At 40.4% G+C, this 288,358-nt stretch overlaps 5 protein-coding genes and 1 long non-coding RNA gene across 12 annotated transcripts in view; 2 read left to right on the top strand and 4 right to left on the bottom strand.

The window, feature by feature from the left end:
• Positions 1 to 13,148: 13,148 nt before the first annotated feature.
• On the bottom strand, positions 13,149 to 144,692 carry EEFSEC (eukaryotic elongation factor, selenocysteine-tRNA specific). Its single transcript, XM_068907148.1, has 7 exons — positions 142,502 to 144,692; positions 108,266 to 108,473; positions 104,247 to 104,343; positions 101,301 to 101,465; positions 69,299 to 69,940; positions 55,362 to 55,518; positions 13,149 to 14,163 (listed from the first exon to the last, which is right to left on the bottom strand). The coding sequence occupies exons 1-7, from the start codon at positions 142,785 to 142,787 to the stop codon at positions 13,979 to 13,981; spliced, it is 1,740 nt and encodes a 579-aa protein (XP_068763249.1). The 5' UTR covers positions 142,788 to 144,692; the 3' UTR covers positions 13,149 to 13,978.
• LOC138060956 (uncharacterized) lies at positions 59,963 to 64,680 on the bottom strand. The gene is made up of 3 exons (XR_011134470.1): positions 64,335 to 64,680; positions 63,713 to 63,950; positions 59,963 to 61,954 (listed from the first exon to the last, which is right to left on the bottom strand). It is a non-coding gene; the product is annotated as an uncharacterized lncRNA (long non-coding RNA).
• A 4,227-nt stretch (positions 144,693 to 148,919) lies between the features above and the next one.
• RUVBL1 (RuvB like AAA ATPase 1) lies at positions 148,920 to 166,694 on the top strand. The gene is made up of 11 exons (XM_068907162.1): positions 148,920 to 149,161; positions 149,870 to 149,956; positions 150,582 to 150,714; positions 154,893 to 155,044; positions 156,359 to 156,448; positions 157,299 to 157,448; positions 158,784 to 158,847; positions 160,056 to 160,254; positions 162,309 to 162,411; positions 165,714 to 165,805; positions 166,106 to 166,694. Exons 1-11 carry the CDS (start codon positions 149,021 to 149,023, stop codon positions 166,263 to 166,265), a joined length of 1,371 nt encoding a protein of 456 aa, XP_068763263.1. The 5' UTR covers positions 148,920 to 149,020; the 3' UTR covers positions 166,266 to 166,694.
• A 21,647-nt stretch (positions 166,695 to 188,341) lies between these two features.
• On the bottom strand, positions 188,342 to 200,122 carry SEC61A1 (SEC61 translocon subunit alpha 1). Its single transcript, XM_068907301.1, has 12 exons — positions 199,881 to 200,122; positions 197,880 to 197,947; positions 197,187 to 197,252; positions 197,014 to 197,092; positions 196,388 to 196,519; positions 195,440 to 195,549; positions 195,087 to 195,240; positions 193,963 to 194,123; positions 193,101 to 193,298; positions 192,512 to 192,703; positions 191,728 to 191,804; positions 188,342 to 190,753 (listed from the first exon to the last, which is right to left on the bottom strand). The coding sequence occupies exons 1-12, from the start codon at positions 199,885 to 199,887 to the stop codon at positions 190,567 to 190,569; spliced, it is 1,431 nt and encodes a 476-aa protein (XP_068763402.1). The 5' UTR covers positions 199,888 to 200,122; the 3' UTR covers positions 188,342 to 190,566.
• Positions 200,123 to 216,312: 16,190 nt separating this feature from the next.
• Positions 216,313 to 248,564, bottom strand: KBTBD12 (kelch repeat and BTB domain containing 12). The gene is made up of 5 exons (XM_009669338.2): positions 247,388 to 248,564; positions 246,165 to 246,435; positions 242,844 to 242,994; positions 231,097 to 231,294; positions 216,313 to 220,007 (listed from the first exon to the last, which is right to left on the bottom strand). Exons 1-5 carry the CDS (start codon positions 248,455 to 248,457, stop codon positions 219,838 to 219,840), a joined length of 1,860 nt encoding a protein of 619 aa, XP_009667633.2. The 5' UTR covers positions 248,458 to 248,564; the 3' UTR covers positions 216,313 to 219,837.
• Positions 231,107 to 288,358, top strand: part of MGLL (monoglyceride lipase) — a 111,608-nt gene continuing 54,356 nt past the window's right edge. Inside the window, exons 1-3 of one of the 7 annotated variants that reach the window (XM_009669339.2) lie at positions 231,107 to 231,121; positions 231,419 to 231,548; positions 273,920 to 274,058. In XM_009669339.2, the coding sequence (XP_009667634.1) occupies positions 231,509 to 231,548; positions 273,920 to 274,058 (179 nt within the window). In that variant the 5' untranslated portion in view covers positions 231,107 to 231,121; positions 231,419 to 231,508. The other 6 variants (XM_068907669.1, XM_009669341.2, XM_068907670.1 and 3 more) reach the window with 6 other exon arrangements.

The following is a 288,358-nucleotide window of genomic DNA, read 5'->3' on the forward strand; positions in this document are numbered from 1 at the left end:
TCTTTGACTTTTCTCTGAAAAAATGAATTCTAACAAAAACAAAAATAATCGCATGCCCTTTGGAAAGCAGACTGCACAGAGGTGCAGTTTCGTAGCTGAAGGCAAACAAAAGCAGAGTGGAAAACTTTGAAAGTCACCCAGAATACAGCTGTATGTAGGCTGATTTAGGAAAATTTTGGCATTTTTTCACAAGACATTCTCATAAGCAAGCTGAGAAAAAGCCATCTAGAGAAACATATTATAGGCTGGGAATTAAACTGCTTGGAAAACATTAAGTTATCAGTGGTACACTGCCTGGGAGGACATATGAAGCATGACACACAGAGGTCTGTCCTCAAGCTAATACTGTTCAACATTTTCATTAACAGTCTCGATGACTGGTAAGAAAGTAAGATCAGATGGCAATGACTATGCTGGAGAAGAGGACTGGAATTTAAGTGATCATGACAAATTATGGAAAAAAATCTGAAAAAACAGGATGCTATTTAAAAAACAAGATGCTATTTAACAGGGGAAGAAGTAGTATTACACAGAAACACGTAAGTATAAAACAGAAAATAAAAGCCCATTTAACAGACCTACAAAGAGGCATCATGGAATTACTTGGCTCGCACATTAAACCTAAGTCAACTCACTCATGATTCTGCAACACCAGCAGACTGGGAAGCATAAATAGGAAGATGGCTTGAGACGCACCTTAAGTTAATACTCTGCATGAAAGAGTACATAAAAGAATACTGCAAAAGAAAAAGCAATAGTCTGTTCCCCATGCCACAGTGGATAGGGATAACAAAAAAAAGGCTTGCACTGCAATAAGACAGATTCATGTTAGGTACTAGGGAAAAAAAGTAAGACAAAACAAAACAAACTTTACAACCCTGATGATAGTAAAACACTAACAGATGGTGACAAAATCTCTAAAAACAAGTTAGCTGGACCCCTGAAAACCATAGCTGATCCTTCTTTTGGGTAGGGAGAGGGACAGGATGACCTCTTAGGATTCCTTTCAAGAAATAATAGCCTGTCATTCTCCAAGTCTAACAAATGACAACAAATGACAACAACTGAATATAAAGGCAGAAGAGATACTTACCAATGACAGATTTGAAAGAGATCTAACAGATTTAGTAGTAAACTCAGTAACTGAATAGTAGCTCCAGAAATCTGTTTATCATTTCTCCATCCAAATGGAGATGAGATTGTAAGATAAATGAGGATCTGCCTTCCTGTCTTTATATTGATCCTAAATTGAACAAGGTACCTCCAAGACTCACTCAGAAGTTTAAAAAAAAAAAACCACCCACTAGTTCATTTTTGAACATTGCTGCTCTCTAAGCTCACATGCCAAACCAAAGCATAGAACACTAAGGAAAAACCAGCGCTGTCAGAAGCGGACTGGAAGCTCAAGAGATGGTGCTTTTCATCTGATTTGATGCAATCTTAGAATGAGGTACTGCCACGTTGTTTTCCAAATCATGCACGTAACAGAACTCTCCCTCTTAATACACAAATGCTACAACCTAGAATGGATGAGGCACTACTGTACTGTAATTTGCTCTACTTTTGCTGGACGTAACTCTAAGAAAGGTCGCATACCTGTGGCTAAGGGAAGAGCTTCTCCTAACCTCATAGTACACTGTCACTTACCTGGAGTTGATATTTTGTGCTCTGGTAACACAAGCATAAACAGCTAGATTAGCCACAAAAAGACAGACACCTAATTTGCAAGCCAAGACAGACACCTAATTTGCAAGCCAGGAGCTACAGGCTGTTTACATCAGAGCATCCCAGCCACAACATTTAATTAAACTAGTCTCTTTTCAGTCATGGCACATCTTCTACATCACTGTTTATTTTCTATTTGTTGCAAAGTCTCTCCTGATGCTCCTTTTTGAAGAGAGTGAAGTGCTGGAGTCAGATGTTGCTACTATGGGCAGAAGCCAGAAGTAGCCTGGTGCTGAACGATATGCTGGGTTTGCTCAGTCACTCTTCAAGGGCTACCTGGCTCAAGCTGTGTGATGCTTGCAGAAGTCCTTCCAGCATATGCTCGTTCCTCAGTGCCTTCTGACAGGGTTAGTTTAAAGTTCAGAGGAATAATGAAATCTTCAGTTTTCCAAAACTGAAGCAGAAGTTGCTTTCCAAACCAGGTGAAGAGCGCAAGAACCTGTGCTGACACCTGTGCCAACTTTCTCACCGACTGCGGGCTAGCACTGCCTGCTCAAAGCGCAGAACCCTGTTAACTTCCAGGAATAAGTAACTATTGATTCAGGTTATTCTGCTACTGTATGGCAAAAAACAAGAATGTGCTTCTACGGTACCTTAAGATTTTAGTTATTTTCTCTCTCCTTTAACTTTTTAAGTAGCCAAGGTATCCTTACTCACCTCTACTGATGACAGAAAAATGGCAAAATCCACTGAGTAAGTGGACAATCATCAGAAGAGGGACTGTCACAAAGTCTAGCTGTACTGCTAAACTTTGTATTAAATGAGTGTATTAAATGTATTATGTGAGAGTATTAAATGAGTGACATTTTAACAAAAATACATGTGCTCACTATAGTCAACTACCAAACATTATCACTTTCTTTAAAGCTGGGGTTAAAAATTCTCAGAGGAATTACAGACCAGTGAGCTTACTTCAGTGTCAAGTACGCTGGTAAAGCAACAACCTAAATCAGGCTGGCAAAGCCATCCTGATAAATGCAATATGTCAAACACCAAATAAGCAAAGGAAAATCAGGCATCTCCAGTCTACTAGAATTATCCACGCACACTCAGAAACCATTGGCTTACCAAGGACTATCTGTTTTGAAGCATTTGAAGACCTTCACAAAACGTTAAGGAGGAAACTCTGTAGCTCAGGAAAAGAAGGTAATCCTGTCATGTATCAGGAACTGACATGAAAAAAGGACAGAAATAAGATACAAGTCAGGCTTTAACCTAATGAAAGGTCAACAGAGGACTGAAAACCTCCATGCTAGCCCTAGTGCTGCTTAACTTTAATAGCCTTCAGGCAAGGGAAGAACAATGACTTGGCCAGATTTGCAAATAGCCCAAAGTTAATTCAGCTGAGAGGTGGAGGAGGTGGAATTTAAGAAGTACCAAAGCTGCGCAATAGCACAAATGGTAAATGAAATTCAGTATTGACAAATGAAACGTAATGACAAAGAAAGAATAAATTGAACTACACAGATACATTAACAGAAGCATTCAAGATAAAAGATTTGAGCATCACTGTGAAGAGAGCTCAATCAAACATGGACCCTGCACAGCAGGCCTGTGGGGGAAACGGGAATTAAGATGCTTAAGAAAAGGAATACATATTATTGAAACTATTAAAATGCCACTGATCAATGGTATAGCTCTTCACTTCGAAGAGTATATTGATTTGATAGTGCTAGAAGCATGAATAGTTTTCTGTATGAGACAGAGGTTAGAAAGATTTCCACTTTTTAAGAGATGAGCAAGATCAAATCTGATAAGGATAAACCAAATAAAAAATAGTAAGAAGGAAAGAAAATCCCAAACTTCTGCTCCAACAGAACGTATGATTAACTAAAAAATGGCAAATTAAAGTGATACTTTTTTGCAGTTTCATAATTATCTTGGGGATTACAGTGCCATACAATATCCTGAAAAACATGTTCCAGCAGTTTTCTAAATGACTGGGTATTTGGATAACAGAAATACCCACACTTATACTACACAGAACAAAAATAGGAAACTTCAGGCTCAGAGGATGTAAGGCACCCACCTACTGTGAGGAGTTTGGGAAACGGTTCTTTGACAAGTAGGTTATTCCATAATTACCCACCGCAGAGCTTCTTTTACTTTCCAAGAAAGTGTGGGGTTCTAGAAACATTAGATTCTAACCTAGAAATCCCTGTCTTCCCATGAATCTACCTTAAAGCAGGAGAGAAGGAAGGAAAATGAGGTAAGGGAGCTTAAGGAACATAAAGCACATCTGCCCTCAAGGTTCCCTCATGGCCAACACGTGCCTGCAGCGTGCTATGAACAGCATGTTAAAGATAGCTGACATCAGCAGATCAAAAGCAGACAGAACTCTCCAGGCATCTCTCTTCTAAATTACTAGGCAGGACTGAAAACTGGAGCTGCAGGAAATGCAGACATACCTGCTGATCTCCAGAGATAGGGACAGGGAATCCTCCCTGCACTGGCAGCATCAAAAGAGGTAAGGCTGATCCAATGCCACAGTGAAACAGTCCCCAATTCACCCATTTCTCGTTCAGTTTTGAGACCTGGTCTTTCCAATCTGTGTATGATCAGGGAATCTGTAGCTCTCCCCTAAGCTTAGGTCACTTGGAATGAACAAGGTCTGATCAAAAAGATGAATGCTACCTAGAAGAACATTTTCTGATGATCTGATTCAATAAGCAAAATACACCTGCAGGCAGAAGGGTGCAAGCTAATCCCTGTTGTGCTATAGCTCTACAGAGATGGCTGATCCTTCTGCAATTCCAAACTGCCAGTCAAGGCTTTAACATCTTAATACATAGCATGCAGTAATTAAAATTTCTAATTAAGGAGGAAAAAACTAAACAGCAAAACTAATGTAGTAAATTAGTTTTGCAAATCATATGTACAAATTGAAGGTGGTCTTTGTAGCTCTTTCCAAGATCATATTAATGTTAGTATATTAAGCAAACAATTTTGGACATAGCTACCATGACTCCCCTTGTGCCCATTTCAGTAACGTGAGACAAGTAACATTTGCTAAACAAGCCTCCTTTGTTAGGGCGCACAGCACGCAACAGACAATCCATCTTATCATCTGTTTTGGAAAGATAGACTAAATCAGAAAGGACCAGGGCACAAATAGACAAATTCTGTCTGCATTGTCTCAGTGAAAGACAAAGTTATCTCAGATTTTCTTTTACTTCTGTCTCAGGAAAGAAAGGAAATGTTCTGAGGAGCATGGACTAACTGCCTCAAGTCTAGCAACAGCAGCCTCGGATGCGGCCTTCAAGTGGTAGGTAAGCAAAATATAGGAAGACAAAGGGTAGGAGCTACAGTCTGAAAATTCAGCTCCACCTCTGCAATGTGCCACATGTGACAGTGGATAGCTCCCTAAACTAATTTTGCCAATTGTGTCCCCATATAGTAAGCATACTTTTACTGCAACACAAAGGTATCAGTGAAAGCTACTCTAATAATGCTTTTGAAGTATATCATATATCAAGGACAGAAATTATTAAAAGAGAATACTGTCAGCACTTGGTACAGATATATCTAGGCGTTTTGCAGAGAGCTTTTCTCAATACTGATCTTGCAACAACTGCAACTTTAAAGGAAATTATGTTAAAAAACTCTGACACTTAAATATTTAAATACCTTTGTTACAACAGAATTAAATTATTAGATACCTGCACATTCCAATACTGTCATTATTGCACTTTTTCTAGGCCTCTGCAAACACATCTCAGCCTAAAGCCATGCCTGTACTTTCACAGTTGTCTTCTACTTTCAGCTCCATTCTCATCCTAAAACTGCAAGCCTCTGCTCATCCACTGTTCTAAACCTGAATGCGTTCCTGAAACCGCCCAGTCATGTCACGTTTTGCCAGATGGCAAATGACACTTATAAAGCAGGACTGTATGGAGACCCAATAGTCCACTTGTTCAGCAGGGCTGCAGGACTGTAATTCCAAAGATTTGATCTGTGCTTAGTGAAAAAAACTCTGAGGTGGAGAGTGATTTGGATTTCTCTCCTAACAAAACGCTTCTCTTGCAGGGCTCCTTGATTGCAACATTTTAAAAACGCAAGATGACACAACATCGTAACAGTAGTTCAAAGCTACTTCAAAAAAATGCAAAGCAGGAGAATGTTTAAGGGAACAATTATCGTCTGTTGAATAACAAACACAGAAAATACAGTACAGCGCTTGCAAATAAACATCCTTAAAACCCACCATGAATACTCAATTTTTTTCCCAGCATATCACTACTGTCATGTCTCAGGCCTTCACTATTTTCTGTGCAACATCACCTCTCTACTGCCTGTCGTTCCCTTGTACTTTCATTAACAACTTAAAAATATCTTAGTTCATCTAAAAAGGAGCAGAAAAGATGTACATGAGAAAACACGTTTCAGGCTCTATCATTCGAGCTATGTACCTTTCCTCCCTCATGCCTAACTGATCTGTTTGCCATCCCACCTTTCCCTTTAGCTCATGTGGGCTCTTGTTTCTGCAACTTGCCAAGCGCTCTTAATCTCCTCACAGTAAGACTGCAGCAGGCCTTCATTTGCTGTGAGTTGCCAGCACGTTAACTCCACCGGACTTACAAAATTATATAAACGACTGCACCATAGGCAATACAGTTCTTTTAACATCACAAAATTAGGCATCTGGTGAGTTAAGCCTTGAGCATTTTTCAGAGAAAGCTGCAGTAGGGTACTTTTGCCAAGGAAACTATCTGACAGTCTCATACCCTTCACCCCTCTTGTATCTCAAGATGCAAAACAAAGAGAGAGCTTCCCACCAAGATTTCATGTTTAGTCCAGCGTTTCCAAATCTTTCCACGGATTTGATAATACCCTACAACAAGCTTCTTCAGAAAGCATCTGAAGATGAGACCTAAGAAATGCAGCTGTTGTTGCACTAAGTAACAGTCTACGGAACTCAATTATTGTCTCACTCTTAAATGAAAATTGCATCATTTCCAATTGTCCTGGAAAGAGAGAGGGTACTGAATAAGAATTGTGACATAACATCATGAAGTTTGGGTCTAGTTAGGCAACCATTAAACACACTCTGCATGGAGCGCCTACAGAGAAGCAGTGCAAGCCCAAGGTATGGAAACACCACCTCATCTGAATTCCTTATTTCTGGCTGGGACAGCTGAGAAAATGCTGATGACACAGAACCGCTGCTAGATCACAAATAAGAAACAGCCAGGGCCCAATGACCCATCCTCTTTATTACAAAGGGAAGATTAATGTTAGAATATGGGATTTGGACAAAGAATGTCTCTGAACAGTTGTTTCTGTAAGACACGCTGGAGGAAGAGACCCTGGCATTGTGACGAGGAACCTAGGATCCAGAGGTGTTTGGAACAAAAGTGCCAAAGAAGTTTGAAAGATCAGCGTATAACAACTCCCCTATGTGTTCCTGTGTCCATGTTTCAGAGTGATTCCCAACCTCAGAACACGAGGCATGCAGAACATCATCTTTATGTTTAAACTTCAAGGTCTGAAATGACGGAAAAGAAAAGCATGCTTGCTTTTCTGCATGAGCTGCATTCTGCTTCTGCTGCACATACATTCTGTATGTACAAAGAAAAAAAAAAAACTTTTGACAGTAAGCGTCCTTTCAGGCCACGTATACTTCACAGGAATGCTCAAACACCCTCTCCCTCCTTTATCAATACTTCATCCCAATGGCTCAAAGGCACAAACAGGCCCACTTCTCAGATTCTTTCATTACAAAGAACGCAGAAGTCACTCTATGTGGCGAGGAATTCCAGAAGAATCTCATGAAACTGAACAAGTGGGCAACAAAGAGGCAAATTAATGCATCTAGGGAAAAATGATCTAAACTGTGTTTATTTGATGCTGAGTTTGGAATTAGCAGTTACAACTGAGGAAAGAGATTTTGGAGCGTTCATTCACAATTCTTTACCATTACTGGCTCAATGTGCAGTGGCAACCAAAAAGTCAGTCACCAGAAACGGTACTGCAGGCAAGACAGAAAGCTTTCTTTTGCCATTGTATAAAACATTCTGCAGTAATAAGAAAGAACAGAAAGTTGTGGAACGCAAGCAGACAACAAAAACATCTCAGATACCCAGTTACTTGTAGAATAATTTTGGTACTTCTGCTTCCTGCACAGTAAACCACTTTTCCTTCTTTGAATCATTATCTCTAGCTACTCTGTTTCTATTCCGAATGTCTCCACAGAAAGAACGGTCCATATTCTGCAGAGAAGAAATCATACACGTTTTAATGCAGGTAGCTACCAACACAGATAATCTTGGAGTAACCTGACATGGTCTGGAAGAGTTTTTGAAAGACCTTGCCCTCTCCAGGCAGTAAAACATTATTCTGATATAGAGAGGGTGCAAAATTCAACTTAGCCTTGGTTAAAGTGAGGCTTAAGAAAGAAAACTGGAAGATGGATTGCTTGATTTAGCTAAAAGGAAGAAATTTAGGCAAAAACACTGTGTGGGGTCTAAGTTTCAGCTTGTCCTTATGGAATGCTGTTTTGGGAATGAATTCACCATGAGGGCATGGACTACTCCTAATTGTCAGACTGAAGTTATAGGCACTAAAATATCAGTTTTCACAGACAAGTAGTACAAGAGAACTAGTTCCTACACGTTTGAGAGGGGGCCATATATGGTCTAATAAAAGCAATTTTGCGGTCCAAGGAGGACGGAATCTCTCTGATTGACACGAATGAGGCCCTTGAGAAATCTAAGAATGAGCAACTAAGCACAGACTGCATGACTTCCAATTAAAGAAAAGGAGAAGGAATTGATCTGAACAGAATCTTCTAGAGCTAATGAATAGCCAAGAGTTCTTAAAGGATCATAAGTAATCAGATCACTTTAGCCCAAATGCCAACATAATGGTGCTAGCAGGCTTCTCAGTCAGCACCAAGGTTGTTTAGTAACTCTTGATCCAGACCTCAAATTACCTCTTGGTTTAGGAGCACAGACTACAACAGAGGGTTCAAGAGTCAAAAGTGGGTGATGTTTTTAAGAGCAAGCCCTGGAGTTCAGCTTAGGGCTAAGATTTACCAAAACTCTCACTAGGTTTATCTGATTCTGTTTGATTAGCTACTTTTACAGCTGACCCTGTCCAAAAAGAAGTGTAAGACAGGATTCCCCCACTTCTGTCATTTATTAGAAAAGGAACAATGTACATGTATCAGAAACACGTGAGACAAAGAGGTACCTCAGACCATCTCTGACGAGCAACATTCACCTTGAGGTGGGACACACATTCAAATCTTGCAGATTGATGATACCATCCCCAAAAAGCACTTGTAACAGTGACACTAATAAATAAAAGAACTGTAACACCTGCCGAGAAACAGAAAACCTATTCTATCCTGAAGTCTGTTATGTTCATAAGTCCACTAATAATTAGAACTAAAAACAGCACTGCATGTACAGTAACAAACGTGGGAGAGATTTCATATTCTGGCACAGGTAATATTAAGTAGACTCACCATACTCTTTTCCCTTCTTAGGTAGTGTCCAAGATAGACCCACAACTCTATGCTATTAACCTAGTTTTGTACAGATCAGAAAAAGAATTTGTGGGAAATCCCCAAGGAAGACTCCTCTCCTCCAATATTTTGCTTAAACACGAAGATTCCCAAGCCCTTGAATTCCTTCTGGATGCTCATCATCTAGCAAGATTTGCTACCCCACAGACTGAATCATAAGGTTCTCCACCCTCTCCCACATTCAGCAGCTTAGCTCCCTATACTAGACCTCTTCTAAAAATTATTCTATTTACACACGCAGTTTAATTTGGTTTAAAACTCACGTGTCTGTAAATAAAGAGCTCTTCAGCTTACCGTAGATATTAAACTAAAAGGGAAACACAAGGAGTTTTTAAAGCTGTTAATAACTATCATTCCTCTTCTGCCTTTCATCCTTCATTTCACAAGATCCCTGAGCACTTTGCAGATGTAAATACACAGCCTGCTCTCCCAGCAGTGAAACACAGACAGTACTGGGGTGGAACATGGCTGCTCTAGGACATGACTGCATCATTATAACTCCTCATCATGCTGGGCTTTCACTTTTGCTCTGCCACCATGTGGCTGTTTGACTGTACAACTCCAAAAAGCACGTGAATTGCTTAGTGCCCATAAATAAGGAGATTCTTCACACGCTCCAGGAACTCTATCGGTGCAAATTACTGTTATCTGTAGTCGAGTAGTTGCAACAAGTTAACACAATTGGCAGAAAGCAAAGACAAAAACTAATTTTAACTGAGATTCACCAGGAACCACACCCAGAGAAGATATTGCTACCTTAGGATTTGGTCAACAGATCAGCGTTATTGGCTCTACTACGGTTATTAAATGGACAATAATTTTAAATAATAATTGTTCTTTGGGAGACAGGTTACCAGTTTCATCCAAAATCTTCATCATCAACACCACAGCATACCCCATCTTTAGGTAAGGAGATTTAGTTCTGATTCCAAGTGAAGGATGCCACCTACTGAATCCTTACTACCATGATTGTATGCTTTGACTCACGGTTCAAGACCTCTAAGAGGCAGATCACAAGCCAGCCTGCAGTATCAAAATAAAATCCACAGAGAAACAGAAAATAAGCTTGCAAAAATAAAACTCTTCTCATTGCTACTCTCCCCACAGCTTTACTCGCTGAACATCTGTACTTCTGCAATAATTTCTAGTTTTGCAATACTGACAACCTTAGCAATATTAAATAAAAATTCCTTACATCTTTATTCCATTTTGTATTTATTATAATACGGCCTGACAATATATGCTCGTGCAGTACGTTCTGCAGCATTTAACCCCTGTTCCCAATTGCCATTCTTAGCTTCATGGCTTAATGACACAGAGTCAGTAGATCACAATATGACCCTGTTAATATTTTTTTAATGCCATTTTTACAAATTACAGCATAATGCACTGATTACGAGGATGAAAGGAAAGTCTCTACGTCTGTCTGGAAACCAAATAAAAGAATGTTTGAACATCTGTTCATCCAACAAATGTCTTTAAAAGCTTTGATTTTCCCATAATCATTTTGTTCCACCATTTCACCCTTTTTCGAATGTGTATCCAACAGCCTCAGGACAGCAGCCAGAGATCTGCAGTAATAGCACATTATAATCAAGTACTTGGGCACACTTAAGTTCTCCTTTTGGAATTAAAAACGGGGGGGGAAAAGCCCCAAACCAAAACCCAGCTTTCAGAAGACACCTTCAGCTGTCTCTCTTACACAAATGTCTGCTGGGGAGCAAAATAAAAGGGCAGGGTGCTTTGCAACAGGGGCTTTACACTTACAAAGCAATGTAACACACAGCGGCAGGTCAAAGCACTCACATGAGGCATGGGGGTGTCTACCTCTACACGGACTGCTATTATTCCTAGGTCAGCAGTAGTTGTTCACGTGAGATCTCTGCCCCAAGTTGCTGCTGAAGCGGCTGCATACAGACAAGTTACTGACGATGAGGCAACTGCCCCGTGCTCAGGAGAGTGCCTGAATACAGCCTACTCGCATGTTGAAGCTGACACAAGCCTTCCCTACCGTGCTGTGCTCACAACGCCTGCTGTGGGAGCTCTGCCAGCACCTGGATTTACATCTCCTTCTCTGGATGCAGGAGCAGAGCCAAAACATGAAGAAGCAGTAAGCAAAGGTGGGAAATAAGAGCACTGAGGAGGATGCTATATATTGGACTGAAAGGATGGAGGAAAGATACACAGAGTTAGTGCACTAGTTTGCAGAGGAGACACAAAGGTGCGAGGAAGGATTAGAGGTATGTTACAGGAGACAGGAGGAGAAAAGGATGGAGGTACAGCTCTGGAAGCTCTTGCTGCTCCCTCCTTTGGAGTTCATCAGGGGAATGAATTATGGGATCCTCCACACTAGAAGACTGTTCAGCCAAGCAGAGGGCTCTAGGGCTCCATAAGCATTCATCGCTAATGCGTTTTCAAATGGATCAAGTACCATAACAAGCGACTGACTCACTGAGGAGGCTGCTGTGAATCAACAGTGGAGAGCGAAAACATTAATCAGATAATGCTTTGTAAAAATACATACTATTATTTACACTGACATAGTGCCTCCTCTCCAGAACTACTGCAAAACGCTTTACAAACGAGAGACAAAAGCCTGTAAGTGCAAGGCTCACAACTCTGGAGCAACCAACAATACTCCTCAGTAGAACAACTTTCAAGACGACTACGCTTTTCTTTCTGGAACTCTAGGCAGAGTTGGCAGTATTTATTTACTCATCTAAAATTTGGCAACACTAGAGCTATATAGATAAAAGTATTGCAAGTTCCTTAATAATTCACTTTTCATTTTCTTTTATAAGAATTATTTTATACCAATAATTCTTAGAATAACCTGGTATGGTAATAAAGGCATCTCTTCTATGTCATCTGTTTCTCTAGCTTCCATCACTGCAGTTATCTTAAGCAGAGGCAACATATAGGGTTCAAAACAGGATTTGATAAAGGCTTAAAATAAGGATAACATAATAAATAGTCTTTCCAAAGACTGCCTTTGGGGGTGTCTGGGAAGTAAACAGAAATGGGGAAGGTGACAGGGGTATAAAATGCTTTTTTTTTTTTTTCCCCATTGCAGAAGGATACATTTTCCAGCAAGGCTGGGAGCACGAGTCACGTTAAGCCATAGCTAAAGTTGCCTGCCTAATTCCTCTGGGATCACACTGAAAGCATACCCCATAATCTTAAGGGATGTGCTAAAGCTTTGCTGGGACTCACTCAGCAGAAACTGTTCAGGATTATTCCACAACGCATTATTTCTGTTCTGATTTAAAGGGGCACCGCCAAACTAATTTAGACACCAGACTTGCCCTGCCTTGTGACTGTCCAGCTGTAAATATCCTCTCAGTATCTGATATTTTTGCCATTCTTGTCCATTTACGTCACCTGAAAATTAAAAAGAAAAGTAAGAAAGACTGGGAAAAACAAATCTCATGTGTCAATGGACATATGATCAGTAACACTTTGATTAACAAGTACAGTGATCTATTACAGGTATTTATTTCTATGTACAAGTAATGCACTTGTTATACATGTGGTCATCTCTCATGGCTGGCTTCATCAAATAGGTCACAGTCTGCTATTTAACAGCCATTTGAATTTCGTTCAAAAGGAAGAAACTAACGCTTTCCATGCCGCAAATCCTAAGTCCCGTTCCTGTTCAAGATTGCAGCTTCCATACCTGTGGAATTACTGTTTGTTTTCATATTACGGTGTCCTATGCTTTAATGTACAAAGAAATTTAAAAACAATTTTTTTAATTAAAAAGGAATACTACCATCCCTCTCCTTTTCATGAGCCTAAGATATGAAATTGAGAAGAACTACTAAAGCAGCCATGAAATCCTTATTAAAAAGCTAATGGTTTCTAAAGCATCTTGGAGATACACATTTTACAAGGCTTATGCTGCAATCTTCTATCATTATTTTAATGAAGTAAAGACCTTGGCTGTTTCCAGAGGCAACTTTCTTTTACATAAAAGAGACATTTTGGTTACCAAAGGAAAAAAAATCCAGAGCAGGATTCATCATGGTTCAGAATGGCTTAGTTTTCCAATTTCTTAGAGAATCAAACAAATGGACAGGAAATTCAGAAAAGCTACATAAAATGTCACTGAAGATAGGTTCTGAACCTTTGGAAGAGCAAACAGAACAATTAAGACTCTCAGTTACATGCATCATTATGTTTAATATGAAAAACATTTCAAGATATAAATCCTATTTATAAAAACAGATCCATACCATCTCTCAGATAGCATCTTACATAGTTGCAGCTGAAGGAATGTGAAACATCCATTTTAGGTTTCACCTATTATGTTATGCGCTTTCTGTCCCTCACTTTGCTTCGGGAAGTAAACCTAGACTAATCAGTTTCATTTTGTAGGTCGCATGAAATTCACATCTTGACTGCATTTAGATTAATATTGGTGGCAAATGTTTAAATTAAAAGAAACTTTAAAACAATTCTCCAGGAAAACACTGTTATTAGAATGTACATCCACGTGTACTCATTCAGCAGGTGACATTCTCCAAGAGGCCATAAGGGTTCAAATCGCAAAGACAACAAAATAAGCAGAACAAAACCAGGTCACAGGGATTCTGGAAGGGGGCATATAGTGAGCAGGAGCTTCTGAGAGGAAGGAACAAGTCTAACGCATTCAGACAAGAAATACATTCCACCTGAATTAATTTCAGAGTCTGGTCTTTCAGGTGTGATGGAGGACCTGCTTTCTCAAGACTGTATCATTTTCTTCTCTGTGTCAAAGACATATCTTTTAAAGAGAAGAGTGATGGCAACAGGTTGGGCCATATCACTCTTGCTGCTCTCATCCTCTTTGGCTATGTCACCCTTGCTTGCCTTAGGCTTCTTCTTGGAGGCAACAGCGAGAAGCATCTTGGTATCCGGCCTTAACCCATCTGAAAAAAAAACAAGAATATGCATGACAAAGCCTCTCAAAATCACATTTCTGTATATCCAGAAAAAATGAACATGCAAGATTACTTCTGAAAACTCCTGAAGGAAATAAGAAAATAAATCAGGTACATAAGGAAAGTTACATTCTATATCACACTTTTGGAGTACAGTAACTAACAGGAAAAATAAGAAAAGCCTTCAAACAGTTCACAAATGTAATATCCCCAACCCAGTGCTGTCTCCTGCATGACCATTCCCAGACCCATATCCACTGCACACCCTGAAACAGACTCATCTAATCAGTATCTTTCTATGGCTTTTAAAGTACTAAACACAGACAAACTTTAAACAAGCCAGATCAGCTTGCTTCAGCTAGGCCTTTTACTCAGCAGATCTTTCCTGTTACTTTACATAAACTTCCCAGTTTCTTCTGGTAGTCATTTTGGTGTCAAAGAAATCTCATAACTGAGGATATTCATAAAAATATAGGTCCTGAATGAAAAATAATCACTAGTTAAACACTGAAATTTTGTAAAGCCCTAGGGCTCAGAGGTTCTTGAATGTCTTCAGCCTATTTCCCAGACTTGCCATAATCACACTGGTCAGTTTTAGCCAGAAAGAGGACTGTGCCATTGGGTAAGACACAGTATTTGTTAAGAGTTCCAACTGCCTAACACCGTCACTTCTTAAGTGAACCTCAATTAACCTGTGTAGGATTCCAGGGATCTAAATACCAAACTTAAGCCTTTCTCTAGACATTTGTGTCCTAACATAAATACCTGCCCTTTTTTCCTAAATAGCTGGGTTTAACTTATACTTTTACTTTAATTGTCACACTGGTGGCATTTTAGATTTAAAAAAAAAAAAAGCAAGATAGTCAAGTCCAAAGAAATGCTACAAAACAAGACAGATGCAGCTCCTCAAAGACCACTCCTGAAAAATTGCTTTCTTAAAGCTGAAGACAGCAAGCTCCTTGGAAGCTTATTCAGTGCCACCTGAATACACTGAAATGTGGTTCTCAGGCATTTGGCCAAATTCAGTTCAGGTATTTTTAAACCTGTGGTGTCACATAGCCTTATCTCCAACACTTAATCAGCTTCTCTCCCCACATATTGAAATTCAGATGCGGATTCTCATATCACAGCCTGACAAAAAGATTGAGATGCTTATGATTTACTGGAGACAGGAGGTCTACAAGCACAGGTGATTTGCTCCATTACAGACACATCTAGAGGGCACTTACAGCTGATTGCTGGGGGACTCGGCACCAGAGCCCAGCTTCTCATCTTGCTATGTCAGGTAGCAAATTGTTCCAAGTGGCATCCACACCACACAACAAAGGGGAAGGGATGAAATAAGGAAGTGTTGAAGCAGAACCAGGAAACTACCAATTTGCCATTTCATAACCAGAGGTTCTGAAAACAACCCTACGCATTGCCCTGCAGCACTTCTTTCCAGGCTACATAAGTCTCCATGGAGAAAAACGGGACCTGCTTTTTTCCAGCAATGCAAGAGCACAGGAGAAGACGAGAAAAGCAACAAACATATTATATGTGCGACTAAATTAACTACAATTTACGGTAAGGTTGCAGAAGTCCTACATCAGGCAGAATCTGCTCTGCATAGTTCTGCAAGATCTTGTGTTTCACGGTTAAGACAGTACAAGTTTTCTCTCTTCAGATAGCAGAATACAAAAAAGCAACGACTATTTCACTGCGAAAATAATTGAGATGGTTTTTCCTTGATGGTTGAGAAGTCTGATAATGACTATGTTTGCACATGTAAGGTTCAACTAATCAAACTAGATAACATAGTGTGGCCTGACCACACACTTTCTATATGGCTTTATTACAATGTATAGTTATGTTTGATGCAGCTGTTCCCATTTTTCAATTGGATGCTTTCATATAAATCCCATTAATATCACTAGCTTTACAACCACTCCATCTTTTCATTACAAGAAAAGTTATTTCCCATTTGGAAAACTCTGAGCACATCTTGGGTAGTGCTAGAAAAAAAAATACCAAAGAGAGGCAGAAACAAGGAAAACAAATTAAAAACAGCAAAATCTGTGACGTCATTCAGTCCAGCTCTCTACCTTCACAGGATTTATTTCCTATTGTACATTTTCTACTGTTTTGACCAACTTAATTGTAAGTGTCCCTGAACAGGGTTTCCTCCACTTTCCTGGGAAGACCATTTGCTTTTTGGACAAAGAAACATTTCATCTTGCTTTCTAGTTGGTTTCCCTTTCTGGGTCTTATCACTATTACTATGTTGCTCTAACTGGCACATTGCTGTTGAAGAAAGACGTTTAACTCTAAATCCTCTCAAAAAGATACGCTTTAAATTAATTAAAACAAACAAATTCTAGAACACTTCTATTTATGTTAGTGGGCTTCGTGAGACTTACTTCAAAAAAACCTAATTGGCGGAAAGGAGAGAGGAAGGGAGGGGGTGTGACACTGCAATAGCAGCCAAAATTTTCACTTGCGGTATCAGAAGTTAGGCACCTAAGCCGCTCTTCTGAAATCCTTTTCTGCAGCCTGTACAGCTCTAGCGCAACGATGCCCCCCAAGCCTGGCCAGAATCTCTCACCTCAGAATAAACACTGAACCGCAGCAATAAGTGGTTGCTCTTCCAGCAGTGATGATGAAATAACTGCTTCAGATAAACTGAGCTTCAAAAACTTCTGGTAAAATTAATGAGCACTTGGACTGCTCAACACACCTGAAAGCCAGGTCACTTATTTAGATGTCTAAACAAGAAACTCCATGTTTGAAAAATGAAATTTTCAAGAAAAAAAAAATGTACATGCTGTATCTGGAACTGTATAGGGGAAAAACTTGAATTTAAAAATAAGCAATCTCACCTCCTCCAAACTAGCACATTAATTTCCAAATCTAAAGTAGTAAAGATATGTCTCAGCTGCAGCTGTTAACACCTACTTGGATTCAAATAAGGTATTATGGGTAAGAAGTTTACAGAAGAAATGGAAGAATGTGGTAGTTCCTTCAAGTGAAATTACGGGCTGACAGCCAAAGGCAGCTCAGGTATTATTAAATTCACAAGGTATCTAAATTACCTAATCAGATCCCATGGCCCTCATTCTGCAAACAGATTAGGTGGCTGGCATCATACCCTAACAAATGGCATTTTCTGTTTTTTCACTCTGGTGCCAGGAGGTCTCAGGGCTGAAGAGGCTCTGTGATATGGAACAGCACAAAGGAACAAGCAGAGAGAGACAGGCGGGGAGGCATAATCTAGGTTTCATCTACCTCCATGGATTTCTCGCGTTACACACAATGCATACTTTACATTTTACAAAACCAAGGAAATGAAGGGAAATATATCTGTCACCAAAGAAGACATCAGACCTTTAATAGCTGAAATGACGGATATTTTTAGATGGAGGTCTAGTTTAACTTACTTACATTAAGAGTCTAATCTCTGCTGAACAATAGCTATGTTAGCTTGAATACATAGTGAGAAATCTGTTCCATTAATTAAGTGCTGCCTGTACTACTCGGATTTGTAGCAAATGTTAATAGATTTTTTTCTTCCTCTGTTGGACAATTACTTTATTTTGCCAAGTTGCTAATGGATTAAATTGAAAAGGCCTGTGTGTTAAAAAGACTTTAGCTTCAAAGTTCTAAGAAACACCTTACCTACAACACTGGGAAATACCTATATACTGGCATTATTAATGGGCAGTCCTCAGAAGCATAGAAGATATCTGAAAGCTTAGTAAATTCATTCCCACCCATCATAACATATGCATATAACAAGAATCCAGACAGCTCTCATGTAAAATACAGTTGTAACATCAACCAAACCAGATTAGATATGAAAATCAAGTTGTAGAATAGCTTATCCTACCTCATGCTTTTAGCTCCAGCTACTGCTAATAAGTACCAAATAAGAATATAGAGCCTTAACATAATATCCTTTGTCTCAGCATGGTCTAAACAATTTAATCCAAACTGAGTAATTTATTTTAAAAAAGTGAACTTTCAAATTCAAATGAAAAGTGGTATCTCATCAGGAAAAAGTATTTTCAAAGTCTAAGAATGGTTTCACATACACAAAATGAAGCATACCTGCAATTTCTTACACATGATTTTCAAATATAAAAGCTAGCTTTCCACTGGTTTGCAATGTCTTATATTTAAATGTATTGCAGCCTACAGTTTTAAAATTACTCATGCAAGAAGTCTGAAGTAATTTGTACGTTTATATGCAGACTAAAATAACTGTAATATGGACATTTCACACCCTAAAATTTGGAGCCCCTTCTTATGTATAAATATAGGAAATAATACCTGCTTACATCAATTTTGCCCTCCCGCCTTTTTTTTTTTTTTAATTAAGGTATCTGATGCCTCACATCTATGCAAGTTTTAAGGTTTCTCTAATGTTTCATTTTCTGCTTATAATCAGGCTTCTGTGTAACAGGGGCTTAATACAGCCTAGTGATAAACATTCTCCAACTGACCTCTGTGGTCTTTATGTCAGATCCAGGGAACAGAGCCTCCATAGCCAGACTGCTGGGCAGTGTTGGCCAGTACAAAAATCACAGTAAACACCTAAAACATGTAAATGCAAGGGTTACCTTTGTTTGTTTCTACTGCTACTACTTTAGCTGGAAGAAGGAAGGAAGAGGATACGGTATGTGCTCTTCTAGTTCCTTTCGCTAATCTAACTGTAGAATGAAGGAGCACTGATGTGCTTTCTCCTTATATATATTTCTATTTTAACTGTTACCTGTAAGCTTGAACCTACTTTACATTTTAGGTCATCATTCCCCTGTTTCAAATCCTCCTTCACTTGATATCCTATCTTTCCTTACCAACATAATCTGCCATCTTTGTTTTCTATCCTTTTGTTTTGCTTTATCTTCTGCTCCCCATCATTTTCTTTGACTTTGAAAGCGTCTTCATGGGTAGCCTTTGCTATTTCTCCTAAAATCCAGCTCCCCCTTCCCTGACTCCCAATCCCATTTGCTTTCTTGACCTACTCTGCACTTCAGCAGTTCTGTATAGCCCTTTCCTGTTACAGCTTTTCTTGCCAGATTTCCTGTCTCCTCTTCTCTACTCCCATACCCAGGAAACTCCCTCTCCTTTCATATTTAGTCCCATCTCCTTCAAAGCTAATGAAGTGATGTTTGAATGGAAGATTTTAAAAACCAAATGCTATATACATTGTAGATGACAAGATAACGCAGTATCTCCCTGTTGCCCAACCAGAGGCAGGAGTAATTTTTAAGCGATTGATAAACACATCATTGAAAACAGGTATAATAATATAGGTACAGGGCATGCTCTCCAGCACAGCTGAGGAGAATAAGTTATTTGAGTTTGTTTGACCTTCAACAGTTCCCTTCTCATATACACAAATGCAGACAAAAGCCTGCTGCTAACTACATACTAACTAGCATGGATGAACACGAAGGTGTTATCTAGCATGGACGATTATGCAGTTTTCCTACAGGATTTATAACTGTAATGGAAAAAAAAGATTTCATATTAAAAGATTTCAAGTCTCCCAGTTCATGAGAACTTGACTTTCAGATCAAGATTAAAAATCCATCCTATCAACAGCAATAGAAAAATCAGCAAACATATTACAGCAACTACCAGCAACAGCACTTGCAAGGGTTTTCTGGGAAGGTGCCGGCATGGATAAGGCTCAGAATTTTTACCACCATGTTATGAAGATGAACTCTAAATCAGGTTTCTTAGTGACTCAGCAGTGAGGCTATGCTACTAGCTATCACTGGAATAGAAAATACTCCTTTTTGTACACAATATTAAGGATTTCCTAAATTATTCTCAACCTGCTGATAGTATCTTCAAACCTCCCATCCTATTTCATTCAGGAATTTGTAATCAGAGATTCACTGGGAAACTAAACTCCCTTCTGTATGCAAAATATCCTATTCACTTCCTTTGTACATTGCAGGTAAAGGACTCATCTACTTGCAGTTTCTTGTTTGCTGTCAGCATTCAACTGAGTGAAGATCAGAGAATAAGTTAACATAGGACATTTGATGTTGGAAATGATTTTTATCCGAGGGAAATGTAACTTTTTAATATGACAAGCAGACGTTTTGCTTTCTTCCTGAGGCAAGGAAAAAAAAGAGCAAAACTGAAGAGGCAAAGGGTTGGGGGTAATCCTTATTCACAGTGGGTTACTCGTAACAGCTGGTTTTCACAATTTCAGGATTTCCTTAAATTGAACTGTCAGAGCCTGAACCCTCATTACACAGTTAAGTGTGTGCCTGCATCAACTCCCCTGCGGAGACTACAAAAGCCAGTTGACTTGAAAATCAGAAATAATTAGAGCCCCAGATGGAGACATCAGTGCACAGTCTGATACAGAGAGGTTGCTGTTTGGAGAAAGACCTGTCTCTCCCCATGTTTATTGCAATGACTGACCACTGAAAGGTAACAGAAACTTTTTGCTGTTACTGTGGGACTCAAGAATCCAGTACTTTGGTATAGCACAATTATAAATAAATCAGATATTTTTTCTTGCAATGGCTATGTATTTCCTCTTAAGAATTCAAAAAAATATATATGTTTACACATGTTCAAACAGGGTATAAAAGGCTGATATACAGAACTCAATCAGTTTCAGTATCTGATTTATTTTAGAATAAGAAAAAAGTTATCACTAGCTTCTGACAAACGTAATGCTAGTGGTATAAAATGCTGGCTCTCAGAATCCCACCATATATATTAGCAAGCATACTACTAGTTCTTCATCTAGTCCCAAAGCATGTCAGCAGTTCTACAAAAGCATTAACATTAATCTGTGCCCTAAAAAACATGACAGCTCATGCAACTATTCCTAAAATAATGCTCTGGAGTTTTGACTTAGAGAAAAAGCAGAAGTACCCCAAAATCAGAGGATCAATTTGCCCAGCCTCTCCTGTTAAGGTTATCATTAAGACGGAAAGGATAAGGATAACAAAGGATAGCACCCTGTTGTTCAAGCATCTAGTCTTTATATTACGCTACTACATAGCATCACTGTTTCCTGTCTCCTTAAGATATCCAAAAACCCTCTCTCTCGATTTCATTCACACTAAGGTGGTCAATTTTCTCCTTCATTATCCTAGCAAAGAAAACCTGGGCTGACCAGAAAAAAGACATCTTGCTAAGCCTTCCAAGAACAAAAGTACTATATTGCTCTCTACCCGTAAATACCGTAATAAGAACATCGATATGCCATACTACGTTTAGCAGACTAGATGACTAGTCATCTGGAGACTGTTGGTCCTATCTAACTCGGTACCCCATCTGTCTGTGGTTAAAGCATAGAGCCTCAGAAAGAGCAAACGATAAAAACTGTGCCCCTACCTAACAAGAATTTGGGATCAGATAGGAATTCTCCACCTGACATCTGGGTCAATATATCAACACTTTCCAGCCTTTCTAGCCAAAAGATTTAAGCAGAGTGCTTCTACAGGAGCCAATCTACTCTGCTTTTAGGTATTCATCAGCACGATAACAAGCATAATATGATTACTTAGACAATTTCAATCTAAGAGTTGACCAGAGATTCACTCAAGAAACAAGGCATACTCCTTTCTTTGCTAGCATCAGGAGCTCAGGATTTGAGCTTCAATTACTTTCACAGATCAAGCAATGAATTTTACTTATGTAAATCCCTTAACATTTCTGCTGTAATTCTATTTTGAATTCACACCACCCTTTCTTACACCTCTTGTCAGCTCTCTCAGAAGTATTTTGCTGGAGTTTCAAACTCCAGAGTAGATTCATTTTTCTCTTCCAGCTAGTACAAGAGCTGCTATTATCACCTTGCCCAGCTTGAGAATATTAATGGAACTACAGCACAAAGTTGGCCAGGGACAGCAATCAGCCTCCAAGGAAGGCACCAATGTGAAAAGTGGGCCCCTTCCTCCAAAATGAGAAGTACATTAATGCCCCAGCATGGTACTTGGGGTCTAAACAAAACATCCATAATTCATGGTTTGATGGCAGAGACTGCGGGGGGGGGGGGGGGGGGGGGGAGGGGAAGTCTCACAGCCACTTTGAGCAGAAGTAGGCTGCTCCGTGTCCTGACCAAATGCTGTTGTGACAGGCAGCCTGCATCAGCAGTTATTCCTGCAGTTTTGGTTTGGTAGACTCTGTTTGGAAATTCGTAACTACTAAAACATTTCCCATAAATTGGGGAACAGCTGCCCTGTACCACATCAGAGAAGGCTGCAGTATGGTGGTGAACTGAATTGAGTCTTGTGTATCAATTTGTTAAGTTTGTACAGGCTTTTGGACCAAAACACATTATTATAAGAGGTGGTACTACTGCAACTGGAAATAATATGGCTTTCATTATGTCTCCGACTTCATAGGGAAAGAGCTAATCTTCCTTGATGAGGAAGACAGAAGCTGTTTTAATTCTAAAAGCTGACCTAGGTGAAGTTCAGGCCAAAGCTCTATTTGGAAAACTCTCACATCAAGCTGGACACAACCCTTTCATGCTCAGTGCCAATTCTACACAATGGCTTGAACTGCACTCTCCGGCAGTCCTTAAAGGCACATTTTGTATCTTGGCTTTTGCTGCAAGCAATCAAGAAAGAATGCAAGAAAACAAAACTGTTTCCCAAGCACTGTTTGCTGGTGCCATAATTAATATAATCAAACAATTCCACAAATTGCTTCCAATTGCTGGCGTCACTTTCATGTGCAGAGCCAGACTTTCAAAGAAGGGCCCTTCTTGTCCTACATCCTTACACTGGTAACCCTTGCTTCACACAATAGTAAACAAGACCTCACTAAATAGTATAGGGTAATTTGTACTGTAATAGGTCCCCAAGGCACCATGGACACAATTTGAAATGCCATCTAATTTTTCTTTTTAATTAAAAAAGCAGTTACTATATTTAAACAACAACACAAAAAAGTTCAGAGGGGACAGTTTGGAGTTTCCCACAGCTCCCTGAGAGCTTTTTCAAGGTCAAGAAGAGTTTTATAGGCTCAATTGGTACACATTTTTTTTCCTTTAATTAGTCTGCCATACCCTCTGCATGAAGTCAGCGTCTTGATTTTCAGTCTGATATTTTTCATATTGCTAAACGGAGCTCAGACTCCAGTATCACACAGTAGCAGCAGCCCAATGGTTATCAATTGCCATACTCCTCCATAGATGCCTACCTCTGTTAGCCCTAAATTTACCATCTAGACCAAGGAGAGAAAGCGTACCACACATGCACTGAGAGTGCACCATTCATCCAGTTTTATACTTCTCCATTTCCAGCAAGATGATCAGTATGCTCTACCTAGCTTCCCAAATCTACATAATGTCAATGTTTCAACCTGTTTTTGGGCACAAACATAATGTCACAATGCAACACTAAATATGAGTGGACCTCTTTTGCCTAAAATCATGTGGCAGGATAGATTTTTTGCACCTGACAAATCCTCATCACATACCATACTGTTGCTCTGTAATCATCTCATTACTTAAGTAGTCTGCATAAACCCACACATAATTTACAAGGATGTCTGCAGTTCCCACAGTGGTATTCCAAAACACATCCTAACCCAACGTATCCTCAGTCCAAAAATCACAGCTCTGAAACATGAGATCTTCTTTATTCCTTGGCTAGCTGCTCATACTGCAACATGCATAGGCTGAGAGTACAAAACCTGACCTTGCTTTATACAACAACATACGTTTCACAGCTGATGTTATGTTGCACGCCACAACCATTTGTTGAATGAGCCCTTCCGGGCCAAGCCTCCTAAAGCAGAAGAAGGAATAATCCTTGCACTCCTGGAAAATAGCCATAACTTGTATGCTCTACACAATTTATTGTTTCTATATGCCAGAGCCTACCTTTAATACAGGCTACACAGGAGATTCCAGTGCACCATAATTACCTGTTCTGGGCTACACAAATTAAGTTTATGCACAGTACAATGGATGAACATAACGCAATGGATCAACTTGCAGAGAGCCACTAGGGTAATCCTGTCCTCAAATCCAGTTCCATCCTTTCAACCTAAAAGAGTGAAAAGATTTTCAAAATAATTTTTGCACTTGTCATATATGTGGCTGCAGTATACTAAGGCGGCTGCAATTATGCCAGCTGAAGTATTATACTAGCCATTATTTGCAAAATTGGTTTTCACTTAATGGCCGCTCAAAGTCCATGCAGTCATTAAGGCTATGCTTAAATGCTATGTTTATTCTCTCAACGTTCCAGCAGGAAGAGGTAACTCTCCTGGAAAGAAGGAAATGCAAACTTGAGCACCGCTTTTGCCTAACCTATTGTTCCTGTGCTTTTAGTCTACATATTCCTCAAACTCCTTGAAGCAAAAGCCCTTTTCCATGCACTCAGGAAGGACAATCAGCACGTAGCAGAAGCAACTGTGAAAAAAAGTGGAATAATAAGGACATCAAATTATTAATACAAATATATGCAATGTAGTTGGAAGCCTGGGAAGGTAGACAGGCTCTTGTTGCAATTCAACCATAGAAAAATTACAAGCAGGTCAGCGTGCAATATCCAAGACTGCTCAAATAAAGACAGAATAGTGTTTTAAAATCATAATTATTTAGACTGGAAGGGGAAAATAGTTGCTGGTTTTTCGCACTGATGATTATCTCTACCAGTGACACACGTTTGTTGCTCCCCAGGTTGCTCGGGAATCAGGATTTTTTGCTGAAGTGAATCTGATGACAGATTCTCTTTTATCAAAGAGCACTTGCTGTCTCTTTCAGGAAATCTCAGTCCTAAACGATTTCATCAGTATAATAAATATCGACATTTAAAAAAATATACTGAGCCATAACTTGACCTTCACCCCTTACTACTCAGCACAACGTATTTCTGTACTTAAACGCAATTGTGTGTTCTCTTGTAATGGTCCCGGTAGGAATACTTATTATAAAACCATGTATATCCATTCTGCTTTTATGGAATTAGCCAGTGTAACTCACAGAAGTCCCTCTTCCATCAGATTCTACCACCAGGTATGCTTGCAAAAGCCTAGATATTCATGTACTCTTCTGTATGTACAACATTGCCAGCACCGTTCCTTCTTATCGCTAAGAGCGGAAGTAGGACTCAAGTGACCAGGCACATTTTCGTCACTGGACCTCCAAAAATACTCTCCCAGATATAAGGAAAAGAGAATGCAGGACAATGGACATCAGTATGATATGGAACATCTGAGAGAGTCTCTAAAGACTGCTGCACAGGACAGACTTTCACAAGTTTTACTGTAGTGGGGGTCCTTGCTACTTAAATGCTCAAATCAAGAGGAGAAACATCACTTAGAATGCCCCCAAAGAGTATAACTAGATTATCTAGAAGTAGGTTAAGGAACCACTGAATAAATGACTTTTCATAATTCTAAAGTCCCGACAACATCAAACTGGAAATAAATTTATATCTGGTGAGGGAGTTCTCAGGTTAGAGCCACTCAAGTGCAGGCCAGAAGAGCATGTTATGGTCAGTATCCCAATACCTATGAAATAGTAAATAAACAAAAGAACAATGCGTGTGCTTTGCACTAAGGTGAGCAGAAACAACTAAAAACATGTTTTGATTTCAACATAAGGGACTAAAATATCATCAGCCTAGTGAAAAAGGAACAACAACAAAAGCAGTACCAATATACAATCTCTCCTACAGCAGCCTTTCAGAAACGCATACAACGTGGAAAAAATTCAGGTTAGCAGATCTGCCACAGAATCAAAGGCAATTCATTACAAAGCAGCTTCAAATTAAAGTGCTGGATCCGTGGGCCTGTAATCCTCCCATCTTGCTTGCAACTCTTGATATGGAGTAGGCACCGCAGAAGCCAGTTAAGCTGAACCAACTCAGCTGACTTATCCCAGGCATCTACTGCTCAGCACTGGTCCAGAGTTTAAGTTTGGCGATACTCATCTTCCCCTGGGCTGCCTTTATAAAGCAATCCTGAACAATGGGACTTCAGAATAAAGAATAAAACATTTAATTTTTTTTTAAACTTCTAGGCAAGGGCCTTTAATGAGATTAGAAGGGGGAGGGGGATTGGATAGCAGCTTTTTCTTTTTTATGTTATGTATATTGTGTGTAAACAAATATGCAATTTGCTTTAAAAAGATAAGGTGATTAAATTTTTATCGGACTTGTACTCTGTTGTCACCACAACAAAGAGAATTAGGAGGAGGAAAGAAAGGCCTTTTTATTTGAATTATGCTCTTACCAGAGGTTCTCTACAGCACAGCTGTAAAGCCACTCAATGTTCTCCAAACAGGCCCTTTGATTGCATTTTATTCAACTTGTTTGCATTTGGAGCAATCGAAAGGAAAAGAACGCTCCGCATTTTGATGTCTTAATGTTCCTTAATACCTTCTTTAATTTATATTAAGCTTCTTAACTAGGGTGATGAATTCTTCAAAAACAATAAAGACCTAGTGCAGAAATCTTTCACACACCATGAAAATTGAAATTATAATGTATTCATGGCTTTTTTTTGTTATGAAAAAACATTATTTAGAAGAAAGATTTAAAGCAGAGAAAAAAAATCTTGAAGTTGTATGAAAATTACTTGATCCACAGAAATAGATGAAAGTTCAAACTAATTCTTACAAAGGAAATAAAATGTTGTGGGAGGCGGAATAGAAGAAACAGTACAAGAATGTTGTATTACTATAAAGTTTTCAGTTTTTCAATAGACTAAGTTCTTTCTCTAGGACTTTCTACAAAAAAAGATTCTGGAAATTCCTATAATTCTGTTTTACCAAGACAAAATTCAAGTGTTTGCCAGTTTTTCTTCCTTTATTATTCATAGTCTTCTTTCTTAAAGTGGCCCTTTAAAGTCCAAGCCTCCACAGTGTACTTCCATTCAACTGTCTTCTACAGTCTGCCAAAACCAACACACACACACACACAAAGCGGTGAAGGTTGTAACAGAGCGCTCAAGCACCCGCACATGTAACAGCTTCACAGGGCACATGCTCCCTAGGTGAGGTTTTCAGACAGAAATGCCACTGACAGGTGGATCTCAATCAAATAGGAGGCAGGCTCTACGAGAAGAGCAAGGATCACATACTAAAAAGTGCTGAAGAGGCCACCCACGGGACAAGACTGGATAGGTTTATTTCTACATGCATTGTATGTTTTCCAGTTATAGCTACAGGATGCTCAGCTTGGTTAAGCTTCAAACACGAATCATCCATCTCATGTTACAAAACTTACTCTCAAAGATTCCAGTCATCTTAAAAATCCCTTCAGCAACAAACGAATACAGCTTTCAGTAGAAGTCTATTATGGTATAATTCAGCCTTAGCAAGGAACGTCTAGAAGGGAATATTCTTGCTTTCCTTTCCAGTTTGTCTACTACATTCCGTTTTTTGTTTTAATTAAACAAGTCTATGTTCCAACACAACTTCTTTTAGTTAGCAGTGACATTTGTGCACACGTATATAGCCACAAAACACCCCACCTTGCACCTCCGTTTCCTTTACAAAGGAACTCGAAAGAAGAAATAAGCATGCAATGCTTGACACTGTTCTACCACATACATCAAGCTTGATGTGACTGGGTGCACGGGTATTACAGTAACGGAGAAAGACGCTTCCTAAACTAAACTACAACAAATCATCGGAAAAATCCACAGAATATAACGTTTGAAAAAGAACATGTGCTTCCATCTGGCATTACTGTTATTTTCTGCCGCCCTTCTCTGACTGCTCACCTTCCTTGCCTGAGTTACGTTTTACAGAAGCTTCCAGAAAAGCACAAATTAAAATTTCATGATAAAGCCTGCCAGATTTATAAAGTGCTTGTGAAAAACCTCGCCTAGCTGTACCAGCAATCAACTAGCCACAGTAATTAGAACCATTTAAAAAGTACTGTATTTACCATACAGTAAAACAATGCTGATCTTAACCTGATACGAATGCAGCCTGGGTAAGAGGACACCACCCCTCGGAACAGCATCAGACCAGTCAAGTGCAAAAGCATCAAAAAACCTCATGGCTTAGGACTGAATAAGGATCACTACAGCAAAACTGAAAAACCTTTTCCAAGCAGTACCAAAAAATTGCACTCGGGGCCAAAGATGACACAAAATAGCTTTACAAACCAGAAAGATGAAGCCATCACCTCTACCATAGCATCATGCTTTCTTCACATCTGTCCTACAAAATAATCGCTGCTTTTGCAGGAAACAGTGCAGAAAGACAAAGCAATGCTAAAGCCGGAAGTTATTTAAGTACAAGAATTACCTTTTAACCAGTAATGCCTACTGTATCTACCTGTTCAGAAACTTTGATCTGCATTTTCATTACTGAGCAAGCACATAATTTACATGTGCAAAACAGTATTTATGTATGTAACCAATTAGAAGTTTAAACTGTTGTATGCATGAAAGTTTGTGCCTTTAAGCAGAAATGATTCATGAATTTTAATTTGTTTTAAATGTTGAAAAACTCCAACAAAGTAAATTGAGTCAACAAGCCAGCAAAGGATGAAGAGGTGTATCTGGTTTTTATTTAAAAATAAAAAACTCAAGTCTATACACGTTTTAGTCACCCACAAGTCCTCTAGCAGTGAAAAAACACTTCACTAAGTTTCCTGCATTTGTTCTAATTAAGACACTGTGCTTTTTCCCATTCCACACATGCTGGGTAAGTATCATTGAGTTTTAAATGATTCTTTTTGTGTGGTATTTACCTACTACTTTGTTATAGTGTTCTTATAAAAACGAAATCAACCAATGATTTTAGAACTTAGAAGAGAGTGAAGAGATTTGTAGAATGGGAACTCTTCCTGTAGCTGCTCCTGAAGCTCCTCTTCCTAAGCTGCTACAACATCACTAACCTCAAAAATGCAAAAAGTCATCAGCTTGCCCCCCAAATTAAGACATTCAAAATGCATATCTGCATTATTTTTAAAGGCATAAATGTTATTTAAATTTGCCAGTTCAATATTAAAACTTTCAGTTCAACTTTTTAATGCTTCTTCTCACTAATCACAGAGACCAGAAATAAATCTTTAAATCTAAATTTAATATTCTCTAACAGTTATTTCATAGCACACGGGCTCCAGACAAACACCACCACCAACAAAGTCTAACACAGCTGAAAGACGGTTTGTTTAAAGGGGCACATTAATAAGGGGTAGACATACTTTTAGACATTCAGACTTTAATATGGATAGCACAGGTTCTATATCAATGAGATACAACGACTCAGATTTAGCACATATTATGAGATTAACACATCTACCCGTGCCACAGCAATACTTCCATTTTTTTAGGCAAACACCCAAAGGCTGGGTTTCCTTCCTCATTACAGCCTTCCCAGGGCACAGACTGTTCTAAAACTTTGTCAAGTAAAACATCAGAGAATGCAGGTACAACCTCTTCTGTTCAAGTCCGTGTTCACAGGAAGTAGATCACGTTTAACAGCCTGCCTCAGCCATCCTCAAAACTGACTCTCTTCATCTTTCTGAAATTTCCAGGTGCTGATATTGTTTAGCAATAAGAGGTAAATTCACATGGCTCAGAAGCGAAATTAATAATGAGTGTCCTAATGCCAGGTGACCGTCCAGAAAAGAAATAGTTGCAGGAACCTAACTTGCAAGATTCCCACTACCAATTCTGGCCTGCTTCAGTGTCTGGCCCCACCCAGATCTGCCAGTGAGAGGGAAAAGGTTCAGAATCAGCTCTCTAGGATGTTATGACACTCAAATAAGCTCTGTGGACTAACAACCTTCTAGCTGGATTGTAGAGTCACTGCACTTTTCCAAAACACCAAATCATTTTGACTTGCATTGCAAAAAAAAAAAAAAAAAAAAAAAATCCCACAAATAAGTTTGGTGTTTCCAGGGGGTTCAGTAAAAGGCAGCACTGAAGGAGAGGAAAATTAGATTGCAGAAGATGTAATATGACCAGCCAAAACACACAAACAAGTTAAAAATAAATTAGCCCCATTACCAAAACCACAAGCGCAGTATCTTGTGTGATGACTGTTTATTTCACTAAGTTTGGGTTCTAGTAAGTCCAGTTCGTGAGCGGGAGTTCTCACATCTTAAGATTTATTTTTCTTGACAAGTGATTGTTAAACATTTGCTTTCTGCTAGCATATCAATGCTTGTGATGTCCTAACTTACTCGAGGGAAACAGAGGAACATAGTCCAGGCTGTCAACTTAATTTACTTGTAAGTGACCATATCAAAGTACGGCTTTCTTATGCCCACTGAGTTTTACAGAATCACAGAATGGTTGAGGTTGGCAGGGACCTCTGCAGATCATCTAGTCCAACCTCCCTGCTCAAGCAGGGGCCTCTAGAGCATATTGTTCAGGATCACATCCAGAAGGGGTTTGAATATCTCCAGCGAAGGAGACTCCACTACCTCTCTGGGCAACCTGTTTCAATGCTCTGTCACCCTCACAGTGAAGAAGTTTTTTCTCAGGTTTAGGTGGAACTTCCTGTGGTTCAGTTTCTGCCCATTGCCTCTTGTCCTGTTGCTGAGCACTTTTTTTTTTTTTTTTTTTGGCCAAAATACTATGTTTTTGGAGTGGAGAAAATAACAAAGTAACCAGAAACAAAGGGTACAGATCCTTTGAGGTAGGAACAAACGAGGAAATGCAGGTGTCCTGACATGGATAACATTCGCATTCAAATTATATTTTCTTAGAAACATCTTCTACATTTTCCTGCTTTTAACTCCCACTGCTCACATTATGATAGCGCTCCAGTCAGCTTTGGACTTCGCAACACCTATAAAAGGAAACAATGTCCCTTCAAATACCCATCCGTGACTGTGTTCCTTATTCAGACTCCTGCCTTAGGGTTTTAATTCCATCCTCTCTTACTCTCTACTTCGACTCAGTGGTCCTGAGGTCTCTACTTATTGTTCAGGGCAGGGCTGATCAACTGCAGGTTCTGTGACTGCAACCAAGCCATTTTCAATCCCAACAGCTGTTACTGATTTTGCAGCAGAATCATAGCAATGCTGTGATTCAAACCTCCTTCTTTAAGGGGGATAGGGAAAACAACAACAAAATCAAAATCCAAGAAAAGAGAAGGACTAGGAAAGCATACATGGATAAAGGGCACAATCCTAACTGATACGCATTTTTTCCTGGCAAAAGCAGCAACATAGGAACTGCCCTCTTTACTCAGGCCTGCTGCTCTATCTTATCCAGGATCCTTTCTTAACAACAGATACCGAAAGGGGAAGAATTCTGCAGCACAGTCACATTCTCCTCTGCGTACCCTGCATACAGCAGCAGGGCGTACAGCTATCTCAATGCATGAGGAAGCGGTCTAACCAGGTAACACCAACTCAGTGTGGGTTAATATGCCACCTCCCTGCTTTTTGTTAAGCTATTTCAGTATTCGCAGATCATAACAGAAGGAGCAGCAGCATCCCTTCATTCTGCATATTGATGCAAGAACTTGCACCGTATTCGTTCATAAAAAGGTTTGTTTTAATTGCAGTTCATAAAGGCTACAGATCTACAATAACTTTACATTAAATTAATATTTACACTGCTAAAATTCAAGTTCTAATAAAAACTGAAAAGAAAGGAGAATTTGAATCTTTACAAAATATACCGAACAGATGCACTCCCTTCCAAATAGGTTTAGACAATAAGTAACAAGATTTTCCCCAGACAGCTATCTATCTACTTTGAAGGAGGACTGTGTGAGAGTAAGGGAAAACAGAGTAGCCTGACCCTTTGGAAGGCAACTGAGTAGTTCAACTAGGAGACATACAAGAGGTTAAAATGAAGGCAGTGTCTTCAGCTCCCTCTCTCAAACAAACCAACCAAATAAAAATAAAAATAAATCAGCCTCCGTGTCTTAAATGCGCATGCTTTAAACAATCAGTGCGGTAACGTGAGTTCTCCTCGAGGTGCAAGAAAAATAAGATTGATTCCTTACTGTCTGCAAACTGGTTAGTTCCTGTACTAGGCAAAAAGATAGCGAGCAATAAGCACATTAAGATCTCTTTTTTTTTTTTTTTTTTCCTCCCAATAAGTCAGAAGCAAGAAGTATATAGCAACTGCTACTTTGGGGTTTTGCTTCACCTTTACATACATTCTTTGACCTACTAATGGTGTTTCATTGAGAGAAAAAAAAAAGACAGCAGAAGTAAGATAAAATATCCAGATGAGACCTGCTGAACTTCAAACTCCAAAGAATACTTTCAGTTAATTTCATGTGGAAAAAACAAAAAAGTAAAAAAAAAAAAAAAAAACACACACACCCTCACAAACTAACATCAGAAGAACCTCTCAGTCAGCTGTGCTGACTTCTAATGAAGGTTAGTTTGTGCTCTGCAATCTAAAATTATAATGGACAGGCTGCTCTATTCCCACCTTTATTGAGTCCTATTTTAATACTCCAAATATACACTACCTAAATTTGTATACTCTTTAACAGTAGTTAATCTTTAATTAAAATACCTAGAGCAGAAACTAAGATAACTGGTTTAAAAGGTAAAAGCTTATTGACAAAAATGTATTCTTCATACTGCCTTTTTTAATTCCGCATATTAAAAATGTCATTTTTATGACTTGAAAAAATCTTCCAAGAATAATGAAGGTTAACAAAAGACTGAAGAGCAGCAATTTAAAAAGCTCCATATGTAGCATCCTGATTACTGTATCAGTCCCATTTCCATAACGAAGGTAGAAGTCACCAAACTGCTGCCTGTCCTTTCTGGTGACAAGGAAAGGGCAGAAAGGACAGAGCGTTTTCAAGGCATTATCCTTCAGGCTCCAGGGGAAGGACAAGAAGTTTCCTGCAGTACTGTATGTGGGTGTCAGTGTCTGGCACTTTTCTGGAGTATGGTAACCCCAGCTCTGGTGGTCCCTGCACATGTACTTAATTTGGAAGCAGCTGGGTTCAAAAGTTTATCCTCACTTTTTGACCTGCAAAGGTTTAGTGTGTGGGCGTACACATGAGCATGTACATCATACCACACAAGCTGAAGATGTGCAGCCACAATACACACAGTGCGCAAATGTTTGCGTATGGTTTTGCATACAGAATGTATTGCATATTTTAAAATACCATAACATCATCCAGAACACACCAGGTTGATATACACTGTATGAACATTCAGCCTTCCCAAGCCAAACACAGCAAGTCTGCATTTTAAAATTCACTAAGTTTTTGGACTTTGTTGGCATACTTTGAAAAGGACGCATTGATGAAAGACTTTGCTATTTGCAATACTACTATTTAGATTCAACATGCTCCACAGAAAATACAACAACTAAACCTGCAAGCTGGACCAGATAACGTCACCTCCGTGTCTACCACAGATGTACTTAAGCAATGGATACAATAGCCAGAGAGTTATCTTTGTATTTACAGTGTTTTTCATCACAGAGGTACAGTGCTAAAGATGCAAGTGAAGCTGGGTTAAACTATGAGGAGTAGGAAGATTAGAAAGCACAGGGAGTCTGGGAACCTCTGAGAACGGTATGTTTATTAGGATCAGCGACAAAAGGATAGCCATAGACCTGATGGAAGAGGCAGATATTAGAAGTATTGATGTATTCTCCAGCTGACATCTGAATACTGCCTGAATTGCTCTAAAGCACTCTACAGTTATAGGCAGAAATCCCTGATATTGGCACTAAGGAATTATTTTTCCAGACATCTGTCATTTTAAAGCTCAGCTATAGAAGCAACCAAGTTAGCGTGTATCAGCTGAGCTTCAGTAACTGTGAATGCACTCCTAGGCCTATCATATGCAAGACAGAACATCTTCACTGGGAATTTAAATAGAGATCTAAAATTATGAATTTATTGCACATTTGGGATGGGATCCGAGCATTCAGGCAGCCAGTCACCATCACTGAGATAACAGCAACTCATTAATCCACAGAAACGTGACAGTATGGTTGAGGCAACGGTGTCTCAGCACTTGTGTTACTTTGAAATCTTGAAACAATTATTTACAGAAGCTCTTCGCCTGTGTTCATAGCAGTAAGTGCTCTACATACCAGTGAATCTTTAGTAATTCGTAACGTGCAGCATGTATGAAATAGTAGTTTGTTTTATTTAACTACAAAAAAAAGCACACCCAATAGATATAGTTTGTGATGAGTGGAGAACACACATTTTTCAAATGAAACGAGCACTTCGTTGATAAAGTTATTTTCATTCAGAATTATACAACAGTAACTCTATGTTACAAACCAGTTTCAAATACAAGGGGAAAACACTTTGTGCGCAACACAAACCAAATAAAATATGCAGACATAATGGCATACAAAATAAAAGTTATTTAACAGAACAGCCCATACATCAGCAACTGAAACTGCAAATTAAAACATAAGACGGTGCCTCGGGGGAAACAGGCAGTACAAAGACACTACAGAAGGCAAGTCTATGAAGACCAGACTACTCGACCAATGCCAAAAAATGCAAGTCTCACTCTTCAAAAGTCCCAGGGACACAAAGTGAAAAGTTAATGATGAGAGTCATTACACGTTTCAAACTTTCTTATGACCTAAAAATCTGTATAAATGTAGAGTTTTCAATGGAAATGTTTCACATCTTGCATTAACTTCTGATCCGACCCCCAAAAAATAAGAGCAAAGACCCTCCAAGAAATCAAAAACTGTACTTTCATTGTAACATAGTAATCACAATGTCTAGTGCAATACTCATAGGAAACACTTCTGAATGGTCTTAGTTTCAGCACCATAGTATCCAACTGCTAACCAGTTTTTACAAAATAATAAATAATTCTGACTTATTACTAAAGCAGAGAAAAAAACTCTGCGCAATAAAAGGATAAGGAGAAAAGAGTAAGCTCTCCGATGTGATGGAAGCCACTGGGCTGAGTGCTTTACGTAAGGGATTTCATCACTTGCTACCATGCTCTCCTAAGTGAGTTGGATTCTACGTGTTTTGTATGTATAAATCTGGAGTAACTCTAGACACTTAACAGTTAAAGTGAGAATACAACAGAATCATTAACTGTTGCTCATACCAACGAAAACTAAGGAACAAACACTGCCTCACAGAAACCCACAAACCGTAGTACAACTTGCTCTCAAGGTAATACAGCCCAGTGGATAGGCATTCAGATTAGAAATTAAGAAACTTAATCCTAGGGGGCTTGCTTTGTTAGTTTGTTTGACTTTTATCAATTCACTGGATCATTTCATCTCTGTCTCAGTTTTCCCACTGATAAAATAAGGTTAATACTGCAATTCTTTATACAATACTTTGAAATATACAGCCTTCTTTATCTGAAGAGCAGCCAGATATTCATTTTTAAGTTTACAAAGTGTCATTGTCAAAGAAACTGCCTGTTCCTTTTAATTTCATATTTAAACATAACTCCACTGAAGTCTGAAGATCTTGATTTATTACTGATTTTACAAGTTTAAAAAAAAGTTTTCTTGGAGGTGTAATTCATGAGTTTAATGTTTTGCCAAATATGCTTTTGTTAAGTGCCGTTGAACAGGCACATTACTCAAGGTCATAAACTTTAAGTCAAATCACAGGCAACTGCGCAGCTCCTGTCCGCCTTCTGTGATCTCCACGTCTACCAGAGGGCTAATTATCTTACAACAAAACTTGAGACATGCATTTTCCCCCCAGAGCCATATTTGTTCATTGTTTCACTTCTGCTTCCAGAGCATGAATTCTTCTCTGCAGTTCATATTTTCCCATCAGAATCACAGCGCTTAATCCATCTATCCACCATCAAGGAGAATCATGCTGAAGGTGAATTACATTCTTCAGAAGGATTATCTTTTGGTAAATGCCAAATTTAAACCACAACAAAAGAAAACAGAGTAAGTATCAGGAGTATCTCTCAATTAACCTAAACTGTTAGTCTTCCAAGGTAGCTGACTTAAAACAAACAAACAAAACCATAAAACTCTAAATCCTTTACCTTTTCAAGAAAAAATAAGAAAGTTTACTATCAAGTTCTGTCCCTGCATCCTCATTATGTCTGGCTTTGGTCCACAGTGTCTTAAGCAATATATTTAATATCTAATTGTATCCATTTCTTCTATAATTTAGATTTAGAGCAAAATTCTCTACCTTTAGCCTGCAATTTTGGGAAAGAAGCTGTAAGAAACTCTGGTACACGTACACACACTGTTGTAGGATTTTTCACGGCAACTGTTTAAGAGGAGGACAAAATCCCACCACTAGCTTTTTTTTTTTTTTTTTTGGGGGGGGGGGGAGGGTGGTGGTGGTAAACTTTAACTGAAAAAGCTGTCTACATAAAAAGGTACGTGACATTAGCCAACAACTGCCACTACCATCACATTAAAAGCTGGGGACACACACACACACACATCCCCTACCAGACACTCACCCAACCATTACTACACATCTTTGGCTTGTAGCACAGCAACAATTAAATAACAAAGCAGGCTAGATCCAAAAAGGCAGCCCCTCTGAGCCTTACACCTTGCTCCCATGAAGCCTGGGGCTTTTACAGCCCCAGTTACGCTGGAGTAAGCTCTATGCTTGTCAGGGGGCAGCTAAGCGGAACACAGGGACTATGTGATCACCTACCAATGGCAGGATAGCATGCAAAATTCCAATCAGGGTTCAGTAAACTAAACATGAGCTACGCATCATATGTAAAGACAAATTCACAAAAAGGACGTATTCTAAAACATCTTCCTTAGTGGAATCCTACAACATAATCTTACTGCCACGAACAACCCAAGATTAAGTGTCACTAATGGCAGTGGAGAATGGCTTGTGGAACTTTGCCAGTTGTATCCTCTCATTGCAGCAGGAACACTGATGCGTATCAAGTGCTTTGCAAGGGGAAAGTCCTGTCACAACACGATGTTCAGAAGGTACCACAAACAATGGAGAGTGAAAACAGAAACATTGCAAGATACATTTGTTAAAAACTTAATCTTGTGTAATCTCGTTACAACTATGAGCTGCTAGAAATTAAAGAGAACTATTCAGTCATCCAGACAACATTTCAATCCAATACAGGATATTTTCTTAAAGTTCGTTTCAGTTACATTGCCAGACTAGTTTTACAAGTCTCAGGAATTAGGTAACCACCAGTTTCTTCTGAAGTTTAATCCATGACCCAGAGTAAGGCAAGGGATCAAAACATCATTATGACTCACACTCTCCCCACAACTCCAGTAAAATCAACAGTCAATGAGAACATGACTCTGGCTGACTTAATAACTAAACTAAAATGGAACACACTGCAAAAGCCCCAGGAAGGATGGTCCTATAATGGCAGTGAACTAGAATTCAGAGTCCTGTTCACTGCACTACCATAAACCTGCCGGGTGACCTTTGGCAAGTTATTAAATCACTATCACTGCTCCATATCTTTGAAAAATAGATAATATCTCCCTTCACAGGAGTAAAGAGGATAAACCCAATCTGCTTATACTAGCAGGAGGACACTCAAAATGTCAAGGATGAGGACTTGAAACTGTTGGTATCCATAATACTCATATAATGAATATAGCAATAATATTCATATTTGGATATATAAAAAATTCAAATTGTCTAGCTTTGCCCAGAATTATACCAGATATTAACTCTGCATATAACATATACAATTCCAGAGCTCACTCTTCTGTAAGCATGTCCTTAATCTTTGCTTTGTACTGAAATCGTCACAGTCAGTTATTTAAGATCTGAATTGTTTTGATTCATTCTTGCATGGAATGTATCAGTTTTGCCACTTTTTTTTTTTTTTTTTTTAATTCTAATGTTGTATTTACAGGAAAAACAGTCTTTCCAAAGTAAATAGTTTCTTCATCTAAACAAATCAGATGGTTATGAGGAGTTTGGATCTAGATGTCTAGAGAGCCATGATTATTATGTCAGCTCCAGTTTTAGGACAAATCCCAAGACATGCTGACATAAAAGACAGAAGTCATGGAAATACAGAAACAAAAGCCTCAGAGTATTGTTTTATACCAAAATAGATATTTCTATTTTTAGGAGAATAAAAAAGAAAAGAACAACAGTATATGCAATGTTGAACAGTGAGTGGTCTGGAAAAGGGAGTTCCCAGACTGTAAGATTTGTCAATCTTACCCAAAAATCAAGAAAAATGGGGTTAGTTGTTTTGAAAATCTGGAAGGATCAAATGACCCTACCCTCCCTAAGGGAGTTGGTTTATTCTAGTCTCATATGTCGACCTGAAGCTTCTATTTTATCTTATTCACTTCCATGGTCTAGTCTTTTACAAAGACCTCTGAAGCTAAGCTTTTTAAGCTATTTCCTACCACATGCTCTCTTTTCTGAGCATGTCCGTGGGACCAGCCCTCACACTTATTGGAAAAGTGAATCTTGCAGTGTGTGCACTGCACAGGAAAAGTCTCATCCCCATGAAAAAGTTGTGTTAAGACAAAAGATGCCATATACACTCCACTGTGACATAAGTTTGCTGCTCAGGAAATCAGCAATCAGAAGTACTGTCATAATACACAGCTGAGCAAATGCAAAAGGAAACACTACACTTTCCTTCTAGCTATTACAACTATGTCTGGTAAGAAAAGAGGGAGGATGAGCAACCATACTGGCATACAAAGAGCCACTAAAATGGAGTATTGTTCCATATGGGAAAAAAAAAAAATCACTTTTCAGATCCTGGAACACACAACTATCATATAGACAGCTCACCCAAGCGCAACCAAAATGCGCACACTGTCTTGGGCCAGGGTTTAGCAAAGACCCACAGTGAAATTCATGAAATTTCTGTGGACACAGAACAATGAAATCAAAAAACATGGATGTTCAAATTGCAGCTCCATCTTCCCCCAAGTACTACATATAGCATTCCTTTGTATAACCTTGGCTGCAAGCCCACTGGTTTCACCACTGAATGCTGGGACACACTGTAAAGCTTTTATATTTGTGGAAGCACACTGAGAAATTGCCTGAGAAGTGCCAGTACATGTCTGAAATGCCACCAGCCTATACCATCTTAAAATCATGTGATCTTAAGAAAAGATTCATAATTAAGACACCAATAAAACAGGTCTAATATACTTTATTTCCTTTATTAAATTGAGTAACTACTGCAATCTTTCTCCTTTCATGATGACCAAATACAGTTCATTGGATCAACTTTCAACTCTGAGCAAGGGTGGGGGAAAGGGAAAGAGTTATTTAACATTGGTCCCATTTAAGTCATACAAAGCTGGAGGAAGGCAAAAGGGTAATAATTTAGTGATGAAGAAACTCCAAAGACCTAGAAAAGCATAGCAGCCTCATGAGGTAGGGTTTGCCAAAAGGCTATTTTGGGGACAGATAGGGCTACAAAGCTGCTATTAAGCTTCAATCGCTAAAATAAGCCCATAAACTCAGAAAATATTTATCTGGAAGGGTGGCAGCCCAATAAAAGTTTTATGAATGTTTTAAAACTGCCCTGTCAAGGGGCTAGCCGTTCAGTCACCTCCCTCCCTTCGAAAAAACAACACATACAAGAAAGCAGGCCCATGTGTCAGGTTCCAAAGTGGGAATGACACGGCAGTTTGAAAAATGGATCCGCGTCTCCCGCACCCCTTCTTAAAAGCTAACAGAACATGAATTCCTCCGCTCCCTCTTCCTTCTACGCAGTATGCACAGGGAAAAGGCCCTGGCCATAGCTTGCCCCACTGTTAAAACAGGAAATGGGAATCTCTATAAGCTATCACCTGCCTCAAGTGTTTTTTTGTGTGGCTTTTTTCTCCTCCCTTTAAAACTATCACCTATTGGAGGAAAGGGGGTTAAAAAAAAAATCAGTATATATAAATAAGGGGCACCTTAGGAAAAAAGAAGCCAGTATATGATATTTACCTCAGAGTTTGTTATTGAACAAGTTAGTATTTCTAAAAGCACTCTGCATTCAGAGGTTGTAAGAACATACAGTTCATGCTCCTCAAACGAACTGATCACAACTAATTTGGAACTGGCTAGACATGGACAGTGGACCAAATGTAAAGAGGCAAGAAAAGTCCATTTTGGACGTTCATGAGTCCCTTTTTTTTTTTTTTTTTTTTTAACACTTCAGACTGTACTCTGGAAAGAAATAAAAATAAAAAAAATTCAAATGGGTGTAATGCAGACAAATACAGTGAATTTATTTCCTAAACTCCACATGGAAATTTCAGAAAGAAAAGGGATGCTGTTTCTTCCTTTTGCCACACGTTTCCCTTTCCAATCTCTCTCTCCTCTCTGCCTCACCAGTTCTAAAATTCCACACAAAACTAGGCTAAGGGAAAGTTTGGCAAAATCCAGTGGGGAATAATCACAGGCAGCGAAATCGAAATAGGATGGAAGATAAAAGCCACTAACCAATGGAAGACTGTTTCCAGCCAACCAGACATTAACCACTCACATTCAGAATTGTTTCCATGGTCATTTGGGCCCAATTATTAGGAAAAACTTCAAAAAAAAAAAATCAAACTTCAAATTTAATGTGTTCACAGTCATTCCATTATCGCTAGGCAAAGTCATCCTAAAAGGCTCTTTTCATGCATCACCAAGTAAAATGGATGCAGGACTCTTCTCCCTCTCCGCTCCCCCTCTCCCCCCTGCCAAAACAACCCTGTGGCAGCAAAGCACCACGCACTCGAAGGCTGTGGCTCTGATGCTCAGTTGCGCAGAGAAAAAAAAGTTCTTCCCCCCCCCCCCCCCCTTTTTGGGGAGATGCTATGCAGTGGCTAGTCCAGTGGACAGTTGGCAACACAGATGTTTCCTGTCACCAGTTTCATGTTTGCACTAAGTTACAGATATTTTTAATGTATTGTGTTACTCCATCTATCTTAGTGAATTGCCCATCTTGTAAAATTCTTTTAATTATGTTATTTTCTTTTTATCATCTTCATTATCTAAAATTATTTATAGTACTATTATCTTGGTTTCAAACACTGGTTATAAACATTGTCGCAACACAGTTACTAGATGGGGATTCATATACATGCACACACACATACACACAGACATGCACACACACAATTCATTTTACGACTGCTCTGAAATGCTGCAACATGATTTTATTTTCCCACCATACTCCTCTGTAAAAAAGAATAGACTACACTGAGAAGATCAAATCTGCCTTCCCCAGGGATCTCAAAGAAGTAATTTTTCTGAAGATGGCACAACGCTGTCCTGTATTTGAAGCCCTGCTGGCCCTTTCTTTCTGGGGGAGCAGAGCAACCGCTGAGCCAGTTTGGCAGGAGTAAGTGCTCCATTAGATTAAGTTTCAGCATAATGTTCTCGATAGAAATCGGAGCACCATCCCTAAAGTGCAACGGGAGGGTAAAACGCCAACCATCAAGACGGATGGTTTGTTTTTATTTTTATAGAGATTTTCTAAACCTCAACTTTCACCTCTTAGCCCCCTCCCCCTCCTGTTCTCAGCCACCTCCAATAGCCCATCTGTCTGCCTCATTTAATAGAAACCTCTATTTCCTAGCTAATGGATGCATTTGGCTAAGAAGATAATCTCTTTGTGCTCGCTTCAGTTGTCACATTCCTGTTATCATATTAATACTGATTAAATACAAAACCCAACATTTAAGTCAGACCCCACACATTATTTAAAAGCAACAAGATGTTCATATTTTGACACCTGAAAACCTCCACCAGCATGGAAATAGCCTCCTTTCTCTCACTCAAAACACCTCATCTTTGAGTACAGGTGCCACCCATACCGATTTTTACATGACAGGTTACTTTAAGAGTGTTGTCCTATTTTTGATATCACCGGGCAAGGTTCTGCTTTCCCGAAAAAGCCTCTGGGACTGGTACAAACCTAAACCAAGTAAGTTACCCTGCTGCTGAGGCATTTCACTTTAATGCATGATTTTGTGGGTTATGAGAAAGGAAAGGTCAGTACAGATCTTTGCTCTCTCCAAAATATCTGGCGGGGCACTGGCAGTTTACAGCCCACATTTGTGCCTCAGTTTACCCTGTCTGTACACAAGCACATTTCATGAGCTGTGATGTAGCTGTAAGGCTAGTTTATTAGTATCTGTATTGGTCTTCATGGCTGCAGACCCAAGGTGCTGCGGAAAAATGAAATACGAATTGCCAGACATCAAATCTGCAAAAAATAATTCAACACATTCTGGGATTTAAGCCAACTTCATGACATGCCACATGTTAAAAGCAGCCAGTCACATGCATGATAAAGCATGCTTCCCCTAACCCTCAGCAAAATCATCCTCAAATTCCAGAACAACTCCACTCATCAGAACTATGTTGCAACAAAACCCAGAAGAATTTGCACCATTCCTTTCTCACTTGCCACATGACCATCACTAGCCTCTGTGGGGGAAGAAGGCTGGGACAGCTGTGGAAATCAACCTGATGAGATGGACACTGACAGTACCGTTCAACACGTAACCATCACTAACTAACTTAAAAATTAGTAACACAGCCACTTATTTATTCAGGATTTAACCTATTCAATTTAATGGACTACCACTGCCAACTCAATAGGAGAAGGATGAATTAGACTCAACCTAAAGTTCTGGTGAGATTGATCATATATGTTACTGATTTTCAAACCTCCAATTCAAAAAGGGCCTCAGATACATGTGTAAGTCGCTAGCCATCTCTGTGAGCAAATATCAAATTAGAGTATGCAAGTGCAGTAATTATTCACATATTACATGTGCAAATTATCTATGAGTTATTGAAGACAGAATCAGTCTTCAATTCACTTTGATTGCATCCATCTAAGTACTAGTTATGGGCACCTCCATTCGGCTAGTACCTTTTCAAAAAAGGGATGCAACACCTCCTGAACAACTTTGGAGCAGATGAGGTTATACCATGGTCAGGAAAGCTCCCCTGAGATGTCAGGAAGGCTAACCTAACCTTCTGAGAGCCGTATAAACAAACAACTGAACATGGAGAGCCTTGAACCGAGGGACTGCTGTTTACCTAACCCCTGAACTGCAGAAGACATCAATCCCTGCCTTATTAAAGAAATGCATACGCTAGCCAGGCATGCCTGCTTGATCAGCTCTCTCCCGTTCACAGCTTCTCAGGGGTCGGAGGAAGTTCTAACAGGCCCTATCCCATAAATAAAATCCTTCTGGCTGGTGATAACTAAATTGTATCAAGACTGGCTCAGACAGCTTCAATTAGAAGTCATCAACAGGGGTGGACTGAAATGCCTTACCTGAATTTGCTTACAGCTAGTCTTTCCCCCCCTTTTCTTTTGCAAATCAATTCTAACTACCTGGTTAAATGAAAGTAGCAGGGAACCCATAACATGCTTCCAGTTACTATATAAGTAGTGTGTCCTGAAATCAAAACTACATCTGCATAATGTGCAAGTAAAAGCTTTAAATACAGAGACACACAGTCAACAGGTCAAACAGGAGATTCCCAGCCAGTAGTAAACAAAACTAGGAAACTTCAGATTCTGAATAATACAGACCTTTCCCCCAGAAGTTTCCAGGTTTCTCTTTCTTTCTCTCTCCTTACTCACCCTAAAACTGTATACTACAAATTTGTCCTTTATGAAAATTAGAGAGAATAAAGTCACTTAACCAATTTAACTTGCAAAACAAAAAACTATAGCATAGTTGCCCTATGAGTATCATTATTTCTTTACAATTTTGAGCTTTAATAAAAATGGGTTGTTAATCTCCCTGAATTTTTTTTCCAAATCTCAAATAAAAATGATCTTTTTCTGCACTTGTAAGAAACTCTAAATGAAAATCACTCCTGCTTTTGTTCCAACATATGCTTACTCTGACACCTAATCACATGCTTAAGGGTAAATATTAGTGAAATATACATTGATGAACTGGACAATAACAGTCAAATTATTCTACTTCCTGTTCTCTTAAAGTCCTGGAGTAAGGGCTGTTATTGCCTTTTTTTCCATTAATCAAAACTTCAATCCTTCTCTGAACGTTCACAGTTTCAAGATTAAAAAAAAAAGGAAAAAAAATAGCAAAAACAATTATGTCCTCAAAGCACCTTAGTGTCCTTACCATAACAAGGAGAATATGGAGAAATACTAGGAAAAAAGTCACAGATTGGGGAACTAGACATCAATTTCCACATGAACTCCAGAGGGACTATAATCTTCATACATCTTCTGAAGAGGTACTTGTGAGAACAGTCGATTGTAATGACCCATGAAAAGAAAATCCCCAATTCATGACATACAGCCTGCTTCTGTCAGCAGGAACTTTCATTCTTTAGCACATTTTCAGTCCTCGAAAATGTCGTCGTCTTCTCCTGCTAACAGTATTACCAGGCACACACTGCTTGGCCTAGCCCATGTTACCATTATGCTAGCTTGAAAAGATAATTTATTGCAATCATAAAAAACAAATGCATATTTTGTGTTGTATTCATATTATAATACCAGTCCTGATGTGCTGACACTTCAGCCTCTAGCCTAATACACCCATACACTAAGTGGTCAAAGCAGAGAAACGAAATGTTGTTTTCACAAAGAGAAAACTGAGAAGGGAAGCAAACATCTTCAGAAACATGCATCTGGTAGCAAAGCCAGGAACTGAATTACAAACCTCAGGTGCACAGCAAAGGTTCCTCATTTATATCTAAAGACAGACGGTTAAGGATGAAACAGGAAAGTAATTGGGGATGTCATGGGTCCACCTTCTTGGTTCTGAGCTCTATAGTTTTTTTTTTTTTTAAATATATGTTTACTCTATAAAAACAAAATGCAACTGAGGCTGCTCAGGGGAGAGAGTGGGAGATGAAGAGAGAGATTAAGGTAACATCAGGAAAATGGAACTGGGTAGCTAATTAGTTGTAGCAGGAAAGAACAGGTTCTCCAAATTATTAAATTGCCTTTATTTCCTAATCTACAATAGATAGAGGGAAGAAAAAAAAAAGGAGAGAGGGGAGAAATTCAGGGCTTAGAGCTTTAAAAAAAGCTATTCTGATAAAACCCACAGCACAAACATGCAATATGGAATTCTTATGATTGAAGTTAAAACCTCAGAAAAGTCCTTCTTCTAATAATATCTAAGTCAGGATGATGGTTTTCTCTACTTTACCTGTAACTTTTATTCCAGGTATTAAGCATTTTCTGCAGGTTTTTTTAAAAAAAAAAAAAAAAACACTGCAGTAACACCATAGTTACAGGGAGGAAATGCTTTTGTTGTTCACATTGTACAAAAACACTTCAGAGCAGACACCCCTCTCCTCCACCAAAACTGAAGCTCCAGTTATTTCCTGTTAAACACTCAAATCACTTTGTGAAAACACAAACCAATGACTGCTTTATATAGTTATCCTTAAAATTAATGCACTCTATTAAAAATAATTATTTCTTGTCCCAAAAAGAAAACTTGGATCAGCCTCTCAACACTAGCATTCTTGTCAGGTGACATTTCTCATATCCACAAAGCACTGGCTACTGTTACAAGTCAATACTTCAAATAGCCTACAATTTGCAAACCACAAGGAACTATGCCTCCAGGAAGTCCTCATGGTGCATGTTTTTACTCAGACTTCAAAAAGATATCAGAATAAACATTGATGGAAAGGGAAGGTGAAGGGCCCAAGGGATGAACAATCAAAATCAAGCAAACAAGCACCAACACTTTATAGAAAGGGAGAAATACTTCATTCTGAGACAGCAATCAGAAGGCATGACCTATGCTTGTGGAAACTGACATGTAATAGGATCAAAGTTAAACTACATAAAGGTTTGGAACATTCAAATACTGCAAAGTCATGAGCGAGGACTAACATCCAAAGACAGCAGTATCCCATTTTGCATACAAGGAAGCAGAAATAGAGATGAAGGACAATAATTCCTCCTTTGATGTTGTGTAAATTAACTACAGACCTGGGAAGACAATCTAAATCTCACAACTTCCACATCCTGGCTCTAAGTAAATAAGTTAAGGAGGGGGCTCTTGGAGAGAGCTATGCAGTAGGAGGAGGACAGAATGAGTTGTTCCCAAAAACGACAGCAATGAAATCTCATGTTCTACCTGTGCCCAGAGTACCTAGCAGTCATTTCTCACTAAAATGAGTAATCCGCTGAAACAAAACTCCCATTGAACGTTTGAAAGAGTAGAGGCAGTAATTATAAAACGTGCAAGTCCCAAGCACATTTTTTGGAGTGTCTCATGATCCCTTTAAAAAAAGAAGTATTGTTTTTTGGCAGACACTGATGCAGGCACGAGTCCTGTAACTGGACACAGGGATCTTCTGAATCTCTCATAGGTAGCTGTATTAGACATCAACTAAGTCCTTAGCAAGAAAAAGGGCCCTACCCTCCCAGAAGTGCAGCATGCAACAAACGAGTGGCAGTGAACTTCCCCCATAATTAACAGAAATCCTAATTTTACTTTTAATCAGACACATATTTTCTTACACCTCTGAAGAAACCATGCTTGGTCCCTTCAGCACTTTTTCAAGGTATATGCTGAAGCATTCCAACACTATAGCAGAAAGTATATGGTTTCTTATATTGAACTAGACTACAATTAAAACAAAAATGAATATTCCCATTTGTTCTAGGAGACATAAGGTATTTAGAAAACTTTTTTTTTTTGGTGTTCTAATGCTGCCTAGCAGATTTGTATAGACACATAAATAACACTGCTAGCTATATTCTTTCTCCAGAAAAAAAGAAGTGTTTTCACACTTGAAATTACAGTGAAAGAGCATTGAATTTGCAAAGTGAAACATGTAAAAAAAGCCAACAAAATATAAACGAAGTAGCACATGCATCCTGCTCTTGTGTGTGTATGGTACTGTAGAAGTTTAGTTTGGTAGTGTATTAAATGAGAGGAAGACTGACCACACTGTTTCGTGCCATGTTCTAAACCCAACAGTTTTCAATTTCAGCAGCATAAATCCAACGCAGTCAAAATTAAATGCAGAGTTTTGTCTATATGGAACAGGACATTTCAGTTTATAGTGGATGCAGCAAGGCTTCCCTACTTAAAATGAACAGTATTCTAAATGACAACACGGCAAGATTTTTAAAACTTGAATATAGGTTTATTCTGCAGTTGTAGCTTTATGGGACTATGTTAACTATTGCACATGCAAAATAGGGTAGGATTATTTTTATAGGGGAAATGAACTTGCTCGTTTCCCGATTTTGAGTACTTTGCCACCAACTTTTTTCCCCCTTTTCTACAAAATAACTTGCAATAAAAGAACTCCTTCTAACAAAGAGTTTCCTAAGCACGCTAGGCAAAGCTCATGGCAGCCTGATAGGGATGGTTTAGGCAAAAGTAAAATGAAGCTGAAAGATATCAGATAATTTGGAAAAGGTCACCGGGCACATTAGTGGCAGTGTGATGGCAAACATGAGCTAAGAGCGCAGCAGCTTGCTTAGCTACATCAATTACCAGATATGTCCTGTCAGCGATCTAGACTGTGCAACAGGGACCAAGTAGCTTACAGTTGCTGTGGTGATTATCCAAAAAAAAAAATCAGCAAAGTAGCAGCCCTAAACATGCAAGATGTTTCTTTTCTGCCAGGGAATGCAACTTTCAGCAATAACTACAGTCCCTCAAAATAACAAAACCTGGATTAACTAGGAAGATGCATGACCACAGGAGACCCTACACAGAAGTAAGGTTATAATAAGCAGCATTACCAGCTCTCAGTTTTACCACAAATCTCAAGATAAGTGCACTTCTTTCGAAATCCTAGATCCTAAAAACATGCAACTGAGATGCATCTTAGTTTAAATTATGCATCTAGCCCTCATGGCTTAGGAACATCTTACATATGTGACCTGAGTTTGCTGTGAGCGTAAGCTCACTCTTGTGCAAGGATAAGGTGCTTCTCTATCCACGGCAAGGAGAAAGGTTCAGTGCATACTGCTCTTTACCACTGACTAACAATTAGTCACAGAGCACCATGATTTTTCCCAAAGACCACCCATAACACTAGCTTCAAGGGGAGTGCCATGGTCACTGGTATATGTGATGACAGGGAAGAAACACTAGGACTACATCATGTGGTGCAGGAATACCAATGGTCCTTCCAATTACAGCAGTTAGCACTGCTTGGAGGAAGGGTATCTTTTGGGTATAGAGTGTTTTTGCTGAAGGTCAATGACACTCTTTTCTGCAGTTCCCTTTGCATAGATGTAAAAGGAGTTTGGGGGAGAAAAAAAATCTGGAAAAAATCCTTCTCATTCCTTTCAATTACTCAGAACTGACTCCACTTCCACAGGAAGATAAAAACCCAGCAAGGTCACTATGCAGCCTGTATTGTATCCAACCCAAGTGCTTACAGAGGAGCTGGACCTCTTTCTTCTCCAGAAGCACTCAATAAGCACTGCTGTCACCAGGTGCCTAATACTTCTATCATCAGTGTCTGCTTGATCCTAAAACAGCAAACTGCTAAACATATGCTCCAATTATATTTTGATATCCAAAGAGTCAACCTCCCCTGGGCACACCATCCACTCTAGTGCAGAATGACCAGCTGCCTGTCAAACCAATCTTTACAATCCATACGTTAGCCTTCAAAGTGCCAACTTTTGAGACAGACTCCTGCAATTCAGTCGTTACTGCCAAGACCAAAATCTACTGATAATACCACAGATGAGGAAGAGCGACAGTTAACAAATTAACACTTCGTTGACTTCTGCTTTCATTCAGAAGGAACATGCACAAATCTTAGTTTTGATTCTGCAAAAAAAAACCCTCCAAGGTCAACAAAATTGGATATTCAGCTCCAAAAGTCAATATGGGCTTGCAGGATGTCACCTCTTAAAAGGCAGATTTGAGTCCTTCTCTCCAACTTCTTCATATAAATGCAATACAAATTCCTAGTTCTTATGTGGTCACCAGGAGTTTTACATCACCACAGCTTAATCTGCTCAAGAGAGGATCATATAGGGAAGCGATGCTTCCCTGGCAACAATCCTCTTCCAGCCTCGGTCCATACTATACTAGCCAGCTTTCACAAAAAGGAAAGAAGGAGATTTATGCTTGAAGTACCCCCTTAAGGATTTTAGGTTTTGTTTGCTTTAGAGGGCAGGGGAAGAGAGACTGAAAGAACAAGCAGAGCTAATCTCCAGCTTTTAAACAAAACAGAGATACACAAGTTTCTTTGCCCTTGGGTTTTTGTTTCTCCTCTTGACTGAAACCCTGCTCAGCCTCACCTGATATTCACAGGGATGGCAACCCACCAGACCCTTGCAGCCAACAATTTTTTATTATTTTTTATTAAAAGAGAAAGACAGATCGGGCAAACACGGACTTTAAATGTGCCTAAATTTCATTTGGCCTAAGAAAAAAGATTGTCTTATTTTAGTGCATCACAGGCAAAGAACTCCAAATGCCAGGATCTCCCACAAAAAAAGTATGCTGCTTAGTGACAGGATGTTTAATTATTCTCAGTGCAATGAAAAAGTTTAGATCACCCTATTCTTGCTGGTGTCAGTAAGGACTGCCCTCCAAATTACAGAGTTGGAAATATGACAGTTATTTACTATTGACTATTTAAACCTCATCTCCTATAGTTGTTTAAAAGAAGCTATAACTAATACTTCACAAATGCCAGCCACATGGGTGTGCATATAGTAGCTGAGACCTATCAGAAGAAAGTGAGATACCGCTTGAATAAAAGGAATTGCAGTTTTCCATCCTTGCACAGCTCCAATTTCCCTAATACTATTTAAACTCTATTCATTTGATTTCCTTAAGAGGAATGCCAAAAAAATAACTTATCTGAGTCCAACTTTTAAACCCACAATTTCCAACTGGGATTGAAATTAGGTAGAGCAGTGCTGCTCACCTGCAGTTCTTACAACAGTGCTCTCCCTCTAGAACATTAGGAACTTTCCAAGTCAGCACAGAATCCAATCCATAGACTGAAGCACGTGGCAAAATACAGAAAAACCACACTGAAGACACAGCATCTCCACAATACACTAAAGAAATGGAAAAAATAATATTTTACATTTCTACTCTTGCTCATTTTTATGTGAAATTAAGTCTCAAGAACAAAAGCACATTGGTTAATTCTTACCACTTTACCTCATCTTATACCAACACCGCAAGATCCCAGAGGCACTGTAAGACCCCTGAACTAAGAACATCCATACTACTAGTTCAGAGCAAACTTTTATGATACATTCAACCCTTCTACCAAGGCAAGACGTGGAAACAGTGAAAACGGACTTGCTCTCTCATATGCAATAACACTTATAAAACAGGAGGCAGAAGAGAGAGTTACTGGCAACAATAGAAATGGTCCCAAACAAGTTTGTCTTCACCTGTTGTAAGAAAATTAAGACTGCCTGTTATCCTGAATAGATACAAACCATACCAAAGTAAAAAAGCTCGCATTCCAATTCTCATTTGTATCTCTGCCTGTGAAGAGCGCGCACTTTATTACATTTAAATTTGCTCAATTCAGAAACGTGCTGAACTGGCATGAATTTGTTAGCTATGCACTGCTTCCTTCGCATCAAGAAATAATGTAGCTTTGTAACACATCTCATGTATAGCAATTTTTACTGCATTGAGCTCAAAAGGAGAAGAAAAAAGTTGCAGTCAAACACACCACAGTGCAGCAGAAAGGACATTTTACTAACTACTAGATGGTTAAAGGTAGTCAGAAAGAAAAGCGAACTATGCCTGAGATACCACGCAGGTCCTAATTAGATTTTAAAAGCTGTTACATTTTGCAACAAACGAACACAATGCAAACATGCCAGAACCAACGAAATGGGAATATCTAGAGCCAATGTGTTAAAAGATGTCATGAGGCTCATCAAATCAGATTATGATTTTGTAAACTAACAGGGTAAATTAGACGAGTTTTACAGGGTAAATTCTTGAATGAGAGAAGCTACAAAAATCAGCAATTAGCAATAGCTTACTCAAATGATTCACTGAACTTCCTCCGAATTTCTGATCAACTGGCATGACGTTCCTAGGTGCAACATGCTGAAATAACCATTTTCCAAAGACAGTCATTGTTAGCTTTTGTCTCTCTTTAGAATTTGACACTTAAACATACTGTCTCTGCCTCTCCAAACTTTTCTTTATTTCAAAGATGAACAATACTTTTCACTCATTCACCTGGACTGTATAATGCCGTGCTCCCATTTATAACTATAACAGCTGACACATATCACCCACCTCAACAGGACACCCTTCATCAGTAGCTCTCTCACACACACACATATACAGACACACTTGCATAACTTACAAAGCAGTATAGTTTAAAATGTGCTTTTAAATTCTGTTTAAGTAGCCTGTTAAACTAAGCTGTAAATTCACAGGAGTTCTGCTTTTGTCTCCCTTTTCATGTATTTGATTATACAACCAATCTAAAAACTAAGCCATTTTGCAGATTAGTGAGTCCTGAAACTTCTTCCTCTGTTAAAACACAAATAGCTCCACAACTTAGCCCTACAGAATAGCAGATTTGCCAGTAAATGCACATATATATGTATATACATATTTATATTATTTTTTAAAATTAGATGACACTGTAAACAGTGTAGAAAGTTGTATCTTATTCAGGCAACAAAAGTTTACCTGAACATAACAGAAACCAGATGAAAAATACACTGTTTTTCTACTTTCCACCACCCTAGCTTTTTTCTTTTTCTTTTTTTCTTAATACCCTGAAACAGGCGCTAGCAAACATCCAGACTAATCTACATATGAGTATTCTCAAAATGGAACTTCAGCTTCTTCCTCTGCAAAGATGGTTCTGCAGTGTAAGAAATCTCTGCTAAGTAACGTCTCTCAATAATCAAGACACACTTTGCTTTGCTTTATATCATGCTATTAGCCTTAGTTCTACCTCCTTAGACCACCCGAAGGGATTCTTCACCATTATGCTCTTCAAGTACTTTCAGATAATCGTATCTCCCACTTAGACATCATTTAGCCAAGTTTCATGCATTTCTTTTCATCTTCTTTCCCTCATAAATCAATCCCTTCAGCCTCTTCAGCATTCTTGTTGCTCTTCCTTGAATTTCTTCCAAATTGCTGACATCTTTCAGGGGCTGAGGAACTTCCAATTGCAAGCTGTGTTCTAGATGCATGTTTTTTACTCTAAAGGAAGATAATTAAACTTTTTCAAGAAATATCAATACTCAAATTCTGGAATAAATGTAAATCAGATTTCAGGGCACTTTTTCCAGAATAGATAATAATTATCCCCATTTTACAGAACAGAAAAGCAGAGAGGAGTATCTTCATTACTGTTGCACACAAGCAGTGCCAGAAAAAAGAAACAGATCCTGTGTTCCATCATTCTCAGTTCCAAGGTCTGCCAAGTTTCAGTCCACAGAAAAAGTAACATACACAACAAGAACCCTAAACTGAGATCTATAGTCAAACATAAGCCATTTCCAAGTGACAAAGGAACAACACACAGAGACCCCAACACCTCCCCATGTGAGCAACCACGGTGCCTGAGGCTGTTGCAACCAGTGGTAGTACCAGAACAACCCCTGTAACAGACTCAACCCCTGTAACAGACCATGTGCCATGTTTCACTATTACCTTAAGCAGTCAAGGTTTAAGTTTCTGATACATCTACCTGATTTTTAGAAACAAACCTCTAAAAGCAATAAAACCAGCCCTTAGCTATCGTAAGGTTAACTACCCGAGCAAGCTATTCAACTCCAGAGGTTAAGACTGGTTTTAAATAAGACAAGACTGACTGACTGCCAGGCTGAGGCAGTTCAAGGCAGTTTCCTTCCCTTCCCTCCCACTCCCTGATATATTTGTGAAGGACTCACTGAGAAATAAAGTAAGCAAAAAAAAAATTTTTAGAAAGATTTCTTCCCCAAAGAAATCTGTAAAACAGAAAATATGAGCGGAACCAAGCAGATGAATAGGGTGGGGAAGGGAGAGAAGAATCTGATCAGTTAAATTTAATAAAAAAAAAAAAACCTGAAAAACCCACAAACAGGATGCAGACACATTAAAAAAGCAACACTGACCTAACAATGGAATGTGAACTGCAGTTGACTTAAACAGCATCACAGCAATAGCCCTCCCCCTACACACAAATCTTTGTAACTCTTAAAGAAACAGTTATTTAGATCCTTCCAAACCCCGTGGTTTTTTCCCTGCTAACCATGCTTTGCTATATACTATAAGCTTGACCTGATTTAGGTTATTGCTTATTCTTTCTGGAGAGCTAAAGCACCCAAATTTGATCCAGGCTAAAGAAAAACAAAATTATATTATTCTGCCTACCTTATAGAAATAGTAAATTAGAATATTTGCATACATATTCTTCTCATTGGAAGAGCACACACAATAAAGAACCCTCTGCTTCATGATCTACTATTAAACATCAGGAAAGCACAAGCAAGATTAGATAAGGAACACCTTGGTGAAACACATCATTTCTTCCTACATTAACTTGTAAACTAAAAAGCCATTTCCTAAACTTGTGTGCTATTTTCTTAATATGACTGTGGTTCGTAGTTATGGTTCCTTCTTACATAGACAAAGATGATAGACTCTTTATTAGGCTTCTCCTTGTCCCATGAAGAACGGTTTGCTCAATCCAAAATTTGGAAATAGAAATGTGAATACTATCCTCCTGTTGTTCTCCCCTTCACAATATTTTTGTTCCAAGTTTACTGTCCTTTACTCAGCAAAATTTAAGTAAAATCCTTTCCTACATCCAGTGCTCCAGTACGTTGCAAGAACAGACGTAACAGCAAACAATACTGCTAGATAATAAACAGGCACTAACAGGGACATTTCAACAGTCGCCATTAAAACGTATACGCTAGCCTTTACTTGTAAGTTCCTATGGCCACTTTTACCAAGAAGCTCAAAAACAGGATCTCCCACATAAGCAGCAGATATGCCAGCTGCTCAGCCTACCACCTCTTCAGAACAAAAGTTACCAAGAACACTACATTCTAAAGATGTCATCTTGATTTTCAGATTGGACCCCTTCCAGTGGTAGGGCCCATTCACACATTTTTTCACCACCTAGCGGAAGCTACCTTAGTAAATGCTTAAAAGCTTTTCTACAACAGAAAAATGAAAAACAAAGAAAGGAATTGCACTGAGTGCATGTATTTAAGTATGTACTCTGCTTGCTAATCAGGCTTTCAGTCCTACTTGCAAAGTTTGTCTTTTGGTGGCAAAACTGGAATTATTATAGCTGGGACAGAAAGCAGAAGCTTTTTGCTTAGCTGGAAATTTTTATCCGACAAATCAAAAGACAGACAAACTGCTGGGGCCAAATTTGATTCATTTGTATCAAAAAGTCTGAAGTCAAATGAAGAATAGTCCATCTTTGGCAAGAAATCATGAAACTTCAGTTTTCTCTGTAGATCAATCGGTTTGTGATTTATTTGGTGCCATACAACATCATGCTTCCTTTTCTCCCCTTGTACAACAGAAGTAGTTTTGCTCATCTGCCTAGAGATAGTGGAGGATTAACTACTAACAGCTGTGTTGAAGACACTAGAGAAATGCAAAGTACTACTTGTATCATGCTACTAGTATCGTTAAAATATTATCCTACAATCTGAATTAAATGCAGCACTTATTATTGCTGTTCAGAGGCTCAGAATAACTTTTCAACCTCAGTAGAAGAGGAAAAAGCAACAGTAATGAAGCTTCTTATAAACTCTAGCACCTATCATTCCCCATACTCTAAACTAAGGAGGCAGAAATCATTTCAGTAATTCATCAAGGATGAAAAATATTGTACTAGATAAAGTTACAAAACCGAAAGACACAAGCAATAAAAAAACCTCGAGATCCCTAAAAACTCATTTATTAAAGCGCGTGCAGTTTTTGCCTGAAGGCAAGTTAGGTAATAATAACAACATGCCAAACAGAGCCAACCTAAGGAACTTGCATCCAGAATGCTATACTTAGTAAGTAGTTATAGGTAAATATGATCACACGTTTGTTTTACCTCGTTTGCTCAGGATGGCTCTGTTGAAAACCATACATATTTTAAGAGCAGAGAGATTTACACAAACCTTTCTGGGCAGAGCATAATTCCTGTGTTACTGATACTTAAGCAGAAGTCATTGAGACTTGAGTTTGTTTACATGCAGATGCGGCTTCAGGTCACTCAGTCTCGTAAGTCACAACCACCATCGTTTAACTAACGGAGGCACGATCCAAGAAACAACCAATAGTCCACGTGTGGACAAGCTGATGCCATAACCGTCACAAAATTATTGGAAACATTCATAGAAAGATCCCCTACACTTGACACAGATTAGCGTTTGTTCATTGAAACGATGAGCACCTACCTGGAATTCGGATTTTAAATTTGCCACTTTGTCCAAAGCCACCTTCTATTACTCCATCCTCTCCTGTAGATAATTTGACTTTTAGACCCACAAAAATTTGAATGTTTGTTTCCTTTTTAAACAATGAACGACCAATCACGCTGTAATCATCCATCACCTGCAAAAGAAATACAACTTCATGAGTCTACCGCTTACAGCGACAAGAAATGTTATGAGATATGCTATAGTTTGGTGACTTTTACCACCCTGCCTTTGGAAAGTCATTACCCTCTAACGAACAAAGAGCTCTAGCTCTAGATTAGCCACCTAGAACGGCTCAGTTTTAAAGGCAATTTGTGTCCAGAACTATAGCAGACTATGGGAATTAATTCTGCTTTCACCTCCCTTTTTGGAATATACGAAGAGCCAAGTCTACCTCAATGTGCTATAAAGATCAGTTAATTAAAATCTCTTATTTGCTTTGAAATATTTCTGTGAAAGGCACTTAAGTATCTATGCAAACAAAAGGGTTTTTTCCACTCCATATCCTACCAGCAAGTATTTTATCATGTATATAAACATTCTTTGTCTCTCAGCTCCAGAACTGCATTCCAACAGCTATGCTTTCAAAGAGGTGACAGAATTACTCAGTTTCTAAATACAGCCTTTTACATAGTCACCTTTGCATAGACATTGATTTGTTAAACTAAAAACCTTATGACCATTGTATCCGATTTGAATTTCGAGATTTGCAACCTAGTGGGAAGAATCACTCCAAGTCTAGATTCTTAATCAAGCTATCAAAAACAAGAAGCAGCAAGGTCCGTAGGTAAAGCAAGATAAATTACCCTCCCTTCAGCATTACAAAGTTTAAGGTGCAGTCAGGTGAGCCTAATCCTGTAGGTGTGAAAATCCTTGTATGCCTAAGGCCTGGAGTTACTCCACTCTTAGCTACAGCAAGAACCTTAATTTACTTCTCAGAAGAAATAAGGGGGTACTATTTAACTTTTTCTGTGATTTTTTTTTTTATTGTGGCAAAGGTTGTTATTCTCTTTCTTATACCTTAGGACCAATTCTTAGTCAAACTACGAGATTCAAAGAGCAAAATAATTACAAGTAACAGTCAAGAGGTGCAACAGATTTTGAATACTCCTTTTATTCAGTTTACATGATGATTGAAAGTGTTGCAGGTTTATTAAAAGCTACTCCCCTTCCCTGAAACCTCTTCCACAAACAGTAGTGGATGTATCCATGGACTCAAATCCCTAACTTTTAATTTTGTTACAGAGGTATGCCCATATTATAATGTCGAAAGTCTCAATTCATAGAACAGCAGTTAAATCTAGCATCAGAAATTCAAATTTTCTGATTGTTTAAAACAGGGTTCACTTGCTCAGCTCTAACCATCCTTGAAAGGGTCATGCAGTACTACAGGACTGGCTGCACCAGCACCTCCCAAACCACATATACATGCAGGAATAGAAATGTCTACAGCCTTTCTTCCTTCTTTCACATGGAGATGACAGCAGCAGAGGCAGCTCTCAGCTGGTAAGTCAAAGGTGTAGGCAGAAGCATTCAGATGTCTGGAGAGCATTTGCTGGCTAAACATCCATTCCTTGCCTTTTTGCAAAAGGTCAGGGTTCTAGGCTGCTCCTCCCCCCCCCAACCTCTTCTTCCCCCCCCCCCCCCCCCCCCACATACATGCGCCAATTGTGAACCATTAATGGTAGTATCACTGCTTGGCAACCTCTGGCTTAAATTTAAAACTTGGGGCTGCAGTAGAGGTCTAGCAGAAGTAGAAGCTGTTAATTCAGATTTGAGGAAGCACTTATAATCTCAAAAGTTTGTCATTTTTCCAACTGTATCAGCTGCTAAAATAAAAATATTACCTCTCCCTATAAATCTTTTATTCCTAAATCAGGAATTTCAAAACTGAACATCCCTCTTCTCCACTGCTAGCTACTTGCTTCTGTTATATGTGAAATACAGATGGTCTCCTATATTCCAATAAGGACTTTTCCATATATCTATTATTTCCAAAGTTATCCCTCAAAATGGGACAGGAAGCCAACTTACACTACAATATACACCCTTTCCCCCTCCCCCACCCAAGAGCTTCAAAGTTATCTTTAACTTAATTTAAAAACTGAATTGTAGTGTGAACAATCGTACTAACATGGTTCAGTTTAGCCTCCCTGGCAAGGCTGTCAGGAGAGGAGGGGAAAAAATAAAAATAAAAAAAGCCAGAATGATTTCTTTGAACAAGTGTTATAAGCACCATGTACTTCTGAGTGAATCAGGAATGAAAACTGAAAATGAATATATGTATGCAATAAATGGTAATTTTTTTATTATTTTGTCATATTCACTTAATTCTTTAAAAAAAACCAAAAAATAAAGAAAACCCACACTCCTCTCTTCAAAGTAAATGTTCTTTTTAGGGCCTTGCACTTTACACTCATTCTAGCGCTGCAATTGCAAATATCCTGGGCCAAGGATGTCATCTGCATTGCTCCTTTCACTGGGCTGGTCAACATATAAGAAAATTCCTCCTCTAGCTGATTGCTAATATTATGTCCAAACCAACATTATTCCTTGGATATCTGAAAAGACCGCTTGGAAAAAAAACAATTGCTTTAACAGCTCTAAGACAATAGGAAATCAGCAAGCGGTTTGAGTGGCAGTTGGAAACAAAACCTTTATGTCCTGGAGTCTCAGTCCCTCACACTAAATATTTTTTAAAAAAAGGGGAGGGGGGTGAGAATGGGGGGAGGGAGAGAGAGAAAGTGAGCACGCATGCGCACACTCAAGAGATTGGCCTCTCACCAATTTATCCCTGAAGACAACTAAATAACGAGAGAATATCTGGTGTAACGAGAACTACGGTAACTGATGAGTCTTTGCAGTAAAATAGACAGGTGAAGGGGCTAGAGTTCACAGGTAATTGCTATGAAGGAGACATCTTCTCAATCATAACACAGTTTCATAAAAATAAAAGAAAAATTTAATTTCTGTTTTAGTCTTCCTTCATAGAAAGCCACAGAAAGGCATGTTGTTCTCTCCGATTGAAACTCAACACTTCCAATTACTTTACCAGCAATTTACCTCCAATCACTGGATTTTAAGTTAATCCTCTTTGAGTTCTCAGAATATCTACAATGGCAATCACTTTGCCTATTAGCTGAGTAGCCTTTTGGGAGATCTTTCTGCTTTTCTCTTTCAAACACTCTTTTTTTGTTATAAAATATTATTAACTTAGAAAGCCATATGCTGCAAAGACAGTAAGGGATATGTAGTCTGTTCTGAAGCAACAGCAAGGGGCCTAGCAATGAGGGCAGACTAATTTTATTAACTTCAGGGAAACTTCAAAAAGCTTCAGGGCTTTAATGCCAGACAGAGACGACCCCAAAAGTCAGTTTAAGTGCTGCATAAACAAAGGATTAGGACAAGAAAAAGCTGAAGGCTCCTTGCATTTCTTGTTTATATTGTCATATGACCTAGTGGGAGTGGGAGAGGGCTGCCTCTCCGACTTTAATCCCCCATGGTGTACAGTGGCGTTTCAGTTCACTGACCTACATTACGATAATATTTTTTTAAATTTATGGGCAGAGGTGCAGCATCAAACTCACTTAAGGACTTTAACAAAAAAAAAAAAAGTGTGTGTGTGTGTGGGGGGGGGGGGGGGGGGTAGAAGAGTGGGAGGGAAATACCCAGAGAGAAGTTTTTCTGGCTGGTATCATCTCCCTCTCTCATTGAGGTTAGATCAGCAGCTTAGAAAGGGATTTCAAGTTCAAAGGGAACGTCTCTGTTACTCTTGTTTTATGGCTTAGACCAGAGGACACAATAGCACTGACTTTATGAAATATCCCTTCCCACTTGGCTTTTGTGTTTGCAGGAAAAAAGTAAAGAGCAGTTTATTGCCATAGGTGAAGCATGCACATCTCTGGCACATAACACTTTTGCTAATACCACAAAGTTCACAACAAAAGATTAACCACCCCACATTCCTCATTTAACAGTACTTACACTACAGTACTGTTTGCCAAACTGCAATTAATAGTACATGTGTTGGTATTCAGTGCAATCTACAGTGTAATTTCAAGGAAAAATAACTATGGGATTTTCTTTTTTTGAGCAGGGACAGCAAACTATATTGTCTAGCCTGTTAAACCACTCATTTTTAAGGTAACTTAGAAGTTACCATCATCTTAACACCCTCTCAAACAAGCCATCATACACATTTTGAGGGCAAACTCCTCCAATGTCTTAACCCATCTGTAGAGAAAAAAAAAAACACACCAAACACAAGGGGATCAGAACAGAACAGAAAAGCACACAAGAGGAAACAAAGTGGTGCCAGAACGAGAGATGGGAAATAAGATTCAGTGTTTTTACTTTTTGTCTCAAAATTTTTCTTAAGTATTAGACGGAGATAGAGAATTGCCTTTTCCAATTTAACCTAAAAATTATGTGCTTTTAAGTTAGAAATAAAACAAAAATAGTATTTAAAAAAATGATAAAACCAGGTTTCAGCAATATTCTGGACAAACTGAAAAACAGTCAATCGGAACCAAAGCAGAGAACAACAGGACAAAAAAAAGGAACAAAAACACCTATGGGTAACACTAAAAATACAAAGCATTTTAATTACTTTTTGTACTTTACAAAAGGTACACTCGAGACATCTTCATCTCAGAGTCAATGACAGATCATTTATTTCAAGAAAAGAGTTTCAGAACACATTTCATTTCTATGTCAGAAGTGGGAATATTTTGGATGCTGCAAATTCCTATTCTCCTTTTAAGAAATGTGGGCTCATGTATTGAAAAAATGACCATACACAGAGCCCCGAGGTGAAGGAGAAAGGAATAGACAGGTTTTCACCAACAACTTGGATTTGTGGGTTTTTTCAGTTCTCCAAATACAGTTCTGGCTTTTAGTTTGTTACTGCGACCTAGGTGAATGATTTGGTACAAAGAATGATTTAGTCGGCCATATCATCTCCTCAAGAGCTTACATAAGCATAAAAGTAAGCATTAAAGGCTTTTCATTTTGGAATTCCGTCTTGCACTACAAGTTTTTAGTTTTGTGTGCTGGGCTCTAAAGACACACTCATCATCATCCAAGCCAACCAACTATAAACTTCTGCCTTTGCACATCCATCCAGGAGGAAGGAAACTCAAAACAAGTTAATCTACCTCAGCACTTCGTCTCTTATTACTGCCATTTTAATAGAGCAAAGACTTATCGCACAGACACCTACACATAACCATAGCTGGTTTTCAGATGTTTGCCCCATCTCCCCCCAGCCCATGTTCCTTGTATGCAGCTACTTTCCACATCCTAAAAAAGTATAAATCATCCTCCTTTCTTTGCCTCAGTAAAGGTGCGATTGCATTTGTGGATTTCTATTAAGTGGTCGTGAACGCTCTTTTCCCTTTGCTGAGCATTTTGCCATCGCTATAGCCTGATTAAAGATAGTACAACAGTGGAAAAGGAGCCTTTAAGTGAGGACAATTAATAAACAATCTGATTATGTTATTCTTATTTAAGTTTTAAAAACTCTCTATATACCAGTTAGTGTCTTCAGGCATGCCCACAATACAAACTGGACACTGACATCCTTGCACATATCTGTAGTACAAGTTTTGTTCAACACCTACTTAAATTCCTGAAAGGCTGAATCTTTAAAATTCCCAAGAAGCCACAAGGACAAAATTCCTTACACAGACCAGTTGAGAAGAAAATCATTTTATCCTTTGGGGGAAAAAAAAAAAAAAAAAAGGTTGATCTTACAATTTTATTAAGCAGATTGTACTGTTCCCTTTACGCAAGGGAAAGTAACATCAACAGACACAGGGAGAAAAAGATGATGCTATAGACTGTTACTATTTGTTGTACCGTTTAGGACCTCCAGCCCCAGGCCAGCCAGCCTTGGTTTGAAGTGCTGTACAAATAAAGATTTAAAAGTCTATAGAGTTTACCATCCAAGAGTTTACTATCCAAGTACAACACATGAAAAAGGCTGATCTGTAGAGATGTTACACAGAAGTCTTCACCCAGCCTTATAAGAAGGATGCAGAGAAAATTTCAAATTTGATGACGACTTACAGTCTGTTATTCTGAGTATCCAGAAAGATTCTGGTGGTACCTCAGGGACAGAAGAACACTCGGACACTTGCGCCAACTGTTTTCATGTACTTTAACTACGACAATCTCAGGTTCTGAGATCTTAAATATCCAAAAGGAAACATCAGTGAGATATAGTAAGTTTCAATTTGGACAGTGTATAAATCTGGTATATAGCAGAAGGTCAACAAGTGACAGTAATTTGATTTATGTTTCTAAAGGAAACTGCCCCAAAATGACTTGGGGAGGGCAGAGAGGAACAAAGAACAGAGGCTAAACAGAACTCTCCCTGAAAGTTGAACAGGCAGTGAGGACAGTCCATCAAAGGCAGCCCAAAGGAGCAAAGGCAAAGGGAGAGGAGAGAGCACTCGACACACACGTGTATTCCCCTCCAAGTACAGCACATGGACATACAAAAACACCAAGTATGTCCCATCCCTTAACGTTCTTCGACTCCAGCCTATCTTGCACTTGGAAGAAGGTAGCTGAGGAGAACAGTCAAGGTTATGACTTCATGCCCGCTAAATCCTAAACCTAATAGTCCATCTTTTCCCTAGGATAAGTTTCCCCATCTGCCTTTTGGTTAATACAGTCAGTGATATCAAGCAATACAAGTCCATACTACATTGCTGAATACTTGTAACTCAAATCCTAGTGAAGGTGTACAGTAAAGGGATGGCTGTAGTTCAATAATATGTGGTTTTAGTTTTACTTTACCTTCTTAATTTTAAAAAGGCCTAGGAAATTACATTGATATAAAACCTAAGTTATTTAAGTTGCAGAACTGGGCACTTAAGTTAAGAAATGCCAGATGTCCTTACAATCTTAATTCTGCCCCTCTTTGATATACCCCGTGATATAGTCTTCATATGACCACATGCAAAAAAATTTCACAGGAACCCTGCCTTATTAAGTGCACTGGATAGAGGCACAGGGGAAAAGAATTAACGTTGCATAGGCAACTGTAAATCTGGCATTTCCTAACTTTCAAGTGCTTGATTTTGCAATCTAAGTAACATTCTTAATTTATTTTTGGACCCAACAAATAAAATGGTGCATTGGTTGCCTTGCTGACAAACCGATTCCCCCACAGGTGACTCTTATACAACCTCAGAAAAATCAAGACCAGCTGTCCATACACTTGTAAGACCCAAAAGCATGTCTGCATTTTAAATTTAATAATATAAATAATAACCATAGGTGTTACTCAAACCTTGCAAAATTTTGCTACCCAGTCGTGTGGAACAAACTATTCTTTTGTTGGTGAAGGAACAAAATACCAATCTTTTCATAGGAGTAAGCAAGCAGATTCTGTGACTTAGCTGGTACGTTTTTATGACAAATTTATTAAAGCCCGTTAATCCATATGTTGTGACAGTCAGTAAATATCACCACCCTTTTCTCAGTACTGCTTAACAGAAATGGTATTTCTTTCTAATGAGCATAAGAGCCCTCCCTTCCCCCACTAAGTTTCACAAAACTTTTTACTCAAGAACAGAACAAGAGCCAATAAATGCATCTTTTATATTTCTACTTTACAGTGCATTTTAACTAGTGAATGTGCTGTGCGCTTTTATTCACCTGATTGCCTCCATCTCTGTATTATTACTGTATTTAGCATACCATCAGCAGCCAAGCAGAACCAAACAAACTCATGTTCAGACTTCAAAGCCGGAAAAATATTAATTGTGGCGTCTGCATGTTTACAGTAGACGGAGTGACATCCACCAGTTCTCCCAACAAGAGACACGGAAGGTTCTGCAGACAGTCCAGGTCATTGCAGTGCCTGCAGGCAGGCAGCACCCAATTAGTTTTCACTGTACAGTCTGGTCTTGTTACTCTCTCTGTGCCCCTATTAGTCTGCACACCATATCAGTCACCTAGATTTGGTCTTCAGAAAATGTCATTGCCTAGCTGACACAGCGTTTTATTTATTAACACATACCCTACTGGGCAACTACAGTTCAGCTGTGAGAAAATAACAGACTAAGCAACAGTTCTAGTAAGCCAGCAAAACATGCTCAACTTGCATTCTTCCATTTCACATATTTCTAACTACTTGAGCAAACATTCATATAATGTATTTCTCTTTATTCCTAGTGGCATTGCTGCTTGGAACCTCAAACATGCAAAAGAAAATATAAAGAACAGTATTACTGCGGTAAACACTTCCTATGTAGTGCATGGACACAACTCCATGAAACAGATTCTGGTGTTACTGCAAAGATACCTGGAAAGGATACCAGTAAGAAGAGTGCCAAAGTTGTTCATTCATGATCCTCTGCCCAGCAGTCTTTCCACTCTCAGATGCTCTCATATGAACCAACTGCCTCCCGAAATAAAAACAGTTTCCCCTGAAGTCTGGTCTCATGCCTTAGGTGGACCACACTGGATGTTCTTAATTCATTCACGGGAGAGTTCATTTTTCCTCCTTCACACCCTACTTTAGTAGTTTGTCTGGTTAACTGTGTGGCAGAGCTCCTGTAAACTCAAAACACACTCTGTAAATTAAACATTGCTATTTTTACCCATAAAATGCCAGAAAGAATTAAGGAGGGAAATACAGCTGAAAATTAAGCACAAATCAAGGGGGGGAAAAAAAAAAAAAAAAAAAAAAAGAGAAACACCATTTTTACAACTTCTGCATTTCAAAATGCCTGCTGACAAATGCCAACCCCTAAAGAACCTCTAGGTCAGTGCTGGTAGTCCAATTTAAATAAATACTATTTTCTCATAAATTTCCTATAGTCACTTCATCTCCACATCATTTCATCCTCTCTTCAGGAAGGCTAGAAAGATCTGTTAAACAATGGTGACAAACATCTTCCATTTGACCAGTTATAAAATGCACTTGCTCTAACATACCTTGTTATCCTACTGTAAGAAAGAGGAAAACCAAAATACTTTTAAAAGAAGATGCTGAAATATGGGCTTTTTCTCTTCCATTCAGGCTTCAGAAGAGATGCTCGACTGCTCTGAGAAAAATCTTGATAACTCCCTCTGCTTTCACATCTTGCTCCTGCAACAATACTTTTCTCCTTGGGGACACTTAGAGCACATCAATATTTCAACAATTAGTAAAATGCTGTTATTAGGCAATAAGTGATTTTTCTCTCCTCTAGAAATTGAGCATGCTAGCTACACTATGGTCACTCAGTCACAGCTACCCTCAGTCCCCATGAGTACGAGCTTGACAAGAAAACTCACTGTCCAGCAACCCACAGAACTTGGGAACAGAGTGGGTGTGAGTAAAAAACTGAGACATCCCATGACCGTGACACACGAAAGGAAACTGCTGAGGAAACAAGTGTAACTTGATTTCCATCAAATAAGCAAAGCCTAAAAGCAAGGCCAGCCATGAGAAATAATATATGGAAAACTTGGAACTATACAGAGAGAATTAATTCTTTTTGATCTCAGAGGAACACAGAAAAAGTAGTAATTATCCAGTATCTTTAGGAAAGACAAGTCCCTTCTCATAGGAAAGCATTCTGTTATACTTAAAATGGGAAACAACTGCAGCTGAGGTATGCATATATTTTCACTAAACAAGCTTGAAAGTGCAGAAGGTGCAGCCTGTGCTATGCAAACAAGGCAGAGAGTTTTCCTTCTCCTTTTGTTTCTACCACAGAGTGACTGATTTATGAGCATCCTCCACAATAGGACCCTGTGACAACCATCCCAAGATAAATCCTGCTTGTGCAAACGTTTTAAAAACAGGCAGAATATCTGAGTCATGCAGGAAAGCATGATATGCTTCTGCAGTTCACCTTTCAGTTGAAACTCACTGCACTCAAATTGCATGTCCACAAAAGCCGAAAAAAGTAATGTAGCAAATATAAAGGATTTATCCCAGGAACCGAGTAACTGCTTCAGTTACTCAGGAATGGAGTCAGACCGGAGTTAAGCTGCAATGCTGTTTAGAGGTGAAATTCTGATAGGGAGATATTCCAGAGGTGGTGCTAAGATTAATACAAGTCTCTCTTCCCCCACTGAAGTGGGAAGAACCGCCTTGTGAGGAGGCAGTCTTCAGGAGTCCAAGAAGATTAAAGACAATTGTTGCCCTTTACCTTTACAATTTTCATGTATCCGATTCCAGAGGCTGATCTGCTGCAATTTAACAAGCCCACCTTCTCGAACACCATACTCAATTCAGAAGGCCAAACTTTCTTCACAGCATCTCACTTCCCGTTATTTCAGACTGCCACATCGCTCTCCCTCGGAAGCAACGCTAGCGTTCACAAGAGCACTTTCAGCCTTTTTACTCTTTTATCAGTACAAGCCACTTGTTGCCAGCCTAGCTCTTTTCCCCACTGAAAGTATGTTTGTTAGGCAGCCAAGAAAGTTTTTGCAAAAAGAAAAAAAACTGTCCAGAGAGCCACAGTCCCTCCTTCCACAAAATTATGCAAGAAAGATGCTCCTGACAGAAACTTCCTTCCATTGCACTTCTCCCATCTCTCAAGTCCTCTCTGTATAAGGAAACTGAATTAGCATTCCATAGCATTTTAAAAATCAAGCTAAGTAGACACAAACTTTTGCAAGGGCCCTCTTACTTCAGAGGGTGGCATATTTTGATTTACCTTAAAAGTAACTCCTATAGATTTACTCTAACCCCTAAACAAATTTGCTTTGAAGCAAAACAGAAGCATCCACACACTTAGGTAACAATTTAAATACAGCAGCTAAAATTACAACTCCAATTTGCACCATACAACTTCCTCATAACCACGATGCAATTCTAGTATGGACGCAGACTTAAAAAAAAAAAAAAAAAAATTCTCCATTCTGCTTCGAAGCAAGTTTTCTGCAGTATGTAGAGACTCAGACATCAGTGACCGATTTAACCAAAAGGCAGATTCCAAATGTTTTCAAACCAAATTTAGTATTTACTACTGCAGTATCTGATAAAACAAAACAAACAAAAACCCCAAAAGAAAATGTTAGCAAATAAATGAGCAATGATAGCAAAGAGAGGCAAAAGGATATACTGCAGATAGATAAATCTGAAAATCCTGGTGAATAACAGAAGTATTTAATTCTTTCTTTCAGTACTCTGCTCTCTCATAGCAGTGAAGAGACAAGATACCAAAAGGAAACAGTGAGCAGTAGAAGAGATGTTGAAGGGTACATGGATTTTTGTAGAACAGTTACCACCACTTGAACAGATGAGAAAATCTATTAAGCTTCTGCATGAATTTTCAGTAAAATATAAGAATTCAAGACCATTTGTCAATTTATGTATGACTTTTACTTTTTTTTTAAACATGGATTTGATTTCCATATGAAACAGCAAAAAAGTCACACTTGCTTTTAGAGAGTCAAAAAAATCTTTGAGAAAAAAATGCTCTTTTATTAAAAAAATCAAAACTTAAAATCCAGCAGGTGGGGGGGAGGGCACACCCCTAGAGGAGGAGCAAAAGGAAAGCACTGTGATGCTGAAACTTAATGAATTTACAGTTCCTTCTATTCCATCAGTGCTCTGAAATCAATCAGAATAGGAACAAAAGCCAAACTGTAAATGCTTGACTTCTCCTGGGCAAACTGGCAGTTAAACTGCAGGGAATTTATTTTAATTTTAGCAACAAGCAGGGGGCTTAGGAGAGCCCACATCAGATTAAGTGCAATATTTTACAAATGGCTACCACTAAACTCCACTACAGCCCAGTTATGAGAGTATGTTTCCACGCTGTGCTGAAACTGGGAAGGCGGAAGGTACATGCCCTCTGCCTCCCTCTCTCCCAGCCTTTCAGGAAGCTATGAAGCTAATTTTCCCCAGCAGTATTCTCTGGAAGAAAAGTTCACTTCTGATGAAGGTAACATTTTTTAATTATTATTTTGTATGCCTCCCAGGGGATATGAGGAGGGGGGAGGTCCTTGCTCACCAGAGAAAATGAAATTTTCCTGTATCAGAGCCAGGAATAGACACCCTAAATTCAGTGATTCTAATCTCCAACCATCCATCAGCAGCAGGGTGGGACCATCTGATTCAGATTTTCTATTAGCTAGTGACTTTGTGTACTAAAAAAAGTCATTGTACCACCCAATTGTTCCTGCTGCTCTCTGCTCTGCAAAAGCAAGGATTTAATACTAGCTGCCTCAGTAGCTGTAAGTACTTCCCCAGCAGGCCTTTTATAACTGGCACTGTCTTCTTCCCACCAACTCTCTGAAGTCCCTACATGCCCCTCTGACTTTATACCACTTTTGCTACCACAACATTCACTGCAAGGTCCTGGTGGCATGCGTCAGGAAAAATAGCTATGATCTACAGTTCCATAGGGGACAGGATCTGAGAACAAACCTTCTCCTGGCAGGTAAAGGGATGATTTGATGGCAGCCATTCATTTATAGAACCAATTAGTATTCCTATTGACAGTGGTCAAGGCCCGTATTTAGTACCTGCTGTATGAGAGTTAAAATATGATACTGTGAAGGTGGTTATTTTATCCTTTCTTTAAAAGGCATGGGTATGTATCAAAACCGGTAACAAAATATATCAACCTAGTAAGTTACTATGTCCATCAAATAACACACTTTCATTGGTTATCTTCCAGACAAGAAAGTAATATTTGAACAATTAGTTTAATATTAATCTATTATTTACAGAATAAAATCAATACCAGAGTAAGTGAAAGTAAACTGGCAGTGGATTTGAAAATAGCACTAAATAAAAACAACTAAAAACGTACGAACAAAAGGCTAACTACAAAGTCAGTTAACACAATCCCCTTCACGCTTTGAAGTCTCAGTACTTCAAAGTTTTCTTCTCCTTCATATTCCTAACAGCCACAGAGGAAAAAAGCAAGCTGGTAAGCCAGGTCTCTCTGGATATTAGCAACATGGGCCATGCACAAGTGACAGTTTTAGTAAAGGCGGTGGCAAATGTTTCAAGAGTTCAGATAGTACTACAGAAGAATAAAACATAACAAGATGAAGGATACAATTTAACTAGACGAAAATCAGCAGAATTAGTATCAAGACACTCATATTAAGTCACAGAGAAGTTTAGGCCAAGAGGACAGAATACTTTGGACCTGTTGTTCTGGTTCAACTTCCTCATCCATCCGAAGAGAGGTAGTCAGGTCTTTCAAACAAATGAAAGAATATACCCTCTACCACGATTATGAAAAGTGACTACTGATTTTGGGTGTCCCATGTAACCCATCTTAATAAGATTAGATTTTCAGAAAACTACAAACATCCCTCTCTTTTTAACTACTTTACGTTCTAGTGCCAAAATTGGCATCCAAAACACACCACAAAACTCAGGTTTCTTTGAAAATGGCCTCCAAAGTCAGTAATGGAAACGTAAAGGAGAAACTGCGCGCTTGGAAAAGCAAAAGCTAAAATCTAGTAGCCTCAGAGAAAGGGGAAAAACACGAACTGTCTGTTTGATTAAATAATACAGTGAGGAGCTTAGAAAGAAACCTCACTAATTCAAAATCATTCCCTGGCAAGGAACTTGGTTTATTTTTTTTTTAACTATTAAATTAGTGAAACAAATCAACATAAAAGCATTCAAGAAGCCTGCATTATAAATTACAAACATAAGAAGCTGTTCTGATGAGCATTTAGTTTTCTATAGTGAAGTATGGACAGATGTTTCAGTGTTCAACACAGCTTCATGGACTTCTGAAAAGCAGAAGCAAGAACGCTAAAGGTCTTGTTCAGATGAGCAGGTTTTTGATTAGGAAAATAAAGATCAGTAACTCTTTACTCAAAAATTAACAAAATACAAAGGAACTATGTATCACACTAACGCATCAAGTACATATTTGTTAAAGGACTTCTTCCCCTTCCCAGCTATAAGCACTAAAAAAAAGACAGCTTACCCTCTCCACTTGTCCTTCTTTGTGCTTCAGTTTGTACACTTTCAGCTTTGGAAGAAAAGTCTCTGCATAGTTCTTGTCTTCCAAACCTTGAAGCAGTACGCCATGGAATGCCAATCTGCAGGTATTTGCATGAATATCCGTATCCAGCTTGGAGCCGATCACAAGGCACAGTTTAGGACAAGTGACTGGTTTTTCAAACTCTAGCAGAGCCCACTGTTGCCTTGGGAGCTGGACTTCTCCTGACTGGTCATTTTCTTTGTTCTCCTCTGAAGTCTTTGAGTCCTTGGACAAATATTCCTCTTGATAAAGATAATCTTTCTCAAAATTAAAAATATCTTCTTGAATTTCTTCATTGAAGTCAGCAGGGGCTGGACTGAAAAACATCACTCTTCCCATGACTGTTTCATGACCGACTGTGATGTGAAACTTGGCCTTGGTCTGAAGAGCTCCTCGAAAGTACTGGATTTTCTTCAAGGAAATGATAGCAGCATGGATAGTGTGAAGCGATTCTGGGGTGCAAATCAGACCTCGTTCTAGAAGTTTGGGATCAAACTGGGTCACACAGATGCCTACTCTGTCACCCTGCATAGCATAAGTCACAGGAGTATGGAACATCTGCATGGACTTGACTTTCTTTGTCACCTATCGATGAAAGGGCAAGAAAAAAAGTGAAATAAAATTAATTGCACGTGTGCATCACAAGCACCAAGCCACATAAGACATCCTGCCCGCTTGTAAGGAAACTGATCTTTTCTGGAAGAGTCCACAATTCACAAAATAAAACATGAACAGATTGAAAATACACTCCTATCACTTAAAATTAACACAGGTTTGAACCTCTTAATTTTATTTCTGTTCATGAGACTAAGATTACCATGGCCGCAATCATGTTGATATTTGCATCACCTGTGCTGCAATACCTATAGGCAACCTGCAAAGCAACAATACCCACACCAAAGAATAGCTTACTTTATGTATTCCTCTTAAGTACTGGTACAACCAGAAATTAAATAGTAAAATATCCATCCATGGAACTCCATGACTTTGTTTCCCTACCCTTTCTATGAAACTATTCTGTTCCATTCACTTCATTGACTTGGTTGAATTCAACAGTAAAGTTCAGATAAAAAAAACTTTATCACGTATTTGTACAGCACTGAGCACAAGCAAATCTTGTAAACTACCACTGCAAAAGAGTAAGTAACAGGAAAATCTAAGCACAAATAACCTATGACACTGCATATTATAAAGAAAAAAAAATATCCTCAAAGTTTTCCTGCAAGGATTTGCATGTTCATTAAATATAAGGCTAGTATCACTGCCACTGGAATTTGGAGTTCCACCTCTTATGATGACTGTAGGAAAAGCAGGGCAGCGTTCCACCATTTAAACATAAAATTTATTTAGCTCCTCCTAGATGCTTTGAAAGTGAAAACAGAAAAAAGAAGTTTGACATTAATAAGCTTGTTATATCACTTATTTCAAAGTGTTCTAAAACAGAAGAGAAGAAAGAAAGAAGCTTTTAAAGATAAGTCTTGGTTCACCTTGATCAGACTTAACCAGTTTAGCTAAACAAACTAAGCATACCTTAACAAGATTTCATTTTGGCTTCTGTTTTTGTTTTGCTAGCTATTCTTTTTTATTGTTGTTGTTTGTGCATAATCAAACATTTTTTCTGGTTATGTGTTTACGTTGCTACCTGATACACTCACACTAATAGATGTTGAATAGCTATTCACTCTTTGCCTGAACTCTCTATGCTAGATACTAAGCTTTCAATAGTGAAATAATGATAGTTTTTGCCAAGAATAAAATAATTCTCTCCTAAATACATATTAAGTACTTGAAGAGGCATCACTATATAAAAGTCATACAAAGCATTTATTATAGAAGGGCTGAAACCTCAAAATTCACATCCAAAACCAAACTCTACGGGAATCTGTGTTCCAGAGATCATTTCTTCAATGTGTCTTTGTGAACATACAATGAATTACACTGTGAACATGGACAGAAAAACAACACAAAAATGGTAGAATAGATCTCCACTCTCTGCATCAATTGTTTCCCCTTTGCTCTCTCCCTTTTCTTAGTACCAGTTCCACAGCTATCAAATCAAAAAGTTCATGCCAAATGCTACCGTGCAATTCTCAGCATTCATGCTTTTAGCATCTTACTCAGCTGTAATTGTTCTCAAATCAACCTCCAGTCTGTGCACACCCTTCAGTAACCTATCTTTTAATCCCTGCTCATCCCTTTATCTTCTGCTCCTGAAAGTAAGAAACCAATATAAACAAGCAGTGATGAAGACTGTTCCAAACCTAAAGATTTTAGGATGGGACTCAGCAGATCTGTTTTTTTTTTCTCCCCCCCCCCCCCCCCCCACCCCCCACTATTGCATAGGCTACACAACTTTGAGCAAGTCAGTTATGATAGACTTCTCAAAAGGCTTCTCTGCACTATTCAGTTTTAATCACAGAACTATCTACTTGCAGGATAACACTGAAAACATCAGCTTGTTTGTGAGTCTCAGGTGCCGTGCAGAATGGAAATAAAATCTTTTACATCTTTTCCTTTTCTACAAAGCCTGCCACGCTACAGGAAGAGCCTAATACTGGGCTTCAGACTAATCTTTGTATGTTTCTTCCCAACATCACTGAAGTAAGCAATACTGAGAGAAGACTGTAAAAAAGAAAGAAGAAAGACTCAGCATGAGGGAGATGGGGCAGGAGCTGCAGAAACTTGCATCAGAATTAAGGAGTAGAAGAAAAGTAGATGAAAAGTCTATTGGTTGAATTAAAATCTTCAGTAGCTACAACACAAAAGCACTCCAAATAAGTTAGAAAAGAACGGACACAAACAATATAGAGAATGTTTATCCTTTCCAAACACGGGAAAAAAGGGGAAAAAATAATCTAGCAGATACACAACTTCTGGGAAACAAAAATTCTGTATTCTTTCTTAAAATCATAATTACACAAATAACAATGGCTGTGAGCTTCACTGCTACAAATATTGTTTGCGTTCCCTGGATCTCTGGCAGCTAACCAAAAACCAAAAGATACACCCTTTTTCAGACTATAACAAGTTATTGTTGCAGCACTTTTCAAATCAAGTATAACATCAATGCCTGCGTACTTTCAAACAATCTACAGGGTATTATGAGAAAGGAGATCAAGAGGTGTGTGTATGTAAGAGAAAAATCCCTCGCTAAAAACGCTGGACCAAGAATAGTTTGTCATGAACTTAACTCATGTCAGAACAGACATGAAAGGCTTTTAAACACTTACTAGGACTCAAGTTTCAGATTATTTTGTACTCAAATACATATGCATTATCCTTTTTGCCAAACTTCCTTGACAGTACTACCTATTCTAGACGGGATGGAGAGAAACAATTTAGCAATTAATCTCTACCCCTCTGCTCACTCGCAGGTCTGTATCTTAGAAGGCTGGAACTACAGGGACCTGAATCATATCCTTCCTTTTTTCTTTCATTATAACCTACTCCTCTCTGGTTCAACCACAGTTTGCAACACAGGTGATACAACAGCTAATCTTTTAGAACTTAAACCATTTTTTTTTCTAAATAAAAGTATTTCAAAGAAACAAGTTCTACAGGATTTGAAATTGCCGTTTGAAAATACCAGTCCAGACTATTTTGAAAAACTCTGTATGACTTCATATGCAATAACACTGGCAGTATACCCTCCATTTTCTACAACTGTGGACAGAGGGAATAAACTCACAAGAGCTAAGAGTCTTCCAGCCCTGCCATAGAACTGAAGCTTGCATAAAAGATCTGCGCAGTCTTTTACCCTGAACAGAGCTAAACAGATTTTTTTGTTTATATGGTTATGAACATTCAAGTTGGAAATAAAAAGTAAAAATTGAAGTAAAAAATTTGAAGTAAAAATTTCTTTTTCAGAAAGGGTTAAGTTAAAATATTACAGGAAAATCTTTGCCAGTCTCTATAATATTCTTTTATACATTCATCTGAAACATCTTTCACAGGATCCAGATGAAGTTAAAGAATAAAAATTGTTTAAAAAACACCTGTAGCTGTGTTCACATGTTCATATTACACCTGAGCATTTAATTAGAAGAGCAGTAATGTTCTATAAAACATATTCCTCAAAACTGTTATGCCTGCTCTCACCTTAAGTTAACTCAGATGATTAGGCTTGATGCATCTGACATGCAGACTATAAATAACAACCAAAAGGAGAATTAGCAAGTGTTTTTAAAATACCTATTCCATGCGATTCAACTTTGTCAATAAGATTTGCAGTTCCCAACTATGGCATACAGAGCTGGCTTGTATCAAAATACTGGCTATCTTCCTCCACATTTCTCAGTGTTAAGCTACATTAAAAGGAAGACAGAATTCTAAAGTGTCACTTTCCATAAGAGCTTGCTGTAATTCTGTCTCAGGAATTCGATTTAATTTATTGCCAATTAAACTTCTATTTATCAATTTGGATATTAAGAAACAAAGAAGGCAAAAAAAAATTAAGCAGATATGTAGGGAAACGCCTTTCCTCCCCCCAGACTCAGGTTTGGTCCCACCACTCTCCTCCTCCTCCCTTCCTCATCCCCACTCCTCTCGCTGAGGGAGCGGCAGCGGCGCAGGAGGTTGGGGTCAGCACACAGCAGCCTCTTGGAGGCTGCCTGCCTCCTCCCGCTGCTGACACTGCTGCTCCAGCCACTGCGGTCTCCTCCTCAGGGGCGACCCTGCCCTGGTGCGGGTCCCCCACGGCCACAGCCCCCTCAGAAGTACCTCCTGTGCCCCGTTTTCACGCCTCCACCTGTGCTTTCTTTCACATGCATCCTCCTGCGAAAATTTCCCCCTCGTTTCTCCTCATCTCCTTCCTCTGCCTCTGTGTTGCCTCATGTTTTTTGCCTTTTCCATGCCCTCACATCCTTCACAGCAGTTGCAACCCTTTCTTAAATACATCTGAGCAGAGGCGCCAGGTGCTGCTCTGACTGGCTGCAGTTTTGGCGCGTGGCAGCTGTTTCCCTCATCCCTCACAGAGCCGGCTGGAACCAGCTGGAACCGGCTGGAACCAGCACAGGGCAGCTCACAACCGCCTCCTGCACAGGTCACCCCTGCGACCAAAACCCTACTCTTCACACCCAGTACAAACTCCTACGCGTATGAGGGTCTCTGCACTGGACTATCCATAAAGGAGTATCTTCCAGCTGTTGCACGAGGCTCCAAGAGAATGGCCCTCCTTAATAAATTTTGCTGCTAGTCCTCCGATCACAGCCTCCAATGTAAGTTTAAGGAGAGGAAAAAAAAAAAAAAAAAAAAGGTCTAGGATACTGACCAAGTCTCTTTCAGAGAACAGCATCCTAATTCAAAGCATTAAAAATCTGTGGAAAAATATAGTGTAAAGCTTTTTTCCCCTGACCAGAGCAGATTATATCTGTGCTGCTCGAGGTCCGTCGCAGGGGGCAAGCTCCCCATCCCGGCTGAGCTCTCCCTCACCGTGAAGCATTTCCTCATTTCTTCCTAGCTGGGTCTGCTTTTAGATGGACACAGTTTTTCCCTTATACTCCTAGTACTTTGTGTCTGAAGTTCCTATACACGTTATCAGAGGACAGAAGAGAAGACAATGGCAAGAACCCACCCAAGCCCATTCCTTTCTGTCCTACATGTTTCAGTACTGGAATCACCCGTAAAAGCATTATACAGCACAGTATATTAATTGACCATAAGCTCTGTTCCAAGAGGATAACACACGTTAAGAATTCGAATCTGACCACAAAAAGGCGATGTGGTGCTCAGGCGATTGGGGGGGGGGGAGGGGGGATTCGATGGCACAAGACCTGAACTGGAAGTGCATCTCCTTCAGAAGGTCAGGCTCAGAGCTGGCAGAAGAGGGAACCAGGCAGGTCAGCTGCACCCACTGGATCGAACAACAACAGCCAAAAGTAGCTTTAAATCACTAACTTCCTGTTTTCTGAGCAGACCATGAACATCGGTACAGTATTTTATTCCGTTTCACTCTGACCTTGACTGACAGAGACATTTGTCCATGGCTTAAAATACTGCAAATGTAGTTTTGCTCAGAGACTGAGGAACATAACTGAAATTCATCTTTCTTCTGTCTGGCCTTTAAAATACAAACCGAGAAACACAGCAGAGGATGTAACTGGCCCTCAGGATTAGATTTTTGTTTCTCTTACACATACCCAGTTTCCCTGGGTAGGGGAACCCCACAAGTTATAACACGGTTCTCAACTATCACATATCTTCTTGAGCTGTACGGCAACAGAAGTTACAGGCACAGAGCTGGGTCTCGATCAGCCTGTCCACCTATCCACCACCCAAGTTATGTTGAATGTTTTGGAGCATTCTGTCCTGAACAATAAAAATTCATAACTGCAACCAATTAGGAGCAACATGGTAGGGATTTCTTTGCATTTATTTCACACACCCAACTTTTGGTTCTTAAGATGCTTTCTTTTCTATCTTATCATGTCCATGAGAATAGTGCAAGAATCATTCAAGCAACACAGTAAGTGGAGAGTTACTTTAACCTTCTCTCTAGGAATTATGATTTTAGAAACAAAGAAAGTGAACAATATGGGTGTAACTTTAAAAAGACAGACTTCATTGCATGCAAACAATGTAGGTAAACATGGAAAACTTGGATACCATCATAAAACTTACCACAAACTTAGCTTAGAAAATAAAATGTGAGTGACTTTTTAACTGTGGCACAGGGGAATCTCATCATATAAATCAAGAGCCATGTGTTAAAATCTTACCTCATCTACAGAGGGATTTGCTTTACTTTTTTTGTTTTTTAATTTGGATAATCGCATTAACGCTCCCAAAGCATTATGTAAAAGTCTGTAAAAAGGGTGAGAAGGAAGACAACTGGAAGAAGTGCATGTGTTCAAATGCAGATTTAAAAAATGCAAAACAGAAATTAAAAGCACCCAAACAATTTAGCCCTTGAGATAAACAAATGCATTCAATATGAGAAGAGAACCTGTTATTTGAAGACCAAAGGAAAAGCCCACTAAGATTTTCAAAGCAATTTAGTACAGACTAATAGAAAACAGGATACAGAAATCGTTCACTAATGACTTTTTCCCCTGATATGTCAGAGCTTCTTTTCCTTTATTTATCCAACTTCCATTAAGTTATCAGCCATGTGCCATTGCTCATAGCTTCTTTAGATAAGAACCTAGCCCTCCTGCTGCCTCCCAGTGCTGAGTGCATCTTTCTGATGCAAGAGATGCAGCCACCATACTTTTCCTGTAATGCTCATGAGAAACTGCAAGTTATAATAAATTATTAATAATCTATCAGAGAAAATACCAGATTATAAATGCAATATTTATAAAAGGAGTACTACATATGTATTGCAAAAAGAGACCCCACTTCAAATATAGAAGACTCCAACTAGTTTAAAACTCTTAGTCCAACTGTGAGAGCTGCATCTTTAAACTTACATCTGAGAAGGGAAAGGAATTATTAAACGAAGAAAGCATGGTTTCAGCCCCGAGGTTTAAAAATACAACAAGAACAAACCTGCCTGAATGAGCATGCAAATAGGAAAAAAAAAAAAAAGTTTGTGAAGCATAGACTAACAACATATCTCAATAGGATGCTAAACACAAGAAACAACACCTTAACATCACCTAGTAGAAGTGTATGCCAACAGCTGAAGAGGAGGAGGAGACACCAAGACCCAACTGTACCACCAAAATGCATCCAATGTTTGCTGCTTTTGAAAGGAAGGATTGTCTTCCTCCCTACTCTCTACTAGTACTCCCTACTACAAATAAAGCATAAGACATCTTACCTTCCACTTTCCAGTACTTGCTGGTGAGCTCAGGCTACATTGTCAGAAAAGTAGCCCACTTGCCTGAAAGACTATGGCAATTTTTATTTTTCAAGCAAAGGTTGGCTGAGCTCATATACTGAAACTAAAGCTCCAGTTCAGGCAAAAGATAGTTCTTGCATTTAATTAGACGGTTTCATAAAACCTCTTCTAAAACCCAAGCATGCTAAATTATTTCCTTTATAAATGAGGGATGATCATTTACAAGCAAAGCTGAGTCCCATAAATAAGTAATGCCTTTTAGCAAAGGCAGCAAACCCTTCCTGCTTGAAAGTGTCAAAGGACACCTAGGCTACGAGTGCACAAGACAAGCAGCAAGCATTCAGAACTCATGAGTTGAGTCCCTTGCACTACTTCATTCACAAAACAACAAGATTATTTAAAAAAAATAAGGTACGGAATATTTTTTTATTTCTCTGAACCCTGGAGGTTCATATCATATCCCAATGAACGTTAGGAGTTCTACAGATCTTCAACTAGGGATTTCAAAAAAGCATAAAACTAATATAAAACAGGAGTTGCCAACAGTATGTCATTAAACAGCAATTACACAACACAAAATTTGCCCCTGTGCTCTGACTCTGGCAAGCCATCTCTTTTGACTGTCAGTGTCAAAATGGCAGTTCAGACCAACTACAAATGGGAAAAGCCTCAGTCAGAAAACACTCCAAGTTCGCTGATATCATCAGCGTGATGTAGCTTAGAAACAATTTTCTGAGAGGCCTTGAATATTTCTAAAATGTCTTGTTTGACCAGGGCCTCACTTTGTCTCCAGACAGGAAAGGAATATAGCATTCCAGAGGAAAAATTATTTCAGATAGAACGCTTATTTTAACTTATTCTTAAACTAAAGCTTGTAAGGGCATCACGGTATGACCACTGTGGTGCTGATCTAATCCCACATAGAAGCTATCAGATTTTTCTTAAGGTACTCTTCTAAATAAAATATTCCACAGGCTGAATACGCTCCCCTACAACAGTGGAATAAAACAATATAAAAGGGGTTGCTAAAATCCCTTTAAGCTTAGTTCCTTTCACAGTTATGCATCCAGTAAATAAAAAAGCAGATCTATGATTTTACTTTCATGCTGCTCTGCTTTAATGACATAATTTTAATTACATATATGCTATACTCACACAATCACAAATCAAAAACTAGCAAATGTTAACGTTTCACACATAACGTCAAGTAACCTTTTGTGCATATCCACTGTCCTGCACCCTTTAAATATATAAACTCACAAACTTTTTCAAGAAAACCTGCTCCATTCCATGCACAGGCTGAACAAATTTCAATGAATAAAAAATTGTATTTCTTTTCTTCCCATAATTGAATTGCCCTGAATTAATCATTCACTATATACCATCAAATTCTCACTTTACTGCATGTATGCTTCCTTACTGAAGTATTTTATTTATTTACTAAAGTTCGGCAATCTACGTTACCCTTGTGATATGAGATGGCATTAACCCTCATATGCACATAGGAAACAACCGCGTAACTTGTCAAGATCCAAGTTCTCAAGAAAAACTAAAGTGCTCAGTTTGTGAAACTGAAAGGCTGATTTTTCAGAATATTTAGTACTTTACAGCAACTTTACCTGTGCACAGCAAAGCTCCTAACGAGCTCAAGCAGTTTGGCCAATTTTCAGCTCACACCAAAATCCCAAAACCCAGCCCATATCTCCATAGCTTCCAAATGAGAATGGTGTGGGAGATGTCGAAAGCCTTACTAAAGGCTCTTCCCACGTCTACATTTTCTCATAGAGGGCAATCACATTGATCAAGTATGATTTGCCCTAGCAACATTTCCCAGTAATTATGTATCCTTCTGCCACTGTCTCCCTCTGTCCACACTTCCTCTAGCCAACTTCTGCCCCTGTCATCCCCTACTCCTATCCTCTTCACCCAAATGTACCATCGTCACTTCCTTGATCCTGTATTTCCTCATCAGCCCTCTTCATTCTCAGTATGCTCTTCCTGCTTTCATCCCTTAGGTCTCTTCTACCTGGGATTCACAAGGGACAACACCAAAAGTCACACTAGGCAATACTGATACCACTTCACAAGCGTAAAGAAATGCAACAGCAAATCATGCCAAAGTCAGTAGCCACTCTTACCTCAGCAGTTGCCCTGCTCTGGGCCACTAAGCTCCACTTCTCCTTTATGTGCTCTCTGCATTGCTTCCTCTAGATTTGGGTGAATTTATTCACACATCCTCTTTGTTCCAGCAGAGGAGAGAGGGAAGAACAAAAGGCAGACCACATTCCCCTCTTACTCCTCTAGCCAAGAGAGCACAACCACCATGCATGTTGCAGGCATGGGGCTGTAAGTAGGGCAGAGATTCCACTCTCCAAGGATGCGGGGAAGGAAGCAGGAGCCAGAGACCGATGCAGGTATTCTTTCATCTCCGAATGACTCAAATCTTTAAGTTTTATATAAGTGAAAACTGAACCTTAAGATGTCAAGTAATCTTAACTGGAAGTGGCAACACTTGTGCCATCTCTTTCTACAGAAAAGAAGATACACATTTTAAGAGTACATATAATGCCAACATGTTTAGCCAGCAAGTAGCCAGGCAGAGAATCTCAGACCTATACTAAAACTATGGCATGGAATAACTTTACCATTTTCATACCAATTAAAAATCACTGCAGTTTGTCAAAATTATTTTTCAATAAAATATTTTTCAAAGAAAAATTCCAAAAAGAAACCAAAACCAATGCAAAGAAAGGTTAAGAAAAGCCGTTTAGAATGTCACTCTTCCAACAGAATGAATTGGCTTCCTTTTTTTTAAAAATAGATTTTGGTATAGAACAATAATAATACTTTTATCTGAAGACTTCAAAGTCACACACAAAAGAATGCATCACAGTAAACACAGGGCTGAAGAACTTCTACTGGGATTTTTCCCTTCTTTAAAAGAAATTTGTTTACTACCAGTCTTTGAAAAGCATAAAGGGCAGGGGGGAACTATAGGCTAAAGTAGTAAAACTTTTACATTTCAGGAACACTGGGAGCTTTGTGAGTAGCCTGATTTTGGTAGAATGTGTGACATGTGTGCCCAACGTGAGTAATAATATATCTCAAATAAAAATCAGCCCATGAATATACATAATCCAAAAGGTAATTCTCCCAATCTCTGAAATGTAATGGAGCCACTCTAGATCACTGAGGCATGAATATTTACCGTATTCAGGCTTTACTGCTCTCGATCTGGGTTCAATTTTGCAAATTAAAATGAAGGCTCTGTGGATAGAGAGATTAAAGAAGAGCATCCCAAAGCCTGCCTGTTTCCTTGGTGTGGCAGCAATGATCTGGTTACCCTTCTGTTAGGTTATTTCTTTTTACTTAATGGAGTAGGTCAAAAGCAATTGAGAGTGGAAAGAGGAGGTCAGTATTAGGTCATAACCTTGGAGTTAAAGGCTCACTAAGGAAAACAAACACAGAGCGAACAGAAAGCTGCATTTAAAAATAAAACTTGTAATGAAAAATAATATTTTCAGGTCTTTTCACTTCTGTTTTGACAGGCCAAGGGAAAAAATAAGAAGTAAGTTCTTATGCTCGTTTCTTTTCCATGAACAAAATTCTCCCATCCCTTCTCTAAAATAAGCTCATCAATAAAAGCCATGATTTATACACAATGAAACAGAAGTCATGAATAATTACTGAGAGATCAGGTAGGCTTCATTAATTGGGGCAAATGTTAACAGTAATCATGGCAATTTGTATATATATTCTAGAAGATACTTGGAATATAAAGACAACAGCATTCTAGTGCAATGCAGCATCAAACAAGTAAACAACTATGCACGTTAGTACAAATCAAATGACGCTGTACTACTAGTGAATTCTTTGTGCTAATTATAATCAAAACAAAGGCTACCTCTGCTACAAGAAGAGAAGGAAAAAGGCATGAATAACTATTCTCACTTGAGTATCATCTGCAATAATCATTTTTGGTTTATGAAATTTTGAAAAGTGGTATACAAAATCTTACAGCTTTTCCTTGAGGTAGGACTTAAGTGGCAGATTTTACACAGTTAGACTGGAAAGCAATGTCTAACCCAAGTCAGCAACAGTGTTTAGGATTAGACAAGTACATTTATATCCCCTGCATTGTATAATATTTGCAAAATCTCAGCAGTTGAGTCTAGAGAAAGAACAAATGGATTTATCCCTACCACCTTGGCAAATAATACTAAGCTATTAAAGGAACAAAGCAGTATGGTGCAAAGCTAGCTTCAGAAAAAACAAAATTATAATGCACAGATACTTGGTAAAAAAGACTCAGGTTTATAATGATGATTTTGATGCATCCATTCACATGGAACTGGGTGAAGAAAAGGGGAAGGGCAGAAAGATGAAGGCGAAAACTGGAGTAAAGAATGAAGAAACTGCACCTTATGAAGCTGGAAACAAAGTCAAAAATATAATGGTCATCTGCTAACAAAAACAACATTTATCACAGAGAGGTGCCATATGATATCTTATGAAATAGGAAATTCACACTTTTTTGCCTCTAAGCTACATCCTGGTACCAAAGGGTTACTGTGCTTTGAAACCTTCACCAACAGCCTCACTAAACATTTAATATTTTTCTTTCTGCTTTCTTAAAGGCCCCAGATGTGCTCTTGCAGATCAAAAGAGACCAACTTATAAAGTTAAACGAAATCAAGGGCTTTTGTTCCGAAGCATCGTTGCTGAACTAATTATTCCTGGATGTTGTTTAATGAAATAGTGGTGCCATATATTAAAACAGTTAACAGGATGAGTTGCATGAGTTATAGGAAAGGTCTGATCTGGGATTATAAATTTAAGTTTTTCTTCAAAGGAGATGAAACAAACTACTCGGAACTCCCCAGTACTTTCTGTCACGGGAAAACTGAAATAAAGGAACCCAAAATGTATGAAAGCTGAAATATTATTCTACATTTTTACCCTTCCCTGGATGATGGAGAACTGAAGATGGGGGAGTTCAAAAGGCTCTCAAGATTCTTTGAGATGAAGGAAATGAAGATCTTGGCTATCCTGTCTATTCCCCGAGTGTTACAAAGTACAAGTTAAAATAAATATAGGTAAAGTCTTAGGAGAAGCTTTATTTTAAATATATCTAAGAAAAACAAGAAATCACTCCCATCTTAAACAACCCAAAACAAGTAATTATCAGACCAATTGATAAGCACTTCTATTAATGGGGCGGGGGGGGGGGGAGTAAAGGGGTGTTGCAACACTAAATTATTAGTAGAGTTGTAGCTTCTACACAGTCCTGCAGTCCCCAGCCACACCAACATTTTTGGTAAAACATTTATTTAACTATACTTTTACATTACTGAGGGAAACAAAAAGCACTAGAGATCCCTAAGGACATCTCAGGATAGAAAGGGAGTTTTTTCAGAACCCATGGCTCCTATATAGCAGACAATAAACACTTCACTTCCCTACTGATAGTCTCTTCTGTGTTTGTATTTTACAGCCTGACACCAGCCAAGCTAACACTTGACACCCAATTAACAGACCAAGGAGCTGGAGGTCCATATATTGATCACACTAAATGGGATTAGTGTGAAATAAAAAGTTCAAAGGGTCTTGACCAAACTTCACCACAGCCCAGCTGTGACAGCTGCTATGAATTTGTGTATGCAGTGCCCCACACTTTTATTAAGAGGGGTCTTGCACACAGGAATATGCAGTAGCCTATAAGATCATGAAGGTTCACCTAACAATGTCGGGCTCTGTAACTGTAGTGACTGACTGAGGAAAAAAATCCTCTTGCTTGTTTGCATAGGTCTTTTTGATTAACTCATGAAAAGGGTCTCCCACCCCGGTGCAACAAGCATTTGCAATAGAAGCTGAGCTGTGACTTCTTTGCCTCTCAAGGATTTGGTAACTCGCTATGGAAGAGCTGTCCAATTTGGAAAAAGAGAAAAAAGGAAAAAAAAAAAGACGGTTTGATTGTCAAAGTAGTAATTCCTGAAACATGCTGCAAAGCATATCAGGTATATTATGACAATGACAGCCAGGAGCTATATTCAAATGAAAGAACACTAAACTATTTTATCTTTTAACACATTTTTTATTTGCTTAAACCTCTCAAGCTGTCATCAGATTAATAAATATTTCTAAATATACACCTCCTTCTGCCCCTGTCTTTTTAGTGGCAGGCCTACTGACATCACTTTAAACCTTCATCAAGATCCAAACCAACTACAACTTCCATCAATGTATTTCAGTACTTCTAAACACTTTTAAACAAGAAATTCATTTGCACAACAGGTGAACTTCATTTTTCCAGTATCAGGTATCGCAGACACCTGTAACAAACATAGGACATGGGAAACATACTGCAACTCAATAAAGGAAGCAAACACATTCTGTAGAGATGTGCAAGTACTGCAGAAGCATGGTGAATGCACAACAGGATTCTCCTGGCTAATGTGATGTTTACCAGAATATTCAGCATAAACTATGAGCAAAATATGCTTTTGCTTTTTTTTTTATTTATTGGTTTGCTTTATGATGGCTTAGAATACTTTCCAAAAAAGTGAAGGAAAATCTGTTCTGAGGGTTTACACACTAACAATAAGGAAACAGTCGAGAGGAAAAGAAGGAAAACAGCCAACAATTTACAAATCATTTTAATCCATCATTCATGGCTCTTTTAAAAGGAATCTACACATGGACCATGAAGGGACCTTAAAAATAGGTTCCCTGAGGTTGCAACATGCATGAGCAACACAGATGCCGCCACTACAGCCATCATGCAAAAATATTTGGCAACAGATTGCCAAAGACAGAAGCCTGGGAAAGGCAAGGAGGACAAGTGGAAGCCTATGAAAGACGAGTGAATTGGAGCTCTAACTTTGGCAATTCACACAGCAAAGCACAACCGTTTAGTAGTTCATACACTACTGTGACATAACAAAAACCACTTCTCTTGCTTTTTGTTTCTCTCCTTTTTCTATCTATGCATCTCTTCTGCTCCTATCTAGATTTCTTCCCTTGCAGAATCTTCCACCACCTATCCTACAAGGTTTCACGTCTACTCCGTGCCCAGTCACGTTTACTGAGACCATCCTCACTGAAATGGCCAATGACATTTCAAAGTACCACAATTAGGCTTCAAAATTAACATTCTAAGACTGGAAGATTTTACATGTCCAGCATATATGCTCTTGACCTGTTCGCAAAGTCAGAACTATAATGCTGCTGCTGTCACTCCCTCACAGCCTTGAGAGCTGGAATCTTTGCTTTTTAAGTTGGGTTATGCATAATTGCAGCTTTAACATGTGCAGGCCACAAGAAATACACCAAGATGATTGGATCCAGTCTAAAGCAAGCTTATCCAGTCTAACCACCTATACAACAACAAAAAAAATCTTTTCCTTATTCACTATATTTTTTTAGGATTTTTTTTTTCCAGTGCAGTTGTAAATGTTCTATTGATCTTTTGAAATATTCCTTCATGATCAGATCTCATTTGCAGTTTTTTCACTGTAATCACTAGGTCTCAATAGCTGCCATTCTCTAAAATACTGGATTGGATTATGAATTTCTTAAATAGTGCAGAACTGCATCACCACTTTCTCTCTTGATACATTATAAGTGCTGTAATTGTATGTACCCTTTCAATTTAAAATGATTAAGAAATGCCCAAGGACAAAAAAGCCCCACACTCTATGGAGGTAGACATCTCGAAAAAACTGTATAAAGTTAAAAAGCACCCAGTTAGCTTTATTCACTGCTAAAGGCTAGGATAGATATGTAATATCAGAAGAGCATTTTTAAGGGTGACAAAGACAACACTGTAACACTAGCTAGCTATTGCATCTTTTCACAGTATCTTCACTAGTAGACCCTACTATGGTGGCCACCATATCTACCAACTGTTCTTCATTAGCCAAAACATTCTTCTCTCAAGAACCAAAACAGTATTTGCTCTAATCTTCGAGGGCAGTATTATACAGTGTGTATCTGTGTTTATCTCAGGGGAAATCAATGCTAACCTTGGACTGCATATCCAGAAGTTGCTTTTAAACTCAGCAAAAAAATCACTGTGTCTCCCTATGCCACAAATTTACATTGTCTTTATTCTAAAATGCACTGGGTTTTTTTGCTTTTTGGTTTTTTCACAGTGAATATGGATACAGAAGATACCCATGACAGTGAGACTGCAAGATGTAGTTACCTGCACTTTTAGGAGACTGGAGTAAGACATAACTCAGGATGCATCCTCTAGTCCTATGTTTTATGTGGTTTTTGGTATAACTTCAAGGCTCAATAATAATAATAATAATAAAAATCTTATTGGAACTGATTGGATACCTTTATTTAGGGAGAAAAATATGCCTGCAGCAAGCTAGGAGTAAATCTGAAACTAAGAAATGTTTATATCATTCAAAAGAAAAATGTCAATGTTAGAAATTCTTGCTATTTCAGTCAATGCCGATTAGAGGAAAGCAAGTCAGAAAGCTGGTAAAACTGGTTCAAGTTTTATTGCTGTCTCTGAACAGCAGGATGAGTGGGGGGAACAATAATTTAGGTGTAGATGAGGCCAGATAAAGAGAGAAATTTAAAAAGCTTTTAACTTGGCCAATAAGCCAAGCTTACAAAGCCACTGTAAGTAGATGTTTGCTCCAAACTAAAGAGATTAACTTCAAGCATCAGCAAAGTGAAGAGGAACAAAAACAAAGTACACGCAACACTTCAATGTCTATTTATATACCACTTACTTTATATGCTAGGGATAATATGCATACATCACAGTCTTTCAGATGGAAAATTTAGAGGAGCAAGAATTTTAAAAATGAAATAGCTGCCATTAGCCAAGTGAATTTTCTTTCTTTACTGAAGGGCAGAACAGTATGTACCCCTAGGATATGCTCTGTTCTGTCCATATCATCACTATTTGCATCCCCTTTGGAAATTACATTTTATAACTATGATAGGTTATTTTTTTCCCCCTTCCTGCAAAAGGTAGATATATTTATTGCCTGTGCTTTTTTACTTTATTAATGTGGGATAAATTACACATTGTTTAGAAAACACTTCATCCCCTTATTTGTCTAAAGATATCATTTAAGACCCCAAAAGGATGTGAACATTTAATAAGAGCATAGAGTACCCTACTGAAGTATCACGTTTGACATATTATCTGAGGCAAAGGCTGATTTCAGTTGCTTCAGAGGAAAAACACGAAACCCCAGTATCTTACCAACCGTGCAATAACAAAAATGAGGTCGTAATGAATTCCAATGTAACCCTCAATAGTGGGTTCCAATTTCTGTGCTCATAGGAGAAGTGAAAATATTGACAAAACAAAACCCATTTTTCTGATAAAGTGGTGATCAAGGAAGGCTTCAGAAAACCTCACACAGATATAAATCTGCAAAGAAAATCAGGCTCCGACTCCAACTTTGCTCTCTTCAGTCTCGTTAGACTCCCAGTGTACACAGGGGCGAGCTCTCATGCTGCACAGAGTAAGAAACAGGGATGCTAGAATGAGGGTTAGCACCAAACTTCAATAGCCTTGCTATTATAAATTTCAGTAGAAGGATTATTAGTTAAACTGAGTGGGTTTTCTGGTGTAATATACATTCAAGCACAAGTAATTTTTCTACAAGTCTTTGGCTCCATCTGCTGACTTTTAATATTAAAAATAATTGATGAGGCTGAGAACTTTCATGGCTTTTGGAACACAATTTTCTTTTTTCTGAAGCCTTCTACATTTTTGCAGGGGCAGTTCAAAAGGTGTAACTAAATATACCAGCTGTGGATCTAATGATTTTGTCAGTGAAAAAGATCCTGAAGCAACAATGAATCAGCTCTGAGGAAAAGGTACCTGAATGAGCTTGGGCTGCACAGCAAGTAGATGAACCTTACTTTGAAGAGTGGCTGGACTCCTATTTAAGCAACAGGTATGTGGTTAGATGGTTACATCACAGAATCACCCAACAATTAAGTCCAAATCCCAAAAGTGAGACGGTGAGCAGAAGTATAAAAGGAACCAAAGGTCCACACCACAAGCCTTGCAAGAGCTTGTTGGGAGACATTTGCTCAACACCTGCCTATGCAGGTTCTCCCCTTTTCACTGAGCTGTCTGCTTCACAGAAACTAAAGTTTGTTGTACTTACTAACAAAAATCCAATTAAAAAAGTTCTGAAGGTTCAAAAGTCCCAGTCTGTCCCAGAACTGATGTATTTTTCATTACTGCAGAATTCTGATTGTTATCAGAGTGCTATGAACTCAAACTAGATAGAATTTCCACACAAAAAATTACATACGAGAAATAGGTTTAATATGCTCTTTAAATATAGCAGAGGAAAGTCTTAGACCCAATCTTGAGGTGCTGTGTTTTGGGCCTTTTTTTTTTTTTGTTTTTTTGGTACTTTCACAAATTTCAAGTGGTTGGAGAACCATTTCAACAATACAAATAAAATTAAGATGCAGTAACTCATAGGCCAGTTTTCAAAGTTAAACAACTTCACTCATCATTAAATAAAAGCAGCCTGATTTACAGAAATATCAAGCTCTTGTAGCTGCAAACGATTTGAGTGGGAACAGGGATAATCAGCATCTCTGAACATCCATTTTCCCTTATAACTCTGAGTACCCACATCAGAAAAATCTGACCAAAAAAACCAACCAAACAAAAAAACACTTTTAAGACTTTCTGTGCCATCTCTGTATACTCTGAAAAGTACATTCTTCTTACCAGTGTAGGAGACATGGGCAGTCTCTTAAATCAAGTAATACTTGTCAAAAAAAACTGTTAGATATGGGGGAGCTTTTTTAACAATACCATTCATAGCTTCTCTATCAGGCTACAGAAATTTTAATGTTTGATTACAGGCACAGGTTTTAAAAAAAAAAAAAAGATAGATAGAATCCTTTTTTCTATTATTTTTGCTGAGGGGAGGGAGAAGAAAGGAGTTGTTAAAAACAGAATGAAGCCTTAACTGTGATTAAACAGAATCTGAACCAGACCCTAACGCTCAGCCTTTACCACAAAGGTGTGGAAAAAGTTCATCTTTATAGCTTCACAGAAAAGCCCCACACCTTTTCTGAAGTTAGAATACGTAAACTCTCACATACCTTTCATACACCACAGACACTTTAGTATCCTGAAAGTGTCTTTTAAAACTATTAAATGTTTATGATCTACCATGCAGAGCTCAGACTGAAGCTAAGGAATCCATCACAAGGGCTACTACTTCTTAAAAACTGAAATAAAACAGATTAATTCAAATTCTGAACAAATGCTCCCAAGAAATGTTAACACATTACGAAACATTAGGAAAATACATTACTGATTTTTACAGGGATATATTCAAATATAGCTGTAAGTCCAATAGGCTCATAAATATATTTATGCAAAGGTTCACTTCGGAACAATTATCACCATCTGATTTGAGATGGAGAGAGACTTTTACATTAACTTAAAATATAACAACACTTAAACATAAATTTAACCTCCTTTAAATGTAATTTTCCATATTTGCGAAAACAGAAAGAAAACAAGCATGCGTATTTTAGAATTTTAATAACTGCACAGTTATTTATCACATCACAGTATTTCTCTCTGTTGAAGTCTATATAAATCCTGATGCTAATAAACCGTACCAGTTTAAGACATTGTAGCCAGATGACACCGAACAAATGCAAAGCAAAAAAGAAGGAACCCTGTCCAGAGAAAACAATGCAATGCAAAAAAAAAGCAATAATGCAATGTCTAACCTGTGAATTTGCACACCAGGTAACTTTAACATTATGGAGTGAAAAGCAACATTAACTCAGCCCTCTATACACTGACGTCTAATGGTATGTTTTCACAACTGTTTGCAATGTGTAAATTAAACTGCCTAAGTCTCTCTTGCGAATCACACCATAACACGTAGGCAGAGTTTCATGGTTAAGTTTCCTTTTATTTTCCCATATAAGTTTGATGTAAAAATGGATTGCTTTATCCATCTCTGTTCCCATATATGAATCTTCCAAATATCTTGCCAATAAATAGTTCAACTTCATTCCACCTTGACGGACAAGAATTTTAAAAACAAGCTGGAGAACAAAGAGGTCATGCTCTTGCTTTTTTAATCCAAATGCAAACAGGAAACTTGTTAAAAACAAAAAACCTGAATAGAACCAATAATATCTGTCTAAAAAAGAAAATGACACAAGGAGCAATGGAATTCCACACCGATGAAAATATCCTCAATGTTACTTAAAGCACATCAAATAAAGGGCCTTCATCTTCTAGGTGTTTTAAAGATGACATATGAACAGAACCAGCTAAATCCACAACTGTCTTCCCTAAATGTGTTCTTGTTGCTTGTATTAGCTCTAAACATTTTCTAATATTCCCAATTGTAAACCTACAGTTTGCTTCAAAGATTTTTTTTCATGGAATTCAAATCTTCCAGCCTGTGATCTCACAGAAGACAACCATTTATGTGCAGTCTGAATATATCAAGACATACAAATATGCTTGAAACATGCTTGAACATGCTTGAAACACCTAGATAGGTCAAAAATTATAAATGCACATAACTATCTTCTTCAAAATAACCTCTCAGGTGGAGCTGCATTTGATGAAGCCTTTTCTGAGCATCTATTTGGAAACAAAAGTTCCAAAACCCAAACAGATAGGATGGCTAGCGAAGAAGAAAAAGCAGGGACACAAGCAGAAGAAACAACTTGAAAAAAATTTGAACCATCTCTCTCTCTCTCTCTTTTTTTTTTTTTTTTTTTTTAAAACACTACTGTTCAGAATGATTACTAAAGAGTTGTAAGATACATTTGTAATCTGTTGGCACTTGCTGGAAAAAGGAAAAACAGACACATCACGGTTTCCACTAGCTTGGAGATTTCCATCTTCTTGACGCTATTTAGGGAACTGCATGCCTGGAAAATACTCATACATCAGACAATTTATTGAACAAACAAGGCTGAACTTCAGCCTTATGTAGCATCTCAGGCCCACATTTAGCCTCATGAGAAGTCTCAGCAAGTTAGGACCCCGCTCCTGTATCACCACATGGGAGAATAAGCTCCTCTAGTGGAGGAGGATCAACCTCCCTAGACCAAAGACACCCTTGATAACCTCCTCCTGTAGCCCAGTTAATCAAGTCTCCGGTACTGGCCTTTGACAATACTGGAAAATAAAGCATTAATTTGAGGGTCCTTGCCAAATTAAAAAATTCATTTTATAAAAAACACACAATCATAACTCCTCAAACGGGCATTACGTCAACAACAAAAAAAATACTTATTTGAAATAGAAACACTAATACTTCTGACAAAACATGATTCCTGTTTAATCACCACCTGTTTCAAACTCTTTCCTGAAGTCCACAGTGGCATTTTGTTTTCATTTTATTTTACAAAGATTTGTATGTCTCTTTGTATTTAGGTTAAGCTAATTGTCATTGATTTGTATCGATCCAAACCCGACCTCAAAAGCCAAATTTATTTTAGTCATTCAGTTTAGTCTTACTGGGCATTTATTTCAGTCTTTGTAAAAATACATATTTTTAAGTCTCCCTTATGTTCCTCTTTTCTGCAGGTTCATTCCGACTGTTCGTGGTCTATCTGCATATTCCTCACTCCTAGAGGCATCCTGTTATCATCAACTCTTCTCCACAAGCAGGATCAATGTCTTCAACTAAGCGAAACAAATAGCACATAAACAACATCCATCCCTCAAAAGTGAACTAATTTATAACAACAGATATTTCCTTCCCTAAGCGATCACTTAACGCACTTGCAGTCCTACGTACTAAGTATTGCACATCACACAACAAACTCTTCCAAGGATGGATAACATAAAATTCTATTGAAACTCATTATATGCTGAATATAATATTAAGAAAAAGCAGCTACAACATAGCAGCTATGGCAAAAAACCAGGAATGAAGTGGTTAGATGATTACTGAGAAACAGCAGAAAAACTTCAAGAGGTTCTGAAACCCAGCATATAACCTAAGCGATAACCATACTTCTGCATCATGAATTTCAATAGCTCTTTCCCATTTAAAAACACATTTATTCACATCTGCACATATAACAGGATCACTGTTTCCAGTAAGTTAATCTGTTCCCATTCCCAGTTTCTGCCACCTGAACAGAGCAAGCAGTAAGGTCATCTCTGCCATTCTTTCGCAGAATCTCTTGCGCACCATATATTTAGAAGATATTTTAAAAATCCAGTTGCCCAGACAGAAAATGGGTCAGCTAGTAAATTCAACTTTCACAAGGCTCTGATAGCTATAAGTCAACAATTTAAGTACATATTTAAAGAAGCATTAGTTACACTGACTCTTAAAGCATCTGACCTTTACACTGCAATTCCTAAAGTGTAAAACATGCATTCTTGATTATTTATTCATTAGAAGAAAAAGAAAAGAGCCAATTGTACTTTATGGTATATGCTTTTAAGCTATTTTTGAAAAATCACAAAGACCCTGGGAGTTTGTAGTTTTCATTTCAGTCAATTGCAAATGATAATCTGTATCTAAGCATTTACAACATGCTCATCACAATACTATCTGGGCAGCTTACCTAATGATATTATTCCAGCAGATGCTGTAAATATTGGCTCTCTCTAGTATTGTTTTTTCTTTTCTTTCGTCACAAAAGTGCACCGATTATTATAACATAGTATTACAGGAATGCTCTGGTGAAGGAATGCATCTTGCATTCAGTTTTGGCAATACATGTCATCTGCCTGTGACAATAACATGCCTTGTTAACAACAGGCTTAGGTGATGAGCTGGAACAAAAATATTTAAAGAGTACAGTCAATTCTCACGCAATTTTCATAGCAATAACAGAATTAAAGAGCTTTATAAATGTTGGGGGAAGGGTATCTCAAACACACAAAGCATGAAAGCCAGAGGACTTCCTATGGTGCTTTAACAACACTCCTGGAAGAAAGTATTCTGGTGACAAACTAATTTTAGATTGCTTGGCATTTACTCACTAGTCTGTACTATTCCTTCCTCTGGTCAAATCTAGAAGTTTTACCTTCCACAATCTTGGCTGAGTAAGGTTAAATAGGGCTTTCAATATTCAGATTCTACTTTTTTGTCAGTGCCTAGATCTGAGGAGACCTTTATAATACATAGACCATGGCTTTGTCAGCACAGTACTTGTGGAATTTTTACTTCTTAAAAGTCTAATCAAAGACTTGTACTGCACATGGATGACCAAGGAAGAACAAAAAGTGACATTCCCTTCCTTCATTCTGGTTACTGAAATTTTGCCAAAGCCTCCAGCGCTTGAACTTAAATATTTAAAACATGATAGTTACTCGTTGCCCTAACTAAGCCTCCTCATACTAAAGTTACATTCACAGCAGGAATGCAATGTGAAAGCTATGTTTACCATACAGGAGGTTACCTTTCCAATTACTACTCAAGCATTCCAATGAGATTCGTGCTCAAACAATATGTGTAAGTGCATGTGAGGCTGTTTTCAATTGAATTGTATCAAGAACAATTCTACCTGATAAATTAAAAGAAATAAAAATAAAAAAGTTAATGACCTGGCAGCAGTAATGCTTAAGCAAACAAGTTTTGCAAACACAAAACAGCTATCCTTTGCTTCAGAAAGTTACCATAAATTTTAAACAAAAGGCATTCGGATGGAAGTTCATGATTACTACAGCAACATCCATTAACTTAGTTTCAAACTAATCCTGGACGCCAGGGTCACCATACCCAAGAAAGCAACGCTTGACCACTGGAACAGCAACGGCTCTACAGGAAATACGTTCCCTAACAAGTCCCAGGATCGTGTGCACTTTTTGTTCAGCTGCATCCCAATCGTGGCTCAAGTCATCTTAAGAACTTTCTTCTCCTGTACATTGCTTACAGTACATTGCTTAGCGTACCCACATTAGATGATTCCAGGACTCCGTTTTAACAGAAAGTGCAAGACAGATTCAACCTTGTGAAATCAACAGCTGGCATATCCTAGAGAGGAGGAATTGGAGCCTGCTTACCCATCTTCAGAAACTGTTCTCTGCTCTCAAGAGGATAGCAATATTCAACGTTTATCACGTCTTTTCTTCTTCTTACCGTTGTCTTGTCTGACCTGCTCCAGCTATGGCTGTTGGAGATGGCTTCGAAAATGCCATCTCAAGCTTTCGCATCTGACCTTGACTGATTCTGGTTTCAAGCATCAGAGGTTTTAAGCAAGATGTACATGTGTGTGTGCCTCCACACAACTAGCTTGTTACTTAGGATGGTAACAATAAATGCTGAGAAAAAGGAGGGAGGAAAAAGTTCCTTCATACTAAGGTGAAAGTGGAAAAGATCAGTCACCTCGAAAAAACAAACTTTAAGTTTGGAAAAGAGGCTGGAGATGGAGTGAGGTGAGTGAGGTGAGCAGGAGAAGTGGAATGAAAAACAGATGAAGCTGAAGTAATAAAGATAAATCTAAGTATCACAGTTTAATAGCTTAGGTGTTTGGTTTTCTCTTTTTTTAGAGGAAACACACATTTGTTTATCCTTAAGTATCTTACAGTGCTGAAGCTGACTCACGAATATGACATACAAGAACATATTTCCACTCCTGCAATTCCAACAATCTTTAGTATTGGGATATTGAACTTCTCTGGCAGATCCAGCAACCAGTACATTTGATAATGCTCAAAGAGCTACAGCATACTGAACATCAAAGATAGTGTTAGAACCAGTTGTGCAGGACTATGCATGGAAGTCACATCTGCCAGCAACCCTCGCTAGTCAGGAAAGCGTGCCAACACTGCAAGCTACTGGGGAGAACGCCTACCCGCCATGAGCGCACGGAGCAATCACTAGCAAAACTACAGTGCCCAGATGAGCCACTGAAGAGCTGCACCCACAGCGTTTTCAGGTCAGTCTATTTGTTGCCTCTTCTTCAGCTCAATTTCTTTCCCAACTTGTATTTCTCTAGCAACTTTCTTCAGCTTTTCTAACAGTTCTCATGAGACAAATATCTACTAAAATCTGCACAGAAGTGTAATTTGATTTATCTAAGAAAAAAATCAATCACTGTATCAAAGAGAAACATCAGGTTCATCCTGCACAATCTAATTTCATTTCCTCAGATAATGAAGTTGAGACGATCATTTTGAACCCCACTACATAGGGTTCCAGTTCTTCAACAGCTCAAGGCAATAACAATTTTCTGCAGCAAAACTCTAAGGGTAAAGCACCGGTGTGGCAGCAGCACAAAAAATGCCCTTCAAAATGTCTCACGCAACCAGCTAGTGTGGCAGATAATCTGGAACAAACCAGACAGTATCATGGAAAAACCTGCAGAAGTTAAAATTCATCTTGGAGAACAGTACAGTTTCTGGCAATGCTGCACTTTCATGTGTACCCTGGATCCTAAACAGCCATTTAAAGACACCTTAAGTGGACAGAAGCACTGACACACAAATCTTTCCTTTTCAGATCCACCACAGGAAGAAACTCCCATACTTCTTGGGTGATTTTTCTAATCCATTAGAAGGCATTTGTATCCACACTCCATCCAGCTGGCAGGGAGCATACGGTACATCTAGATCTCCAAGAAAAGCTGCGGATGAATTTTAGTATTTGAAGAGTTAACTGGACATCACTGACCAGGCCACTTCTCTGCCTACAGAGATCACATCAGACACACAAGCTCCAAAACTACAGTGTATGGTTTGGATTAGCACTGCTCAGATTGGCTGTTCTCCCCCGGCTTTCTTCCATTCTGCTTTGACCAAGTAGAAAAAAAATTTAAAAACACATGATAGACATTCAGCTCCCTTTCTATAACAACTTATCCCTGGCCCTCAATAAAATAAACTTTAACACCAAGTCCTTGTCTTGCTCCCTGTTTTTACTTTACCTGCACACTGCTTAATAAAAATTGCTACTGATATGAACCAAACTATAGCACTTCAGGAGCTGGCAATGAAAGAATAGCAAAACATATCTCCTCCTGAACTTTTATAATGTCCAAAATTAATTAGAAATATTTCTTATAAAGTAGATTGCATTCCTTTAGCATCTTAATTTTTGAAAGAATAAAAGGAATTTAAAAAAGTGAAAAGTTACATAAATATACATAAAAATGAGGGAACTGATCTTTAAAAGAGCTCAGCATCTGCTACCCCTATTCTCTCATGAGATCAAGCCAAAAAGATTTGAGAAGTTTTTATTGCCAGATCTAAATTTCATTCCACCGGCACTGGATCAGGTCTTTAATCCTTTACTTAACCACAAAGAACAGTGCTGAGGAGTATAATTCTTCCAAAACAACCGATGGTATCCTAAATGTTGAAAACAGTACTTTCTACCATGAGCCAAAGCCTGTATGTTTTACTTTTAAGTAAATGTCACAGCTGATGCAAAACCACTAGGATTCACACTGATGTTTCCAGGAAAGTAGAAAAATCTCAAAAAAACAAATCCATGCTTTAGAAGTGGCAGATAATTAAAAAAAACAGTTCAATACTTGTACTGAATTAAATTGCATCTATAACATTATTTATATATGCTTAATTTATTGACTTAGGATTTAAGATTCTTGTATTTCATTACCCACAGATTTTAATATGTATTATGAACTGCCTTCTTACCAGGACACAATTTTATCAGTTATACTTGTGGCTTAATTCAGTTTTTTTCCCCCCCTCCAGATTTTTCTGAACTGCTCTTCTTCACAATACTACAGTGAAAAGAAGGAAAACAGGCTGAAATTTATATCAAAATAAGCATGTACCAATATAATAAGTTATAACCAAGCTTCAAAGGAAAAATGGAGGTGAAAATTAAAACATTTCTAACCATCACAGGAACTGGAGAGTAGAATAGCCTTCCCAAAAGAGTAGTGGGACAAAACAACTAGTTTTAAGTCATGTCAAATAATTTGACTGAAAGTTGTTATCACAGTCAGAAAATTGTATTCGGTGACCACATCTTTGTTCCTACTGCATACCCCCAGGAGTGGCAGCACAAGAGATTTCACAAACAAGTCATATTCAAGGTGGGCTAGGCTTCCTCCCCAGCAGATATACCTCAGCAGTCTAAAGGATTTTTCTATCAGTATTGAACAAGAAAAATCCAAGTAGTCTTGGAAAAAAGACATAGAAACAGCACTCAAGTACATTCTCAGAAAGTGTAGCAATGGCTCTATTTACTTGCAGTGTAAAAGGTAGTCAGGATACCCTGAACTTCAGAAAAGGTACACTATGGCAGCCAGCAAATGGAAAATAAAAGTACTAAAAATGTATTTAAGGGATTTCACCATTAAAGTCTACATACATACGTCTTCACGGTACAATTCAGTGGATTTTGATCCAATATGTTATCCGTTTATGTAAATCTCAAATTTTCTCTGACAAGACCTAAATAGTACAGCTCTATAAAATCTTGAAAAAAGGCCTTAAATACATTGCAATTAGATCTTATGACGTTTATATACTAAAGCTTACTAATTAGAGGTCTTGGGATGTCAGAGAAGCTGAAGTACTCATATGGGCAAAAGCAAATGCATCTGTTACAATTCGAATAGCTATGGTGGTTTGAAGAGAACACTCTCGTAATTCCTATTCGGGTTACTCTATCAGATACCAGAGAATTTTTTTTTTTTTTTTAATGAGTTAAGGCAAAAACGCTACTGAATGTCTGCCAGAAACCAGACCAAGGTTATCTAGCCAACAAAGCAGCTTATAAAAGGTCTCTTATCACATGCTCAAGGTACATGATTCCATAAAGCTTCTCAAAGTATCATGCTTACAAAATGGTACTTCTCACAGGTTCAGAAAGTCAATTTTGACAGCAAACATGCCCTTGCCAAGTCAGAATCCACTATGGGTTAAAACTGACTCTCGCCTTTACTAGAAGACCTGAATAGATAAATAGAAGCAAGTTTCTCATTTTTCTTGCTTGATGTCTCAGGTGACCTCTTAAAAGTAGATCAAATTACTGAAACACCTAGATGTACACCTATTCTCCAACCACAAGAGGAGCACTTCATAAGCACTCTTGCAACTTTTGAGATTGAAACGCTCAGTATTAATAACAGCAATTGTCTACTACAAACCTCAGGGCTAGTGAAGGATGGACTCAGTATTGACATACCTCTTCCCCTTTAATGATAACAGCTCAGTCACACCAACGAGATCAAAAAAACCAACAGTGTCCAAAGAGGATGCTTCCAAGGGCAGTCCAATAAATGGGTGTTTGTATTTTTTTATTGTTTATTGTACTGTATTATACCAGATACATTATTCAAATCCAGCACAGAGCAAAAAACCCAAATGATCCCCTGCAGGTAAACATCAAAATAACCATTTATTAATAACTCACTTGTCAACCTTCAAAGCACTCATGAACTTCTGACAAAATACAGTACAAAATGGCAGCATACTCTACTTTTATATCGATTCCAATGGAGCTATTAAAATCCAGCAGCCATTCCGTTTGCATCAACTTGCTGTAATGTTCGAAAATAATTATACAAAACAGAACAGCTAGGAGCTCCAATAAAGCAGGCAGTATGTTTCTACTTATTAGAAGTCATGCCAACAACAGTGGTCTACATACCTGGCTGCCACATACCTGCTTTGTGGCTATTATATGCCTGCAGCGCTTGATCACAGGTAAGGCAATGCTGAGTCAACGCTTTCAGGACAACCACGCGTTACTTACGGCTCAAGATCCAACTACTTTGCTCTGAAGTAAGCCTCCCTATGAATCGACTTCATCCTTTCTCCCTGACTATATCCATTTACTGCGTACATCTCTGCTTCCTTACTACATTCATGACCCTTCACAACTCCTAAGAAAGAGAAAGTGATTCTTATTAACTTAACTTGGAAAGTTCTCCCTGATTCCAAGCATCTTCTCTGAAAAGGAACATTAAAATATCATCTGTTTTATGCAGTCTTGTAGTATTTCTAACATTGCACAGTTGCAGGCATATAAGGCCATCTTCACTAACACTGGGAGGAAGGGATGAAGACAACACACCATACTGCATTTTGCATTAGCTTTCACGCTGTTTTTTTGTTTGAGACAACTAATGTTAAGAACAAATAGTCAAGACCTAGTTCTTGCCTGTTTTGCATAAGCCTTCCAACCAGCTGCTGCTCACAAGCTATTATCATTTTTCTCATCTGTATGTAGGAGGTAGAGATACTTCTCCCCTACAGAAGAAATACTTTACATTTTTAATTAAAGACTGCTATAAAAAGATGTAACACAGCACTAGAATTTTCAGAAACCATGCTTATTTAAACCACATTCAATAAAATATACTTAGATCGACATTTTGAAACAATTAGGGGCCAAATCTATCAGTAAAATAAAATGGATCTCTATTAAGAAAAAAAAATCCTCTCTATTCAGCTCCAGGAAATTTTATAAAGCAGAAATAAAAAAAGTCACATAAGTTGTTATAGTTTGCAAACTGTAGGACTGCAGAGACTGAAAGACCACTGAAGTAATCCTAAAGGATGATCAGAATTCTGCCAACGCTATGTTTTTGCTGCAGAAATCCTAGGTTCACGCTCTTCAAGGTGGATTTCAAGTGCTAGTGAACAAATAGTACTAACTCAATTGGATAGTGAACTGTTTGCTGTGTCAAAGCTTTTTGCCAAACACATATATATAATTTTTCTTTTTGCTGTATGGATAATCAACCCCAGATGGCAATTTACATAGGCAACAGCATAAAGGAATCCATGCACTGCTGGTGCTCTCAACCTCAATCAGAGCAAGCATGGGCGTTTGAGAATGTCACTGTTTATTTTTAATTGCTGTGTCCCTCCTTTGTGCAGGTTCAAGCGGTCAAAGACGTCGAAGCCCATTAGCAGAACTGGAAAGTGATGCCACTTCATTTGGTGAGAGGGTTCCTCAAATTTAAAAAGCAGCTGGTTTGCAATGTCCCTAAATGCCCAGTGGGCACCAGCTGTCAATCTCAGTTACCATAGGGTCAGGGCAAAAAAAGGTCAGAGAGAGTCATAAACCACAGTGTGTTGTGAAATGTGCTTCCTCCGTTACCTTGTAGGCCTGAGAAAGGTTTGACCTTTTATAGGTATCTCAGCCTAACTCTGTGATGCTAGCAGGGGTAAGCACAGTACGCAATTCAAACCTACAAAAGTTGCTTCCTTTTACTGTGTTTTTGGCTTCCATACCTGCACGATAGGAACATTCATTCACAAGCTGCTAGGGGCATAAAACAAAATGAAAATCTCTGCCCACTACTGTAACACTCAGATGTGTTGGTACACATCTCCTTCACACAAATCAGTAAAAGATTAATTCATTAATACTAATTGAAAATAAACTGAAACTTTGAGGGAAGTGGTTAATGCCATCAATGCCAAATGATCTGGCTCCTCTTTGACAATGCTTTACCTATCTACGACTTGCCTTTTACCGCATTGCTCCCCCAGTCACTGTGGCTGGGAGGAAGTTTGTTTGTTTTAAGATATAAAAAGTCTCTCCTACCTTCCTCTGAAGCATCCATTTGCAAATAGGTAAGTCATTCGTTACATCTTATGTCATTTTCTGCTGTCATATTGATCCTCAAAGAACAGATTGTAATTCCTAGATGTATTTCTCTAAAACATTCTTGGACATTATATGAAGAGCTAAGCAGTCACTTCCACATACAGCCTAGTTATGCATTCTCCCTTTGAAAGGAATAATTACCTTGCTTTGTCTCACCCCCAGCTCCTGGAGCCCACAGGAAATTTGACCAGCACTACCCCAAAGGGAAAGCAGCTCCCTTCGCTTCGCAAAGCCCCTCTTGGACAGGAGGCATCACTCACTGCACTGCTCAGCCTTGCACTACTAATTGCTTGTGCCTCCTTGGAGCCCTCGTGCCACCAGGCCCCAGACAGCAAACAGGAAACCAAGGCAAAAGGAAGGGATTCAGGTGAGGGGAAAGCAGGAGAGGCTGATGCAAACCCAGCTAAGCCCAGTTCCTGCAGAAATTAAAGGCAGGGCTCCCAAAGCAGGCTGCATGTTCCAAGCAGGAATATGGGAAGTGAGGAACTCCACTGGGAAAATGGGCATGATGGGGTGCGAATCATGCAAATTATTTTTATTCAGAGGTAATTACAATATCAGTCGGTCCCAGCTACCACAGAAAAGGTTGAGGCTGACCTAAAAGTAAATGCCAGCTATCAGCAAACTATTCCAGGTGAAATCAATGCCTCACTTAGTCCTTCACTTGCCCATGAAGTACAAGCAAACATGAGAAAGCAGTATGTTCACTCAGTGAATAAGATCCTTATAGTAACGGGACGCGAGGGCAGTGTTTACAGCCCTGAAAGGTCCCATCCAACCACAAGGTAGCTACTCTTCGAATGCAACTGGCTAGGTCTATTTCAAGCAGCAGCTGGCAAAATGCTCTTCAAGTCGTGGCTTATTTAGGACAATTAATAGAAAGGGAAAGTCACAGCAGGCTAAAATCAGCATCTGCGAAATAGACTTTGTTCCAAATATCAGGGTTCCTTTATGTCTTTTAAAGGAAGAATATATTTCAAGAAAATGAAATCGTAACAACACTCAAGCAACTCAAAGGCCTTTGAAAGGCCTCCTGACTTTCTACAGGCTCTCTAAAACACCAGACTGCAGCAAGCCACATACCACATCCCAGGGGCTCTCTTGGAACATGCTGATGTCAATTAAACCCCCAGCAAACAGAGAGAACATGCACCAGGCATTTCAATGCCCTCCTCTTGTCATTTCCTTAGCTTCCAAACATCTCGGGAAGGCTACCTAGTCAGGGTCTTTTGCAAACCTTTGAACTGCAGTACAAGGTCTCAAATGCAAGTAACCTCACTCGAATCTTGTTCAGTCCTTGGGCAGGTCCCATCTTGGAAATCTGTCCAGGTTTCTTTCTTGAAATTGAAGATCTAACACACTAACCGAAGCCAGCTTTCTATCCTCTTCGTTCAACTAAAATTGAGCAGGTAACTTTGCTGGCTGCCTCATTTAAAAATCTCAGCATTTCTCTCCGAGATAAGCTTGGCTTATAGCAGAATATGAGAAAAATAAAGACATTGAAAACAAGTGAATAAATTCAGACTGGAAGAGAACACTCTCTTCTTTGTTGAGTGTCCCTCTCTACCAGGAAAACTGGGGGAGGAAGCAAAAATGAGACACTCACCTTCAGGGCAGGAATCTCCACACTGTCACCAAGGCTAACACAGCCAGAAAGAATAGTCCCTGTCATCACCGTGCCTTGACCCTTGATAGAGAAACAGTGGTCGACTGCCATAAGGAAGGGTCCCGAGGGGTCTCTCGATGGCAGGTAAGCCTGAGACTTGAGGACCTGAAAAAAGATAAAAGCAGCACCATGCCTAGGTGAAAAGTCATGACAGCCATAAAGCAAGAGGAAGGTAAGCGAATGATTGATTCGACAAGCTTGCAGTTCTACTGATGTCAGGCATCTCCCAATGAGCTTAGAACACACCAATGTCAAATGAACTGTGCGCGCCACAGCAGAGATGCACGCTTCACAGCGGGAGCGGTTCGATTTTCTGCCTTAGAAAGATTTGGTGCTGCACATTCAGCTTGATGAGCAAAACTGCACTGGCGATAAAATTGCTGCCAAACTCAATACAAACACCGCAGCAAAGCAAAGCAAAAACTCCTGTACCCTCCCCCCGGCTTTCTTTTTTATACTGTAAAAAAATGCACTTTTTAGAAGAGGGCATTTGGCTACTTCAGCTTCTTGGATCTTGTGAGAATGAACTTACATACAGATCTTACAGTCCCCCATAAAGCCCATCCCTGCCTCACCCCCAGAAAAACTATTACACTGGGTAAGTTTTTAAAGCCAAATTTTCTTTCAGATTTATATTAATGTTTCTTTCAGGATCAAACCACTAAGAGAAATAGCTACATAAATAGCATTTTCTAGAAAATGCTCCAAGTTTAGGATTTGCATTTTGTTGACAAACATTTTGTTTCTTGAAAGATACCATCACGGAGAGAAGAAATTAATCACCGAAATTCAGTCATGTACTCGGAGATTAAGAGGAACTGGTTCACCCCTTGTCTCAAATCATCTTTGATCCCTACCACTATTATTATGAGGAGGAGGGAGAGGGAAGAAAGGATAAAACTCTGAAGCTCAATAGCAGAGCTCACTTGCTAGCTCTTCTAATATTAAGTCTCAGAATGAACAGAAACAGCTGCAATACGGGTATTTCTTTCAAGTTTTTAAGCTTGGGAACAGCACAGTAAATCTACCTGGACCTAGATGAAGGTAAATCAGAGATCCGCTTGTCTCCACCTCTCCAGATGTTAGCGTGGGCAGCCTGGTCCTTGCTAAGTCTAAGGCCAGACCACATCACATCCCAACGTCCTAGCTCAGCCCACAAGTTGCCTGCAAGGCCAGTATGACGTTCAGTGCTTGGAAGCCACATGGAAATTCCTGCCTTTGTACAAGCCAGGCTGCTGTTGCTCTAGGCCAGACATCTCTAGATTTAATGATTTGTGCTGTACCCTAACTCTAGCAATTTATAAGCATTTTAAACCTTGCAACATCCAGATTGGACCTTGACAAGCCTACAAAGAAGGATGCCTTTGTTTTAGGACTACTTTCCACTGACTGCAAGCAGCTGTGACACCTACCAAGGAAAAGATACACTGCTTTTCCTTAACTGCTTATTCACAGAAGGGGTGACAAGTCTAGTACTAGCTATAAAGCCCACCTACCTCAAACCAACTCTGAATGTTCTGCCCTTCACAGTGTAAGCTTCCCACCATATAACATCCCACATAACTTAGCTTTCTGGAAACCTGAAAATTTGTCTTTACCTAAAAAGTCAGCATTGCGAGAACTAAGGATACTTGTGAAACTTCAGTTTGCTAACACCTTCTCTTGTTCATGTGGGCTCCGATATACTGTTAATTATACAATTTTCTTTTTCCCCAGGCCCTACCTCATTTAGGGCACAGGGTGAATCCAGGCAGTGCTCATCTTTTGTAGAAGTGCAAGGCACGCAACGAGCAAGGCAGAGCATTACAAGAGAAAGGTGGCTTCATGCTGAAGGCACCTGGTGCTGCTCTACAGAATGGATTCTGAACTTGCTTATGCCAAAGCTCCTATGCAATGTCATTTTCTTAAAAATGAAACTTGCCACAGGTAATCACTGACCGCACTCCTCTTCTCAGTCTGTCCAAACAGAACCCCAAAACGTGATTAACAGAAGCGCTAAGCACTCTCAACTGTGATCAAAACTGGCAAGTACTAAAATCTGAACACATTAAGTACTGTATGCAAGCACGTCCTGAAAGAGTTTGTTCCCTTAAGCTTGGCATCCAAAATTAGTGAACTCATTGGACTTAACTCTTTTGTGTCTCAGCTTCCCAATCTAAACATGGGACAAAAGTCACCTCTACACTTCATACCGGTGTTTCAGAAATAAGTTAACTGTTTGCCAAGTGCTCAATACCACAGTGATGAGTGCCAAAGAAAAGTCCGGGAGGAAATTAATCATTCTGAATGCAGAGCGGTATTTGAATGGAGCCATAAGGCCACACAGTGAATAATGAGAATGAAAAAAAAAAAATACTGACTACCTGCTCATTAGTTGAGCCCTATCCATCCTGTGCAAGGGATGAGGCCAGACTTGTTTGGAACAAAGAATCACGCACTTGAGCACTGGATCATAATGCCCACATGAAGGAAGGAGACAAAGCCACATGCGTAACTTTTGAGTGCTTGACTTCCCAACTTTAGTTTTCTTAATTTGTGGGTAATTATAAGAGAACACTCACCAGATTTTGGCAGAATTTTAAAGCTACTTTTATTCATTATGCTTAGTAATCCCTAACAACTTTAAAACACATTTCACTACACGTGACAGCTGTTTCTTAAGACAGTTATTCAAAGGCACTGAAACCAAGCAGTTGAAAAAAGTGCTCTTTCGGGGCACTCAGCCTCAACTTGTCCATTCAATTAGGAACCTAATTCTTTAGGAGTCCCTTCTTAAAACTCTGATATAAACGCAGGAATCCCACAGCATTAGATACTAATATAGTGCACTCAACAACTTAACAAGTATGAGCATATTTTATGGCATTATGTTCTTCAAGCAAGTACCTCAATTAATTCAGAAACACCTAGTGGAGTCTCAGACTCTGGGGCTTCCGGTCCACCAGGCTTTGCTGCAACAGCAACAATAGGACACCCACAGAACCTGAAAGAGAGAAAGACTCCCACCATTAGACCACAAATCTCCTACTTGCGTAAAGGCAAAGTAGTTCCAGACTCATCTAACAGTGAGCGTGAGGAAACTGCCTCCAATTCTGATTTATCTGCTTCTCCCCAGAACGAGTAACTGACATTTTCTTCTGGAAGTACAGGCTTTTGTGCTACTGGACTTCACTATGAAATCTTTAATATAAACTGTTTAGTTTTGCATTAGCCTCTGATTCAACTTCCACTGGCAATCAAAAGTAACACTTTGGTCTATTTCAGAAGCAGGGGCCAGTTACTCCATCTTATTGCAGTGGCTTTGCATTCAAGCCATTTATTTGGAGACTAACATTATTTTCAGTTTTCATTTAAAAATAACAATAATAATAATCCTAGCTGTAGAGTCATAAGCTTCAAAACATGAACCAGCTGCAAGATGGCACGTGATATCTACCTGAGTCTGCAGACTGCCTGTAAAATATCTGCAGACAACAGTAAGCTCTGTTTGATATCAAAATTTATGAAAATAAATCATAACCATCAAAAATGTCAAGCTGTTGACAAGATAAATGACACCTGTTTAGCAATTGTTTTGCAATCTCAAACATATAAAGCTTCAGAGAACAGTTCTTCCACAGCTAACCTCAGTTTAGCTCTTCTGTCGCAATGAATTTTATTAAGTCCTTAATATTTAGCAGCATTTTTTAAAATCAGCTGATTTGTAACATTTGCTCCCTAAAACGCAAATTCTCTCTTCTGATAACTCGCTTTGACAACAATTTAGAAAGTCAACTTACTACCGCTTTTTTGCGAAAGTCGGGATTAACATGTTAAATATATATAATTCAAAGCAATGGAATAATAATCAACAGTAAAATTTAAGAGTGATTGGTTCTCACAGATACTTGATTCATACACAACAGATTCAGACCAAGAGCCATGATTGCTGTCATCCTTTTGACTCCCCACCGCCTTGCCAACTCATAGATTTTAATCTCAAAAAGGGAAAGAGATGGAGGAAAAAGACAGTGCCTTGATAAAGAAAAACAGCTAAGTTCTGCAGATGGAGCTCATTTAGTGGTCAAACAGTAATGCAGCATATAAGGTATTTTCTCTGTTTATATGCTATAAACCTGAGGCATCTAGAGACAAAAGGTAATAACTATGCACCAAGAATTCCCATCACTAACCTTAAAGCTGTGTCCAGTGATTTATCATAAAACTTTTGGATATTTATTTTCATACAAACACCTTTGGGGGACATATTGTAATAAATATAAATTTACGCTGAACCAGGTGTCTTGCTCCTTTTCCCATATACCTGAACAAACTGGAGTAATCACATACTGCTGTGGAAGTTGGAAGTACTTCCAAACATGATGCAGCCCTGCTAGAACTGTCTTACTGCATTACACTGACTTATTGTCAGCAGAGTTTAGACACTGCTGGACAAAGATAAAAGCTGGCACGAGCAACAAATCATGACAAAACAGAAATTCCATTCACAGGGACAGTTTACTTTTACTTTCTGTATCAATCTATGGAACGAGCAAGTTATGATGAGGCCAAATTTGCAAGTGTCAAGCTATTCAAATATATGACAGTTACTCTCCTCTGGCTATTTTTTCACCTCCCACCGAATTGCCTGACAACACTGCAATAATTTCACCACCATAAATGGTGACACCTATTCTACAGTTGCAATACACTTAAGATTTGATTATTGTTACAGTATTGCACACATGTGCATGTGAAAAGGACCAATAGTCATTAAGTAACCAGACCTGGGAAGACCTCATTGCCAAGTGCCTGAGATCAGAGGCAGCTGTCAAATGGTCTCAGCACACGCCCTGCTGATAAACGTAGCTTAGAAATGCAAAAATAGTTAAAGCATGCATTTAGAAATTCAAAGTCGAGTGGGAAAGAGGCTGTCAAGAAAGAACAGAGGCCTGAGATACCAAGGGACTAGCACTTTACAACCAACCCAGGGCAGCAGTGCTTTCAAAGCATCATAAAGCACAGACTACACATGCAAATACCGAATTTGTTACGGGAACAACACACAGGCATGGTCGATAAAAGAGTATTCAAGGATCTAGAGTTCAAATGACGAATTAAAACTTTACGACAGACATTTCTCTCCAGGTAGAATCACAGCTATTCTGATCAGCTGATGCACATCCTTGTTTTTAAAGAGGGGCTGGAGGAAAGGACCTCACTGTTAAGGTACTAAGTGTTTTAAAAACACTTTGACAAAGTTTACAGCATATCTTGAAAGTTAGTAAGACCCATCTATATTCCAGGCAGTAAAGAAAAGATTTAATTCAGACAGCCTATATAAGGATTGCCGAATACCAGATTTCTTCCAAAAATTAGTCTTGCCTTTATGAACGTATGCAACTAGAAAGGTCTTTTTCCAATCATCTGCAATACGTTCTTGGACTAAATCAAAACTAAAGTACCACCTGCAGCAGTAACTACTGCCATTCAAGAACAAAACATACTCTTGTCTTTCTTTTAAAATTTGAATAATATGTGAAGATAAACTCAACTACTAAAAATCATTAGCTTAGCATATCCATAGATGAGAAATAGACTGAAAATATTTACAACGCTGTTTAATGTTAACTTCACACGTTTTATTTCAAACTCTCAAGCAACTAAAAAAAAAAAAAAAACACCAAGAAGGCCATTAGATAATTATCCCTACTCTGAAGTTTTCCTAACTTCTATTACCTCGGTGCTATCTTCAGTGAGATTAACAAAGTCACATCTACAAAAAACTGTTCTCAAAAATAACAATCATCATCAATAAAATCTCTAAGACACTCAAATCAAATTGCAGGTGTCTTCGTCTATCTTTCCTAGTATGAAGGGCAGCAACCCACAGAGGAAAACAAGACACCATGTATTTGCTCGTCCTTTAATCAGTAATTGCCAGAGCAAACTCAAAGTTGTACAGTTCTGCATCTCTCATAAGTTAGCAACAGGAAATGTCACTTTCTTGGTGACCTCTGTATAGCACTGATGAAAGTGAATGGACCAAAGAACAACACAGGGGCTGATAAGGCATCAAGATCTCCACTGTCAGTATTGTAGCAACTATGTAGTTGAAAAGGGACATTGCTCTACCCCCACAAATAAGCTAAACGTGAACTGCCATATCCCACCAAGCTTTGCTTTTTTGGAATGGATGACATTGTCTCTGCTACGCTCAGTGCTCTTCCTCACACTTCAAATCAAAACGTGACTTAACAGTCAGATATCCAGGAGGAAGCCATTGTGCCCCATTATGACCTTGGGTAAAGCAATCTGTGCTTCAATTTCTGTACCCACTGAACATGTATTGTATCTGCACTGTATCTTCCCACCTCGTAATAGCCACACTTACACTCATGAGCATCGCTGCACTTCAGTCATTATTTAACCCAAATAATTAATCTGTGTGAACAAAACTGATGACTATGAACCCAGCCAGATCTTCCACATTATGTTTTATAAGCTTCCACCACTCTTCTCTTTCCCTAGTTAGATGAATCACGCTTTTTATCCTCAGGTAAGGAGAATCCCTAATGTTTTCCTTTCTCTGGAGTTAAAAGAATCCCAGATCACAACAGAAGTTACAAGCCCATAAACTAAAGAACAAGTTCTCCTTCACCTGGATATTCTGGCTTTGCTTTATACAATCTGAACTAAAAGCAGCTCTTTAAACTGAAAAGCTTCATTATAGGAAAATATTTCTCTATCCACAATACTTTCCAGGATTGAATTTGAGTTTCTGGCAATCTTTCTGCTCTTTCCTCATCATCTCTGCAGGACGTCTCTATGCTTGTATTTCATCTAACAAAGGACAGATTAGGTGTTTTTGCAAGCACGTTTAAGGGGAAGCATGGACGAACCAAAGAACTCTACCGTTAACTTACTTTGTATTTTCCAAGGTCTTCTGCATTTTCTTAGTCATCTTCTCAATGGCACTTTGCCTCTTGCCCTCTGGAAGGAGATCTATTTTGTTCAGAACTACCACCATCTTCTGGCAGGCAATTTGCCCAATTACCAAGCACTCTGCTGACTGCGTCTGCATCCCTTTTGTCACGTCTATTACAAGCATCATCAAATCGATAATCTGGGCACCTGGAGGAGAATTCACAGTCAGAGTTGCAGCAGCATAAAAAAGATGAAGGACCATTTTCTCAAATAGTTTCTGTAAAAAAATATCCATATATGTACATAGACCCAGAAACATGAAGAATACACAAAAGCTAAGATAAGTGTCAAAGGCAGAGCTGTTTGAAGGGAGACTTCAGGAATTTAAACTATACTATACTGCCATTTGACCATACAAAAAATTAGGAAGCATGTGATTGCTTTTACTTCCCAGCATACTAACAGTTTAGGTTTAAAGGTTTTACCATTCTCTCTTTTTTTAATAGAAAAGAAAGAGAAGTTACCTTTGCAGCAACCTTTGCAGCAACATGAGCATCAAGCATGACATATTTGCCCGAACTCAAAAAGCCAATATAAGAAGCTAGATAAGAATACGCCTAAGAAACACAAAGTTCCCACCATTCCTTCCTTTAGAGTGCAAAATTTGATAGAAGTGAAAATAAGATCATCAAGCAGATTTACCACAAACCTAAATAAATTCCTATAACCTCTCAAAGTGAGGAAGACCTGATTTAAAACCTACAATACACCATCATATCACAGCTAGAAACAGAACAGATTTCAATCTCTGTTCTTCATGAAAAAGTTCCTAAATTTTAGGCTAAAGTTACCCATCACACTTACAGATTTTTTTTTTAAATTTCTTTTTAGTAGCTTTGTTATCATGAGCCCTTAATTACTTGAGTGAAGCAACCTGAATTTCATGGATTAAAATTAGTTTCCAAGGAAGCTTGAATGAATGCAACGAATGCTTGAATGACTGCTGGGCATTCCCCTCATTGCATTCAGACTTTTCCTGTCTCATTCCTACTAAGATATGAGCCCATTCTGGATTGCTAGCCAGAAGATATTAATTTATCACATACCTAAGACCCATTTCAAAACAGATATTGTTTGCAATATGCTAAAAAAAGTAAATTACGCACTGTAATATAAAAAAGCTTAAATAAAAGAAGTAAAACAAAAATCTAAAGCTGAACTACCAGAAAGTTTCATGTCTAAAAATACATCTCAAAAGCTAGCAAAACACTGAAAGTAACAAACCATGCAAAATTTGCAGCACTCCAAATTTAAGCGCTATTATTTGCCCAAAGCTTTCGATCAGAAGAATATGAAATCAATGCAACTGTTCCTCTCCAACCCACTTTTTTTTTTTTTGGGGGGTCTTTACAATGGCTATCACATGGAAACAGCCGCCCTTGTTCATAATTCCCATGAACTCAGGATAGGAAATCATTCTGAGGCTGAAGTGCATGGGTGAATGTGTGGGTGGGCACTACAATAAGAAAAAAGTTATGGTTACAAATGACTATTTTCAACCTACCAAAGCTTTCATCTTGTAACAATGAATGCTAAACCCTTTAAAGATCTAGCTGAATAATTATGACATTTGTGAAGTTCCTGAAGAATTTTTTCCTCAATCCTTTTAAAAAAGTTATCTGAGAAACTGAAGATAGACATTATCCCTCCAGATACATTTTTTGTTTTTACTGTTGCAAAAATTGCATTAATTTAGAACTTAAACTAAAACAAGCATCACTGAGGCTATACAAAAGACTTTGGTCTTTGGCTATATACCAAACAGAAGGGCAGTACAAAAAAAAAAAAAAGGAGGCAAGGGGGATGAATAGCTGGAAGGTAGTTCAAGTGGGACAAAACAAATTAAACAAAATACATGCCTTTTTGTGAGTACATGCAGAAGATTTTTTAATGTAACATGCATTGTAATATAATGTAATATGACACTCATGTTTTCTATTGAACTATACCACATAGTAACTCATACTGCACAGCTGACACCATTAAAATGAATGGGAATTAATAATTAAAATCAAAGCATGAAGTTAAACATGACTAGTAATAACACAATAAGATAACTCATGTGCCCAGTGAAAGAAAAATGTTGCAGCATGAATTTTACCCAACTCCGTTGGGACAAATTTCTATAGCGTGGCAATCACTGTGCTCCATAATTAAGCCACAGTAAACCAATCTGAATCTGGTTTTGGAAAGGTTAGCTGATTTGCTACAGTACATATGGTGCAGCATCTCCTCTCTCCAACAGGAAACAAAAACGGCACTGAAGCTGCTGGATGCAGTTGGATGGATGCAGCTTCAGTACAAGGATCTCTGTCTTGAAACAGTGATTCAACTACCTTGAATACATTTGCTATAAAGCAAATGCTTGCAATTGCTCCATTTATCATGAATCTACTCGCAACACTTAAAAAAAACCACAAAGATCATCAGCACCATTGTTAAAAGCTCAAAAATATCTTCCTTGGGGCATTTCATAGCAAAGAGAAGACGAACAGCAGCAGCAAAACAAAAAAACACTCACCCCACCACATTTAACAGTCCATGGAAAAACCACTGGAAAAATGCATCAAAAACATGTTACAGACAAGGAACCAGCGGCAAACTCAGGTTAACAAATACGTGCCTCGCTACAGCAACCGTGCCTCCTCCAAATCCTTACCACACTAGCTGGGCACCGGTAGCAGGAGCTACGTTGCACGCTGGGACCGAAACCATGCTGGCAGAGGCTCCTCGCAGGGCAGACCCACCCCCGAAGCAGGAAGGGGGAAAAACCTGCCCTTCCCCAAAGTTGTGGAAGGGAGGGAAAGATTAGGACAGTATTGACAAAAACACCCTAACTGCATTCTCCTCAAGACATGTTTCGAATGAGTCTGCTCACCTGTATCAAGACATGACTCCGAGTTTAAAGGACCCTGGGGCAACATGGCAAGAAATGTTGAGAAGGAGATCCTCAACTTCCCTCTTTGAGCCATCTAATGAGACATCTTTGACAATTCTCCTCCTTCTGAATTCCTCAGTCTTCTCTTACCTAGTTTCACGTTTTGTTTTTTTCTGTGGTGGGTTTCTTTAGATATCTTTCATCCATATGAAATAAGTTCAAAAAAAAAAAAAACAGATTGGGGTAATCTAGGGAGGTCAAAGCAAAGGGGATTCGCAAATGTGAAATTTTTGATCAGGAAAGATGGCAATTTGCTTGTATCAAGGTGATCAAACTATAAACCACACTCTAAAACACGAGCCTGGAATTCATTATACTTTTTCCTTATAGCTTAGAAATAGCAATAGGAGACTTACAAAACTTTCAACTTCATGCTTGCAGTTTAAATAATCTTTAGTAGACTACTAAATCAATCAACTCACTAGCATATTGGATTTCAGTGAACAAAAGGAACAATGATCACAGAGAATTCTTCTGCAACAGTTCTAGATTTAAGATTTAACAAAAGAAAAGCAAGGAATCTGAATGAAGCAGAGACACATGCAAAGATGTGCGTATAAGGAAGCACAGCAATCAAGAAAAACATTATATCCACCTTGAAGCAGGTCCTATAGAATCCAGGATAAACTAAGGTATTCCAGTGATTTCCCCTACAGAAAAACCAGGGGAGCAACCATTCATTTGCTGTTTCATCTATAAAAGAGGTGTTCAAGAAAGTTCAGAAAGATGAAGAGTCCCCCTGAAGTGTCACTTAGCCTGAGAATGAAAGATCAACTATCAGAGTACCCTTCTTGCGATGACAAACAGCTCAGGAGTAGTCCCGCAACAAGCAAATGAAAAACCAGTTGTCACCACAAAACACAAGGGGATGGGGAAAGATGGGAATTATATTGCAAGATAAGAAGCTAAACCACAGGGGAAAATAAAGCAATAGATGGCCACTGAGTGAAGAAAAAATGAACAAGGAAGATAACAGGTGAACAGAGAACCTGGATGACAGCCAGATATGGGAAAAACGCAACAGGACTAGCAAGAAAGCAAGAACTGTGCCAGCTGAGCTTGGAGGCAGTAGCACTCATCTGTGTCACAGAATCGACAAGAAACCCAGAACTTGAGAAATATTAACAAAATAGCTTTGTACAGGAAGGAGAAAAAGTCTAGTCCCTGCTGCTCTCAAGTCCAACACACTCTCGCCTCTGCATTTTGGGCAGTATCAGGTTGTGAGCAGTCACCAGGGAGCTAACTTATCACTGTCACTGCTGGCAGAACATACACGATCCACACTGAGCCCAACACCCTGGGCAAGCGCCAGGTAGCACCTTTTGCTCTTAAGTAGCCTCTCATAATTTGAGAGTCTTACTGTTTCAATAAGCCAAAAATAAAACACAAATGTTTGCAAAACGGTCTTTGCTCATTGGACTAGGCAAATTGGCATCCTCCCATGCTATAGACTACAAAAAGTTTCAAAGGCTCAGAAGGCAGCACCATCAGTAACTCGGATTCCCTAAACCGAGCACCAGCTCCCTTGCTCCAAGGGGAGCAAAACTGGGACGCTCGCCGCACTTAGCTTGCGGCCGGTTCTTCACTCCTGATCCTGAAAGAGCTGAGCGGATCTAAGACGACAGACGTCATACTGAACCCCTTCCTCCCCTCCAAAAAAACCCACCCATGTATAGCGTTGAACTTTTCAATCATTAAGCAAACATTAATTTCATTCTCTCTGTATGTCTGTTACTTTAGCGTATTATATCTTCAGACTTTGACTAAACAGAAAGGAAGGCCTAGCCGCAGTTCTGGGCGACGCTGGAAACGAGGCTGCAGACCTCCATCCCCTGCATCTCAGATTTATGAGGAATAAACCTGTGAAGTAACATGTCCACTTTTGATTTCCATACAGCTTAGGCACAACTGATTTTATTCTCTGAAGTTAAACTAGAAACTGAAGTCCAAACTTTTTTCACTTGCTACGCTCTCACATCCTTGAGCAAAAGTACCCAAGTACTAAAAACAGATCTCATACCAACATTTTCAGAGAAATACCATGCAAATACCTAATCTACAGGCTGTACTTTAAAGAGCATATAAAACACAATAATTGCTGTTTATTTTGGAACCGAACATCACTTCTTAAAAGGCAAATTTCCTTCAACCTTTATCATAGAGGCCGCTGCAGCTCTGCGCGTGCACGGACTCAAAAACCATTCTGTCTGTGCAACCTGTTGCAGACTTGCAAACTATACATCCAGACTCCCACGCTGAGCTGCATGCAGACGAAGCCATATGGCAAAGCATAACATTTACAGTAAGTTAATGAGGGTATTATTAGAAAAAAATAATAATAATTTCAGCCTTTCATGTTAGTTCCAAAACTAACTGGAGATTTTAGTGTGGCTGAAAAGGAGACCGAAAAGGCATTCTCAGTAAGTAGGCAAAACCTGCAGGCTTTCCTCTTCAACAGCTGTAGAATAAGAAAATCTGAGCATTTACAACTACTATTATTTTGGCAAGCATAAGTTTAGTACTGTATCGGAAATTTTCCCATAATCTTATGAATACAAAGCCAACTTGGCTCTAAACATAGTAAAACCTGCGCTAGCGGAGGGAAGAGGAAAAGGGGGTTGACTCCTAGTGTGCATCAGCGGGAGGTTTTCCTGCCACCCGAGCGCTGAGCAGAAGCCTGGATTCTCACTCGTGGCTTCTTTAAGCTCCTGTGTCCTCTTCTGCTTGGGGTAATCTTTTTAGCTGACTTTGCACAAACAGTACAACTCCTGTTCACGGGCACTGAAAGGAAGCAGAAAATGGAATTTGAAATGTAAAAATAAAATAATTGTGGGCCACGGGCTATAATTTGATTTCATGCTTTACAAGGAAATGAAAGAGGACTTCCTTAAACATACTTTTTTTTTTTTAAATATGCTTTTTACCATGTTAGGATTTCCTCTAGTGCAGAAGAGAAAATAGGATTGTAGAAAATGTACCGTTCTCAAGTATCATTGCTACTCAGGGGCAAAGCTCTGTTTTAATGTGCACTTCCCATTCTGGGGAAGAGGAAATTCTTCAATTAATAAACCGGGTGGACTGAGGCGAGTTTTTAAGGTTTAATCAATTTCATCTGCACTTAGGATAAAAAGACTGACTATTCTACCTTTTTTGCCTCCCTTAGTCCCCTTTTTAAAAAAAATAATAAAATCACTGTTTTATTTTAAATTCTTTGAGGTTAGTATCTCCTGTTTCAGGAAATATTATCTATTGCATGCAGCGAGTATGAAACTGCCCCTTCCCAGCCCCCCGCTTTTTGTTAAGGATCTTTATTCAGGAACAACTAAATTATTCGCTGCTTTCATATACAGTAACACCTTGGGAGATGCTACAAGCTGCACAGGATTTTGCGAGGTGCCTTGGGGTGGCATGGTGATGAATAAGGAAGATGTTTGGCAGGATACGAAATCTTCCAAAATTTAAACAGAAAAAGGAGGTGTGAGAGGGAGAGAGACGCGCACACAACTGGAGCACATGAATTACACATGAAGAAACCCTCTGGAAAGCAATGCAAATCATGGATCAAAACCGACACTGTAACCTTCATTAGGAAGCACTTTGAAAAGAACAGGAACTCCGTGGAGTTTGAGTGTCCCACCCCTGCTTTCAGGCAGGCCACTCCAAAAAGGTCTCAGCAGTGGGAAGCACAAATAGGAAGCTGTACAACTCCGAACTCTATTATTATAGAGTCTGGGATATCTGCGCTAGCGAGGGTCAAACTGGCAAGCCACAATTATAAATGCACGTTAAAGCTTACAATTATATGCATTATATTTGATTTCTGAACAATAAAGAGAAATTGCTGGTTGCACAAATTCCCATTAAATGAAAACCAGGCACTAAGGTCTCTCCTAAGTTGACAGCTACAAAGAGAAGGCAAGGCACACTTCTAGAAAGTCCACTTCTGATGCTCCAAATAACCTGTCGTTTACAGGTTTTTTTATTATTTGTTTTTTGGGGTTTTTTTTGCAATTCTGAGTTTGACTCAACTGCAAGTAGTAAGTGATGGCAAGAAATAACTGCTAATAAGGAATAAATGGGATTCTTCTGCAAAAGACCTCACATAAGAGTACGCTTGGAACATACTTTAGGGCCCTGCAGATGAACCAGTGTGCTCTATTGTCCTGAAGAGGATAAAGGCTTCTATCCTTCTCCCTGGCATCAAGTCATCCAAGGATCTTTCTTGCTTACATTTTACATACGCGTCAGAAATAGAGCTGTGCTCTTCAAAGAGGAAAAATGCCTATAATGATTACAACGTGTCTCACGTGGGATGGATATTATTTTGACAGAAGTACCTACAAGAATCAAAGAAACACAGTTTTAATACATTTTACAGTTTTGACAGGAAACTGCATCTAAAGAACAGCGTGTCAAGGAACAAAGAAACTGCTCTATCTACACTCAAAGGAGATAAAGACCTATTCCCTACACCAAGGGTTTTACTTTCTAAAGTACTTGCATTAAGTGAGGTTAAGTGTTCAGAAAGACCGAGATGAGCTAACCTCCTACTTCTGAATGGGCTTGATGGGCCGTTCCAAAGCTGCATGAACAAAGCTGATAAGGTCTCCCAAGAAAGTTATGATAAGATAGATTTAGGAACATCTAATAATTTATGATTATAGGCTGATCCAGCCATTGCAATACTGTGCATACAAATAAGCTTGGTGTAAATGGATGACTTTTGTTGAAAAAACAAACCTGGAAGTAAAGAGAAGGTCAAAAATGTATTACAGCAGAGGAAGAAAGAGGGTTATCAAGAGGTCCTTTGCAAGACTTTCCAGGGAGAAAGCGAGGAGTCCCATGTTGCCTTCAGCCTATTCAGAGAAGTACGGTACACTGGGCCCATGTGAAGCCCTCAATGATCTTGGGAAACTTGATCTAACTTAGAGATGGCTTCCTTAGAACTGGCTGGCCTACCTTTAAGCAGGGGCAGAACCAGATGATCTCCGGTTGCCCCTTCTAACCAAAATTACTCTATGAAGAGATAGTACCAAAAGAGGAAAACGCCTAAGAAACCACAAGGGCAGAGCAAGAAACTTGCACATACACATTTGCTGGGGACACTTAGAGATAATTCAGTATTACCACGGGGAAAACAACTAGACATACAAACCAGTTATTTTACATTCCATTTTTTCCCCTCCAAGTGTTTTATTCTTACAGTAAAACAAATATTGTGAATGAATTTTGTCACAGTATGCTTCTGATCAGTCTCTGAAAGGTGTTTGAAATCTGTCAGACTTCCAGGTCAGGAGGTTCGGTCTAACAGAGAGCAGTGGGGGATGCCAGGTCAATGCAGGGGGCCTCAGAGGTGAGGTGAGGTACTCAGAAAATACAAGGGCGGGGGGGGGGGGGGGGGGCGGGGGGCGCAGAACTCGGTCCTGTGGCACAGACAGAAGTCTAACATTGAGCTGTTGACTTGACATCTCTTTATATATTTTCAATGAAAATCTGCAAAATTTTCCATTTTTTAATGTATTCAGAAACACTGCTAAGAGACTGTCAAGAACGGTCATGGAGGCACACGTGCAAGTGAATGCTCAAGCTACAATTAAAGCTTTTTGCTGGATAGCAGGAGAGGCTGGGAGCGCCTGGGAGAACAGGGCGCATTTCAGTTTAAAAGCGGCAGGGAAGCATTTTACTGCACAAGCGGCATAGAGCACACCCCAAAACTACCACGCCAAAGACCTGCAGCAAACGTTTGCTAAGAAGTATCAGCAATCAGCAGGTCAAGCTCTGCTCTGAAAGAAAGAGCACAAAAATGAATGACCAAAGCTAATCCATGGCAGTTTTATGCTGACATGTGTCCGACCGCTCTGTGTCAATGCAAACGCTCCACTCACCGTCCCCCAGTTAACGCACCACAAACAGGAAACCTCCTTCAGTTTTCTGAAAACAGGGCAGAAGGGATGGTTCGGGAAGCGATTGTTGTTTTAGGGGTTGGGGGTAGGGAAGAGGGCCTCAAAGTTAAAGTTACACGAAAGAATTTTAATGACAAGCAAATCTACACACAACTCCAAATCACAGCTGGAGTTCCAGTGAGCAAGCAGCCAAATTTACAGTAGCAACCAAAAAAACGAGACTAGGAGAGTTAACGATAAACAGTTAGACGTCATAATCGGACATAGTCCTTGAAACCAACTCTGAATGCCTATTAAAAAAGTCATATTTTTCATTTCATGCCCAGTGCCAGGAGAATTCTGGCTCCCGGATGGACTAAATCCAACAGTTAAAATCATGTAAAACTCCCAGAAAAAGTTTTGGCGGTCTAGGCTCACCTTCATTTCTTCCTGAAGGCAATACAAACAGCTTAAAAGTTCTTTTGTGGTCGGTTAGAGCAGAAACCACTAGCTTCGTTTCTTTATTTCCCCGATTTATCAACGTTCCACTGTTTGTAATGCCCATTCAAAAAAAAAAAATCTGTTTGTATGGATATTTTTAATTTAAGGAATATAGAATTATTTCCTACACCTTCCCTCCGCTCTCCCCAACACAGCAGCAATGAAGTACAACTAATTTTTTCTTAACCTGAGCACTCACGAGAGCGGCACAAACAAGGTGAAGCCCACAGCTAGGGATACGTGCTTCTGCAGACAAGCAGAGGTTTGCATCTGACTAAGTGTGCTTCAGAAGCACGAGAGAATTCCCCCCCCACTTCCATTGTAAAGATAAAACACATCAGTCAAAAGGCATTTCCACTGTAGTTTCAAGCCAGGGCAAGCGCACATTTTACTTTGTTACTGCATAAATATACATATACCCATGTTTATACAGACAGCTGTCTAGAAGCAGCCACCAGCGAAGTGGAGCATTTGGAAAAGGCGCTCGGCTTGACACATCTCAGCGATGAGGCCTGAAAGCAAAGACTCCGCTTCGCCCACCACCTTCTCCTTCCTGCCTCTAGCCATGCTTCCCCAATCCTTTTCTTATTCAGTTCAATAAATACCAAAGCTGAAGCTCAGACCTTTCACTCAGTTCAACCCAGCAGTAACAGACAGCTCTCCTTCGGAGGAGCAAGGAGACTGGGCTCGCGCAAGGTCCACTGAGCGCCCACGATGGCTCCAACAGCCAGGAGCAACGAAGGGGAAAAAACAGAAAGGGCAGGCAGGTCAGACCTCCCCTCCTACCTCTGGGAGGCTGTCGCAGGCCAAGCTGTGTGTGGAAGCAGCTTATGATTAAATACACATGTATGGACACAAAACAAGTGCTGCTATTTTTGAAATTTGCAAAGACGTACAGTCATACACAATTCAATGCAAAATCAGAAGCAGACATGAGGGATGCAATAGGGAATATTGAAAATATTCCTGCATTTAGATCTGATCACTTTCTGAAAAGGAATTTGAAAGACAAAAGTGGCTTCAAAAATAGGAAACGCACAAAGGTTAAGTCCTTCACACACAACTTCTTTTACAGAGAAAAATCCATGTTAACAGCATACAGTGACAAAAAGCATATGAAGTTGAGCAAGAGAAGGTAAATAAGACACCTTTACACAAGGGCACAGTCATATAATAGGAGAAGTTACACAATACTCTCTGAAACTCAGTGCTCCCAAATATCGCTTGACATCCAAAGAACATGGATTTAGTATTTACACACCTAAGACTTCCAAAGCTGCATCCAGTTGGCTGAAGTTGCATTGTTTATAAAATAAAATATTAATGCTTTTGTCCTAGGTAAGAAGCATCAGGAAGAAACTTAAAGCAAGGGAAGCTTCACACTATCACAGGCTTTCTTCCTTTGACCCTCCGCCGAAGCGTTCCCTTTGACCGTTCCCAAAGAGAACGTAGTAAATTAGAAGAACGACCAGTTGCGTCTGGCATTTCAATTCCTGTTCCTCAAAATATTTCAAGGGTTGAGGAAAACCATAAAATCACCACAAATGAGAATGCTGTCCTTTGACTGTCTCTAGGAAAGCAAATGATCCTGCCTCGTAGAAACGTCCTTTTATATGTAGCACGTGTGAAATGGAAGGAAGAGTCATGTGAGAAAAGGAATCATCCTTTTTCCATACGTAGCAGTCCTTTTCTGTAATACTACTTGTTAATAGATCTGAATTTCGATACTGGCAAGCAAGACAAACTGAACCTCGTCCAAGAAAAGACCTCAGCTTATTTTAAGACTGGGAGCATTAACTGCAGAAGGGATTTAAAAAAAAAAAAACACTGCCTTGAAAAAGCAACAATCATCCTGAGTAGACGCAGATGACTGCCACAAAAAAGTTAACGTTTGCTAAATTACACAACACCATGGTATTTCAGTTGCATTAATTTCTTTCTTGGCTTGAAGTTGAAAGTGCATAAATTGTGAATTAGTTAGCAAACATTAACTTTTTCAAGTGTCATTCACATATATGTATATGCAAATGCAGATATCAATAACACTGGAAAGTTAAATATTTAGAGTACTGCACAAAACTAGCATAACAGTCACCTAGCATTTAGACTGAATGTCATTATATAGCTCATCATCCTTGAGAGCAATCCACAGCATACACTAGGAAAATAAAAGTTCACTTTTTCATACACTTGAAAGCAAAACAAAGCACAGGAGAGCATAAAAAATAGGTTGTTACCATTTGGGTTGTAACTTTTTTTTTGCTACGTGTACAGAGCACGTAAGCGTTCAGTCTGGAAGCCAGGCTGTGGGACTCTAACGCATCTCAGCAAGAAAAGGTCACGTCAAATTTCCAGGTTCCCAAATACCACAAGAAAATAACACCTATAATTCCACTGATTCTCATCACAGACTCAAATGTAGAGGTCTGCAATGTAGGGTCCTGTTCTTTCAGTGTGGAGCCAACAAGGTTTCTGAAACAATGCAACACTAAGTTGTGCAGCAAGTGAAGAGTATTTATTACATGTTCATGATGCAGGTAAAAAGGACAGTACAAAATTTAAAAAGTATCTGTAAAACTCCACTTTGACCTCCTTGGATGGCATTGTGTGGTCAGGGCAAATCCTCCTGTGACCTCCCAAGTGATTAGTTTAAGCTTCAGACTTTTTGTTCAAAGGTATTTTGTTTTGTTATGAAGGCCACATGTGTTTTTGTATTCCTCTGGAAAATTAAACATATTGTAGCATTACACTTTGGCCTGACCATAAACAGTCCCTGTAAGTCCATAAAGTCTTGACAGTAAATGTTGAAAAGCAAGAAGGTTGGAAGAGACAAGATTTCTTAAAAAGCCACTCAAAAGGGCACTCAAGAGCATCACTGTACAGAAGCAGAAGGAGAGAAGAAATGAAGGATAAATCCTCTTTGAAGCTCTTTCTAACACAGGAGAGAGAAAAGAACGGCAGAGAATGAATCAAATACCCAGCATGGATACAAAGACACTGAACTCCCATGAGTGAAGACATGACTCTATTCCCAGCTCTGCCACAGACTTCCCCTGTAATCACGAGTCTTCTGCTCTAAAGACTCAAGTTCATGCCAGACAAACACAATATTCCCAGTCTTCAAGAAGTTTGCACCTGAGGTTTGAGATGCTTCACTAACATCACGAATACAGGAGTGAGGAAGGGGAAACATAGTATGTTAAAGCCTCTACAGTACCTACAGCCATGAAATTTCCCCAGTCTTGCTTTTACTGCTATCATACCGATACTATAGGCTCCTATGGCTTCAACCATAGAGTAGGATACATTTATAGTTCTTTGTGAGTTACAACAGTTACCCAAAGAGAGTTCAGAGAGAAGAGAGAAAAATAGTACAGTAAAGGTGACTGAAGGAACAAGCTATAAGTCTTGATACAGTTTCCAACATCAAACAGTTCCCATGTGAACACACTTCCCCACAAACCAGTTAGCTGCTTCAGGTAATGAACTATAATGTTAGTTTTTTTTTTTTAATAAAAAAATTTTTTTTTTAAAGAACAGCACAAATATAATGTTTTCCTAGGCAAAATGATAATTTATAATACTGTATTTAAATGCATTTAGAAATATAGGTCCAGTACTGGACTCAGAAGGGAAAAAACAAGCACCTGTATAATACCTGTAGTTTCTGTACATGAAATCCTCCATCAATAATGTTTCACAGTCTCTCCATCTTTTCAAGTTCTTTTAAAACTCTTACAAGATGACATGACAATGAAGTTACATTATCATACATAGGATTCAATCACAGTGCCCATGTTTTAATGCAAAAAGAAACACCGCATCGCAGAAATCCTTACACAAGCAATATAGAATTTCTTGATTATCTCAGGATAAAGAGAATATACTATGCTAAACGACCAATTGTTTTTTTCCAAAAGGACTGAAGAAACGTTACTACAGAGTATCTATTGCCTCCCTCTGGGTGCTTAAGAGAATTGCTTATTTACGAACAGCCTGAAGTAGCTTTCATGCCGTAGTCATATGAAATCAGAACCACCATCAGCCAGATCCAGAGAGGGAGACCTGAACATGCATTTAGAAATGTGACTGAACTTGTACAACCTATAAAGAGCAGTTTGCAGGCAGTAGGAAAACAAGTAGAGGTATGCAAGTTTAACTTAGGTGTCCTGTCTTAAAGCCTCCTAAAATCCATGATTTCATTAAACTAGTCTCTCCTTAAACTCATCAGTGCTTTAGGTCAACCACCCTCAAGATCAGGAAACACACCGAGATCCCAAGAAAACATGCAAATCTAACACCTTAATGACAGAGATTCACTGCTAGATTCTCTTCTCCAGCTCTCCATGGATTCAGGGACATGAACCTTACAGAACACCTGCAGCTTTAGATAGTTCAGGCAACACCGGTGAAAGAACTAATTTCAAACCTCTTGCAGAGCAAACAAGTTTTCTTGAAGAATTCTGCAAGCCTACTCTACTAATCAAAAAATCAATCTCTCATTCATCAGGGTACAAATCATTTTTTTAAAACGGCAACAAAAAGCTAGTTTCCATATACAACTGGAAATTAATAAATTTGATTCTACTCTTAAAGCATTGCAACTCCTAAGCTGCCTTAGCTCTCTTTAGAGGAGAGCATCCCATAGGTCATAGCCCCCACACCAAGGAGATAGTTTTGTACTAAAATCCAGTACTACGTGCTTCTTACAGCACTGCATTAAACATACTGTCCCTACAGAAGAGTTATAATAGGCTACTGGAAGATTCACGCACAGCTCCCAGACGTTTTTCATCTCAGGTAGCTGAACAGGACTTTTTAAAGGGAGGAAACAAAAATTAAGATTTTCTATTAAATGGGAAGGGGAATGGGGGGGGGGAGAAATGAGGGAGAGAAAAAAGACTGCTTGAGGCAAAGAAAAAAGCATTCTTTAATTTTCTCTTCACCCTCCACAATACTGAAATAACATCAGTCAGGGTTATAAACATCTGTAATTGCCAGGGGAACGTACAATACGTTCAGAAACTCCAGGCCCACATATCCTGTAGCTCTGCACTTCACAAACAAAAGGTTGGGGAAAGAAAGAGGGGGTGGGGTACAGGGAATAAAGGCTTAAAGATTAAAGTCACAGGCAGAGACAGACGGCTCCGTTTTTTAATAACTGAAAACACGAGTTGTGCCTGAATGTGCTCATTGTTTTATGGCGGGGGGAGAGTCTACGCGTGCTGGACTGGCTGGCGACAGAACTGCCTTTGCATCAAAAATAAGATTTACAAAAAGAAGAAAAAAGACACCAACCCCATGCCCTAATTTCCCCTCTTGTAATGTTTAATGATGCATTCAGGTAGAAATCAACAAATTACCCCACCTTCCCTTTATTAAATTGGGGACTTCAGGGCTGGAAGAAGTATCCGATTGTAACAGCCTAACAGACCCAACCGAAGAGCTCTCTGAAGGAGTACAGACTACTACAACAGCAGTCAAAGAAAGCAAACGGGCACGTCTGCTAAACACAAGCATCTTATAAATCAATTTCTGATAGTTTATTTGCACAATAAAAGACACTAAGCCTAAACTGTATGATCGAAGCAGATTTTTATATGGATTCAAGAAGTTCAGCTGACCCAATGAAAGTTCTTAAATCCAAAACTGAAAAAAGTGTATGTGCTTCGGGGAACAAACAAGTTTCATGAGATCCATTCGCCTCTTTACAGTCAGTATACGCATACAAAAAAAAAATCAGTTGCTTTAACCGTTGTCCTAGAATATTAAAACATTTGGAAATGTTTATGTTAGGTTTCATAAACATTTGTTATCTCAAAATTTAGAGTAGAAGATCCTGACAGCTACTCAATATCCATGATTACAAATTTAAATTTTTAAAAATCCATAATTTACACTCTATATAAGGACAATTTTTACTACCTAAGTGGGAAATTTCTGACGACTTATTTCAGTGAATACGTTTTGGTGAATTAGCTCAAACTAGCGCTGAGAAACCCGGTGAAGTTGAATGCAGTGAGTCCAGTTCCACTGCCCGGTGAACAACAGACAACACAAACACCCAGTATTTAAAAAAAAATTCAGATCAGTCTCAGTTTTATTAGTCTGAGATGTTATTATAACAGAGTTTTAGTTTTACTGTATCATTTTTAACCTACCAGCATTGCTTTAAATATGGACAGAAAGGTAGATAATTTAATATAACAAGCTCTTTCATTTAAAACTGAGACTCCTGGGCGTAACTTTGGGGGGATGCCTGAAATTTGGAACAGGGAGACCCACCACAGGAGTCAGTGAAGGGTAGTCTCCTGCCCGAAGCAGGCATGCTCTGCTAGGGAAGGATCAGTGGCTGCAGTACATGGTTCTCCAGCCAAGAACGTCAAACATGGAAAGCTCTAACCATGACTAAAAACTATCATCCCTCCTTTGATGGTGCACCCCTTTTGCATCATCAGCCACTGGACGCCTTGTTGAGATTAAAAGTATTGTGTAAAATTACTGTCTGTTTAGCAAAGGAAAAAAAAAAAAAGACAGGACTCCATGTCAGAAAGGGAGGGGAAAGGAAAAGCCGAAACATGAGCTCATAAGCCTGCTATGGAGGATAAAGGCAGGCTTTGTTTTACTTCAGTCAAACCAAGTATGAGCAAGAGACTCATCACTGTTTTGAGCTTGAACTCCAAAATTTGTTTCGTACGTAACGCTGCCAACTTTTTTTTCCTCCATATAACCAAACGATCCCTCTCTCTCAAAAAGAGCTTCTGCTGATGCTTAAATCCAGTATTTATGTGCAAATGAAGCCAACACAATTGTTGAGCCTATCATTGCGTCCTTGCTAGAAGTTCTGGCGCTTCAGTAGCGCATACATATAAAGACACTCCTACTTAGTAAAAATAAACCTTGGTAATACAACAGATTGTCCTGAAGCTCTTGTACAAACAAATTAAATCAAAAGGCATACTAATATAAAACAAAATCACTGGGAGGATGCACTGGATACCTAGCCACACTAGGTAGGGTTAGGCAACAGTTATTAATTTGGAGATGCTTCTTTTGGAGAAAAAAAGAATAGTTACTTTTAAAACTTCAAATGTAGAAGTTGGTACAAAAATACAATATAAAGTTTAACAAGTACAATCTTTGTGAGCTAAGAAAAAATACTAGTCAGAGGACAGATTTTATTTATTTATTTACAAAACCTTACCCACCACTGCTGTCTCTAAAAGAGCTCAAGGGCAACAGTAAAAGCCAGCAACGGAAAGCACACAGTTTGGACTCTAGTTTTTTGCTCTTAGGAAAACGCAAAGAGGGTGGTAATTTACCGTGTACAACCAAATTGTACATGAAAGTTTAAAAACAGCCAATTAAATCTAACATTATGGAATGGTACTGACGGGCCGAGTGGAACACATTAGACACGCATTCCCCGCAACGGCCAGGGAGCCCGTCTGGGAGGCCAATACTGTACAAAGTACAAAGGGTCAAGAAATTATTCCAGAAGGGAAGCCCAGCTTTGACCAGGACAACTCGCCCAGGAGATGAACGCTGTGCCTAGCCTATGGATTGAGTCACTCACACGCTCACTACAGAGGTACAATATCAGGGCTGCAGAGCTGAGGATTTAGCGCTCAGTCATCATTTGCATTGACCGATCGCTATGGTTAGCGACAGGTCCAAAACATTTCAATCACATGAGGGCAAACCTCACCAAGATTAAGACTCAAACGGAGGGGAAAACCAAGGCATGAAGAGGAGACTCACTACAAGTACTGGTGAATAAAATGTGCCTGTTTCAGTTTACATCGCCTACACATGATTAACTCTCCCATACATTTAAGTACAGCTTCGGCTTCTCTGTTGAGTAGTTCAATCTAGAAGAACAATTAAAGGAACCACCAATTTCTAGTAGGAGATTAGAACAGAAAGGAGAAAAGGTTACCTCAAGTTACTAGAATTACATCCCAAAGTCTTCTGGAGCATGGTCAACCCAAATTTTGATGCAAATCTCTGATTTTTTGTGACAGTCATGCACGTCTGATAATCCTGCTGCAGCTTATTAGCAAAAGAATAGCTGAGGTTTATTATTTAAATATAAAGATTAAAAGAACAAGGATACTACTCTCTGCGTCATATATTTCAACATACAACTCCATTCATACGTGATCTGGGAAAGTCATTCAACTTCTTGATACACAATTTTGCAAGATTTCTAACACTAAACAACTCCCCAACCTTCATGATCTCCAAATAGCAACACGAACTGTATCCCTCACAAGGGCAGTGTCGGATCAAGGAAGAAAATAAACATACGCGTGTGTGTGTGTGCGCAAGTGTGCGCTACAAACAATTTCAGTTTTTATGCCAAGCTCTCATTTCAAGAGCTTGGCATACAGCTGCATTACTATACAGCTACAGCAATACAGCACATGGAAAGAAAAACGGTCTCAAAAACAAACCAGTCCCCAAACAATTCAATTAAGGATGCCAGCTCTGGGAAAAGGATACTTTCTCTTTCATTCTCTGCACTGTGCACAGATAATCGCAGCCAAGGTGACAAAAGCGTTTTGGAGGACGCGAATTTTTATAGCCAGCCTAGCAAGCAGTGAGTTAACGTGTCTTGCTGCAACCCTGAATATTAGGTGCTTTGTTCACTTACAAGCTACAAATTTCAGATGAAGAGATTAGTATTAAGAGTTAACGTTGCCATTGTTATTGCTAAGGTTGTAAGAATTAATTTTGAACTACCACAAAAACTTCATACGTAAAACCACTGCAAACTGATTATTTGAAACTCAACTCAAAGCAGTGATGTATTAGTTTACTCCCAGTCTACTTTAAGAAGGTTTTCAACATTCAAAAACATTAAAATCCTATTTGCTTAAAAAGCTAAATTTGATTCTCCACCCAAATTCCGTAAGAGAGATTAGTTCCATACTCAATTCTCCGGCCTTCGGTCCCTGGTAGGCATCAGGCCCTACTTAACAATTCAGTTTCAAATCAGGAGAATAACAAGCATTCTTCATAGCTTGTCATTCCACTAAGTTGAATCACATTGTGCAAGAGAATCTTCTCCAAGGAAACCATTATCAAGCATATGGTACTATTTCATACTTTCTGCCAGAGCAATAGAAGAGCTTTTGACAGTGTATGTATTTTTATTTAAATTTTTGCTGACTAGTATTGCCTCACAAGATACACACCTCATTTCAGAACAGTCCCCAGGGGTCAACGGTCCCGTAAATCTCACATCCCAGTACTTCAGGACAAAATAAACTATATCATGCTGGGTACACTATCTAAATTGCCAACACTACAAAGCAATTCAGATATTGCAGGTTGTATGCTATTTGTGTTTCACATTAATACAGCACACACAATTAATAAAAGCTCCCCTGCAATAAGAAAGGTGATGCTCTTTGTAAAGGAGGAAATCAATGCGGAGCTTAATTACTAAATAAAACTAAATACAATACTTGCAAGATTGGAATTTATACTGTATTAAGAGGGACTGGAATTTAATTATGTATAACTACACAGAGATGATAAAGAACAGCAATAGTGCTTATTTTAAACAGCATTAATAAGAGGGAAGCAGAAACTGCCTTCTGTAACAGAAAAAGTTAAGGTAACATGAACTTTTTATATGAAGATGACTTTTTTATTCTACTGTCAAATTAAATCTTCTAAACACCGTAAAAAGATACTTAAGTTTTTGTTGGCTGAATTCTAACGTAAAGAATTTTTAAAGATACCTTGAATGATTTACTTTATTATTGAAAGAGAGTTACTGGTGCGAATGGAGTTTGGCAACCAACTACAGAACAAGACACAGACCTGGTCTGAGTTTGCACTGGTTTAGATCATAATCCCCCAAGCTCACTTGAACAGAGTTCATCCCTGAGAGACTAACTGGATAGGAAGCACCTGACTTGGCTCTGAATTGGTACTTCTACAAAGCCACAAGCGTGCCTGGCACTTCACAGATAAACACAAAACAAGGCCCCGGTCTTGAAAGCCCACAGACTAAATTTAGACCGTTTGCTTGCTAGAATCATGAAAACATTTTGATCTTGGACATGGCCAGCTTAATTTGTTGCTTCGAGTTTTATACCTAGAAAAGCATAGATCATGTGAGATGAACATAGAAAAAAAGCCATCAACATACTAAAGAGGTCCTTTCCTCTCTAAACAAAAGTCATAAGAAAAAGGTTTTATGTTAGGTATTTTGAAGATTCTTGAAAGATGTAACGGCTCAGCACATCCCTGCATGCTGATTTCACAGAACAGTTCAAACATATAAAACAGAACATGCTGTGATTATTACAGATTTCCAGAATAGTTCAGAGCAAGTTCTCATGCATCTTCTCTAAGATGAATGAACAACACTGAATAAAATAGAAGGGTTGTCTCAAGGATATAAGCATTTTACTAAGTAGCAGTGGCAAGTTGTATACATGAAGTTTTTTGCAAGTTGTAACATCTGTTAGTTATGCAAAATATCAATAAAGATCAGAACCTTAAGCAAGGCCAGATTTGTGCTTCTGACCAAGAAGGGTTGTCAGGAGAAAAGTACTACAGGTCTCCCAGCTCTTCACTCCCCACACTCACCCTCATATATGTTTGATTTGATAATCGAGGACCACTTCTCTCCCAGATTTAAATTTGAAAGCTCAAGTAGAGGCTGACAACATCCCCAGGGAACTGGGAAGAAAGCCTACAGAAAACCAAGTCAGCTCAGAAGACGCATTGCTCTGCCCAGCTCATGTGACCAGCTCTGGGGAATGCTGGCACTGCTCAAGTTATTCAATGGAAAAAACACAACAAACAGACAGCCTAAGAATCCTAGATGAACAAGAAAATAACGAGTGCAAAGCATTAATGCTTCCACTCCAATTATTCTGCACCTGTAAATTCACACTTTCCTTGTCTTAAAGAAAAAGCAGCACAACCAAAACATTTCAAAATGCCAATGCTTACAGCAAAAATTGAAAAAGCACCAACTATGGACACAGGCATCACATTCTAGCTTGGAGTGGATTTTGCCCAGAACTTGACAAAAGTACCTGCACATGCCAATTTAACCCCCATGACATAATTCTTCAAGTGGCTAAGAAGAAATTCCTAAGCAAGGGTTGGTACAAACCAGTGTCAGAAGTATACTAAGAATATCTAAATATTATATACTTCCTTCTTTGTAGAAATTCATTCTTGGTCACTTTTACCTTGTGGGACTTTGTCTTTTACTGTTGCTTTTCACATTTTGTTAGGCCGTGTTTCACACTCATCTCTACCAGAGACAGATTCACAGATAATATTACACTGTAAATTAAACTTTAACCACAAAAACTAGAATTACAGAACAAGGGATGGAAGACTCCAAATACGAATTCCATTTTAAATGAACTTAAGTAAATATAATTCATTTGTTATCTAACCACTCTGGTCTTCACATCAAATGGAGACAACTGCTATGGAAAGACCATGTAATAATAATGGAAGAGAAATACAAAGGAAATCTGTTAAGTATGTTCTTACTGACAGCTTACTGCAGACACCAAAATTAAATTCAGTTGGATTAAAGTATTCCCAATAACTTATTTTATCAGCTATGTTTAAAACATCACAGTTAAGCTGCTTTTGAGGACAAACATCTATTGCTACGTTATAAAATATAACATTGAAATACACTGTTTAAAGAGGAAAAAAGGTAACTAATCTAGACAGAGTGAAATGGACTTTAAAGTCCAGTCTACATAGAAGTAAAAAAATAGATAGGAATCACACAAATGGTATTTTAATTTTTCCTCCCTTAATATAATGTTAGCACACATTTAGGTTTTTAAAAATATATCATTTTTTACCTCTAGAGGTTTTTGTTAATCAAGGTACACATTACTGGGGAAAAGAAATTAAAAGACTATAGGGGGAAAAAAACCCTTAAAACATTTGCTCGTTTGGTAGTCACCATGTTTACATCTACATAATATTCTCTGTAGGTCAGAAAAAAAATAAGAGTTAAATGTACAATGAGAAAATTTGCTCTTTCTTTTGAAGAGAAAGATTTAAAGTTCTGTTAGCCCAAGGAAAATTAAATCACAGCATCCCAGAGGCAGTCAGAGTATACCTGTTTTAGGAAGGGCTTCACTAATGCAACAGAAGCTTTTAAGTTTTCAGTTCCTAGAGAGAGCAGCACAAATCTGCTCCCTCAACAGCACTACTGGGCAGGCAAAGAGCCTATTTCATTTCAGTAGAGCTAATAAACTAGAATGCAAGCTTGTATACTGTTAAATCTGGAAGTAACCTGGCTATATAATAATTTAAGAAAAAAATACAGAAAAAAAAAAACAGAAATGGATCAAGAGCAGGCTATCGGTGAACCCACTCCCTCTGTCACAAGCCATTCTACCTCACGGTATCAGGGCCTGCCTAAATTTAATCTTCATCCAGTCATGACAAAATAGACAAGGTCAGCTTTTAAAGGTATTGAGAACCTTCTCTCATCTCCTCCTCCTCTTACTCACATAGAAAAGGACAACACAGTATAAATATCAAGAAACTGCTCTTCAGTCTCATTTCCTACTGTGTTGTCCCTCTTCTTCCCCCTCTCCCCCAAAAGAAATTTCAATTTATATGTGGAACTGCCTGGCTTATGAATAGGGGAGAAGAGCCAGTTCCAACTACAAGCTTCAAGATCAACCTTAATCCCCATCATCTGAAGAGGTATACAACATACCGGTGACACTCAGCTGCCAAAAACAAAGCCTGCGCGTGGCCCTCAGAACAACAGGTCTTCTGAAAGTTCCAAGAAAAAAGTCTGATATGTTTTTCACTTTCCTCAAAGAGGACAGGCATGATTACCATCGAAAACATCGCCAAGGCTATAATCTCCTCTCTACTGCTTACTTGAACGTTCTTGCATAGTAACAAGCTTCAGCCAACCAAAAAAAAAAAAAAACAAACTGCTGAAATAGCTAGGCACGGGCCAAATTCAATAAAGCAACAGCAGCCCTAACTGTAAATGCATCACTAAGATAAACACTGATGTATAATTAAAGAATATTAATCATTTCATAATGAAATGCTGAAATCACCAAGCAAGAATACAGCCTTGGTAACATGCTCAAAGGTTGTTAAAGCTCAGGTTTTTTGGTAGCTGGGAACTAACAGAAGTAGGAGATATTACAACTCAAGCATTTAAAATATTTTTAACAGTCGTTACCACCCAGCAGCAAACCTAATTTTCCAGAATATGCTTAATTTTAGAAAAATAGCCACATGGGCTATTTCTCTCACCTACTACAAAGTGACATTTGCCACCTAGAGGCTACTGCCCAAGGATCCTGCATGTCAATCACGCCTGTTACCGCACAGTGCTCCCCTTCACCTGACAGGTTCTCCAGGCTCTGCTCTTTCGGCTGAGCTGACCTTGGCTGCTTTGCTCTGTACTCTGTTTCTGACCCCTAAAAGATTTTTTTTTTTTTTAATTGAACACCAGACCCCACCTTTACATCCTACTAACAGGAATTCATGTTGCTCATTCACAGAGCAGACTTAGCCCTCTTTTGGACAAATCTGGAGGAGAGAAATGTGCATATTTGTCCCTACCACAAGGTGAAAAATCTAACACAAAGCAAGCAAACCAAAAGCATGAAAAATATTTCTTTAAATTCCTTCCTTAGGGATGCCTCACTCATGACTTTTTAATGTTTAGTAACACTGTTATTATGCTGTGCTCAACCATGAATATACCCAATAATTATTTCATTTTTTTGAGTGGGTGTACACACAGGTACATCATTTTAGTTTAAAAGTTTGCTCTTGAGGCTGTAAGAAATTTTTGACATGGGGCAGGAAAAGATGAGATAAGCCATTTTTTTATTACATTATTTTAAAGATATAATATTGCCAGATACAGGCCAAAGTTCCAACTTTATATGCCCAAAGCTGGTCATGTGGGTGCACAGTACTGTTAACACTTAGGATTTTTTGTTCTGCTTTTGAACGCTCTTAATTGAATACTCATTATCTCATTGAGCCACAAAGGGGCAAGTCAATCAGGGAAAGATTCTGGTGTTAAGTGCTTTAAAAAAAACTTGATGTTTTCAGGTTTTTTAATTTCTAATTGCAGTCTAGATTCTTAACTTTATACATCAGGTTTGAAGTTTTCCTTTATCCTCTACTGAAATGCCTCTCAGTCTTCAGATGTCTTTAAAGGGCATTTCATAAATTATTACAGTCCAAACTCCAAAAAATTTTGTCCTCTAATGCACAGTACATGGTTTTTCCATACATGAAAGAATTTCGAATAGGAGAGTACAGTTCCAAGGTTACATACATGTAGAGTTGCACAATAAAGTCAAATAACCCAAACTACTCATCTGAATTTTTCCATCACAGAGAAACAGATGCAAGTTTCTATTTCAATGTATAATTAAATTGTTTCTCTAACTCACTAGGATGCAGACTAAATAATTCAACGTAAAAAACATAACAATGATTTTAACATACAAGTCAGGAAAACTAGTTCCACAGCAGTTGTAACATGAAGAAATGGTATGCAGTCCGAGGCAGAAATTTAGCATCATTCAGGACTCCAAGCTCGTTAAGTACTGAGAGCATTCAATTGCTAGTGATTCTGCAATTTAGCATCATTCAGGACTCCAAGCTCGTTAAGTACTGAGAGCATTCAATTGCTAGTGATTCTGCAGGCTCAGGCAAGCTACCCCTAGAAAACTGCGTGCAGTATTTCCATATCCACACTCACACACGTTTACACTCAGTGCCTCCACATCCAACGCTACTACTATGGTGCAGTCCTTCAAGATGTTAGGAGCTTTCAATAAATGCTGAAACGTACGAGTTAACAATACAAACCCTTGCCAGTAGGTTCCCGGCCCTTGCAGTTTGGGGGAGATACAAGTCCACCATCTGTTATACACTATTTCACAACTGCAGTAGGTTAGATTCTTTCCCTTGCAACAGGGCACTCGCAGCAACCTACGCTGACCCACATTCACGTCTTCTCCGTCAGTCCTATGCTGACGGAGATGACTGAACTACCAGAGCCACCACCACCCTCCGGGTGGAGCAGTAACCAGCATCCAATAGTGGGTAGCAACCTAAGAGCCACACAAACCCCAGAGAGGACTGCGGCATGCCACTATTACTTTACATGTATACTCCAAGCCACACTAAATCATTTCACGTACTGGAATGTCAGCGTGGATAACCACTGCCAGAACACGACACAGAATCCCCCCCAAAGTCAACCACAGGTTCAGGTAATCATGACCTCCCTTTTCACAACATAAATACATAATTTCCGCACCACTCTTTGATGAGGGGACCACAGACTTGAAAAGAGGAAACAATTACAGTCATTAGAATTTCACCCAAGCATGAGATTTAATCTCAGGCCATGGTCTTGCCAATGGCTGTGGGGGTCTCAATGGAGACAAAATTGCTCTGTGGGAGAAAAAAAATGCCTCGATGATGACATTAGTCAGCAAGAGAGACTGAGCTTTGTCTTCCATCCAACAGCACAGTCAAATACAAGGAATCCATTTTCCCTCCCCCTCTTCTTGATCCCAAAAAAGAAAAATACAATAATTTTGTTTCTTTCTCTGAAATGCAGCTTTTGCATACTTTGGAAACTTTCTTCTCCAAAGCAATAATGCTGGAAGGGAAGTGTTTAATTTAACAAAAGTAGATTTAAGCATGAATAAGTGTCTGGGACAAAAGACATTTTCCCTTGCCTACCCTGGTTAATATAATTGGATAGCTCTATCAACAACTCTCAAGCATTTCTATAGCTTTCCTTATCCAACAAGTTCTCAAAGGACATTTCAAATTTTACATACACAGGAATCATCTCCATTAAAATATGCCACCTGCTCTACAACACATTTAATGGGAATAAAAGACAGGTGAAACTTTGCACAACAAATCTAGGCAAAGTTCTGCATTTAAAGAGCACCTGATATCTGAGTACCAACTATTATTATATGTCAATCACACACTGGGCCCCAAATAAGACATAAAACAAAGGAAAGCTTTAGCAGAGAAGACAAGAAAGTGCTACAGGGGATTGGATTAAATTGACTTTTCTGGCACTTCAGAAAAAGCAAATCAGCAGTGGACAAAACCCTCATGATTCTTCTATAGCAGCACAAACTGAAGGAAAATAAGTTGTTTTTTTTTAAAAAAAAAAAAAACTAAACAGTAAACCCCAATGAATCATCTCTTCTTTTAGAGAGGCAGAGGTGAAGGACACTGATTCTTACCCAGGTCAACTTCTCAAAATTCAAACTTTTATTTATTTATTTTTTAACTCTCCATGCCATCCTTTATCCCCACGATGCCACTGAATAAGGCTTTCATTTTTGTTTAAACTCTCTTTATTCTATTTCCTTTTCTTCCACTATTCACATTCTGCTGTCATATTCAACACGCATATTTGTCTGGCTGCAACCACCCCTGCTGCTGGTAATGCTGATAATTACAATCTAACATAGAAATAATCAGCTTAAGTTTGAAACGGAGATCGTAACTCAAATCGGGAGCCAACACTAACCATTTCACGTTCACTTCAATAGATTAAGATAGGCTGTGCAAGAACGTTTCGGTAGAATAACTGATAAGGAGATGGGAAATAAGAATTATTAGTATTTATTTAGCCTGCAATGCTTATGGAAGCAAACAGTTTAAAGGAAGCACTTCAGAATGGCTATTTAATCTGAATTTTACAGATAGCATTGAGAATATTTTCTCACAGAACAGCCAGTATCTTTGCAATCATAGCTGTCATACAAGCTGTTCGAGTCTTTCTTTGCTGGAATTCTCACTCAATTTTGCTCCATTATGCTCTGTGACCCACAAAACAAAATGCATTCATGAACCCAGCGAGAAATTACCACCAAGGAACATCTGTCCTTGCTCTCCAGCTTGCCAGACCAACCTTACAGTTCCAGGACAGAAAACAACTAGCTGCCACACTCAAATAACTTTTTATTCCACTTATAGACTTTGACAGTGGAAACACGGAGGTTTTCTTAGCTGGAAGATCTGTCGCACATCATCTTTAGAATTATATCATTGATTTTTCCATCTGCATTTTGTTTTTCTGAGGGTTTTTTTTTTTTTAAACAGTGCTTTGTCGCAATCATCCAAGAACATACATGATTGCGTGTAGTACAAACAACAACAAAACAGACATAGTCAGGAAACAAAAGTTCATGGCCTCATCAGGTTAAACTAGTTGTTCCTTTAAAAGTTGCATTCTACATGCAAGTAACAAATCATCCAAGTTATATCTCGCATCTACTAACTGAAGGCAGCTTCTCAATCAAGTTGTAGAACAAATACAGCAGAACTTTATTAAATCAGTTTGTTGATTAGTAGACTGCTGTGAATTGCTGAACTGAACTACTTAGCAAGCAAATGTATCCATCATATGTAAAAATACTACATTTAATTATAAGTTTAAAGCACATTTTTCAAAATACCCTTGTCAAAATAAACATGCTTCACATCCTTCAGTTGCACTAGACTTTTACGAAGGTATAGGCTTCATAAATATTTTTAGTTATTAGATATTATTGTTTATAAATATTAAATGTTTTAGATAAAAACATCTAAAAATGGATTAATAAAACTTGACTACTCTCCCAAACAGCTTGCAAAATAATTTCAAGCAAGAAAAAACATGCAGCAAAACTGCACAGCCTTTCACTTCAGTTATTTGATGAATGCTAGTACACAGTATGATGGAACAAAGAAATTCTGTTTTTAAATCAATAGGAAGAATGATCAAACAAGAGACCTACTCAGCACCGTTACAGTGCTTGGTTATTATGTTTTCCTGAGAAGCTGTCAAGTTTTTGTGCCAAATGAAATGTGAATTAGCACAATTTTGCTGTGTATAAGCAAGTATGCACACAACCACTCAAGAGCTTCATAGAAAAATTCTCTTATATTAGCAAGGGACAATTTAACATTTAAATACGGAAGTTGTTCAATAAAGCCATCCTGGTTTACAATCGACATTTAAGACAGAGAATTAAATTACAAATCAGATCTTCAAAACAAAGATACGCACTTTCTTTTTTAAGAAGCAAGCACTGCTAGCAGCATGTTTCTAGCTTCATTCTTTTCTACTTCAGCACCTATTATTCAGTACAACTTCTGAGATCAGGAAACAATGGCTTTCTTGCTCCTTTTAAGTTTTTCCACCCACAAAAAGGAAAGGAAGACTCTTCTATATTTGCTATCTAATATTACTTAAAAGTTAATGCATAGCTTAGGAGCCTGTTGAACCTGTAACTCTAACAGGGAAATCTGCTTCAATTCAAAAAAACAGAAGAGGGCACAACACATTGCAACAGCCAAGTAGACTAGTCTCACTGCTATACCATTAATAAAAGAGTTATTACACGCAGAAATGAGAAGTAACACCTAAAGAGGAAAAATTAGTGTTGACCATGAAAGTTATGATACAAATAGATTAAAAACTCTGCGTGAGAACCACTATTTTAAAAATATCCCAGTACACACACCTGAAAAGAAGTTTCAGTCTACTCCAGTCTTACACAAGAAGCCTTGTACAGCACAGGAACAGTTCAGAAAGGGCTTAGTACAACTACCTTGCATTCACTTAGTTGTTAAGTGACCTTGGGAGGGGTAAAATAGGTATGCGCACACAAAATACCATTGCTCCCACATCTCCAATTGCTTTACAAGTTAAACTAGATTATCTTTCCATAAATGTATGACAAAAACAAATCTGGCCCTGTCTATGCGGGTGTAGAGTCATCCCCCTCACATGTGACTTCCGTGAAAACCAGTTGTTTTGTCTCCTCTACCTTACTTGCTTTTGTCATGCAACACACAAGACAGAGGCCTATGCTTTTTGGTTTAATTATTTAAGGTATAAAGAACTACCATTAAAACTGCAGACAAAACAAAACTAAGCTTCTTTAGAAGAGAGTTAGTTTTCTGTAGGAAAGGGGAAGGTAAGCCACAGTTCCGTTCCAAGCCTGGTACTTAATTTTGTCTCATTTCAAAGTAAGGTCACTCCATCCAGGCTGACCCGTTACCCTACGTACTGATCATTAAGAGCCTACACTAAGCAAACACTGCCCTCTTGTGCACCGCAATATCCAGGAGACAGAGTTCCTTTGGCGGGGGGGGGGGGGGGGGGGGGGGGGGGGGGCTTGGGAGAGGGTGACTCTTTTTTTTTTTTTTTTAAAAAGCAGCAATATTTTTATACCACCTGGCTCTTCTTTATACATAGCCCTTTAGTCAAAAAATTGGCTTTAATTTAAAGGGGGGTTTTTATTATGTTTTTAAGTTGTCACACAAGTATCGGGCACCAGCAGAATTCCTTAAAGCGATTAAAAAAAGACACTGTCTCAATTTCAAGAGAAAAGTGATTTCGTTTACAGAAATAAACTTTTATTTATTTGCATTTTTGAATACATAGCAATGTTAGAAATTTACAAGAACAATAAACACACATTCAATAGGGTTTAAGCAAGCACACATACTAGTATTAGCTGGAAATGTTGAACTCTTGGCCCAAGAGTATTTCCATAACATCAACTACTATATCACAGCTCAAGAATATAAAGCCTATTACATAAGAGTTGTAGTTTAATACATTTCCATCAAACTGAGGTTCATTATTAAGTTATCTTCACTTCAAGCTCACAGCCAGAGAGTCCTCACAGCTCTCCAGTCACTTGTCTGACCAGAATGATATCTATCAAACACCACAAAGCACTCTTTCTTCCAGGACAGGTTTCCCTCAAACATGCTCACTCAGCAGCAAAAGGCCTCCACACAAATTTTAGTTACACCTTTATGCAGCAGAATGCAGCCCCTGAGCAACTGAGAGCAGTTCATCGGGATTTTTAAGTTCAAAGGGAGACAGCCCTTTAGAAAGGTGCATTTCGAAATGTTTCTACAGAGCAGATACTCCTCTTCAACAGCTAGCCAGGTACACACCACCGCACAAACAGTCCACTTGTGCGCAACAGAATTAACAGTGGCACCTCACTCACCAATAGATAAAGGCTTAAAATTACTAAAGGAATTACAATGTACACAAATGGATTTATACCATCTCTACATATTCTAACCATTTCAATGCTACTTTGGTTTGTTTTACTATACGCATTAAAAGGAACGTATCTGCTACTTCAAGTAGGAATTAGATACCTGGTGAAACTACCCACAACCCATCTATTTCCCCACTCCCCTTCTAAAACCCACTCACAAATGGCCACTTGCTCCAGGAACTTTTATCTTGAGGAAGCACAACTGACTCTCAAAGTGGAACAATGTTCCTTCTTCCTCTGACAACAGGTAGACTTCAGTGACAAAAAGGGTCCTTCCAGTCTCAGCCACCCACTAACAAGAGGCTGCACATACTACCACCAAAATCCTAGAGACTCTTGGTCACTAGGATTTGATTAAGAAAGGTCTAGCAAAACTCTACTTGTCTATGCGCCTGGGACAAAAAAAAAAAAGTCTCGTCAACAAGCAAAGTTCATATCCATGCAAGTATTTTTTTTTAAATGAGAGTAATGCAAAACTAACCCCGAGTTAACAAATCCTCTTAACAGCTTACAACAAACTCAGCAAGACAACCAGGTACTTTTAGGTTAATATTACAAATAATCTGTATCTGACTGAATTTGAATGCTGGTAGCAAACCTACATTTCCCTTGATCTCCCAAGACTGTTTTCATTGTACTCATTTGCATCAGCAAGACATGCTTTTGCTATGCTTATTTCCCCCTCCCCAAGCTCTTGGGCAAGTTCAAAAGTCTTGGCCCCTTCAATGTATCAGGTATGAATTAATACCCTTCCTTAACAGGACACAGCGGCAAAGTGGAAACAGACACTTGCAAGGCAGTTTTCTTTGAAAGGAACTGCAGGGACAAGCGGTGACAATGAAGCTCTAGTCATAAAGTAAAAAGGTCAAAGGTTCAGACAGGCATAAGGATTACAAAACTACAAGTTTGTCAGAATTTCCCCCACAGGTTTAGACAACCAGGGTCAAGCAGTTGCTTTCCCGTTAAAACCCTATAAGGCTACTCTGTCCTTTGAACTTCACAGGGGGAAAAAAAAGCTTCCCCCCCCCCCCCCTTTCCTCCAAGAAGTTCTTTGAGAGCTCATCTCAAAATCAAACAAATAAAGGGCATCTGAAAACAGCTCATCTAAAACAAACACGGCAGCCGGCCGGCTTGCCTGTGTGTGGGGCTGGTGCAGGCAGCGAGGGTGAGGTAACCGTGTTCTCCCCTATTAGTGCGCTGACCCTTGCAAGGGCATGAAATCAAGCAGCAGCAAGGACCAAATCTGCTCCTGCTTAAACTACTTTGCTACGCAAAGTGGTCTTAAAATGAAATACAGGGATTGAATTTCTTTGGAAAGATTAACTCATCTAACCTCTCTGCAGGCATCCTCTGCTGCTGAACTCATTTGAGAAACCATTCGGGACCCTACTGGATGCACAGGGCTGTGACAAACAAAGCTAAAAGCAAGTCTTGTTTTACACTGATGAAGGCAACTAGCATCAGCTTTGCAGAAGCTCAGAGAGCTGAGACTGAACAAAACCCAGAAATTTAAGAAAATCTGCAGCACTGTGACAGAGGCTATTTCAACCTGGTGTGAAGTTCTGAAAAAATACCACTCCAAACCTGCAGAGCAATAATATAAATAGCTGCATTGCATTTTTTAAGACTACAAAATGCTATCAATACAGTGCTTACTGCACTGCTTGATACATGACAATCAATCTTTTGCTACCGCTTGGAGAAAGTCTCAAAATTGCTAAAAATACTATTAAAGTTCTGGACTTGCTGTGCACAAGAACAGTGCACATAAGTGAAATGCATGGCACAGTCCAAACCACACACCTATCCACAATAACTTAACACCTTCCTGCAACATCAGACGCAATAATCTGTGGCTGGAAAACAAACCAGTATGGTTTAAATTCAAGCAAGCAGCACAATATAATAAGTCAAGTGCCTGTCATTTATTCCATTCCAACCTTGACTATCACCTTCCAGTTAGGAGTTTAAGAAAGTATCTTGGGTGGAACTGTCTGCAACATTTCCAATTCCTAGCATGCAGGTAAAAAAAAAATCTTTTGATTTAACACTTGATATATTTTGTTTTCAAGGACAAGCTCTGTAAGAAAAATGTAGCCACACAGAATGAAATATGACTTCCATTTTCCATTCCATTTGGTTACTGCTCAAATATTCTGCATTCACTTAAACCTAAGGTGTTGTCTCCACAGAAGCATCTGGTAAGTGGCTGTGAAAAGCACTTACCAAGGTCAAGCACTACCTTGCGTAATATGACAGAAATGCAAGAATACTAGATTTGGCCATGAAAAATTCACTTTAAGAATTATCTAGACACAGAAATATGTTAAAGAACGGTAAATAAAGCGTTTCAGCTAATCTGTAAATGGGTTTATCAGCCTTGTTACAGCAAAGGAATTAACCCTGGTAGCATTCTGGAAGCACAAGAAAGATGCCAGTTAGAGAGAACGGCATTGCTACCAGAGGACAGCCTGGGAGACCACTGAGGAAAAGGCCCCCTGGAAGGGAAGACCTGAAACTAGAAAAGACAATTGGCTTCCCATGCAGAGCTGGTGAGGCGGTCCTGAGGGGGAACCCGTAGGCTAGTTGTCTGGTGGGAGACTTGAGACTGAAGTTGGTACCTCCCAGCCACAGCAGACAGCAATCCCATAAGATGGGGGCACTCAAGGGGGAGCCAACCAGCTTAGACAACCTTCAAGGGAGGAAAAACAGAGCTTTAAGTAGTAAGAGCATGCAATGGCATGTTCTCATTCCTGTAAGTTCCTGCTGCCACAGAGCCCTCGGCCCTCATCCCTGCTTCCAGTCCCTCACATCCTGCTCCCTTCCCTACAGCCCTCCTGGCTCTAGTTTTTCTATAGGTTAACTCACATGAACAGATTTCTCAGGACTGAATTGCAAAAGAGCAGTATTATAAAGAGCTGTGGGAAATCTGAGGTGCAGAGTAAATATGGGAAGATACAGCACTTTGCACTTAGATTTTACTTAAAAGCCTTAGTTGCAGAAAATCTGTAATGACAGAAAAAATCATAGATTCCATTAGAAAATTAAAAAAAAAAAAAAGCAATAGCCTCCTGGTAGTAAGGAAAAAGCTTGAAATAGAGAACCCTGAGAAATCATGATTAGAAAGTAGATGAAAACAATCTGAATTTAAGTATCATAACCTGGGAGGCCTGGCTTTCTACTTCCGAAAAGCTGGAAAAGTTGGCAGTATTGAAATACTGACCCCTAAAAGCTGAAGGCTGTATCCTGTTACATAGGATATACTACGCTTCAGTTTGAATGCCACAGAACCGTACTAAAATCGTAACAGCTCTGAAGAGCCCCACCAGCACAGATCAGATTTTAACATCGAGGTCTCACTTTTTAAGTCTAGTGGTAAAAATTAAAGAGACCCACTACTGAGATTTAAGCACATGCTGTCAAGCAGACAATTGAAATATTTAGCTTAAAGCACCAGAAATTAACGTCACACTGCATTTTCTTTACAGTTCTGTTTCTTGATATAGAGAATTGCTGTAAATCATGCTAATCAAATATTTTTACTAAAATATGTAACCTGGAATAACTGGAACTAAATGACCCTGACATGTATATATGTCTGAATTGCTACCTGTACAGGATCATTCTTGCTGGGAAGGAAACTATCATGCCAGCTAGTCCACCGCCCACATATTTTTCTTCTCTCAGCACGGTCTATCAATAATGAAGTTTGCCTAGCTGTTATTCATCCAGCGTGGAGACCTCCAAACTTCTTCATAAGAACAATAGATAGTAAGCAAATAAGTCTATGTATTAAACAAGCAACCCCCCCCAAAAAAATCTCTGAAATAGTAACAAAAACTGTTTTTCCAAGTTTTCCAAAGTCTTCTTCATGAGGAAGCTTCTCCTGCTCGGATTAGTTTTCTTCTGGAGAAAAGAACATCTAACTACACGTCTCTATCAGTATTCCCAAGAAAAGTTACTGTTTGTCAAAATAAACCTCATTCTTTAGAAGCTAATCAGGCGCTTACAATCACTTCCAGAATGAAAACTGTAAGTGTAAGGTATAAGATATAAAGACACCAGAGATTTCTGAAATTCAGCACACAGCCACTCCTCCCTTGCGGCTGCAGAACAGCAGAGCACAGATAAACGCTACAGAGCTTTTTACTGCTGCTGAAATCAAGCAATAGTTAAGTGTCCATTATCCTACGCAGAACAAACACAAATAACAGCGCAATGCAATACCGCAAATACCATTTGCGAGCAACAGGGCTGTTGAAAGGGGCCTTACTTCACACCTTGTGAAAGCTAAACCGGTCTGCATCTCAGGCTAGCCGCTCAGAAACCCAGTCAAGCACCAGCAACCCCTCAGCTCTTTCTGCACGCGAGGCGGGGATGGTGCTTTTAGAACTAGAGGGAAACCAACCCGAGATGAGCTCTAAAGCAACTCAGAGTCACCGCCTATGTTACTGCTGACGAAGGCTAAAACAGTGACTGAGCCCCAGAGGCCTGCTAGGCCCAGGGCTGCGGCCTCAGGGCCCGCAGCGAAGGGGCCCGGGGCACGCGTGCCCCGCAGGCCGCACCAAGCCCTGACGGCTTAGACGGGGGCGCGCACAGAGCGCAAGGGCGCTGCTTCAACGCTGCCTGCCAGGTCTCCACAGGCCAGAACAGAGCCAGAACTTCCCCGTGAGGCAGCGCAGGCGAGCCGGCCGGCGCGCAGAGAGGGGCGGCGGCGAGGCCGGCGGGAGCCCTTACCGCCGATGATGGTGCGGATGAGGGAGGCGTGCCCGGGGCAGTCGACCAGCGTGAACTGCAGCTCGCCGGGGCCCGGGCCCAGCTGCGGCGGCAGCGCCGTGCGCAGGCAGGAGAAGCCCAGGTCCAACGTGATGCCCCGCGCGCGGCTCTGAGGCGCCCGGTCGAAGGCGGCGGTGGAGCCGGTGGTGCTCAGCGCCCGCGCCAGCGCCGTCTTGCCGCTGTCGATGTGACCCAGGACGCCCACGTTCACGTTGAGGCGGCGCGGAGCCGCGGGCCCGGCGGCCATGGCGGCGCTGCACCCGGCCGGTCCGCTCCCAACAGCGCCCCGGCGGCAACGCGGGCCCCGCCGCCGCCGTTCCGGCCGCCGGGGCCCAGGGCGCCTTAAAACGAGCCTTAAAGGTGCCGCGCGCCCGGCCCGGCCCGGCCCGGCCCGAGGAGACCTGACGAGAAAGCCCAGGTTCCTCCTCGTTTTGGGGCTCGACACCCGGCAGCGGCTCCTTCGCCGAGGGGACCTCCCCGACGAGGCCAAAGCCGCCGCGGTCACCCGGCCACGGCCGCCTCCGGGGCCGCTCGCGTTCGCCTCGCAACGCGCCGCTCGAGGGCTGCTCGGCCAGCACCCCCGGGCCCGAGGGTGCTCGCGTTCACCTTCCCGTTATCGTAACACGCAGCTGTATTTGCTCCGAAATCCGATTCTCAAGTGACGTGGGCTCGGCAGATTCATACCAAAAAGCAAGATCGAGCTTTGGCCGAATAACTCTCTTTTTACCCTTAATCACTAGTTGCCAGGCTTGCGTAATTCCTCTCTGCCTGTAATAGTATTTCGCTTGTGTAGGACGCTTCCTAACGATCGTACCTTGAAGGCATCAGGAATAACCAAGATGAGCCACACCGCTCAACAGGTCTCCTGCAAACGAAGAAAATGGACAGACAGCCATTCGAGAGGCCGAACTGCTCGAGGGCGTTTCAAAGGCTGAGGGAAGGTGCACGGTATTGCGGTTTTGGTTTAAGCTCCCAGCAGGCACACAGGGCCAAACACATTACACAGTCAAGCCTAACACAGGTGCTCTGCACTTTCAATGGTGACTACAAAGCAATCCTAACTTACCTTTTCAAATGATTACAGCTGTTACAAGCTAATGACACTAGAACTGCGTTATGGACCTCCCATAGATGTCTTAGGTAGACTAACCTTATGGTATAGTCTACACTTTTTTTTTTTTTAAAAGAGCAAAGTCATTTTCTTGCTTCCTATATACAGTAACATACATTGCTAATAGTATTTAGCATTCACATCTCAATAACTAATGAAAAAATTGAGCCAAAAATGCAAGATGACTGGCCTAAAGTTATTCTCAATACCATGGTTTTAATTTAGGCTTTGACTCCAAATCCCAGCCTTTTTTGTACAAAGAAAGTTGCCTCATAACTATTTTCAATATGAAAGAATTCAGAGGGCTTTAGAACTGGATAGAAATTATTCCTCCTTGCCAAACACCAGGAAGTCAACATGCCACAGTCAATGATTCAGTGGCAGAGGGGAGGGAAGGAAAAAAAGAAAAGAAAAAAAAAAGCAGCAGACATTCCTAGCTCTCAGTGCTATTTCCCTACAGGAAAGAAATGAACTCACAAAGGCTACTGCCAATGGGTTGAGCTAGCCTGGTTAATCGGTTTCTTTAGCAGAATAGTGCAGCCTGATGGGAGTTCTGCCATGGGAGCTGAATTAAGCATAATGTCACTTTTCAAACCAAGTTCCCAGGCTTTGAGCAGCTTCCTGTTAAATCATCAGGCTTCATAGCTCATGAACACTTCACTGCCCTGCATGTCTCAATCTGTTATATCAATACATACTTGCAAAGTTAAGGGAAAGTATACATTTACTCCCTTAAGAAAAGGCCTTACACAGTTATAATTCACAGAGATATTACTATATCATACTACATACCATTCATATAAGAAACATACTGTCTAATTCTTTTTAGCATTAATTATTAGATTTTTCTGAACTCATCTAACACAAAAGGTCAAAAAAGGTAACATACCAGTCCAATTCTTAAGCAAAAGAGGCTTATGCATTATCCATCAGTCCTCCCAGCACAGCTGAAATACTGGCCATCTTCAAACAAACTCTAACAAACGATAGCGGTCTTACAGATAAGTTTCTACATCTCTTGTGAAAACTGGCAACCGTGTAAAGGCAAGGCCCAGTTCAATGGCCCACACAGCGTAAAAGACTACAGCACGAGCTCAGGTGTCACCCATTTTGCTTGGGCTGCCAGCTTACTAGTGAAACAGAGCAAGAGCTGTTCTTTGCCCAGACAACCAGAGGGATACAGGACAGAATTCATGTGCAAAAAACAGAATTGTTTTTGTTAAGGGTATGTAAGGAAGGAAGACAAATCCATGGGAAAGTCTATTTAATTCCACTGCTCACAAAATCAGTTGCATTTATTTAATAGCCTTATACTCTTAGCAGTGACCTGCAAGAAGGAGGGCTGTAAGGTGGGAACATGCGTTTGTTCTCATTTTTCTCCCTTTAGATACAGGAGAGACTTGTAACTCTCTAGATAAGGCAATTGTCCTTGGGTGGAAGGGAATTTACTTTTAAACAGCTTGCACTTTAATGGAAAAAACATAAGTTTGCTACTGTACCCACAACTTTGTTGGTACCACTCAAAACATACCTCTGTCAAGGAATCTGCAGTCTCTGGATCTGATTTTGCAAAGTATTATCTGAAGGCAGAGCTCTTTGCAAGATCAAGGTCTACACAGTACCTGTAAAATTAATACACTCATGTCACCAATAGCAAGGAGGAGAAGCTTGATAGAGACATGAGCACTTTTATGTGTTCAGACAGCTTCATTCTGTTCACTTAGTTTTAGAATTAGTTACAGATTTAGGAGTTAACAGAGAGCGTTTGTTAAGATTCATCACTCCTCCTTCTTTGATGAAGAGTAGAAAAAGCTTTCAGCTCCTTTTGTGGAGCAGGGAAGGAAATGACACACAGATCTTGATATTACTAAGATGCAGAGAGGAACAAGGCAAAAATTAAAGAATCTCAAGTCCTCTATTTCTCTGCATCTGTCACAAAGCAACGCGTTTATAGCATTTAGCTGTTTTCCTTGTTTTCTCTTCAATGTACCATTCCCCTTCCCAGTTCTTCTCTCTCCTATACTGAATTTCTTCCTTAAAAGTGTTCATTTTAATTGCTAACGTTTTTAAGGACTCAGGGGAGAAAGGGCAGGAAGTCAGACTTTTGGGATAGGGTAAAAATGTAAAGGTCATTCACACACTCACACACACATACTCTCTCTCACTCTAAAAATAATACACTATTTGACAGTTTCAGGATTCAGCATGTCCCATTGAAATTTGAAAGCTTATGTGAAACTAGGCCATGTCCTGTAACCTCAAACATTTAGTCTAGGAAAACAGCTCTCAAGTCTCCAGCTCCCACATCGGGTATCACATGACGTCTGTGCCAAATAAGAGACCTCAAACGGTTTGGCGGGGGGGGGGGGGGGGGGGGCCGGGAAATGTTGGTAAAATGAGTTGATTAAACCTGGGGAATAGTAGTTCAGACTGTTAGCGAAAGGTATTATTTTTCTGGTTAACTGGATAGTGAAATATTAAATTATGCTCAAAGCATCTATAACAGCATATGAGATGGACAGAATGGTCTCACAACCTACTTATGTTCCGTTTGTTGGCATGGACAAAGGAGAAAGATGACTCATGCCTTTCAACAAAATAATTTTACCCTCCCCTGCTCTAATAAGTATGTTAGCTATTCGAGATCACAAAAGTCACATTAGGCCGCAGTTCACTATTTCTCAAGCTGATGCATCATAACTACACATTAGACATCAACTTTAATAGACCATTTAAGCTATTTAAGTTCCACTCTAAGCTTTCCAGTAGTTCCACTTGTACTCTGCTCTTTCTGAGGAATAAACAATTAATCCTGTGTGGTCTAAAGGACTATTGTTTATTTTCCCTCACCTAAAGGTACTCCTTTCTGCCCTTTAACTGCATTTTCAGTATGGTGCTCAAAGAACATATGGAATGAGTAAAATAATCAATACAATAAAATGTGCCAAACCAATCATAGCTTATGGATGAGAGAAAGTCTCTTAAATTGATACCAACTCAGGCAAGTAAGAGGGAGAAACCAGCCTCACTTCTGCCAAACAAACAATTGTTTACTGTTTTTTTTTTTAATTGAAATATCAGCTTTTACTGCAAATGCAAACCCAAACCATTTTCATAACAATCTCTGCAGTCAGTACTAAAATTGTGCCTTCAACACGGCACTAGTTTTATTTACTGAACAGAGGTGGTCACTAGCAGCCTGACTGTTAGGCTCTATTCCAATTCTATTTTGGAAACATTATGTTGTTAGACAAACATTTAACACTTCTGTTTTTCAGTTTCCTCTCATGCTAAATGGCTACACTACTGATCTTTATCAAATACTCTGTAAACTGCATTAGTATTTCTAGAGTTCAAGATTCTTCTGCAGCATATCTGGTCTTTACACAAATGGAATATTTCTCTTCTTCCTCTAAATTATAACGATAGTTAACAGCAATTCTCTGTCCTTGCCCTCTACATTTTTATACTCAGAAATCCATCACAGAGAAACAAGGAAATGTTACCAAGTAAACTCTGGAACACCGTAGTCTCAGAAATGGCCTAACTGCAACTTCAAACAAGATAATGACTTAGACTGAAATCTGTCCATACACTCCATTTGAACTAATGGCTATGTATTTCACCCGCTACCAGCCCTTCTTTTTTAAAAGGAGGGCCATGCGTAGCAGAAGTCTTAGAGAATTTGCTATTTTTTTTTCCTAGAATCAGCAAAAACTTGAACTCTGACCGGACTTACCCACAACACTTGCAGCAGTTCAATGCACTAGAGAAATCAAAGCTGTTTATTTGCTCTTATACAAAAGAGAATTTGCAGTTTAGTATATTAGGCATTTGTATTCTGTGACTGATATAGCCCCAAAAGGATGTAAAGAGCCCAATAGTATACATACTTTTTTAATTACTTAAAGGATAGCTTATATTTATTAGGTTCAAGAGGAATTCTTAGCTAAACAGTCACAGAAGATGATACTCTTACAAACGTGTTGAACTATGCCATATGTGTGCAATTATATTCTAATTGCAATTTAAGCTAGATTATGTAAATATAAATTGATAGAACAAGTTATCAAAAAAAGAAAGCAGCAAATAACTTTTTTTCTTTTTTAAATGAATAACAACTAATGGAGGCCCCTAGACAAAAAGAAGATGACTAAAAGTGTTCACCAGGCTTTTGTAAACTCAAATACAACACCCATCGCCTCTAGAAGCCACTCTCATAGCTCATACTATCACCCAGCTGCTTTGGCAGTTCGCCCTGGCAGGCCACAGAGGAGCTGAACGGGCATTATCCCGTGGCACACCAGACAGCAACCCAGCATCTTATCGCACTCACCCGCTAACCTTGAACACTACAAGCACAGCCGCTGCTTTACAATCAAGTGCACAAACTACAACAAATTCACTGGAAGAGAATCTCCTTTTTTGGGACAGCAATCCCAACATTTACAAACGGGGATGATAAACACTAGTAAATTGCTGGAATAGCAGCTTCCGAGGTCCTGTCTCAGATTTCACAGTCAGACATGTCCATCTCAGGCATTTGAACCCTAAACAGCAGAGGCAGCAGTTACTGCTAGACCACTATCACTTGAGCAGTAGGGTATACAAGTATAAAAGCTGTAGCCTTGCACAGCTAAGGAAACAAGGGTAAACTCTGCAGCTACCTGTTGAGAAAATGAAGTATTTTTCCCTCCACTTCAGGAGATCATAAAGCCCAGAAAGAGGGCATTTTTGGTCTAGGCACAGCACACGCGAGCTGTATGAAAGCCAAGCTAAAACCACAGCTGCTTAAAGAAATGCTTTGGATATGCAGAAAAACATAACTATTTCTCAGTTAGGTGGAGAACCAGAACTCAGCACAAGACTCCCAGCAGACAAACACCGAGCAAGCCCTCCTCGAGGGGGCGGCCCGCTCTCGCAGCTAGGCCTGGCGCTGGCTTCGGGAAGGCCTCGCTCCCCTCGCCCGCCTGCCCCGTGGCCGGCCACAGGACCCTGCAGAGCCCCAGGCTGGTTAAGCGAAGGGGAAGGTGACTGCCGAGCAAAGAAAAGCTGAATTTCCCCTCCAGGCGTCACGGTACCCGCCCAGTCCCTCCACCGGCCCTGCCTGGCCCCGGCCCGGCTCCTCCGCGGTGCCCGCACCCGGCCGGACCCTCCCGAAGCGCCGCGCGCGGAAGCGGGTAGACGGACTCTAAAAGAAAAGCACCCGCCCGGGGTGACAAGCAGGCGCCGCGCCCAATAAGCATCGGGAGCGGCGGGGCGGGGGCCAATGGGGCGGCGGGGCGGGCCGAGGCGGCCGCGCGCCGGGAGCCTTGGTAACGCGCGGGCCGCGTGCGGGGAGTGCGGCGCGGAGCGGAGCGGCCCCCGCCATGAAGATCGAGGAGGTGAAGAGCACCTCGAAGACGCAGCGCATCGCCGCCCACAGCCACGTCAAGGGGCTGGGGCTGGACGAGAGCGGCACGGCCAAGCCGGCGGGCGCCGGGCTCGTGGGACAGGAGAACGCGCGGGAGGTGAGCGGCGGCGCGGCCTGCCCGGCCCGGCCCGGCCCGCTCGGGACGGCGGTCTGTGCGCGCCGGGTGCCCCTCTTCCCCTTCGTCCCGCTCCCTTCGGCGAGCGAGGCTCGACCCGGCCTCCTCCGCTTACTCCGCTGCTGCCTGGGAAGCGGCGCGGGCAGCCCTGGGCTGCTCCTTGTGCCGCTACTCTTGTATCACCCGGCGCCGCGGGCAGGTGACAGCGTCCCGGGTTTTAGGCGTAGAAATTGAGGTATGGAAAGCAGGAAAGCCCGCCTAAAGTCAGCGATTTGGTGCAGCTAGGGACCGGCGCTTCAGTTGCAGTCTGACGGCTGGCCCCGGGCCGGCGCTTTAGCCATTCTGTCTTTCTGAAAGTCACAGAGCCGTTTCTTGCTTCATTCTTAAACCTTAGTGTGTGTGTGTAGTCCTGGGAGGGACCGGGGGATCCTGGGACTGACGGAAGTCTGTGCTTCTACATCTGGGTTTTGTTGCTTGTGACTTTTTTCTCAATCTCTTCAGCAAATAAAATGATTGCAAGAAGTAGGTCTCCCTGATCTTGCTTCACTTTTATATGCTTAAAACTGAAGTCTTCTTTAATTTTAGTGGGTTCTCAAAGCCTAATATCTCTAAGTACTTTAAATAACACTGGAACGAAAGATACTATAGCAATGCGTTTCATAACAGTTTAAATGTTTACTTAATTTATAGGCATGTGGGGTTATAGTGGAATTAATCAAAAGCAAGAAAATGGCTGGAAGAGCTGTGCTGTTGGCAGGACCTCCTGGAACTGGCAAGGTATTATTTTTCTTTTGATATGGAGTAAAGTATCCCCAAATTATTTTAGGTCAATCTGTTGTCAAAACCATTGTAGGGCAGTAGTTGCAGGAGGTTTCCATCTACTGGAGGTTTTTTCATGATTGTATTGCCATGGTTTCTTGCTTTATGTTTTGATTTTTGCCATGGCTTCAACAGTAGCGGTATGCAGTGGTTTGTTCAGGCATCATTAGCGTGAAACTATCTTATATAGATTAACCAAACACATATGTAACGTGCATTCTGAAGAAAAGTCTTAGAAGTTAATTTAGTATTAGAGGCCTTAAAAGTTTTTGCTTTGTTTTGTTTTTCTCTTGTTATTTAACGCTTATTGCCTTTTGTACCAGATGTCAAATTCAAATGCCTGGTATTGTTTCTTTAAAGTGTTGTGCAAGTCCTAGATAAAAGCTACTTTATGTGTGTTGAATTTGTTTGGTGTGGGGTGGTAGTTATATGTGAGAAGTCTGTAAGTCAGACAGAACAGGAGTAGTATTAAAGTGATGGTTTGGATGAAATAGGATATGATGAGTGAAGTTGGTGCTGTGGAGAAAGAATCCTTTGTTCTCATGAAAAATGAAGTGCGTAATTTTTTTCCTTTCTTTTGAAGACTGCTTTAGCTTTAGCTATTGCTCAGGAACTGGGAAGTAAAGTTCCCTTTTGTCCTATGGTTGGAAGTGAGGTCTATTCCACTGAGATCAAGAAAACAGAAGTCCTAATGGAAAACTTCCGGAGGGCAATTGGTAAGTTTCAGAAAAAATAGAAGAATTAAGTATTTATATGATTTGTGACCCTGCTTGAGCAGGGGGGTTGGACTAGATCATCTTCAGAGGTACCTTCCAACTTCAGCCATTCTGTGATTCTGGTTTTGTTTTTGCCCCGTAATCTAAAAAGGAAAAGCTTCTAAGTGGCCTTGGTGGCTGTCAGATCACAGCCTGTTCTTCTTTTCAGTGCTCATCTTAACTGGGTGAACGTCTTCCACCCTTAATGGAGACGGTAGGGTTTTCTGCATATAAGACATAATTTAGTCATCATATCCCACAGTTATTTTGGTTCATTCTTCTTCCCCAGACTCACTTCTCAACTTCCAGATTCATCTCCTGGTTTTGTCTGTGGCTCTCAAAAAAGCTGAAAGAAAAGCTATTTTAGTTTTTTTATGTTAACAGAAATATTGGTAGACGGCAAAGTGCTCTCTCCTTTTTTCTTTAATGATTTCACCGTAGTAAGCAAACAGTCTTAAGCAGGGACTCCCAAATGGCAACGTTCAGCCTAACTTATTATTTCGGATGAGCACAAAGTGAGTTCCATGCCAGCGAAATAAATGCCTTAACCTAATATCTTCCTCAGCTCTAGAGGAAGACACAAGGCTTTTACAAGCTTGATATAGGTTGGTTAAATTTGCAACACAGCCCACTGAGTATCTACAATCTTTTATATGATTGCTGCTGACAGCTGATAAATGCAGTTAGAAGTGGACCTTGTTTATGAGGATTGCCTAAAGATAGCCTAGTTGACTTTAGTACTGAACGTATTAACAGTTAATTTTCTTGGCTTCTGTATCATTATTCCCCTCAGACTTCATCTAAGTATTTCATAGCAGTAAGGTGAAGAAATCTCTCAGTGGTGCAACCAAACAAAACTATTCCGTTGACTTTCATAAGAAAGCAATTTTCAGTAATCTCTGGTCTTCTAGTCACCATAAATCTGGCAGGGCTTGGGGGAGGGAAGCCAGACTCTAAGTAGTCTGCAGTGTTTCCTTGATGTGATGAAGTTCCCTGTCAGAGATTTTGAAACTTGAACCAACAGATGAAACTTATGCCATCTGTGTTGTCATTTCTAGAGATAGCAGTATTTTAAATCTGTCTAGTTAACAGCCAGCTACATTGTTAGTTCCCTGCATTCCCTGAATGTCAGTAGAGAGAAAATTCTAAACAAATATTGGTGTTAATGAAAGATCCAACTTTTTATTCCTTTCTGTTGAATTCTCTGTCACATTTTCATAACACGACCTTTATTGGAAAAAAAAAAAAAAATCTCCAGAATGTTTTAAGGGACAGTAAAGCACTATCTCTTGTAATGGAACACTTTCAATAAGTTTATCAGTTGTTTCAGTTTCATTGCCTGGTAAATAAACAATTTTAAAGGGTGCATTTTCTGAAAAATTTTGTAGGCACAGTGCAACGTCAGCTGTGACTGGGTGCAAGAGAAACTTCAGCTTGCATATCTGTCAGTACCTACTGTACTGAGCTAGTTTATATATCTTTTTATATCATTCCTTATCAGCAGGTTGTATATTCATCATCTGTTGCTCATATTGTGCATTTTGCTTTCAGGTGGTTTAGCCACCTCAGTTTATAAATATGATCAGGGATGCTAACATCAGTCTCTCTCGTAAAACTTTTTTCTTGGAAACGATAGAAAACTGGAAACTGGTTTGGACCCACTGCTGTATAAGGAAACAGAGGTGACTCAGAATTTATTAAAATTCTTGGCCAAGATAAGGTTTTGTAAATCTCCAGACGACGACTCCAGTGGTATTCTTTGTCTTCTTTCAAACTGATTTTCAGTGCCAGCTTAAGAATTGTTCTATCAGAAGTATTATGGCTGGTAGTCTTTTAATATACCTGACATAGTCTAACTACCAGGCACTGTTTGGGTGTAGTAGAGAGTTTATGGTATGTGAGAAACATAAAAAGACGGAGTAGGAAATGAAAAGATGGAGTTGTCATACAGGTTTAAAAAAACTTCAGCAGAGAGTGATTAAACCTGTATAAGAGCTTATTAGCAGCTGGCAAGGATGTTGACAGTAGCTAATGTTAGAGCTCAGTTGCAGTAAAAAATAACTACTGGAATAGCCACTTAAATAGCATATGTGTTCCCTGTATCTCCAGACTGTAACTGCCAGTAAATCAAACGAGAACTATTTGACTCCATATAGTGCTATTGAGCCAAACCATGAAATATCCCTTAATTTCCTCCTTAGACTCATGCTTCTAATTTGTGAGAACGAAACGTCTGTGTTAGTTACAGAGCTCTTTGGGAATGAAGTTCATAGCTAATACATGCAGATTCATCTGTAAACAAAGGAACAGTAGTAATAAGCTCAAAACATTGATAACCTTTGTTCAGATTATGCTAATCTGTAAATATCTTTTATGGACGCATCTACGTGAGTGCATTAGTTCAGATCAGAGTCGTGCTTCTGAAGCAAATCTCTAAGCTGTCCCCACTGACTCAGCTTTGATTTGCGTTGTGGAACAAACTCAGGGTATGCGAAATGGATTATTTTCAGATGAAATGAAACTGGAAGATGTGCTTAGGAACATGCAAAATATACTCCAAACACAAATGGGCTTACAATCTATGGGACCAGAAAAGAGCTGGGACTCAAACTTTGTGTGTTTGTTTTTTTGTTTTAAAAAAAAATGTCCAGTTCTTAGCACCAGTCATTTTACTGTGCAGATTCATATATTGCTCCACACCTCTTCCTCACGTAGCCTATGTGATGCAGCATTGTTGATCAATTTTGTAACTCAGAGGGTTGGTTTTTTTTGTCAGATGTTTTGGCATACATGGAAAAACACTTAAAAATTTACTGAAATTCATTTATATAACACTTTTTCATGTAGTGCTAAATAAGAAATAGCAAACATTTCTTACCAGGAAACTATCGTATTATTCACAATTAACCCAGTTCTCACATTTCAAATCCTGTTCTTAATTTGAGTCCGGTAGAGGGAGACAGACTCGTATTTGTCAGTCCTTTATATTTGCCTATCAGCAACTCAAGAGGACTGGTGAAGTGTCTGATCTATTTCAAAGCAACATGACAAGTTTTGGAACAAGGAAAGTTTTATAAAGTCCTAATAACCTCAGATTGTGCAGGATGACTTCCTTATATCTTGTTAGAGCCCATTCATTATTTTTGGTATGGCATGTGTGTCTCATAAAATACTGACTTTATTATAAAGTCTCTTCAGATGTGGGTTCTTTGAACTTTCTTGTAGTTAGAACCTCTGCATAACTGTAGTGGTGGTGGTGGTGATGATAGTGGTTTTTCTTTGGAACACTGCAACCTTAAAACTCTCTTCGGCTCTGTGTTATTTATCAGTTTAAAATTAGTTGATTATAGTAGTTGTGACTAGAAAGAAAGTATTCAGATACCTGGATTTCTCAACCATCTCAAAAAGTGCAAAGTAAGAATGTCACTGTCAACTATTTTGAAATAGCTTTGTATTTGGACTGTAGCAGATTCTGTTAAACTTTATCTAGCCCTTCTTTTGTTATTAACTAGAAGAATATTTAAAATGGTACGTTAACTTTTTCTAAAGAGGTTCTAATACAGTACCTATTAATCAATTTATGTTATCGTTAACTTAGCTGATAAAATTTAAAGTTCTAGCAAAGTTACTTTTTCTTTCTGTGTGTTTTTTCCCACTTGTCAGGGCTGTTCTGAGGATAGGTAAATTGCATAAGATTCCATATTAAATTAGTGCTACTGATCTTCATTTTCAAAATTTTGATGAACTGTTTTTCTGTTTCTAGTATATCTAAACAAATCAGGGAAATCTCCTCTTTTGGGGGAACAAATCAGGCAAATCTCTTTTGGGGGACATGGAAAAGTGGGTATATTGAAGGACAGAAAGAAAACAAATTCTTGGAGCTCAATAAACTGCTTTGCAGGTCAGAATTTCAGGCTGAGCTTTCCCTCTCATGATGTGGGATGAATAGTCTCACCTAGAATAGGACAATAATTGATCTTTCTACTTTTAAAAAGCAAAGAATTACCACGAAATGTAATATAGTCCAATAATATGTAACATTCTGGTGGCATTAAAGCAGCAGACTTCTAAGTGAGAATAATTACATGTATACAGCCCATGATTTGTGTACTGAAACTATCCTAAACAATTTCTTGCAGGGCTGAGGATTAAAGAGACCAAGGAGGTTTATGAAGGAGAAGTCACAGAGCTAACTCCATGTGAGACTGAAAATCCTATGGGAGGATATGGCAAAACCATCAGCCATGTAATTATAGGACTCAAAACTGCAAAGGGAACTAAGCAGTTGAAGGTATGTATGGTACAGTCTCAAAATTTTCCTTCAGTATTTCAGATCTGCGTCGTCTTTTTTCAGCAGCTTTTGTCTCCATTTTAAGTTCTTGATCTCCATCTCAGTAGAGAGGGGATGCCAGGAGCCTGTTTCTTTTGCTAGACAGCTTTATCCTGCTTCTCAGCATGTATGTTTATCTACTTTAACTACAATATTTAGATGGTAGTCTTGCCTCCTCCTAATTGAATTGTGGATAACCCCATCATTTAGGTAGCAGTCCCTTTTATTTTTCTTTTTGACAGCTCACACTTGTGTGTCTTCAGTGAGTCAAAGGAGAGTTTAAGGAGGAAGACATTCTGAACAGTTTTACAGCATAACTAGCACCATAGAGCAAAGGGGCTGAGTTGAGAAGCTGAGCTCTGACCTGTCTCGGTCTGTGATATGTTTACACTGACCGTGACTATAACTTCTTGCTCATGATAACAGTTGTATAAGAAAGCTCTTGTTTGGTTTTATTTTCCTGATACTCAACTTAATTTTTGAGGATAGTTTCAATAAACCTTGCCTACTTCAGTATAAATTGTTCTTTCTGCCACATCCCTTCTTTCCATGTGGGGAAGATAAGCTCTCCTGAATATGTGATGGAGAACTAGAAATTGAGCTGGTATGTCGCCAACTCAGACCCACTTTCCCATTGTTTTCTTACACAAGTCGCTCTCCATGTTATTTAATTTCCCTGTCAATAAAATGAATATGAGAGAACTGAAAGGTGTCTCTGCCTGTTAAGTGTCAACTTGCATGTATTTACTCTGAAAAACGAGAAAATGCAGAGCAAAAGTGAATAAACACAAAGAGAAACAAAAGCGTTAATGTTTCCACATCGTTGCTCTCCCTTACACAACTCCACAGAGGATATGCACTCTTAAGAGATCAAGTAGTATGATCTGCTTTAGAAGCAAGAGCCAGATTTTTTTTAAACTTACTAGAAAGCAATGGAACTGCCACATCTTATGTTTGAATGTATTGCCACCTTTTACAGTGGCATACTTTACAATAGTAATTGGCATCATTATGTTTTTGGCACTTGCTTCCTTCAGATAGCAGATCTTTTTGTAAGAAAATAAGTTTGGTGCATCTTCTTTCATGTATTACAATAAGTTTTACTCTACTGCTACTCCAAGTGCTGCAGCTTTATAAAAACCTAGATGCGTTGTTGGGGGCAGTTGTATTTTAATTTTGTCTGATGGGAGGGACCTTTAGACTAAATTTCTTTTCCTTGATTATCATAATAATGTGGAGCTGTTCTAATTAACTATGATATTTACTTGTCTCCAGCTGGACCCAAGCATATTTGAAAGCTTGCAGAAGGAGCGAGTGGAAACAGGTGATGTTATTTACATCGAAGCAAACAGTGGAGCTGTCAAGGTAAAAGCAGGAATAGTTCTGCACGTCTATGCAGGTTGATGTATTCTTGCAGATTTTTCTTCTCTCCTTTTGTTAGAAGGCTCTCATTTATTAACCTTAATTGACATGGAACGGTTACATGGAAGTTTTAAAAAGAGCACAATGTTTCTCTGATCTGGAGAGAAAAATGTCTCTTGTGCCAAAAGAAAGTGGTCATCTTGTTCACAATTAAGGTCATCTGGCAGGGAAGCTATCGCTGATGCTGCCTGGATGAGCTTTCTTTTTTTGTAAGATCAAGACATCTTTAAGGGAAGGGAAAAAAAACCCAAGCAACTTTAGTCATTTTCAGGCTGACATGTGCAGTGTATTTAATCTTTCGTTTATCTTTCTGGTATTTTCTCCACAAGATATATACAGGTAGAAGGGAACACTGCATTAGTTAGCATTCTTTTCATATCTGATTTAAAATGTAGTGTACAGCGATACTTGCTGTTTAATGGATGAGCATAATATTTTGTATCGTATAATAAATCACCCACCTACAAAGGAGTCTTGAACAGTTCTCCCAATCTCTAGTTAATCTGCTGGATTTGTTCTTTAGCAAGAATTGCATACAGTTAAAAGAAGGGGAGAGAAGAGTGGAACGTTCTTACTACTGAAAATATCAGATATTTTTCAAGAGCGTTTTTGAGCTTTGATCAGTAGACAGGATATGCCTGTTGCTAAGCAGGGAGTGGGGCATCTGAATTGTCAGCTGAAGCTTGTCAGGACTAGAATTGTGAACAAAGTGCTTTATCAAGTTTGTATCGGTGAAGGTTTTTGCATTGAATCTAATGCTATAGCTGGGGTTCTCTTTTTTGCCTTTCTTCAGAGGCAAGGCAGGTGTGATACCTATGCTACGGAATTTGACCTTGAGGCTGAAGAATATGTTCCTTTGCCGAAGGGTGATGTGCACAAGAAAAAGGAAATTATTCAGGATGTCACCCTGCATGACTTGGATGTGGCCAATGCTCGACCTCAGGTATCCAACCGCACAGGTTAAATCTTTACAGAAGAACTCTTTGACAAACGTGCAATGGAGAGTTAGAATAATTGAGGAGATGCAGAAAGCTTTGAGATACCCTTACTCATTACAAAGAGGTTACTACTATAGGAAAAGGTCTTACCTTGAAAGCTAGTCCAGCTCCCCTCTCTGTTTGTGTGGATGTCTTGTTGCAGCTGATTACAGCGGTGACCTTTGCACCCAGATTAACGAGGCCATTGCTAGGTTAGGATTCATGCACCTGGTGATGGAACATTTGTCAGAGTGCATTTTGTAACACCACAGAGAACAGCCTTATGTTCATAGAGGAGCTTCCACATGGATACTTGGGATCCACTGCCTTCACAGTTAATGCATAATCTAGACCTACCTCTCTCCTTCCCTGCACCATCTTCCCCCATCCCCTACAAAAAAAGAGCAGCGTGGGCTGCCACCAGGGAAAGAGATCATTTCTTTCTATTATGAAGGAAAGACGCCTGAGCAGTGAGGTAGCAACAGCCATCAGGTGTGCATCATTTTATTTATTAAAAGTTCTGAATGTAGATTAACTTCCTCTGCTCTGTATTTATGGTTTTGTGGCCATGAAAGGGAAACTACAAGCACTTTGATAAATGGTCATTAAGTTTTGACTTTGCTGCAGATTCTGGTAATGCCCTGCATCTTTCAGAAGTGTTTCATAACTTCTCATGAAACTCCCGTGTGTTTTTCAGTAGAGCTCTGCACATACTGCAGCAAAAAATTGAAAATAGGGAATTACTACTTGCAGTATCTTAACATAAACCTAGTATTGAGGGGACTCCACTTTTGTCATAAACAAAACCCAATGGCAATGCAGTATCTTTAAACAAAGGCTAACAGTGTGATATCACAGCCACTTAACCTGCTCCGTTTCCATAAACGTCCTTTTTTCAACCAAATCACTTACGTGATTAAATCAAGCATAATTGTTCCTGTGTTGGCAGGCTTAACAGTTACAGTGCAAGCGGGCAATCCCAAGTCTCTCTTCCCTGACCCCGTCAGTTCTTGTGAGCTTCTCTGGGACAAAAACAGGTGAATTTTTAAGAGGGTATCTCATTTTGGTCTCCTGTGTTCTCCAAATGAGCAAGTCTAAAGAAAGAATGAGGAGGTAGCTAATTAAATGATAATGTTTAGAATATCACTGCATTGAAGTGACTGAACCTTTGGCAAATAATCAACCTGTACTGAAACCAAGTATCAATTTCTTCGATCTATTTTTGATTTACAGGATTCTTGTTCAGATGGTGCGTGTTCACTATCAGGCCTCATAGTTGATCTGTAACTTTCTTTTCCTAGGGTGGGCAAGACATCCTTTCTATGATGGGACAATTGATGAAGCCTAAGAAAACTGAAATTACGGGTATGAATCCTAAATCGTATTTCTAGTCCAGCATAACCTATATTTTTGCCAATTAGGAAAGGATTAAAATGGGGTTATTCATGCAGCATCTCTAGTGATTAATACCTTCATAATATTTATTCATAGAGCCTCAGATTTCATAAAGTGGTGATTTTAGCTGCTAGAATTGCAGCAGCTGGAATCAGTAACTCCACAGTATTGTTTTGTATGTATAACGATACTCCATATACTGCGCTCTGCATGCAGCTTCCTGAGGAGAAAGAGGCAGAATGCAAGTGCCACCCTCCTCCTCAAAATATTGCTGACAGAGAGTACGTGGTTCACGTTTCCTACTAAGAGCCAAACTGAACCAAAAAAAATCAAAAATCCTTTGCCAGAGCGCATTCTTATGTGAAGCGACCGTGCTGTATTTCTGTGGAGTAGAAAAATGACTCCTAAAGACTCCAATGTTGGTTTGGTTTTTGCATTGACTCTTCCATACCAGTGGCCTATCAACTTAACGCTGTATGTACACTGCTGCTCTGCCCACCTTTAGATCATTGGAGAAAAAAGATCTAGAGAAAGATCTATTCTCCTTTTTGCTGTGAAAGAAAAGATGTTTCAATAAGTGACTATCTAAATTCAGATCAAAGTCTGTTTCAGTACCTAAGTTGAATGGTGCTCTTTTGAAGTGTTTCCTCTATTCCAGAGGTCACTTTGCCTATCTTCAAGTCAGACTTATCCATGTAACATCTTGTGTGGCTTTGAGATCCATATGTTCACAGAATTTTTATACAGCCCTATTTTTCAGGGCTAAACACAACTGCTTTGCTGAAACACAGTAGCAATGTTTTGTTCTTTCAGTCATGTTTTTTTCAGTCATGCTTGGAAACTTTTTGTTAAATTGATGTTTGACTGATTTCCCCACCACCACCACCATTGTTTCACAAGCAGTGTGAGCAGACAGATGATCCTAGTTAAGTGCTAGAATTTTTGCTGTCCCATCTGAAAATATTTTGTTGCATGGATGTCTGCCCAATACAGGAGTGAAACCATAGATCTCAGTTCAGCCTTAAATGCCACTGAATGGTAGTGTCACAGAGATTTGCCTTGTGGCGGTAAGATACCAACCCATGAGAAAACTTAAGGAGAATTTTGTCTTAAGTCTTTCATACAGACCTATAGCTCACTAGCAGAACAACTAATGTATTTTCTTTTGGTTCTGATAGACAAACTTCGAGGAGAGATAAATAAGGTGGTAAATAAATACATTGATCAAGGCATTGCAGAGCTGGTCCCAGGTGTACTCTTTGTAGATGAGGTTCACATGTTGGATATTGAATGTTTCACATACCTGCACCGAGCACTGGAATCTTCCATTTCCCCCATTGTCATATTTGCTTCCAATCGTGGAAACTGCGTTATCAGGTATGATGTCTAAAATTGAATTTTCCGGTTTGCATTGTCAGTAAACCTCAGGGGTTAGCTATATCAACAGAAAAAGTTACACTCTGTAAATGCTTTTTGTCTCTTATGCTGACATCTATGGTAATCTCCCACATGGGTAAAAAACAGTATTGGTGCTTGAAGGCTATTTCTGAGTTTTGTGATGGGAAAAGCATTTAATGCCAGGGTGGCTGAGTCAGAGCAGAATAGAATTCCTCCTCTTATTTGCACTGACATGTCCCTCTTCCTCTAACAGCCTCGGAACGGTCTATTGCCTGGGCGTTCTGTTACAATTACCCTTCTCACTGGATATCTGTAACGCATCTTTTGTCTGCACATTAGAAACATTCAAAGCACTACAGCTACAAAACTTCTAATATCATAGTTTCCTGCTTCTTTTGAATCCTTTTGCTATCTCCTATCCTTGTTGCATCAGACTTCCGCTTCTTGTTCTCACTGTTAAAACCTGTCATGACTCAGCCTCTTCTCATTCTTCATTCTTTCCTGCTACGTTAGTCTGGCTTTTTCTGTTTTTCTGGTAATGACAACTAGTCTGTTCTCCTTCTTTACTTCAGTTCATACCTCTGCTTTGATATTTTGCACCTAGACAATGCATTCTTTGCATTTTCAGCAAAAGTACTCGCCTGTTTCAGATTCTTTCTTAGGTTCTACTGCTAATTTATGATCTAGGTCTAATTACAGCTAAACAAGCTGTCATTAGCAATGATGGCTACTCTTTTTAAACTGATTTAACTCAGCTATGTAACCAGCTATTTCTTTCCCTTTTACTGACTCATCTGGTATTAATCTTGCTCCATTTTCATTGCTTAGAAGTCAAGGTGATAAGCCCTTTAAAAATGTTTAAGGTAGACATGGTGGTGCTCTCTAGCCCAATGCATGAGATGGCTGTCTTGTAAAATGAGAGAAGAAAGAGATCTGTCAGCATGGATTCACTGCTGTTCTTGTTAGGAGAAACCTGTGATTTATGAAAGCATGATAGTTGTATCTAATGTTAGTAAGTTATGTCCTTCAAAAGCAAGGTGCTTAACAGCATACTATTATGTCAAGTAGTTGGAGATGCTCTGACCTGCCTACGGATGGTTCTTAAAAGGGTTGGGAAGGGATTAATTGTCTGTATAACACAGTTGGTTCTGTAACCTGTTAAGAGAAGGAATCTCTTTGGATGAGAGAGCACCATCTACTGGAGAGTACAGCAGGAGGTGATGGTAGAGCAATTTGGTTCATTTCCCGTGGCAGACTATGACCAAAAAAGTGCCTAAATATTGGCACTGTGTTTGTGAATGTAGTTGTCTACTAGCATTTTACCATTTTCATCTGAGGTCTGAGTAGGTCCCATGGAATCTGCATATTGTTCACTCTGACTTCCCAGCCAATCTTGGCTGTCTTGGAAAAGCAAGAGTTGACGTGCCTGCAGCCTTTGCTGTTGGGTGTTGCACCTCAAACAAGTAAAATGAGTGAGGGTCCAGATCCTGCTGTACCCTTCATGCACAGACCTCCACCTTCCACCTTGCTGGATTGTCAGCATGGAAAGTAAACCACTGCAGTATTCGCTGAAGGGGATGGGGAGAGGATTGAGCAGAGTAACGGCTCCCTCAGGAAGAGGGGTTATTCTCCAAACGGCTGACGTTGCATATAATTTCTACTGATTTTGCTAAACAACTTAGAAGAATGACTTCTTCCTTGCTGGAAGATACTTTGGAACATTAGATGAGATGTTAAGATACAGTATAGAGAAAGGTGAAAGAAAGCCTGCACCAGCAAGTAAGCAGCACCTCTAACTATTCTGAGTGACACCTTTAAGAGCATAAGAAATAGTATTTGTTTTCCTCAGGCTGTCCAGTTTGTACTTCAAACTAGAATATGTTCCCTGGCTGTGTATATGGGGAATGTCTCTCTATGGGAAGACACAACTGTAAAATAGCGCATGTGTTAGTCACTTATTATTGATTTTAGTCAAATTAATGTACTGAACTCAAAATAGTATCTGATCTCTTTCTATTTGATTCCTCCCTCAGAGGCACAGAGGATATAGTATCTCCTCATGGAATACCACTAGACCTGTTGGACAGAGTGATGATTATCCGAACCATGCTGTATACACCCCAAGAAATGAAGCAGGTATGCACAACGTTTAAAGAGAGCTTCTAAAAACTCCCTGGAGTTCAAGTCTCTTGGGATAGCTAGAACACCTCTGTAGATGCTGTTACTATAGAGCTCTTTGACTCTGCATGATCAGCAGGGTTTGTAAGCACAGAAGCTTACCAGTTCCTGAATACATGGTGTTTTAGTAACTATTTATAGTAAGTTGTTTAAAATTGCAAATGCAATTTGTTTTGATGTCCAATTTCCACCCACTGATGAATTGTCACTTTCAGCTCTAGACAAGTTTGCCAACGCATCTCACTTGCATGAAACAGTATGAATTGTTAGCTGACCTTATCTTTTATTCAGATGTGCTTTCCACGAAGTCTGCAAGTTCCAGCAGGTAGTGCTTTTTCAGTTGTTAGGAGATGAAGTGTTACGTTTTGGGATCTTTGGTCCCAGACCTCACACTGTTACTCCACATAAGAGACAAGAGGGACTGTGGAATACTTTATGCAATGCATTTTTGTCTCACTGCTCTCTACTATAGTTTTTACCTATGTCGTCTGTCTCCTGGAACTGCAAGGTAAATGTTTTTCATGTTCCCAGTCAAGTTTGGAAATGTAGGCGCAGTAAACGTTGCAGAGATACACTTCTGAGTGCCTGAAACTTTTCCTGTGGGGCCATCACGATGTATTGTGTATCGATTTTAATGCTTGGGTGCCATTATGATGCATCGTGTCAAAGATCCCCCTCATTAGCGTCTCAATGCTGTGAAGTGACACAATGCAGGAGCCATTACGGTTTATCATGTCAATTCTTTGTATTATTTAAGAGATAGTGTCAATGGAGGAGAGGCTTGTCACAAGATAATAGTCTTCTGCTGCTGGATAAGTGCCAAGGTGAAGCTGAGGCATTTATCGAATATACACGGAGTGGCAAAGCTTCATTTCACTTGTTTTGAGGAGCTTTTCACATGCTACTCTTGTGAGCCATGCTCAGGATGATTTTTCGGTACCTAAAAGGATACTTTAAAACGCTATAGTATAGATTACAATGGAAGAGCCAAGGGATTTAATAAAAGATTGTGTTTTGTCCATATGCAAAACCAGTTTTAGAGTGTGACTTTCACTTAAAGCCTGGAGGTTTTAAAGATTGTTGTCTGAACTTCCCTATGCTGTGTGTGGATTTTGGGTAGTTAGCATAGTAGGAGTGGTTACTCCAATTTATTTATTGTTAGGCATATATATATATATATATATATATATATATATATAAAAAATATATCACACTAGTTAAATATTTAAATTATATACTTTTATACATAACATAATTAATATTATATGTAAGTATTTTATATATAGCATTAATTAACTAGTGTGCTATATTATCATGACAGATTAGACTGTTAAAGAGCTTGTTTCTGAACTGTTCGTTTTCAAAGGAGCTGGGTAAGTGCTGTGATTTCCCTCCTTTTTCACCAGCGAGAAGGAATTGTTTACAGTAGCTTTTCTTAAAGCTAAAATATTCCAGACATCGTGTCCCATAAATCATGTTCCCATAGTCATCTTCCCTTAAATTAAGGCTTTCAAATGACTTTTCCCTTGGGAGGGAAGGAGGAGCTATTACACTTGAGTTTCTAACCAAATGCAGCTATGGAGGAAAAAAAGAAAAACAAGTTTATGGCCTTTTTTTTTTTTTTTTTGCTGCCATTTTCTTTTTCATGCTAGGAGAAGTTCTCATTTTTGATATTTCCATATAAGTGAGACCCCTAGCCCTGGGTTTCAGAGTTGATTTGATTTTTTTCAGTACAAGAACTGCACATGTACCTGCTGGAAGCTTGTTCATAACCACTTGAAAATATTTCTCTTTGTTCTGATAATGTACAAATTCCATTGTGTAGCACTGATCTGGGAGTGCAGGACCCATGGTTGATTTAGTACAACCAGAATAGGGAGAAAATTCACTTGTACATGCATTCTAGTTGGGTATTGTTGTAATCAAATTTTTTTGCATATGTGCCCGCTGTTAGATAGAGGTTGTAACTGGGCCTTTTGTTCCTAGTGTATTTCGCCTGATAAATGCTTCTTTTCCTATTTCATAGCAGTTTGTTTATATATGTGTTTGCTGGGTTAATATCCTGGGGCCTGGTCCTTCTGCAAGGTTCTATAAAATTGCTAGATAAAAAGGTTTTTTTTTTAAAGCTCTTAAAGGGGGTGTTCAAGGTGTCTTATTTCTAGTGGGGATGAGCATGAAGCAGCAGCATCTGAATGAATGGAAAGTGATGTTTGGTTGATATGGAAGATAGAAAAAGATCTTCAATTTTAAATTACAATTTGAAATAGCTTTTACCATATTCAGTATTAATACCTTAGCACAACTTTCTGCCATTTCACAACCCTCTCTTTTACTCTGTTCCCTACCCTGCCTCCTCTAGCGCATTTTTATGGCTTTAATTTAAACGAGTGCTTCTTGATATCTTGTTTACAAAGCTGCCAAAGTGAAAAATACCTGTATTATATGAGGCTTGCAGTTCCAGAGTTATCTCAGCACTACAACACAACATCATTATCCAGTCTGCCCCTTATCACTCAGCTGGTAATACAGACTACCGAGAGACTTGTGCCACTTTTGTTACAGCTATATATGCTTGAGCTTATTGGTGATATCTTGCTCTCCAACTTTGTAAAGATCTTCAAACTGGTACAAGCCTGAGACTGTTCTTGAAAGATTAGATTCTTCCCAGTGATTTTTTTCTTCTTGCAGGAGTAGGTGAATCTTAGAAAGTAACTTTTTGATTTATTTTACCATCTTATTTGTCAGCGGAATAAAAAGCATGTTGTGAGCTGTTAAGGGAAGAGCGTAGCCTTTGTAGGGCTTGTTAGAGGGCTGCGCCGTATAGCAGAGGTGATATACTGCGCGATTTGGAAGCTGGTGCAGCTCTGTCCGCAGGACTCCAGCTGCCATCATTACATAAGGAAATTGAAAAAGTATGCAGCACGTGAGTTTTCTTACTCTGTTTCTCACTAGCAGATATACTTAGCTAACCTTGCAGAATTATCGTGAGGGTTAGCAGTCCAGACGTGCTACTTCACCCACCTGGTATAATTACCGGTTTGTCAACATTACATTTGTCTATTCAAAGACTTAGAGTTCCACAAATCAGCTTCAGTTTGGTGGTAAACTACAGGAGGATTGCTGCCTCTCTTCTCATTTTATACCATATCTCATCTCTAAGCTGACAGGGTTTCCAGACACTAAGCTAAGTAGTATAGTATACTAATTATTGGGGCTGTTACTTGACTTCTGCAGGTTAACTTACTCATTTATCCCAACAGATCATTAAACTTCGTGCTCAGACAGAAGGAATCAATATTAGTGAAGAAGCTCTAAACCACCTGGGGGAAATTGGTACGAAAACAACCTTAAGGTAAGTTGAGCCCAGTTGGATTTTCTCCATTGTATATTAAGTACAACTGGGTCTAGAAGCACCGCTTGGAAGTGTTTCCTGTACAATAACATGTGATCTGTTAGAACAGTGTTATCGTGAAAAATGGTGATAATCCTCTCATTTCCTCATTTAAGAAGTGTACATGGTAGAGGGTCTTGATGACCCTATACTGCTGATAAAGACCCATGTGTATCCTAACAAATCTCCTAACCATACATACATTCAATTCACTGGGATGCACTGAATTGTAATTGTTTGTTCATCTGTGTTTGATCAAAGGTATGCTGTGCAGTTACTGACCCCAGCTAACCTGCTTGCGAAGATTAATGGGAAAGACAGCATTGAGAAAGAGCATATTGAAGAAATAAATGAACTTTTCTATGATGCCAAATCCTCAGCAAAAATCTTGGCTGATCAACAGGAGAAGTACATGAAATGAAGAGCTTTTCGTAAGTTAGATGCTTTGAAGTGTCTTGAACCTTTCCCCAGGGCTAGCTTATTAACTGAATGAGAAATGTTAATGGTTTGTCTCTTTTGGGACTGAAAATATTTAAATGTTGGACTGCTTTGTCAGGACAGAATTAACTATCCAGCGTTCCTGTATCTTTGTCAACAATAAGATGCTCCATGATGTTTGTAACATCTTACTCTCCCTTTTATGAGTATATATGAAATGGATAGCTCTGGACCCATAAGTTTTGTCTGTCTTTAGATTTCATTACAGAAGTGCTCTAACTGAAGTTGATGCTTAAGAACAGTCTATTTTCTTTATGAATTTTGTTTTAAAATAGTTTCCTTTTGCAAATGAGAATTTTTTTTTGAATCAAAGTTTGTCTGAATTGCTTTATAATAAAATATTTCAAGAATACCTGAAGCTTGCATGTGTTTGTCCTGGGTGCCTAAAGCAGCTGTCAAAATAAGTTGGAAATCACAAAGCAAAGTATGAATAAATTTGATCTGTAATATAAAAATGGATCTGCAACAGAAGAAAGAAACAGTAGCAGGACCTTTAGGTGTTTACTTTTTTTGTAGGTTGTGGTTTTTTCTTCCTATAGACATCTCTGGAGAATGCAGAGATATGTAATAGTAATTCTATTAGCCCTCTTTAAAACCTTTCTTCCCCAGTAACTCATCCCTTGGGTTTTCATAAAGCAAATAAATAGGAACTGCTTTAGGTGACAGTCAGCTTCCCTACCCCCCCCTCCGTGTTCTGTCCCTACTTTCTTGATTGCCCAAGATCAAAAAAGTGTACAAAATAAAAATATATGACTACTCATACATAAAAATAAAAGCAGGAGGATAATGAAAAGAATAACCCAATAATTAAATTTGGAAATTTTGCTCTGTATGAACTTAGCCTCAGTCGCTTGTCTAGGAAGCATGCTTCCTTCTTTTGTAAAGCATAGATATGGATATTTTAATTGCCTCAGTACTGTGAAGGTGAATGTTTTAAAGATTAAAATCCTTCTAACACTGAAATACAAATTTATGTAACCACCTAAATGGATAAACTAGAGGGGGGAAAAAAAAAAGTGATCACTTTCTAAAGTGATCAACCCACCATTCTTTCTTAGAACCTTTAGTGATATAAACCACTTTATATATACTTATTTAAATGAGCTTAATGCAAAAGGTAGGGTGCAGAAGGAAAAGAAAGCTTTCCAGAGGAGTCCTGTTGTATGTACTTTTTTCTTTTTTCAGCAGTTATAAAGAGAAAGTAAGAAATAACAAAATTTTTAGCTCTTCAAAAACTAATTCACATTCATAAATGAGGAGCTTGTTAACAAGTACAGCACATAAGGCTACTAAGCCTTCTGTGAATCCTTCACTGAAAGTCATTGGTCCTCACGCTGGAAAAGTCTTAGTAGTATTACACTTAACTAGATACTGGCCTTAAAAAAAAAAAAAAAAAAAAAAAAAAAAAAGACTGCTGCTACTCATCTCACACTTTCCTAACAGTTTTTCATTCAAGAGCTTCTGGTAGTGAGACACACTAAATCAGAGTCCTAACATGCATGTTTATGTACATGTGGCTTAATTGCAATGTGTCACATGCAACAAAGCTTCCTTGTTAAGTCTTATTCTGAGTTGCAAACGCTAAGGCATAAGCTCAGTTATCTCCTTGGGAAAGGAATCTGGCTCCTAAGAACCTCTGTCCTCAGCCCGATATGGTCTAGAGGTTTGTCTCTGCTTTGTGCCGTTTGTGAAAATTGCCAATGACTTTTCAGCTCAAAAAATGGAGCCTGGCCAGCAGAGTCTGCTGGGAAAAGTGCAGAGTTGGAATGAAGCTGGATGATTTGGATTTAATAATGTTTTGATCACATTCCATCATCTCAGTCTTGTTAAAAAGCTGTCCTGTTCTTCAAAGTAAAATTCAGTACTCTGTCATGCAACTCTGATTAGCTTTTATACTTTAAATAAGCCTTTCTCTACATCTCCAGCTAAACAGTAGTGGCAAAGATATTTAATGAATGATTTTTTTTTTTAATCTTTCAATGCTTTTGGCCAAGGAGCAATCCCGCTTTCAAACCTAAAAAGAGCTCTCCTTTGCCTCCAAGTGATCAGAGATTGTAGTTACGTTATCATAGTAATTTCCATAATATCGCTAAGACTTATTTTTACTACTGCAAGGTTTGGCATGTTCTGTTTCTGTGCTGTGGCATGAGGGGAAGAGACCCGCTGAATTAAGCTGCTGCATGGTCAAAAGTTAACTTTTTTTTTTCCTGTTGCGGCTTGGAATTCCTTCTTGGCAGTGATGAATGTAGTTATTTAAGAATATAAGTTCCATTTTTCTTTTAATTTTCTGAAATATCCAACTGATCAATTTAGAAGGAAATCTGAATAAGCCCTAAAAAATTCTGAATGTCAGAGCTGCTCCAAGGCCCAATCAGAGTTTGACAGCATTGGCTCTTTTGCTGATAAATTTAGTCTTCTGCTCATACAGCAGCAAGAGACCTGCTGGTGCGGTGAAGGCTGGTGCCTCCTGGAATACTGAAATCTTAGGGCCACCGTTCCCACTGCCTACTGTGGGCAGGAGAGGGCAAAAACTCAGCTTCTGCTCTCTGACAAAACAATTGTTTCCCTTACAAAATGCTCTATATAAAAAAAATTCAAGCTGTAAAATTGGGAAGAAACATCATTTCCCATGAGTAGTAAAGTAATAGCTTCTCTGTAAAACTCAAGTTGGACAGCCTACCAGACCTCAGACAGCAGGGAAAGATCTAGGAAGAAGCAAACCTTGTGTCACGCACTGAAAATTAGCAGTTTCTCTCTGACCCTAGTTTCACAGTTGACTTGCGTGACTGATGGTACCTGTCACTGGAGACTGACTCCAGGTACAGAAGTGTTCTTTTGCAATGAAACAAGATCTTAAAATACACATCGGGGTGGGGGGGGGGGAAGCAGCAGAAATCAATCAAAATTGGTATTTTTCCCAAAGCGAGTGATTTAAAAATCATTACTTTGTCACATAGGACCATCCTTACAAGTGAGTTATGGCCCGCCACTCAGGCAGAGTGGCAGCTGGTGCCAAACAAACCCCTAAAAGGGGCAAGAACAAGGATTTAATGGGCAACTGTAGACTTAGGTACAAACTATTCTTGTGAAGGGTCATTATTACCCATTGATGTGTTCCTAATAAACCCTCAGTTCTGTTACTGAAAGACTTACTTGGTGCAAAACCACTCGTAAGAAGAAGGGCCTCACTTTTCAGTACAGCATGTGATAGCATTTAATGTTTGTACAGCACCAAAGAAACCCCTACCACATCCCTGACTGTGCACCAGTTCGGGAGAACGATCTCCCTAGGGTGCCATCTCTCTAAGAGCCATAAAGTGTCAACAAAAGACATAAAGCTGTGATATAAAGGGAAAATCCTTCTACGCTAAGTGGCGAGCCAATGTTTATCTAGCCTATTAAGTGACGTTCAACAGACTTATTGGTGTCAAAGCTTTGCCCATGAAAATAGTCTTTCATATTACTGATAGAAATAGTTCTTCTGAAAGAATAACTACACCGTATACAGAAACTATTGATAAAGGATCTTGGAAAAACAGAAATACTTAATTGACAAAAAACTGCTCTTCAAGGTGGGAAGGCACGTGCAGCAAATCATATTCCCACCAAAGAAGGCTGGGTATTAATATTAAATGTGGAAAAACAAGCCATTATTTTAATTCTTTTCTTCCTATTTTCCACAAAGGTTGCACTTATTGCATTAATCTTCTAAGCGAAGTTTTTACGACCGATTGCCTGCACACTATGAGAAGTTTCTCCATCCATTACACGCAGGGAAACGGGCCCTGCTGTATAGGAAAATATTTGTTACATCTTATCAGGGTGACACATAATCTAACAACAATTACAGCAAGCCCATATTTTGTACTATTTCGGTTTCAACGTGAAAAATTGTTCTAATATTAAAGCTAGGGTGGGTGGCGGTTATAGTAACCAGTTGAATATTATAAGCCGGATAAGCTGCGATTCCCTTTCAGACACAGAGTGGTGCCACACTCGGATCCTGCTCTGAGAAAGTGGATGCACATAAATCCAGTGTACGTGCCTCCTATGCAAATGGCACAGTGCGTTTGCGACTAGGAAAGGAACCAGAAAGTTTATTTTCCCTCTTTATACATATTGAAGTCTGAAACTGCCACATCTTTAGTTTTTAACGCAGCTAGAAGGATCTAGAACGCACTTAGCTTTTATGGGAAAAATGGGAGCTACCATGAAAACTGGCCTGACCTGGCTAGAAGTCAAGGAAACACAAGACCAACCACATCCCAACTACTTTTCATCTCAAAAACTGGTCCAAAGTCACTAGAGACCGCCGAGGCGCGAGCCTGGCGGGGCCGTTCCCAGCAGCCAGCCCGCACGGGAGCGAAGGGAGCCCACGGGCATGGACCCGAGCTGCTCCGCACCCACCGACCCACTGGTCCCCTAGCGGAGACATCCTCAGAGACCCCGCGCCAGAGGCAGACGGCTTCTGGCTGACCGAACCATCCCGAAATGGGAGCTAGACAAAACATTTTGCTCCAAAATACAGAATTCCCTTGCTTGTGCTTCACTCCTCCAGGAAGCAGCATGACGGAGAAGAGCTGGAGAAGACTTACAGAAAGGAGAACAGCACCTGGGCGCGTGCAGATGCTCACAGCCAGGTAAAGGCTTTTAACGAGGGACATGAGGCACGCGATGAGCACATAACTTTTCCGTAGGGACGCACAATGCCCGGAGGACACGTTGGAGCAACGCCAGCCCCCTGGCTTAGGCACTGCATCCTTAGCACTGTGCCAGGGCAAGCAAAACACTCCTTCGGGAAACCCTTTCTCTGCAGCGACGCCTGCGTGCACCGCGCGTGAAATGCATGCGCCCTCCTCAGGCTGCAGAGCCCTCCGGAGAGGTTCAGACGATGATGTTTATTCCTTGTTTTTGATAGAGGAAGCCTCGATAATCAAAAGTCATTAGTGGCCAGCAGGAGTGATTTTATTTCAAGCCTCACAGGACTAACTTCTTTTGAGCCACTCAGCAATCAGATATTTCCCTCTTTAATTTAATTTGAATTTGCACTTTCTTTGCAGAGAAAGATTTTTTGAGGTCGTTTTTTCCCCCCACCAACACAAAACAAAACTCAGGTTTGCAGGAAGAGCAGACTGGCCACGGTCACTAAAAACCAGCATCACAGAATCAAAATCCAGACTACAGGGGTCCCCTCCCAGCCTGTTTCAGCGAGCGCTGCCAATCTCCCGAGTATAAATACGCGTGGGGCTCTCAGTTCATCATCCATAGCTCCTCTGCTGAGAGAGAGCTTCAGAGCCTCTGCATCATCGTACGTGTTGTAATCGGGCTTGTCCAAGCGAGTCGTTTACCCCATGCAAAGAGCCAGCACCCGTGGCCCGGGAGGGGACGAGCTTACAGTGGCAGAGGTTACACAGTGGGAAGGGTTTGATCAAGTGAGCAGGCCAGGGAACGAGCAGGCTTTTTAACTTGGTTCTTATATGTTATTGTTTAAAGGTATTTTTAATACAGACTAACATTTCCAATTGCCTTTATTTTTTTTTCCTTTCTTGTGCCAATTAAAGATTTCCAGAGAGGAGAGGACCTAACGGTGTTTGCTTTGGCTTGTAGCTGTGCAGCAGTTGAACCCGGTGCAAGCACCCGGGCTCTGCCCCTGCTCCTCTCCGCTGCCTGACAGCCAGGATTGTAACGGTTTCGTAGTGTGAAACCAGGCTAGCGAGGAGAAAGAGGAGAGACTCGAGCGCCTTTGCATGTCGGTTCAGGTCAGAAGCCAGGTCGAAGTGGAAGGGGAGCAGGGACCGCAGGGTACGAGCAGCTGCTCGAGCAGGCGGCGTCGCTCCCCAGCTCTTGGGGCTGCTGGTCTGCGAATGGGGAGACGGGTGGTGGCTCTGCTCCCCACTACAGAGAGGCCGGTGGCCTCTCGGGGACCTCTGTCGATCAAGTGCCAGCAAAGCAACGGCAGCGCTCCCAGAGCACGCTGGACCCCACAGACCCGGCCCTGGCCCTGCTAATGCCCCAGTGCACTGAGGCCCCTGGCTGCAACCCGCTCCTCTCCGCAGGGCAGAAGAAGTGCTTGTGAGTGCCATAGTTGTGCTCTGGACCAATAACTTATCCCCTTGATGCCTGGCTTGCCATTTTCAGCGCTGTGCTACTATCCTCCCCTCAAAAGCAGTGGTGGTAACTGGCAGGTATCGAGCGTGTTGTCTTCTCAAACAGCAAAGCAGGTTTTACTGCCAGGGAACCTCTAACTTCCAGGGGAGCCCAACCGAGTTCAACGCTGCAGTCAAGAACAGCAAGACCAGCTTGATCAGATCACAAATACTCCGCGCTCGCTTGTGAAAGCAAAGAGATTGCGCGAATCCAGCAGCAACCACAAATAAAACAGCAGCGGATAACTCGGGGTTCACCTGTAAGCATGCAGGCGATGCTGTGCCAGTTGTCCCCATGGGGCGCAGCTGCCAGCCCGTGCAGATGCCTTGGAGGCCTGATGGCACCTTCTTGGCCCTGGAGGCCTATGTTTAGGTAATTGAACGGAGACCCGGATTATTGCAAGAAAGATAAAGCATATGAGAAAAGATTTTTCAAGATTGTCCTGAAACCTTGTGTCCAGCCTGTTTCTGACATCAGTCAAGCACTGCTGTCACCCCAACTTGTTTCATGGTTATGGCTGGAGGTCCCAGCTGGGGCCACAGCTCTGTGGCACAGAGTAAGAGGTAAGCTCTGTCCTCGAAAGCTTCCAGCTTCCAGAAAGCTTCTCTGTAAACAGAGAAGACGGGCAGTTGATACTGGTGTCAAATACCATTGTTAGCATGGGACATTCCTAGGGACTGGCTATCCAGGCTCCTGCACCAGGCCTTCTGAGACTAGCAGGTATAACATCCATGGTAGTCCGGAAAATATAGGCTTCATAGTCTGAGGCATCTGGCTGTCAAGCCTCCTAAAACTGTGACTCCCAAGATCTGATGTGCTCATACTGGCCTTTTTAACAGACTCCGACCTCCACAAACTCTCCCCACTTGTGCTGCCAGCAGGCACTCGAGATGCCACTGAGACACTTCCAGCAAGAGTCTGGGAGTAGTCTGCACTGGTCTTCACTGAGCAGGGAAAGAAGGTGAGAGCTCTCGCTGCCTCAAGTATTTCAGGTTGAGCCGGGGTGGGGGGGAAATCAATCTAAATGAAATAATTTCCCATTGTCTCACAGGGAATTACTGCCCCTCTCCAGCAGAGATATAGCAAAAGATATGGGGGGGGGGGGGATTAGGGGTGCCCAGCAAGGGGGCTGCAAATACAGCAGTGGTAGCAAACACCCTGCACACCGTTCAGCTCCTGCCACAACAAGAACTTGAGAAGAGCAGAGAGGATCACTTTGGTGTCCCCCAGCCCCAGCGATGTTCAGGAAACAGGAAAGGGCTCAAGGACTCTGCTTGGTGCTTGAGAGCGGGGAGGAAGAGCTCTATTCAGCGTGTGGCAGTATTGGGGGGGGGGGGGGGGGCGGCTCACTATGCTGTCGTCTTCAATGCTTTACGAAGTCACAAGAGAGCTGGATAGTTAGTATTGTCTAGTGATTAGAACGGGAAACTTAAGACTGAATCATTTCTACAGTGCCAATTCAGCTATGCTGAGTAGTTTCCTCATTTTATTAAGATGTTTGCAGACAGGACCAAATTGTTCATAATTGACTTAATCGAATGGTGCTACAGCAGCCAGCTCATAACCTGATTTCTTTAATGTGATTAAGAGACAATTTGATCCCATCTGCAAAAGCAATCAAAATACTGCAACATATCTGTGCTCTGTCATAGCTATAAATATGACATAAACATAACCTCATCTCATGTTTAGATGCATCTTGCCCAAGGTGACAACCTCTGCGCCTCTCTGGTTAGACTTCATGCAGCACATGCAACTCTTAGAGTCAGAGTTTGCAGGAGATTAACCACAGTGCAAGCAAGCGCTTTCAAATCCATTTTGTTCTACAACTCGCCAGATTGACATTGTGACCTGAGCCCCGGTTCAGCCACACGGTTACAAAACCCGTCCCCATTGCACTGAGGTTACTGTGGATCTAGACAGATGTGAGGATGGACTTTATATAATGCGATTTTGCCCATTTTTGACTCAGACTGCTGAGCCTAGCCCTGCCTCCTTCACTTTTCTGTACCTGCCAAAGCCACAGGCAATATGTTATAGTATTAAATAACAACAACTTCTCAACAGGACACCAGACTTTGCCTGAGCAGCACTATGGGGTCTGTGCAGCTGGGGCCTGCTGAGAGGCCACACGTGAGCAGAAGGCAGCATGCAGGGCTATGCTGCACGTTGCATCTGTCATCACCATCGTATCTTGAGGGACTTCAGTTTTGGGACTCATTCATAACAGGGATGGGGCACTGTCACCCATGGCAGCGCGTAGCACGTTCTTGCATCTGCTGCAGGATCCCCTAATACCTCTATTCTTTTAGCCTCAAAAGGTTGACATTTGTGCCAAGACTGGAGAGCAAAGTCAGTGTTAAAACCTCACAGCAGCTCTCAAAGCTAGCCTCGCCAGTCAGAGGCGCAGAAGTGCAAGTTCATCCCCTGGAAACTTGGACAGCAAGGACAGAGGTGGGTCAGTGCTGCTGCTTGCACTGGAAAAGGACTCGCTTTCCAGGCTCCTGCCAGTTTGAGCACACTCACTTGGCAGGGAGCTGCTACCAGCTGTCTCTCGGCCAGCGAGCCTCTGCAGATGCAGCAGCCCTAAAGATGTGGCCGATTCCCCACAACGAGCTACAAAAGCATCCGGGCAGGCACGCATCCACACGCGGCACATACCTCCACAGTGCTGCGTGCTCAAGGGAGGCAACAGCTGAGCCCAGCTCAGGAGTCCTGCCCTGATTTCTCAAGGCCTGACTCTATTTCTGATTTACACGGCAGTTTTCAACAAGTCATTCCCTTAGATGAGATTCTCCCATGCTGAGGTTGATAAGATCAGTGGGAATTTAGGAATGTGTTAGGTTAACATTTTCCAAAGCACCTGAACGCCTTGAAGGAGCCAAAGCCTCAGTGACGTTTAGGCATCGGTTGTTTCATTTTCCAAACAGGCCCAGGCATTTGTTCTTACAGCTCCAGGCTATGGAGACTTCAAAACTTCAAAAAATGTTACCAGACAAAAACATTGTTTCCTCATTCTAGCACCAGCAGAATTGATCTATATCATCTTTGCGTGGAACGCGTGGAGGGGGAACGCGTGGAGGATTCATGCATTAAGCACATAAAATGCTCAGAAACTCCTAGATCCAGTCCTCTTATTTCCTTTTCCGGGCATTCCCACCAGGGAGGTCTGCACGGAGACCAGAGCTCTGCTCCCCTGCCGCGGCTGTCTTCACCCGTTTTGGGTTTGCCTTCTCTGTACATGCGAGGGAAAGGGTTCCCCAAGGGCTGGTCTCACCACCACTTACTGCCAACATAAATCCCAGCCATACGATTCACGCACACCCACCAACTACTGCCTGCAGAAGTTATCTACTTTCATGGAGAAGGCAGAAAGGAATCGCCATTCAATTTTTGGAAACCGAAGAGGACAAAATACTTCTTACAAAGGCACTGTCTAACCCTGCCTGCTTCCTCCTGAGCCTATGGGACTTGAGACACTGAGCCGCGGAGACCAACGGCCCCCGGCTCTCACAGGCAAGCCCGTTTGATCCAGATCTACTTGTAATCCCCGCTTTTATTAGGATAAAAACAAAAACAGATGCACATTAGCAAATCAGTTGTAGGTACTAGAGAAGGAATATGCAGAACAAGGGAGCAGACTGCCAAACGCTAATGCCGAAGAATTCAAGCCCAAGGGCTTCGTCCGAGCGGAGGGATTGAAACCGCAAGAGCTGCGCTGGGAACGCTGCTGAAAACCACAGGAGATAACTGCGCTCAAGGACATTGTTGCTTATCCCTTAAATTAAAGTAGACGCGTTCCTTAAATACAATAAACACAAGCCCCCTCCGTGCCTCCCGGAGATCCCTGGCCCTGGCGTGGGGCCACCAGCGTCGTCTTGGTGGAGCAGCCCACACTTGACCTTCCCCGATCAGCCCAGCCCAGTGCCACCGCGCGGGCAGACGTCCATCGAGTGACACCGCCGCAGCCTCCGGAGGGAGGGCAAGAGGCTGCAACAACTTCCTGGGCGCGTACAGGGCGCTGGGGCAGCCGCGGCGGGAGCCCTCGGACATCTCCTGCGCTGGAGAGCAAGGCTGCTTCTTTGGGCCAAAAGGGTGGTTCCTGCCCAGCACTGAAGGAGAGGGACGGGAGCAGCTCCGGGTGAACCTGCAGGTGGGAATCACGATTACCCAGAGCTGTTCCCCCGTCGCTTCAGTCCCGGCTCGCTCTGCCGCGCGGCACGAAGGCGGCTTTCGGAGGCGATGCTCTCCCAGGGCGGGAGAAGGCCCCGGCTGCCCCCGAGCGGCACGGAGGAGCCGGCAGCCCTCGACGCCGGGCGCGCGCCGGCAGCCGCCGGCATCACCTCCAGCTTCACTTTTTGATTAATGTTCTTCCCAACTTTGCTTGGCTCCCCGCGCTCCCACTTTCCGTCACACTTCTCATTACGGATGTATCTTCGCATCGGGGCGAGCGGCAGGAAAAATTGCTCTTCCAGGGTGACAGCTGAGCGAGGGCTATATTATTAAAGGTACCAATCATAGGTGCCGAGCTATCACGGCACGATGAATGCGCTTGTCAGGAGCCCGAGGCGGCCGGGGCGGGGAGGGAGCGAGGCGGCGGGACGGCGGCGCTCGCTCTTTCCCTCCCGGCCCCCGCTCGCCCGCTCCGTCGCCGCTGGCCACCTCGGCTCGCCTGAACTCGGACCTTCCGCGGCGACAATTTCTCCGGCCTCGACAGCACGATTAATTTCTCCTGCCCTCCGCGGGGGCCCCGAGTGCCGCGCGAGTCCAGCTGGCCTGCTGCTGATAAGATGTACCTTTTGATTTGTTTTGTCTTTGATTGCCTTTTCTGTCACCTACAATGGCTGGCCGCCTGGAGACCTCCGCCGCGCCTGACTGACGGATCTATTTATCTAGAGGCTGCTGCCCGGCTTCGCCTCCCCCCTCGCTCGCCTCCTTCCCCCGGCCTCTCCCGCCTCCCCCGAAGCGCCACCTTGTACCGCCAAAGTCCCCGTCTAATAGAAGCCGTGAAGGCTCATCCACCATAAAATACATCTGCCATCCTCCTCCTGGCCAAGATAAAAGCCTGTCAGTGTTACTTTCCAATTCCAGGCAGCTTGATTAATGGTGAAAAGCCACCGCGAGATCGACTTCTGGTTTTTACAAGCGCTGTCAGCCGGCCCAGGGTTACGCGCAACACACGCTCGCGGAAAACAAAACAAAATGAGAAAAGGTTGGGTGGGGAGGGAGGGAGGAGAGCGACGGGAAGGAGGGGGCGAGGGTAACCAAATCATATTAGGCTCCAGACTAAATAAAACAGGAACCTGGAGCCATCACGCTCCTGTCAGCCGGGTGCAGAAACACGCTCCGCGGCTCATTGTACCAAGGCAAATTATGGCAATAATAAATCATTGTTGAAGGAAGATTGTTGATAATTTTTTTTTTTGGGGGGGGGGGGCATGGTGGCATTCAATAGGGGCGCTGGGACACCTGCCACTGGGCTTGGAGCGAGAGCCGGAGCAGGTTATTAGCCTGTCATTCAGCCTGCCTCCCCTCACCCTGTAGGGTTCACAGCCACTGGGGCCGCAGTAAAGTCTGCAGAGAGAGAGAGAGAGATTAAAAACAAAATTAAATAGCGGAAATATTCCTACAGGGGAAAAAAAGGGGGACAGAGGGGTCAAAAAAATTACAGCACTCCTTGCAATGCTTATTTTTGATAAAGAATATTTTACAGTGGCCCAGCCTAGTAGTGTTTCAACTATCCTGCTTCATCCATCACCGAGCGGCAGCCGTCTCCGGGGTGAGATGCACCTGTCTCAACAGAGCAGAGTATCGCTGCATAGTCTGGAAAAAGATACAGTCTGGAAAAGAAAGTAGAGAATCTTCCCAAACCAGCAAGGCTGAGCTTGAACAGGACGGTCAGGAACGGGGTTTCACCAGGTTCACTCTTACTTGACTGCCCTTAACTAGATCACCTGCTACAGCATCTCTGCTTCTGCAGCAACTTTCCTTTCCAAGTTCTGGTAAGTACCAACGTTTCTTGGGTGGTGAGGGCTGGGCTGCAGGAGCAGGTGGAAAGATTGCCGACTGCATAATAAGAACATAGTAGTGTCCCCTCTTCCACCACCCCAGCCCTGGCAGGGCTCAGTGTTGCTTCTTCTCACCTGGAAGCAGTCAGGCTCGTGGGCACATGCCATCTTACCTCGGCCAGTGCGAGGGGAAAGGTGGCAGAGTAGATTTAACTTTGATAACCGCACATGGGTGACCGTTCTGTTCGTTTGTAGGGGCGACATGAAGAGCAGCCCCTCTGTTGGAGCACGTCCAGCCCATCTGGACATCTGGCCGTTTGGAGCACGCAAAGCGGCCAGCTCAGCTCTGAGCCGTGCTACGAGCCCGTCGTACCGGGCAGCACCACTGGCCTGGCCACGGTGCCTCCGTTGACCTCTGCTGCCTACGGAGCAGAAAGCCCGGCATCGCGTTGCTGCCGAGGAGGAGTCCAAGCAGAGATCTACGATGGAGCAACAGAGCGAACGCGTCGGTGGCTCGCTGGGCCACCACACTTGGTTAACACAGTGCTGAAGGGGTGAGGAGGAGGCAGAAGGGTCTGGAGGAGAAGGGCAATGGACAGAGAAATGGTGAGGGAGCGTGGCAAACTGGAGAGAGCGGACGAGAAGTCGGAAACACAAAAGCGTGGGGAAGAAGAGAGAAAATCTAGAGAACAGGGAAGAAAAGGGGAAAGGTGGACTAGGCTGACAAAAGGTAACGGAAAGCTCAGCCAGAGAGGGGGAAATAAACCCTCTGTATCCTGGACGCGGTCCCAGCGAAAGCACGAGGAGGGTCAGAGCACTGTATGGAGGAAGGCTGCGCGTTGTAAGAGACCAGAGGAGGGAGAGAGACAAATGAAGAGGTCGCGTCCCTGACACCGCTCTTCCTAGAAAGTTTGATACCAGTAAAAAACAAAACCAAACCCCCCTCAGTGAAGAGGGCTTGAGAAAAATCTACCAACCCCCCCCCCTTTTTTTTTTTCCCCTTTTACTACTAGTTAGGGATAAATTATGTGCCCGACTCGCATGAGAGAGACCTCTGTAGCTGCACGTTTCCCAAATCAGTATGCACGCGGGACCTCAGGTCCTGCGCTCATCACCTCGTTGGGGTGACAGCTTCGCCTCAGTTATCATCGTAGCCCAAAGCCATCACAACCCTCTGCCGCCCGAGAGTCTCTCCTGCGCGCCCGTGGTGGCATCAGCACGGCATGATGGGGCCAGCAGATGGCCGGGCCGCGGGGCACCAGACACCTGGTACGACGTCCCCATTGTCCAGGAGCACCTGGGTCTCTCCGAGCGGCACGCCGGCGACGAGAGAGCCCGGGCCACACGGATGCAAGGGAGGGCAACCGAGGGACGACAGAGGAGCCGCTCTTCGCATCCAGCTTCCCAGAGATGTTTGGGCCTGGTGCAGCTCCTGCACGGCCAAGCCGCGGCCAGGCGACTCCCGGTTCCCGCCGCTCCGGTGAAGGGAAGACGGGAACAGAGGTGTGAAAAATCAGGCAGGCCCCGATACAAAGATATTATCGAAGCCGGAGAACATCCTCTCCTACCAGTTATTGTCTCAAGCGACATCGTTACTTCCGCATTCCATTATTTGGGAAAAAAGCTTTCTATAAAATGCATAAATATTTCAATTTGAGTTATTTTGTTTTAAGTTAAAACAGTAGGCAGCTATAATTCCCGTTTATTGCAGGACATTTTTATTGTCAGTCCTTAACACTGCACTCTTAACCATGTTATAATGATCTATATCGAAACCTCGCATCCTTCCCCCCCACCCCAGCCTGTTCTCTAACACAGAATTAAGTCCCTATTTGCATTCCGCTTCGGAGCCATAAGATATAACCTTCTTGTCTGTATACACACTAGAAATACTGATATAGTGTTATTTTCAACACCTCATTCTCTTCTATTTTAGAGTTAAATGTGTTTTTCCAGTCTGTCAATGCAAGAACCTTAGCGTGCAATGCAGTTCCGTTTCTAATGTGGGCTGTATTTTGCATATAACACCATAAAAAAAACAAATTACTATTTCATCAACAGGTCTAACAATATTTTCTGTGTGCTATCTAATTATACCTAAAAACACTTTTCATCCTTAGAGAGGCAAACAAAGTTTAGCTTGAACAACAGCTAAGTTAAGTAGATATTTCTCTTTTCTAAAAATAAATAAATCAATATCAAGGGCTTTCTTCCAGAAACAAGATTCTCTCCACTCTTCAGTTCCCTACAGGATTTTTATTTTTATTTTTTCCAAAACTGGGCGATAGCATCCCACGCAAGACTCAAACACTACGCGAATTCAAACCTGGCGAGGAGCCCCCAGCACCAGAGCGATAGCTCCGCCGGGTCTCCGGCGTTTCACGGCTACTGGGACCCTCAGGACCCACAGCCCTGCCTCAGTCCGTCCCTTCTTTACCCCGACGGCTCTCTGAGCCCGAGAGCTGCACGCAGGTTTCCAGACCACTAACTGCAGGAGTGATGTGCTCACGCTCAGTATTAATGTAAAGAACTGTAGCAGCAGCTTTATTGAATGACTCCAGCCCATCTGGACATCTGTATAGTACTGACTTGGATAGAGGGGATAGGCACCTAAGATTAGAGAGGCTGATAACTATATTTTCCTAAAGGGTCCTGTCCTTCCGGATAGATTTTTTTCAGAGGATGAATTTACTTTGTTCAATCCAGAAGGCAGCATCTTCCCAGGAGTATTCAGAAATATTAACAGCAGTCTTCAGAAATACCGGCCGCCCTCCCTCACCTGCAATCACAGCAGAACGTCCCACCCAGGCTGCGGAAGGACGAAAGCAGCCACCGAACAGCAGCTAAAAACGAAGATGCACCGAACAGTTTTCTTTACAGAGGAGAAAGAGAGAACAATAAGAGTTTACATCCAGGAATCTCCGAGCAGGTTTTAGACCTGTGCACAACAGAAACAAAGCAAAATAGTTTTACATGCAGTTAGCTACTCTTGCTGTTGTTGAAAAAGTGAAGAGGAGCTGTGTGAAGCTCATCTCGCACCCTTTAAAAGGTCACGTTGGATGAGCTCGCAAAGCTCCTGCTCCCTGCGTGACCGAGAGCCGAGGGCATCAGGCCCTGGTGCCTTCGGCAGACGTCTATGCGAGCACAAAGCTCCGACACGCAACGGGGAAAGGCCATCTCCAGCCGCTGTTGCCCACCTCTCCGGGCGTTCATCCTGCTCCCGAACCCCCTTGGGTCTTCCTACCACTCAAGGAGACACTTGGCAGGAATCACATCAGCCCCCTGCCAAAGGATTTACGAGAGAAAGGCGAAGCCGCCCTGTCATCTCTGCACTTCATTGCCACAACAGCTCCACAGGGTAATGCGGTAACGCAATGTTTTTCTGGATAGCAGCGGTACCCTTTTTGGAAGGGCTCATTGCCAGGGGATTCCAGTTTGGAGAGCCTGTGCACACGGGAACGTGCCAGCCTCGGGGGTGAGCACCGGCGGACGAGAAGAGACAACCTTCCACGGGTGTTTGACCTCTAGCAGGCGCAGGCTTGACTCACCTACAGACTTACAGGCTGCAAAATACCCAAGTACTTTTCTAAAATAGGGTGGTAGGTTGCACCCTGTAGCTCAGCCTCCTGTAAATGCTTCAGGGCTGTGCTTAGCACAGGGAGTTTTGACCTGGTTGGGTCTTCTCAGCGCATCTGTGACACAGATGACAAAGAAACCCATGGGCCAGCCAAATGCTATTCAGCATTCAAGAGAGCAGATAACTTAGAAAGTGATATTAACAACAGAAGCGCTCAACAGAAGGAAGTGCAAAATCCATATAAGTTGTTCGCTATGTACTATTTTCCTCCCATGCAAATGTTTCAGAGCATTAACATTAATGAACGCCCACATCCGGATACGAGAAAGACACAACAGGTAGCCAGAGAGGGATTAACCGATACCCAACCATACGGTATCACGGCGAGTCCGTGGCAGAGACAGCGCAGTCCTGGAGTCCTTGCTCACTTCCCCTACCCCAGTCCCCTAATAACCACATCTTCCTGTTACTGCAGAAACGCAGCACACGTTCCTTATCCAGCTAGCAGGGAGCGTTAGACGCAGGTAGAGATTTCCTCAGCACAAATGGGTACCAACCATGGGCTGAAAAATCAGTCAAAGCAGCAAAATAGCACCCGTCGCTCAGAACCGTCCCGCTCCCCCCACCCAGAGAGGGACCAGAGCACAGCCAGGCCCTGACGGAGCTGCCAGGCACCGAACAGGGGGCCGTACGCGCAGGAGAGCGTTCCCCTTCTTGCCTCCCCTCCACCGCATTTCCCTGCTCAGATGCTGGAGGGTGTCAGCTAAACCTCAGCTCACATCAGGGATGCCCTGGTGGACTACAGCCACAAGAACAACCTGTTTAATCTCTCCTTCCTCCCCTACCGCCTCATGCTCACCGCCACAGGATGCTCTTTAATGCCTTTGCTGCAGCACAGCGTTACTGGGGGGAGACCGAGGCGAGGATAGTCCGCGGGTTACTCCCACAGAGGGACCGAAGCTCTGACATAAGCAATACCCCTTGTGCGCACTACAGACCCAGCCCACGGCCGCACACGCAGCCTGCTGAGGACAAATTTTTACCCAGGTCTGGAGCCTGGGCTAAGCGACCATCCTTTCTTCCTCGTTCTGGAGGGTGCTTCTACTTCGTTACATTCGTACAAAGCTCCCTGTGTGGTAGCAACGTGACAGCCTTTAGTGCTAGCAGGCACATTAGGTTAAAAGCAGGTGATTTCATTATTTCTTCAGTAACTCCTTCCGGAGCCCCAAGAGCATGAATCTGCCAGCACTGCTCACACAGACGACGCGAACTTGAGTTGGTTTTATAGCAATTACTCTTAAGAACTAAGAACACAGAGAAATGGATTTGCCTCCCCTCCTAGTAAATGTGAAGTATTACACTGTTGATGAACCTCAGGCACTCAATGCTCTGGCCATCACTCACCGGGCTGCGCAGGAAGGAAGCCCCCTTGCCAGAGCAGGGGAGGCATTATGCAAGGATGTAACAGCATCAGGGCTGCGATCGCTCAGTAATTCTGCAAGAGCCAAGAAAAGCACAACCTTGCGGGTGCGTGGACCACTTAAGTCCCTGGCCTCCTTCTTCCCACAGGTTTGATCTCACTGCTAACGCACTGATTTTAGGGATAAGAATGAAGCGTAGTACTTCATTAATTAGTTGCTCATAGCTATGGTGTAAAGGCACCTACTTCACATACATACACGTCAGCAGTTTAGATCTGGGTTTAAATTTCTCCAGAGTGAGCATTTCCTTCTGGCTACTTCAAGGACAGACAAAGCCAACAGATGAGAGAAGTCAAATACGGAGATGGCATGGTGCAGACACCGTATGAGTCAGGACTCCTGCAATGCCCAGCGGTATGACCTGGGACAAGTCCTCTCTTTCTGTGCAGCATTGCTTCATTTCCCCTCCACCCACCTGACCTTTCCGTTCAGACTGTACGTTCTTTGGAGCCAGCGACCTGTCTTATGTCTTGTAATTACAGCCAGGACCCACCAAAACGGGCTGCCTCATGGAAAACCAAGTGTCTTCTACAACACAAGTAACAGCTGAAGCTCCACTTCACAGAAATGGAAGCTTTGGGGATTATTTGCTGTACAAGTAGGGCTCTGCGCTTTCCATCCACGAGATACCTCTGTCGCCATTCCCATTTAAGGATCATGCAAAGTTCCAAGTATCCACTACAAAAAGGTGGATACAAACATTTAAAGCTCAAGAAAAACGAAAGCAACATACCTCAATTGCAGAAAGCTGTGCTAGCCCCCCAGCTCATGTTGTTGGGTTCCATCACTAAATTAGATAAGAGTTATCCCAAATCTGGCTTCCTTCCACCAGCCTGTGCTGCTCCAGAACTGCAAGGCACTGAGGTAATAAGAGGGAGCCCTTTTTTACACGGCTAAAAGAAACAGAGTCCACTGTGTAAATCTCTCCTCCTGTCAAGCATTACGCACAGCGAGAAGGGCCAAGTTAAAAAATACTCCTCCTTTAATTAAAGATAATCAGTTTGAGCTCCATCCTCAGAAGCCTGAGAGAAATAAACTCCTTTTCTGAGCCTCTTTAACAGACAATGTTTCCATATCTCACAAGCTCTCTACATCTGCGCAAAAGGAAGGAAACTTTGTACGGGGGAAAGGGGACACAAGGCCGGCCTGGGATAGCACAGATAAGCAAAACATCAGCTCCTGCAGCACGTAGGTGTTCTTGACTTCCTCCTACTGCAGGAAGGCCCAGTACGTAGCTGTCCCTCCACCACCTGAATCCAAATCCCCATTAGCACAACGCACTCACAGTTTGTTGTCAGTAGTCAACAGAACCCTGAAGCTCAAGAGCGTACTGAGGTGCACCCATACTTAGGCACAGACACATCGTGCCAAGGCACGCCAGCTTCAAGAGGACACATCTTCTCGCTACCTCTGCTCTTACATTACTTCTTCCCATGCTTCCTCCCCAGAGCTGCTGTTTCGCACCACACCCCCAGCTCACTCTCTGCAGCGGAGCTCTAACATCCCAAATCATAGTAAAAGTGACTACAAGTGTGGCCAGGGTCAGCCTTGCCCTAGGAATGTTGGGCCCCGTTCTGCAGCTCTTTGGACTTCCGTGACAGCAACGATTCCTTATCCTCTCGTTGCCAAAAATAAAACCATTGAAACTAAAATAAAGTTCACGCTTATATACTGCAAGATGCTCTGCTCACTCATTTTCCTGCTCCTGAGTATCTAGAGTTGCTTTTTTTCCTATAAAGTTTCACACCACAGGGAGGTAGACAGAAGATATCAGAGCTGTAAGAACACCCCAAAAATGCTGAAAATTAAAGCTGGTAATACCCATCTCCTATTTCAGATAATTAATATTCTCCCAGCAGTGCTCACACCATTTTCAAACCATCCACTCTAGCTTAGCTTTAATTTATAAGGGGAATCCGGGATAATATATGTGCCAAGGATCCCGATTTCCTCCAAGGCAATACCAAAACGTCTGAAATGTAGCTTTTTTAAAATTTATATCCCAACTGTATCCCTTCTGTTTTAAGCTCTCAGGAATAAGTATTGCTGCAAGAATCACTGGCTCGGTCTTCTCCAGCAAGAAATATCTGAGAGCAGGCGTCCCAGCCCGACCTTGACAGATGGAGGGTGTCGGGTCTGCGCTCATCCAGCCTCCAGCCCCTCCGACACCCCCGCCAAAGGAGGCGCCAGGCCTCAGGGTAGTTCCTTTCTGCCGAGCGCTGCCAGTTTGGCTACCGCCGTGTTAGCAATAGCCAGAGGATTGTCAGGACCTGGCCCGCAAAAGAGCAAGGCTAATTAGGCCCCCAGCTTAGAACATTGATTTTTATTTCTAAATGCCTCTTTTCTTGCCTTTTCCCCAGTCCCACAGACTGTTTCAATCTGGGCTTAAATCGCGTGGCAGGATTCAGCAGATTAAGCGGCTGTAAGAGCAGCTGCCGCTTGGACACCTAGCGGGCTTGGGAAACATTGCCAATGCTGTGAGGAAGAGGAAGAGGAGGAGGAGGAGGAGGAGGAGGAGGAGGAGGGGACTGCTTTCAACATTTCAGCCCGGAGCAGCCCCAATCCTGCTGCTGCTCCTCCGAACCACAAAGGGAGAGCGGCAAAGTCCACCTCCAACTTTTTACACCCTATGACACCCAGCAAAGGGGAGAAAAACCCGCAAGGACCAGCGGCAGCGGGCGTTCGGCGCAGGTGGCAGATGAACATTGCCACCAGGCGGGTGGCTGCTCCGGGGGGCACCCGACCCCTTCGGCGGGCTGGGGGCTGCAGGGGCCCAGCCAGGCCCAGGCCCCCCTTGCCAGCCAGCTTTGTTCGAACACCTGCCCGGCTCCCCGCAGGGCTGGCCGCCGTTCAGACCGCGACCTTTCCAGGCAGGAAGCGGGCGAAGGCTGGCGCCGCGTGGCAGGACGCTGGCAGGGGGAGCAGCCGGGGAAGCGGAGCCGACCAGCCAAGGCACGTGCCGAACCGGAGCGAGCTTCAGAAATGTCACCGGTCTCCCTCCCTCATACGCTCTTTATGCAGGCGCTCTTCTTCATCGGTGAGAAGAGCCCGCAGCCGTCGGGTACGTTCGCAAAGACGCTCGATAGAGCAGGAAACAGCTTTAGTACTCCAGGCGGCGAGGGCTCACTGAAGACCCGTCAGTCATGTCACAGCCGGTCCGGAAGCAAACAGCAGCATACAAAAATCTGCATGCAGCTTCCCACAGCTGGAATAAAGCTCAAGGCCACCTAAAAGCTTATTATTCCTGGCTGCAAGAGGGAACAATTTGGAAAAACGGTTACTAGGGCATTTGGCTTCCTCCGTTCTTGAAAGCTTGCTGATGAATCTGTTTCACAAATCATCATCTCAGTTACAGGGACAAGGTTATCCCCAGAAGCGTTCGAGGGAACACAGCTGTGAATGTTTCACAGAATAAAGCAACCAGCCTCAGAGCTGCAGCCAAAAGAAAATGCTTAAAAGAAAAACATGGGGCAGGGGGGGAGAGGGAGGGAAATCACACACACCACCACCACCACCCGAAACATTTGAGGAGCTTGGCAAAGAGCGGGACCTTTCCCTCTCCAAATTGTAGGGACATGGAGACAGGCCCTAGGAAGGAGGGAATTGCTAAATAAACTATGGGATTTTTAAGTGACAGTGAGAAACGAGGCACCCATCACAAAAGAAGCGTGGTTCCAAGTTACAATTCTGAGAAGGCAGAGCTAGACGGGGGAGGAAAGAGGGACACTTAACTCACGTACCCTCTACCCACTAAAACAGGGTAAATCTAAGCTTGAAAATAGGTAAGTATCAGTCAAAACTGTTCATGTGTTTTATCTAAGCGGCTGCAGCAAAATAAAGCAAACCTATTTCATTTACGTAATTGACATTAAAACATTTCAAACTAAATTATTTGCCTGCTTCCAGGTATTTCGTGATAGTAGTGCTGTGCAGACCAGCTTTCCCACAAGAGCTACAGTGTGGGAAATCAGGCTTTGTAGAGAATTTGACTTAAAAGAGTACCAACAGATAAGAGGATCTCAAACTTTGCCTTGGTGTTGATATTTTAACTAGCTGTCTTGTGGATAACCCCCCACGTCTACAGCAATTACAAAACATCCTTACAGCAAACACTGCTATTGCTAATACAAAGTTCTGGGGAAAAAAAACGCAGTAAGGGAAAAAGAAAGAAAAGTAATGCCCCAACTTACAGAAATTAAGCTGTTATTTAGGATGACCTCATACATGACCAAAATCTAGGCCACATTCCTTACAAGCAGTAGCAGTATTTTCAGAAATCAGTTTTTAAATATCTGCTTCAGAAAGTAGGCATCATTTTTGCTTACTCCTTCCACAGTTTAAAAACTCAGAGAGGAGAAATAATGTTGGAACATCATCAGCCCTCAAGTTATATTATGGTATTTAATATCTTATTATTACTATTATGCTACCAAAAAAAAAATTACAGACAGCCACTGTACTTGATATGGAGACACACTTCCTTTTCTCAAACTGACATTTCGTTACCTTACTCTCCCACCAGCTACGTGCACATCTTCAGCACCTTTTGAATTGCAGCTCTTCTGGAATACAAACGTGCTGGGTAAATCCGGACTAGCGTTTAAGGTGTTATGTTAACAACCGATTGTTGAGAGAAGACCTCAAGGCACGTACAGTTTTTCTCTATTTTATATTGACACTCAAATCAGCGGTTTCAAGAGGGATCAGCTTTCAGTCTTTTAGTCAGGTAACAATGTTCTACAACTCTTAGACTTGCAACAATATTCAAAGCACTGAAAGCCAAGCATTAGGTCCAAAGATGTACTTTATTTCATTATAAAGCAGATTGTTTAGGCATTATTTCTTTTTGTGAACATCCACTGTGAACATCCATCCTGATCAGCACGTCCTGCTTTGAGGACATAGCTGCTTGATAATAGACAAAGACTCCAGCACTCGACAACAAAAATATAAATGCATAGAACAAGTGCTGCAAAGACGCTCAAGAACCGACGGTCTAAACTGCGACTTGTTCAAACTGGTAACGTGACCAAAAACACAAGTGCAGCTCCAGCCCTGCCAGAACTGCATGCCCAGAAGTGAAGTCCTCTTTATTTTGAGACTTGTATTGGTCTTCCTTTAAGAAAAAAAATAAAAAATCCACTCCCCAAAACAAACAAAACACACCACACTTCTCCCCTCTCCCCTTAAAGCCACTTTTGAACTGCCCCTGATTTCACATCAAAAATTGTGCTGTGGCATGCTATTTTATAAAAGACAAAGGAAAATTACAGAAGGTAGTGTGAAGTAATAGTGAATACTTTGTAGTGAGCATTTCATGGATACTTTCTCCTGGTACTTTTGCTCCTTTTCCAATTCTGATCCTCACCCAGGAGTTTCATTTTTATTGATAGGTGTATGTCATACAGCATTTGCTAAATTCTCATGCATTTGATATTTGAGCTCAGTGCATTAACAAGGGCTTCTGGATGTCATCTGTGCTTCTTGGGGGACGTAACAGAAAGTCCCATCACTCCAAGCAGAAATAATAATTTATATACTGTCAGCACAACATGCAGAAATGCACAGGAAGTCACGCTGATGCAGTGCAGAGAAACATTCCACCATTATCACTTCTCATTCTGGTTTCCACGTTGTCCAATACTGATTGAGGAAAAGTGTATTTACAAGACTCATACACAAATATTTGCATTTGGTCCTAGGCACCTGATTAATATTGACAATCTAAACTAAAAACGCAAAATTAAGGATTATTCTGGTCCATTAAAACCTTTTACTGTAGCTTCCCAAATGTGATGGCATGACCCTGAAAAAGGAGGCCCAATGCCTTCCCAAGTATTTTTATGTGCACCATTCAAGTCAACGAGGCTATAGGACAGCAAAGCCTTCTACGTGAGCAGTAAGAGGAGTTACCTGACAAGGGTCTCATATCTAGAACTACAGAGGAAAAACTGAGACAAGTACATACATTCTTTTCACACTCCTCTGTGGCGATGGATCTCAAAATTCACTAGATACCACTAGTCAGATAACGCTGATTGCTACATGCCCAGAATTTATTACTGATGAGAGAAACTTAGCTTTAGCAAAGGGCACAAGGAGATTTGCATCTAAGCAACCGTAACATCCATTTCTGTCAGCTAGCATCAGAACTAGAAGTACTACGGCTAACGGCAGTGGAAACGGTAGTCAGAAGGTTGGGGGGAGGGGTTGGGGTTTTTTTGTTGCTTTTTTAAACAAAGCTGCCTGTACTACCAAGTTTCAAAGTTACAACTCTTAGGCACAGACTCTGGCAGAATATAGATTGACCTGAGTTTTCTGCTTATGGAGGAGGGGTGGTGGGAAAGAACACGTTCCTACTTTTAAAGAAACTTGACAACAGTCTCAAGCCAATATTCAACATCTGACAAGGCCTAGCTTAGTAATTATAAGACAAGACATTTGGAATTAGAGATATCATTTAGTAAAAAGAAACAACTGCCTCCTAAATCTGCCATACTCACGAAACCACAAAACTGATCATATTAAACAATGTTTGTGCTTACAACCATAACTAAGAAACTCAAAGCATTAGAGGGAGAGATTTTTCTCACCACTACTGCAAAGGAGCTGCAAACACAAGTCAAATGCAAAAAATCCCTTCCAAACATAAACCCTCCCCACAACTGTTTATTAAAACCTGTGAAGGCTTCAGGTATACTGGTTTTGAAAGGGGATGAAACAAAAATTGAAGAGTGACTGAACTAAATCCAATTCAGAGAGCTGATTTTCCTAACACATAATTAAAAAACAATTTTCTTTAAAAAATTTTTTTTGCACATTTTTCCCCAGCAATTTATAAAATGCAAACAGTATGCTAGAAAAGTTTGAACATAAGGGAATGCGCTTTGGAAACATTATTAAAATACATGTTCCTATAGAATGACATACTCAAGTTTACTTCTTTTCACCTGACTGAATATTTCAAGAATGTTCCTCCTTCCCTCTTTCTGGGTCCATGAGAAGTTGAGTTTAGAAAAGAAGAGCTCCCATACTTCCAACTTCACTCTGTTCCTTTACAAAAATTTCAAAGTACTGATAAATGATAGTGACGGCAAGCAAGATTCCAGTTCCAGACCCAATTGCCCCGAGGAAGTCTGCCAAGACAGAGAGGGCACCAATACAGAGACCACCAAATGCAGCAGCTGTAGGGATATACCTAAAAAAAACACAAAATGAGAATAGAAAAGGAACCATTAGACCATGCTCAGGATATTAGGAATGTAGTACATTTGTGGTACTTAGTGCTATACAGGAACTATGGGAAATACATAAATCAGAGAAGCAGGTTTTTCATAAAAAACCAACCCCACAGAGAACAGAAAGAGGACTACAGAGATAAGCTAACCAGGTGGTTGAAAAAAAAAAAAAAAAAAGACTGAAATTATTAGCTGAAGGAAAAACAGTCAATAGCAGAATACCCTCTTCTCTTCAAGGTCCAACAATCCAACATACAGCACATGCAATAGTGCTCATACACCAGGTAAGGAAAGAAAAACTCAGCTTGACTGGAGGGAAAAATTGCTAAGCTACAGAAAAGAAAATATTTCAATCTTCCATGTAACTACGCACAAAGATTAAACATATCACTACTAGCTCTCCACGTCATTCACCAATGACTGAAATCTAAAGTTGTGATGATTCTTTGATAATATGAAGATTGCATGAGTCCTACCCTGCAATCAGAAAACTCAAGAGACAAACCCCTGCCTATCTCTACATCTAGTAGATTTAAGAAGCTTTTTTTTTGCAAGCCCAATGTGAAAAAAGAACTCGAGACACATTAACATATTAAAAATTACTGTAAGAGTACTTGTGCATCAGTTTGAAGTATTAAATTACATTTAAATCCTCACCATTAACTATCATATAAAAATAAGTATAACATTGAAAAATTACCAAAAAACAAAGGAAAATAAAAGGTCTAGAGCTTAAGGTACATTCCCTAATTGTAAGAAAATAGACTGTACAGTGCGAGCCCAGCTATTTACAAGAGAGAGTATACTGTCTCATGCATATAACATAGAAGCTGAAAGAACACCCATGTTTTAGCATCTAGAAAATGTAAGTCAAAGCAAAACATACACTCTTTCCCCATAATGCTTTGCATAGCCTGTGAAATGTGCAGCTCACCTGTTTAGTTCATGTACCATGGAGGTTTCTCTATGGCCTCGCATTACCATTTGCTGTTCTTTTAGTTGTTTGGCAACCTGCATTGAATCAAGAAACGGAGCAAGTAAGTTTAGTGTCATTTACCAAGGCCATAAAAACAAGTACTATGTGAAAACAGAAGCAAGAGACTTCAGTAAGAACAATTTTTATATTAAAAATTTGACTTTATCAAATATTTTAAGTTGGGATGGACTGCAGTCATAGGCATCTCTCCACACTGTCAATTATGTAAAGCTTTCGCATAAAATTCTTGTCCTATTGTGAAAAGGAAAATCTGGGAATTGGTAGACTCTCACACTTATAAGCCAGTTCCTGTTTTGTTACCTACACTCTACTGATTAGGGTTTAGTACATGTTAGCAGAACTATTCAGCTGAGCTGACAGGTATTTGTGGGGCTGTATTATAAATCAAGCCATGGAAACGATGAGACTTTGAAAGAAAACCTTTTTGGAACATTATTTTAAAACTGGATTACTGCAATTGTACAAGGTTACAATAGAGCCCTGCAAACACTTTATTAGCCATCTGAGGGATACTGAAACTCCATCAGGGAAACCTCTTAAGCTGCCTATTTCTGAATCCAACTTACCGTGTAACCATGTACTTTAGGAAGGCACAATAGTCGTTTCAGAAGAAAGTCCAGATTTCTCTTACAACAGCCCTTCCCTTTTTTTTTTTTTTTTAAATCATGTATTTCCCCTCCCACCTTTTTTTTTTTTTGTAAGTTTTTTTAAAAAAACTTACATCTTTGGCAGAGGAGCCAGAAACTTCAATCCACGTCTTGGAGAAGAAAGCACAGGATCCCAACATAAACACAATATACACAACTGCATGGACAGGGTCTTCTAACACTGAAGAAAAGGACTCTGGAGGTGACAGATAATAACAAAGTCCACCAACTGGATAAGCACGAGCTGGACCTCCAGATGATATGTCCTAGAAGAAGGAAGCAAGCGGTCACCAATTTTCTCACCATTTCTTAAACCCAGCCTTAGCTTAATGGCTATGTATCACCTCCAAATACTTTGTATATCACTGCAGCAGCACACAAAAGATTCAACTTTACTATTATGAGTAGCTTCTAATGTGGAAACGGAACACAGTAAGAAAAAGTAAAAATATCCAAGTCAAAGAGCCCAAGGTAAATGAAGACAGAACATCTATACTCTTCACATCTCATATCATCAATTTAAACAAGTTACTAATCTAGGACTTCCAGCGTACAAGATCACTTATAGTAACGCACTTCAGTGTTTACAGAGACCATCTCTTCAACTAAGCATTTCAATGTGACTCTTACAAAGCTGTATGCGAGACACAAGGGAATACTCACAGACCAAGTGCCCAGTAGGCTAACCAGTAAGTTGCCACTGAAGCGAGCAGAAAGCATCTGGGAGATGACGTACAAATTGGACACGAGGGCAGACTGAAGAATAATGGGAATGTTGGAAGTATAGAACAGCTTGATGGGGTAGGTGTTGTACTGGCCACGGTAGCGAGCAGATTTGATAGGGAGATCCACTCTGAAGCCCTAAAAAATTTTCAATAGAAAAACTTCATCGTATCTTGATGAGCTGAACACATACCAGCAGTCATCAATAGCAAGCGCAAGGCCTTAACGACAATTAAAAACCTGCAATGATTTCCAGCCACTATCACATACGCTACCTAGAGGAACTATGCACGTGAACAGTTTTGCCAAGGCCCTGGAAAGCTGCAGCGTTGTCTGAACTCACACATTTAAAAGGTATGACAGATCTAGACATCAGAAGAAGCCTGAAGTTGCAAGAAAACCGAGCATAGGGTCCAGCAAAAAGAAACATTAAAACAAATCAAAACCCATTTGATATTCTTCAGCAGTTTGCCGAAACAAACACTAGAAGAGATTCAGGCTTAAAGAATTTAAACTATTTTCCAGCAAAAAGTAATAGCATTTTGGGAAAGGTATTATTACATATACGCATTCTTCTGTTCTTTCAGAGATGAAAGGAGGTCGCAAGTCTTCGAGTGGCTACAGTAAGTGTGGAAACTGATTAGGAGAAGCTAATGTTAAATGAACATCTAGATGTTGCAGGCCCGAAAGCGAGTCTTATGCAGGCACTAGAAGATAAAAATGTAATAACCTGCAGAATTAAGCAGATTACAGTTTTATTTCTATCACAAATAGTTTTACAATCCTGTTGATTCCAACTGACCTGGAAATAGATCACAATAGCAAAGACAAAGATGGTGGCAATCAAGTTCATCAGGTTGGGGAGGTTCTGACGGTAAAAGGCCTCACGAAGAGCTCTGACTTTGTCTGTACGAGTAGCCAGAAGATGGAACAGAGCAATGATGGCTCCCTCAAATTCCATGCCTTGGAACAGAAAAGAAAACCAAGTTAGGTGTGCTGTGGTTTCTCCAAACTTCAGTGCTTTGTCCCATTAGGCATACTTCCGAAATATAAGATTCAGGACACGATTGCTGCAATATTTCTCAGCTCAGAGCATGCTCAAGATATCAGTTATGTTAGTCCCAGGAATTTCTGGAAGTCCCACTGTAGTGGCCTAGAAACTAATCGTAACCCAAAGATCAAATGGGATGAATAGCGATCTCTGGAAACTTTATTGTTCACAAAAGTTGTTGAAAAAAAATTTTATTTCTTAAAGATAGAGACAACATGCTTTATGGTATCATCCATGGGGAGTCACTAGTTATTATTTGCACTTCAGCAAACACAGTAACCTCACTTCCGTTTTTTACCTTACAGTACCTAACAAGATAATCTCCTGTCAGGTCTTTGGGGCAAAGAGTAAGAAATGCCAGGAGTGGAAAGAAATGGGTGATATTTTTCAGTAAATTAGGCAGCAGCCTTAATACAATAGCAATCTACCACTATAAAGTTTTACTGGAGGTATTTTAAAAAAACAGAGTTCAGAAAATATCTTATGAGATACTACCAAAAAACCCCCTCCACAAAACAAAACAACAACAAAAACACACTGTCTGTGCACTTGTAATCTGCATAGGAGCACTTTCTGCTTAAACAAGATTCACTGCATGGCAACTACATAACTAAGACAGAAACACCGGCTGCTTAAGTTAACACACTGCCAAAGGAAAAAGTTTTTTTGCCCTCACGTAAGGAGGTAAGACTTTTCTACAACTGAAATAGTTGTATTTTAAGTGATCATTGTACTGCTCTACATAATACTGTAAACAGCTGGAATTATAAAAGAATATGAAGGCTGTGAAAACGAAGCTACTTGGTTTATTATACTTCAGCCTATAAAATAATTCAATCCTAATGCAGGTAAAAGAAACTGAACATGCCAATTACCTCGTCCTGTGTTCACGGTGGTGGGACTAAAAGCCTTCCATACAATAGTCTCACAGATATTGGTGGCAATAAAGAGAGAAATGCCAGAACCAAGACCATATCCTTTCTGTAGAAGCTCATCCAAGAGCAGAACTATCAATCCAGCAACGAAAAGCTACGGAAAAGAAATACAGTATTACTCATATCCCTTTCCGATTTGTTACAAAGCTTGTATTAAAAGACACGGAAAGACTACAAATGAGGAAGCAGACAGACTGATTTCTTTTTCTCTACATGTGAGGCAGGTAACAGTCCATGAGGCTGCTTTTTTGATCCCTTCAGAGCAAAGATAAGAAGATGGGACTAGAAATTACCTGAATTGTGATAAGCAAGCAGATACCAGCACCCATCTCGGATGGGTCTCCATACATTCCAGTCATTACATAGACAATAGACTGACCGATGGTAATGATCATTCCAAATACTGTAGAAAAAAAAAATATATATATGTATTTGTTCTGCAGATTTATCCCAGTGGGAAAATAAAGAGTATCTAAGCACTTATACATTCCTTCCCAACTTCCTATAAAAATAAGTCACAGGACTTTTAAATTCAAGGGCAAATTTAAATTTGTTGTCTGAAATCTGGCACTGGAAATAAATAACACAAACACTTCAACACAGAAAGAAATCCAATAGAAAAGAGAAAGAAATATACCCAGAAGCAAGTGTTTTGGGTTACCAAAGATGGCTTTAAGCGTTGAGAGCTCTGAGGGTGTTAAGATATCACCGTAGCAATTTATGATTTTTTTTTTCAATAAACAAATCAGTTAAGTGTTGCAGTGCAGCAAAAAAATAGCTAGAGGAGGCTCCAGTTTATCTAAAAGCCATTTATCAAGTGAGCATACACATCTCTTACTATTGAGAAAGAACCATTCTAGGTAACTGCAAGGTAAGAACTACAACAAACTTAAGATTAACCTTTTTAGGTTAAGATTGACCGATACAGTTCAAAGGTTGGGTCTCCATGGCCTGTACGTTATTTAGTTTATCTGATGAGATTACAGCAGCAATACCAATTGCACAGACACATTTCCTTTACAAACTAATCTAAAGCTTAACAGCTAATGAGCTAAAGAGCAGTCAGTAAAAGACTGCTGAAATATAGAAATTTTTAGCACAACATGAACACGAGTAGCGTGACAGAAACATCTGTACATCTGACTTCAAGATTAACTGCAGGGTAAGTTCACAGTTGCTGTGGTTAGGGTTAGATACTCCAGAACATTCTGTCTCAGTCTCTACTATCAGCTGTTACTTACATTTCTGTGCTCCATTAAAGAGAGCTCTGTCCTTTGGGGTGTCACCAACTTCAATTATCTTGGCGCCTGCCAAGAGCTGCATGATGAGCCCAGAAGTGACAATAGGTGAAATACCCAACTCCATCAACGTACCTGCCATACACAGGAAGCACAATGAAAGAAGATAATGGGGTGTACCATCTCCGGGCACCTTTGAAGCTCAAAATTTGACTTTCCAGCCCTTGTAACATGATGGAGATAATATAAAACTCCAAATCTCCAGGAACGCAGACGTTTTCAATGAAAACATAGCTTCCTGAAAGTCAGTCTGCTAAGCAGTGAAGTACTTCTCCGTACCTGAAGAACTGCGTTCATGGGAAAGACTGATCCTGTCTGCAACAGCTGTACCCCATATAAAACAATGTAGGAATTCGGTTTTTGCCTTTAAAAATAACTTGCATATTTTGACAATAATTACAGTGAGAAATTGAGTAATTTCATATAAATGATCATGAATTTTAATCTATTGTGAGATAAAAATCAAAGATGCCATCCAGAAAACTGCAATAGAAGCCTATAGCTTGGAACATGAATCGGAAAGCTTGAAAAACACGGAGAAACGTTTCAGTCCATGTTACTGACCATACCTCTATTTGAAGCCAGAATCACTCTCATCCAGTAGAAAGGATCTGCTGAGTCTGATGACATGATGCCAAACAAGGGAATCTGAATTTTCAAACAGAGGGAAATAGGATTAAAGTACAGACTTTGTAACATCCTTTCAACTTTTCAGCCTAAGCACACAGGGAAAGAAACATACCTGGCAGCATACTAAGAAGATGAAGAGTGTGATAGCTGTCCATAATACTTTTTCTTTAAATTGAATCTAAGGGAAAAAATAAAGCGAATAAAGCTGTCAAGATAACAATAGCTGGTCAACTTTCATAGTAGTTTAAGCTCATTTGATTCGCTTCTGAAGGGACAAAGTAACAGGACGTACTGAAGAAAATAACTAACTTCTCTTTCCTTTCACACTATATAAGGCTGAGGAAAAACGACAAAGCTTTACTGAAACTTCAATCCAAATAAGCAAGCTTATGCAAATGAAAAGTAATTCTAGTATTTCCACAGAAATAAGCCTTCCATTTTCACAAGGAACAGTTTTTGGTGGGGGAAAAAAAGGCAAAGCTTATCTGAACAAATAATCTTAGATTAGAAAGTAAGAAGCAAAGATGCTCAAGCTGCTGTCTTAAACTACTACAGTTCATATTCCAATACTTACTGCTTTCAACAACTCATGGTTCACTGCTATGTGCACAAGTATATTTGCCAGCAAAGACACCCTCTTACAACCGCATTTGCGCTACAGGACATAATAAACAAGCACTCCAGCAAAAATAAGCATACCTATACTGACAATTATCCCAACAGAAAAAAACCCAAATGCAAACTAAGCTGTAAGCATCTTATATAACACAAGTACAGATCCGTGAAGAAAATTTCATTAACATACCTTCCGTTCTGGCTTTTGGATTTCAGGCAAGATAACACAGAAGGGCTTGATTACTTCAAGAAATTTAACTGCAAGGAAATTAGTTAAAAGACACAGTGAACACACAGATACAAAGGACACAGGAAAAATGCAAAGGAAACAGGATCTGGACATTTACTCTAAACACTAAAATCTCCATTAGGCGCAAAGTATTTTTTCATTCTTATCTGTTCCAAGTACACCTTACTAGCTGCACTTCTCCACAGATATGTTACGGACTGGAGACAGATAAAAATTTAATAGCTTTCTACTTTAACTGATTAGGGTAGTAGCATAAAAAAAAACTTGCCACTGTTTTGCATGAGTTCATCAACATCCTTGAACTATTATTTCATAATAGCTTCTTCTCTAGCCTGAAATTTGAGAAATACAGTACTCCAGACCATTTCTGTTTAATTCAGAGGTTACTTCTGGGCCATACAACTGAAGAATCTCTACGCACTGCTCACGAGCAATAATTCAAGTTACTTTACAGAACTTCTCATGCAACGATCTCCTTCTGGTGAAAAGGATTTACGCTTGGATTAGAAAAGTCAAAGTTACCTCAGTCTTTGAAAAAAGAAAAGTGAGGTTCTCTACAGAGTCACATGCGCTCCTGTGAACAGGCACTGAAAGGCCTGGTTTGAAACACAGTTCATGCCAAACCTCTTATGACAAATCTCAGACTGCAGATGTATATTTTGGACTGATTTGAATGAAAAAGCCTAAGGCAGCGCAAGAGAACTGAAACTACTGGCTTTCTTTGTCTTTGTGGAAGGCGGCAAGCTTAGTGCCAGTTTCATAACGGTTTAAGACAACATTATGGAAGTTTTTCATTTAACTTCAAACTATTAGTTACCCGACAAGTTACACTGCCTTATGGTTTTAACTAACAAAGCTGCGAGCCCAGAGAGAGAGTCCAGCAGAGGGTTACAAAGATGATGAGGGGACTGGAGCATCTCTCCTATGAAGAAAGGCTGCGAGAGCTGGGCCTCTTCAGCCTGGAGAAGAGAAGACTGAGAGGTGATCTCATCAACGTGTATAAGTATCTGAAGGGGGGGTGTCAAGAGCATGAGGCCACTCTCTTCTCTGTGGTGCCCAGCAACAGGACAAGAGGCAATGGGTACAAACTGAACCACAGGAAGTTCCATCTAAACCTGAGAAAAAACTTTTTCACTGTGAGGGTGACAGAGCATTGGAACAGGTTGCCCAGAGAGACTGTGGAGTCTCCTTCCCTGGAGATATTCAAAACCCGTCTGGATGTGATCCTGGGCAATATGCTCTAGAGGACCCTGCTGGAGCAGGGAGGTTGGACTAGATGATCTCCAGAGGTCCCTTCCAACCTCAACCATTCTGTGATTCTGTGAGCCTCTCCTACACCTACTATAACATATATACTGAGTCTGATGCTTTATGAGAGGCTAACAGGTTCTTCCTCGAGGGAGCAGGCGCTGAAAACTTTCAATTCGTTCGGCCTGCTTCTAAACGCCAGCATCTACAGGCACAGCTCATGCTGACAACGGCCCTGAGTTTCAACCCGGCCGCTCTGACCACCTGCACAGCCCACCCCCGCCGGCCTCGGCACTGCGGCCTGACAAGAGCCGGGGGGGGGGGGGCGGCTGGACGCCAGAGCACCGCAGAGCGGCGCCCTCCCCTCAGAAGATTTACCCCTGGCCACGAAAAGAAACCTTTCAGCGTGGGGTGTGTGGGGGGGAACCCCCCAGAGAGAGCCCGGCGGTCAGACGGGAGGGGAAGGAGCCCGGGCAGCGCCGCGGGCCCCCGAGGCCCTGGGGGGAGGCAGCGCGGCCCCGCAGAGGACTCCCCGCCGCCCGGGCCGCCAGCAGCCCGCACGGAGGGCCCGTCCCGGGGGGTGTGAAGAGGAGCCGGGGGGGCCCGAGCCGCGGCCACGGGCCGCCGCGCACCCCACAGAGCCCCCTTTTCCCCCCACCCCGCCCCGCCCCGGCCGGACGCCCCGATACTCACTCCCCATGGCGGCCGCCCGACGGGTGCAAAGAGCAAGCGGCGGCGGCGGCGGCCTGCGAGAGACACGTCAGGGATTGAGCCCAGCCGGCCCCCTTCCGCTTCCTGCCACGCGCCGGCTCCGCCGAGCGCCGCCGCCGCCACTGCGCAGGCGCCGCTGCCGCCGCCGTCCCTCAGCAACCGCCGCCCTCCGCGGCCGCGCCGACGAGGCGCCTCCAACTCCCATCGTGCCCTGCTCTGCCGCCGAGGTGGACTACACTCCCCAGGGGGCGTTACGGCCCGCAGCGGCGCGCCGAGGGCCCCTGATGCTTATTGGCTCCCCAGATGCTATGCAGCCACTCGATTGGAGGAGGCGGCGCGGGGCTTGCTGGGAGTTGTAGTCTCCGTTTTCCTAGCCGCCATTTTAAAGACGTGTGGGACGGGCACATGGGAAGGGCTGTGACGACGAGTTGAGGTAGTGGGTTATTTTGAGGCGCGCGTGTTTCCGCTAGCAGAAGTCATGACGCTAGCTTAAGAGAGTCTAACAGATAAATACACGTTCTCTGCAATGAGGTGGAGGTGCTCCACGCACACAAAATGACTGTGGATGGTCTCGTGTAGTCTCGTGTAGGCCTCAGGTATGAGGCCTCAGGCCCTAACACACCACATCTAGCTGGGCTCCTAATAAAATAGGAAACATTGCTGAAAATACGAAACATTGGGCCATGTGTCAAAGAAGTCTTGACATGTCAGCATGTCACCGTACTACACAAGAGCACCAACAAGGATGTGGTCCCAATGTCTGTATTACTAAAGGTGTTTCTGGTAGTAATATAAAGTCCTGCATGCTTTCCAGCCATTTATAGAGAGACTTATCACTGCTCTGAAAACTGAGGTAAACAGAGGAAGGAGAAACACAAACAGGTGTTAATACAACTCAATTACAGTTCGTGTACAGATTTTGCAAGGAGTACATCTGTAAAAATAAGTACAAGAGGGGAGCTTTCACCCTATAAGAGCAAATTTTTACATTATAACCAAACAGATAGATGTGTGTGTGGTGGGGGGTGTGTGTGTGAAGGTTTATAAAATAAACATCAGCAGGTAGAAAGGTGTGGAAATACTGTGTCAGAGGTTTTCTCCTGTGACTTGCTGTGATGCCATTATGTGTTAAATAGCATCCCGTTGTGTAAAAAATGTTGTCCCAACAAGAGACAGTGTGATGGTATTTTGATGTATAACTGTCATCATAGAGCAGAATTTTAGAAAAATAGGGCTTCAGGGTACTTCTGGACATCATCCAGTCCTTCTTCCTGCCCATCGATTACGTGTCTAGCAGATGTTTGCCTAACCAATTTTAAAAACCTTCAGTGAACAAATCCACAATTACTTTGAGCCACCTACTCCAATACTTTTCTTTACTTTTCATTGGAAAATGGTTCCTCATATCTAACCTAACTCCTTTTTTTGGCAGTTAGATTACTTTTTTACTAGCCATAGTGGGCATGGAGAGTAATTTATTCTCCCTTTCCTCGCTTTCACTCATACGGATGAAACTATCACTCCATGTTCCCTTGATTTCCTTGTCTATAACTAACTCCATGTCTTTTGATCTTCTTCATAATTTTTTTTCCAAGCTCCACATTTCTTTCACTCTTGATTTGATTTTAATTAATCTGCATCTTTTTTTGTAGTATGATGGCCAAAATGGGACAGAGTAATCCAACCAGGCCTCAGGAAAAGCTTTTAGAGCATAAAAATTACGTAATATATATTAATTCTGTTCATACATCTCAGGATGTGTTATCTCAGTTTGCTCTGTTTTTTTTTCAGCAGTATGACAATGTACACTAATGTTTCAGTTTGCAATCCACTAAAAGTTCAGATCCTTTTCTGTGGAACTGTCAGCTGACTTCATATTCTCATTATACTTGTGCAGTTGGCTAGTCCCTGCCTAAATGTAAATAAACTTTTCTTTATCAAATTGCACCCTAATTTTTTCAGACAGTTTTTCTGATAAGAATGTTAATCTTTTTTTTTTTTTTCTTCTTGATACTTGCAGGTCCTTCTACCTTCCTGTCATTTACAAAGTAAATCAGCATACTCTCTCTTCTATTATCCAAATTCTTAATAAAAATACAAAATTGTGCTGGATCCAGAAGAGATTCAGTTGGAACCTTAATGTTCCTTCCAGACTGGCCATGGATCTCAAATCACCACTCTGTAAGTACAGGTTCCTATCATTTTTGTATTTCTTTTATAATCATTTAATCTAAGCCAGGTTTTTCTGCTTATGCCACGAGACAGTATTATTCTATAATATGCGTGACAGCTATAATTTCTCACCTATTCACCAAACCTGTTTTCCTATCAGAAAATGAACTTAGATTGTTTTCACGTGAACCCACAAAATCCACAGTGGCTGCCACAAATCTCTTTGCTGTTATCAAGGTATTTATATATGGTTTATCTGATTGTTTGCTGCACTCTTTTCTGAGAGTACCTTTAAAAGGACAAGCCCTAATTGCCATTTCCTTTTTTCTCTCTTTTTTTTTTTTTAACTGGCAGACATTGTGTTTGCCCTTCCCCAGACTTCTGAAACCATGCATCTCCTTTAAGAGTTATCAAAGACATCTACTAATAGCTCTGAGAATGCTTCGGTTGGTTCTCATCCAGGGCAGCTTATTTAAAAACATCCAAGTTAGATAGCTTGATTTTAACCCATCAGTTTCCAATTAGTGAGAAGGCAACAGTTTTCTAGCTGCCATTCCATCACTGAAGATGAGGTGCAGAGCAGAGCTGATTTAATAACCTCCCACTGGAAGAGAAAGAAGAATGAGCGGTAGTCTGAGGGAAGACTAGGCTAGGAAGCAACAGCAAAGATCCAGGAGATTGTTGGTAGAAGCATGCCATAAAATGCCACAATTTTGCTGAATTTATTAAAATAAGCCAAACTCTTGTGAGACTTGCTAATAACATCACTGTGCCGGATCAGCGTGATGTTAGAAAGGATTAATCTCATCTGCTTTTAGCCAATTAGAAGCCAAGTATCTAGGTAGTTGTCTAGACTCTCTGCGGTCAGTGGATATAGAGATGGGCACCTCTGGAGAAAGATTCACTCCATCCATCTTACAGGTCTGTTTTAGATTAGATGAATCATCTTCCAGAGATACCTATCTCTATTGACTGTAGAAGAAACCAAGGTGACCGCTTTGGATTAGATACTTACTTTTTTAGGTGGCTGAAGCTAGAAGAGATGAGTTCCACCCAGTGAGACTATAAAGTCTAGCCTCTTCTCAAAGTTGTTTGCTTTGAATCAAGCTGTGTTTTTTTCTGAAGGATTCTGAGGGGAAGCTTGTCTGTCTAGTGCTTCTACTGTGATTACTCTTTTGAAAAACAGGTAGTGTCAGTATTCTGGGGTCTCAGACATTTCCCCTCCACAGTGATGTTTACTCTTAAAAATTGGCTTCATGGAGTGAAAGTCCCACCGGTTGTTCAAGCTAGTAGCCTTTATCTGTGACACAAGAATAGGTGAAAAAATAGACTGTTAATCTTTGCATGGGCCCTCTGCCAGATTTCTTGGGTTCTTGTTGGTTTTGAAAATAATTGTAGACAATGAAGTACTTTGGTTTCCTACTGTAAGAAAATGAACCTTATAATTAGATGTGGAATCCATCTAATTAGACATGGAAGCTGAATCACTAGCTTTACATCTACCAACCCGTTTCCAGAACTCAACAGAAATCTGCATTTATCCTTATATCTGAACTCCGTATTTTTGCTTACCTCTGTATGTTGTCCATTCAGGATCTGAACAACTTCACATTTAGGAGAAAGGAGGGCACAGTCCTACAGCTGAAATTTGCCACTGAAGTTCCATTCTAAATATAAAAAATTATAGGTCAAAACTAGTTTTCTTAGGATCTTAAAGTGAAAATCTCCCTTTTTGTCATCTGAAGTCAGAAAAATGTAGCGAGAGGAGCCAGGGTCAGCTCCTTTTTATGATCAGCTGTCATTCTACTGAACAGATGAACAAAAGAAACAAAGATACAGTTATTGAGGAGTGACTGCAGTGATTACAATGTGACACTCTAGGTCAAATTTCTGCCTGATGTTGCTCAGTGACTTTGACAGTTTATCCTGGGAACATCTTGGCTGCCAATCATATTTATAAATTGAGTGACAGAAAAGGAATGTGATACATGAGGGCTGATTTGTACACAGTTTTGGGAGCACCTACTACTGCAAGGGGGCTCAGTTTAGAATGGTGCCAACTGGTGGAACTGGAATGATAATGAGGAGGGTGGCACGTAATTAATAAACCACTCTTTAGAGGACAGCAACATCTGAGAAGCAGACATAGATTTTAAACAGCTTGTTCTTTTCATGCCTCCCTATTCTTCCTTGAACCAAATCAGTCCCTCTTATATAACCAAGCTAATCCTGCTTTGGAAATGAAGTGTAATTTAGGACCATTAAAAACATTAATATTCACTTACTGGCTCTGAAGTATGTTAGCCAGTGTGTTCCACTGTTTCACACAGTGCAGATCTTCTGCGTTTACAACAGAATTTATGTATCTCAATCTACCTATATTACATTAGCACAGAACTGATGTTTAATTACTGCTTTTGAAGTTGGCCTTCACTGTGGGGTGACTGCCTATGGATGCTGGACCCAACTGTGCTGCATTGCATCCTAATGCAAATGATAAAGGCGGTGTGATTGCTTCAGTAGCCAGAGAGAAAAAGTGGAAAGTAGGGGTGGAGAGCTGGAAATGGGGAAAAAAACCCTAGATGAATTTTTCACTGTCTCTAAATGGCTCCTTTTAGTTCTAGTGACATTGCTCACAGAAACGGGCCACAATCTCTGTTTGAAGAGATCAGTTTTTCCTTATCTGTGACATGCTCACACTCTGTTTCCACATCGGTATTTTTTTACCAATGTGGCAAAATTCACATGTTGCAGAGAATAATGCTCCTTTTTTAATCAAAGAAACTAAAGGAGACCTTAGTCGTTGTTACACCAGGTCTCAAAACTTCTGTGCGCTGGGGCCACTAGAGGGCAACGTAACTCTATTCAGTTGTACGCTCACACAGGCGTGCACACAAAAACGCGCACACGCACACACAAACGCATGTGTTTACCATACAAAATACGGCTAGTTAACGTTCGTAGCACTGCTCTGAAAAGAGGGGTTCCATGATAGCAACAGTGCTTTGTGCAATGTGTCCGTTTAATAGCAGTACTCAGATGCAGTACTTGATTTTTAATGCGCAAACTCTGCAAGCAGTAGTCTATTTAACCACAAGGCGGAAGAACAGCTTTACTTATGATGCCACCGCTTGAATGAAATATGCACACAAGATAGGCCCTAAGTTTTATTATTGTCATTATTTAATAGTTATATTACAACAATGCTGAAGGAGGATCAGAATTCCTCATGCTATGGGTAGTGTAGATAGAGTCTGCAATCCTGCAAGGAACTTAACTGCAGACAGATCCCAGTGGCGCACACAGTGCTCGGGTCTGTGACACCTTAGGAAGTAACTGCAAGTTTCTCTGTGTAGTACAGATATACCACAAGAGATCTCTTAACCTCAGTGAGGTTCCCCAAAGAGATTGGAATATCTGGCTTAGATGTAGCAGCTATACCTATAATGCTCTGACACGATGCTCCCAGAAGTAACCACAAACTTGACATGCATTAGCTTCCCTTTGCCTGCAACCCACATGGCTGTCTCTCAGATTGCTTGACAGTCGCTTGTCAGGTGTCCTTACCAATTATCTACTCAGGTACATTGGCCCTTTCAGGTTCTGGAGGCTGTAGAATGTATGAAACAATTCAGGTCACAAGCGCAGGCTCATAGTCCGCACAGGAGGTAAGAGTGGATTTGAAGGTGACCTTCAAGGAACCCTAAGCAGACAGCGTTTCTAAAACAAAGACTATCCTTCTAGCCTAAAAGACAGTTAATTCCTAGCTCCTTTAAGGCTAAAGGTGAAACTCCATTGATTTCGACAGAGCTAGAATTTCCCTTGGAGTCTTTACTCTGGAGATTCTTCCCCAGCTTGCCTGTGAAACCTGAAGCAGTGTGCCAAAAGGCAGACAGGAGTCCTGTGTGGTGAGCAGATGTTGGGAGCCACATTTCTAGTTGAAGAATTAACAAATTATGTTTTCTTACATAAATTTGTACTTACACTCTGCTTTATGGAATATTACATGGTGATGAGAGATGCTGTGTGGAAGCGGCTCCTAGTCTTTTTAACTGAAGCAAAGAAATAAATTATTTTTTTTTCTAGCCAGACAAACCCTCTGCTTCCTTAGTAAAAGGAACATTTTAAAATACAAATTCCCTCTAGCCCAGATTCGCTCCAGTGGAGATGGGTAAGAACTGCAAAATTTGATCCTATCCTGAAGATCATAGAGTGTTTCAGAACTGGGGCGTTTGCAAAAAAATTACAATTTAGATATCTAAAATGAGATACCCGAACCACTGTTTAAATGGAATGGCCCTAGATACGTTAAAAGAACTAAGTCTAGCTTCTCTGTCAGGTGCAAGTCCAATATTGTAACGCACAAAAGAATTTCCAGCATCATTACCAGGACATGAGAGGTTAACTGCATGTCTTTGTACAGCTTTGCATGAAATGGTTTGAATCCTAAACTCCTGCTATGATTCACACCCCTATTTCTCCAATTTGTTCATCCAGGCGCTCCTGGAACATCACTTTATTCTGTGCATTTATGGCAATACTTAATAAGATATCTCTAATACTTCTAATACTATAACTTTAATCAGCTGTGCTCTTAGCTGGCAGTATTACAGCATTGCCTTTTCAATAACTACTGTCCTGATTTCTGGGTCTGATAAGTCAGACCTTCTTCATAACATGTACCTTGTATAACACACAGAACCAATGGCTAAACCCTGATCTTGTCAAAGAACAATAGCAAAACTTAAATGGGACTAACATTTTATCCCATATCTTCAAGTGAAGCCTCAACATTTCACGTAGACACAAAGCATGACGTAGTTTTGCAGTGATAGCAGTGCTATTACTTCAGAAAAAGCTCTGTTATAAAGCTACCTTTATTTGCTAAAAGTTGCCATGGAGGAGTTAAATTATGACCGGTTGTCATCAAATTATGCAGATCGGCAAACAAGTAAAATAGATATTTGCCACCATCAGCAGGTGCACAGTAGAGACATGAAAGACAAACAAAGAGGTTTTACCTCCTTCCCTGAGGGATGTAGTATTGGCCATTGCTGGCAACAGGGTTCCAGACTACTTTGATAATGGCTGGTTCTCAATGGACAGCATCCAAATTATATCAGCTCATGGTAAACCACCAGGTGAATATGCAGAGATTATTTTAACAAAATTGTTAATGCAAGGTTGAAGTCCCTTATTAATATCTACATGTTTTCTACAAGTTCTTTTCTTGCCTTTTTTAAGGTTTTTGAAGTCGCCAACATACTCTTTTTGTGTAAAAATCTTAAAACTTTACCTTTATCTTTAGAAAGGTTATTTTTTGTTGTCCTGTTCACTTGTTTTACTGTGGCTTCTCTGACTGGATTTAGTAAAAGGATAATGGAGCTAACTAATGCGAACCCCTTCATATTTCTAGGGATTAAGGACTGACTTTCTCTAAATGCTTTGTTTTTTAATCTTCAACGCTTGACTGGAAACCATTGTTTAGAAGAAGATCGATATTTGGAACACTAAGAGAAAAAGTACTTGTCTTGGAAATATTGCTGCCAATCTCCCCTAGGTGCTTACAGTCTAGTAACCAGATAAGTATAGTTTTGATCATCACCTCATTTACATAAAACATCACTGCCGATGTGGTTGTAACATTCCACATGGGGAAGTTGGCTAGGATTAGAAATCATTGCTACTAACCCTTTGAGAGAGCCTTTACACTTTTGCAGAGATACCTTTTGGCACAAAGCGTTAATTTTCTCTAGAATTTTTTGAGGCATTAGCAAATATAGCTTTCATGGTAAAAACACATTGAACCTATATATGGGAATGGAAAAGTACAAATAAGAGGAGATTGGTTGGTTTTCAGGTTAACAAACCTTAAATGAGACCTGATTCTTTTACTCTCTAGCTGGTATGTTTTGATTGATAGAAGTCAAAAATTAGTAGTAACATGGACATTGGACTTCTGCATCTGTGCAGTCTATTGTTTTTCAAGTCAATGTTTAGACGTTGAATTTGAATAACCTTATGCACACAATGACATACGGTTACACTGTTAATTTGTACACGAATCTGTACTGTTGTGGCACACAAGTAGTGGCTGAGTGGTTTGCTTGTAATTTCATGTCTGTTCCATGACAGTCAGACATGTAATACATGAGTATTTTTGCATGCACTCATTATCGTATGCATACTTGAAAAGCAAGCCCTGTACATATAAAATTATACTTTTGATCCTGCAGCAGAGCTGAATTGTTTATTTTATGGATCTGTGCAGCTTGCTCTATAATTCTTTGAATCTTTCACTTTTGGTCTCATGGCAACGTAAGGTTTTAAATCCAAACTGTTTGCAAATTACCTTTATACCTTTTTTTTTGGGGGGGTGGGGTGGGGGGGGGCGGATTCTGAGCAGCAGAAAAAATTAATCATGTCAGTTCCCTTCCTGGCTTTAAAACCAAAATTGAAACCTGGGCTGTTTTGTTTGTTATGCAGTAAATGAGCTTTGATTTGATTTGATTTTTATTGTATTTCATTCAAACTTTACTATGAAACAGCTCCTGGGGATACTTCAATGAGAGAAATTTTGTAAGTAAAACAGCATGGAATTTCCTGTCTTCCATTTTTAAAGTGTATTATATACATTTTCATCATGCTTGCTTATGTCCATAACATACCACTGTATGGTAGACAACTGCAGATGTTTGGTAATAGAGATAGTTGTCTCTGTAGGTTTTTCTGGTGGATTTTCTTTCCCCTTACTGCAAAAGGGATTCACCCTATCATTAGCACAGTGACCAGCACTTCTGCATTCCGACTGTGGGCAGTCCCCAGAAAGCTACATTTTCCCTGTTTTTGACTTCAGTTCTATCTTGACTGTTTTGTTGACATTGAGTTAGTTATATATTTTTTAAATAAATACCCCTCAAAAACATGCTATAATTTAATAGAGTAGAAAGTCTTTGTGGATGATTACACAGTGGATTTCATATTTTTCTACTATTCTCTCTAGTAGTTGGTTCCTTCTCTAGAAATGATCCACCTATAATTTTCAGTAGAACAGCAGTGTCTTTCAGTAGCTGGCCAGGTTGATTTCAGGTGCATGTTCAGATTGGATATACAAAGTTTTTTCCTGATACCTTCTTTCCTTTTAAAAAATCACAATTTGAATCTAAACAAGATACAAATTACTCACCGCATATCATTTTTTTCAGTCACCTTTTAATTACTATTTATCTCCTGATCTCAGAGAAGGCTTTTATAAATGCTAACGGGATTCCAGTCTTGGTTTGATCCTGCTCCTATTTCCTATTGGCCAAAAATCATGCAGATTTAAAAGGAGCTGGGTCGAATCCTTTGAGTGGATCACGCCCTCAAGGATCTCCTAATGCATTGCATACAATGAATCCAGTAAAGCAGACCACAGGAAATATGATTTAAATATACAGTGCACAGATGGTTCCAAAAAAACCTAGCTACGGCTTCCCTTGGAATGTGTGTATATAAAGATCTACTTTCCTTATAAAAGTAAACCATGTAATTCCATATCAAGATTTATCTAGCTCAACTAGGTAAATAAAGCAGAAACTACAAGATGATCTGTGCAATATCACAGTAGGACAAGCGTATTAAAGTCCTTCTTAAACGCGAGTGAGCAAAGACCCTGGCCAACTGAAAAGAGCAATAGAATAGTTAACCCGCCTGAGTTTTACAGACATGCCAAGTGGCTTAGTGATTTATACTGAATGGTGGATGCTTAATCCATTTTCAAAAGTCCTTCAACTAAAACCTTTAGGAAGGTTTTATCAGCTATGAATACTGGAAATAGGGTAAACTTCCTATCCCATGGTTTTCTTCATATGCTATTTGGCATCTTTGTGTAAGAACAGGAGAAGGTATCAAGCAGTAGGCTATTAGTGCATGAGTCATGACAAGACTGCAGCAATTATCAATCTTTGTATAGTCTTTGATAGTTTGTCCCTTGAAAGCACTCCAGCGAACAGCATTTACTGTGGGCTAGCTTCAGACCTGAGGTGAATACTAGTGCATTAAGGCACAGTTTGAGTGACTTTTCTAGTGTTAGCGCTGGCATAAGCAGCTGCCGTACCACACACCCATTAGCAGCTGCTTGTTCCTGTTTCTATGCCTCTCTTTGTGCTGTGCCAGCATAGGCATTTTTTCTAGCTTCATGGCAAAATGGACTGCTAAGGGATTTGGCTGAAAAGGACTTTTCTAAAATTCTGCAAGCTGAGCTACATATTTAGTCTCTTTTATACTCATTTAGGAGTTCTGATTGCAACATAAGCGAATACCTGAGTTAGCTTTAGTTGAGGCTGATAAGTAATGAGAGCAGTGAACACACAATAGCCTAGGCTTCAACATGGGCTGTTCAAGCCAGCTAGAGATCACACAGAACTGCTAGGGCAGCTGACACTTGGGCTGTTGGATCTTCGTTGCTCATCATTAGATCTGGCTTGGGTGCACCTATTCAGTTTAAAATCACATCTCACAACTGCAATACAGCTATAGCTTCATTATGAACATACGGTTAAGTACAAGTGTGTCCCAGCTGACAGAAGAGAGGAGCTGGAATGTATCAGCCACCTTTAAAGGTCACTTTTCTTCTTGCATTCTTATCTTCTTACCTGAGTTTGTGCTTTGTGCTGTTGTAGACTGTCTTTAGTAGTTAGGTGAACAATACAATCTTAAAAGACGCTGTAGAGGGATGGAAAGTGAATAGGCGTCTCAGTAAATAAGTTTAGGAGAGGAAAAGACTCTTGAGGGAGTCATACAGTAATATTAGTGTGACATGGGAGATCACATGAACTTACATCTCTAACATTTCATTTTGACCCACCACCTATGATTCAAGGTAATTCTTACGCAGCATTTCAAATAACCATAGGGCAAAAGTTAGCTATACTGAAATAGATGGGAATTTTGCCATTGATTCTAGTTGGCAAAAATTTGTCCTTAGGGCATCCTTACTGAAGGTACCTGCAAAGAATAAGCATATTAAGAATCCTTTGACCTTTATGTATTCTGAATATAAGGTAGAAATGAAGATTTCACTGCAATCTAGAAAGGCCTATCTTATGAACAGCATACAGTTTAGTATGATTCACTGGGACAAGGTCAATGCAGTGCCACTTTCTGTGATCCTTTGTAAAGGCAAAAAAGGAAGACAGAGGCTATGCCACCAACTGTCACAGAATACAATATTTGCCGTTGCAATTTTAATCTTGTCTATTTAAGAGGACAGTGGATTTAAGTATGTCATTTTTGTATGTATTAGCATAGCAAGAGCCATCTCTGCATATAATACGTAGCAAGATCAGTCCTCCCACTGGTTTGCTTTCTAGGAAGAGAAGAGGATATCTGCTTTTTTAGGGACATGGTTAGATAAATGCTGTCATATTGTGGGTGACTGTCATTGCAGTCAAGGCTAGAACTCAAACACCTTATCTCAGAGAAAGCTTATATAGCTATCAATCTGAGCATCTACCCTGTCATTCTGGAGGAATTTAGAAAAATATATACAAATAATATACACTGGACTGCCCAATATGACGTTTGAGACCTGGATTAAATATGGCCTTTCTCCTTTCAGGACGTGAAACTGACCTTAGATAAAGAACTGCCCCCTTGTTTTAACCTGGTATTTCTGAGTAAATTAACTAGAGAGTAGGGGCAGAATGAAGAATAAATGGAACAGACATCTGAAATGATTTTAAAGACATGTTTGAGAACCCTTCCCCTTCTCTTCACTACTACTCCAGTTAGACTTCTTCCCTTAAATCTTTGAGAGAGCTTAGCGCTCTTGAAAGACATTTAACCCTTCCTCTTCCTGTTACGGGTGTAGACAAAAGTAACGCACATTTCTTTTGACTGTTGTCTTTAACTCTGCTAACAGGAATCATCTGGAGACTGGAAGGTGAATCTTACAGGTTATTCAGTCCTTGACTTTGTTTTTCTGGATCCCAGCAGGGCAGCCAGGCATGATTGTGGGTTTTTTTTTCTTCTTCTTCTTTTCTCTCCAGTAGTTTGACTGTTTATCCACTGGAAGTTGAGCCATATACTAACATGTTTAGCAGTGGTCAGTAGACAGCCATCTGCAGGCAATGACTTTAAGCAATCCTTGACTTCCACTAGATTTGCCCCCATATCTAGAAGAAAAGGTTTGGTAGTCTATTACCAGTCTCTCACATCTCCTCTTTCACTTTGTTTTCTTTTCATCCTCAAGGTAAAGGGTGAGATTTTAACGCTAGGAACCTCCCTGAGTCAGATAGATTTTCGATCTGAGTCTCCTCTCACTTACACTTTTGTTACAGCATTGACTTAAAAATATTTATACTTGATTTACACCACTGTGAGAAAAAGAAGGATCTATCCTATTTTTATTCATTTAACTCTTTATAAACTGCTTTTTAAAAGGTGACTATTAACTGTCTCACACAGGCTTCCAGTGTAATAAAATACAGGAAAACAAAGCCATTAGGTAGTTTTCTGGTTAAGATCAGTTCTGTCCCGCAAAGTAACTGCATTTGGTTTTTTTTTTTTGCTGCGGCTTTTTAACTGCAGGGCCAATACATCTCCCTGACTGTTTTAACATATATTCTCTACATCACAAAACTTGTCTTAATCTGAAAGATTTTTGGAATCTGAGGACTTATGTATTGTAAATTACCCACCAGTTCAACTAGGGTTAGTCCCACTTGCATGCAGATGGGGAAGGTCACATAATGCTTGATATAAATTCAATAACTGAGCAAGTAGATCCCACATTGTTTACATTTTAGCAAAATCCTAAAATCCTCTTACGAGTATTCTGTAGGTGATTTCTTGTATGTAACAGTGCCTTTTAGTGGTCAGTTACATGTACTACAGATCCAGATGCCTTATGGAAATCCCAGGAGACTTCCAATAGCTGCTTTCCTAATCAAAGCTGTGTGGTAGATCGTCTATATTCAGCTCAGGTCTCAGTTATCCAGTAAATCTGCTGCACTCCTTTCAACCACTTTCTCTTTTTTGCCTGTTAGCAATTGTGGCTTTCTAAACGGCATAATTTACTAAATCAAACTGCTTTGAGAAACATACAGTTCACCCATTCTTATAATTATTGCTGCTCAAATTTAGCCTCAGTAAGTAACCTCTCAATTTGCTGGGATTAGTTCTGCCTGTGTAGAAGTGTGACTAGCTATGAAACATATGCAGTAAGGCTTAGACTTTTTCTTCTACTTAACATATTGAATGATTTGATCTCCTTTGTTGTTTACCTATGATGGAGTAAACAAAATATCATTGTTGCAAATATCAGGTCTCTCCTTTTCCAGGAAGACTCATATTACCAAAAGCAGATAAATGACAGTTGTGCAATAATGTTAGTATTTTGCCGTTGTATGCTTTTTGATCTCTGGATCTTGACATACATTAAAGACGTCAGTGGGCCCCCCCATCTAGCAACACAGTAAGACAGACCCAAAATGAGGTAGAGTTGCATTTTTTTAACGCCTGTTTTACTCATGGATAAACCTAAGTGTAGCGAGCAGTTTGCCCAAGATTAGGAAACAGTGATTGAACTGGAGACAAAACCCAGAGGTTCAGATTTCCAATCTGAGCCCTGGTTACAACACCACACCTCGCTGTGATTCTCCTCCTGATCCAAGGGAAAGGCTGGGTCGGGGGTATCCGAGTGTGTTCTCTTAGAATTCTGTAGTTGCTGCGGCCACATTTGAAAGGAATGAGTCAGGGACTTGTGTATGTGGGAAGTGGTTTCCTCTCACATTGCTGTATGTATGGATGAAATACATTTCCTCTGCTATGAAGTTGCTGAATCAGAAAATAAAGTAGTGCAGCTGACTGTCATTTTGGTGGTTGTACTTCGACCCTAATAATGAAAAGCCAGTGGCCTCAGGAGGCCGGTTTGGATAATGCATTTCATAGAAAAGCTGGCAAAGTCACTTATATTCTTATAAAGACTGATTGGAAAAGGACAAAGTCCAGAAAAAATACCAGTATTAAAACCTGATAAGTTAAGAGACCGGATCCTACCTGGCCTGACTGAACCACAGGGGAATATCTGACTTTAAGCCCTGATCTATATTGCCAAAATGCAGATGCCTCCCTCTGTGCTTCAGACTGTCTGTGTAACAACTAGTATTCAGGAATCGGAGAGAATGATCGTGGTTTGCTCTTGCAGTCGTTACAGCTATGGCACGAACGGTGTGCAAGGCATTTAATGTCAACCTACCAGCATCATGCAGAGAGAGAGCGGTAAAACTAAGCAGGACACAGGTCGCCTGGCTTCAAACGTGTGTTATAGCCAAAAGACTAGTGACATTACAAAGTAGGCAGGCTTTATTTGCAATGAAATTGAACCACGAGATTGGGCTTGGGGCCTGAACTTGCCCAAAGGTGAGTGTTATCAAATCCGGGGAGTTGGTATGGCCTTCCTTCTGTCTTTCAAAGTTGATGTGTTTCTGGATTAGTGGGCTCCTGTGAAGTTTGAAGCCTGATGAGCACCCAGAGCAGCTATTCCCATCTTCTGGGGAAGCAAGGGAGAAAACAAGGAGGTAAAGGGCCAGTCACACAAGTAGGCTGAGACAGAAGCTGGCCAGGCAAAGAGATACAGGGCAGACGTGTACAAAGCTTTGAAGAGTTAAGATTTGGAGAAGGAAGGAGACATAGGCAAGGACTGAAAGGTTTCCCCATTTGTTCCTTAGTCCAGCAAGGAATTTAAGCTTCTATTTGACTTGAAGATTGGAATAGTTCCGTCTATTTTAAGACCAGCACTTTTTAAAAGTACTTTGATGAGCTCTGCAGAAGGCAGAGTTGCCAGGTATGTGTTAAAAAAAGGACCCTACTACTCTCAGTAGGAAAAAACTTCTAAAAATAATGTTATACATATGTATATAAAACATATGAATATACAGCCTAGAAAACTTAAATGCATTTTAGTTTGAAGGTAATTTCTTAGAGCAAGCCAGGCCAGTCTTTACAGAGCCACAGCTCTCTCCCGTGCTGATTCTCTCTGCTCTGGCAGCATAAACACATAGCCCCCAGTGCAGCCTTCACTGTGGCTGAAATCATGGGTTATTATTAAATCATTCCATCAGACACCAGACAGGGCACTAAGCACACAGAGAAGACGTTTGCCAAGAAAAAGAAAGTGTACTGCTGAGTACGTTTTTTGTATCTTTCAGCCAATTTCCAATACATCCTTTGCTTTCAAATCCAACCTGTCAAATGATAGTAAATTGCAAATGTACTAGTTCCAGCTGAGCAGGACTGGAGGTGAAATAGCTTTTCTTTGAAGCTGCAGCTAGAGTCCACTTGAAAAGCTGTAGGGAGAGACACAGAAATTTGCGGAAGAGTAGCTGAAATTCTGACCTGGTGATTCAAAGCACTGTGATTCATGAAACAAATTTTCAGAGGAGCTACAATATTCCATTAGGAGAAGAGCCTGTGAAAGAGGCCATCACTATAGCTAAGATAGCAATCACTAGGTAAACAGCTTATTAAAAGAATGTTATTGTCTTCCAGATCAGCAGAAAAAGCAATAAAATATAGATCTTAATGAATAAATTTTAACATTTTAAAAATACTTTTTTTTTTTTTTGTAGCATTTCTTTTCACTGCTCTTCAGGTGATCAAGAATCTCAGTATATATTGCAAGTAGAGTAGAGGAAAGATACAAGGTAAAGATCTAGGGCCCTTTTATATCTGAACTCTTCCTAGGAAGAGAAGGGGAAGATCGTTGCACCCCACCTTGGCTCCTCTGCGTGTCAGAACATTCTTATTTATGTGGCTGGTGTTGCAGTTTTTGCTGCTCCCTTTGTCTCTTGCTTAGAGCATGTTTGGGAATGCTGGTGCGCGAGCTATCTCTTGACAGCTTTATATGCACCAAGGCAATTCTCTGCTGGCAAATGAAGGCTTCCTGAGTGGCCCAGTGCAGCTGGAACACAATACAGAATCTGGCCCGTAAACTTTCAATATTGTCCATGTGCGAAAGGTATGTGTGTGTTTACTTGGTGTGGGCAGTGACTGTGAGCTATAAGCAATCACAGTAGTGATATGTTAGAATGAGCAGTCAGATGCCTGATGAATCACACGCATGGGCAGTTACTATGACCACATGTACAAAAACTGAGATTAGAGGTCAACAGGGATCCTTATGAAATCTGTTATGCACATACAGTTTCAAAATAAAACATTAGTTGAGGATAAAAGTGGAAAACCTCCATTAGCCTTTTATAGCATTTCATTTTTCTTTTTATTCCATGTGCAACATCAGCAGTTACCTCTCCAACATTTTTCTTCACATTTGGCAACTAGTGATGTACTTTAGTATTTCAAGTGAAACTGAAACGAATGCTTTTGCCTAACAACCCCCCCATTCATTTGAATAGTTCTGTAGCTTGGCAGTGCTGCTTTGTGTGCATTTCAGAATTATGGATGATGTCAGCACAGCTTTGATTAAAAGCTCAGCTGACTATTCCTCAGATAGAAAGTGGCTGAAGCAAACTATTATTTCAGTGAAAGTCGCATGCTTGGAGAATTCATATTCTATAGCGTTCTTTTGCATCAGGATTTCTAATAGCAAAAATGAAGACTCATAAGGACTTTCCCAGCAATGTGAGATTACCCATGAACGTATTAGTGGACATGCAAAATTGACATACTCTAGGAAGGATTTTGGCTCGGATCTGTACTTCTCAATAAGCATACTTTCTTCTTTTTCCTTCCTTCCTTAGTCAAGCATTCATTTCTAAGTATAGTTTATAAATTGTGGTGGCCCCAAGGGCCGACAATGAACTAAATGGGCCCCCCCATAAAATTAAGATGTTAGGGCCTAAATTACTCTGCCTGTGCCCCCATTCTAGATAATTGATCCAAAATAAAACAACTCCCTGATATATAATGCTAGACATTCGGACATGGGAAGAAACTGAGAAAGAGACTGCTAATTGTTAGACTTTGTGGGCAGAGCACAAAGCAGTGGTCAGTGCATGCTAGGGCAAATGGCATTCCGGTAGCTCATGAAAAAAACAAAACATATTTACTGTCCACTGCTGCTCAGTCTAGCAGGTTGCAGAGTCAGTGTATAAAACATAAGCAATTGTTCTCCTTCGGTTATCAAGACAGACCTTCACAGAGTACATAGTTTTCATCTAACTCACGAAGTGTCAGCCTAAAAACCAAAACATACAAAGTAGGAAAGAAGTGGCCAGCTCGCTACTGGAATAAATAATAGAGGAGTCTCAGCTATGTTCCACGTATGTATTCAGATAATGGCACCATTATTTGACTAAATCAGGCCTGCAAAAATTTCCATTTTCCCCTTGAAATATTCCAAGTAGACTGGCATTCACAAGGCAAAATCCAGTAGATTAACTCAGATTTTAAAGTGAAGAGGTCAGGAATAGCCCGTAATGCAAAGACCCAAGCTAAAAAAACCTTTAAAACATTCTTCCTTAAAAGAGAAAAGATGAAAGAAGCAAAATCAGTAGATACTGTTGCAGAGTTTGGAGTAATCCCAAGGAAACGCTTAGCTATTTGGCTGAGAGAGTAGCCACTGAAGAGCATTGCTTCCTGCTGACTTGAGAGCTCTATAGAGAAATTACAAGGTTGCCTTTACTTTCCAGTACCAACTACACTTACAGAGGCATTTCCAGTTTTGCATGATTAGTTGGAAGAACTCTATACTAATTTAAAAAAAAAACTTATTAAAGCAGAATTTTTTTGCCGTCTTGATCTTAAACCTAAGACAGTGTTTAGTCACCAGAGCGGTTAAGATTTTAAGAACGGGTTGCTGATTAGTACCACTGAAGTTCATGCTTGTCACACTTCTCTCCTAAAGAGTTGATGACCTACATATCAACAAAGAAAAGAAAAAAGAATGACTGCACAATACAGAAATGGTGCAGATACATGTGCTTAGACTGTGATGCTCATTCTGCCTGTGGAACATAAAGGGAGATGAGGTTAGTTATAAGGCTCACAGACCTACTTCTTTTCTACATATTTTCCTTAGTTCCCTCCACAAATTCCCAGTTATCTGAGCAAGCCTCAGTGTGGTACTATAGTTATCAGGCAAACTTTAGTGACCTTCCTGCTAATTGTTTTTATAAGACAGTTTAGTATTCCCACTGGCTATTGCAGAGACTAGTTCATGAATCAAAGAAGTCAGAGATGGGAAAGGGCTTTTGGGTCATCCCCTCCATCTCTCTCAGCGCTAAGCGTTGCAGGCAAAAAAAAAAAAAATTGCTGATATTTTTGCAGCCAAATACGTGATTTAAAAAGAAGATGGAGATGCTCCAAAGTGCAACTACTGCAAGTTACTATGCACAAACTGCCTGACAGATTCCCCTTTTTCTTTGCTGATTATTTCCTTCCATTTTTGTTTCTGCTTTGTAACCATAAAAAGCAACTTCTTGCTCAGAGTGAATTACTGATGGTTCTTGTGCTAAATTATAGCTTACTCTTTTAGTGTTTGCCTCTGACTTTCATTCTCTGTCTATTGCAGCATACTATTATTTGCAGTTTTGATGCAAGAACACAACTGAGATTTCCAGCTCTCTTGCTTGCAGGGCCCAGGCAGCGAAACACAGATATACGATAAGGTAGGCACCAGAAAGACGATAAATAGTTATGAGTAATTAAAATGGGATAGCAGGTACTAGTGACACTTAAGTTTCTCTCTAACTCGCTCTCATCAAGCCCTATAAACTTAACACAGCCTTAAGAAACATTATTTGAACCACTCCTCTTCCCTGTGATTTTAGCCAAATTGTTGGTAGTTTACTTTATGTTACTTCATTAAAGCTACTTCTATAAAAACAGCTACTTTTATATAAACATGACCTGTTTAGCACATTTATTCTCTCTCTGCCGTTGCAGAGCTGGTATGCTGATAACACTGGTTTCATTATTACTTTTTAGTTTTGTCCCCTTCTCCATCTCTCTTTCAAAGGGAGAGGATTTTCCAACTGAACTTTAAGGTTCTGGTCAGACCAAATCTCATGATAGGATTTATGCAAGTACTTAGAATTCTTCTTTTCGTTGGTACAGAGGGTCTACCAAGCCTCCCAGAAGACTCCGTATGTTTTCTAACAGTACAGGCTCAGCTCCGCTGACAGAGAAAGGATCTTTGACTGTCCTATCCATGAGTTAGATACTGCTTGCAGTAGCTGGTGTGCTTGGCTGCTGAACAGGACTGTTTAAAAAATAATTTAAAAAAAAGGCAAAGCCCCCCTACATCAGCCAACTACAGTATATCCTTCTGGGACAAATGGACCAGTTTTCGTCAGTTGAATTCAGGTACTTCTTAGCCCCCTCGATAGCTTAGTAGAACTCAGTGGGATGTACAGCAAAGGAAGGATTTCTCTGACTGGAGCTTGCTTTCATCTGTGCTGTTGCACTGAGGAATGAGCTCTGGGCTGCCACAGTGTCTGTGAGGCAAAGGTTCCCAGAAGCCCAAGCTGCACCAAACACTAGAGCTTGCATAGCAGAATAGAAGGTTATAAGAGACAGTGCACCTTGGCCAAACACAAAGGCTGGGGAACCTCGGCTTTTCAAGTACAGAAATCTGGAGTACCTGTACTAGTAAATTAAGCATCGTCCGAGAAGAGCAGTTCAAAGGCAATTCTGTCCTTAAGCACATGTTGCAGGCTTGTCTCCATGGGACTCAGCTGTCATCCTGGGTCAGTTCAACAGGTGTTTTTTCCAAATTCTTCAGTTTCTGCAGAATCTGGAAGTGCTGGGAGTCACTGCACTTCTATTGATCCACTAAATCCGGTGGAGGAGGAATAAGGTCTCGTGGGTTCAGCTTAGCAACAAGGCAAACATCATAGCTGTCATGCATGAGGACATTGATGGCCACCACGTTCCACTGGTTCTCCCATGTATCCAGCTCCAGGATCTCTTTGGTAATAACTTCATGACGAGCTGAAAAATAGTAGCAACAACAGCAGAAATCAGAAGCGAAGCCGAACAGGATCAAAGTTTGCAAAGTTACGGTTACTACCTTTCTGTAAAGTAGCAGTGAAGAGGTACTTTTTGTGATATTAGCAGTTAGGCTGCTCAAGGAACATGCGAGTTTGTCAATGTATAGCAGACTAAATAGTGCAGATGGAGATCTAGTGTATTCAGACCTCACACTCAACTGCAGGTGCAGCTGCAGAGACGAAAACATGAAGTGCTCTGTCCTGGTACAAGTATGCAGGTGGCATTTCATTGTGTGATCAATTGTCAAATGCTCTTATTGAGCTGGAGCATTGCCTGTTGTTAATGAAGATGAGTATGCCTACGTGCAGGTCTTTTCTTTGCCCCTGACTAAAATGCAGCTCTCAGGCTCCTGGAAGCACGCTATTATTATGGCTTTTCTTGGGTGCAAACTCTGGACATCCTCTGATTTGGGAGAGGAACAGAGTAGAAATAAATCTTCAGGGTCTTAAACATACTTTAGCTGTTCTGAAGAGCTGAGGAAGATGTCATGAACAGTCAAGTTAGAACAATGCTATTAATTCACAGGCAATCTTAAGAAAAGAAGCTTTTTACTGAAACTAACAAAACGTAACAAAAGAATCAGCATGCAGGGGAGAACTGTGATGTCAGCCAGCAGTGCTGTATTAAACTTCTTGAAAAAAGGAAAACTCTTTCTTTGCTAACAGAAGTCTGAACTCTCCAGCAGTTCTGTTACTCAAAGCCAAGTTCTTTCCTAAAAATGAAAAGTGTCTTTCATTTTGCCTCACTTTTCCTTTCATTTCAAAGTTGCTTTCTCACAGCAAGTAACCTTAATCTAAACTTCTCTTACTTTGAAAAGAGGACATGCATGTGTTTTGCTGTCAGTCTCCTTGCCTTCCTTCCAATGAATCTCTGGATAGCTTTATTAGAAGCTACGTCTCAAAGATTGTCAAGCACAGACGTTTCACAGCCCACAGGAAAACCACCGTCACACTAAGAAGCATTAAATACTCAACAGTGTATTGAGACTTGAAAGGCTGGTGACGGGCTGAACTGTAGAGTCCAGACTGGCGTTCCTGTTCAGCTCTTCCTTCTGGAATGCTTTTTTTTAATATATATATTACCTCAAAAACCATCCTTCGCTTCTAGTGACTGCATCTCATTGTTTGGACACTGCCCTTCAGTGGATCTAACAGCAGAAGAACAAAGGGGAAAGGACTGAAATACAGAACAGCAGCCAGGCGTATATTTTCTTTCTTGTATTGGAAACACAGAGCACAAAAATAAATGTGAATGCAAATAGCCCATGATTTTTGTTGGTCCAAGTCCTGACCTCTGTGACTTACATCAGTCTCTGGGAGCTTCCTTGAGTAAAATTTGAGTAAGATTTCAGAATTTGGCCTCCTCTGAATAGTGCTTGTTCCATTTCTTTCTTCTGTTCACAGAAAGTGAAACAATAATTGTGATGTTTTGCTTATCAGACTTGGGTAGTTCATTAAATAAAGGAGAATAATAGGTAGGAAAACAGCATCCATTCGTGGAAGAAGACAGCAAACTGCTAAAATACTCAGTTACATATGGAGAGAGAAAGCACAACTGATAGACTGGAAACAAATGGTGCACAAGTATCAGCAAAGACCTTATTTTTTATATGACCCTGCAAGAGTGAATTTTTTTTTTTCTAAATGGCAAATACAAAGACGCAAACAGACCTAAGATGTGACCATGGGAGGCTCCAGTCCCTGTATTTATTATTAGATCATCTCCTTTATGCAATAAATTATTATGCCTGAATTTTCTTTGGCATAGATCACAACAAAAATGAGATACTCAGAGGAACAAATCAAACCCTGGAACTGTCTAAAACATTCTGTGGGTGATTACAACACTTCAGAAAAAATCAGAATTAAAACATCAAAGGCAGGTTCAGCAACCCTTCCTTACAAGCCTTGTTGTGTCTTTTCCTGACCCCGATGACTCATAACCTTCAGGGTCTTTTGTTTCCTTTTTCTGTGGGATGTTGTAACTGGTTTTGTTCTGTTCTCCACAAATTCTGTTTTTCAGCACATGGAGTGGTAGTTAACTCTTAACCCTTGGGAGATAAAAAGAGTATATGTTGTTGGAATAAGGGAAACGATCATTTATCTAGTCTTATCTTGTTTAATTTAAAAGGAAACAGCTCCCTTTGGATCTGAAAGTTCATGTGAGGAAAAGCACTGCTCACAATACAGTAATATTTCAAAAAATGGCAAATAATTTTAGGTTCTGCCTCATTGGTTTGTCTTATTATAATTGAAATTTCCTTTTTAAAAAGGCAGCATCCTAGCAGCCAGTTTTGCTTTAAGGAGAGTAAGGTGACATCTAGAAATAGAAATTGACTTTATTATACAGATTATCCTTTTAAAAAGCCACCCCATAGAATTCTCTGTTGTACATAGCATTATTCTGTATCACTTACCAGTCAACCACCTTACCGAATGAAAGGATTTCACTTCCAAATGTTTTCATGTTTTCTACATAATGAGGTAGTGTTCTTCTACAGGTTCTTGTTTAGTCATAAAAACAAATTCTAAAACTTTATCTTTTCACTGCATTTTTCTGCATAAGAGTTAAACCACTTCAGCTGTAATAGATTCATTCAGGTAGTAAAATATAAACCTAGATGTAATGAGACCCTTTTAAAACAGTATAATAGTGTTTATAGCAGTGTGGCTTGTTCCTCTTCAGGAAACGAAAAAGCTAAACCAGCATAAGGAATAAGTATTCCAGCATGAATCTGTGCACCCTAGAAGCTGTGGTATTTTTAAGAGAAACTCTCAGCTGTATCAGTACAGTTATACCTCTATAAAATACAAGTAGAGACCGAAGACTAATAGCGAACCTACAAACCTGTCTTTTACCAGAAATGAAGAACTTGAGCTATACCTGAAATTAGGTTTGATTTATAAACATTGGAATCATATTTCATATGTACAATTATGTACATTCATATGTACATAATTTCAAATGTACAAGTAGCTGGAAAGCAAAATGAGCCCAATCTTTAAATTCTCATTTACACTCTCTGTAAACAAAACTCTCTTTCCCACAATTTTTCTTACGAAGTTTTTCTTTGAATGTGCAGATAATCCATTTTCAGTAAAGTGATTGCCTGCACTCCTTATACACAATTATGTTTTCTTTTTAAAGGTTTATTTTCAAATTTCCTTCCCTCTCCAAATATGGCCAGATGTTACTTTATGTTGTATGTTTTCTCGTGCTATTTGGATTAGGATGAACCATAAATCAGGGTGGACCGTACATGGAAAGACCCACAGTATGCCTGCAGGCAACATTATAAATATTTGATCTGCTTTTTCTTTTCTTTCTTCTTTTTAAACTGCATTCCATACATAATTGGGGAGAAGGAACAATTTTCCCTTGTGAATATAGTATGTATTATGACTTTTGGTCTCTATTGGTTTGGTTTTCTCTTTCCTGTTTGTAACTGAACATTGCAATACAATTAATGGTATTGAGGCTTTTCTTGTTGTTGGATTTTTTTTTTATTTTAATTTTTTAAGGGAGGCAGACGTAAAAGAATTAAGCAGAAAAACTGTAGTCCATCTATGACCATTAACTATACAGCTATTATACTGGTAAGTCAATACCAAGAAATTCATGCTACTATAGCCTGTTTAGTGTCCAGGGAAAAAAGAACTCATGCAGAATTTCAGTTCATTGGAGTTAAATTTGTGGCAAGTTTGCTGAAATATGGTTGATATCTAATGATTTCTTATAGCAGCCAATTGATGTGAGCTAGTATAGTTTCCTCCATTTTGTGAATGAGGAAATAGTTATGGTGATACTTGTGCCAAGTCACAAGTCCGGATGCCGCTGCATACATCAGTGTAGGGAGAAGTATCCAAAGTAGTTTTGAACAAGTTCACCTGGCTACTAGGTGCAGCAGAGCCACATTGACATATTGTTATATAGCTGCCGGTACATAACTAATTTTATTTAGAGCAGGGCCAGGTACCTCAGCGTGGAATCCAATTGTGTAATACTGGCATAGTCTCGGTGTCACATCTATCCCTGTCCATGAACTCTGTGCCCTGGGACATTCTCACACAGACTGTTTTCCCAAGCTCCTGCTGATACCAGGCCTGGCATTTTTCTCAGGTTGTCACAGCACCTTTTCCTTTTTAGCTTCCACAGTTCCTTATCTGTGCCTTATCTTCTTCGGCTGTAAATCAATTAAAAAAAAAAAAAAACTAAAGCTCTAATGGTTAAATTATTAACTGCCTGGTCTCCTCTTTCCACTGCGGAAGTACTTAGACATCTCTAGATGCTTTCCGGTCCCCAAATGGTCAAGATAATGTTCACTCAGGGTTTTCTTTCTCTAACTTCTCCAGTCCTTGTCACCTAACAGCCACACTAGAGCTGCCTTGAAGCAGCTTAGCCTCCAGTGCTAGCTTGTACCTGTTTTCACATGCCATTATCTGTACCACAGAACAGACAACAATACCAAGCAGATGGGATAAGCCTCTGCTACTTATCTTCGTTGCCACTAACAGCTGCTATTATGTGATGTAAAGTTAGGTGACTTAGGAATTCATGTTTGTGTTGCAATGGGATAGAAGTGCATTTAGATCATTAGCCCCAGATGTACTGGTTCCTGATTTGCAGTAGGAAAAAGAATAAGTTCATCAAGTCTCTGCCCTTCAATTCCATTTGTATGTGTGAGCTACCCCCTAACTCTACCAGTCTTGCTAGCGTAGCACAGAGAACACCCCTAGATGGGTCAAGTACGTCCATCATCTATGCCTGTGGGCAGAAACACACAGAGAATACACAAGAGAGGGAACTTGGCTTGACTATTTAACATGCTGGCCAGCCTTCATGGTGTTAAGTATCAAGCCGACGTATCCCACCAGACACAGAGAAAGCTAGAAGACAGGCTGGGACTTGAATTTACAACTGTGCCAGTTTACTATTTTCAGAGCACCTACATGGAGTAAGGTAAGATACTCACTCTCATAGACAAGACCTTTATCTGCTTGCTCTATTGTGTAATTCTTCAGGACCATAGTTTCATGGTCAGTCCCTTCACTCACAGAACAATATATATTAAAATTAAAAAAAAAATGATAAAGGAGAATGTGATGGTCTGTAGGAAGGAACTTCTAATTCAGTTACTTCAGCTATTTTTCTTGCAGCTTTTAAAATCTTTCCAGTTATCTACAGTTCATAGGCTACGCCTCGCTCAGACAATCTTCGAGGCCAGTCCTGCTTCCACTGAAGGTGATGGCAGAATCAGATTTCAACAGCAGCAAGATCAGTGCTCTTGAAGTCAATGCACCATTCATATGAGTAAAGATTACAAGACCGAAACAAGAATTACTGGTTTCAGGCCATCCAAAGATGCTGTTTCTAAATGCTTTACAATGGGTTAATACATTATTAATGGATTATATAAAGCATGTTTAGACAGTATGCATGACAGGCAGTTATGAACACAATAGAAGATGTCATACATGGCTGTAAGCCATGTTTCTAAACAACCTATTGACCTCTCCAGCAATTAATTAAAATGCATTAAAATATCTATTAATCATTTATTAACCCTTTATAAACTATAAATGAGCCTTAGTAAGAAGCATGACTGAATTACTAATATTGCACTGTCAGATATTGAGTCAAATTTAGATCTGAAGCGAGCAGGTGCTGCTCACCCTGACCTATATTGGCCTTATTTACTGTAGTGAGTTTCTAGCTAATGAGGGCCAAGTAAATGGGCAGCCCTCCCTGGGAAGCAGGCGAGCTAGAGAGGTCTCTCTGGCACTCCGGTTTCCAAGAGGAGGCTCCCAGCTCACACGGAGAGGAGAAGGCGAAAGATTGGCCAGCAGCTTTCCGGGTAGATTCAGTGCACAGGCTGGAGACACAGGGCAGTGCCTGGGGCACATCAGGCAGCCAGCAGCAGATTTCTGTGCTGAGCAAAACACAGGAACCTGAATCCCTTTCATTGATGGGAGTATTTATTCAAACAGTAACAACTGTGGGCAGGAGAACTTGAATTATTCATCTCTGCCCTGTAAATTCTGAGAGAAGCAGTGCTGCAAATAGGCGGCCAAGAGCTGCCCTTCTGCTTTATTTAACAAGGAACATAGCAAGGTGCTTGAGAAACAGTTTTTGTTCCAATCCCTCATCCCTCATATTTCACAAGTGCAGTATTTACTGTGCCAAGCTCCGTAATATGTCTAAATTTAATTTGATTCCAGTAATGTACCATAACCCCTATAATAAAAAAAACAAAGATAACAATGATTCTCCATCTAAATCACATAATGGATGAGACTGAGGGGAGCAACCTTTATGGCAGATTAGTCAAAATAAATAACTATTAAGCTAGTCCACTGTCAGGAGAGGACGGTGTAGAGATAACAGACTCATTAGCTCAGCTGGAATATAGTAATTACTACATGGTTCTGCACAGCCGCAAGCTAGCTTCTATTCCAATGTATGGACTGCAATTTATGTAAATAAAGAAGAAGCCAGCAAATGCGTCTGAGGTAGTTAGATATCTTTCTTTTTTTTTTTTTTTTTTGGTAGAATCACAACACACAGCTAGTAGTGTGAGTCTCAGTATCACTGTATCACCTATCTTGACTAACAGTTGCAAAGACAAGGCAGATTCTTGTGTTCAAAATTCAGACACATTTCTCCCCTTTTTCCTTTCTCTGACTCTCTAACTGCCTGTACCACCACCTGAGTGAAGGATGATTTTCTACTTCACATTAGTGATAATAAAATAACAGAACTGAGTTGGGTGGCTCTAGTCCTACATATGAATAGATGGTGATGCTAAACACATCATTATGGAAATCTTCAATATGTAGTAGGGAAATTATAAATACATCTTCTCTGCTATAAACTATATTTGAGATGGAAGTGGCGTAATTGCAAGTTCAGAGAGAGACAGTTCCACATCAAGCACAGTTAGCTGATGAAATCATAAGGCCTTTTAAGTGATAAGCGTCACTAAGAGAGACCTGTTAAGTATTTTATTATTTGACCTGAGGTAACTGTCCCCTTACTTTGCACATCAGTTGATGTCACATGGGGTATGCTAAAGATAATTTTAATTTAAATCCTTAAGTCAAAAATTAACTTTGGATTTGGATTTATTGATTCAAATCTATGAGCCAGGCAGTTGGCCCAACATCTGTAATTAAAACTAAAACTAAAATCAAAAAAAAAAAAGTCAGACTCCCAGTGATTGCTCCCATACATCCAGTCCCCAGAAACAGCCTGTGAAATCCAGATTTGTGGTGCAACAATGCAAAGTCAACAAACCTGTGCCTCCACCAAGCTAACAATGAAAGCAAATAAAACAGTCCCAGCAAACACAGACACACCACCTTGCCTTCGTTATTTTAACCAGCAAAATATTTATAATTCAAAGAAACAGTCAAAGAAAAAGGGAGCCCAGTCTGGCAGGCATTTTATAAATGTGTAATACTGCATACCTTAACAGTTGCTTACTACCTCCTTCAGTGAAGCATACTAACGAGACTGCTTCTGCTGTACGCAGACTAGCATTAATAGCTGTCAACCTGTGCAGGTGTCAGGCTTTAGTTCTATGTAAAGGCAAAGGAAAACGTGTCAAGAAGAACATTATGCAGTCAGTCTGCAAAGGCTGTTTTACAACCCGTAGCTACGACAGTAAACGCAGCAAGCAGCAACGTTTTTTAACAATCAGTAGAAAACTATCTGGCTATTGCTTCTTCTATCATTCTGAATATTTAAGCAGTGATTAGCATTTGTGCTCTGTGCAAAACTATAAACTCATAGACAAAAATAACCATTTTAAATGTTTCCGAATGTTTTGCTGAGTGCTGTAGTACAGCCGACAAATGACAGACAACATTTGTGACATTGGGCTACATGCGCTGGAGCCAAGTATCAGAAAAAAGCAGATTAATTTGCCTTAATAATAGTTTTAGTAGAAAAAATAATTTGTATAAACTACTGGCTAAAAGGTGAAATTTTGCAAGTCGTGTTAAAGCAGAAAACTGGCGTTTAAAGCAAACAGAAGTGATTTTTTGGGTACCCATCATGATCGTAACAGATGCATCATTTGTTGGCTAATGATACAGCACAGTGGTTTTTATCATCTAACCATAGCCACCAAGCTCCTAGCATGTTTGTTTTAGCTAAGACAACTTAGGATCCCTCATATTCTTACAGAAACATGGACAAACAAGAGACGAGTCAGACCGTCAGTGTTCTGAATTGCCTTCTGGTCTTTCAGAGCAGGTTTAGAGTATTAAGACCTGAATATCTCTCCGGAAGTATCTGTGCTTCTCTATATGCTGCAGGGATAGTATGACCAAGTTCCTAGTGTAGGCACATCATAAATGTCTAACTTCAGCTGAATGAATCCCCCTCTACTTTCACGGCCAGGCCTTGAACAAAGTTCTAACTTGAAGCCTCAGCAGGGGAATTCTCACAAGCTGTGTCCATCAACGCAGCTTAATGTTGAACGCCATTCCTTGTGATTCAGAGGAAGCTTTCCATTGATGAAGCTTGGGAACACTTCAGGACGCACTCATCCTTTAGAGAGGCTGTGCTTAACTTTACTCACATGCTACTCCGAGGTGGCCAGGTAGCTTCCCTTTAGCAGACTGAGTAGCTGCAGCTTCTCTTCCTTTCTTCCTGGGGATGCTATTAATACTACTCCCGCTCTCCTTCAAACAGACTTAAAGATTTATGAGAGGCCTATATGGGAAACCTGCCATCACAAAACTTCAAGCGGGATTATATGGGACACTCAGAAGTGATGGCAGCTGAGAGGACAGTAGTACTTGTCTTTCCATTCAAGCTTAAGGCCTTTCACACAAAACTTAACAAAAACTTCGATGGCATGCCAAGAAACCCGAAAAACTAAAAAGCAAGCAACAAGTACATTCTAAACTAATCCTGCTACCTAACTCTGTCTGCTGCTAAAGCAGGAGCAGCACATGCTATTCTCTGAATATCTTGAAGTTGCTGAACAACTGTAACTGTGAAAGAGCCATCCTCTCCGAGTTTTCATATGATGCCAATAACCCTCTCTTCCTCAGTGCATCCTTCACCCACATCCTTCACTCTTTCCAACATACAAGGAATACAGGGGCCAGGGAGAAAGACAGGCTAGATCTCTTTAAGCTCGACATACTGACCTTCACCCACCTTTGCTTCTAGCTTGCTAATTATCACCTGCTGTAAGTAATGGACGTTAGTTCTGTAATGGGAACAGCAAATGTTTTGTCCGGTGCAGGTGACCTAGGGTGCAAGCCTTCTTGATGATGGTAAATGGAAGTTGTGATTGTTCTGAAGAAGATTTTAAAATCCCTTTTACTTTAATAACTTGAAAGTCATATTAAGAACCCTATCTTTAAGGCACAGCTTCCTGTCAGCTGCTTAAATGTTTGGATATATCTGATTTATAGTTGTCAGTGAGAATCTTATTTTGGCTCCCCTGTTAATAGACATAATAGCAATGTCTAACAGTGCAATCACATGCTATTTCTTAACCAGTATACAGAAGCGCACATAGGGGGTCAGAATAGGTTGCACAGGTAACTGCAGAACTGGCATTTTCTAACTCTGACTTTTTGATTTGCAATCTAAACAACACTCTCTTAGTGCAGGGGAGTACTGCACATAATTATATAGCTTGCAATAGTGCAGTCAGGACCCTATTGTGCTGGCATTATACAAACATACAAAAGATGGCCATCTTGAAATCCACAGGGGGACTTTCAACCCCTCCCATTACTACCACTCTTTATACATGACTCAGTGACAGAACATGTTGGTATTATATAGAGAATGTTTTTATGGCTTTGAAGTTACCTTATTCAGAAGATTCCCTACTAATCTGTTAGTCATCCTAAATGAAATCACTTCACTTGCCAGTGCAAGTGATCAACCTTTTGTGACTTATACCCACTAACTTCAGACTTTTCCCCAAAATATTCCTGAGAAGAAGAAAAATATGATGGCACAATGTTTGCTATAGAAACACAATGCTGTGTCATATCTGTAAGCGTTCTGCGGTCACAGAATTCCTATCAGACGACACAAGAACATACCTTTTAGCAGCCATACAGTTGTTTTCAGGAAGCGACTTCTTCAAAGAACAACAAATGAAGAGAGGGGAAGGTGAGTTGTGAACCAACAGGAAAGCAGTCATTGTTCTAGTGTACAACAGCTCTAAGTTTAGAATTTGTTGAAGAAGTAAAAGTCAGTGAAACTGTTATCAGCGTAACGTGAAGGATATGTTACCCAGCGATAGCATGTGGACGTTCTGGGTGCCAGCGGGTCTGACGACAGCGTATTAGCAGTGGCAATATATCTGCATTACTGCTTTCTCCCAGAAAGGAAATTGGGGTAGCAGGTGCTGTAGCAGGAGAGCTTAAGTGCGTTAGTTCTGAGAGAGTCTTTGCATTTGTAGTGAAAACAATAATGGTTAGCAGTCCTGGAGATTTAGAGAGTAAATGCTATCCACACAAACCTATACAAGTACAGTTAGCTGCAATACGAAGAGCAGAATCAAGCACAGTTGAGAGTTGGAAGACTTAAAAGGAGAAGGGTGATCGTAGGGCTAGGATTATTTGAAATCATTGGATCTGGAATTTTAGTCTCTTTGTACCTCAGTTCCCTACCCAGAGAACTCACTAAATACATGAGCTCTTTCAACACGGTTCTTTAGTGTTGTAACATAGACTAAGATTCTGATCTCAGTAGCTCTGGATGTAGATCTAGAAGAATTCTATTGAGGCCATATATTTGGACAGGTATAGTGCAGATCACAAACATCCTGAAATGTTGTTGCTGGAGGGAAAAAAAAAAAAATCAACAGAGGGCAATCTGGAAAACAATTCATATTGACACTAGGAGTCAGCAGTCCAAAGGGCTGAATCAGCTCTGTGGTTCCAGGGCCTGCCTGCACCACCTGATGCCAGGGTTATTAAGTCATGAATTCAGTCTGTGTATAGTGAAACTGGTTTGAACTGTATAAGGAATTTCAGACTCATTTCAGTACCTGCTCCACGAAATCCTCCACAGAGGTACAGCTTCCCTTCCACGGAGCCTGCGCTCGTAGAGTTTGTTCGTAAGGAGAGGAGAGGAGAAGGCATAGGAGGCCCATCCCTCCAAAAGTCTCCATCAGGGTTATAAATCTCCACTGCATCAAGACATTTCCGTGTCTGCCCCCTGTCACAACCAAGGCACCCAATTCCTCCTGCAAAAGAAGATATCTAGATCAAATATAGCAGCCACAGGCTCCCACTGAAAAATACATTGTTGGTTGCATCATTTTTTGTTTACATATCCTCATTGCACTCCTTTTCTTTTCCCTTTTTCAGCTCCAAAAGCTTACTGGAAAGTAAACTCAAAGCAGAAGCCACTGCACATTATCTACAGACATTCAAGCAAGTGCCTTTCTGAAGCTTGGTATGAAGAGAAGGACAAGGAGCACGTCTTCAAAAAGTAAAGGTATTTTGTCTTGTTTTCTGAATATGAAGTAGAAATTCTCATAATTACTGATTCTGTGTGCTGGACAAATCACTAGCATTAAGTTGTAGCGTATTAAAATTTTTTCCAGTTAGTGTTGTTAGTGTATTTGACCCTCAGACTTGTTAACCAATGATCATTTGGATTTGCTTGCGTCTTTTTCGACACAAGATAAAGATTTCACCCTTTTCTCAAGGGAAGTCGGCTTCAAGAAACAAATTTGACTAATTTGCAGAAGTGCTGATTGAGTCATTTGTGATGAATCCCACAGTGGAAGGGTTAATTAGGATGCCTGGAGTCGGTCTGCAGGATTGAAACAGATCCCAGTTTTCATTTGCTGGGACATACTGCAACAGGCTGCAGAAACACCTGCAATCTCAGTGCATACTGCAAATGCTGTACACTGAAAGCATAGCATAAACACTGCATTTCCAAATTCTTTCCAGTGATCAAATCCAGGTTTTGAATTCACAGCCTTTAGTTCTCCAGAATTAATATGCTGACATACCCTAGCAGGTTTTCCATCTGTGCCAATGGATACAATACCCTATAATGAGCACTGATGGCATGCTAAAGCAGTTCTTTTAAATATAAAATGACAGCAATATGTATGCAATTTCTACATGAAGGGCTAGCTTTCCAGATACACTTGTAGCACCGCTCGATTGTACAAATCCAAAATGGATGGCACTGCATGTAATTGTACCTTTGCATATAGAAAAGAGAATGACTGCAAATATAACCTGTGCAAAGTCGGTGAGGGTGCTTTTAAAATACATTGCTTCAGCGCAGTGCTGTTAAGATGATCTGTCAGATAGATAGATGAACTTCTAGTGCGTGACGTTCTACTCACATATGGTTTTCCATCTACCTCTTAATTTGGACTGCGTTCTTTTTTAATCCTTTGTGCACTCTCCGAAGGTATTTGCAAGAGGCTATGTAAGTAGGGACCATAATGCTCAGAATTTGCCTTCACTGTTTTCTAGACCTGTATTTTTGAGATGAGTAAAGCACTTATCCCTGCATCAGCACAGCCAAATTAGAACCAAATTCAGTGTCCGTTATCATCAGTGGGAAGCCTTCCTTCAGCTGAACTTAGTGGTGTTTGATCCAGTTTAAAATTTGAATTTTGAATTCATATGTGCGTATAGTGCTTACTTTGACATCCAGTGTCAGCATCTCCATTTGGTAGGTGATAGCTTTGTTTAACTATCACTCAAAGAAGGCTGTCACCTAAAATCTAATGAGTTGAGAGCCCTGGCACCCTAAAGACTCATTTTTAACCCAGCTGGGACTTTCGAGATACCTATCCAGTATTTATCTGCAGCTCGGCATTTGGTGGACAGCGTTGTCAAGAAAAGTTTTAGGAACTAATCGGACAAATTCTTCAGTGATAAGACTATAACTGATTGCTTATCATAAAGTCTTTTTGATTCTATAGTATCCTTTGGTAGAATCTGAATAGTAGGCTACAGCATGCAAGATAATTTGCTAACAGGGGTATGTACAGACTACAGGGTGCAGTGGAGCCTAGAGAGAGATACCCAAGTCAGTTTTAAATGGGAACCAATGATATTAAAAGCTCTCCACAGATTAATTTATTCTCCTCAAAAGGTAGCTCCATAGTGCCAAAGAGAGACTGCTGCTGGTTATCAAGCTAGCTGTTTTAAAGTTACCTCAGATATTACTATACTACACTGAAGAATATCCACTCACCTGTAGACAGAGTCTTCATCTGAAGAATGAAAGAGCATATTATCCAATTAGATGAAAAATGGTACCAACTAGGGGACGCATACAGCATATCAGAGTCAAGTAAACAGCTTTTCTAATTGCCTTATCATTTCATGGGTGCCAGTGACCAAAGTGCCCCAGACCTTTTCTAGGAGCGTAATTGATTTTTATTTATTTCTTAGTGCATTTTTATTAACATTTTCAAAGTTCAGTAATTGTGGGGCATAGTAACTTAGGAAAGAATAGAAATAATCAGGCAATCAGGTACAGAACTGATACAGCGCAATTAGTGGCTTCTGCAAAAAATCCTAACCATCACCAGTTAGTGAAGACATTCAGCTGGCAACCAAGGGGAGCAGCCTTCAAACATTTTCTGTGTATAATTATTAGAGAAAAAATCTTTTGTGACCTATTGGAGCTTTTTTACAACAGCGTAAGAGCTACCATATGTTTTCAAACATTTACAGAACCTTCATTGAATAGTTTAACTCCTGTAAACCTATTATACTCAGACAGGGACGGTCCTGAATGTACAAAATATCTCCATTTTCTTTATACCCTCAGCTATTTGAGGTAAATCCATTTAAGGTTAATTTTACAACAAACACAAAACTAAGTTCTTGGCAAATAGAAAATGAGAAGAAAATCAGATGGGAGTAAAGTTTAATTTTCAAGCTTAAAAAATAGCATTCCAAACAATAAGAAATCAAACTCACAGAAGAATTTCAGTCTCCTCTTTTAAAGCAATGCTAACATTGAAATATTGTCAACAAAGGAATTTGAGGATATTAGATTCTGCCAGCAATCTAATGCTAATGCAGTCTAATCTACTGCTTTCCCATATTTCCAGATGCGGTAGTTCAGAATTTCTCCTGTGAGGCAATACGCTTTTTTGCCCCCTCTGTAGAGACTGATGTCTTGGGCCTTTTCCCAAAGAACAGAATACACAAATCAGCAAGAAAAATTTCCTTGAAACCTTGAATTAACCCTCATCTGCAACTGAGTGGAGGCATCTCACATTAACCGGACTATCCATCATATCTACAATGTGTCTACCGTGAAAGACTTCAAATTGTCAGGGAAAAAAAAAAAAAAAGGCAATTTGATGTGTCAGGCAATTCACCCTCCTTTGTACTCAGTCACTCAAAGGTCCAGATCATCCTATCTTACTATCTTCTTTATACATTATGAAACCATTAGGAATACAAGTGTAGACATGTGGAATTCCAGTTAAGACCGTGAAGATTCTCTTTATTTTATTTCATCTTCTCCGAGTAGAGCAGTTGAACACGGGAGTTTATGCTTTGTTCCTACAGGGGCCTCTGCATGAAACGGAGGTGACCTTGAAGGGGCCAAGGAAGAAAGCAGTAAAAAGGGCAGAGGGTTGTAGGTCATTTGAGGGAGACTCTTGTGCCAAGTGATCTGCCAAAAGTACATGGATAGGAGGGGTAATTTCTGTGTATTTGGAATTTTGCACTTGTGATTGTGTCTTAAACCACCGAGAGCTGTACATGGGGTCATTAAAATACATATGCTGTGGTCCCAACCTCCCAGAAGTCCCAAAAGGTGTTCAGAAGGGCAGCAATTGCTATTCCATGCCTAAGAACTGGAGTGGACACTGTGGAAGGTCTCGCATTATTAACCCCCGCTCACCTCTCTTGTCATGAACAGAGTAGGTGAATTCAATACCACCTGGTTTAATTCTCTGCATAAAGGCCAATTATAAGGCCTTTGTGCAGGGAGAGATGGATATCTCACTGGGAGTTTTGGACATTTCTGTCATTTTCACATTTATCACACAAGAGGTTTTACTCTCAGAACTCAGTGTCCCCTTTACAAAAACACCCTTTCAACATGTTAGGCTTTTTGCATTATTTGCTTTCCCTGGGAGATATTTCAGATGCCACTGAAAGACTAAAATAAGCCAGTGAAGCCACCTTTGTGTTCCCAAACCCATTAATGCTTGAGAGCTTTCCATATCACGCTTGGATGATTCCACAATCAAACGTACTTTCAAGGGCACTCCGTAAGCGGTGGTTCTAATGGGCTTTCAATTTAACATGAAGCTCCATTAGTAAAATAAATATATAAATACAATATATGATCTTTATTAAGAAATCAGGATAAGGAAGACAAGCCTTTGATGCGAGAAGGCAAAGCAAAGTAGGTGATGTGATTACTACATCTTCAGAATTTCAATGAGATACTCTGCCTTGCTGTACACACACACTGTTCATAAATGGCTGAAGGCAAAACATGCTGTTTTGCCTTAGGTCAGCTGCCTCCTTCTCCTCCCATTCTTATTTGGGGAGACTAAATGCAATTTGAATCACATCGGTTCTAATAACAGAACACCCTTTCAGCAGAAGAGTGGGAATGTCTGTGAAGTGGTAAATAAAGCCCCTAGTAATAATTAGTTCAGCTGAAGGAAAGAAGATAAGTGCCTTAAAGGTACCGTATGTATGCGTATATGTATCTATGGGAGGGGACTAACATATTGCTAGGTTTCAAGAGGTAGAGAATATTCCTACCTGCACTTGCCCAGTGACTTCACTTGCATCGCTGGAGCTGACGCTTGTGAAAGTGGACGCTAGTGCAAAACAGCTACACCAATCCATAGGAATTGGGCACTAACATAGCAAGATTTGCCAGGCAACTGAGTCCAACCTGGACAATTCGGTTTTCAGGTTAGCTATCTAGATCCAAATCTGGATTGCTCAGCGCAGTGCATTAACAGGATAGCTTACCAAAATGATACCTACGAGGTTGTTCATAGCCCAGATAGAACTGAAAAGAGCCTACATACTTCATTTAGAGGGGAAATGGTGATTGGGACCTCTGAATATCAGACTTTATACATTTTAGTTTGATTCCCCCACAAACAAAGAGCTAAAATTAGAGCTAACCTACAGTCTCTCAGCTGGGGCAATATGTCAGGAAGTAGCAAGAGCAGGGCTAGCAGGGCTGTTCCCTAAGGGAAGGTGAGCTGTACAATGACCTCACCATCAGGGCACGGATCCACAGCACCAGGCGAGCAGAGCAGCATGGCAATGGCCATAGGTCCTATCAGCAGTCCAGCAGTCATCAGGCAAGGGCAAGAAAACAAAATAGAGACTGAAGACCCAGGCCTTAGCTTAAATGGGCACTCCTGGTCCCATGGGCAGAGGTTGTGGGTGGAGGCCCCAGGTAAGGCTGGTCAGGGTAATTAAGGCCTATCAGTGCACTCGGGGCCCTGACACTGTAATTCTTTGTCATGTGATTAAGCCCTCAGATCACAGTACTGAGCAGCATATATTCTTACTAGTGCCAGTTTGAATTTTTATTAAAGGAAACTGAAGATGGGTGAAAAAAGCAGTAGTTCTCCCATAAGCAAGTGAAATCTAAGTGCCTGCTCTCCTTCTCCTCCCATAAAATAATTCACTATTAAATTGATCTCTGGAATGCACAATGGATTTAATAGCGCTAATCTCTTATGTAACATTTCCCTTCATTACTCTTTAACAGCACTCAAGCTGAGAGTCTCAGCACTTACATTACTCTCTCACTGTCTTTAAAGCAGGGCTGTATAACTGGTTTCATGGAGAAATAAGGGAGCAATAAAGCTAGCCCTGGCAGGCACTTAGGAAAATGAAAATGAGAAGCACTGTCATTCTTTACTATCACAGAGCAAAGCAGATGATGTAATGTAGCTTGTAGGAAGTCATGAGAGCAAAAGATTGATTAGAAACAGAGCTGAGAAAACCAAATGATGGTCTTCCTAAATACAGTCAACACTTCAGTTCCAGCTCCTTCTTTTCTTCTGTAATGCCTTGTTCTCCTTTCCTTTGATAATCCTTAAATAAGTAGGGAGCATTTCTCGTCTCATGTATCAGACTGAATTTTGCCTTTGGTTCCTCCCTGCACACCAGCACAACAGAGACTGTTGCACAGGTATAACAGAGCAGAATCAGACCCATTACCTGCCGCTTGTTGGAAGTCCAAACCATATTTATACACATGTATATTTTAGAAGAAGGATGTTATTCAAACACACAGTTAATACTGAAGCATGAAAGCTAAAATATCTCCTTCCAGTCCCTCCTACACAAGCTTTCCACTCCAGAGAAACCCCAAAGTAAGTCAAGTAAGTATTTTATGATGGAGACATTCAGTATTTAATTAAAAGTCATTTAACTGCTGAAAACTTTTAAAAGAAGCTCTCAGCAAGAACTCAGGGAAAAAACAGGTTTTAATGAGGGGGGATGCCAGACTAAGGAGGATAAACAAAAATTCTTTGATTCCTAAATCTTTACTAATAGGATTTCTCTTTTAAGTCCTTCTGTATGTTCTTATTTATAAAACAGGTATTATATAACATAAAAGCAACACATGGTTAAAGCTGTCATGGTGATACAATATTTTTACTAGTGACCTATATTTCAGAGCCAGTAGTTCTATTGGATGTTTTTAAATATAAGCTAATTCATTTGGCAGGTCTTTTCCTAATTTATCCATCAGCTGTAATGAGTTTTCAGAGACTCAGCTGCAAAGGATTTTTTTTTTTTATAAGCAAGAGATTAAAATGCATGACCTTAAATAGAGCCCTCCCATCTGGTTTTCTTCCAAAACTATCTCAATTGCCTCTGTCATTAAGAACACAATACTGCTCTTTCTTGGGCTTTCTAACAAATATAGTTATGTCCCTGGGAAAATATGGAGAGAAAGAGCTAAGACCAGTCAAATGGGATGAATAGGAGAAAGGATTTTGAGCCTCAGGAAATACTATTCGTTTACTTAGGAGGATTATGTACACCGTATAAATAGCAAAAGGTTTTCTAGGAACATTACACAACAAACAGACAATTATATTGCAGGATTGCTGATTAAAGACCCATGTGGTACAGGTTCCTGAACAATGCTATTAGTCAGACAAAAAACTCTAATCTATTTCTCATTTTCCTTCCATCAGTGAGTCTCTAGAATAATTCCATTTAGGTCATTAGAGTTTTACAGGCTGGAGGTGGCAATTAGACTGGGAAGGGTTTTTGGACAGTGACTATGTACTCTATGTTCTGCGCCAACAGGACTCTTCAAAAATTCACACTTCAAAGGCTAAGTGTCAGATTCTGACCTGGCTTAGAACAAAATGAGTCTGGCACAACACAATTGAAATTAACAGACTTGCAGCACATTTACACCTATATGGATGAGAGTAAAAATTAGATTTGTATATCAAAGAATCTGCTATGGTATCTTATTCAAAGCTAGTGATCCACGTAGGCTTTTTGCTTCATATTTGTGACAGAACTTAGATTCACATGTTAGAGACCAAGAGGAGAGGATCAGTGGTTAGTGTAGTGATTTTTCATTTGTGCTCTGGAGTCCTGCCTAATCCGGCATGTGCTGAGAACTGTACAAACTGTATGCAGAGAAAGTACCAGAAAGAGCTGACAAACTTACTTTTTTTAAAGATACGTGTGAGTTTTCAGGAGTTGTTCGAAAGAAGTACTGTCTCTCTGCAGTGCTACTTTATGTACTCAGCTAGAGCTATGTACTTATTTTTTTACTTCTGGGAAGCAGGATTTGGTCCTTGTGGAATGCAGATGATGTCCTTCATTTCCCTGCTTCCATCCTTCCTCCCTTCCTCTCCTTCATCTGCCCCCAGAAACTCCCAGTGGACCTTCTTAGATCAGTGTAGACTACAGGAAACCCATGGAGATGTTGTTCTACACAAGGAGCAAGCATGATCTGAAAAGAGTGTGATTCTTGTGGGCATCCAAGCATTGCCATGCTTCTGAATTGCCACTTCACTCACTATCCCATGACTGAGACTGTATGGAAGCCTGGTATATATTCAAGTTCTAAATACACGCAGCCCATCTATATGGAAAACCCGTTTGGAGTGAGAGGGGGCATAAAGGGCAATGGTAGAAAGTCCTTAAAAGTCTCTCTCTCATCTATAGCAAAAAAGTGTAGCCATTTTGCCTGAGTGTAGACACCTCTAAGATCACTATGTGAGGACAACCTACGAGCTTTGATCCTCTTCAGAATGTGTCTTTTTGAACAAATCGGCCTTGACAGCATCTTTCTAGACTCCCACAGTGCTCGACACTCCCTGTGAAACAGTGTAAAGTCCCAAGGATCCATAGCTTTGAACAGTCTGCAGTGGTTATACTATTCTCATGACAGTTGCTATTCTTTGGTCTGTCAATATCAACTTCAGTTCTTTCCATTCTCATTCTCTCATGAATGTCATCTGCATGATGAAGTAGTACATCAGCCAGATTAAGAGCGCTTTCAATGTGTTCCTTTCAATGTCATGAACTGTCTGTCCACCTAGCCTGGAATACCGTCACAATTGTTTCCAAAGGAAAACTGTACCCATTTTGCAACTCAACAGTCTGAGAATTCACAAGGTAACAAGAACTTGTCACCATGAATAAAGCATGGAACGTATCTTTTCCATGTAAGATTTTTAATTACATGTGGCATGTGTGAGTTTACAGCTGGAGATGAGACCGTGTGTGATACCAGAAGAATAAGATACCAGTATCAGTGACTATAAAGCTATTTCCAAACAGAATTCTTTTGAAAATTGCTTCGTCGTTATGAGAGGTATTTGAAAGTGCTTTAGGGTCTCCTCTACAGAATTTTCCGTCCATGCTGGTTAAAATTTACCAGCCAAGTTGTCTTCTCAATTTTAATATTTAAATCTTCTGTTCCTCCCATACAGTTAAGGGTGGATTTAGAACCGCATATTCAAAGGTAGAATTTGTTGACAAATCGCTTCTGGCTCTGTATCAGGTTTGGTTTTTGATTAAAAAATTAGCTCTAATTTTATTTGATTCCCTAAGGAAACAAGACTTGCACAATTACACTTGGTACACATGTGGTCTGTATCTGTGTTTGCATTATTTTGTCTATCCTCTAACAGCTTTTGAGTCTATTATCCACTTTAAACCAAATTTTACAGGTTTATGGATATTAAAATCCTCACAAGTTTTGTGAAAATAGACAATCAGGAGTTTGTGAAAACAGCCCAGTGTTGTAGCGTATGTAAAATGTCTTCCCCACAGTTGATATTCATGCTATTTGAAGTTAACTCAGTCATGTCTACATATGCTGCAGCTACACCTTGCAGTGGACATAGCATTAGAACAGAGGCATATTCAGAAATGCCATCATAAAAATAGCACAGTCTTTCTCAAAAATCTGCTCCCTTGAGCAGCTTGTGAGCTTAGTTATCTTTGGTATAAATTACAAGCAAGTCTATTCATTACAGTAGAATTACCCCAAATTTACACTGTTATAGCTGAGATCAGATACTGCTCTTGCATATGCTTAGTCACATTTAGTGACAGGAGTAAAGGGTCCAGTGCAGCAGACTGTTAATCACAAAATTCGAATAAGGATTGCTCATGGAAAGGTGTGCGAACCAACAGGGTGATAGGAAACAGAATTAGATTCTGCTCCGGCCTACCCGCCAATAAAGTTATTAACAAAGATCTTCCCACCAAAAAATTGTTATTGGTACTGACTGGCATGTAAGAAAGAATTCAAGTCAATATTCAGCTTCCTGAAAAGAGCAGCACTGGCAGCTATACATAGTAAAAGGATGCTTTTTATTTTTTATGTTAGCGAAACTCATGAGGGGAGTAAGGGATTATAAACTTGGAAGTCCTTAATGCCATTTTAACAATCACTTTTCAGACTAAAACTATGCTTTGTATACAATCTGTACACTTCACTCTTATATTCATTAGGTATGCCTCTTGCTTTGTGAGATTTTGAAGGAAGAAAATGGATGCGGTTTTCCTTATTAGCCACTGCTTTTCCATGTTTCAGTATCAGGATTACTGTGAAGGAGACTGTCAGTCTGTTTTATCACATGCATCCCAAGACAGCTCCTTTTTTTTCTCCCTGACTCTCTTGTGTCAACACAGAATTCTTGGTCTTGATCTCAGAATGCTTGTTACTGAAACGCATGAACAGACCCTTTCTCTTCCCAACTGCTTCTGCTGGTTCAGCTTCCCCGTTACAGCATCATTATCAGTATAAATAAATAGATATATATTTAACCTTTTCAAGAGGATTAAAACTCCACATTTTCAAAGCACCTTTGAATCTAAATAGCCAACACTTGCTTTGTTTAACAGCATACTGAAGTTCACCTGTTAGTAACCATTGGCAATATTGATTTTCTGTTTGTGAAACTTTCTTTTGCGTGTGTGCCTCTTTCACCTGTTCCCCTGGTTGTGCCTATGGGTCTGGCTCCAGCCACTTTAGAGAAAGAAGTGTCTCTAAAAGAAGACAAATGTGAGGTTAAAGCCGTTTTCTCCTTCTACTACTCCAGAGACACCTTTCTTAGATACATCTCTCCAGGAAGCCTTCTGCAAAATTCCTGCAGTGTTACATGTCAGGAACCCACTCTCCATTATTGGTGGTAAATAACAATCCAGACAAAACAAAAAGACCCCTACTACAAGAAGTGTATTAATGTGGTAAGACCATATTGATTTTGTTCACTTTAATAAGCTTGAAAGCAGGAGTAATTTGAAGCAGCAGGGATTAAAAGGTACTGATGTAATTGCTACCTTCTTCATGCCCTATGCTGCCCTCAGGACCCTGGAGCATGGAAAAGTTTGAGTGACCGACAGCCCACCTGTGGATTAACTGGCCATACAAACTTCTCTCCCACTTCTTCAAGCACCTTCCAGTCATGCTCCTAGCTATAACTCTCTTATTCTCTTAGTTACCTTTCTGGTTCCTATTCTTCCAGGATGCCTCTTTAAATGTTTTCCCTATATAATTCCCAACGCTTGCAAAGCCTTTCTTCTCCATTCGCCCTTTCCTGCCTTACATAATCATTTTCACTTTATAAAAATCCCATGCTTTTCTTGGTTTTCTGAGATATTTGCTACTATTCTGAAACAAGTGATGTTCTTTCTGTTGGCTTGGACAGAAGTTGGAATGGTCTTTGGGAACAGAGTTGGTGCAAATGTTAATTCTGTCATTATTTCTGTCATTTTAAAAATGACAAAAGGAAAGATTTAGACTTTCCAAAAAAATATATCTGCATTGAGGTGGGTAGAAGAGAATGATTTGTTAAATTTTATCAGAATACACAAATAATTTTGGTTTTGACTGGGACATCCAAATTCTCTTTTTCTCTGTGCCATTCCTTTATGATGCTGGGCATGTTGCTTCAGCCTCCCATTGCTCATCTGTAAAATGATGCTAACAAGGCTTCTCTACCCATCTTTTTGAATTCATTATTCGTTATAGAGCACACTGGTACTCCAGAGAAAAGTGGCTTAAAAAGCAAAGTATCTTTGTTACATTCATCCAGAGCACTAAACTTGCACTAATATAATCTACATGAATTAGGGAAGGAAGAAATTATGTGGGGAAAAAAATAGCTCCAGAAAAATACTATACGTTTAGTCCAACGTACTTTGTCCTACAATACATAGCAAAGGGTGAGATATTTCACTTCACTGAAGCAAATTGCTGGAAAAAAGAAAAAGTCATTGTGCTATCGGTTAAAAATCTGTTTCCTCTTACCCAAGACATAAATCTCACTGTTGACTACAGCTGCGCTGAAGCGGTATTTGGAGTACTTCATTGGTGCGCGCTCTGTCCATTTGTCTTGGCCCGGGTCATACCGAAACATTCTGTTACTTAATCGATCCGGCTCATCGTCAGGCAGATCCATCTGTATGAAATATGACAGCCACATAATAATGCAACGTTTGGAGCCCTCTGCACACGCCTGCATGCAATTAATCACAGGAGACAGCTGAGCAGATAAATAACATCAACACATCAATTCTAGCTGTGAAGTGATTCATACTCGCTACAGTTTAACAGCACCCATGACTTGTGGCTGGAAGCGCATTGTAGAAGGCAAATGAGTAACAGGGCATTATATTCCGTAGCAATAAAGCTGAGGATTTGGGTAATAACAAAACATTCATGGGCCCAGCTCTGACAGAATATACCTCTTTTGCAAAGCCTCTGTGAAGTCCTGATAATGAAAGGAAAATTGTTCTGTAAGATATTTTTTTTCCTGCTGAAGGTTAAAATCCTATTTGTGTTGTTATTCAGACTGTACCACGAGTCTCAGTGAAGTACTTTAGCTGGCCTGTTTATATACGTAACTTACTCTCACCTAGCACGCACGTTTATTTAGTCAACCTAAACTGTAAAGTTGTTCAACTGCTGTATCTTATCCTTTGATAGTTTTAATGATAAACTCCTAACCCCGTGCTGTATCGTTGCTACCATAATATACTTTTTATACTCACTCCTACTCCTCCTGTTCTTTGTAATCTTCTTCCCCTTTTTCTCCCTCTCTGGCATAGCACAGGGAACTAAGATTGTGTTTTCTGGGTATGGTAACTTTGAATGTAAGCAGTAACCTGTGGGGGAGGGCTCTGAAATATCTCAAGATGAACGATTTCATGCAGAGATAGTGAAAAGAACTACTTCGCTTACTTGTGAAGTTGCAGTATGTGTTCTTGCTCTGCTTGTTATTTTCCTTCCCCAAAAAACCTTTCCAACACTGATGTGATGGACAAGATAGTAGGAGGAAAACTAAAAAGTAAATACATAGTCCCTTGGTTACTCCCCTGTAAGTGCCCATGGGCATGCCCTTTCTCTGCAAGTGTGACACTGAAATTCAGTATTCACTGAAAAGGGGTAAGCTGTGTCATTTTTACCACAGGGTAAGCGTATGCTTATGAGCAGACACCATTTGACATGCTGTAAATTCACATCCTACCTCATTTTTGTGGTAACTTTAACGTGAACCAACTCAGAGTGCACACTGTGTTCTTTATATATGGAAAAAATAACGGTGTCCCTTCTGTCTGTCTCAGGGATCTGAAACCTTCCTTTCAGCCCTCCCCAAATGCTTCCTTCCATTTTAAGAGCCCCTAGTTACCAGGCCTTGATTTGATAGGGTTTTTAACTCTACTGGCATCAGTGAAGATAGACCAATGCAGAACTGGAGCAGCGCTGCAGTGAGTCAAGTCCTTGCCCTCCTAAGCTGTCATTTTATGTCCTGGCTTGACTTTGTCTTGTCTTATTTCAATTGCAAAGTCTGAGTGGGAAGGGAACATGTATTTATCTGTGTCCTGTGAATGGACACATACATTTACAGCACTCTCTCAATGCTGCATCATTAGTATTTGTTAAGGATTGACAGAACATTCAGTGCTGCTTGAATATAAAGACAACTCCTGACCTGACAAACCAATATGCTTTCATAGTGCAGCTGTGGCAGTCGCACAAATACAACTGCAGCATCTAAAAGGTGAATGCGAGGAGATATGTGATACTAGCAGAATCCAGCACCCTCTGCAGTGTTGGTCTTAAAGTGCTTTTTTTGAGTGATTTAGCTAATTTGTTCTGATATGTTCAGGTATGCCCTAATGTTACAGAGCTATAGTTTTTAGTCAATTAGTATTGATCTGCTCATCTCAAGGCATTTTATATATAAACCCAGACTCTCATGTATTGTTACAGGTAGTACTGATGGGCAGGTTTCAGCTTTATGTGTTTTCCAGGTGCCTGTATTTTTTTTAAACGATTCCTGGCTCAATAGTCTCCACTAGTGTTTCCAAGCCACTTTCCCCCCTTACAATCTGTTCTGCAGAACTATTAAGCAAGACAAAGCTAGTTCTCTAACTTAAAATCCGTCTTTGTTATATAACAAATCTTTCAGCTCAAGCTTTTTACAGACAGACTGTTTCTACATTAAGGATGTTCTCATATTTTAATTCCTAAAATAGAGAGGTATCTTTGCTCAGTTGTTTTAGTATCAGAAGTACTCTCTGATCTTTCTGTTGATTCCTTTTGGGGACTTCTGTGCTCAAAATATCCAAAGATGTAGAAATCTTGCTTGCCCTACATCTTTGTCAGCTAGATGTGGGGCCCTAACTTGAATGACCAAAATTAAACTGCACCAGGCAGTAAATAAAGTGGGCTACACTCTTAAAAAGATCTTTCACATTGGGACATACTAAAGAGGGCAAGCACTGTTTCTAATATTCATCTATCTTGTAGCATTATTCTGTATATTGTTTGTACTATTGAAAATGGTATTTGTGGCCCTGCTGAAAATTTCCATCAATACTTTACATGGCCAAGCAATGCAACTGAAACAAATACATGGATTAATGGAGTATATGTTCTCCAAATAATGCTTTGACTTGTCATTAAAAATAAAGCACAATAGAAATCAAATAAAAGAACATTAGATAACCAAAAAGGTTGCCTGAGAGATTGAGATGAACTTCGAATGTCAGATACGATTCTGGTCCTGAAATTCACCTCTGTGCATACTTTTCGAATACGAGGCTCTGTTAAAGGTCTGTATGTGATTTAAAGACCATTATTTACTGATACCTAGAAAAATTAAGAGGACAACATTTGAGGAAAGGCTGAAGTTAATCCAATTTCCCAGCCTATGATGACACAAAAGTGCCAAATAAGTACCAAATATCACCCCAATTATTTCAATTCAGGTTTTTGCAAAAATCGGGTTGTCCGTATTTAACCCAGTAGCTGTTTAAAATGGAACTCATATTGACACGAGAAATACATTTTAGATTCTTACTTACAGTGAAAGTCTCTATGAAAGAATTGCCCTTCTAGAATTTGGCTTTTACAGTGAAGATGGTATAATACAGATTTTATTCCCCTTTACCCTATTTGGTTTTCCTATGAAGGATGTCAGAGGAATGAGAGCAATTTATTCTTCTCTTGTCACAGATGTACTTTTCCTATGCAAGAAGCACCATAACATTATGCGTCATATAAACCAAGCATAGCTGATTGCTTGTAAACAAACAAAGCAAAACAACTAGCACTTTTATTAACCTGTGGTGTCCAGCCACCCATCACGTAGAGCTTATTCTTCACTGTTACCACCACGTGGCAGGCTAATGGTAATGGAAGAGGTGCCATGCTTCTCCAGGTATCTTGCTCCATGGAATACTTCTCCACACAGTTTGTGACCAGATACTGATTTTTCATTTTCATTTGCCCTCCTATTACATAGAGATCATTATGGATAGTGCCCAGTGCATAGAGTTCACGGAACTGAGCGGTGCACAGGCTGTGCCAACACTGGTTTCCTTGCTGGTGGTATCTGTAGGAAAATCCAAAGCTGTGAATGACCTGATTCACTGACATCATATCAACTTGTTTTCAAGCGTTACCCCCTTCATCTTCATTGTTTATTCAGACAATGATACAATGGCAAGAGGAGCTTTCTTCCTCACAGAGAAGTTATAAAATTGTTTCCAATGTTTCCAAGATCAAGCATTTTTAGAATTAAGGAGCCTAGCTTCTGGCACCCTTTGGAAGATATTGGACCCTAATTAACATAGGGCTCCCTTATTTCTGCATGTGCTGTTCATTCCCGGTTTCCACTGAAGTTAGTGGAAGAGCTCAGCACTGCTGAAAATAAGGCCACTTCATCTGTCTCAATATGGATTTACTTCATTAAATTTAGGCACCTGTATTTGAAAATGCTGTCTTCTCTTTTTTACTTAGTCTTAAATCCATAAAAGCTCACATTTCTTTAAAATGGGTTCATCTGAAAAAGACATGAATAAAAACAGAATGAAGGTTTTAAATTATCGGTCATTTTCTTTTTATCTCTGAGGCAACATGGCAATCAACATTTCAATTTTATACAAGAGTGTTATCCTTGTCTTACTAGGCTTCTCAGATGATCCCCTTGACTCCTTCCCCCGCTAATGACCTAGAAAAGAACACCCTAGCAAAATGTTGAGATTTAAGTTAAGAGAATACAAAGGCTACATATGATGATCTAGTATCTAATCAAGCTTATTTACACAGGGATGTCATCACAGTAAATACTCTTTCATGAGAAAAGGCATCAAGATTTGGTTGTAGGCATGTAATTCATTGTGCAGTGAAGATAAGGTGTGACAAACTGATTTGAGTAATTGAAATCCCTACGCATACTTTTAGGGAAAGCATGCTTTGTCTAATGGTCTTTTCTTGTCCCCAGAAACATTATGCGGGCTAAAAATTTATAAACAATTAGGGATTTTCTGACAGAAGGTACGCACCTATAAATTTCGATGTTCCTGGTCTTTTGTCTAGACATTTTGACAGCACTTGCCTCTCCTGCCACAATAATATCGTTATTCTCAGTGACAACACCAGTGCAAACACAACCTAAACCCTCTCCATACTTTGGAGAGGAAATGAAGTAAGTCTTCTGTGTTGCAGGAGCATAACAGAAACTGGCATCTGCATAGCTGCCATGTCTTGATCTAATGCCCAGAGAATTGTTGCCGATGCAGAGTAAAAGATCGGTAGTCTCCATGCCGTATCGCAGACTGAGAGAAGGGTGTCTGGATATCTTGATGGTTTCTAATGCCTCCTCAAACATGTCATTGCATTCTGAATTGCACAGGATCATTGTGTTCCTTTTCCGGGCTTCCACTAAAAAAGAAGGGCTCACAAGTACCAGTCTCACTTGCTTCAGGAGCTCAATAAGGTGCACCACACGCGACTTTCTGCTGTGATTAACCCATCTAATGACGAGGTCCAGAATGCTCTCCTCCCTGGAAACATTCAGATCATCTGATTTTATAAGAGTCAACAGCTGCTGGACTTCAATCTCTAATATTTCTTCCTGTAAGCTCACCTCAGTAAAATGCTGATATAAGTATTTCCCTGCTTGATCAGATAAATCTTCTGCTCCAATGTGCTTTGCAAAGTAGTAAATCCCCACACAATTGGAAGCATCCATATGGTCCATCATGTACTTCTGACATATATTGAAGACATCTTCCATCTGCATGAAATATGCAGCAACAGCAACAGTCTGCACATTCTGATTAGTGAGGTGCAAATCTGCACTGTACATGTAATTGAGTATTACAGACACACTCTCTGCAGAGATGTCATACAACATTACTTCTCTTTGGGTGCATTCAACCAAGCCACAGGTAAACATGGCTTTGAAATACGGACTGAAGGCAGCCAGTACCACTTTATGGCAAGGGAATTTCTCACCTTCTGCAACTAGAACAACATCAATTATCTCTGCTGATTCTTTCATTCTTTTTACTTGTTCCAGTAAAGTCAAGCTATGGTGCTGCTTTCTTTTCTCCTCAGTCTTACGATCCATGACTGATTTCCAAACTTTCTATTTTAAAATCTCCTCAGAATGCATCTAACTTTTTGAAGGACTGTTTGCATGTTACGTTACTTTCAAATGATAAGGTCTCCATGAATGTTTCTAGAAGAAGAAGCATAACATTGTCTAATAAGAACAAATTCTTGAGCACATTAATTTTGCTGTTAGTATCTGAAGATAGTCATTCTATAGGTTGATATATAAATCAGTAATAGCATACCACATGTAACCATTTCCTTCTCCAACTTAGCTTGCTTCCAACTTTAGAAACCGTATGTGTTTTTTCACTCCAGCTTTGGTACTTAAACAAATAAAGGATAGTTCTCATTTTGAATCTGGAATTGATACGTATTTCAATATTCTGATTGCAAGTATGAGGGGTTTTGTTTTTTTTTAAATCTTCTTGAATATGCAGCCAAGTTCTTAGATTGCAATGTATAGTTCAAAATTTCAATGGAATTATTTAGTGAATATCTTATTAAAAATAAATCCCAGTTAGGACATATCTTCAGGCCTTACTCAGCTAAACTCTGTTTATGTCACGTGTGCATTTTCTACCCTTCTAAAAAATCAGAGTGTGTGTTCCTGTCTCATTGAAAGGTAATTCTTTAAGTGGGCTCACTCATCAATCTGTCCAGTTTTGTTCTATGTTGATGGGTTAAAAAAATCATCTGTGTATTTTATTTATTACTAATAGATCACTTCAGAGTACTAGAGCTGAAATAATTGTATAGGTATCATTGGTTTTTCAGCATTTGTGTTGCCTGTTGACCTTTTGCAAGTATTTCAGTGTAGGTATTGGGAAGTATTCCATTTTGCTTACAGTTGGCGTAGGCTAGTTTTCAGACTCAGGTTTGGGTTACAAATTCTGTGATCTGATAGAAATAGTATGTGCAGGCTCAGTGCAGCATTAATCCATTATTACAGACTTTTGCCTGCCTTGGCTTTTTTAAGATGTGAGAAAAATCACAGGAAAAGATACATTGTCCAGAATTTGAATTTTATTTTGCCATTTGCTTCCCTCCCACCTCCCCACCACCACCTTTTAAACGTGATATAGTTGCTTAAAGGGACTATTCAAATGAGTAACACTCCTCACCAGCTTAAATACTTGCAGGATCAGGGTCTTGTATGACAAACTGAACTGTTTTTCTCCAGACTTGAAACCGCAAAGAGCAGCCTTGGTTTCATTAAAGAAATACGCATCAACATAAAAAAAAAAAGAGCATATGCTATTCTTTGAAATCTACCTAAGGGCGTTTTCACAAACAGTCCAGATCTCTCTACAGATCTGAATAGACTGAAAATTTTAAAATATTAATGGTTATCTCCCAGGTGAAAAGGAATTCTACCGCTATAGCACCAATCTCAGACCTACTCTTTTAGCGGTTCAGTTGTTTTTGGAAGTAGTCATCATTCTGTTTTAGTAAATCACATGGATTCTTCACTTTGAGAGCTAAATTAAAAGCTAGGCATGCTTAAAGACTAGCATTTCCTTGATTTTATCATTTCTTTCCACATTCCAAATCAGGAACTAGAAGCAACACATCTGAGAAATGAATCTGGGTTATTACCGAGTGTAAAAATGGATTTGGAAGACAAAACATTAACTTCATAGTCTGAATGTGGGCCAAACTCTGAACTCTTCTTATGGTACTTTTTAAAATCAATCAAAGGCAGTAAGTTCAGTACAAAAATAAAGTGATGGTATTTCCAAAATGCAGAACAGTTTTTTGCTAGCTACACTGGAATGAAGTGCTGCATTTGAGAAGACTTAGGTCTTAATCCTGCATCAACTGCCAATCAGTGCTTATAGTCAGCAGAAGCCTTTTTTGAAACATAAATTGTCCTTTTCTGTATTTTTCAAATTCTTTATGATAACTAGGTGGACAGTTTATTTTTTTTGCCTCCTGCTTTTTTATTACCTTGTAATGTTTCATCTTCCCTGCATTTTGATGAAGGAACTACATTATATTTCAAGGGTAGTACATTATAAGCTTATAAGCACACATATCTCGAGCAGACAAGCTGTAGGGTTTTATCAGGTTGTTCGTTCTCCAACTTGGTGTCAATGTTAATAAATACAAACAAGACCAAAATCATCTAAGACAATCTGATTAAACATACTTCTGCCTCCGAACCGATCAACTTCTTCCCTTTCTTTTTTATGATGTCATAATTTCACACATCCTCCATCTTTTCCATGATGGACAAAATATGCATTTCTAATGTGAAAAACAAGTGAGATGATTAATCATCGTCGTCCTTTCCAGACTTCTATACATACCAGGAAGAAGCAGCATGTAGAACGGAGTTACCATTTCACTTCCTTTGCTGGTCACCTTTAAGCGCCCTTTCACTGTTAATTTAGCTTTCTCCAAAGCAACACTTTGATTACACTGCTTGGCAGATTTGTGAATTCTGTGTGTTCATTTAACGATATTAGGATATTTGGCACAATATGCTCGTAGTCATATTCTGCTTGATTTCTTCAGTAAGACATTAACAGTAAGAATCTTAAGGCACAACGTAACTTACACTGTTTATATACTGTTTTAGGCACCAATCATCTTGTGAAGTCATTAAAAGCCACAGGGGCAAATCCTACACCCATCATTTGGATGGTGGAGGGCAGCGTCCATCTGCACTTAGTGTGGCGTGATCTCCTCCCCTACTGCCCACACAGCCAGTGCAGGACTGCTGCAAAGGAGCATTGCTCCAGGCCTCCTCCCCAGGAGCATCAAGAGTAACATGTGGCCTGCAAATGAAAGACAGTGGCCTCCTTTTTCCTGGACCTGGTCTATACCCAACCCTCACCTCAGCCCTGGGCTTAGCAGTGCAGCGAGTCTCCATTCTGTACCCCTTCAACCTCTTCTTTACCCACCTTATTTAGTTTTGCAGAGCAACACTGCTTCCACAGTCAATAAATATAGGGCCACAGCTATAGGCAGAGCTTGATTACCTTAAGCTTTTAAGAAGACAGTATTTGCCTTTCCTCATAAGAATGCACCTCCTTAGTCTCCTTACTTTGAAAGCACTCCAGGCTCCTTACTGAGCTCTACTCAATAAAATCATGCTGTCAACTTTTATGTAAGTCTACTTTCCCCATTCTGCAGCTGAGGAAACTGGAGCTAAAAGGTTAAAAAGAAACCAGGATTGAAACCTAGGGGAGAAATCCTTTCATTAACTTCAGGATTTCATCCCCATACATTAGCTACAAACTTGTCACTCCCTTCCTGGCTTTTAGCAGTGTTTAGGTGAGGTCATTGGAAGGATATTAATATTCTCCCTTATATCACTGGAAAGACTATTAAAGGCTAATAATGAAACAGCGCTGCTTTGCTTTCCCTCTGGGTTACAGAGGAAGAAGATGGTACATTGATATTAAAAGAAAGGATAAATGTGATACAAATATAATTTGCAGTGGGACACTATACCGAGATTGTGCCAGAGGCTGGGTTGTCATTATAAAACCTTCAGTGCGAGGCTTGGCTCCTTTGTAACGTCACCAGGAGCTGAAATCAGAGTTATTGCTTATTCAGAGTTTTGGGATATTTTTTTTCTTCTATTGTGAAAAATGGATTCAGGTGCAAATCTTCTTGATGTTACTTTATTTCAGAGGCGTGCCGTTTATTTTTCTGCAGTTCTGGCTGCTACTTTTATTTTATACTATCTGTTTTGTTAGTGTAGTTTCACATTTTTTGCCTTGTGTCATGAACCTTATAAAGAATCATACATAATTTTATGCAGGAGCTACAGCATACATCCTGCAAGGCAGTAGGGTGCTGCATGAGCAGTTTAAAACAAACAAGTACACTGCTGTGAGCTCAGCTCTACAGCTTTTATGAGGCTATCAAACTATAAATAAATGCTATCCTCAGTTCTCATTTACACTATAACCTCTTTGAACTGCCCCAGCACAAAGGGACTGTAAACCAGATGGAACTATCTCACCAGGAATTTCCCTTAACCTCTTAAAAAATGCTAACTTGTAATTAGAGACATTATTTTATCTGAATTTTCTCTCATCTTTCCAGCTGCAATGCAAGGAATCTGCTCTTTCGTAGCACCATGGCGGGAGGGTGGGAGCTGAGGGACCTGGCTCAGATGAGGTCACACGACCCAGCATGGGGCAGCAGGGCTGCTGCCGTGGACTCTGGCGCAGAGGATACGTCTCCTGCATCCTCCTCTTCCTCCTCTTCTTTCTTTTTCCCCTTAATGAGGCTACCTGATCTTCAGCCTGCCTCCCTTCAGGTGCTGAATGGATCATAGTTCAGTCACATCAAAGAACTGGTGCTTCTACCTATGAATTATTTGTGCTTCCTTTGTTAGCAGTAAGCTAAGAAGCAGATCTGGTAATTGTATGCATTATGACATTTGGCTGACAGCCACAGTGAGGCAGAAATCAGAATCCAGATGATGATAATGTTATAATCTGAGTGTTTAATTATGAAGGCTCTACTGGGATTTAAGATCAAGATTTTAAACTGTGAAAAAGATCCTGCAGTACTTAAGAAAGGCAAATAATAATACTAATCTTGATATAGGAAAAAAGAGGTTCTAAGGATAAGATACAGAAAGGGAGGTTCCAGGGAATTATAGACCAGCTCACCTAATTCTGATGCCTGCAGAGATGCTGGAAGAAATTATTACACAACCAAATTACAAGAATTTAGAGGCAATAAGGTGATAAAAGCAGCTAGAGCACCTATTTATCAAGAAGAAATTGTGTCAATCCAATCTGATGTTCTTCATTTTTTCAGGGTTAATAGAGGAGAAATTAGATACTTTGTCTTGAGTGAAGTTACTGATATAGTCCCACATGATGTCATTAGAAACAAACTGTGATTGAATCAACTGACTAAATCAATTTAAGTCGGATGCCCAACTGGCTGAAAAAACACATTCGGAGAACAATTATCAGTTGTCAAATTGGGAAGCATTTCTAGTCTGTGTCTAGAGATCTATACTGAAAAGGTCACTCACAGTTTCAGGGAACACTTACTATCTTCCTTTGACTTAGATATTATTTCTTGAATGAATTTCAACCATTCTGGCCAGCTGAAATAACAAACTTGCCGCAGACCATTTAAGTGGGAGAACATCCACTTTTTCTTAGAAAATTTGTTTCTGCGTGGTGTGAGAGGGTATATAGGTAAGTGTCTTTAATAAATGGTTCACTCTGACAATCATCCGTTTACTATTTTTATCCCATTTATCTCCATGATTACTATCAGCCAGGAAGTTTTTGGTATTCTACTATTTGCTATTTACTTAGAGATTTAGGATTTTCAGATTTTCAAAGGCATCTAAGTAAGTTAAAAAAGCAAGTCCTGTTTAAGCTCACCATACAATTTAGGAACTGAGGTGTCTGCATCGCTTTTGTATTGGTTAGGCAGTTTTGAACAGTTCGCCAGGTGACGTGATCTCCTTCCCATTAAAGACAGAAAAAGAACTCTCTATTGATTTAAGTGGACCCAGGATCAGCCCTATGGCTAGTGTGTTTTAGATTATTTGAATTGATTTATTGCAGGAAGGGAAGGAGGATATAAGGCTTTGAAAGTGTGAACATTGCAAATCAAATTCTGTCATTGGCATATATAAGATAGAGGGTGGAAATACTTATGTGAGTGATCTGAACTATTTTTCTCCTTCAAACCCAGTGGCACCTCTTTATTTTCACATGCTATCTGACACAGAGGAGCCTGAGTCAAAGCAATCTGAGGTCTCATGATATCCACCCATGGACCAGCTTCTGCTGAAAAGCTTGTTGCTAGGCTTGCTCATGAGAGTTTCCTTAGTGGGTTACAGTGAACAAGTGGTGTAAATGGAAGCTTTCAGTGCAGAAAGACAGGCTGCCAACCTACAAGCAGCAAAGATAACCCCACGCTCTGTTGCCGTGTAGACAGCTGACTGTTGAGAGTCCATTTGTGTGTCGCTGCACCTCTATGGCTGTAAGCCTTGCATTGTCAGCAGAGGCTGGAAGACATTTGCATTCAGATTGTTACATATGACACAGCCTCTCCTTTCTGCAGTTACTTATTTTTTCTTTCTGATTTTGTTGCTCTTAGCTTAAAGTAAAAATAAAATGGAACTTGACAAAGCACTTTGGTCTTAGTGCTAGGAGAAACTTGACACCTAACAATGGGATTTTAAGCAGCCTGCAGTGCTTCAGAAATACTGTAGGGGAGCACGTTTGACCATTGGAGACCTGAAGATGCTTTGATCAGTTTTCAAAGTGTTTTTGTAGTTTATGATTCTGGAAAGATTTGACAGTTTGAGCTCTGTTTACTGCCAAGACAGAGGCCTTGATGTGGGATTGGTTTAATATTGATCCTATCTCAGCAAATACCAGGCATGTTTTTTTTCTTTAAACTGTTATAGATTCATAAAAAATAAAGTCAAAAAAGCTGAAAATGAAAGACCTTGTGGGCCATGTTTTCAAATATGCCTTCACCTGACCTTAGTCTTGGTCTGATTCAAAGCTCAGTGAAGTTAGTCAAAAGGATCCCTTTGACTTCAGTAGAAAATGGATGTGGCTTTGTGCAAAAACAAATTCCTATAAACAAATCCTAGTCCAAGCAGGCTATGTACATTAATTGCACAAGAAGAATAGAAGCTAAATATATACATACAGAACCCACTTCTTCCACAGCTCCGACATGCAGATCATTTTCTTACATATCAAAACCAATTTAAATGGCAAAGTGCTCGTACACAGAAGGAGCACGCAGAAGTATTTTACATATCCAATGATAGATGCCAGCAGAAAGAAACTATGTTTCTAAAATTTATTTCATTAGCTCTTTAAGCAACCCGGCAAAGGTCTTAGGGGTTTCTCTTTTTGCGTGCATCTAAACATGCTTGATATACTGGAGAGTATATGAAAGGCTGGCATTCTGGAACTATTAGATCATACTGTGTTTTTATAGATTGGAGTGTATCACAATTAAAAGAAAGATAATTTAAAAATTTGGTGCAAAGTTCAGTTTGCTTTTTTTACATCAGAAAAATTGTGAACTCTAATTGCCAATATTTATGTAAAACGATACAGTATGTAGCCATTTGGTTAGCACATGCTGGTATGTGAAGGCTTTAATATCCCTGTCACTCAGCAGTGAAATGAGAATAAATTGCATGTTGCAGACTGTAACTTGACATCAGCATTCCATTAGTTACTGTTTAAATCCAGCCTTCCCCATAAATTTCTCTAGTTTCAGTTTCATTCACTACCAGGCAAATACCTGGCTATGTCCGTACCTATGGAAAAGAAAATTCATAGCAAACCCGTTGCAGCACAGCAGCAGATCCAAAATGGCCCCTGCACTAACACACATATTCAATAGGTATTCAATCTGCAAGCCCCTCTCAACCCTCATGTTAAAAATTTTCAGCTTCTTAATGGTCAGGATCGGTCTCAAGCACATGCAGATACTGTAATGGGAACAGCAAGAGTTTCTCAGAGCTTCCTTGGTGGAAGCAGGTCTAGATGTTGGCAGCCTCGTGGAGGGTGCAAAGTTCCCCCTGCACACAGAGCTCACATACTGAAATTTCTGCATCTGCAGGCAGATCCTATTTCCACACTGCTGACAAACCCCGTATAGCTGCAAACAGACCCCAGGTTTGATTCAGTTGGGGGGTTCCCATTCTAACTTTGTTAGCAAAGAATCTCTTACATTTCCTCTTTAAAATGGATGCCAGGTGCTAAAACGAACTGACAGGGCTCCCGTTTCAGCATCGACAGATAGTAAACAGTGGACCTGATGGCCTCCCCACCAGGTAGCTGTATATAGGCCCCCCTCTCTGGCATCCTTAACAGTTCCCCAAGACACATATTCAGGGACCTGTGCCCTTCCCATAAATTTCACATATACCCAGCAATCCAAAGCAGCCTGGCCCTGATGTTTCCACACTGCCCATCTGTCTCGGCACCAAACTCCCTTCTCTTTCCTGCTCTGAGCGGGGAAAAGATTTAATATGTACCTTTCTGGCGCTTGGAACGGCAGGTGTCTGTGAGACTGTGTGGGAGAGAGAGGGTTTGAAAGGGAGGGAAACAGAAATCTCATGTAGCAGCACAGAGCTTCTGCTGAACGGCGAGGGTGCCAGGGGCTATAAATAGACCTAGCTGGGCTCCTAGCTGTGACAAGGATCTGTTTTAATGTCATGCACAGGGGCACGTTAGGACTCAGCTAGGAGCCTTGGGATTGGCACTGATGTTGCTCTCCTTCCCCCCTGCCCGTACACTGTCTGACTTGCCACCTGCCAGATTAAACCCTTAAAACAGTGGGATCCTTGTGGGACGGCACATCCGCTGTTTTATGTCGTTGGCAGAGGTTAACGTAGAAGACAAGACAGTGGATGTGGCTCCACAAGGATCCACTTCCCTTATGGGAAAACACAGAGACTGAGGCTTTGCCTTTACAAGAGAGGGTAGGATTTCCCTCAAACCCAAGTCTAGGAATAAGCCTGAGCCACAAGGATTTATTTGGATCTAGGGCATTTTCACCAATAATAACAAAAGCTTAAATTTCCCCCTTGGATGTGATTCATCCACTGAAGATTTGGCTCTGTGTTCAGTTAGCACAGGCTGGGAAAAGAAGCATCTCCCTTTGTCTTTCTGATATTGCAGACATTTCTCTTGTCCCCCAGTCCTTCTTGCTTCTTGATGCTGTGTCCATCCCCATGGGAATTCATCACTGTAAGTGGGATCAGTGCTTGGTTCCCAAAGAGTTTTGTCCCACACCCACAGAGACCTTGCCAGGGGCACACAACCAAGCACATCTCCATGTTACAGTGGTTTCTGGCAGTCGAAGCAGTTCCAATGTAGGCAATGACCAGACTGATTGGCATTTACCACTGACTTGGGGTACCAAACAGGAGGGCATGCCATTGCTAATCCACCCTACTGAAGTTGCACACAGAATCAAGGCCACTGTCTCTTCAGGTACAGAAGATCTAAGAGTTTCCCCCAACTCTTTCTTCTGCTCTGCTGGACTGCTAGCAGCTGAAGTTGTTCAGAAAAAGACAGTTTTTAAGGGAAATAAGTGGTCCTTTGTACAAAGGCCGGCCAGATCTTGGAGAAAGGCTTCTTGACGGAATATAAATGTTATCTTTATATTTTTAATCAGACATAAGGTCTGATTATCTTCTTGTTTATGTTGAAGTAAATCAGAAACAGATCCACTAAATTGGTCCGGAATAATGGAGCTGCACTGATTTACATCAGCTGCAGACCTGTTCCGATAATGTTGTACACTGTATATTAAAGGGGAATAGAGAGGGCTATAATGTACTGTTTATATCTCCATATGTTTAAGCAAAGATGGAAAAAAAATTAAGCAAAAATTAGGGCTATAAAATTGATTAATGTTGAGCCTATACTTTCAGCTGAGAAAGATATTAAGGGGTTTTCAGAATGTTCTTTTTAAAATGGCATTAATGTATTTATTCGCTGTACTAATTGGTTGATTGATCATAATAGCTTCTGAAAAAGTTGAAAATGAAATGCTTTTCCTTATCTAGATTTTTATTCTACTGGTTTTATTTATTTTTTTTTGAAAAACAGTGGAGGGAGTATTCAGGAATGTTCAACTATTAATAACATGTTGTTTTTAAGGGGAAAAATATAGATGTACATCATTTTAAAAAGCATATTTCATCTAATTTATGAATGAAGCTAGGAAAAAAAAAATCAAAGTGATTAAAGTTCACTCCTGTCAGAAATTTTCATAGATCAGATTACAAAGATATATATTGTCTAAACTCCCATATTGTTCTCATTAAGAGTTCAACTTTATCTTAGAAATAAAAATATCCAATCTGATGCTATAGTTTTCATAGAACCCAAGACAGAATAGTCAACTGACGAAATGCCACAGCTATGATAAAAATGAACCATATCCCCTAAATTGCCTTGTTCTCCAGTTAGGTAGAACAATTTATAGTATCACGATGGTTAACACGGAGTGCTTGTGGAATAAATTTTACTTATATGAAACCACTCTGCTGCCATCATAATAATCACGTTTCTTTTGTGGGTGTGTTTCTTCAGCTAATTTGTATAATGAGCCTGTTTCACAAAAACGTTAACTAGCGCTTTTAAAAACAAATTCCTTGTTACCATTCGGGGAACTCCGAATGTTTCTCTTGCACTTCACTGAAATTATTCAGGAGCTCTGAGTCAGCGCTGTGGCACTCCATCTTACAGCAGGGGAGCTGCCGCGCTGCTGTCAGTAGCGTTTCACGGTGTCACAAATGGAGTAACACAACAGCGGATCAGGCCCGGGATATTTCTGCTAGAGTTAAAGCTTTTGCTGCTGTAAGCCGAGCCCGTTTTCACCTTCTTCATGCAATTAAGTCATAAGCCTTTCATTCTGATATCATTATCGGTTGTCATGGTGATTTTAATTATAAAATGACTGGCTGCAAAGTGGGCGAAGACAAAAGTTTTTGCCGAACTTCAGTAAATTAATGTCAAAGGGGAAAAAAAATCTGTGGTAATAACAAACATGATCTTTTAACACAGTATTTTAAAACAATGATAAGAAGTAGTTGTCAGACAAAAAGGACACATTAGATGCAAATATATCAGTGTTAGGGAAGTGTATTGAATTTACGTTTTAGTACAATTTTTGCATGGCACCATTCATACAGTACATTTTGACATGGCATGAAAAAAGAAATCCCCTCCTAAACCTTAACTTCTAGTGATTAGCATATTGGAGAAATACATTCTTTTTAAGCAGAAGTCCCACCAGTGTCCAAGAGTGTTTTTATGAGTAAAGAGTTTGGAGACAGATATGACATATACAGTTCCTCCAAAAAATGAAAACATGTTTTGGCAGGCCATGATGTGGTACACATGGAAATTGTCCATAGACAAAAAGTCTCTCTACATCATGATTTGCAATAAATTGACACACAAGCCACAACCATTATAACTGAACTTTAGAAAAGACTTACATTAGCTTAGCTAAATTTTGGATAGTATGGAATGGCTATGAGGATGCAGTTTTTCTTTGCTGCCGCTGATTTATTGAAAACAACACACTAAACTAAACTTCTCTCCACTATCACTCTTGTCATTGTTCTGTGATTTTGTTCTGGCTCATTCTCCACTGACAAATACATAATTTTGTACAGATGCTTCATTAAGTGGTGGCATGAAGTTGTAGTTTAGAACAGCAGTGTCTCCTGTTGACCTCATGCCCAAGAATGACTCCCTAACATGTCCACTTCTTTTTAATCATCCTAGCTCAGAAATTCCTTGGGGCTCCTGAACTGTGGAATCACATGGGAGTTATACTGGGATGGGTTAGTACAAAAACAAAGGAGAAAACATCTGCACTGAGGCAGCATAGACCCTGGAGAGGATGCAAGGAGGTCTGTGTTACCCCATTACTCTCCCTCTATTTATTCCTGGAATTGGCCCAGAATGACCAAGCATTTCCTTGTTTGTAGGATTTAATCCTATCCCTTCAGATATGGGGGCTATTCCTCTTCCCCCAGAGAGCAAGACTGATTTGGGGACTACTATCTTACGTTTGCTTTACTCTAAGCACGTGAGTAATTCTACTGATGTCATTTCATCCACTTAGTGTTAGTCAGGTGTTTAAGTGCCTTCAGGCTGGCTGCAGCAGGGGTGACAATGGAGCTGCTTAGTGACACAGCTGCTCCCACACACTGGGGAGGCTTTGGCATCCACCTGGTTGTGTGGAGAACTGCAGTGCATTCAGGTCCTGATCATGTTTTTGGACTACATTATGCTAGATGCTCTTCAAATAGAGATTATTCTATTTGTATTACATTAGAACCAGTAATGATATTTTGGTTATCATATCCATGTATACAATGCCAGTTTGTAGGTATAGGGAGCAAGAACAGAGACACATTTACTTGACCAGAGAATCCAGCTTAGTCCTATTATCTATTTCCTCATTCTGGTCCAAATACAACATTGATTCCCGCCCCCCCCCCCCAATAAATGTTGACCTTTAGAGCAGACCAAGAGCAATCTTGAACTTGCCTGTGTCCACTGGTCCAGGGAGCAACACCCCTGCAGTCCCCCTTAATTGAAATCTCACTCCAGCTCTGTCAACCTGATTCCCAGGTTGCCTCACAGATAATGTGGCATGCCAGCCACCAGCTGCTTTTTCATTTAAATAAATGAGAAAGTTGTGGCTAAATTAACACTCTGGTGGAGTTAATAAGGACCGACTCAGCAGCTGCCATGATGTATGCAAATTGCAGTTTCACACATTAGGAGCTAGATGTTGCTTAATTTGTAGGTGTCTATCTTTTAAAGAAAGAGCCTCTATCAAATCCAAGTGAACTTTAAAAAAAAATGCAAAAAGAAGCCCCCTAAACTGACTATGCACTTGTGCGTCTGTCATCTACAGTCTTTCTTCTGGGGTTTCCTTCCTGATGCCCTCTGATAAGCAGTTATTACTGATTTATACTGCACTGCTTGCTGCTTTTAGGCAAAATATCTGCTGATTTTCAGTGAACATACAGCCTGTAAGAAGGGTACTGCAGACCCTTTGGTGTAAACAGAATCCTGATTCTTGCAGTGATGCCGCTATCGAGGAGCTTAGCAGCAGGTTTCTTTCTTTTGAAATGGAACTGTAATAGTGCAAAGGAGGACCTGTGATAACAGCAAGTTAATCAGGCAGCAGGAAGGGGCTGATGAGATAGGAGAGAAAATTTTCTTCTTTTAGATCAGTAGATATGGGAAGGTAAATGCAAAGAAACATGTGACTGGATGGGTTTTGTGGGAATACTGTTCTGTACATTAGTTTCAGTGCTTTTAATGTCTCTAAGAAAATTATAGTTATAACTATGTTAGGGTCAAAAAGAAGATTTCCGGATGCAGACCAAAACTGAAACTCAGGAAGGGGAATGCATAGCAGAATAGCAGAACTTGAGGCAGTTATGGCTGCACAGAAAAGAAATGACTGTAGTGTTTCTAAAAGTGTGGTGAATGAGAAGAGGCAAAATATTAAAAACATTCTAAATCAGATTTTAGCTGGCTTAAAAATGTTGCAGTCACAGGATGCAAAAAGTGCTCCAAACCCAACAAATCTTTCCCAGATTTTATTCAGAAAAGTAGAAGTTTCATTCCAAAGTAGATCCCATTCAAACTATTTGGGGTTTACCTGTCCTTTTCATTCTCCTGACTTACACGGTTAATTCTCAAGAGCTATTGCCACAGGCCTTTGCATTCCTTTGAAGGAGGTGCTCTTTTCTCCGTTTTGGTCACGAATTCCTCCACACTCACAATCACTGTTCCTGGATATCATCTTCTTAGCTTTCTCATATCCCTTTTGTAAACTAGAGCTACCCTAGCGACCCCGGTATGTTGTCAGCAAAGGAATAACAAGAGCTCGCCCCAGTTCAGTCATTATTTGGTTGCTTGTGTTGAAACAAACTGTCACATGCAAATTCAAGTAAAAAAGCCACAGTGAATCTGTGGACAAGAAACACAGGCTCTGGGAGTGCTTCCCAATTCTCAGAACTGATTGCATACCTTGGCTGCTTTCCAGCTCCATGTTGAAGTGAGATCTGGGGGTACGCCACCTTCTCACCCCCCTGATGCCTTCTCATGGAAAGAAAACCTGAGCACTCAGGTGGGAAAAGAGCTGCAGCACACCTTGATCTGAGCTGTTAGGGACAGGGATTGAGGGGCAAGCCCTGAAGTGCCTCCATCCTACTGTCTGGATGTACTCTTAGCATACTTTGGTGGTTTATTCTAGATACTATTCCAGACACCAAAGAATACCATAGTTCTGGCTGCTCTGGCTTTATCTGTGACTCAGTGCAAGCCTCTTCACCTCTCCTGGCCTTTGTCAGTCATCACTAAAAGAGGATGATGATGCTTTCCTAGCAGTCTGAGAGATTAGTTAGCATTCCCTAAGCTGCACGATCCATATGTCAGGGATGCAAATTAAGCAGAGCATACAGGTTTGTGCACTCCAATAAACTCTGCATTTGCCACAGCCCCCCAACCTGCTGCTCAACTGTGCCACAAAAAATGCATAAATAGCCCTTTCCCAAGCATCAGTTAGGGTGTAGGAATTAGCAAATATGAACCAAACTATGCATCACTTTTCTGAAAAACAGATGCAATATCACTGAGAGGTGTGAACTTCCCATATCACAGGCATGAGGCACTATCCCTAAAATGGCATGAAGATGATGCCAGTGTCATGCGTGTCCAGTACTGAGCATTCGGCTGGAGATGGTTCCTCTCTCACATTCCCCTGCTGCTCCAACCGTGACTGGCATTTGTAGCATAGTGCTGGAGCTTCAACCCACATGGTGAAACTATGTGCCAGAGACAGCCAGTTGGCCTGGGCTGTCCATCCATCCATATGTGTCTAGGTGATGGAGAGGCAGGTGGTCACAGGGGGAACAAGAAGGATGTACCACCTAGTAGGACCCTATGCTCAAGGACCTCTGTAAGTGGCACACATCCTGGCTCAGGCCAGGCACCATGCAACCTCTTTCATCCCGTGATCTGAGTCGCTGGACTGTATCTTTATGAGTTCACCTGAGACGGATGTTACGAATTAGGAGGTAAAAATCCGGAAAGATTTGCAACACTGCCACCATTTTAATTGCCCATCTGTAGGTCCCCATAAACATCCAGCTTATTTTTGCTCAAATCTTTCTACTGAGCGTAGTGGTTTATTTCAGAGCAGCAACATATCATGGAAAATGAGCAGGAATTAGGACCCTTCAACAAGTAAAATCTCTTCTACTTGTGTCCACAAAAAAGGGATGAAGAAATGTAGCATCTCCTAAGTTACTCCCCTATATGGCAGCATTCCAAACCTCTTTCCATATGTTCCTGAGTGTCAAAAGCCCAAATGTTCCGTATCTTGCTGCCAAATTCTCTGGCTCTCTCCCAAAAGCTCTTACAATGCAGTTGGATATTGTCTAGTAAAAAAAAATTACCTCAGACTGATAATTAAAAATATATTTGATCATCATATAGATATGAATGGCCAAGGGGTACTGTGCTGAATGAATCATTCATGCTCACAGATTTCAAATCAGCAGAAACCTGCCTTTCTGAAATTACTGAAGTTGACCCTGAATTCATTCAGTGTTTGTTGCAGCACATATCACTGAAGAACCTGAGAAACTGGGGGCAGAGGTGGTAGCAGCTGAGCCATGGCCGAAACCTAGACTGTCGGGGTGCTGCACATGCCTCAACTGGGTACATGCCTGAACTAGGCTGCAAGAGGAGGTTTTGAACTCAGGCAGATAGTGCTGGATTGGTTTCATTCCTGTCTCATTTCAGACTTAGCCCCACAACATCAAAAGCTAGACGCTTATCCTTGTTTTTACTACAGCATAGATTCTGCTCAGGAACTGAGACTGTAGGCGCAGGTCTCCAGTTGAGACTGAGCCACGCATGCATTGCTCAGCGTGTCTCATGCACATTGCATAAAACCAGAGGGATAGAACTGCTCTGTGCTTTCTTCTTGTAGGCTCAGGGGTTAAAAGTTGCAGCCTTCCCTCTGCAGTCTTCTTCTTGAAAACCTCTGTAAGGTCTAGGAATGATGGAGTATCATGCAGCTACTCTGTATCCACGTACAAGGAACTCTTCTGCCTAACAGGGTAGTGTCTCCAGACCTTAGACTTCCATAATAAAAAGCTGTTGCAACTCCAGAGAAGATCCAGCAATGCACTAGGAAAAGTCAGCAAGTAAAAATAATGAACACAGATGCTGATATCAAAGCATACTACCATGAATTTGAAGATTCCTGTGTTTAGGAGTTCAAGGATCCCTACCTGTAGGTCTGTAGCAGGAATCTGAACTGTCACATATCATCCCTCAGCAACTGCAGATACTTGTGACTCCAAAGCATAAACAAAACCACAGACACCTTTGCTACAAGAGAATCAAAGACTATAGCCAAGATATAATAGATATCTCCTGGTGGGGAAAACAGGCTGAGAGTGGGGGGTTGTTCTCTTAGATACTGCAACTTTTGATGTTATTACCAGCACATGCTGCTAATTCACAAGTAAGGTCAAATAAGAAGAGCGTTAAAGGCCTTGAGGTCTGAAAATGTCCCTCTCTAAAGCACGTGAGGCTCTGGTAACAATCCTTTGTTGTCTTAAGCTAGAGTATTGTCATCTTATATATGAAAGACTTCAGGCTTCTGTGGATGCTCTGTCCTCTTTTTCTCTGTAATGTTCCTCATTTATCATCCCCTTTCTCCAAGTGTATATCTGGGTTCATTATCACATGCATTAATTCATCATAGGAGGAAAACCAGTGAGTGTGTTTTTGTGCATTAGAAGCTTATCAATTGTAACAAATAGTATATCATAAATACAAGAAAAATTAAATAAATAAGAAGAAACAAGTATGAACCAAATGTAAACAGTACTGAATGTAGTGTTTACTACAGAATAAGTCAAATGTGAATTTATGGTATTAGGATACAAGGCTGAGCACAACTGGGCCCTGATTGTGTTGGCCACTTGGTGCTACCACAGTATATATATTAGAGAATACTCTGAGGAGTAAGCAGTGTGCTTGGAAGTAGGTTTTTGTAAGATTGACCTAATGCAGTATCTTACATGAGCATCACAAAGTATCTACTAGAATTCTTCTAGTTGATCTATACCATGATGCTTACTTTTCCTCCAGTATGCATTTCACACTATGGATCCTCTTTATTTTCTCTAGAACATCTCCTGATTTACATCAGCGTGAGCAAGAGTAGGATCAGGCCTCCAGTTAAATAACTAATGCAGCTGTTTTGCTGAACCAGCTTCCTGGCTGGGAATGGATCCAGTCAGCTGTGGATAACAAAACCCAGTAATAGAGATTTCAAAGATTTCATACATTAATTTTTTTAAATATTTGCAGAGTTACTTTTCTTACAAAATCTGTTATGCAGATGTTAGGAAGTAATTACAGTACATGAATCAGAAAGAAAATGCATATCTTACGTAGCCATACATTGAACATGTGTGAGTGGACTGAGTAAAGAAACCAGAGATAAATGATAAAAAGCTAAAAGTTATCTGAGCAGATTTGCAATAGCCAGAATTTTCCATAGGGCTATAAGAAAGAAACAGCACAAAGCCAGATATGTGGCTCTTCTAGTGATCCATACATTCATTGAATATCCAAAGTAACAAGCCTGCTACTTTTTCTAGCAACAGCAGAATTGCTAGTAACTTTATTGCAATTCATGGGTGGAAGATAAATTTAACCCTGTTTAAGCAGGTACAGTTTCCATCAACGTCAAAGAGCCTTTCAACCGGTTACATCAGTAATCCATATGATGGATAGGAATTAAAATATTGCTACATACGCTTTCGTGCTCATGGATCCCAAAGTATCCTTAGATCACTGCACACATAGATGTAAATGAGACTAATCATGCGAGTTAAAACTCTTGCCTCTATGTACAGAGTTATTGTAATTTTTACCCCTGAAACATAACCAATCTTAAAATGATGGTGGCAGCAGTAATAACACCAAACAGATTAGCATGGAAAGCAAAACCGTAGGATATCTTTTGCCTTGCAGAATGCGATTAGCCAAGCTGTGTTTTTGTCCAGGACACAATGCTTGCTGTACTTGCAAAAGTGCTGGGGACTCACTCTCTAATGACTGCAAGAGTTACTGCTGGAGTATCTGATGGATAGATTTTGAGATGAGATAGGAATTAGTAATTGTATAATTGGGTAAATAAAATCAGGAGCCATTAAGAATGAATTTTGCCCTCAGCTTGCCTCCAGTATTGAGCCCTACTTTTCTCTGCCCTGGTTTCTCCCCTGTAAAATAAAAATATTATCCTTCCTTTCTAAAATACTTCGAAATCTGAGGGTCAATTAGAGTTAAATAAAATATTTCAATAAATAATAATAAAAATGCCAGGTGTCTTTTACCACACTTTCCATCAGTAGCTGTTAAAGCACTTCATAGAACAGGTTGGTGCAATTACCTTTACATTACAGTGTGGCTGGAGAAACTGAGACCAAGTAAAGAAATAATTCACCTGTCCCACTAAAGCTCCCTTAAGATGCCTTTTAGGAATATAAAGCATAACTCGAGATTGTCCTGATCTTCACACATAAAATCAATTTCATTCAAAGAAATAAATCCCATATTAATAATTATTGTCCTCTTAAAATTCCATCTCCGTATTTATGAACCTATAAACCTTATAAAAAGAGATGTTACAAAAGAAGCCTTAAAAATTACAAACCAGCCAGGATGTTAATATTTCAAGTCTAAATCACAATATAAAACCTCGTTTTGCGAAATGCCGTGGAAGCATCAGGGTTGGGTGCATTTTAGAACAGCATTTGTCAAAAAAAAAAAGATCTTGAACATTTGGGTTGCCAAGGCAGAAACAAGCACCACAGACACATTTTACCCTTATGGGGATTCATCAAGGTTGTGCAGTGCAGCTGTTGTCTTAGTAAAAGAAAGTATCGGCCCCTGGCTGGAAGAAACAGAAACATAATTATGTTATGATGAGCTGGAAAGCATGCAAAGAAAAATTGGAATGCAAAGCATGATAAATGATGCTTTGTCAATTGCAAAGCAGCAAGAAAACCAGGCAGCACAATAATAACTCTTCTCTAGTCGGTGCTTCCAGTTTGGCTACCGAAGTAAAGCAAGTAAAGCATCACTTTACCCGCCACAGAATAGCTGTATCTCTTTGCTGTAATATTTAGTCCTGACACAATTATGCCCGGTTTGTAAAATAGATAATGCAGTTATCCTCAGTAACAAAAATGAGAAAAGGAATGCTCAGGTACGTCTCAAAATTGAGACTATAATTCCGTGGAGAAGAAATTGCCAATGTTATCTAATTCCTGATTTTTAAACATTTTTCAAATCAGAGTTTAGAACCTTTTTCTTTAAGGCATCTTCTAGTTACATTTTCTCCCGTAAAAATGCTGTTTCTACAGAGGTGGCTAGATTTTGTCAAATATGGCGACATGCAGTCACATCACAGTAAATAGGAAATGCCATCCCATAACAGACTCGTTAATCTGTCTATCCTCATAAGGACAGGGACGAGATTTCCCTTCAAGTGTTACAGCAGTGTGCTTGTCTAGGATGTAAAACCCTGAAGTTTATCCTCATGATGTAAGTGAATCCAGTGGGAAATGGACTAATTATATACAATCACAGGAAACTTCTGTTTAGAAACTAGTACTGGCCACAGAGATAAAAAGGCATGTACATATAAAGAAAACCTTCTCCTGATAAAGGGGAATTTGATAAAAATAATTTAAAAAAAAAGTCATGAGGAAGGGGAATTTGGTAGGTTATCGTGTCCACCTACGCCAGGGGCACAGAGAAGCTATTGCTGTGCCCTCTAGTGCCTGAGAATTGCAATACCTACTGCAATTCCTAAAAATCAGACTTGTGCACCTGAAAAAATTGACCAGAGAGCTATTTTCTGTAGTACCTAGTGTGGGTCATCTCCCTCTGTGGGACACTGTTAAGGTTACGTGATTCCAGAATTTGAAAGACCTCATATTCATTCTGAAACAGAGTGTTGTCAGAAAAAACTATATCAACTTCCCCCATGTAGACAAAACTTTAGAACAGAATTTCAGCCTTTAGTTTTGAATTTCCTACCTTTGGAGGATATCTTTTATATTTTTTGCGCTAAGAATGCCTCAGAATGTGGTGTCAATGGTCCAGGTTTTTTATGAATAAAAGAGCCCAAACAAACCCCCAGACAAAATGTCTGTTTCTTCCATAATTAAAAACAACCAGCTCTCAAATTAGCAATTATGTAGGATGGGCTATCTTTTATGGATCAGTTTAAAGGATTGAAACCTCTATTCAAACAGCATACTTTTAAGTATGTATTTTTGGTCCTGTTAAATAGGGAGCACAGACAAGATACTAGTCACTCCACTCATATAGCTACTGTTGTAGTCATAGCTCTATAAGTGACTTCTAATGACAGCAGGATTTGCAGAAAATGTATTGCCTGCAAAAAAAAATCAGGAGTATTTTTAACACTAATTATTTTCATTTACAAAATTAAAATACTTTGTTGCTTGACTGTAGTTTGCATCTAGAGGTATTAAAGCACTTGCATGTTAATCTAGTAATTCTATTCCCACTGTGATTAGGGAGAGCAAAAATAGAAAAAATAATTACTGACGGGCAGCAAGGCAGCAAATCAATGGAAGCCTGCAAACAGTTTCTGTAATACTGAGATCCCTGCTCTAACCGTTCAACCTTTCTCCATTCCACTTGGCACCAATTTGTGAAGAGGTGCATGAGACCGCAGAACTGCAAAAGCAGTGCCAAGCTAGTTATAATTTCTCCTCATATTGTTAGCTTAACTTCATCAGTAAAACACTGTCCTTTAGCATTTTCTTCCTCAATCCAGTTTGCCTGACACCATGTTTATTTTTTTGTCTGGAAGGCATTAAAATAGATATTTTATGGGGAAACAAAAGCAGTTTATCCCAGCCCCCGCTCCTGTCTCCTCCCTATATATGTCTTATTCGGTAGTACCAACAGGCAAGCAAAGGCAGGTTACACAAAATAGTAAAGCTGAGTGACTGGACTGTGGCTGGGGATGAATACAAAAATAGCCAAAGAGAAGAGCAAAACCGAAATAATGACTCTAAATTGACTGCAGTAGTGACTTTGGCTTCTTTGCTTTCCACTTGATTTTAATTCTTCATGCTTCATTTCTCATTGTTTCCCATGTGCTCTATTGCCTTACACTGTCTGTTTTCTCTCCAGCTGCTCCCTGCCTACTGTAACTTAAAGTGTGTTTCTGCTGGAGCTGGTTCTTTTATAATCACATACTTCTTAGGTATTTCTTAGTGCTTCCACCTTCTCTATTATTACTTGCTCCTCGTCATCACAAAAAGTTCTTTTCATGGTCCTAGAGAGAAGAATCACAAATGGTTTGGCACACACCCCATCAAATCCACTTCTCAACTGAAATACTCTTTTGCAATTTAGGGCCATGATACTGTCAACTGGAGCAGAAGGATCTCATAAAGTCTATTTACCTCTGCATGCCAACAGAATATAATCCATTAAAAATACATTTTGTGAATGAAGCTCTAATGACAGAAAATCCTGTCTCGTTCCCTTACCCCGCCATCGGAATTACTCTCCAGCCCACCATGCTCTCTTCCATCCCTCCTATTCTTTTGCATCTCTTACCTCTAGCCTGTTCTCTTTCTCCCCTTGCTGTGATAACAACTTTTCCTTAAGTGTGTTTTCTTTGTCATCTGAGAAATTGATTCTTTTCCTAAAATTTGCCTTATCTGAGGGCTAAATCCTTTTCTCTGTACTCCTATGGGAACCTTAGGAGTCAGTAGAGATGCTTCAACTAAGCAAGGCTTAGTCTTTAATAAACAAATACCTTTCCCAACAAGGCTTAAGCAACTACTGAGTTAGTGTAAAGATTCACCAAGTGTATTTCTGTCCTTTATTAAGAAGTTGATTTAGCTTAAACTGTATTTCCAAAATGGTACTTCACTCCGCAGAGAAAAGAGAAGATGTTACAGTCTCATAAATACTGCATGCTCAGACATCCCTTTGATTTCTCACTGAGAGACTAGCATGCAATAATTGCTGTGCTGAAACTGTATGCTCTTTTGAGATCAGCTAGGTGAACCTTTCAGTCCCAATCCACACAGTTGTCTCAGGACTTGAGCTCCATAAAAAATACCAGGTAACGAGTCACTTGATTTTCATTCTTTTCAGTAAGAAATAATAGTTACAAGAAGTGTATGTTCGAGGTGGGGGCGGGGGGTCCTATGAGAAGAAATGTCCAAAATTCCTGGGGGCTCTGGGAGAGCTGGGGAGCAGGGAAGGAGGGAGTGGCTGATCCCCACAACTGCACGCCGAGCTCCTGTGTACTAGTGGGACTCTGGGCCTGGCACCGCGTGCAGGTTGGACCGCAGAGCTGTTGACTCAAATGTTGACTACACCGAGGTGGACGGGTCTCAAGGGAATCATATGTCCAGACTGACTAGGGCAGTCTCTCAAGACAGGATCTTGCCCTCATATCCCAACAAAGGTCACTTTCTCTGAGCAGCTATTTTTATCCTGGATTTTAGAAGGAGAAGTTTCCTCGTCTCTCCCTCCTCTAGTGGGAACTCAGCTATTCCCAGCCCCATAGCAGGAAAGGAGACTGCTCCTGGCAGTTTCATAGACCACTGTAGAGAAGTAGTAGTGTTCCCAGCAGATAAATTGTATGAGCAGGGGAAGGGCAGTTCTTTCTCTCTTTCATTCTTTTTAATCCAGTTATTATCTGATCTGTATCCTTTCAATAAATGTACATGCCTTTACTTCTCCAAGCTCTGGAGCTGATAGCTCTGTAATACCACCCGTCACTGCTTAGACAGTAGCTGGCCCAGCAAATCATACACCTCCAAGAGCAGCTCCCAGGGCTCTGTTTAAGACCCCATCTGACCTAAATCTTACTTAGGCTTAACAGCCATAAATGTGTGTTTCTTTTTTCTTTTTCTTCTTTTTTTGAACAATAGCAGTTATGGGAATATGTAATTTTGCTTTTGTAGTTTATTACTAAAAACCCTCTAAGGCATTTAATATAAATGACTCTAAAAGGGGGGAAAAATCTGCTTTTGATTTCCTTTTTTATATGGGTCATCGCAGAAGTTTTGCATTTATTGTTATTGTTATTATCACAAATGTCTTTCCTTTCCTCAGCCTTTGTTCCCAGGCCGGGACTTGCCTAGTTTTTAAAAATACTGTTAATAGGTGCCTTTCCTTAAAAAGCTTGAGATCTTAGTGCATATGTAGGCATCTACAAAGTAAAGTTTATGCTATTATTATGATGAAACATAAAAGGCCTGACTCTGTGCTCTTAGTATAGGCAGTATTTTCAAGTACTCAATAAATGCTAACCATTTACCAGAATTAAAAGACAAAGTCGAGTATCTGGATTCTTTTAAAGCTGGGAAGGTATTTTGACTTCAGGGGAACCTTGCTGCGACAGTTTTCCTAAGCAAATAACATATACCATAAAATATATTCAAAATTATACAGTTACAATGTAAGTATTGTATATAATCATGATGATGCACACTATTAGGTTGTATATAAGTTGTATGCCATATTTATAAATTGCCTTTTTATACGATGAATGAGAGTGCAAAACAAGGTATCTGGGTGCTCCTTCAGCCTAGGAGGTGAAAGACTCCATCCTTCTGGTGTGGCTTCAAAGTCGTAAGAACTGCACATCTCAGTCCACACAGTGAAGTTGTGAATCGGGACCACAAAGGGAGGTTCAGACGGGGCAAGCCGCTCGCTCGACAGCGTGGAAACGCCTTTCAGGCTCCCAGGCCATCGGCTGTCTGTCTGGGCCGTCGAAACCCGCTGCCGCTCAGCTGAGCGGCCGCCCCGAAGGCCGGTGGTTTGGGTCCGCCGCGCGGTGCTAGCGCAGGGGGCACGAGGCGAGGAGCGGCCGGCAGCCCCCGCGCTGGCTGCGCGGCCGCGGCGTCGGCCACCGAGGGCGGCGGGGCCGAGCGGCCCCCGAGCGCTGCCCGCCGGCGAGCCCGCTGCACAAAGGGGCCCCTCCAGCCCCGCGGCGCTGCCCCCTCCGCCCGGGGCGAGCCCGGCGGCAGCCGCTGCCCGCAGCCTGCCAGCCATGTGCAGCGCTGCCCGCAGCCCGGCGCCTGCCGCCTCCGCCTCGGGGCGCCCCGGCGCTTTCAGCCCCGCGCCCGGGGAGGGGCGGTTACCGCAGGAGCCTCCGGGGGGCGGGGGGGGGGGGGGGCCGGCTGTGCCCGGCCTCCAGCCTCGCAAGGGGAAGCGTGGACCGGCCGGAGCGCCGCTCCCCTCCCTGCCCTGCTGCTCCACCCTCCCGCCGCCGCTGGCCCCAGCGCGCCTGCCTTGCTAGGCTGCTGCCAGCCGGGGCTCTGCCGGGCACAGCCGCTCGGGCTGCTCGGGCAGCGGGATGAAGCGCTGAGCCGCGGCGGGAGGCAGCGAGCGAAGCCGAGCCGAGCCGAGCCGAGCCGAGCCGAGCGGGGGGCATCGACCGCGTCCCGGCACCGCCCGGCCACCGGTAACTTCCCTTTCGCCGCTCCCGGCGGCTCCCCTGGGAGCAGCGCGGAGCCGCGGCACCGGCTCTCCTCGGGGAAGCAGGGAGGCTTTCCGCCTTGCAGAGGCAGGAGGATGCGTGTGCGGGGTTTGCATCACCACCCTCTTGCCTGCAACCTGGGATCGCGTTGGTGTTTGAATCTCTCCTCCTCCCCTCCCTCCCGCTCCCCCGTCTCGCAGCTAGAGGCTGGTGAAGTTGTGTTTGCACTCGAGATGGCTTTGCAGCAGAGATCGCTTTGAGAAAAGATCTCCCCACTTCCCCCCCTTCGCCGTGGCCTTGAAACAGTAAGTGACAGGAAGGAAGTAAAGTTGCAAACAACCTGCAGCAGCAGTAACTTTCTGGGCTGCTACAGCTGCATGTGTTCAAGGTGCCTTTGATGTGTGCAGCAGCTTCTGGAAAGTGGACTGCAGCTTTCCCACTCATCAGCCCTCCCTCTCCCCCACCCTCCCAGCCTCCCCTCCCACCACCGCCACTTCTTCAGCCCACACATGCAATTTGTTTGAGAAAAAGTGATGAAATGAACAAGAAGTGGTGAATTACCCAAGCGACTTTCCTTAAAAAGCGAGCAAGCCTGGGAAGAGGAGCCCCGCGCAGCCCGCACAGCGCACCGGAGCTGGCCAGGAGGGACCATCCGGCGACTGAGCAGGGACCTGTGGGGGCTGTATGGTTGGTGGAGCGTAATGTATCTCTGCAGCAAGATGCAAAAAACCTTATCTGCTTGCATTTGACTTGTGATGCCGGCTTCTCACTAGAATGCAAACCCTTGCACAGGATGAAAACAGGTTTGTTACAGATTCTCCTGGAAATGTTTCATTCCTCACCATCATCACCTTCCTGTCTGAGATGTCAGAGAAGATCATAATAATGACACAGTGGCAGATACCTCTGCTGCGTACCCGTCGCTGTTCTTTGGAGATGTTAAGGCAGAGATAAATCTTTTATGCAGCTGTCTTTTCATATCTGTAGCGGTTGTTGCACAATCTGCACTTGATTGCAGCTAAAATATTCTTTTTAAGATCCGTTTCACAAAATGATGAAAAATAAACACAGATGGGAGAAGTGGGGGAGAGAAAGCTGTAATGAAGTAGCGATGGTGGATTTCTCTTCCCTCCTTCCCCCCTCCAATGCCCTCCCCCAAAATGTGAGCCTTTTCTGATCACAAAATGCGAGGCTTCGATTTTAGAGCAGTAAAGACTTTTTTGGCTCTTTGGCTGGGATGTAGGGGAGAGACTTCCATCAGTGGTGTTTGCCTTACTGATTGACTTTCTTGAATGTCTGTGGCTACTGAGCCCCTCACCCACTATCGTGCCTTCGTCTCTTTTAAAGTATGTCTTGTTTCTTCCATCGCTTTGCAGGACATTCTTCCAGAATGCCAGAGGAAAGTTCACCAAAGCGGAGTCCTCTAAACATCCCGTATAAGGACCTGCCCCATATCATCAATGCTGATGGGCAATATCTCTTCTGCAGGTATTGGAAGCCAGCAGGAACTCCCAGGTGAGCACTTGCAAGCAATACTCTTTTCTACTATCAGTAAATAAGACTCTATTCATGTAATTATTATTTAAGGCATGACTGGCATTGTAGGGGTGTGTGCATACAGCTTTACAGAACTGCTAAGGAGATATTTCCTTCATCTGAGAAAGCTCCTACTGTAAAGACTATATTCTCCAAACCTTTACTCACTCAAGTAGGCCTTACAGATGTGAAACACAGAGTTACTTTCATTTTATGCACAGTTGGACAGGGTGGCAGTGCTACAGAGTGGTGTACACGGGTGTCTGATGCCTATCAGCAATAATAAGTATCTTCAAACTATTACCACAGACAATCAGAAAGGGATGAAATACAGGCTTAGCGATGTCTACTCCTTTTCATTTTCTTAGTGTCAACACTTTAAACAGCAGTGTCCAAATTCAGTTTGAACAGTAATCGCAGAAATCTCTGGGCAACAGGCAGGATCGGGTTTGACTGCGTTGTTTTTTTGGGATGTTTTAAAATTTGTAGTTAGCAAATGATTTAGGGAGCTCCTTCATTGGAAACTGTGAAGGATTTATGCTATTTCGAAACTGAAGTCAGAAATATACACAAAGAATCAGAGACATTTAAATAATGCCCTTTTCATAATTTAAATAATCCCTTTACTATAATGGATTTCTATGCTGATTATGTGCTGATTATCTGCTATAGACAGCTATCTCAGTGTTCCCTTAGTTTTTTATGATCTTTTTTCTTTCTGCCGGTATCTGTTTTAAGACCCTGGCTTGACATGTGTTCCTGCCACCACTAGTTGCATAAGTAGCTACTTTATAAAAATCTGGTGGTTGTTTTATTGTTTTCTTTTTCTGTAAGCCAACAGGATAAGCTATGATGATTTTGCACAGCTAAGAAACATTTTAGGAAAAAGTTATTGAAGGAGTAGTTGGGAGTTAAACTTTTTCTTTGACTATCCAATAGGTGAGACATCCTTCTATGTCCAAATCAGCCTGTAAGTGTGCTGAGAGATGGATATGTGTCCAAGTTACCTGACTTCAGGTTTTTTGCCAACCAATCTACAGGGCCTTGTGAGTGACATACATTGTGGAAGTGATATGCAAGGTGGGCAAGCACCTAAGCAATATCCACTGCTACCCTGTCCCCAAGGAGGAGGACAGTGCCCGCTGTAAGTCACTTGCGTTGATTGGACTCTAGAACTAAGACTCTGTCTTAGTTTAAAGTCACCTGGTCCACAGAGCGTTTATTAGTTACTTCTAATTACTGTCTTTCAGAAACAGAGAAGAAACTTTTTGGCGCTGATATTTTGCATAGTCCTTGCACCAGCCTAGATATTTCCTCTACAGAAAAAAAAACTGCTATCAAAACAAGCTTCTACTGTGAAACCAGCCTGTCTCGTATTATAATGCTAATTAATCATTAACTGCCCACAATGTTCTTCACTGAGTTATTGAATTACTCTCTCTTTTCATGTTTAATTTCTGAGCAAATGAGTAGTGAGTAGATATGTCTTTGATCAAGAAATGAAAAGACGATAAAGAACTGAAAGTTAAAACTTGGTGTCTAAGTCCTCCGGGTAGTTAATTTTTTTCAAGGTTCTGTGCAGCAAGCAGTTAACTGAAAGAGAGCTTGCCCTAGTTTTGTGACAACAAAGTAGATGGGATCAGTGTTGCTCATTTACAACTGGTTCCTAAGTGTGTGCGTTTGTGTGTGCATGTTTGTATCTAAGGCGGGGGTGTACTGTTTATTATTAGCTCTTTTTGCATTGTTATGGATGAGAGAGATTGTAAGTGACTGAATAACAAGTTAGGGCCTGGATTCTACATTCAGGAACGCTCTTGAAGTGCTTTGATAGAAAGGCAAACCAAAAATACATTTTTTCCCTCTCACTTTTCATAAGTAGCTCAGCTTTTTCTGCTTCATATGTAGAAGCTCAGCAACTCTCATCTAATTTTAAATGTTCAGCAAAAATGGCACACATACATATATAGGGACAGAGAGAGACACCTCAGGGGACTTTTACCGACCCATTACCAATTTATTCTGTTTCTAATACTGAAGGCAACTCTTCCGATCTTCTAACTCAATTGTTGATTCAGTTGAAATCTTAACATTAATGAGTGATGCTATAATAGCCAAACGGCGGGATCTTTCATTGATCCATTATGTATCTAATCCCAGCTAGGGCTATAGAAATACCTTTTCACTGCAGATGTCCAAAGGTTATCGTTGACTTAGCTTCTATTAAAATAGAACTTATCATCCTTGATCCCTACCCTAGGGAGAAAAAACAGGATATCTGCCAATGGAAGAATTAAAAAGTAGCACTGGCCTGGGGTTGAACAGCAAACAATGGGTAGATACTCTCTGAGAATAGGGCCAACTGACAGACATTGCCCTTCAGAACTAGTGCTTTTCTTTTATCTCCTCAAACAGGCCCGCAGAGGTGGATAAGGGCTGTGGTGGACTACTGTGCTGTAGCATTTTTTTTTAAAACGATTTGTCAGGAGGATAGGAAATTTTGCAAAGGTCTTTTGCTTAGTGCTCGCATATCCAGACTCTGATCCTGTGTGGTGTTGATCTGACTGATCAGCCCATCCTGGTGCACATATGGAAGCTTTGTTATGAGTGCCACTGAGGCCAAGGTTGTCATGCAAGTGAAAGGCACCTATTGTGAGTTCCTCACAGGGTCTGTTTTGTTTGGAAGAGGGATTTAGGTGATTACTTCGCAGGAAGCTGACACACAAAGGCACTCAGATGTCATAGTGATTAGATGGGGTAGATAGAGTAGATATTAATGGGGCTAAGGAGGGAGGATGGCAGTGTTTTCCACTTACTTCTTTTTGGGGCAGGAGGTCACTCCCAACAGGAGAGCTGGGCATTGGGTGTCTTCTATTGCTGCCTGCTCACAGCAAGGCAGGTGCAATTTCCCCAGCAAGCAGCTTTGCAAGCTGCCCAACTTGTTGAGCCAGTTTCATCATAAGATGTAATTAAGTGGTCTTGTTGATGCAGTATAGAGAAAAGACCTGCATATTCTGGTGTCATTTTCTTGTATCATGCCAACAGCAGGATTTATGGAGCATGACGTAGGTAACTCTTTGGCACTGAGTGCTCTCTAGCAAGTACAAAGCTTAAGATCTGGGCGAGGCAGAGCAAGTCCAGTGCATTTTAGCGTTGTTTGGAGGAATTAAATCACTGATACCAAAAGAGATTGATCTCATGCCTATAGCATGTCTAAGTAGCTGAGGAAATCCTATCTCAATGGGAAAGAGTAGTCTTCAAAGTATAAACAAAAACAACAGCTCCATGCAAGGATAAAATCTCTGTCACCGCTCTAAGTGGTCGGAGTCAAAATATGAGGTAATAGGAGGTGAGGAACTAAGAGACCTTGTTCTGTTCCCAGCTCTCAGACAAAGCTGCTAAGAATAGAGGTGGGACGAGGAAGAGGAAGGGAAGCAGGAGAAGTCAAGACATTTCCTTTGAGGCCCCTAAAGGGCCTGGAGAAGTTCAGAGATGACCTTCTTTTCCTCTCTGTTTTCTGTATCCCCTTAGCCTTTTCTGGATGCTTCAGTTGTTACTGTCACTGCTTAGATGAAGTGCAAACAATTTGATCTGGGGCACTTTCAGCCCCTCTGTGTGACCTCAGATAAACCCTTTGAGATTTATCGACCCAGCTCAGTTTTTTAAAGGTGCTAATAACCTGCAGCCACCATTGACTTCAGATGGAGAAAGTTATGTTCACTGTGCCCTCTGTAAATACGTGTAAATCGGTTACTTTACGTCGGACACTTGAAGCTTGGAACGCTTGCAGTGAGAGGATGCTTTTGAAAAAGTGGATCTCAGCATCTTTGAATGTTAGCTTCCTCATCAAGCAGAAATAATAATCTGGCTAGCTAGCCTGATACTTGTATGTCTCTCCACATAGTGATCTCTAGATACACTTATATGGTTGCTAGCAACTGAAGTGGTCTGCCTGAAGAGGCTACCTGAAGATGAGACACACAAGCAGGCCACGTACGTGTTCCTGGTTGATTGTTAATGTGAAGTAAAAGGGGTTGGCTAAACTTTAGACATTGTGAACCCAGTTGCAATTGTTTGAGTATACCTTGTCCTTGTAGGAATTCTTTCAGTTCTACATCTGAAAAGTGTGATTAAAAATACAAAACGAAACAAACAAAAACCACCTGCTTTTCTGTTTACCTTTTATTTGGATTTTACTCTTTGAAAAATGCTTCCCATTCATTCTAACTTGTTAGCTCTGAAAGACCAATCACTAAGAAGAAAACATATTTCTCTCTTCCCCAAGGACTTTGCAGAATTGCCTGTGGTGCAGAAATACAAACTGCCTTTATACTTGAACCAGCCCTTAAATTGTTGAATATTGCTTGCTGATTTTGGCACCTCGTTGCCAACATTTCTATGACATTTCCAGAAAAACAGCACAGCTCCCAGCATGAGCAGATGACAAAGTTGAATATGACTTTCAGACCCTTCCAAAATGAATGAATAAATAAATAAATAAACTGAAGCAAAATCAAAGCAAAAGGAACTAAATCACTAATTATAATGGCTTTAATTATACTATGCAGGGTTAGTCCCTAGAAATTAAAAAAAAAATAGCGGTCTGGTGCATTAAATAAATTTGTGTTCCGTTTGGCTTCTTTAAGTGGGTGGTAGCCTGGCTGCAAGAGGTGGCCAAACAAGGTAGCCTCCTTAAAGGAATTTCTGATTCAGTGTCACTCGGGAACAACACTTTTGTTTGTACTAATGAGGTCAACTTCAAAGAAATGTACAAGGGCCAAATTTATCTGGTGCCAAGTGACTTATATCAGCATTGTTAGTCCTAGGATGAATTCAGTTCCCTCTGTGTCTGATCACATCATACACAGTGCACAGGGGAAATAACAGATTTTTGCTTAGCAATTATCATTGTCAAATCAACATTCCAGGCTATACTTGCTATATTGCTTTTGCCTGTGTCTCTGAAGCCTCTCTTCTCCTATTCATCAGCTGTGTATGTGCTCCTTTAATGCTCATGTTCTCTTTGCTCCCTGTGACTGCTTTATTCATTGTGAATGGGGCATCCTTTTGGCATTTCTTCTTCATTTCCAGGGGGTGGGCAAATTAACAAACAGGCTTCACATAAGAGAGACTCTTTGACAGACAGGAGAGCAGCTTCGATTCTTGATGTAGATGTTTCCAACAGCTTTCATTAGCAGGATAATTTTTTTCAGTCCCCACGACAATGTTCCACAGAAACAAATCTGCCTTTGTTTTGCCAGGGAACCCAAGAAAATAGCAAATAAGCTGCTTCATGAATAACAATGGTTATTAAACTGCCCCTTTTGCTCAGATACCTGCACTGTTCAGGTCAGCGTCTGAACACAAGCGTGCAACTCTCTTGTGAAGACAGTGCAGCTTTGTGGACATTGGTGTGTGAGAAAAAGGTGCCTTCAGCAGTTCCCTCTGGTGAATTTCGAAGTGGTAAAATTTCATCCTGGCCCTGAGACAATAGAAAAGGAAGCAGAATCATTCTTAGTTAGTGCCACTAACTAGATGAATTCTTGGGAACTGTGCCTGGTGAATATCAGAGGTAGTGGTAGAAACATGAGAAAAGAAGACAAATGTTCTTGAGACTGTGTTGCAAGACTCAGTTTCTCCTCCTGGTTCTGCCAGAGACTGAAGGCTACATACACCTTGCTTCTCTCATGCAAATAGTTCATTTCCTAAGGAGATTACAAGCATGGTGATCAGTACTGGCTTTGTATCATGACCCTGATGGAATTCCCTAGCTGGACACTCAACAGTTAGAGCCCTACCTTCCCCGCCTGCCTACTCCCTTCAGCTTTTTTTAGCCTGAGCAAGCCCTGCACTGGCTTTCCTCTCAGACTCTGTTGCATACATTTTCTTAAGATCACCAAACTTGGGAGCACTCTATTAAGTTATTTCTTCAGAGCGACACAATAGTTGAAGCTGCTGAACACAGTGGTGTTACCAGGGTTCCAGATGCAAGAGCTCTTTACTTCACTACCTCAAGAAAGGTATGGGTTTAGACAAAATAATGAAAACAGTTGCTCACAGATTCTTGCCTCAGTTGGAACTCCCTCACTCTTGATCTTCCCTTGGGACCAACCAGCAGCTCTTTTAGGTCACCATAAGTATGTCCATCTCAAGACTTGGCTGGTATAGTTGTGTTGGCTAGAAGAGGGCAATTTTCCACCTGTTTTCTGCCTGTTGCAGAGGAGTCAGCCTATGTTTCCTTGCGAGTTCCCTTAAAGTTGCTATGGCTTTGGCCAGCACGAACATCTGATCTCTTTATTCTTCTGGGGAAATTCCATTGTTCTAAGACCCGTCCCTGCAGACACATTTGGCTGAACTGGCTTCCCGAGGTTCAGTAATGCCATTGTCCTAATGTGCTTCCACTTGAATGGAAGCCATCAGTGTTTAACAGCCTTCTGTTGTCCCTCATCCAAGAGATGTGGCACAACCCTGACAGCAAATGGCTGACTCTTCATACCCTGAAGTAACCACGGAGGGACTATTGTATCCTACCCATCAGATTCCATAAGTTATACTTGGGGAAGTCCCCTCCCTCATCCCATCTATTCTGCACCCCAAAGTTATACCCTTATTGATACATCCCTACCCCTGCTTGACCAGTATGGACGTTCTTACACCTTAGCAATATGGCTTTTTGCTCTATAGGAAGTAAATTAGCACTACCACGGTAAAGTTTTTTGACATCACTCACACTATATCCATCCTAGAGTTTGTTCTTGCAGACCAATAAAATATCACTCATGTTAACTGGAAGAGAAATACTGGTACTGGTGCAATAATGCCAAGTACCAACCATAGGCTTATCCCGACCATAAACACCTTCTAAAGCAACCAGTCCTGGTGGAGTCACTGGGTAGTGGTGTCAGGAAGGCCTCTCAGAGTTGACCAGACTCACTGTCCAGACAGACGGTAGTACCACAGGTACGGCCTTGGGAACAGGCAGGGAGCACCCAGGGGAAACCAGTCTTAATGGTTAAAGTGCACTCCAGTCAGATTTGCCTGCCTCCAAGGCTACTTCTGCAGGCTATCCACAAGATAGCTAATAGCAGGAATGTGGATGGGTCTTGGCGAGTGCTCTGTGTGTGAATATATTTGTTTCTTCTAGTCAGATGCAGTATGTTTATGGCCGAAAGGATTCATTATTGTTTTTGCTTGTAGAAGTCACCACGGTAGATTTTCTAGAAATGTAGCTGTTTTCAATGTCCCAAGACATTCAGTAATACCATACTTCATGATTACTTCCATTGGAATAAAAGGGACTTCCCTTCTGTGTGACAGACATTTACTCTTCAGCCAGGATCTATTTTCATTTGTGTTTTGGCAGGTGCTCACATGATGATGGGAGCTTTTGAATCCTTCCATCCTATCAAAGTGATGGCAAAGGCAGATTGCTAGACCTAAAAAACTTAGTGTCAGGTAACAGAATAAAGAAGTCAGTGAGGAGAACAGGCAAAATCATTAGCCAGTGACACAATGACCAGTGATTTACAGAATCACACCCTTAATTTCTCTGTTCTTTGGTGTCATCTAGAAATTGGTATAATCATCCAGGCAAGTGATGAAATGGGTTCGTTGCAGAGGGGCCTGAAGTCCCTGAGTGAAAGTTGCTAGAGAAAGTAAGGTATTCTTTGAGGTTTCCTGAAGGAAACCAGTGGTTGGTGTTTGAAGAGTGCTCATTGTTTAAAGAGAGATTTTTAAAATCTGCCTAGTGATGCATTAGTTGTTACCTGCTTTTCGGCTGTAAGTAAATTGTCCCAGCAGCAATCTGTTAGAATAAAGAAAAGAGAACAAAAAAAAGAAAGCAAAATATTGACAGCTGAGCTAGAGCCAAACATTCGGAGGTAATAGTGTAGTAATCTTTTGTTCCAGTATTGAATATGGGTGGGTAAGGAGAAAATGCACAAACTACTGTGGAGTTGATAGACAAAAAAGATTACTGATCTTTTTTCAGGCATCTACCTGACCTGTGTTAAAAAGGGCTTGTTCTATATGCTTTCTGTTTTCCTTGATCAAACTTGAAGCTTGCAGAGTGGGGAGAAAAACCTTAAATCCTTGGCCTTTTTTAGAATGGAAGGATGATTTGATGTGCTGTAAGTATCAGTAGGTTGGCTAGCTCACTAGCTAGAATGATAAGCTTATTGTTCTTATTTTCAACATATTTTTTACCTTTATTATTTCAAAACTACCTCAGTGATGTTTCAAATTCGCCTGTCAAACTCCAGAAATCTGCAATGGCTTAATTTGCCAGGCTGAAGTAGTGAGGAGTGATGAGGAAGCAGTAATTAAACTGCTTTAGAGATAACATCTAGCTGACTTAATGGTTAAGCTTTTTCTTCCTTTTTTCAGTCTTGTGTGAAAGCTAGTCTACAATATTTGGAATATTAAAAACTATATTCTGAGCAGTATTCATTCTCTAATTTCATTAAAAGGCTATTCAAGCGATCAGCGTTCGGTCATCATCTCGCCCTCCACAAGAAGCACGAAGTATCTAAAAACATGTTGTTCTGAAAATGAATGTATTGTCTTTCTGATATTACTAGCTGCACACAGGTTCATTAGGACAGAAAGCTTTTAAAAAATTTACTTTTCCTTTCCAGTTTCACTGTAGCCCAGTGCTTGTAGCACAGGACTGGTACTCAAGAGAACCTGTGGTGACATTTTGGCTCCACTGATTAAACCTCTCACTGATTCTGTAGGGTCAGGATTTACCGCACGCTGCATTTCCATCCCTGGCACTGGCATGTGTGTTGCCAGGGACAAGGCGTTTTACCTCTTGTACTTTAGTTTACGTGGCAGTAGGAGGAAGGGCTGGTCCTTCCTTGGGATGGGGAATGGATTAGAGGGACCTTTTGAGGCCCCATTCATTTCTGTGTCCAGTGATTCTACAATAGCAGTAGTTGCCCACTTCGTAAAGCATTTTGATTTTTGTGAATGAGAAGTGTTGTACAAAATCCAGCTGTTGTTATTATTTATGCTATTTATTTACTAGTCACATTTCTCCAAGCTAGGGAATTGAAAAAAATCAATCATCAGATTCATTTTGTTTATATTCAGTTTCACTTTCGATGTTTGTGGAATGTTAATTTGTTAAACGCTACTCTGTGCCCTAAAATCAGTAGTTTTACATATTAAGTAGAAACATTATATCATTTTTAGGCATAGGTTTACATTTCTCTTTTGAAGCTTAATTTAAGGTTTCTGACTATCAGAGGTTTGCTTCTTTGCGTGTGAGTTTTCCTGTTACTGTATGGAAGATGGTCATATCACTCAGCACAGATAAACGCCGCATCAAAGCTTATTTATATTTTGCTAAATGCAAAGCATTTTCAGACATGCCTCTCTTGCCAGTTATTGCATCAAGCCATTCCACGGCTTTGCAGGTAGCTAGCAAACCTCCCTCTTGCTTGATACACACCTGCCAGCTCTCAAGCGTCACGCAGGGAACTCACGTAGTTGCTTCTTTCCTCCTGATCCCCTCCTCTCGTTCGCACGGTTACAGAACTCAGGTCTCTCTTCCTCCCCACGACCCACATAGCAAGTGCAGTGGATCAACCCTCATCTGAGACCTCTGCCTCTGAAGCTATGAGAGGCCCTGGTATCACTCTAGAGCGATGCAGGTGATGAAATGCTCTTCCCTTCCTGTTCCTTGATATAACAGATGCACGCCTCACATGTGATCCCACAAATGTGTCCTATAAGTTGGCAGAAGAGAAACTGAAGAGGAAAGACAAAACCTCTTCCCTGCTGATATCTCATACATCAGCTCTGACATTGTTCTGGCAGAGCCAGGACTAGCAGTGACGGGGTTAATACTTGTAATATTGAAAGTATTTGCTCTTGATATTGTCAAGGCTTTTTTAAAATGGTCACAAATAAGTGGTATTTCTCAGTTTCTGGTGAAGCAATCCACATAAAACACAGCGTTCCCGCAGCAGAATAACAGCTTGTGGTTTAAATAAATGTTGTTATTTCTGCCTTGCTGTAGGTGTACATGTATGTTTTGGTTCAGTGACTGCCAGATACTGTAAATGAGTATTGATTTCCTTTTCTATTTTAAGCTTTACTGCAGAAGAGGCATCCCACATGCCTTTAGCTTTCTTTGACTGTACCTAAAGTGATTACAGCCAAGGGTATATCTATCTAAATACTCCTTCTCTTTTATTTTATTTTTATTACTCATTCCCATTCTAGCAGTTGCACCCCAAGCTGGTCAAGGCCTCATTCAACTTCTGGTGTGTAAAGCTCTTACATCTGGCTCTTTCTGAGAGTGAATCAACAGGATGGTGTTTAAAACTAATGGCAAGTAGTTCCTTATTTGCATTAGTTTGGCAGCCCTTACTGCCACAGGTGGAGCTGCCTTGGTGTTAGAAATGAAAGAACATTTTAGGAAACAAGCCTGCTGTAGCTAAGGTCTTTGGACAGGTCAATTAGCTCAGTGCGACCAAGAAATAACACAGACTTGGATCTGGCAATGGTAGATAGAAGTCTCTACGCATTTGTTAATGTGTAAATCGTCTGTAGGTAAACCACCGCACCCCAACGGTGTTTCAAATTTACATTGATTCAAAGCATGAATAAATGTTTCAGCCTTTAAAGTATATGTTCCAGTCATCCCTGCCTTAACAGGATTACTGTATGTCACATTTAGCTGTTTACATTCCACTTACTCTCCTACCTCAGGTCTGTGGCAAACATGGAATACTAAATTAATTGGAACATGCTCAAAGCCTTGGCGAACCCTTTGCCTGCGACATTACTAATTTCCCAGAGGAATAGTTCCTAATATTGACTTTGACACAGCCTGCAAAACCTCGCTCTGCAAAGATTCTGTTCATAGCTGGCCAGTGTTGAAGTGCAGCGCTGAGATATGCCGAGAGAGGATTATTCATTGGAAATTAATGTGCTTAATCTCAAAGCATGCTAAAATATACATTACTGCCTTATGATTAAGAAATCAATCCTTGAGTTTCTGCCTCTAAGTTTATGGGATAATTCCACACTGGCTTTTGGAAAATCACTCAGAAAAAGATTGGCTATTTGGAGACTCGGGTCATCTGTGACATCGCTTTGACGGAACTGGACTTTTTTTTACAAGTTAGTCAGTTTGTTAAAGGTAACCAATTAAGATTTCTGTCAACAGAGAGGACCACAGACAAAACTGGACGAGAAAGGTAAATGTGAGGAAGGGTAATTGCCTCTGGGCAGGAAGTAATCAAGAGTTCCTTAGCCCGTTATGGTGGAATTGCCTAGTTACAAACCATACTATCAGGTCTAAGTATTTCAGAGAATTGAGCTTTTATGTTCTGCTTCAAACCACTGCCGTAGGTGGGAATTGTGTACAGTCAGTGCTTTATTAAAAATAATAATATCATACTATCTCAAGTTCACAGGGCAAATAATGTGTCATGTCCTTAGTTGTTCCTTACTTATTCACAGCTTTCTTCCAAGCCAGTGGAAGACTTGCCCAGATAAACCCAGAAAGTCTGACCCTAGCCCTTCGGTTGTGTAGTTTTTGTTGCAAGGAATGGCTTGGAAACACTCTGACCTCTTGTGCCAGACGTGTGCTTTTCAGTTTCTTTCATATACAGGTACTAGGGTAATGATCTGAATGGTTCCTTTAATACCTTTTTCAATATTGTGTGTCATGTGTTGTTAGTACCATCCACTCAGTGAGATAACAGCCTCAGCCTGGAGATGATTAGAGCCATGGCTTGAGTCTAAAATGTGGACAAACCCATTTTATAGAACAATTGATTTTTGGGGAGACTGTCTATGAAGAAGCCCTTGCTCAGATGAGCCCATATTCAGACTGGTAGTGATATCCAGTTCCTGCATGAAAAATAGCTTGTGAAAAATGTGCAAAGCCAGCATAAGTCTGCAGACATATTTTAGAGGACTTTAAGAAACAATACTTAACATTAAGGAGAGGTAGTGTCCTCTACGCCACTTTATGATTTGTCTCAGAGAAGAAGCGCTCCTTAGCAAACGTTTGAGAATAACCAAGCAAGCAAACATGTTACTAGCACTTAAAAGTCACGAAACGTTTGTGTGGCCTGACCCAGAGGAATGGCTTTAGTAAGTAATTTCTGTCATTCGAAACCTTCAGATGCTCAACTAGAAGTCCTGGAATTGATACAGGAATACTGCAGTCTCATTCAATTTTCTGTGTAAGAAGGTGAGATTAGATGGTCAAAATGGTCTCACCGGGGCTAGAATGTAATATAGGGAGCAATCTTGCATGGACTAAGCCAATCTCTTAATCAAGCACTTGTTGTTCCCGGCCAGAAAGCTAGCTTGCTCTTTTAGGATTTTGTTGGATTTGTCAAGCTATAGCTTTTAGGAGCAGTAAGTATTAGACCTGCATTGTCACTGGAGCTGGTAGCAGTGCTCTGAGGATACCTAGACTGCAGGTGAACTGAGTAAGAAGGACCGTTTTTACACAGTTACTTTGGAAGAGAGTCATACTTTTATATAAAAAAGCATTTTAGTTGTTCAGTACAGGTTTAGTCCTGAACTGGTTAGTAGCACTGAGTTTAAGTGATAGTGACTGCCCAGAATAAAGCTTCTGGCCCTTTAAATGTAGCTTGCTCACGCTCTAAAAGCGCAGTCCCTTTAATTACAGGAGCTTTTCTTTTTCCAAAGCTTTGCCTCACCAGGCAGTGCCTGCATTTTGATTTCAAGAAGAAACCGCTGCAAGACTGGCTAAACTGTAATTTTTGTCCCTTTGGGAATCTTTAGAGGTTCAGTACAAGCCTGTTATAAGAGAAGGGGGAGGTCTGCAAAACTACTCTTTGCTTTTACCCTCTGTTTGTTGGTTCTCCTTTAAGCCTCATGGTCCCACAGCCGTCTTCCATCTGCAGTGACTTTGCTTACAAGTAAACATGAATTTTGAATAAAATGGCCAGGAAGCCTCTTATTTTCCTGATTTCCAGGGGGATTTATGTCACAAATTCCTTTGCTTCTTTGAATATTTCCCCTCTACACCTTACAACTAATCTACAAAATTTGGGTGCGATTTCAGATTGGCTTGAATTTTGCAGCTGATGTCTTCTCTTTAAATAATGCTTTGCACAGTCTTCTGAGAAAGACACTGAATGCTTTGTGCATTCATCCTTGTAGCTCCCCTTGGGAGATATGACCTCCATTTTATCTCTCTTGTGCACAAGGAGATGAACCGGGTTGCCCTTGTAACACGGAAGGTCTGCAGCAGAGCAGAGTACAGAATGAGCATGTCTAATTCCAGTCTTACTCCCAGCTCGAAGAGGAGGCAGTTCAGCTGAACTGCCCTGGCTCACCCACTGTAATCCATTCCTCAGTCTGGTGTGTGTGCGCAGTGCCTGCACTTGGCTGTTTGGAAACAGAAGTCCTAATTCTCCTCTCAAAGATTCCAGTGAAAACAGGGATTAAACCAGCGCACTCTGTACAATGGCAGCAGCATGAGGAAGATGCAGCTCCAGGACCTGAGCTGCCTGCATCTCCAGAGTGCTTGTCTGTCTTATAAAGGTGGGACAGCAGGCTCTGCAGCAAGTTCTGCCAGAGAAAATCTCATCTCTGTTGTCAAAGTGGGGGAGTGTCTCCCTGAGGCAGTTCATGTAATCCTAGAATCTCTTCTCTTCAGTTTTGTCCAAGAAAGGGGTGGAAAGATCCTACCCATGAATTTTAAATTACGCACCATGCATTTCACCTCCGATCTCAGCCTTGTGTCCCCTGAAATACAACTTCAAAGCTTCCTTTAAACAAAATACAGCTGGTCTCAAATGTTAACTTTGCAGAGATTTGTCTGGAGCCATGCAGTTGCAGGTTCAAATAATTCCTTCCCTCCCACCCCCACCTGAAGTTTCCATCATCTCTTTCCCTGATAGTAGACCACTCATGAGTTATTCTCAGCGAGGGCTTGCTTTTCCAAGAGCTCTAATAAATCAGCATAAGCTGTTTCTCTACATTGTTTCATGCTGGCTCTAGCCGGATCCTGTGGAGCCTTTTGCACTGAAATCTGTCTGTACTATGCAGTTCTGTCTCTGCTCCACTGATTTAAAATGTCTACTCTTCCAGGTGTTGCTGAATAACCTACCCATGTTACTCCTTCTGGAGGTCATGTCAGTGCTACGATCTCCTCCTAACACTGTGCAGATGAGGGATTGTTGCAACCGTAAAATTTATTGTGAGACTAGACTTGCAGTCATATATGTGTGGAGTTACTGAAGTCAGCAGAGTTACTCATGAAATCAAGATGCACAGATTTT

The sequence above is a fragment of the Struthio camelus genome, chromosome 14 (genome assembly GCF_040807025.1).
Source record: "Struthio camelus isolate bStrCam1 chromosome 14, bStrCam1.hap1, whole genome shotgun sequence".
Lineage (NCBI taxonomy): Eukaryota > Metazoa > Chordata > Aves > Struthioniformes > Struthionidae > Struthio > Struthio camelus.

What these genes read in the sequence shown, in the direction of transcription:
- RUVBL1 (XM_068907162.1), top strand. Translation starts at nt 149,021, where the DNA reads ATGAAGATCGAGGAGGTGAAGAGCACCTCGAAGACGCAGCGCATCGCC. An exon ending in AGGGAACTAAGCAGTTGAAG is followed by an intron (nt 155,045 to 156,358) that starts GTATGTATGGTA and finishes ACTTGTCTCCAG; the next exon opens with CTGGACCCAAGCATATTTGA. An exon ending in CACCCCAAGAAATGAAGCAG is followed by an intron (nt 162,412 to 165,713) that starts GTATGCACAACG and finishes TTATCCCAACAG; the next exon opens with ATCATTAAACTTCGTGCTCA.
- SEC61A1 (XM_068907301.1), bottom strand. An exon ending in CTTTAATGGAGCACAGAAAT is followed by an intron (nt 195,550 to 196,387) that starts GTAAGTAACAGC and finishes TTTTTTCTACAG; the next exon opens with TATTTGGAATGATCATTACC. An exon ending in CTGGCTCCTCTGCCAAAGAT is followed by an intron (nt 191,805 to 192,511) that starts GTAAGTTTTTTT and finishes GATTCAATGCAG; the next exon opens with GTTGCCAAACAACTAAAAGA.
- KBTBD12 (XM_009669338.2), bottom strand. Translation starts at nt 248,457, where the DNA reads ATGGATCGTAAGACTGAGGAGAAAAGAAAGCAGCACCATAGCTTGACT. An exon ending in AGGAACATCGAAATTTATAG is followed by an intron (nt 246,436 to 247,387) that starts GTGCGTACCTTC and finishes ATTTTCCTACAG; the next exon opens with ATACCACCAGCAAGGAAACC. An exon ending in CAGTGAGATTTATGTCTTGG is followed by an intron (nt 231,295 to 242,843) that starts GTAAGAGGAAAC and finishes CTTCTTTTGCAG; the next exon opens with GAGGAATTGGGTGCCTTGGT.
- EEFSEC (XM_068907148.1), bottom strand. Translation starts at nt 142,787, where the DNA reads ATGGCCGCCGGGCCCGCGGCTCCGCGCCGCCTCAACGTGAACGTGGGC. An exon ending in AAGAAGGACAAGTGGAGAGG is followed by an intron (nt 55,519 to 69,298) that starts GTAAGCTGTCTT and finishes TTTCTTTTGCAG; the next exon opens with GTGATGGATGATTACAGCGT. An exon ending in ATTTAAAATCCGAATTCCAG is followed by an intron (nt 14,164 to 55,361) that starts GTAGGTGCTCAT and finishes TTTTTTTTTCAG; the next exon opens with ATGGGTTAAGGCCGGATACC.